The sequence below is a fragment of the Anser cygnoides genome, chromosome 3, assembly GCF_040182565.1.
Source record: "Anser cygnoides isolate HZ-2024a breed goose chromosome 3, Taihu_goose_T2T_genome, whole genome shotgun sequence".
Taxonomy (NCBI): domain Eukaryota; kingdom Metazoa; phylum Chordata; class Aves; order Anseriformes; family Anatidae; genus Anser; species Anser cygnoides.
Window position 1 is genome coordinate 113030921 of NC_089875.1, and position 288358 is coordinate 113319278.

The 288358-nt window shown below is 41.1% G+C and overlaps 3 protein-coding genes, 1 long non-coding RNA gene and 1 other non-coding gene across 9 annotated transcripts; 2 read left to right on the forward strand and 3 right to left on the reverse strand.

Moving 5' to 3' along the window:
- Positions 1–8321: 8321 nt before the first annotated feature.
- HS1BP3 (HCLS1 binding protein 3) lies at positions 8322–59529 on the reverse strand. Of its 2 annotated transcripts, none has more exons than XM_048075259.2 (7): positions 59237–59529; positions 54701–54866; positions 45874–46081; positions 43379–43601; positions 21884–22035; positions 21276–21411; positions 8322–10081 (listed from the first exon to the last, which is right to left on the reverse strand). In XM_048075259.2, exons 1-7 carry the CDS (start codon positions 59275–59277, stop codon positions 9847–9849), a joined length of 1161 nt encoding a protein of 386 aa, XP_047931216.2. In that variant the 5' UTR covers positions 59278–59529; the 3' UTR covers positions 8322–9846. The 2 variants fall into 2 exon arrangements, with proteins under 2 accessions (XP_047931216.2, XP_013050295.2); XM_013194841.3 differs by lacking the exon at positions 59237–59529 and adding an exon at positions 55515–55695.
- TRNAS-AGA (transfer RNA serine (anticodon AGA)) lies at positions 59438–59519 on the reverse strand. Its single transcript has one exon. It is a non-coding gene; the product is annotated as a tRNA-Ser (tRNA).
- A 16034-nt stretch (positions 59530–75563) lies between the features above and the next one.
- Positions 75564–81434, forward strand: GDF7 (growth differentiation factor 7). Its single transcript, XM_066995005.1, has 2 exons — positions 75564–76001; positions 78479–81434. Exons 1-2 carry the CDS (start codon positions 75653–75655, stop codon positions 79402–79404), a joined length of 1275 nt encoding a protein of 424 aa, XP_066851106.1. The 5' UTR covers positions 75564–75652; the 3' UTR covers positions 79405–81434.
- A 7111-nt stretch (positions 81435–88545) lies between these two features.
- On the reverse strand, positions 88546–207382 carry LDAH (lipid droplet associated hydrolase). Of its 2 annotated transcripts, none has more exons than XM_066995006.1 (7): positions 207216–207382; positions 193564–193722; positions 174536–174670; positions 154474–154643; positions 125377–125617; positions 104810–104892; positions 88546–91785 (listed from the first exon to the last, which is right to left on the reverse strand). In XM_066995006.1, exons 1-7 carry the CDS (start codon positions 207247–207249, stop codon positions 91594–91596), a joined length of 1014 nt encoding a protein of 337 aa, XP_066851107.1. In that variant the 5' UTR covers positions 207250–207382; the 3' UTR covers positions 88546–91593. The 2 variants fall into 2 exon arrangements, with proteins under 2 accessions (XP_066851107.1, XP_066851108.1); XM_066995007.1 differs by lacking the exon at positions 88546–91785 and adding an exon at positions 91792–97409.
- Positions 207383–207435: 53 nt separating this feature from the next.
- LOC106044661 (uncharacterized) lies at positions 207436–233875 on the forward strand. Of its 3 annotated transcripts, none has more exons than XR_010830658.1 (4): positions 207436–207989; positions 211264–211366; positions 220072–220160; positions 231821–233875. It is a non-coding gene; the product is annotated as an uncharacterized lncRNA (long non-coding RNA). The 3 variants fall into 3 exon arrangements; XR_007167642.2 differs by lacking the exons at positions 207436–207989; positions 231821–233875 and adding exons at positions 223282–223409; positions 226309–227463 and having other exon boundaries at positions 210557–211366; XR_007167641.2 differs by lacking the exon at positions 207436–207989 and having other exon boundaries at positions 210557–211366.
- Positions 233876–288358: the final 54483 nt, after the last annotated feature.

The window sequence follows — 288358 nt, forward strand, 5'->3', positions numbered from 1 at the left end:
ATGCTGAAGGGGTAGCGATGTTTCTCTGTTAAGATGGCAGCCCTGATTCTGGGAAGATATGTAAAACCTCCAAAAATATGTTTATACCCTCCAAAGTTACGTTTATATCTCTTTTTTTAATTTTTTTTTTAAGGAAATTGCAGTAGCTACAGTCCCAGCGATTAATCAAGGCGAAAACCATGAACCACTCTTTTTTTTTCCTTTTTTTTTTTTTTTCTGGGAAAATTGGTCATGATTTTGAAAAAAAGATTCTTTCTAAAAACTTCCATCTTGCAGCATTCTGATCCAAATCCAGCAAAAGCTTTATTCATACTAGTTTATTCACGCCCGCAGTGACTGAACGGTGACTATTTCAGGAATTGGAGACTGGAAATGGAAGAGAAAGGTGACTTTTAAAGTAATTTAAAGTTTGACCCTATTTGGCTGACATAATAAAGAAAACAGTTAAGCTTTTCCACATTTATTTATAAAGGTCAATCATTTCCTTCTTATATTTTATTCAAAAAAATAGGAGGAAACAGATTCTCACACCCTTAGTATTGGGAAAAGTCATTAGCGGTCCCAGCAAACATTGTTTTTTCTCACAAACATTGCTAGACTTTTTTAAATGAAACAGGAATTCAACTGGGAAAGAAATTAAGAACTGTAGGACTAAAATATCCTGTCCTTGTGCTCATTTTCTGTCCCTTTCATCTGTTACAATGTCACCAGGTCACTGGCTATTCCGCAGTCAAAGCATCTTCCTAAATTTCTAACAAAACACAGGAAAGGAAGGCAAAATTTTTTTGGAAGTATAATATTTCAGGTCGTCCGTATGCATATCACAAAAAGGGCAAAAACAAATCTCAAAATCCCTTAACCCACGAGATTGTTTTGCTCGTATTCTTAGTTTAGCCTTGAGGTTCATGGCCAAGATAGGAAACCAGACAAATTTTTGGCTGGCTCTGCTACAGAGTCCCCGGTTAACTGTGGGAAGACTAATAAGCCTCTCTGGTTTTTCCATGTTGTCATACATAATATAATATATATTATCAGACACAGAGAAACACAGAGCCTATAAATGTCTCCAAAGTCTTGAATCCCAATCCCTGCTGAAGTGTCTAAAACAAATGACCATTGTTTTCATGAACTGGCTGTTATTAAAATAGCTATGAAGAAGGCCAGGGAGGCGGCAGGTCTCTGACACATGTGGAACTCCCCAGCCCATGGGCTGGATGGCGCAGTGCTGTGCTCGCTTTGTTGCTCTTGTCCAGCACATTTTCAAGTATCCCTGACCAGCAGATCCACCATCGCAGCCCAGCACGAGCTACCTGCTATCCTGGGACATCGTCCTGGTCTCTGGTGCATCCCTGTGCAGCTCCCTGGGGGGATCTCAGAAATGGGATGTTATTCAAACGTTGCTCTAGGGAAACAGTTCTATTTTTTACACTAAACCCACAATTTTTGTCTTTCTCTTATCAACATAGGTCTGAGCCAAAAACCCTCTATCATTTTCTTTCACAGACCTGGTAAATAGACGGGTATTTGCAGGTCAGATGGGATAAAGAAAGAGGAAAAAGTTAAAAGTGGTTTTTTTTTTTTAAAAAAAAAAAAAAAACAGCAACAGAAGTGTATTTAATAAACAAAAAAAAAAAGCTAAATGCAGACATTGCAGATTTCATCTACAGTAATTACTGCCTTGAAGGTGAAGGCAGTCAATCTGCTAACGATTGCATTGAAAGGAAATGGGACAGCTCATGGCTGCTCTGCAAATCTGAGTGTGCTGCACAGACTTGCAAATGTGAGAAAACTGGAGCTGGTGAATCTAGCAAGTGCAACACGTTTCAGAATAGCCTTGTTTCTTGTTGTCCTCAGCCAAAAATGAAGCTCTGGACACAGCCCTGCTGACTGATCCAGCCTGGTCTGTGTGTTGCCAGCTTGGAAATGGGAGGAAGCAGCAGTGAGCCAGGCGTGGGACAGTCTCCTGTCACACCACTTAAGGAAATTTTTATTTTGTAGGATGTAAAACATCAATACTGCAGCAAGGTTGTACAGTGTGTAACCAGCTATCCCCTAGGAGTCTGCTCAGTCCAGTGTCAAAAAAATCAGACACAAAAGCTTCAGCCACTTTCTTAACTCCGCAGGCAAATAAACAGCCACTGGATTCGAGCTGTTTGCTGCTACATTGCCCAAAGTACTCACCCAGGAGGGGAGAAATGTGGGCCTTTTGCCTTTCTCAGCCTCAGGGACTTTTGAACCCTTGTCTCCCATTTCTCCAGCAAACAGAAAGCAAGGCAGTGCTGGAATCATGCTTTATCTTCCCTGCCGAAACTGGAAAGGAACAGGACTCTTGGGAGAAGAAGCAGATTTTATAACTCCACTAATAAGGACATCTCCTTGGGAGCGGGCAATGTGGGAGCGTGTTCTCTCCCCCTTCCCCTCCCACACAATGTGACTCTGTTCCTTCAGTTCAGCCAATGTTTGCTTAATGCAAAACTCATTTACAGCCTGGAGAGCAGGGACAGCACCGCTAAGCTGTCACATTAAGGGTACCTGAACGCGTATCGTGAAATCCACTCCAGTATCTGCATCCCATGGCACACCTGAACCTCCTTGGGTTTTTGCCCCTTCCTCTCTTTTCTCCATCAGTCCAATCTTTCTTCCTGCAAAGGTGGAAGGTAGCAGGGTGATGTCAGCTGGACAGTTTGGGGCTCAGTTTACCACCAAACATGCACTGACGACATCAGCGTGCGTGGCAGCACAACAGGAGAGGTTTGCAAAGTGAAACAGCTGGTGGTGAGCACCCACTGCCATCGGCTACACATCTGAGGGAAGTTACGGCCACTTCTGGTTGGGTCCTCTGGCTCCAAGTGTGCAGCTCTGTGATGGGAACCAACACCCTGGAAACGGACAGGATCAGGGGACCAGCTATGAAAGTACTCCCCTGAGCTACACTAAGCCACTGATGAGGACGGCTCCAGATTTCTTTTTCATTCTTCATGAAAGAGGTGAATTTTCTACATCATCCCATGTAGAATTACTTTTTTTTTTTTTTTTTAGGTAAGGCATTACAACTATAATTAGCCAGCAGTCCTGGACACAAGAAATTCCTCTGAGGGACTGCACACAAGATTAAATATGCAAGCTATTAAAGGTCAAGACACAGGAAGACATAAGCAGGAAAATAAATCATAGTAGCCTGCAGATTTGATTGCATAAGGGGGGAAAGCACTGGGTACTTATGATTCTCAGCATTCAAGGTAAATAAATGATAATTTTCATTCACAAGAAAAGCTTGTTAACATACCCAGACATTATTAAGCTGAACCATTTCTATAAGCTCCTCTGAGGTGAAATCAGTGGCCTTAAACTATCATTACAAACAAAATAGTCTGAGAAGTTTGTGATCATTAGCACAAATCCCTTGGACAAACTTAAAAAGCACAGAGAAACTAGCAGAGAAATAAGGAAAGGTTTCAGTAAATACCCGAGGAATTTAGTAATTTTATTTTGTTTGCTTTTATGTTCATTTGAAAAACCATGGGGCTCGTCTCACCAAAGGACTATAAAACAAATTGTTCATTTCAGCTTTACAGCCCTGGTCCTTCAAGGGAAGTGAAAGCTCTGCAGCAGTGTGTGTAAATCAAGCAGATGCCTTCTTCCATCCTGTTCCTGTTTCTCCCATTCTCAGTGGTGCTCTGCAAACCGATCGGGCTTGAACAGTGGTGTCACATCCCATCCCTCTAGGTCTTCTCCAGAGCATCAGCATCACCAGCCTTCTAGCGATCTGCGTGGGATTCTGACAGTCAGGATTGACTGTGTCTGACTCTCCTGGCAGACACAGGAAGCAACCCTTCGATGACATAAACGGCGCGGAACCATTGCCCCTGGCAGAGAATGGCTGAATCACATTAGGGGAGTAATGAGTTTAAGAAGAAACTGACTAAAAATTATTATTATTTTTTTTAACCAAAAAAAACCCACAACCCCACAAACAACAAAACACACACACAAAAATAGAACAAAATAAAAAAAATGATGGTTTTCATAAATCATCCTGATTTGGCTGGGTGAGTGAAACTCCTACATTAAGATGGCACAATGACCACAACGTTTCCCCATGGATTTCACAGTTTCAAACCTCCATATTTAATACTATGATTCCTAGGAACTGGAAAAACAATACACTTGAGGGTAACAAACCATGGTGGCTTTTAATGCAGCAGGGGTCAGTGGGTTATGTTTGTGTTTTGTGTTTGGTCAAACTCTGAGGCTCCTGAGCAGCTCACTGAAAAAGGGCATAATGAAACATTGATGGTCTATTTAGGAGTTATTCCACTGAACTTTGCTGGGGTTTTAGTGATGTTTTTTGTTGCTTAGTCAACCTCGAGGAATCTTTTACATTTGACTTCCTAGGCAAATGACGATATCTACTAAGCTTGCCTTTAAAGCTGGGATCTGGAGGAGCATTCAGGGATGTTTGAAATCTTCCTCTGATATCAATGAGACTTACCACCGATAGTACATGCACACACCAAACGTGGCTTTCAAAAAAGTCAACCCAAGATTTCCATTGGCTTCAGGGATTCCCATGCACCAGTACAGGCTGGGGGCTGACCTGCTGGAGAGCAGCTCTGCAGAGAAGGATCTGGGGGTCCTGGTGGACAACAAGTTGACCATGAGCCAGAATTGTGCCCTTGTGGCCAAGAAGGCCAACGGTACCCTGGGGTGCATTCGGAAGAGTGTTGCCTGCAGGCTGAGGGAGGTGATTTTGCCCCTCTGCTCAGCCCTGGTGAGGCCTCATGTGGAGTACTGTGTCCAGTTCTGGGCTCCCCAGTACAAGAGGGACATGGAACTACTGGAGCAAGTCTATCAGAGGTCTACAAAGATGATTAGGGGATCAGAGCATCTCTTATGAGGAAAGGCTGAGAGAGCCTCACTCTGTATGAGTTTTGGATTAGCCCAGTATGGTATTCTTCACAACAGCAAAAGCAGATGACTATTTATGAAAATATTTGTTTGTTCAATATTCTCCATGCTTCCAGCAACTTGTAGCTCAAGGTCTTCCCAAACTCTAAGGGGCATCTTTAATAATCCTTGATAGATTCCTCTTCCATGAGCGTATCCAGTATCTTCTTGACCCCGTATAAATTTTTAGCATCCATAACACTCTGGTATGAATAACACTTAGTTCCTAAGTATCTATGACTAATCAATCCTTTAAGCAGCTTCATTGACTTCTGAACTCCCACAGCAGTACTTAATTTGACTATTAATTTAATTTACCATCACCACCTTTCACTGCTGGTGTTTTTACTCAAAGCAGCGTACCCTACAGATGGTTGTCGAGAAATACAAGGCACATGATTTCCCTTCATCTGAATTCCTCATTAGGTTCAATTTGTTTCACAGGAGTAGTATGCAGAAGGGTAAAAAGGAAGATCAGAAGTATGGTGAGGGCTAAACAGCTGGATCAGAGGGGATTAAAGATGAATCAAGGAACTGGTACAATACAGAAAGCAACTGACTGACTACATCGAGTCCAGTTTCTGAAGTTACGATGTAAAGTGAGATTATAGATAAAACCTCACAGTAAAAACCATCCCTCTTCATGACTTAAAGGTTTAAAAGGTCACAAATTAGATAGGAAACGTGGTTGGTGAGCATGCACACACACGCACACATGCACAGAGATTCAAGAATCCTTGGTCAGATTAGTGACGGTCACATGTTTACATGAAGTATCAGTGCTCTTTTGTGCTCTATATTAAATCCAATGACCACAGGGACTGGTCATTTAGAGTCTCTTTTCATTAGCTGTGGCCTAAGTGTCCCATGAGCGTGCTGGGCTTTCAGGACCTTAAATCACAGGCTGACTTGCATATTTCATTGTAGCAAGCTCAGCAAAGATGCAGAAGTATCAGTTTCAATTAATACATTTTTTTTAGACCCTGCCCAAATTGCCCCTGACTAAACTAGACCTTAAGTGCTACGTGCAAATTAGCTTTCCTAAAAATTTAGCACAGAACTGATCTAAACAGATGATCCACAGTTCGTCTGTGAAATACCCAAATTGGTGAAATCAGCATTTTAACTGTGACCTAAATAATGAAGTACATAGTGTTATATGTTAATTAGTGCTGTACCACACAAGCAGAAGAAGGTTATGCAAAACAAGAAGCAGCTTCTAAAGCAGTAGAGATACCTATTACAAGTTCTAATCACTAAAGAAAACATCTTTTGTAAGGGTTTAATTTTAACTCTACTGCTTTTCAAATCTTCTGATGAGCTAGCTATTATTAATGTCGAAAGGTGACGCCTGTCAGCCAAGAACTACATTAGAGTCCATAATTGAATTTCAAGAGTTGTCAAGAGGAGGCTAATAAAATAGCTGCTACTAGGAGTGATGTATGCAAAAAAAAAAAAAAAAAAAAAAAAAAAAGCTCTGGTCTGGCAGGATGCAAAGTATGTTGTGTGGTTTCCTGATGTCATTTCAAATAATATGTTCAATTTTTCTGGGCTGCATTTGCTTGACATTCTTCTCTTGTATAATAATGATTCATTATATATAATTTATTCAAGGACTGTAACTCACCTCTAAGTGCCTATAAATATTACCGGAGCTAGACATTTGCATTGTAAAACAAATGTGTAACACTGGGATTTATGAAGGATCCTTTTACGTTAGTGCCTTGACAGAAAAGATAGATTTTTCTGAAGTAAAACAGACCTTTAAATAATCTTAAAAATCTACCACAGGAAACAATTAACAGCTCTTCCTCCCCCGTGTTGTCTAGGTATTTTGACAATTTTGCGGGAAGGCTGAGGGCAAAGTATTCCTTGGCCATTTTAAAGGGATATAGCTACAGTGCTGTTACATCAGTATTACTGGGAATGTTCCCATGGTTTAATGGTAATATATAACATCCACCCTCCCACTGCTTTGCAAAAGCACGAGCTGTTTCTCAGCAGAACTTAGAAGTGGTGGAAGGCAGACAGACACCATTGTTATGAGGAAAGGTTAAAGGAAAACATAGTCCCAGCTGGAACAAAGGCTACACATAATGGCGCCGCACCGAATGGTGTTAATAAAAGGGTGTGGGACGCTGGCATTCTTTATTCCTCCTGGTAAATTGGTATGTGAATATGCAGCAGTTCTAAAAAGGGGAGAAATCCAATGTGAGATGACAGCATTCGGCTAGGACACACCAAGTCGTGAGGAGCTGGTGCCGTAGTGACATCCTGACCTGACTTGCTGCCTCCCTCAGAGGGCAGAGTTCTCAATCTAGAAACAAGGCTGAAAGGCATATAATTTGTTCTATTTCTGTGCTGATGAGAGTTAGAAGTTACAAGCTTAAGTAGCAGTAAGGAACAGTTATGTCAGACAGTAAGAAAACCTTTCACTCCCATGGTGTGACATCTCCAGCGCTGCTGTCCAGACAAACTATTAAAAGCAGGTTAGAAAAATGCCTGTGAGAGCTAAAGCTCAAGCATAATTACTGCCCCTGCAAGAATAATATGGTGCCCATGCTCAGGTATCTCTCCATCCTGACTGTGCTCAGCCACCATGTCCTGCTCTGGCATCTGCCAGCTCTTGCACCAAGAACATCTTGTCCTGGACAGCAAGAACGGCCAGCAGCAGGACACAGGCCAGACGTTCCTGCTTAGGGCAGGGAGGTGGACAAAATGGTCTTCACAGGCCCCTGCCAGCTCTGTTCCTCTATTATTTTGCTAATTTACTTCAAGAAATCCTAAGAATTTTCCAGTGTTGTGTGCTAAAGGTAAAGATCTTCACTCAGTCTGCTGGTCATTAAATCCATGACCCTTAATGTGGCAGTTTTAGTGGTGTTCAGGCCATGTGCCAGGCTGTAGGCCAAAACCACAGAAATACAAGCAGCTGTCTGAGCAGTGCTGCGTGCAGTAGCGATCAAGATTCCACAGCCCTCGGTTAAATATACGATATATAGTTCATGAATATAAGTTCACGACATCAGGTAGTGCAACAGGAAGGCCGTCCCCAGTTCAGCTCTCATCTGCTGTTCTCTGCAAGGTCTCTGGGAAGCCATTTATTTTTTCCTCAGTGCCTTCTGCAGGATGGGATAAACAAGCTTCCTAATTGCACCAGGACACTGTGAGAACAGACAGAATCAGGTACTTCCTTTGCCCATATATAGCTTTACCTTTAGCTGCTCTCAAAGGAAATATGAGTGCAGCTACATTCATGGTTTCTTACTCATTAATGTGGGGTTTTAGCTGAGCTTGCACTTTAACAACAAGGAATCCATCCTTTAACTCCCATCTGCTGCTATTGTACAACCTAGAGAACAACTAACAATAACACCTGCAGGTTAGCAAATATTTTTATTGTTCTGAAACATATTTTACATAGAGAGCCAATGACTGTATTTTACTTGTCCCACCAAACCAAAATACCATTACCGTATTTTTCATTGGCTTAAAAAGAAATACTAATAGAGATAATTTCATTAATAAAATATATACATATAAGGCTTTCTATTCATATTGCTCTATATTAGAAAGGCAAATTTGAGGGTAGTGATATGGCTTAAATATATAAATATTTTCCCTCTAGGGAGCTTGTCTTCACATTTGGATATAACACACACATATATATGAGCACAGGAAACTCTTTCCGCATGACAGGAGATATCAACCTGCATTAGATGTAAATTCAGCGTGTTTAACCAGAGTGCCTGAGTCGGGGAAGAAGGGAGGGTAGTCTGGGATGCCCGTTCGCTGTTCTTATTTTTCCTGCATATTACATTTTCTCTAGTACATTTTCTTCCTATGTTTTTCCTTTCAATAATCCCAAGTTTGTCCTCCCTTGTTATATGGCTTACTATACACCATTGTTTATGTAAAAGCTCATTTTAATGTAGTGGGATTAATCGCCATGGATCCTTCTTTAATTTATGGAGGAAGGGAAGGAAAAGAGAGAGACTGACTCCAGAGAGCAATTAAGAGTTCATCCATTAGGACACCTGCACTGATTCAACTTCTGCAGAAATCTTTTTCTCTCCACTAACTTCAGCAGAAGTCTAGGAAGATTTGCCTGGAAAAAATTAGCCCTTTTGTATCTTGTGTATGTTCACAAGAGTCCTACAGCATCCAAACCTCCTACACACTGAAACTTCTGCGTATGTCTGGAGCTGCACCCTGAGCCATCTTCAGTCATTTGCTATCTCCCCCAGGGGCCAGAGACACACAGCGTCTAGTGTTTGCAGTCCTACAAGTTCTCCTACAAGTCGACATTTCTGCAACAAAGCCAGCAAAACAGCCAGGCTTAGCTGTGATGCCAGTATTTCTCAGAACTACAGAACTGTTACCTATACTTAGTCACTGTTTATAAATTACTGCAATAACAAACAGGGAGGGAAAAGGCTGCTGTAAAAATGCACAGAACAAAATGAAAATTACCTTTCCAGTAAGCTGAAAATGCATTGTTTAAATTGACAGGAAAAGCATCCTGTCCTGTTTCAGACCATTTGTTGGACGTTATTCATACCTGCCATGTGTGCAACACTCTTGTCATTTACAGTCAGGTCAAAACTGGCCAAAACTTCACTATTCCGATACTAAAATAGTCATAGACATAATCTGTAGTGCTATGTCTTTTTCCATATTCCTGTAAAGCCCTGAAAAGATAAGGCAACTATGTACCATAACTATACTGTTTTGAAAACATCATACCGAGCCTGTGCTAGTCAAACATGCTGCCCTCTATATCATGGTATACAAATGAGCACCATGACAGTAAAGAGATCTGGCCAATTCTTGCTATTGTCACTTGAGCTCACAGGGAGTTTGAGCCAAGAAGGTGTGATTACATTTTAAAAATGCGTATGTTCAGAAAAGACTTGTATCTTGGTTGTCGACAGATTCATTTTCCTGGATATACTGGAGAATGTCCACTTCATTCATTGTTTGAATTCTGTCTTCCTTTGGCTTTGCCAGCGGAGATGTGTTAGTGTTAGTGTTCCTGGGGAAAACTGACGGTTTCTGAGGCAACGGTGGTTTTGATGGTACCTTAGGTTTTGGTTTGGAGGTTACTTTCAAGAGTTTTTCTAAATCATCTTCAACCCTGGAATGAAAAGAAAATATCATAAACTCCTCAGTGATACAGCTTGGAAATTTCTGAACTGCTTTTTTTCTAAGAAAATACCGTTTTGCAAAATAAAACTTTCTGGAACGAAAGGATCAACTTCGATGAAATTCTTTTTTGGGAAGAATTTTTCAAAAAAAAAATCAAGTGTTACCAAAATAAGAAACGTCTTTTTATGATTTTTCAGTTCACCATGTAAGCTACTTTACAGCACATTTTCAAATGCCTAAATTAAAAACAATTTGCAGTTTTGAAAAAAAAATGTGATTTTAGTTTAGGAAAAAATTGCTTTTGATTTGCAACAGGATGGTTTCCTTCTCCAGCGGCTCAGACTTTTCGTGGGATGGTAAATCTTTTCACATTCAGCTCTGTTTCCCCCTTACCTTCATTCCCCAAGGCAGACATGCTCTGTCATGACAAACTGGAAAACCTAATGACTTTAAAAACATTATATTCATATTTGCTTCCAAGAAACTGAGAGAGTTTTGCAATCTGTGAATCTATAAAACAATTCTTTTTTTTTTTTTTTTTTGGTGATCATTTTTCACAATTCCCTAGCAAAATAAGCAAAACAGTTGGAACAGTTCAGAATGCTTTCCACCTGGGCTGTTTGACCTTACCGAAAGACACAACATGCTGTGCGTGCCCAGTTCTGCTCCCATTGGAGCTACAAAGATTTTGAGAGAGCCTTTATAACAGATAGTCTTATGACTCCAAGAGGTCGCTGCCTTTGGAAAGTGGCTGTGTGAAGGAAAAGGAAAGCTGTGACACATCACATCGCTAAAAGACATAGCAGAAATGGCAGAGTAAAAATTAATGTAGATGGAGAAGCCTTTATAGGCCACAGTATTTTTTGCTCTGAATCAAAACAGCTTCTTCATCCTCTGAGCACGGCGGTCAAACAAAATACCGTAAGGAGAAAACACAGCTGTTAATTTCCCAAGACTTCATTGATCAATCATCATTAAGTATTTGAAATCCAACCAGCAATGCATGCAGCTCATCAGCTCTGTAATGACCAGCTACAAAAGTGACCCCCTGATAAAATGCATACTTCACATATGCTTGCAAAATACAAGACTTGCAAAAGGCTCCACCCCTAATTGCAGCATACAAAAAATCAAGAAAGGTTGAATGCAAGATGTACATGCAAAAACTTTTACATGGGGGGCCAGGAACCAAAGATCAAGGTTCATAATTTGTGACTATCTCCTTGCCAGACCCCAGCTCTAGTGGGATACGCTTGCTCTATGACCATGGTGTCTTAAGCAGTGAAAAGATTTGACTATGTAATTGGTTACAAGCCCTGATACAAGAACTGTTTTTAACAAACTTCAGTATCACAGAATCAGCCCATTAAAATGCTGTAACACTGCCAGCAATAAAACTCCCTCTGCCTCAGCCGAAGGGTAGCCTGCCAGGGAAGCTACAAACGAACTATGAGATAAAATTAAGGTGCAGGAGTTATTGCAAAGGGACTGGAATTTTCTTCTGCGCTCAAGTCCCCTTCAAGCAGTTTTACTGAGTTCACTCTTAGAGGACTTGTGAGGATGAGAAAGTTTGGTCAAGCAAATCTGAAACAAGAAGGGAGATGGCTGCACATGCGCAGCAGGAATGGCCTCAAGTTGCACCAGGGGAGGTTTAGGTTGGAAATGAGGAGAAAATTCTTCTCTGAGAGAGTGGTCAGGCATTGAAACGGGTTGCCCAGGGAGGTGGTGGAGTCACCGTCCCTGTGGGTGTTCAAGGAAAGGCTGGACGTGGTGCTTAGGGACATGGTTTAGTGGGTGACATTGGTGGTAAGGGGATGGTTGGACCAGATGATCTTGGAGACCTTTTCCAACCTTAAGGCTTCTGTGATTCTGTGATTCTCCTCTCCCCGTGTCTCTGCTAGAGTACTGCCTCAGGAGGTGGCACAGCCCTTCCAGCTGGGAAGATGGGTTGGATGTTCTCGGTTGGTCACAGCACCCATAACCACCTGGTGGCAAATGGAAAGCAGTAATGGAGATGTGACCATGCAACGGAGACCTCTGGGAGGATTCTCTGAAGGCCCTCTCATTTGAGACCCTGGTGACTGGAAGGGATTTGTTGGAGCAGTTCTCCTGCAGGTCCACGCACTGGAACAGGATGCCATACAGGGAGTGTAAGGAAGGTGCCTTTAGCGTGTGTTCCTGGAGCACGAAGGAGTCTCACTTCATTTCATGTCAGGCATCTTTTGGTCCTTCTACACATTTGTCTTTTGTAATTCACATCTACCTCACTCTCAGAAAGTAAGGATGTCTTGGATCCGGGACCATGGGGGACATGACCAACAGCAGAAGAATCAATATATCCAATCCACTTTATTACTCTAGCCCTAGAGAATAGTATTTGAATGCTAAAAGCACAGGTGCTTAAAGAGCTCCAGAATTCTCAGCAAAGAGTCTTGCTGTTAAGAAAAACTGCATGACCTCAACGGTTCCTTTTTTATGTTTGACCTTATTAAAAGCCGTGAAGAACTGAATGACTGCCTGGGCTGAGATGCACTACACTCACTGCGAACTGGCCACAACGTGAACAAGGAGAAGGCCTGAATTTCCTGCCATATGGTCAGAATCCTTTAAGGCAATGCCATTCTTGAAGTCAGATCTTTTTGGAACTCTCAAAGGAACTGAAAAGATGGTCAGTTTAAATCAAGGCCAATCTTGTAAGATCAACTGCTTGAACACTAATGTGTCCATCTAGGAAATACCTAAACAAGCCAGCTGATGGACAGAGCAGGTACGCTGTCTCAAAGCTCTGCACCTTGAGCTCTACGTGGTGGCCTCTGTATTCCAGCACACAGCTCTTGCTGTTATCTCAAATTTCATCCCCCAGGTAATTCTGGAGATTATATTCTCTTTTAATTTGATAATAAGATTTATGATGTCTCTTGGTTTCCGTGATTCCCTGTGGGTGTTATATCCCACCTAACTTACAAAACACCTTGTCAGCGTATTGATTCCTTCTGAATTCCTCATCTACAGAGAAGAAATTAATTTAATTTAAGCCCAGGCATTTTTGTTTGCTGCAAACTGTGATATCCAAGAGATATCGCACCTGTGATCACATTGCCAAGACATGTTCTTGTTCTCTTTGCTGTGTAATAAACAATACATGTTAGGGCTGGTATTTCTGAAGCTGATCTGATGCCTTCCTACTTGGCATAAACAAACACTGAATGAATCAGTGTCCATGTCATAAAGATTTGGTCATAAATAACAGAAACCATAATATCTAGATGAACAACGCGTATGTATACATACAGATCATATGGAGCGAGCATGATTTTGAACTAGGTGCAGTGCTTGAGAAGGGCAGCTGATCTGCCAAGCAGGGCCAGTAGCAAACACAGCTCATTAACCTCATCAGACGTCACAGCTTCCTGAATTATCTACTCCTCTGTGGCTCTACATTCATTTCTCTGCTAACCGCAGCAACAAAACCACAGTCATAAAATAACTCCAGAAGATGCAGCGCAGTAGTTGTTTTTATGTTGTTTTTGATGTTGTTGTTGGCAATGTGCTTTTAGGCCAACAATTCTGCAGGAGATCTGATTTTCCAAAGTGTGGAAACTGACCGTGTAAAGCTCCCTTTTTGTCCTGGATTTTTCAAAGACCTTGGTCAGAGAGAAGTCTTTTACAGAAGACACAGCAGATAACGTGGTCTTTGTCTCAAAACCTGCTTTTCATGCTGCAGTGTAAGGCAAACTGTTTGATCCACTGCTGTTTGATCATGTGAGACACAATTGGCTTTGGAAAACTAAAGAGGTAAAATGCACAATGCCTCAGGCCGAGATAGGAACAAGGACTTCTATTTCTTGAGAAGCAAATGAATTGTTACAGTGCATAACTACCACTGTATTTAACTCCAGGCAAGGAGGTGGAAGAAGAAAAAAATCAAGTAACTATTCTGTTGTTCTTAACAAGGAGATTAAAGGAAGAACCTTCCCATTGCCCTCCCCCTTCTTGTTAAAGACAATCAGGCACAGAATCCATGTAATTAATCTTTCTCTAATTAGTCTTTTTTTTTTTTGTAATGGAAAAACAACACCACATTGTTTAAAGTTCCTGCCGTATTGTGCTGATTCACAGACATCCAGTAGTGGTGGAAAATCTCGTTGATTTCAGAGAGAATGCAATCAAACCCGTTATTATGGAAAGACTGTCACAAAGCCCTGTGATACGACAGCTAGCATGTAGACTTCAAGAGGGTGAAAGATTTCTGACAGAGGCAAAGGCATGGCTGCCATCAGAACATCAGCATTTTAGATGTCACTTCTCTGACTTTTGTCCTGTCTATCTGGACAAAATTTTGGGGATGAGAACGAGAATGTGTGTATACAGCATCTAGCATGATGGGAATAGTGACCTCCTCTGCCTGGGAATGCTCTAATGAGGAGAATCAGTAACGAAAGCAAGAGACAAAGGTTGCTCTAATTTGCTAAAGTATCCAAAAGCATCATACTTGAAGCCAGGTTATGCAAGTCACAGCAGTTCTTGCAGAACAGACTTTTGTCTTTCTGTACCTTATTATCATTCTTTATTTTGGCTGGTGTTAATTCGAAGTACAACAGCTACCTTAGTGAAGTGTTGGGTAGAGGTGTAACACCACATATGTGACTTGGGAAACGACTTTGCTGGCCAGCACTTCTGGTACGGTCAACAGAGACAGCGTGATGTCTAACAGAGCTGATGGAGGTTACAGAGGCTGTGTAGGAGGTATCTCCCCACTGGCTCCTGCTTTCCCCTGCAGTCCACTCCAGGTAAGTTTATGTCGGTTTAAACAGTGTCAGGAACTATGTCTGGACACTGGAACGTGAGAGTCTGTACTGTTCAACTGTTAGAAGAACCCCTGACACTGTTTTTGTCTGGGTTAGCTTACCCCTCATCCAAAAAGCTCCCAGGCACAACTCAGGAGCTGGCATGGGACAGGGACCGTTCCCAGCAGCAGCTGCACACAGTTCCAGAGCCAGTGAGTCTAATAACATGATGTAGCCTGATGGTGCTGCTTGGCCTACGGCCAGAGAATGGGCTCATTAGTTCTCATAAGTCCTATGCCTGTACGCCCACAAGAAGCCCTCTGAGGTAACAGCCTACTGGTTAGGTCACTCACCCAGGAAAGGAGACAATTCAGTTTTCACAATTTGAACCAGAGAGCTGGTTCATTTTTTCCCCATCCTGAAGAAGCTCAAACTTCTCTGTTGCTTCTCTAGAAAGTTCCCTTATCACCAGGCAATGGCATAACTGAGGCAGGGGAGAGCAGGCAATTTTTATCCCCCTGGCTGAAGATTGCTGTCAAAAATGCAAGTGCCCTGGAGCAAGATGTTTGAAATCTGGTGATTCTCAAGGCTAGCAAAAGGATCTAGAATAAGAGAGACTACAAATCTAGGTCACCCTTTATTCCATACAACCCATACACGTAACCAAGAGTGGAGCAAGAATTAATGTTTCCCACCTGGCAAAAGCTTTTCTGTTCCGTTAGCCATATTTACTTTGTACCTCTTCCACTGTTTGTAAGTAGCATCATTATACATCACAGGAAAAATGAAATCAACAAAATAAATGTTTGAAAACCATTGTGGAAAGTGCTCTTGGGCAGCAAAGAAAACCCATCAAAATTGGAGAAAAACAAAACAAAACAAAACAAAAACATTATTTGCTTACTGAAAGCTACCACAGCCATATATCAAGGTTCTTTCCCCCACTGTCAGCTCACAATAAGCCATGGAAACTGCCCTGGGGTGGTCAGGAAATTTCTGACTCACTTGTTGCAACATTCTCTACTACCTGTCCACCACCCAAACAACCCTCTGTCCAAAAGATCTAGATTTAAACCCTTTAGAGCTTCTCAAAGCTCTTCTCCTACCCTGCTCTCATATCATTTGGACAGGTAGAAATTATTTCTCATCATATGGTGATGGAGGTGGTGTCCGATATGACTTCTGGCTAGTCTTAAGGTCTAAGTGTTGCTCTTCGAATTCAGCTGCCACCAGTGGCCTGCTGAATGAAGAACATACACACTTTTTCCACTTCAAGGTTGGCAGCAGTTTCTTGGCAAACCTGAAGCTGACAAACCTGCTCAGGAGGCTATGCAGACTGAGCGGTGGTTAGAAATGGCCATTGTTAGGATGCGGTTTCATAAACAGCTTCATCCTCTAACAATACCATGCTCCTGAAAGGGTCATCACTTGTATCCCTGACGGCACAGCTCGTAGCTGAAAATACAGAACAGCCTGTAAATACAGACAAAATTCATCTTTAACAGGCACAGAAAGGATGAGGATACTGTAGTACAAAAGTAAGAGCTGGACTGTTCCTTTCAACACCAGCAGCATAGGTCAGTATAAGCCTAAGTAAGAAAATGCCAGGTCTACCACCACAGTGCAGCAGAACTGGGATCCTGCTGCTGACACTCTTCTCAGCACTGGAAAAAAAGACAAATCTTATGCTGACAGCTGCTTCCTTCTATCTCAACTCCCTATTCATTATCAAAGGTGAAACTAATTAAATCTGTCCTAAAAGGCTGCTCAGACAACTGTGGTAATTATGTCAGGCTGGGATGTGTGGTAATTTATGTAATTCTGGCCACAAAGCTGCTGCAACATTCACAGGATCAATTCTAGCATTGGTTTTCCACAAAAACCTGCCTGATCCATCACACCAGGCAGGCATGATTTAGATTAATGAGGCAGAAGAGGTTGACTGCAGTGCTGCTGCATGAAAACTTAATTTGCACATCTGTGGCCACTGGGTAGACAGAGATGGGAAAATAAGATGGCATGAGAATCCATGATGTGAGAGTTTGCAGGATACTGATTTCGGCAGCAGTTGACTTCTATCACTAGATTAAACGGAAATCAGACCCAAGGAAGAGCTTTGAGAATGTTGGTAAAAGGTTGAATGTATCCAGAAGGAATCATTATGGTGTGACACGGCCAAGGAAATTGACAGGAGAAAACAGAAGCCTAGTCCTGAATCCCTTTCCAAGGGAAATCTAAGAAATGGTTGATCAGTTATTGTTTCATTTCACTGCAGTGGGCCACCTTGTGGAAGAGCTGAAAGCATCAGACCTGAACTTCCTGGAGGTGCCTGGGTTTCTTCGTATCCCTGTATGGAAGAGATGAGCCAAAAAGACTTGGTTACCTCTTCCTCTCTTTCACAAAGCACATCCTTTGAAGGAGGAGTGTGACATGCTCTTTTTTTTCCTGAAGGTAACAGATTGAGACTTGACCTTGCTGGTTCCTACCACAGCGACTTATCTTTTTTTCCAGAAGTTCTGGAGGGACATGTAAGTACAAGTACCTCACTAAGTAGTATGGCAGACCCAGGGGTAGGAAAGAGTGACTGCTTTGAGTGAGGTAGCTCACCTAGTTTCTCCATCACTATCACCTGATATTTGTCGGTAGGCCAAGAAGGAACTGCTAGAGGCTGGTCAATGGACAGGAAGAGGGAAGACATTTGAATGGATGTGGGCATTTTTGCCATAAAAAGAAACCTTTGATTAGATGTATGATGTGTTTGGTCTTTCTTAAAGTTCAACGCTTGTTAAAATGCGTGTTTCTACTTAAAATACTAATTCTCATTTTATTTGAGCAGGTATCCAGAGAGACCATAGTCTTCCATTTGCAAGGAGAACATTTGTCATACTATTTTCTCCCTTGTGTTGTGACGTGCAGAACCCATGCACGTTTTGCAGACTCATTTGTCTCCATAACAGTCCATAACTTCCTCGGGAGTTACAAGTCCCTGTGGGGATTCACTGCTGTGCTGACAGTGCTGGGGGGCTACTACTGCTGCAACTGCTCAGCTACCATACAGGTGACAAAGGACTTGATTGCTCCTGCGTTATGATTAAAAAGGACTAGATTGCTCCCATTTTCTGCTCTGAACATCAGCTTTTTCCCATCTCTGCTTTGCAAGGAGGAGGTTCTGCCATTCTCTGCCTCACACAGTGCTCTCCTATCTCAGCCTGTGGTTCACTGGAAAGTGCATTTTCCAGTATCATAGAATTGTAGAATCATTAAGGTTGGAAAAGACCTCCAAGATCATCTGGTTCAACCATCCCTCTACCACCAATGTCACCCACTAAACCATGTCTCTAAGCACCACGTCCAAACTTTCCTTGAACACCCCCAGGGACAGTGAATCCGCCACCTCCCTGGGCAACCTGTTCCAAGGCCTGACTGCTCTTCTCAGAAAGAGAATATCTCCTCATTTCTGACTTAAACCTCCCCTGGCGCAACTTGAGGCGATTCCCTCTAGTCCTATCACTAGTTACCTGTGAGAAGAGCCTGACCCCCAGCTCCCCACACCTTCCTTTCAGGTAGCTGCAGAGAGCAATAAGGTCTGCCCTGAGCCTCCTCTTCTCCAGACTAAACAACCCCAGTTGCCTCAGCTGCTCCTCACAGGACTTATGTTCCAGGCCCTTCACCAGCTCACAGCTCCCCCTCTGGACACGCTCCAGGGCCTCGATGTCCTTCTTGTACTGAGGGGCCCAAAACTGAACACAGTACTTGAGGTACGGCCTCACCAGAGCAGAGTACAGGGGGACAATCACCTCCTTGGTCCTGCTGGCTACACTATTCCTGATACAAGCCAGGATGGCACTGGCCTTCTTGGCCAGCTGGGCACACTGCCGGCTCATGTTCAGCTGAGCATTGACCAGTAAGGCAAACACTTCTCAGATCCACCACATCCATATGATTAGACCATGTGGTACATACAGATGTACTCTACATAAGTCAAGAGCAACCACATCTGCATTATTCAGCTAATTCATCTGTGCACAGTGAACATGTTTAAGGTTTCTGGACCTATCACAGACCTGTCAGTGCATAATAGCTCGGGCTGGACTTAGGTCTGGACAAAATGTCTCCGGACAAATTTTCTGTGTGGTATATATAACTGGTTATGTTCAGGAAACCAAGACCTTTGCTAGTTTTCCTCGAGCAGCTTACCTGGCTCTAGCGCACTAAAGGAGTGGGTTGTCACAGCTCCCACTTTGATCTGAGAGTTGGGGAGATTTCTTCAGTCGCCTTTCAGATGGGAGAGGGATTGTGACATCTGCAGGGCACAGGCAAAATTTACTCTTAGGCCTAAAGATCTGCTGAAGCCTCCATAGCAGTGAGAGAGCAGGGTTCTGCTCACTTTGAGCATCTCCTCTCACCACAAAGGGTCACCGCCTGCAAAAGACTGTGGCACTGCCCTGCAAGAACATTTAACACCAGTCTGGAGGGAAGGTAGAAGATGATTCAAATATTGCCTTCACATTTATGAGACTCGATAGTTCTGCTAAGGCTTCCAGCTGAACAGAAAACAAACTGCATTGTGTACAACCACTTGGGAAAGTTCAGCTGCAGTTATTTGAGGTGACTGTCATGAATACAGGTAAGGTTAAGTGTTCTACTAGGTTAAAACAGCACTCTCTCTCCTTTTCCTCCCCTTCAACAGCCTTTCCTTTGCATCCAATCGTCTTGCTATTCAGTCCACCAGCTCTCTGTGATGTGCAGATAACTCTGTGAGCTAGGCTTATCAGAGGGATTTCAGAGGGTGTTAGGCACCTAAAGAGACCAGCAGATCCTGACCTATTTGCCTGTGCCTCTGGCATAGCCAGGAGTTGCCCCTGGATTTCTGTAGTAACTTTCCCATGAGATCGCTGGCACAATTTTCTGCTTCGGTACATGCATTCATTTCCAACTGGATCTTGACTTGCCAACTGCTGAAAGCATTGGGACAATTCAAGAATAAATTAAAACTAGTTGAATTTAAAAGAAATGGAATCTTTTCCCACTATGTCCATTACCCTCTGGGTGTGCTGCTAACGTTGATGACTCCAAACTGATCTAAAAGTATAGTCTATTGGTCTCAGAGCAGACTTCAGAGACCTTTCTCCACCACAGAGGAATAGAAAACATGTAATTCAAAGGACATTAACATGACAGTTGGAGAAACACTCTCCACTAGTGAATAATAATACAAGGACTGCATTAAAACAGGCACTTCTAGCCGTATGAACGATCTGAATCAAACTGTGCATTCTGAGATAGCTAGCAAAGGAGAAAGCAAACATGAAAATATTGCAAGCACATACATGTTTGCTCCCAGTGTACCACAGCACTAAATCAGGTCATGTCCTGCCCCATCAGCTTTTATAAACATCAGGTGGGCTGTTGGGATGTAATGTGAGATGGCACCAGCCCAATTTAACCTCTGTTTAAATTAAGCCAGTTATTACTGCTGAGATAGTTAGCACTTTTACATGGGGAAAAAGTAATAGCTGCAAAACTATCTGCTTCAGGAGAGGATGTCATACTCTGATTCTCTCCCCTGGGTTTAGTACCTGCTGTTGAAATCATACATCCTAACAGGAGTTAGCTGGCAAGCACTAGTGCTCGAAATAGGTTGGCCTCATCATTCAGATGCCAGTATGAGATCCAGAAGGTGTAAATTTGACTCTTTATTGTAGCAAAGATTCCCTGGTGATGCTGGTCTTCCCAAGCATTAGTGCCCTGCTTGGTGTCTTGAAGATTATCAGTGCAGGCCAACTAGCCTTGTGAGAGTAATGTCAGGTATAAAACATGACGTAGTTTCACCACTACACTAACAAGGGGGCAGGTAAGTGTAAGAGCAAGTACGTTATTCCTTCCCATAACTATAAGCTCCAGCCTTCCAGTCCACTAGCTTAAAAATTAAATATAGTGTGACAGAGATTTTAAGGAGAGTCCTTTGCAGTTGTCATGCTGTGCACAGGATTCCTCCTAGAAGTGGGCATGGAGGTCTGTGAGCCACCAGCAGAAAATCATTCCTCTTGGGGCAAGAGGGAAGAGCTACCAATTTCAAATCACTAAAGCAGAATTCCTCCTTGTTTCTGGGTGTCCCTGCCTCGGTTTCTCACTTTTCATACTGGAGGTCAGTTTTTACCCTCTATGAAAAGCAGAAATGTCATGTTAGAGAACGGAGACTAGATGGCATGCCTTGGGCCTTCAAGACCCTTCCTTTGGAGTCACAGAATAATACCTTGCACCCTACTTTTTTCAAAGGGTCTTCCTGATTTCCTTTATAATGTCTTTGGTTTTCAAGATTTCACCTCTTCTGAGGTCTAATTAACACCCCCCTCACGTGACCTGCGTATTGCAGGACAGATTTGAGATGAGTACCTCAGCAGTTCCTCAGTGTCCTCCTCAGGACTTATGTTCAGCACATGCTCCCTATTCTCACAGGCAGCTGGCAGCAGTAGTGAGTCACCCAATCTTACTACTCCACCAAGGTCTGGATCTTCAAATAATTTCAGATCTAGAAAGGGAAAACAGTAAAAGCTGTAGTTAAATCATACAACACAAAACCATACCTAGGGAATCTGGATATGAGGCTGAAAAAAGATCAGGGAGACAATTCCTTTTACACAAGAACTTCCAATCCACTAAGTACCAGGCAACACATCAGTAATAAGCTGTGCTCTTAGGACTTGGTATATATGCTTTTCTTCTTGCACCCAAAAATAGGTCACATTACTATTGGCAGTGCTATGAGTGTGTGAGGGATAGCCAGCTCCCAACAACCCAAATACCCAAACCCAAAATGTCAATAGTCAACAGCTAGGGCGACTACAGGTCATATTTATTGTCTAAATGATTCTGCCCCAGATCAAGATGTCCCTTAACATTCCCATCTAACCTATACACTCCGTATCACTATATTTTAAAAGCTCAATTATACACATGCTTTAGATAAAACAAACTGTGTATATACAAATATAGAGAATTACTCTCTTTCATCTTCTTCCTGGGACCAGTTGATGAGAAATCTTTTTCTGGTCCAAACAGTCCTTCATCTGGATCTACTTCTTCTTCAAAAATGGTTAATTTGTGCTTCTCTTCCTTGGCTGGAGGAGCAGATGCCTTCTTTGTTTTTTTAGTTCTAAAAACAAAAGAGACAAGAAAATCAGCTGCAATTCTTCATTTAACAAGAAAGATTTATGTCTAAGAAAAGTCCCATATGCTGAAAATAGATGGAGGCTGGGAAAGTATTAGAGAAAGGTACATACTCATCTGTTAGTCACTGGCAGAAAAAGGATATTGAGCTGGACGGATTGTTGGCCTGACATACTCTAACTGTACTCATATTTTGTGTTCGTAAGTACTATCAAGGAAACCAACTGAAACTGGAAGATCAGGGCTAACAATGACATACTGCGAAAACTGCCACCCAATCACATTTGTTTGAAGCAATTTTTCTCTTACCACACAAAAAGCATAAAATAAGAAAGACCAGCAGCTCCAGCAGTGCTGTTAAAGTCAGACAGAAAAGGAATGGCTGGAGAAACAAAGTGCAGGTTGGACACTGCACTGATCCCTTTGGACAGGTTTTTAAGAGTCTCTTTGGCTCCATTACTTAGCCAGTGATCGCTGCTGTTTTCGACTGCTGCATACTCCTTTCATAATACTGTTAGTGACTTTATCAGAACGCCCTCATCCTCCTCAGAGGAGAGATGACAGAGAGTGCACATTAGCTTTAAGTTGAAGCAAGCAGGGTTTGGAGGACACTTTTTTTGGACAGACTGCTATTTGCAGAATTTACAAACATCACTATCTTCTCAAAGCAAGGGTAGGATTAACTTCCTCTAAATTTAGTCTTCTATAAGTTTGTCAGTGAGACAAAGTTAACTTTTAATACTCTACTCAATGGAAAGAGACAGACATCTCCATAGGACAAGAGTGAAAAGCATGTGTCTCATGCTTTCCTATCGAGGGTTTATACTCCACCAGCTGAAGCTACAAGGCAGCTTTCACAGTAGGGCAGCATGAGTTATAAGGCAACAAGACTGCATAAAAAAAAAAAAAAAAGAAAAATTTGAGAACAGGACAAAGCCTTTGGATGAAAAGTCCAATTCAAACTATGCTGAAATAGAATGCCTTAGGACAGCATGTCCTTCCCAAGAATTTGCCATATTTCAGGGATCTTTCCTCCTAGCAGGCATGGCCCTAACATTTCTAAGGTAGCCCCTTCGAGTGCCTCTTACAATAAAAGATCTGATCTTCTCCTTTGCTGAGAACAGGTCAGGTTTCAGCCTAGAGCAAACCCAATTATCAGCACTTAACATGCCATAGTCATCAAACTACGAACTAGGGTCAAAAGATTACACGTACATTCCAGCTACGTTAAAGAACCTTGTAAAATCCTCTTCCGAATACAGCTGCACGCAAAGAGTGGAGTCCAGTTACTTCCACAAGCTTATTATCAAGAAAAGAGAACCTACAGATGATATTTATTACCTTGCTACCACCACTTCATCTCTTGGCAACAGGGAAGGCCGCACTTCAGAGGCCTAGGAGCGAGCCTCATGCAAAACTTAAGTACACCCTTAACACAGCCTATTCAATATACTAAAGATATCTGTAGTTGTCAGTGACAGCTTGCTGACTTATTTACAACATAAAAAAAATCCTTTTTAAAGCAGGAGAAACTTCCATGGCTTTGCTTTTTTGCGTTTATATTCATTCTGGATACGCCTCAAGTGACTTCGGAGCCTGAGCTACTTTTGGAAGGTCGGCTCCAAGGCCCTGTCTCCAACTAAAGCAGTTGTAAAAGAGCTTTCTTCCAAAAAACTTACAAAATCTATAGTATTAACAGCTACAAGCTAAATAGCTTTCACTGGGTATTTCTACACAAACTTCAAATTATTGCATTATTAACTGTGGTAAGAAATCTATCACTCAAACGAGCCTAGGCATCAAAAGAAAAGGTAAAAAATGAGAGTGATTATATAGAACAACGGAAGCAGAAGAACAGTGAGATCGAGTCGTATAGAGTTGGCAAATTGATCAAAAATAGAATTAGTAGATAAAAAATCCAATCTACTAGGGAAGAAAGAACCTTTATTTGCAGAATCCATGCCTTGCAATGTGTTCTTTGAAATCAATGACAATATGGATGAGGATTTGCGGAGTGCCAAAATGAGGATTTGCTAACCTGCAAAGTGCCAAAAAGCCTTTGACAAGATCCCTTGTCCATCCAGGGAGCTACAACACCTCTCCTGATGCATACAGCCTCTCATGCCACAGGTACTTACTTACACACGAGCCAGTGTATTTCCAAAAGCTCTCCACCCCAATGAAGTTACCGAGAAGTTTACTAATAGTGAGCTCAAGTATTTGCAGCAAAGAGTATCAGAATGGTGGGAAACATCAAGGAAAGGGTAGAGAACCATGAAACAGCATCATAAAGAATAACACATGAACCAAAATGAAGCAGACTGAAAGGCCTTAGTAACAACCCTCTGTTTAGTCTAGCCATCAAACCAGCCCATTTACACTGTCTTGCTTTCTGTTTTGCCAGGGGACTCCATTGGCAGTTGCAGGGCGCAGGGCCAAACCCCCAGGGCTCGACTACTACCAGTAGGAGCACGAAGAAGTTGTTTTTCTGCCTTCAAGTCACTTCCCCTCAGTGCCCTTCTAAGGAAGCCAGGGCAGGAGTGCCAAGTCATTCCGCACATATCCGTGCTGGGACTCTGCTGAGGTCAGTCTCCAACCGGGGAACAGGATTCCCACGGTTCTGTATTTAGCTGTGCCAGCCCAGGCTGCGCGCTGCCGAGCAGAGGTTAACAGATGAGAAAGGGTGTGTGAGAAGTTTCGGAGTCTGTCTGAGGTCCTGGTTTCACAATCAGCTTCAGCTGGCCAGACCGTGTGTTGAAAGAGGTAGCTCTGCCTGCCCGCTCAACCCCAATCTTTCTAGTCCTGCCACATCCCCACAAGCAGGGGACCAGGGACCTGAGCAGATGGTGGAACTACCTGCTGGAAGGATAGTTAACTCGATGCTCATGATGTGCTAGAGTGCAGGAAGCCGATGCAGAGGTCTCTGGGAGGACAGAAATGCAGGAACATTTACTCTCCCGAAGTATTACTGTACTCAAGCCCTGCTCTTCATTAGCACCTTCCTCATCCATCATACTCGCAACCTTGGCATCTGACATTTTGCAACTACCTGCATCCAGCTGGCATAAAATGACCCATGCCACTGCTATTTCTCTGTCTCCGAAACAAGCGAACCTTGGAAACATCGCTCCAGTAAATTTTAAAAATCCTAATGAAAACTAAACCAGCCCTAAAACTGACGTGTCCTTCGTTCAGCTGAAGAGATTTCTGCAGCCATCCCTCTTTACCCAACTGAACTCCCTGCCTTCCTGCAAAGCACTGCAAGAGTGGCTCCAGTAACACCACAGTCTTCTGCTCTGAGACCAAAAGGAGCCAAGATGTCTCATAAATAAATGTAAATAAAGGCTAGCCTCTGAACTGACACGGACCAAAACTAGACGACCTAAAATTAGGGAGTATGAATCTGCTGGTTGCTAGTCAGGTTGCTGGGGCACTTGAAGACTGAGGTTCCTGGCTCCCAAGTGGTTCTCAGGTCACTCATGAAAGTGCCAACAAAACCCTGCACGCGGGAGACACCCACGTCCAAACCTAGCCCATTTCGTGAGAGCGGTTCTCCTGTTATTGTTTACAGACACAATGTAGGTCACTCGCTTGGCAGCCTCCCTGTCTCACTGGCACATCAATAATGCAGAAGAGCTTTCTGGTCAGCTGCAGAGAACAGCAACAGGGATGACTAAGACGCTCCGTGTGCGATAGCTGAGTTTTGAAATGCTGGACCTTCACACCTAACACTCGGTGACACACAGCGTAAATCAGAGCTCTGGAGCACTGCATGTCTGCTGTGCTCTGTACAGGCAGAAGTCCCCAACCTGTACTCACTACAGGGTTAAAACAGATGTAATAAATACTTACACTAACTACCCTGTATACTTCTCCTTCTGTACATTCAGAGTAACCTCAGTACACAGACAAAAATTTTCTAAACTCTTTATTCTGAAACTACGACCATTTATTTTTTACAGGAATAAGATTATGCTCCAGGAAAGGAATGTTACAGTGACATAAAAAAAAGACTTACGCAGAATATACGTGCTCATGTCTTAGGAACCCATGAAATTTTACAAGGAAAGAGCTCAGCAATAGGAACAGGCACCGCAGCTCCCACACATCTACGTTCAGGCTCGAACAAAAGAACTACTGCTAAAATAGCAGCAATGTTAGCACCTCTTCTTGAAAACCGTTTCTGAAAAACAAAGATCCTATACACTAGTTCCTGCAGAAAACAAAATGTCATCTGCCGCTTTCTTTTCATTCAACAGTGCTCATTTTCCAAAGCTGCCTGATAACAGCAGACAGGACAAAAGGGGTCATTCTCATCCGCTCTGGGCAAGGGATGCAGAATAGAAACTCCCAGCCAGTCGGCTCAGCACAGCCTGACTGCTGAGCATTAAGCAACCGTGACAAGTGCTGGCCGCAGGGATATTTTACCTCGCACAGTCATCTCCTTTTTGGAGGCATCACAGTAACTTACAGTGTTTTAACTGGCCCTGGCATATCCCAAAATAAGATCATGTATAATAGATGGAGTAAATGTCCTAGCAGAAATCATTTGGAAGAAGAGGATTAAATTGCAGATGAAGTTTCTTCTGCTCCATCCCCTGGATTAGGTTAGCCTTGGACTATTGTTCCAACAGAGCAACAGATGGAAAGAAAGCCTGAAGGACTACATTTTTAAGACTTCAGCTCCCATCTGGGGACCCGCTTTTGTGGAGAGATCTTTCCAAGGGCACAGCACTCAGGAGTACCTATTCTTCACAAAGGAAGCCAAGCATTTTTTAAAATCTGTCCTTAAACTTTCTGATGTTATCCTTTTTCGATATAATTCAAAAACAGACAACAAGAGCACAGACTGACAACTTCTGTCTAGTGTATAGCTTGTTAGTGTATAGTTTTGTCATCATTTTCATTTGATCTCCTAGACTAAACCAGAATGTGCGCCTTGTTGAAACAAGTTAAGGACAACCAAAAAACAAGTTTCAAAATATAATCATGCACAAATTAAGCCACAGCAAGGACACTGGTTCAGAACAAGACAGCAATAATAAAGTGGCTGTCAACACAGCCAATTATGCTGTGAAAAATCCAGAAATACTTACTAGTATTTGGGGCTTTATCTGCAAAGAAGCAGAATGGTACCTTCAGGGTTTCTGATGACAGTGAAGCAGCTCTTTTTCTAATACCCATGTTAATGATGCATGTTTTCAAATATGCAATACCAGATAACATGCACTAACATGTTTTGGAAAAGATGGCCAAGCATCTTTCTGCACCCTCGATGTTAACTACTCAACACGTTTTAGAACTTCAGGGAGGTTACAGAGGGCTAAAAATAAAGACAGGTTAGGAAACTGCACCACAAAGACACATGGGGCTGATGAGCATCTCCCTGATGCTGGGGAAAGTCAAAGAAAGGCATATAATCAGATGTAGCCAGTGAGTAATTACAAGAGCATTCAACTGCTGGAGACTTGCCAGAATCATGCTGTTGGGTTTTTTATGACACTACACAACTGGTTATTAATGGTACCTTACCCAAGTATCGAGGTCCTGAGGCTTCCCACCTCTTTCTTCCAAAACAGGCCCAGGACAACGAAAGCACTATCACCCATCTTCTGCGGACAGGGAGCTCACTGTAGCATTGCAGGTTTCTGTTTCTCTGTAGAGAGTGAGCCCAAGATATCTCTATGTCTAACTGAGGCACTCAGATGCATCGAGCTAGGAGGGATGAAACCAGAAGGCTTTCTTTTTGGTTATCTCTTCACTGCTCTGGTGGGATGAGGACGAGAGAATCTCACGTCTTGCTGTGCAGTCTATGGATTATTAAAAGAGTGACCAGGCAAGAATCGGCATCAGGGCTTGGCATATAACACCTTTTTTAATGCCTCTAACTCTCTTTCTCTGTTTGTGTTCTTGGTAGGACTTGATTTCAAACTGATAAAAGAAGACAAGCATTGATTATTGCTTTGCTTCCCTCTCCTTCTCTTTTCCCTGTGCCAAGTCCTTGTAATTCTGCCCAGGATCATCCTCTCTCCTTTTCATCTGTCCTCAATCCATTTCTCCAAATTTTGGGCCAGTATCAGGAACTTTCTTGCTCCGTCTCCAGGATCTGCAGTGTTGCGCTATCCTCCAGGCCTCCTGGTCATCTTTAGCCCTCTTCTCCCCTCATCTGCATCATGTACCCTCCATTCCTCTATGCTGGTCTCTTCTTTTTCTGCTTTAATTCTACAGTTTACTATTGCTGGTCAAATTATGCTTTTGAAAAAGACCACAGGCTGCAAGTGAAGGGGAAAACAGGAAGCTGCAATGGAAAAGTAGGAAAACAGAAGGGAGGGGAAGGAGAAAAGAAGACGAAATTAAGCATAAAAAACAATAGGCAAGTTAGCAAAGGAAGAGAAAAGGAAGAGTTTGAAGCTGATCAAAAATGATAACCAGCTATAATTGCTGACCACCAAAAATAACCAAGTGTGTTTACAGGTTCGTTTTCTATAAAGATAAAATACATGTTAAATAAATATAAAATCCTTCTGGAGACAGGAAGCTTTATAAGGGAAAAATTAGGAAGAACAGTTTGGACTTAATCTAGTCTACCAAATGTTAATCCTTGGTCTATTTCCTTTAAGGTTACTGTCCAAGCAAATGGAGTCACTTCCAGGAATTGGCCCTAGATCTGTATTTTTTTGACCCTACAAAAAATACATTGCAACAACAACAAAAAACATTCTCTTCCACTAACTAATAAACGCTACAGATCTGTAGGTCCTAGGAGAGGAACTCTGTGGTCTAGTTCTCTGCTGCACACCTCTGAAGGGATCTATCTACCCGCAGTACAACTCAGCAACAAAATGTGCCACATGACAGGAATGTAAATAGGACAACTGTAATGAAATCAACCGGTCAACGTTGTCCCTTTGTGAGACGTTTTTCACAAAATGTCCTGAGCAGCTTTACAATCAAAGTCAACCGAGCTGAAACGAAGAGGGCGTGAAAAAAAACTGGCTAGTGAGCATGTATCTGTCACACGCTCAACAGATTCAGGAGCAAATACAAAAAAAGGGCATCATAAATAGGGACTTTATGGTAATGAAACCATACACAATTTGGGTGATAACCAGTGGTCACACTTGAAACCCCTATATTCAGCCCCTTTCTTTTACAGCTGAATTTCCACAGGATGTCACATTTCTGGAATAAGATTGCTGGGACACTTAAAGGTCTCTGAATTTGGAACAGCAATTACCTTAAACACAGTGGTAAGAATTCTTAAAAGTAGCAAGTGCAAGTGAGAAATGCAGACAACAATTATTTTGGAGAAGTGAGTGGTTTCTTCAACACTGAAATGCTGAAAAAAGCCTACTCACACACAAATACACCACTAGGAGCTTCTTGTTGGGCATATTTTACTAATTTCTGAAAAGCACTGAACAGATGAGTAGTTGACGCTGCACTTCCAGAAGTGTTGGGCACTCATGACTCAAATCAGCAGGACCTGCAAGACCTTGGTGCCTCCTCCCAAGGACAAGCAGCCCGTGGCTATTCTCTGTCTACTTTGCAAAGGTTTAGTTTCATGTTACCTGATCTTCATTTCCTGGCAAACAGAATGCCGTCGTATCCACTGGCATCTCCTGCTACCTATGTCTGACAGCTTCCCAGCCTCATATCGTGTTCCTCAGCAGGAGACAATTTCCTCTGTGCTGCTGCCTCAAGAGAATTCCTTCCTCACCACGTCCAAAAGCAGAAGTGGTACAAGAACACAAGACTGCAGGCACAAACCTCATTTTAATCTGCCTGTAGACAGAGAAGCCCAAATGGATAACATGACAAGAGAGGATATTCGCATCTAAAAACCTCTGGCCCCTCCAATCCCAGAGGCTCCGTGGATAACTCTGTGTGAAGGGCACCCTTCTTTTTTTGCCCGGTACCTGTAGAGTCCAACCCTCAACCTATGAAAACCTCTAACGAACCTCAAATGATGTTCAAGGCACAAAAAAAAAAAGTGTCAGGCCCAAAAAATTGTGACTTAGCTGTCACACCACATCTAGAGGGCTCAGGGAAAGCCAGAGGAGGGCTGGTTCCCCAGGCAGTGAGCAGGCTCCGGCAGCAGCCAAGCAGGATTTGCGCTCAAAGGCAGACCGCTGCGAAGGAGCAGCATCTCCACTGGCTGGTGACAGAGCCCGAGGAAGGAAGATGGGGCTGAGCCTGGTTTTCCACTGTCTTCCCCCCCAGGATGCCCCCCTGCCGTCCTGCTGTTCACAGAGGTCACTTCTTTCTCCGTGCTGCTCTGCCTTCCGCGCCACGGGAGAAACAAACCTACCGCCACAACGCAGAGCTGGCTCCACGGGGAGTGAAATAGAGAAGGACACAGCGAGGCATTGTCAGAGCTAAATGACGCTGCTGTTGGAGATGCAACCCTGTGCTCCGGCTGCTGCCTCTCCGGCTTGATCACGAGATCAAAACGCCTTCCATAAAAATGAAATGTGACTTTCTTGCCTAAAGGTGTTTTGTTTTTCTTTTTTTTTTTTAAACAGAAGTTAAGATAAATTTGCCCTGGGTGAAATATTCCCCAGGCCACGGATACGCCTACTGCACGAAAGCAAATTTTACTTGTGATGTTGCAGATGCTGCTGGAGGTCAGACTGCAGCAGCAGGCACACCGGGGAGCGGGCAGACACAAACCTCTCCCTCCTCGGCAAGGCACCTGAGGCTCTGCAGAGGCAGCTGCCAAGGGGCTTCTTTCTGCTGCAAGCAGAAAAATAGCTGACGTAGTCCTCCGTTGTTTTTTTTTTTTTTAAATTGGATTCCTGTTTACGTTTCTATCGCTAACTGGCCTGACTTCTCAGCACACGGGCTTTTGCAGCATCAGTGATTTCAGGGGCTGAGCGCCCAGCTCGGTGCACGCAGCAGCTGCCTGCCAGGTGGGGTGGATGGGTTGGCCTGGGAAGCACGGCGAGCCTGCTGCAGAGCGCAGTGAGGTCAGCGCTGGATCGCAGAAACCCGATAGATGCAAGCAGCCCACGAACACCCAGCTGAAAGCAAAAGAAAGCAGGAGCCTTTACGTGAGATGCGGGAGATCCAGCTCGGCGCTGCTGTTACTTAACAGCCACGGCAGCGCTCTAAAAGCGTAACCCAAATCATTCTGCTCTTATTGACAACAATCCCTGGGCTCTGCTCACCCAGAGCGCCGCTTGCTGCTCCCCCAGCACTTTTCGGAGACTTCAGCTGGATGATCTCAGCGCTGCCTCCAACTATCATCTCATCCCCCTCGAGAATTATTACTTTGCACCAGTGATGTGAGCCTGCGGCTCCACCCCACTGATTCATTACAGGCGCTGCTCCTTGCTCCCATTAGCTACCTGATGATGTGCTACCGCCAGCTGCCTCCCTCGGGGCGGCAGCGTTTGAAATGCTGAAGATCCAGGCACTGCAAGGGATGCCATAGAGAAAATGGAAGAGGGAACGTAGCTTTGGGTAGAAACGCTGGTAAATGTCTCCGGCTCTCAAATCCCAGGCTACACGAGACCTCATGGAGAGCTCTTCTCAGGATTAGCTGCTGTTGATTCACGGTGTGAGCCTGGGCGAGTAAGTTCATCTTCTGGGCCAGCTTGCTGCCTCACAAATCCTGACTGGACTCAAATTATATTAGTATATAGTTGCATCTGGGGAACATCTGGTACAATTAAACCATCCAGTAAGTTGGCAGGATGTGGGAAATGAACTGGAGTTTGGTAAGTAAGGGGGATCTTTTATTGAATACACAGGGGAAGCAGAAATTATATCAGTGATCTGTGTCAGGAGGAGGGACTAGCGGAAAAGTGATAAAACAATGCCGGTGACGGCAGGGGAGCAGCAATTACAAACAACTGCACCATGTTTTAAGCTTCTGTTCCCCGCTGTTACAATGGCTGTGGCAATGCTGGGGGAAAGAATGATGATTTCATATGGAAAACACATCCCCAGGCCATTTCAGAACCTGGGTTCATACGGAGAAGTGCTACAGCAGACCTTTCACGTGCCACACGGCTAGGAGAGAGAACCAATGCCACAGGACAGTGTGGCTGCAGCCATACAACACAGCAAACGCTGCCACGATGCCCGGTGCTGACTGCTGGGGCTGCCTTGTGCCCCTCACCGAGCCACCCTGCACAGCCCACCCGTCTCCTTTCTGCCCCCAAGGGAGGACACTGCTGCCTGCCTGGGATCTCCCCGAGGAAGGGAAGGGGCTCGAGGCTGGCAGAAACCCACAGCAGAGATGCCATGAACACGGGAGGCAGCACGTACACATACAGGGCTGGGGCAGCGCTGTATCCACTTGGCGTTGGGTCTTCCCCTTCTCTCTGCAGCACCCCCGTAATTGCTTTTCTACATCTGGTTTTCAGATGGTTTCGAGGTGCCTGAAATAATAGGAGGGTTCTGCTAGAGCCCTGCAAAGCGATAGTCTGAGATGGAGGGTGCTTATGACACGGCTTGGGCCGAGAGAAGGCACGTGGTGGTGTTTGAAGGTGCAAAGCTTGGATCAGATATTGCCAGAGGACTGTGTACAGAGACAAAGCTGATGCAGTCTTCTTTTGGAAATGGCCCGGGGAGGGGTCCTGTGTGGCAGCCCCTGCCAGAAGAGCAGGTAAGCAGAGAGCAGAGGGAGCCTGTCCTTCACCACGCTGTCTGTCCATGGGGTCCAAGGATACCTTGGCATCTTACCTATCACCCACTGGTAACATCCAGCTCGTAGTGCACAACAGCAGCACGGAACCTCCCTGCCCTCGAGCAATGGTGCTGTGCTGCCAACAGCTGGCAGGCGCCCTGCAAACACAGCCAGTTCCTCCGCGAGGGGGGAAGAGTGAAGGATCCGGCATCTCCTTACGTCTCCCACCACCTCCCAAGGGCAGCTAAATGCTGCTGGTTGCCAGCAGACCGCAACGTTTCGGGACAGCCCCCAGACACCTCGCAGCCTTTCAGAGTTTACTCTCACTGCACCTCTCTGCAGCAGCGAATGCCGACACTCTTTTGTTCACAGATTGGGAACAAAACGAGGTCCCGAAAACCAGAAGCAAGCAGCCTACAGCCTAAACAGGATGTCTTTGAAACAGAGAATTGAAACCAATTCCCCCGAGACCTTGGTCAGCAGCTCTGGACCGCATGCTTCTCCTTCCCATCCGAGCATCCTGCCTTGCGTGGCAGTGCCCTCGTCTCTTGGCAGCACTGCTGAACAAATAAAAACAGCTCTGATTAGTTAGGGGGTTGCTGGAAGAGCCCCTGAGGGAGGAAGGGAGGGTTAGCCCTCAGGAGCCTTTTTTGCTTATGTTTGCTTTTTTTTTTTTAATGTATTACAGGAACACTGGTGCCATGCCTCTGTCACTCATAACCAAGACGAGAAAGACGGATGACTTAGGAACAAGTTTCCAGGACAAGACCGTCATACACAGGAACAGCCTATGCTGGCAGATAACCCATCACGCTGATGAAAAATGAGACCTCTTTAGCAAATGGGTCTAGGTAATGTTGTAAGGTGGTTTTGAGGGCAAGACATTGTGTTTTGTGCTTAATGATGCCTTCAAAAATGCCTCAGATGCGATTATAGGCAAAAAGCAATAAAGCAAGGCAGAGAAGAGGCTTGGAAATCTTCCACTCGAGCCACTCTGACCAGTTTGTGCGCTATGCCAAGGCAGTAGCAGTTATTACAGAAAATCATGGTTCAGAGAGCAGACCTCAGGAAATTGCCTGTATTAGCAAAAACCCAAGCCAAGACCTTTTCCAAGCCAGCTGAAACACCAGGGCTGGCCCCAGGGGCTGACCCCAGGAGCCAGGCTGCAAACTTGCTGCAAAAACGCCTCGGCACACGATGTCTGTCCTGTGAGTTTTGTGAATTATTGCTCTCCCAGATAATGCCTGGACATAGTTTAAGGATCAGTACATGTTCAGGGCCTTTTCTGTTTTGGATGTAGCCAGCTTGCTCTGGGTGTGGGCTGGAGGTGGCCAGCTTACTTTGGGGAGCAAGTAAGGAAAGGTTTTGAGTCTTACCCCAAATTTATTTAAAGTAATAGAAATCCCTTTCTATCATTTTGATGACAATTCCTGTTAACAACAATCTGAATGTCACATTTCTGTGCAGAGGTGAACTTTTTCCCAGGCAGAGCTATGAAATCGGTTCTGTTCCTTTTACCAAAGGGATAATGGAGAGAGTAAACTTTCAAGTAACGTACCCAAGATGTGACCTGAGAAATTCAAGAGCAGAATAAAGAGCTGCAGAGTCCCAGATGTGTGTCTGTCCTTAAGGACATTCCTCCTTTTGCTGGCACTTCACATGACTCCAGATTTGGCCAAATGCTGCAAGGGGTAGGAGCAAGAGGCTGTGATCCCCCAGGTGTGTTAATTAGTACCAGCCTGTAGTTACAATGGATAATTCATGCATTTTTGGCACGGTTTTAGAGACTGCTTCCAGAAATGGTTTTCCAAACGCCAGTTCTTTGATCCTTTTAAACCAAGACAGAAATTTCTGCAGCAGGTCCGTGGGGAAAAGAGAACAATGGTTTTATTAAGTCTGCTGATTTAGGGACTTGACAGCATCAGATGAAAAGACAAGCAAGTCTCCCATCTTGATTTAAACTGAGCACACAGTCACCCCTCAGACAGCTTCTTCCAGAGCAAACCATTCTGTTATACGAGGTGAACAAAAAAACAACAGAGCACCTCTGAATCCATCCCTCATTAGTAGGCTGTCTCATCTACATGCAGTTCCCCGGGCCTGCTGATTAAAGATTTCCCGTGCCTCGGTGAAAGGCGCAGGCTAGTCAATGAGGTAATGCTTTTTTATTCTAATTAAGGACTTGAGTCATCCTATTATTGTAAAGTCCATGGAACAAAACATGTTTAAATCTGCCCAATTACATCATGCTCAATCCTCTTCCAAAGCAGAAATAATAAATAAATAAAAAAACCACACCACACTTTTGATTCTGTGTAGTTGTAAATTTCTCCTGTGCCCCTTCTGAAGAATCTCCTGCCTCCTACGAATCTGTCTCGGCTAACGAAGGACTTGCTTAATGTGCCTGCAGAAGGGCTCGTGGCAGCTTCTGCACGCCTTCATCGCTGCTCAGTTCTGCACTGCTACAGATGACCGCACACTGCCGTTAAAACAGGATGGGAAAATCAAAAGCTGAGAGTTCACTTACAGGACTGTGGGGATTATCTGAAAGCTGGTGCCAGCTAGTGGCAACGTTATTTGGTGCCAGCTCCCCGTCGTTACTTGGCGCTAAAATTCTTTCATATACAGAAAAGTGCATGGCAGGTTTACATGCGCTGTGCTTTAACGCATCGAAAACAGTAAACCAGGTCCATTAAAAATCCCATGACATCCTTCTTAAAAGCAACAGGATCTAATCCAGCGAGCTGGTCGAATTCCAAGCTGGGTGTTTGCATTCATAGCGGCACCATTCCCCACGCACTTCTCGCTGAATTACCTGCTCTCCGCTCGGTGCCTGACGCTGCCGCGAGCTGCTGCGCTGAGCCCTCGCTGCGTTTTACCCCAGGTGGAGCTCCACTCGCCTTCCGCACGAAAACACCGCCGGATGGCACGCACAGATGTAAGGCTGCGCAGCCTATAGAGCTATTTGCAGTCCTCTGGGTTTAGGTTGATGGTATAAACACAAAATTACTATTTATAAAAGCCATTTAAATATATTCAGTGCTCTAATCAGAAAGAAAATGAAGCACATTAAAATAATTACTCCAGCTCCCTCCCAGCGGATCCTCACGTTCCAGCTGTGGATGTGCTGGAATCACTCAAGCCAGCCACGACAGAAACTCACCACTGAAGTTTAACCGAGGCAATTGCTTCAACATGTGAAGCAAAACCCGGGGAAACAATGACTGCGTAATTTTATAGGGCCCAAAATCCGACGCTCGGCCAGGAAATATGAATGTAGATAAGGACAATGCTGGCATGGGGGAGGACTCTTAGAGGTTTTCCTTGGGTCAGGGAAGTGACTATTTGCAGAATAAAAGAAAAGACCGCGCAGCCAACCTCAGATCTGTGAGTTAAGCATCCTCTCCTCTCCAGTCTGAGTGCCCTAGCTCTGATCCCAAGGTACAGTTTCTTCTGCTTGCCAGAGGTGGATATACAGGAGGTTTTGTACATTCGCCTGTCAAATCCGCTCTCCTGAAGGATGTAACCCACAACTGCAAAACCAGTAGTTCCAGAAAATCTCAGTTTTCCTGAATGCACTTACATTAAGCTAGCGACTACCGCAAAAGAGCCGTGAGAAGAAGGCCGAGTCCTTCATTCATCAACCTCAGTTCCCCCGGTTGGGGAGTACAGCTACAAAAGCTTCTCAGTTCCACCCCACGGAGCCACGCAGACCTTGGTAGAGCTCTCCCAGGGAAAACATCTTCCCACACCCCAGAGCAATCACTCACGGGAGAAAACACTGAACTAATATGGATGTTTCTGTGAGATTCAATAGCTAAACATATGTTCATTTTCCACTGTTTTCTTTCGATCACCCTCAGCCTCCCATCTGGGGGGAGACGGCAAGTTTGGCAGAAAAGAAACACGTGGGAAGCTGTGCTGAAGAGATGGGATTAGAGACAGAAAGAAAAGGAAAGCTCATTCCATGATCTGTATATGGGAAAAGAACACTCACAAGGCATCTATAAATATAAATGAACTTCAGGACAGGGAAACTGGAGAGACTGAATTGCTGCAAGGAGAGAGCATCCCTGCCATCCTGTGTTACTCCCTCTCCACTCAATTAAGCCATCTCCAAGGAAAGGCTTTAAGTTTGCCCCTAAGAAGTGTTGAGAACAGACAATTCTGTGAAAAGGACGTGAGGCTCATCCTTTATTTGGATGGGTAGGTAATTCACACTTTTTTGCTGTCTTTTCTTCTTGTTTTCCTCTCTTTGATGGGGAAGATTACTACATCAAACTACGTCCTTGGTTTTCGGAAAAAATTCAACTGCCAGAAATGTCTCAGTGGAAGGCTGACGGGGTTGTTTACTAGGATTTTGCACGTTGCCAATCCGACAGCAGCTGGATTGGACTTGAGACAAATACTTGTGTCACTTGGCAAAGTGCTGGTTGGGCATGCCTCGCAACCTAAACTTGTGACTCAACAAGTCGCAGAATATAAAGATCTGCCTGTTTAAATATCTAAAGGCTTCACAGCTGTGAGCACGGATGCACACCCTGCTAGGAAAACAAGGCTCTTTTTGTTTTTTGTTCATTGTTTTAACTATCTGAATTTCATTGAAGAAAACATAACCTGGATCTTCCCTCTTCTTTGATGTTCTGACACCCACACCCTCTCTCATGGTCGGGACAGACAGGCAAGTGTTTCTGCTGCTGTGCATGAATCCTGCTGGGTTCAGAGAGGAAGCCATGCACTCACCTGGCCAGACCAAAAGGCAGTTGTGAATTTACGAGTTGCTGAAGAGTAGGAGGATGCTGAGGAGTGGAAGTAGCAGCTCAGGAGTATAAACCTGCCGACCAAGGAGCAGAAGGCACAGCAGCTGAACACACATTTTCACAAGTTTCGTCTAGACCATCTGTCCGGCAGACAGCAGCTGTGCCACGGCACTTCTGCAGCCTGCAGATATTCTCGTCGTCCTTTGAGGCACAAACCCACCAGCAAGCACCCTGCCCTCACCTATTACAGCTCCGGGCACGCCATCAATAAAACCGCTTGGAAGGATGCAAAACGCAGGACTCCCCCGAAGCTGACTTCTGCCTCTGGGTGAGCCATTCTCAGCTGCCCAGCGTTTCTGGCAGAGGAAGCACGATGAAATTTTGCCACCCGTTTCTCCCCCAAAGACTAAAAGGCTGAGGCCAGCCTAGGGCACAACAGGGAAGAAAAGGAAAGGCGAGGCAACACTGGGATGAAAGCTCAGGAGTCAAACCCTTGTGTGGCTGCCATTAGGATGCAACCCAGCAATAACTGCTGGCTCGTGCACCAGCAGCCCTCCTCCAGCAGCCCGCCTGGCTCTGCAGGGCCCTGGCACAGCCAGGGCTTGCTGCCTGGCTGCTCCCTCCCCACCAAGCTGTTGCTAAAAGCCATTGCCCTCTTTGTCTGCAGCCAGAAAAGGTCCTGAGTCCTTTACTACTCCCCTCACCAACCAAACCCAGTGATGACAAACCTCTGGCACCAGCGGTGGTTCAGCTTGACCACAACAACAACGAGCTACAAGGCTTTTAAAAGCTTTTGGCAGCAGGACCCCAAAGGGTCAGCCCTCACCGGCCCCATCCCTTCCGACCTGGTGTCAGGAGTCAGCTCCATCTATGTTCACATACGACAGACGCAAGGCTCCGATCCGCCCATGTGCCTTCACTCCTCTGGGAAGGGACAAAACGGGATGAGGAGAAGCCACGAGGGGAAATCCGCTGAAACAACAGGAAAGGGAGAGAGTGGAGACAGAAGCTCTTACGGCCCCACGAGGAGACAGAAGAGCTCTTGCCTGGGGAATACCCACCTCATGGCCCCAATGCAGCCTGCCAGGAAAAATCGTGGGCTGAGGGAGGATATGCTGTCATTGCAAGGTTTAGGGAGGCAAAGGAAAAAGGACGGAAGGGAGGGAACGTGGAAGAGAGGCTCCGGTGAGGGGTGCTAAGAGCTGATGGAGGCAGGGAAGCACAGGAAAAGGTAGGTTCTCCGAGCTGGAGAACAAATATTACCTCACAATTTAATTGTAGCCGAATAAATGCATGCACAGGGCATGAAGTCCTCGTGTTTTTTATCATTGCTGCTGTGTTCAGAAAAGCTGGTTCTGAGCCATTTTAATCAGCTGCTGTCTCAAGCTTATTGGGCTAAACTGAATACATGTACAAAGTCAGTTTTAAAGTGAGAGGAGAGAGATGTTAGAGCTCTTGCCTTCAACCTACACACAATAAAACTGCACAGTTCATCCACAGAGGGAGAAGACAAAAACCCAGCTCGCTTACTGTGATGTGTTTTAAATTTGTTTTGAGATACAGAGGTAGAAATGTCTAACACGGTCCTTCTTGGACCAAGTGGAAGAAAAATCCACAACTGGTTGCCTGGATTCCCCACAGAAAGCAAAACCCCAGGAAACCCTCAGGGCAAATGGAGAAATGGAGAGCAAACAGGGCAGCAGGCAGAAAGCTAACTCTTGTGGACAGAGCAGCTCAGGGCTATACTTTGTGTTTTTTTTTTTGAATTGCTTCACACCCTGGGCCTGAGCACAGGTCCCTGGTGCTCTCCCGGCACGGGACAACCTGTCTTCTCCCAGCCCATCCTAATCACAGCCCAGGAGACAGCGCAGGCCAGCAGTTATTTCCAGGGGCATTCTGAGCACAGCACACCTCACCCGGAGGGCAGGGGAACCTAACAGCACAGACGCAGCCAGACAATGCCCAGACAGCCTCAGCCAACGGGGCCCAGCACTGCTGAGTTTACTAGCACTGATACCATCCGAGAATCTTGCTTCACAGTTCTCTCTTTGCTCCGCGCAAATCTTTTCTCATACCATTGCACATTACACCTTTTACCACTGCAGAATTTTCAGCAGTATCATCAAACATATCCTGCCTGTGGATGAATAGCTCCCGCTATTCTCGTGGCTGTCTTCCACACCTTTTCCTTTAGAGGATTAGCCTCTTTTGGATCCAGTGCCCTTGCTTTTTTTTACTCTAGAAGGTATTACAGCTGGAGAAACCCCTGCAATTGTGACTAGCCACACAGTAATATTTTGTAATTTACCAGAAAACCCTTTAAGATTCAGCACTGCTAAAAGATACTGCACCTCTAAAAACCAACACATACTGTTGAAAATGCTACTGTAGCCTATTGAGTACTTAAAAATAGGTATCTGCAAATATTAAGACAGGTGGATTTAGAAAAGAGTGATAAACAGCAGTATTGCTTTCACTTTAAGGACAACAACAGAGAAAAAAAGGGAAGTCAATATACCTAATATTTTCCCTATGATGTAGAGTAAAATATATATCTGATTTTCCACTCTAAAGGGATTAAAACATTTTAATAAAGGATTATAGCTTACCAGAAAAAAAAAAACAATAGATGCTAGCTTTAAAAGAGATACTTTGGCTAAGAGAGCCCTATGACTTACAGGTAACTGTACACTTACCCTGCAAAATAAAATGAAATAGAGCTTGAAATGTGTCAGTGCTACAAAAGCGAGTACAGTACATTCATTCCCCACTGCACAGCTGATGTTAAAGGACTATCTTACTCAGTATTAGGAGTGCTTTTTCTTACAGGACCTGTATATTCTGCCCGAAGCTGAAAAGGTCTCTACAAATGTCCACAAAAACTTGCAGAGTAACTGGTGACAACACACGGGAATAAAAATACTCCAAACTCTCAAGAAAGGGAGAAGAGGAAAAAGTACACCTCCTGAAGTCACGTTTCAGCTGAATTTCAGCACTGCACCCCAGAAATGTAACCTAATTTTGAGTACCTCTAATTCTAGGAAGAAAAATGCCTGGAAAAAATAAGGGGGGAGGGGGAGAGTTAAAAGCTGCAAACTTAATCAGAAGCATTATGGTTTTTGAAATGTTCCTGATTTGGACAAGAAAACGATGCTTTCTGTTGTTAGGGATCCCAGACATGGCCTAAGATCACTCTGCAAACACAGAGAGTAAGCTTTTGAGCATGAAAATCATACGGCAAAGAAACCCCGAGTAGGTTTGCAGGCCACCCTTTACAGCCACAAAAGCTGAAGAACATGGAATTGGCAAGTGAGTCGCCCACCAGACATGAAAGAGCAACTCAGCCCCAGCCCTGAATACGAGGAAGAGACCAGCACAACTGGGACATCTCCTCCAGGGAAAAGGAGCCTGCCATTACCAGCTTCCACCTGGATGATCACCGGTAATCCAAAAAGAGAAAAAAAAGGCCCTAGTTTAGCATTTTACTCCCAAGGCCAGTACATTTAACTGGCTATCTGGTGGTTGAGCAGCACAGCAGCAGTGCTGGGCCCAATCCAAGTCGCAGCCTTCTGGCCCAGGAGGAGAAGTTGTTACCAAATGAAGCATGCTGACAACATATGGAGGCCTCTGCTACTGGAGCAGTTTCATCCTCATCCAGAAAGAAAAAAAAACAACAGTAAGATTATGCCAGACACATGATTCAGTTTAGGTCAGAGCTCTGCTACTCAAAAGAACCTTGGCTACTGCTATTGCTCGCAATGGACGCCAGTCCATTGTTTCAGTGCTGACTTCACATTTTTTCATTTTTATTTTTATTTTTTAACAGGGGTAAGGACTGTGGATTTTTTTTAACCTGAATTATGCATGTGTTAGGGAACTGTGTAGTACTAAACATTTATCCAGTCTGTATCACCTACTTTTTTTTACTCATCCCCATTGCAAACTAACCTTAAGCATGCCTGAAGCTGTGAGTCCTGCAAGTTCCTTCTTTAAGGCATGTAAGCACCTATGATTTTGAGGGCATGGAAGATACCCTACATTGGTCAATCCAGAAATGGCTATTCACTGACAATTAAGCTCCCGTCTTTGTCCTCTTACCTTGACACCTACTATTACTAGATGGCATAAAGCTGGGATACAGTGCTTACATTCAGTCTGCTACCACTGATCTGAATTAAAAATATCTTCTGTGGAAGCTGGGTGAGTTAGAGGAGAATCGAAACAATATAAAATCAGATTCAGGATTCTTATTTCCATGTTTATATTTCTGCTGTGACACTGTACATGTGAGATTTAAAAGCATAATAATAAATACATTCCAAGAGGCTTTTTATAGATAGCTAACCACTGACTTAGAGTGAAAAACATCTGACTGCATGACATGTCATACTGCAGCACTGTACCTCTTAATACCATATTTCTTCTTCTATAAACAAAATTATTCTGATTCACTAAGAATTCTGCTCTCAAAAGGAATGGAAGCAATAAACTAAATGAGGATTAAATACCAGATCTTTTCATCCTCCAATGCATTAAAAGAGCAAAATAATCAGACTTTCAAATGCTATGTCAAACTGTGAGAGGCAGGAAAAAAAATATCTTGCTTGTTTTGGCACAGCAAATTCTTTACAGCTTATACTTGTTGTAAGTCTGAAAATACAACATTGCATTTGCTAACCCAATAGATCATTTTCCTATCCAAAAAAGGACAGTTTCTTTTATAAACTCTACCAACTAAGGACCATTTTGCGGGAAGTACTGCTTTATCAAGCTTTTCATTGTAAATAGTTGCTTAACTTTTTAAAACTCCTCTTCAACAAAGGAATGATTTTGATGCTGAGTAATTAAGCACACACTTTGTCAGAAGAATAATATTTAAAGTTTCCTGGTGATATGTAAAGGATGAAATATCTCAAGTAAAAAGGACACTGTCTGGATGCCAACAATTAAATGTGATTTTATTACCAGAAGCAAAGTCCAAATGGTGCTTCCAGAATTAATCATTTGTGGTTGACCTGACTTCAGTGTGAGAGACCTAGGCTTAGAACCTGGAATGTTCTAAGTGAATTAGAACGTGAAGGCCACTCCACAAACGATTCAAGGTAATGGGGAAACACCAAGAGAGAGTTCTAGCTTGTTACTATCAGTGCTTTTGGGGCCTTCTCTACTTGGGCATCTAAAGCTTGAGAAACACTAAAAAAAGTAGTCACTACTCATGATCTCAGCCACTGAGAAAACAAATATGCTTCTCATGCTTTTGGGAATTAAGTGAGAAATTCCATCTTGAAGTGGCAATGGCTTTCTGAAAATTATTGGGCAGGTAAGCAAACCCAGATACGAACTTCAGCAAGCTTTGATTCAATTGTTCTGTTTCTCAGGCTGTTGTTGCTTATGCCTTAGAGGCATTTAGCACATGACATCTTGAGAAAAGGGCAGGAAGAAAGAAAGCCTATATGTGAACATCCTGATTGATGCATTGGCTCTTTTGGTCTTTACGCTGCTGTAACTTCACATCGCTCTGGACACCAGCCAGCTCAGGAGCAGTTCCAGACACTGTTAACACCAGTGCACTCCAGAGAGGCACATCCAATGGAGCCCAGGGGCTTTGCGTTTTGTGGTGGCACCCTGCAGTGTCCACTGAAGTGCTTACTGCAGCTGAGACTGTAATCAAGGCATTCTCAATGTCTCTCTCTCACCCGGATTCCCTGAGGCATGCGCTAAAGAGGCACTACAAAGTCTCTTCCCTCTACAGAGGCACTTCTTCATGAACTGGATAGGAACATAATATGAGAGGCCTCTTTTCCTCTGTGAAATTCAATTGAATGCGGTTGATTTTACAAAAAGGTTGGGATGAGAGGACAGTGACATGGAACAGCCATATTTGCTTAGAAAATTGGGCTAAAAATTAAATAACAAAGGTACTGAGTCCATACCTGATTATACCAAGAGGGTCTAAATCTTCTTCCTCTTCTTCCTCCTGTTCCTCTTCTTTCTTCTCACATTTTTTGGCACTCTCCATTGATACAAGCTCTGAAATTAAGTCAGGTGTCTGTTCCTCTTTGAAAAAATCCAATGCCTCATTTTCTTCATCTTCTTTCTCTTTGTCATCAGGAATGTTTTTACCCTTGAAGTCAATGACACTAGTAGATTTTGTCCCTGCAAAATACAATTACGGATGCAAAACTGAATACACAGGACAACAGTCATGTTCTATTTCATGCCTGGCACCTGTTCCTCGTGATTTTGTCTGGGGAATGATGTATATGATCAGCTTTTGTGAAACTTCTAATATTCCCAATTCTCCCTTCTATCCACTGATGTGTCATTATATTTCTGGTCTGTTTACTGATTTAAAAAAGTCAAGTAGAGAAAGACAGGGGAAATGAACTTTATCTAAAACACATGCTTATTTATGTTCCTTCTATAGTCAATGAAAACAATAGAATTTTCCGCTGGTGACTCATCGCATCCAAAGACAGTTGTCTGAGAATAAGTATCCCTCTGGAGTCCCTGTTTTTCTCCATTGGCTACAGAGGGGCCTAAATACTCTGCTCAGATGTAGATAGCTAACCTTCATATAACTAGAAGGGATAAAGTCCACTTTTTGTTACTGATTTAATTCATTTGGGCTAAAAGTACAGCACTGGACAGTGTGAAAAATAATTTCCATGGCAGCAATTTTGATTTACACTCAAAAATGAAGCCTGAAGCTCTAACCTCCTTCAGTACGCAAGATGCAAACTGAAAGATGCAATTTGACCAAGTCTTCTCACCGTACTTGATATATGCAAAGCCCAGAAGAATGAGGAGAGCGTAACTATTCCATGCTGTGGAGTCTCTGGATGTTCAGGAAACCAACCTAAAGTAATGAGACTAGCTAAAAATAGGCTAGCTGAAAAAAAACCTATTGATAGATAAAATTCATGGCTTCATGCTTTTGACTGTTAAACTAACATGGCATGTGAGACAAATCTCACCCAGCTTTTCATGCCTGCATGTGCTTAATCAGCTAGGGCAGAATTGGGTAACTAAATGTGTGTGCCTACACTGAACAAGTGGTCTTTTCCTCCCTTTATAGGCAAGGGAGCGCAGGTCACGGTAGGCAGTGGAGGTTAGGATGCTGCATGTAGACATCTATGTTTTACCATGTTAATTCTACCTAAATACCTCTGAATATATTGACTATATCTCCAATGTCTGTCAGGAAGGTACACTCGCTTGAGGATCTGCAGTGTATGTACTGAATTCCACCTGGGTTGGTAGGGTGAGACATATTATTCTAAGGCAGACTTTGATGAGCAGGTCACGTTACTTGCACACAATCTGTCCACAGAATCTAGAGACAGTCCAGACTAATTCAGATGTAGACATCTGTACCATATACAGCAAAGCCTCATGCAACATGAAATCTAAATTCTCTGTGCAAGGGGTCTGCTTTCAAGAAAATACTGATGAGAGGAGAGGAGGTTTGAGAGGAGAACTCTCAAACCTTATTTGGCACAATCCTTTTCCTAAAATGATGTCATTTTGCCCCCCTTTACTGTAGGAAGCTGCTTTCAATTGTGAACTTCATGCTTGATAGAGATTTAGTCACAGGGATGTGCTCTTGCCAGTCTCACAGAACTTCTAACCTGGCCACACTTCACACATTTGCAAAAGTGGCAGTTCACACATGATGACTTGTTAGCACCTTGCAACTTCATTTCCTTAAAACTAACACTACACTGAGAATCCTGCACAGCACCAGGAGTGCTCCCTGCTCAGCAACTCTCAGCTGAATTAAGAGCAGAGAGTCCATCTGTTCCATTTATTCACCAACTCCCTTCTCTGCCCAAGGAACATAAGAAAGGGTCTGTATGAATTATTGGAATGGGCAACAAGAATTGGACATGAGGCTAAGTAAAATTATATATAAAAAAAAGGCCAGAGAATAGGTTTAACTAAAAAAGTATCAGACTTTTACTCAAATATTTTTCAGGGTCAATAGTACCCACTTCAGCAAGTCCTAGTAGTTTTATCAGGAATGAAAAACAGGCAAAACATGGAGCAGTTGTTCACTAAAGGAGCCCTGCACTGCCATTTGAGGGTCCATCATTCCACTGACAATAAATGATTATTTAGCCTTCTAAACTCACACATTCTGAATTACAGCTTTGGTATATGCCTAAGGGAAATGAGAGAGGGTGCAATGGCTATCTTCAAAGTAAGCATTGTGGCATCAGTGCTTCTGAGCAAGGCGTGTGTCCACTGGAAAGAAGGGAAAATAACAGCAAACATGACTATGCACCACTACAGGTTCACAAGAGAATATTTCAGCAACAGCCTTTACTCTGGCATTCTCTAGTTCTTGACTACCTAAGTCAATTCCTTAATACTGCTTGTATTAAGCACGTTCATGAGAGAGGGGACACTCACATCTTTTAGTTACCTAAAAATTCCAGTAACTCGGGACACACTGCTAGATCCTCGTCTTTTGAGATGAATTTCATGATATCATTGAACATTGCTCTTCGTTCCCAGATGTCAGATTCCCCCACGAAGAGAACTTTTCTAGGCAAGGGTGGAAGAGAGACCTGTGGATACCGTGCTGCCAGTCTGTGGTAGAGCTCTTCTATCTCGCTGTACTTCTTGGAGACCTGCAATAAAACATGTTGTCTGGGTAAGTTTCTTTACAGGCAAGAGGGAAACATGGGCAGCAGGCAACAGGTTAAGCACTGTGAAACATTAAACCTGGAAACTGAAGTAGAAAACATGTATTACCGAGGAGATTTACATAAAGCCAGGTAAGAGCCTGTTATCTCCACAGTGAATCCCCAAATACTGTTGCTGGTTGTCTAATTCTGTTATTAAAATCCGCTCCCTAATGAAATAGAAGCTCATTGCCAGGTACCCAGCATCCATTTGCCTGACTCATCAGCTAATTAAATACCGGGAAGATCACTGCTCCAGATACTTTTCTCTGACAGCAAAAATTCTTGTCCACTAAAAATGAGCTATTTGGTGACCAGCTCCAAAAGTCAGGAGGCAAAGCCAGGTACGTGCCTGATGGAGAAAGCAGCGTGAATCTTTTCACCCCTATGCCAGAAGGCAGATTTCTCAGCGCTGGTGGGCTTTGGTGTGCTTCTGGCTGTTGAGTCCTAAACAACTGGCACATTTGCTGCCCTGCACAGCACCTAATACAGAAACCCAAGGGCACAGACCTCAGCTGATCCCTGACTCTTCAGTTTATCCATGAGAAAATGAAAACGACTTGGTCATGGCCTACAGATTCTTATACCAAAAGAAATTGCCAGCAGCGGAGTCATTCCTACTAGAAAGACAGGAGAAATAAGGCCCATGATACAAGGAAAGCAATAACCATGGGAATGCTGGTTAGAAATAGGGTGGTTTCTATGCCACAGTCGGTTTTGAATTCAGGACTGCAAACCAATATGCAAAAAAAAAAAAAAAATCTAATCATGCAAACAAAACACTCTCTAACTGACATTAGAGGCATAATGGAGAGTGACTGTCATGCTATGTGACTGTGGTATTATACAGACAATATATTCATCTCGACGCTCCACAGCCCTCAAACCTATTAGTGTGTCTCAATGAACACAGAGCTATACAAAAAACAAAACAAAACAACAGCCCCAAAACTAGTGCTAGCAGAGAGTGTATGGGACAGATCCTGTGCTAGGGTGCAACACTTACCTTCCTATAACATGTTCTGGTGTACTCTAGTGGAGTGAATCTCAATTAATACTGTGCTTGAAAAGATGGAGAGACTCGAGCACCACATCTTGGGTTGGAAGAAAGCAGAACACTTCCACCAACACGGTGATAACAGAAAGTCAGCCCAACAAAAAGCACTGAAGTAACAGAGACAAGTTTAGATTAACCCAGAATCTATCCACTACACCTCGACTAGCAAACTAAAAAGTATCAGGGCATATTCCCAGTAAGTGGAACTTGATAGTGGAACTTGTCTCCTGGAACCTGATAGCGCCTGGCACAGCTTTGACTCTGAGCAGGCAGCACTCCCTCAGCTAAATTTTTCCGTCCAAGGCTTAGCCTGGTGCACAGAGCACTCAGCAGCCAGTTTGGGTACTGCTAGCCATTGTAAGAAAGTCCTATACCGTGGCTGCAGCCAGACTGTGCTAGCTGCCCTCCAGGCCAGAGAGCAGGCTCCGACATTAACAGGCACACCCAGACTAGTTTACTTAACTAGACATCGCCATAAAGAACAGTAACCAGCCTAGCTTTCATGCTTCCCTGCCTTTCGGAGTAATTATCAACCACGCTAGGTGATTTGAAAAATGTTTGCATTTCGGTTGGACAAGGATCACTCCGGGTTCAGTGTCCACTAATAAAAGGCAAGCAGCCCTATCAGAAAGATCTGAAGCACAAAAACAAACCTGACTTGACAGGGGAATGAGAAACAAGGATTTTAGACTTGCCTCCTGTATTCAGCACAGGCAAATGCAAGTGACATTGTCCTCTGCAAGCAGGATCTGCCATGCAATTCAGCAGCCAAGAACTAAAGTGAAGGCAATAAAGAGGTGTTCCCAGGATAACATGATCCTCCGTTTGAAAGATACCCCAAAAACAGAGGGGAAAGCAAATCTGGAATTTCTGAATTGCTGTACATTTTCAGTCTGCTAGGTCCCAGTAGCACTCAGAACAGGGTATGATACCAGGCTGCCTTCCAAACACACCGTGTAAGGGCAGTGAGGAAATCACCGGTACTTCTGAAAAATAAACAATATTATGCTCTGCCCAGAAAAAAAAAAAATCAAGTCTGATTTGTGAAAAATGTCTAACATCTAATTAATTGCAATAATAAATAACACATTAATGTCTGAAAGCATGAGAAGACAGCAGCCAATCAAGAAGACCACGCCAAAACAGCTTTACAATACTCCAAAAGGTACAGTGAACTGAGACATAAAAACTTATTTCTCTCCCCTCTCAATTTTCATTCCTCCTCTATCAAAATCCGTAAGTTATTCATAAATCTCAATTTATGCCTAATTACGCCACTAAACCTAAAGTAAACGCACGCCCTCCCTCGCATCCCATTGCTAACCGAGCCGTTGTAAATCTGCGTGGGCTCCGAAGCACCAACCACAGCACGCGACGCAGCGTGCACAGCGTAATAACATTATATCCAAAGCACACTGACGTACTGCCCAAAAGCCTGCAACACACCCTGCAAACCAATATCCAACAGTGTGGGGATGCCCTCTGCTGGGATAACCGACCATCCATACAAGCTGTGAAACCTCCAGCCCCCGCCAGCTCTCTGCCTCCTGTACCTGCTGGCTCTTCTTCATCTTCGTTCAACGCTGTTGTCATCTCTGCTGCGTTTCCAGCACCAAAACCAAGGCAGTAAGACTGGCGGACGGTACCAACCTCAGTCCTGGTGCATGTGGCTCTCCCTGTCCCAAAGCAGCAGCACCGCAGGGGTCTTGCACAGCACTGGCGAGGTCTCACAGGGTTCTCAAGTCGAGAACCCACAGCATTTGCACAACTTCCTGGTCAAGAAGGTGGCCCTACCACAACCATTTCTGACCCTTGCAGTTTGATGTCCTCTGACAGTCTTCCAAGAGAAAGGCACATCAGCACATGGCAAAATTAGATCTTGCTTTTCCTGGTTACCTTTCACAACCCTTTGAAATGAGGCGATGGTTTCTGTGGTCCAAAACGTCAGGTTAAAAAACAAAATGTTGCTCTAAAACCTGTGTCATCAATCCTAATCAGGAAACCAAATCCCATTTGATTAACACTAAAATATTTGTCTTATGTTACCTGTAGTTCCTCTAGGTCTTGATCCTGCAATTATCCTCTCCCCTCCAAGCCCCTCTCTGAACTCACACGAATGCTGCTGAGCCAAAGCCCCACCTGCTGAAGTCAGCCCGAGTGTACCGACTTCAAGGGGGTTCTGTCAAGTCACAGTATCAAAGGCTCGATCTACTTAACTTCAAAAGAGTTAATCATGCAAATACAGCAAAGGATGTGCATATTTGCCGGGTCAGGACCCTATTTGCCTGTAACAATTAACATTCAACACAGAACTGAAAGAGAGACAGGGATGGGCTGAGTGGTTTTTTGCACCGGCAACAGATAAGTAAGATGAATACGATCAAACATAGCTAGAAGGTTAAGAAAACCACCGGGAAGTTCAAAGTGAAAGCCTGAAGTTTGCTGCTAATCCCTCAAATCTCATGTGTGTGTCTTGCCCCCTTCTTCACAAGAACCTCGTGTGTGAAAGGACGCGCACCAAAGTGCCTGTAGGACACGAGCCTGGGACTCTCAGATGTGCAGGGGAGAATCCCATCCCACTCAGTGTTAATGGGGTTTAATGCCTCCTTTCCCTAGGCTCCTTTTAATGCCCCGTTTCTGACCTCAAACTTGGCTTCATATGCTTTTTATATACAGAGTGGATTTCAAGGAAATGGAGGCCTCAGAGCTATCTTTGGCCAGCCAGCGTACGCGAGTGAAGAGCGCGCCTGATTTTACAGTATCTCATGAAATACATACATCTAACGTGACTTTCTTTTTAAAAAGCCCATGTCTTACCACTGTCACAAGATGGAGGTACGGCAGCATTACGCTTTCAAACAACCAGCAGCTTCGGGTACAGGAGCGGAAAGCATCCCTTCTCTCAGAAAACACAAACCGAGCTTTCACAGCACACTTCCAAGTTAAGCCGTACCAGAATCAGTGTTGCTTGGTGACCTCGCGGGTATGCATTACAGCAGACTTTAATTACACGACCACATGCTGTTCTCCCCACCTGTTTTACCGAGCAGAAGAGCAAGCACTCTAATATTTCTTTTTTAATGAACATGAATTCTTAACGGCCCCTGAACCTATTGCCACACTGAGCAGTTTCTCTTTTCCCCTCACATCCCCGAGGCTGCAACGGGAAGGAATACATCTTCACAACGTACCTGTACGGTCAGGAAATGACAGCCCCAGCTCGCAGATTTTGAGGCCCACAGAAAGAAGGCCAACATATGCAAAGAGGCAATACTGAAAGCATAGACAAATACACACCCACATATTTTACTCCCTCGTTTTATGAGACAAAGGCAGTCCTGTAGTAAATTCCTCCGAAAAAACATGTTGTGCCTGTCAAACACCAGTAGTTATTTGTTCAGCTCTGAAAAAGAACGAACCTGACTAACAAATGTAACTTGTAAAAGAGAAGTAATTAAACTAGGCACAAACAGAATGAGAAGGCACTATAGGTTGGGTGGGTTTTTAATTAGGCTGGGAAGAGGGAAGTTAATTGTGAAAAAAAAAAGGTAAGGTGTGGCTAGAAGAAAAGCAGTCAAGATAAACAAAGCCTTTTATTCTTCTCACAGAAAATGGTAGATCTACAGGCAATAATTGTTACCTTTGCAGCAGTACCTTATGCAGTACAAAAGATAAAACCAACTTCATTGTTTCAATGGGACGAGAGGATTCTGACCTTTGAAAGAAATGCAGCTGAGTTTTCCTTTAATTACCAAATATAACCTCAAGGTTAAGCAGTCCTACAACCCATCTGCTGTATATTACAAATGGCATTTTTTTTTTAATTAAAAAATCCTTCCAGTTCCTAAGAACTTAGATCTGAAGGTCATGCCTGATGTGAATTTCTTCTTCTGTTAACGCTTCACAGACATTTCAATTTGAAATGCCACAGTCCCATTATGGCTGGGGAACAAAGGACTCGGGATTGCTCGAACACACCGTAAAAGCTAGTAACTCCACAAGCCAGATCTGAAGTCTTTTTGCTGCTTGTCTCATTTTGGCCATAGGTACATATTGCATCTTGATCCAGTGTGATCTAAATTGCAGCCCTGAGGTCAGAGTTAGCTGAGGGGATGCTTCTGTCCTGCTTGCCATCTTTTTCCAGGGGACACAGAGAAGTTTTTTGAGCAAGAAATACTGCACAATCACATCGCTGCCTGCAGCTGCTCAGAGCCTAATGCGCAGAAAGCCAGTTTCACTGCTGCCACCTAGAGCACGAGAGGGTAGAGGATGGTAACTTCAACTGGAAGCAGGCACAGAAGCAGATAGATCACAGATAAGGAAAATCAATTTTCAAGGGTAAGAAAGAGAGGAAGGAGGAGGAAGAAAAAGAAAGACAAAGGGTCTTAAAACACAGATCTGGCTCCTGGGGTAGCCAAAATTGGATTATCATACCTGGAGCCAATGAAAATCCCACCACACCTATCAGCCTTCTGTAACTTGTCATCTCAGCGTTGCAACACTGGCTTCTTCCTCCAACCTCTCAAATTTTATAGGTTCAACAATACCAAAAAAAGTTCCTTCTCCCACTCTGCTCACACAGTTAGGAAGGCAGAACAGATATACGGTTCTTTCTTTTTCCTCCTTCGGATGTCTCATCTCACCCTCCCTTGCTACGCAAATGTAGTGTTAGACCTGCTGCCCAACGTAACCTCCTAAGTCAACTGGTTCTCTTGCACTTTGCCTGAAAATCCTCTGCGAAGGGCGCTTGGTTCTGGTTTGTGCTGGTACAACATGCAGCAGAATGGGACATCCTGCAGACACAAAGCACAACGGGTGCAATTCACCTCACCCGGCAGCCACAGGGTTGGTATTTACCTCCAGGTTAACACAACTGCTTATGTGCCTGTGATGTGTCTCGGCTCTCACGACAGTGACACATAGTCAATACCTTTTGGAAAGACATGTCTGAAACTCATGCTCACCCAAAATATCTCAGGTAGGGGATTCAGCTGCCTAAGCACAACCAGCCAGTGGTAGATGGTGTACAGTCCCTTACCTCGTTCTGTTCCAGGACAGTGCCACTGCCTTTACATTCTGTGTCAAGTTGCATGGCCCTGTACAGACCTCTTAGATAATTCTAGGCTTCTCAAACGGTACCAACCATGCTTAATACGCAAATTAAGTTTCTCCATGCCATAGGTGCTCAGCTACATTGTTCTCGACGGTACTGTACTGACTGTGATGGGATCTTAGAAATCTGTGGTGACTGAGAAATCTTAGAAATGCTGACATCTAACCACAGAGAACAGACTGTTCTGCCTAAACACAGGCATTTCATGCCATCATGCTTTGGGATATCCAAGGTGGTGCATGGGGGGCACCCAAATATCACACAGGACTTATGGGTGGGAGACACACAGCCTTCTGAAGGCTTTGTGAGAAAAAAGACAGAGCATCTCAGATGGTCTTGACAGTAAACGGTGTGCAACTCAACTAAGCCTTAAGCCTTTTTAGCCTGGAGCTGAAGCCCCACACCCCAGATATAGAACATATAGATTGCCTTCCCTTAACAGTCAAAGAATAGAGGTATTTCCAGAGGATGACTCACCTCATCCCCTTCTCCCCACTGACCATAAAAGCAGTGACAGACTCGGATTAAAATATCTGATGTACAGAGAGGTAAGCTAGGGCAGGTGAATCCCTCTGTTCCTTCCAGTAACACGTACAGAAAAGACTCGCTGGAATGAATCGATGCAAAGCATCCATCCTCCAATCTCCCATCTCAGGGCTTTAAATTGCTCTCATGCACCAAACTATGTAATATATCAGACTTAGTCAGCTGAAAAAAAAGTATCTGATGAGATAAATGTTATTCCCATCAGGCTACACCGTGGTTTTCTTCTTCATAAAGAACGAAATGTCACAAAGTCTGACCAGAGAAGAAATCAGAAAGGTTTATTTCACTTGAGAAGAGCAGCTAAGTGCAGAATATCCCCCTACTCAGAGAGAACAGACGTGGAAACGAACAATCTCAGCAAGCAGGGGCACCACAGTAGGAAGGCTGTTTCTTGTCTGTATAGAAGAGCTGATTTCAACTACTTTTTGTAAGTGAAGCAAAGTGTTAGATGGTAATTGGCCAGTTTAACACCTGAGGTTTAGTCAGGTTCTTTCTTCCACAGAGCTGCATGGAAATATTGCATAATACAAGCAGGCACCGCTGCAGAAAAATAGAAGATCCACATCACCTTCTCTTCTGCCTGTGCCTGGCCCTTCCCCTGTCCTACAACAAGCACTAACGTGTGCTGCGCAACTCACAGGCTCAAGAAACAGGTGTAAGTTAATACTAAACAACAACCCCCCAAATGCAGTTTTTAGCCAGGACCAGTTCCTCAGCTGGCATTACAGAACGGCCACATGACAACTGCCACTGGCACGAAGTAGGAAGCACTGCAAGAAAGGGAACAGGCATTTCCCCCTGGGACAGAAGGGGAGAACAGAGCAGCCTCTTATGCCAGCACTGCCTCCACCATAAGGCTATTGCCTAAGGACTGCAACAAATGTCAGAGATCTGCTCCTCACCGTGCACTGTTTCACAAAATTGATGTGTTTCTTTGTCTGCAAATCAGACTGTGTGCAAATCCATTTATCAGCTGTCTCCTAGTGAGCGTGAGTTACACTAGGGCTAATGGTCTACCAGGTAACCACACGCTCACATCACTCCAGCATTACAGGTATCGCCAAAACATCTGAGAAGTGCAGATGCTCATAGCACACAACGGGGCGCACGACCTCAGAGTCCCTTTATAGTGAATGGGCAGAGAAACACACTGTTTGGGTGTGATTCAGCAGACAGCTAAAGCAGATCCAAATAAATGTACCCTAAATAAACCTTTTTCCATCTACTCAGCAGACAGCCCAGGGTGAGACACCTCAAATGAACGCACACATGCTATAGATGAGATTCATTTCACCTGTTTTAAGTAACGTACTGTGTTTTCAAACCTTTGCAGGTATCAGGAAAAAGACAATCTGATTCACTTATGTTTTATATGGACACTTCCTTGTAAAACTCTCTTATTAAAGAGTTTAAAAATCAAGTCAAGCCTAATAGATTAATCTACTCCAAGGCTAATTCCTCCTATTGCTCCACATGACTGTTTCATTCATTGTAGATTTATTTCATGTTTCTGCACCAAGTCCCACTACTCATACATGTATCAGAGAAACTAATTTTGTAGCAGAACTTATAAAAAGCTCAGTTGGCTTCTATTTGTTGACCCATAACGCAAAATGCCTTATAGGCAACAACAAACAGACAATGTTGCTTTGAGCTCCTGCAATAAAAAGTTCAATTAATAAATGTCCAATATTCCTATTGCAGAGGTACAGAGTGCATTACCCTATCAAGGACCTTGACACAAGGAGGCTGCAATAACAACGTATCTGCTATATCAGAATCAAAATAATCAAAGAAGATTAAAAAAGCAAAAAACTCACAGCTAACATAGCACTGATTAAACATTTACCATAAACTGAACAACATCCTCAGGCTTGTGCTTTGCAGATTTGAAGGCAGCCAGTCGGGTAACAACGACGATGTGATACTCTACGTGGCCAGACATCATCTTCCCACGGATTTCCTGGTATTCTGGCACTGACAAATCCAGCCCCGTGTGTTTATTCTGAATTTGCCTAGGGAGAAAAATAAAATGCAGGCAGAGCTCAGGCATCGGCACAAAGACTTTTAAATGATACTCCCTGAGGATCCTGTTCAAAGTTCCAGAAAGTCAGTGCAAGGACTCCCATTTCTACAGGACCCAGGACAGACCCTACCCCAGCACTGTTTCTACACTGCAGGAATATAAATTTGCACAGACTTCACCCATTATAATATGAAACAATAAATATCGGTTTTGCATATTATTACAGTCTCCACGAATGCTGCCCTAACCCAGCAGAGCAGATGAGAAGATGCCAAGATCTCTGTCTCATTGTGATGTGCTCTGAAGCAAAGCTCTGTTCACTACAATTGAAGCCAAGCCCTATTCACCTCTCCTTTGTCTTAGGACATCCCAAAAGGGGCCAAAAAAAGGACTAAGGAACTTGCTTGGATGCAGGGACAACTTTATGTTTGTAAGAGCCATCCAAGGAACTAGATTAAAACTTGGAATAGAGAGATGTTGGAGCTGACTGCTGGGCCTGCCACGCCGTTTCCATCTGAGTGCTCTCTGGATGCATCTCCTAAGTGCTTCCTTCCTACATGTGAGTGAACACTTTCAATGAAATCGGAAAACACATTTCTCTTCATTAAGCACTTTTACTGCTTTTTTTTTTTTTAACCTTAGCAATCTGGGCAATGTCAAGTCCCATCTTCCCTGGACTCTGTGGATTGCAGAGGCGTCTTGTGGAATTCTTGCCTCTTTCGTTAGGAAGTTCAGATTCACTGACACGGAGCCCCTTTCACCTAAGGACACATTAGGCATATGAATTTAAAATACACCTTAAAGTGGTTTAAACAATCTAGTTTCAAAGACAGTTTTGAAAGGCTCCTCTCATCATGTCAAAACCTGACAGGTTCTTTTGAAACTTGAGTTTTCCCAAGAAGGCAACCTCTGAATCTTCAATGCAAAACTAAAGCTTTTTAAACAGAATATCTCAAGAGTTCTCCATAAATCAAACAGCAACAAGCACAGGCACAGGCTCAGTTTTTGATCCAATTCTCTTTGCGAGCCACATTTAAAACATTAGGGCTTTAACCACAGCTCTACTGTCACCAAGACTTTCTGCTAGGTACCTAAATGCCATTCTGGTTCTCCAATGCAGTTCTCACCTCCTGCCAGCCAAGGACTTTTCTTTACACTAGCAGACAAAATTTTGTTCTCAGTTACAGGATGCAAACACAGAAGCAACAGCGCTTATGTGTAAATACACAGGTGTCTTTAGAGCCGCCTGGCTTGCACACAGCGGTCTGCCGAACCCTTAAATAACAGTCATTATCTGGAGTGTTGTCTCCTGCAGCGGCTGCCAAAATGCTGACTAAAAGGACACCTGTCAGTAAAATCAGCTGGATCCGGATTTTTTTTTTCTAATATATTTGCAGCACGGCAAATGCTCTCCAGATGTGCAGCTACTCAAAAGTCGTGACTGTAACTACAACAGCAAACAGGGCTGTTTACTGGTACTCAGAAGTGACTTATTTCTGTTAACGCAGCCACAGAGAGAGTATACGTGATAAATTAACCTGCTTTTCACTTCTGATAAAAATAAAAGAACAACCACCATCAAGCCAACCCTTCTGGATAGCCTTATTTAGCTTGAAACATCCCACGTACGGATGTACTGAGATGAGACAACAACTTCATTGTAAGAGCTGCTGCATCAGAGAGTTCCAATAATGTCAGGGAGTTAGCAAGCACCTTACCTACACCCAGGCTTTTTATTTCCAAGTCGTTAAAAGTCTCCGCTAAAATGACTGTAATGGGAAGCGATTAGAGGGAGGGGAAATAGCTACATTTTTGTTTGTTTGCTTTACGCCTTGTGATCGCTTTCATTATCATCTTTTGCACGAAGCATACCACTATTACCTCCTTCCATGGCAACAGGATAATGTGTTTTTTAAATATAACAATGATTATAAACCAACAGATATCAGCAGGGAAGCTACAACAGGTATGACACAATATCCAAAGCACACTCTAATTCTTGTAATGCCTTGGTTTCAAAATAAGCAGCCCCCAGTGTTTTAATTCATTATATACTGTTACTGTTGTTATTTGAATGGGAGCAGCACCTAAAAAAAAGACAGAAATAGCTTCGCTGCATTTTTCACATCAAACACAATCATTTTTACACTGGTGGCCTTAAAGAAGAAACAAAAAAAGAAAGCTGGTTGTTAATAATATATTAATAATAATATATATGACACACAGGCTTATTGCTCCTACTCCTTATTTAAATCTAGATGCACATATCTGTAAGTTACTTTTGTCGACAGTACAGATGGATCAGGGGGCACTTGGGCACATGGTTAACTTTCCTAACACAGATGACCTCACCTGACTACAATGAGAGCATTCATAGCAGTAACATTGTGCTTGCACAAGCAGATCATGGAGGAGCGGCACAGGACAGAGGAAGTGGATATTACATAAAGGTCAGCTGAGCAGGGCAGTTTCCGTGGTTCATGGAAGAATCACAGGTCTTCACCCTGTATTTTGAGTTGCATATAATGTAGAGGCTGTGTAGTTTAATTAATCTGCTTTCTGCGCTGAAAGGCCAAGATGTCGAAAAGGGAAAGAAGCCATTGCTAAGCAGGAAAGCAAATAAGGGATGTGAGTGGTGCGACCAGAGAAACTTCACTCCCCTGTGTATGTGCCAGGAAAGTGGACTCTGCACTTTGTCTTGACACAGCCAGCCCCTGCAGCAGCTCCAACAACCTCTCCTCCTTCCACGGAAGACCCCAAAGGGGACCAAAGTCTGACTACCCAGGTCAGAGCAAAAGGAGAAAAGACTTGACCACTTAGTTTCTGCACAAAATGAAGGCAAAATATCTGACACACATTAGCCAGCAAACATTTTTATTTCTCTGTATAGTCTAACTACACAGGTACATATTATTATTTACTTGTATTACCATAGTAACTAGAAAACCTAACCCCAAACCCAAACCTGTGTATATAAAAAGAGTTTTAAAAGTTCACAACTATACAGCTATCTAATCTCACAAGATAGAAAATATATGCACTTGTTAAAGCCTTAAGCACACATATACATCTAATTTTATTACTGAAGGTATTGCAACATCAGTGGGACAATTTGCAAGTAAAGTCCCTTCACTGTAAAATAAATCCAGATGTTCAGATTTCCACCTTGCAGTCTAAAACCTAATATAAAGTCAGTCCTACAAAATGTGTATGTGAGTTAAGTCAGATCTGTTTGAAGGTTCAAGGGCAGTACTGCAAAGGCAGTCAGGCCCTGACACAGCAAAGTATTTAAGGATGAAAATCATGGCTTTGAAGTTGATGTGATTGAAATAGTTTCGACTTGTGTCCTAGGAGGTAGGTGCACGAGCCCAGACCGTGCTGAATCAGCACTTCTGCTCCTCGTGTTACATCTGATGGCCAACTGCTTTCATGTGGTCTGAAATACCTTTGGGGAAGGGGGAGGAGGGAACCTCTATCATTGCTCTATAAAGGTTGCCACAAGCGTTTTCTTCGTGAGGCGCTGGATTGGCACATCTAGGGAAATACAGGCTTGAAAAACGTAATACAGCTCAAAACAGGGCTTCTACACCCACCTAGGGTACATTTGGTGCCTATGGCTAGAGCTCTGAGAATATGTGAAAACAGAATAAACTTATATTGCCCGTTCCTGGCCTGGTCTCAAGCCAGACCGACTCCCTGCGGCCTTTGGGGCATGGGTCTGGTGGGAGGGACATGATGGGATGGGACAGGATGGGATGGGATGGGAAATGATGGGATGGGATGGGACGAGATGGGTGGGATGGGACGAGATGGGAAGGGAAGGGATGTGATGGGATGGGACGTGGTGCAGCCTCGCTCAGCTAGAGAGGTGTTTACAAAGCCAAGCCTAAACCTAGTCGTCAGGCAGCACATCCATTAATTCTGCCCCGAAAACACCCGAAAGCACCACAAAGCTGGGGATCTGGGGGACCGCGTTAAGTCCCCCGCGGAGTCCCCACGGAAGGGCTGCGACTTTCGGCTACCACAGCGGCCACCACGCATGGCGAACCAGACGCCAGCAGCACCTCTTCCGGCAGCAAAATGCCAAAAAAACTCGCGGAACTGCCCCAAACCCCGAGCGTCCCCGCTGCAAGGGACGCCGGCAGCCGCCTCCCTCGGCGTCCTCTCAGCGCCCACCGCGTGGTCCCCGCGACGGGGGGGGGGGGGGGGGGCCCATTCCCTTCCCTCCTTTTACCTTCTCTCCCCTTCCCGGCCCTTCCCTTCCCCTCCCGACCCTTCCCCGAGCCCTTCCCCGCCGAGGGCAGGCCGCAGCCGGCTGCTCGGTGGCGGCAGCTCCCGGCGAGCTGGTGCCGCCGCTACCTGGTGGTGACGAGCGCGGCGGGCGCCGGGCCGTGCTGCATGGCGCTGGCAGCCGCCCTCCTCCCGGGCCGGCCCCGGATCACAGGCCGGCGGCCAGGAGGCTGTCACGGGAACCCGCGGCGGATGTTTGCCGGAGGGCGGTTCTGGTGCAAAAGGAGTGCAGGGGAAGAAAGCTGGGAGGGGAAAAGGGCGGCCCCGAGCCGTAGTCGGCAGGATTCGAACCTGCGCGGGGAGACCCCAATGGATTTCTAGTCCATCGCCTTAACCACTCGGCCACGACTACACCGGCGGCTCCCTTTTCTCTGAGTGAGGCCCCAGTAATTTTGTCTTGGCTTTTGGGGCCTGTTGGTGTGGCAGAGCCAAAACGCCTCCCCTGCCCCCCGGTGACACCTCTGTGCTCTCTCCTGAAGCAGAAAGACGTTGTGTGCACTCCCCTGCTGTATCTGCAGGTTGGAAGGGACCTCACCTGCCCCAAGCCCTGCTGCTGCTCCACCAGTCCGCCCCACAGAGCCCGCTGCCCTTCACACCAAAACGCTGTCCGCACGAAGTCACTGAGTTCATGTGAAGATGGGCGCTTCAAAAACTGGGGCTATGGTCTGCAAACAGAAGTGACCTCTCAGCCCCAGCATGCTTCTGGGTTCTACCTTTGGCCTGGCAAGATGAGCACCATGTCTGCGTGTGCATGAGGAAGTCCTAACACAGCCCATTTTTGTGATTTCTTAGCAAGTCTCATCATAATGTGGCGTTTTTATAACTGCTCAGCCAGTGTCAAAAGAATCACAGATCTGGAAGATAAATGTCTCAGTGTTGCTAACCTCTGAGGCTGTGAAAATAATCATTTGGCTTATCCATGACGTTAGGGTTGGGGCTTTAATCAGATGGTGACTGTGAAGGGTACATTTATGAGACAACCTCAGCATAAAAGCTGTACAGAAATCAAACCTGACAGGAGCAAACTCTGCAGGTAGAGCTGCCTGCTGGAGCTGAGCAACAGTATTGCCTTCTTCAGAAGCAACATCCCTCGATATTTGGAGCTTGATGTCACAGAACCACAGAATGATTGAGGTTGGCAGGGGCCTCTGGGTCCATCTGGTCCAACCCCTGCTCCATGAGGGACACCCAGAGCAGGGTGCCCAGGACCACATCCAGGCGGCTTTTGAAGATCTCCAAGGAGGAGACTCCACAGCCTCTGAGCAACCTGTGCCAGGGCTCGGTCACCCTCATATAAAGAAAGTGTTTCCTCATGTTCAGAGGGAACCTCCTGTGTTCCAGTTTGTACCCATTGCCTCTTATAAAAAAAGCAACACTTCCATGTTGCTTTGGATGCTACATAGAAAATTTATTCCATTAAACTGTTTTGTTCTCTCTTCTCTCTCTCTCTCTTTTTTTTTTTTTTTTTCCCTCTGTCAGAAAAGAGCCGATGGGTGAGTGTTGGTCAGACCCTGCATTCAGGCCATCGGGTACAGTGGCAGTGGGGCTCCTTCACACACCTGATCACCAACTGGAGACACGCAGGAGAAGGCTGGTGGGAGGACATGCAGCACATCTGGAAACCAAAATACCAATAACAGTGTAACATCACTAACAAAGTTACGATTTCCTACCATTATTAGACCTACCCTCCGCTGCTCCTCAGCCTCATGGATCTTTCTTGCCTCAGTTCACTTGTGTATGAGCAACGGAGAGAGGAAGAAACTCAACCTTCAGCGCTCCCTTCTTGGGGACTACTGGCTTTTTTCCAGCCTTTTAACTCTCCAGTATTGACTGGTTTGGTTGTTTTATTTTTATCCATTCAGATAACAGCTCCAAGCTGAAGAAGGTGCTCAGAGAAAAGGAGGCTGGTATGATTTTAGTCAAAGACCGCTAGAAAGTGAAGAAGAATGAACAGGAGACAAGTAATTAAGTTAATGATTGAAGGAACTTAATTTGTGTTCAAGATGTATGAGGATTGGGAAGTGTCCATATGAGAGGAGCTCTTGCTGAAAGATCATCCTATCCTGAAAACTTAAATTAATAGCCCTCGACAACACAAGCATAATGGAGAAGGCAGGCTTTAAACAAAGAATTTAAGGAGAGAGACAGATAACCTTGGCAGCTGGTGTAGAAGTTTCATCACTTAAGCGGCTTTTTCAGTTTCATCATCATCGTTATAAAAAATATTTTGTCTGCCATTGTCTAAAAAAAAGGAAAATATTATGAGTTATTTTCAGAATTCAATAATCACATACCTAGTGTGCGTAATGTCAATTGCAATACAGTATCCTTATAAATCTCATGATTTTGGGATACCTTTTGAACATTTGGCTCAGTAATATGGTTCTTATCATCTCTGAGCACCCACTGTGTAACCACTTGATGGTCTGCATCCTGAGCTAACTTTCATGGGATAAAATCCTTCTTGCCTTCTTTTCATATTAAAGTAACTTAAGTTTCCACTGTATCTAGTGGTTTATCATGTCATGCTATGAAACAAGCACTATCTTGCATCAGCGCTCCTATGTCTGGCACTGGCAGGGCTCTCTCAGAGCAGAGGGCTCCTGGAGTCTCAGCAGTGGCTGATAAATGAATAGATATAATTTTTTTTTTTCCTCAACTCTTCACTAAATCCCTCTTAGGGACCAATTTTTATTTTTTTTTCTACTCTGTCTCCATAGCGCCTATCTGCTTTTCTACTTGCTGATTACACACGCAGGAGTGGGTCCTACATGTGTTTCCTTCAGCACAAGGAGAATGCCCCATGTACCAGGGACAGGGCTGGGATGTTACCCTGCACGTTGTGCATAAGCTTTTGTCTAAGGCATCTGACGATGCATGCATCCCACAGCTCACGGAACAAACCTCTGCCCTGCAGCGTCAAACATCAAGAAGACCCTGTCCAAACCACCCTCCAAAACCCTGCTCCCAGACATCCAGCACGGCCCCATGGACACTGCAGACCCAATGCCACAGACAGCCAGGTGAGAGTGACTTCAGCTCAAGGAATGCGAGCATCAGCCAAGTCTGCCTGTGGATTATTTTTTCTGTCCACTAGAGAGCACTCAAATACAACCAATAAACCACGGAGAGGTTGCTGGTGCTAACTGCAGTCCCCTCCCTGGGTCTCACCCTTTGGGACCCAGCTGTCCAGCTCCTGTCCAGCAGCACCTACCTGCGCTGACAATCCCAGTGACACCAGTCTAACCCTCAGCTCATGACTCTGAGACCAGTTACCTCGAGATTTTCACTAGAGCTGAAGCCAGACGGTGATAGGACTGCATTTGCAGTTGGGGTTGACATTTGTATTTATTTTTCATACACAGTTTTACTCCCCTAAGGAGATTTCAAAACAGAACCCAGAGGAGTTTTCAGTCACATGCCTCAACCCCAAGAGGGCTGTGGGGTGAAGAAGGGGGAGAAGAAAGAAACACAAAGCTTAAAAATCAGCAGCCCACAGCTGCTGTTCCCTGAGACCTTTCCCTATAACAGCACAGAGCATTGTTTTTTGTTGTTGTTGTTGTTGTTTCTGCCAGACTACAGATCATTCTCCATCCACTGGGCTGGGACAGGACAGGCAAGGAGCTACAGAGAGAACTGATAGAGAAACAGCAGCCACCCCTCCCCAGCGCCCAGAAAGGGATGCAGTCCCATCTGCTCTCTTTTGCAGGACTTAACTCAAAAGCTTTCCCCTCTACCCTTGCTGTGGTAACCTGAAAAATACATGAAGGAAGTTTGCAAGGACTTGGGCAAGCTCAGATGGCTTGGGGGCTGGCAGGTGGCTGCCAAGTTCATGCTATGACACCTGTGAGCTGGCTAACAAGCAGCTCCCGGTCTGTTTGAGGACCCATTTGGTGAGGCAAGGGGAAACCCCGGGCAGCCAGGAGCAGCTGTAGCACAGAGTCCCAGACCCGAGAGGTGCAGGGGATTATTCTCCCTGTCCCCTCAGCTCTGGCTGGGACAAAGCACGTTTGCACCAAGGAGCCTTTTGCCACATGTGCCGGAAACCATCTTCCACAGGCTCCAGGCTCCCACAAAGGGTTAAGGTGAGGACGGAAAACCTCCCAAACCCTGTTAGAATACTGAGTGATTTGTGGCCGGTGTCTGTTCATTCAGCTCAATGCAAAGGGGCTGTAGCCCTATGGCTTAATCCCTCCCTGCTCCTCCAGAGGGCAGGGGGGGTGGGGGTCTCCACTGGGGCAGGGGGCAACCCCATGAACCCCTCCTAGGGTCACATCCATCTGCCCGCTGACCGCAGCCCCGTCTGGGTGTGATTCTTGGCAGCTTTTGGGTTCGTTCTGCATCTCCCCATAGCTAGCAGGCGAGCCGCAGTGAGTTTATAAACCCCGGGGGAACTGTCCACCAAATTTTGGATCCCTGGCAAAGCACACTGCTTGTAATCATGGATGTGGGGAAATCAGAGCCCTGCTTAGGGTATAGTAAACAAAACTGGGGGGGGAGCAAGGACAGAGGAACATATTTAAAAACAAAATAAATTGGCTATGAGAACACAGTTTAAAACTGAAATGAAACCTTTCCCAGCCTAGATCGTGTTGGGAGAAATACAATACTGAAATACTGAAATACAATACTGAAAAGGGCTGCACCGGGGTAATAGGATTACAGTGAGATGCCCAGTCACTTTATCATTTCTACCGCTATTTGTTTTCAAATGACAATTACAGAACCCAGATGTGAACCACTGGGAGATTTTATATTAAGGCTGGGGTGCTCTGTGAGTTTCAAAGGGAGCTGAAATACCAGATTTAAAGTTCACTCTTGTTATATGATGTGGTAAGGCTGTTGATAGCCTGTCAAGGCAGCCTTTTAATCTACACACCTCCTAGACTTGGGATAGATTTATTCTGGGGAGAAGGGAGGAGATTTATATTGCTGGTCTTCATTATGCCTCATGCTTTTCCCCCTTCTAACAGTTAACCTGTAATATGATGAGCCACATGTCAGGAATAATCGAGTAGAAACCATAGGTAATCCCTGCTGAAAGATAACCTGGATCTTGCCCTGATGCAGCCTTGGAATTAAAATTCCCTGTCTCTGAAATTTGGAGGTCTTCAGTAAACCACGGATAAATTTCCTGGTAGACAGTGAGGAAGAAAATATGTTACCCTGGTTTGCCTCAGTTTAGAACAAAACAAAACAAAAGAAAATATAACAAAGCCTTACAATACAGAAGATTGTCTATGTTATTAAAAATATATATACAATAGATACAAACAGTATAGTTTTTTGTTTGTTTGTTTGTTTTTCTCCTTTCTCTCTTATTTATTTATTTATTTATTTTTCCTGAACACAGTTTCAGGTAGTTGAGTCTATGTAGTTGCAATGAAAAGGGTATTTCCCCAGATCAAGGAAAGGTGAAGGTGCAATCAGTAGTTGTACACATTTCCAGGTAGACTCCCAGATATATTGCTTTCATGTTTTTCATGTACATCTTTACCACACACTTGACCTATGCTTTTGACCGAGGACTTTACCTTGTTTTCTGTCACTCCCACCATGTAAGCTCTGGAGGTGTTTATATCTATGCTAATTTATTTGGCTGGAGATGAGCCCAGTCTCTTAGCTTTGGTGCTCACTGTGGTTGCTCATCACCCCTGTGAAGCGTGGAGATGACGCTCTTTGTGAAGGTCCTGCCTGCAGGAGGGGGAAAAGGTTGAGGTTCATGAAGACCTCGATTCCTCTGCTGGCACAGTTTCAGCCATTTGGGTTAGAGCTGGCCACAAATTTCATTCCTGGATTTCTTTTTAAAATTATAAAATCTTCCATGGGCACTGTGGGAACAATTCCTCCATTTTACAAGTGATTCTGGGCCTACCTGAAATTCTCCCAAATGGAAAAATTTCAGCTTTTTGAGCTAGCAAGAAAAAGAGAAGGGTATGGGAAATGAGAAGGCATTAACATGTTATTCTTCAGCATCTCTTCCTAAAATAGGTGTATGCAATTGCTTTGTTGGTCTGTTGCTTCACATATCTGTCAGCCTGTCTGTCTGCTTTCCACATAAAAATGTCATAATAACCTGATGGTCAATTTTAACCAACTATAACAGAAGAGGAGATAGAATCATAGAATGGTTTGGGTTCAAAGGGTCCTAAAAGATCATCCAGTTCCACCCTCCCTGCCCTAGGCAGGGACACCTCCCACCAGACCAGGTTGCCCAAAGCCCCATCCAGCCTGGCCTTGGGCACTGCCAGGGATGGGGCATCCACAGCTTCTCTGGGCAACCCGTGCCAGTGCCTCACCACCCTTACAGTAAAGAATTTCTTCCTTATATCTAATCTAAACCTACCCTCTTTTAGTTAAAAGCCATTCCTTCTTGTCCTATCACTGCACCCCCTGACAAGGAGTCCCTCCCCAGCTTTCCTGTAGCCCCCTTTAGGCACTGGAAGGCCACTGTAAGGTCTCCTTGGGGTCTTCTCTTCAGGCTGAACAACCCCAATTCCCTCAGCCTGGCTTCATAAGAGAGGTGCTCCAGCCCCTTGATCATCTTCATGGCCCTTCTCTGGACTCATTCTAATACTTTCACGTCCTTCTTGTGCTGGGGTCCCCAGAGTTGAGCTCAGTGCTCCTGATGGGGTCTCACAAGGGCAGAACAGGGGGGGACAATCACCTCCCCCGCCCTGCTGGCCACGCTGCTTTTGATGCAGCCCAGGATATGGCTGGCTTCGTGGGCTGCAAGCACACATTGTCGGCTCATGTTGAGCTTCTCATCAACCACCACCCCCAGGTCCTTCTCCTCAGGGCTGCTCTCAGTCCATTCTCCACCCAGCCTGTGTTTGTGCTTGGGATTGCCCCGGCCCAGATGCAGGGCCTTGCACTTGGCCTTGTTGAACCTCATGAGGCTCACACAGGCCCACCTCTCAAGCCTGTCACGGTCCCTCTGGATGACATCCCTTCCTTCCAGCGTGGTGACCACACCATACAGCTTGATGTTGTCAGCATAGTTTCCAGGAGGATCTGCTCCATGATCTTGCCAGGCACAGAAGTGAGACTGACTGGCTTGTAGTTCCCTAGGCCCTTTTCCCTTTTTAAAAGTGGGGATTATCTTTCCCCTCTCCCAGTCAGCAGGAACTTCACTAGACTGCCACAACGTCTCAAATATGATAGTTTAGTGGCTTAGCAACTACATCCACCAGTTCCTTCAGGAACCATGGATGTATCTCATCAAGTCGTATAGACCTGTGCAACTTCAGGTTCCTTAGATGGTCTCAGACCTGATCTTCTCCCACACTGGGTGTTTCATCATTCTTCCAGTCCCTGCCTTCGCCTTGTGGAGCCCAGGCCATGTGGCTGGTGCTCTTGTCAGTGAAGACTGAGGCAAAAAAGTCATTGAGTACATCAGCCTTCTCCATATTTCAGGTGACCAGGTCTCCCATTTCCTTCTGGAGAGGGCCCACAGTTCCCCTACTCTTCTTTTTATCACTCATGTACCTGTAGAAGAGATGGCTGGACAGCTTTTACCTCCTCCAACTATTGTAAAACTTTGGTGGCTGGGTGAAAGGTTGGCATTTGCGCCCTATCAAGGGAAAGACTGAAGCATAAACTCTGAAGAAAATCGTCAGGTTTGGCTCATCAGTAGGTCAGTTGCTTTTTGTGTTCCTCCGATATGGAGGAAGTATAAAGGAAGCAAAATACACATTGTTTATAAACTGAGTTACATTAGTTCTGCCGCTCTTGTTTTAATTCAAGATAATTAATTTGGCAGATGCTAGGAGAAATTACAGTGACCAACCATTTCTGGTGGCAGCAAGCCAGGATGGAATCACCCAACAGTTCAAGGAGATGTCTCTGTCTCATAGTGCAACCAGTGCAACCTACCAGCCTCTTCCTCTGTGCTGATCTCGTAGACTTGCTTTGTAGTTGATGGAGATAAGGGTGTTTCTGGGAACAGATTTCTGGAAGAACTGTGACCTGCTTCAGGTGCTCACCTCAAGATGTGATGATTTGTGCCCTAAAAGTGCCTATTTTTATCCAGTGGCTATAGAGGGCATGCGGATGATGTACATCTCAATTTACAGTGTATGTGTAGGCAATTGAATGAGGCCAAAAAGTTAGAAATTCATGACCTTAAAAGTAGGGTCCTCATGAGCCCTCATTAAATGATGGCACCTCATGGTGCCCTCATTAAATATATATGTATCTATCACAGTAATTGAAAATCAAGTCAGTACAGTCTCTGTGGCTAAGAGAGCAATACAGTTGATGAGTGTCTAGCAAATCTCACACTTATGTTGTAGATCTGCAATTGAAATGAATCCACCCTACCTGCTTCCTTAACCCACTCCTTCAAAACTGCAACTACTAAAATAATACAATATGGGTGTTGGAGATTTTATAGAAATAGATGATGGTCCTTCAGAAAGATAGGGGAAAATACGACTCTAGAGACGTATGTAACCATTTGTGCTACTATGGCGCAGCATACACTTCTGACATTTTTCTTTTGAGCTAAGTTTTCAGCTGCCCATAATGCAAGGAGAAGCAACCACCACCTGGTGAGAGAAACAGTCAAACTGAGAAGAATGGAAGTGAAGTTTCCTTGAGAGACCATGTTATTCTAGCTGGTCCTACAGCCATATGTATCTAATCCCTTGTCACAGGACTCGAGCCTCTGCTGAAAGCAGGCACCTAGGTGTTCAAAGACACAACTACAAAACCAGGATGGTGAATGCTACCAAAGCATTACACACTCAGGTGAATTGGTCTGGGCGGTGTTGATCTGGAGAGTTGAAAGGGAGATGCAGGAGTCATGGTCAAGTGATCATGGAAGGTGCTGTTCCTTCCCCAGACTCCTTCAGGAACATCAGGAACAGTGCAAAGCTGAAAATTAACCTATAGTTTTTCCTTAATCTTTCACCCAAGCTGCCTGCAGCAGCAGGCCAAGACCCATTACCAGAGAGATGGAGAAGCTAAAATGGGAGTGAATGTTGTTGTCCCATGGTCCTGGCCAGAGGTGGCTTATTATATCCATCTGTAGGGGAGTGCTCTTTGTTGCCCTCCCAGCTAACTTCTCAGCTTCCCACCAAATACCGAAGGTCTGGACCTTGCTATCTTCAAAAGAAAGCACTGGTTATCAGATATGCAAGGCTCAATCCAGCCTCGCTGGAATAAAGTTTTAAAAGAATGAAGGCAAGAGTTTGCACTGGAAAGAGCTGGATTTCCAACACAGAAGCTCATCAGCTACCCTGCTTTGGCCTCCGGCATCTCCAGGGCATCATTTGCACAAGTAAATCCGACAATGCCAGGGAGCAAGGACTGACACTGCTGTCAGCACTATGACATTGGTAAAAGGATCCCTGGCACATTTTCAACCTAGGACTCTGCTGAGCAGTTCCTGGGGCAATTCAGTCGTTAACACAGGCCAGGGCCTATTCCCACCCAACAGCTTGTGTGTGGTCATCAGACTTGGAGGCTGGGAGAGTTTAGTCATATGGACGTGGGCTGGTCCACAGCAATTGACCTTGGTGCCAAAGACTGGTCGTACAAACGTTTAATTTGCTTGTATAGATGTAGCCGAAGCGGCTAGTTCTGCTTCCACAATTGTGTCCACCTGGAGAACTCACGGGAAGACTTAACAGTCTGTACATTTACAGCCTGTCCTACACATACTGTACAGCCCTCACTGTACAGAGTAAAGACTTGAGAAGATTCAGAGCTGGATTCACTTGCAGTTTCCAAATCACTAAATCAGCAAGGCCCAGGAAGACCTTAAGTCTCTTTGTGTCTTTGGTTCGTATTAAAACAGCCAGCCCAGACTTAATCCACACTGCAGGGTGAGGTGCTGCAGGAAGGATATGGGCAGAATTTAACACCTCCTTGTTCCAGGAGCAAAGCACTTGTTAGCAAACCAGTAGCTGCCTGCCAGACAATTATTTCATTTCATTTCATGCAACCACATCAAATCATTTCCAGCTGCTCTTTCATTGTGGACACAGAGCGAGGAGCACAGAATGGCATATTTTGATTTACTGACCTGGTGGGACCAATGCGTAAATGACGGAAATAGCCAGAACTCCCAGTACACTACTGACATGACCCACAAGCAGTGATGTGGTCTTGAAGGATTTCTTCTATACCAGGAAGATGCATCACGTGTATTTTTTCTGCTAAATTCTGATGATCATATCATATGGGAACATGTTTTGTTCAGGTGCTTAAATAGGCACCTGGGGTTGTTCTGCAGGCTGCAAGGCACCTGAGACATCCACATGGTGCTGGCAGAGAAGGCGGAAGATGTAGGGCAGACCAACTCTTTCCTGAGAGCAGCTGCAGATCTGCCAGCACCCAGGGAGTCTCACGAGTAAGCATCCGAGATGGCGTCAGGTGCCTGGGCCTGCACGTGAGTGTTGGTAGGTAGGAGCAGGCGGGATGGCAAGGCAAACTGAGCGTGTTGCCTGCATCAAATAAATAAGGCAGAAATGTATGTTACCTATACACTAAAGTCAGCACAGCCCACGCCAGCTTGTAGGCTCTGCAAGGAGCTGTAGGTATGCAGCCAGGACCATGTGCCATCGTACCGCGTTAGCAGAGAGAGGTCTTTGCTAATAGGATCCCACCCTGTAACGGGCATCCCACCCTCTAATAGGATTTGGCATCCCACCCTGCAACGGGCCGGTGTGGTTTTGCACAGGCTGTGCCTGCCCAGGAGCCTTCAGCTTCAGTGGGAGCACAAAACGGGCAGGGGCTGTGGGATTTAGTACATTGCACCTACCTCTTCTTAATACCTGTACTGGGCAAAGATACATGGATGAGAAGCTTGTTTACGGTAAAGTTGTGTGAAGCTTGTATAGTAAGGCTGTGTAAAGGTCCCTTTGCTGTGATTTCAAATACATATATATATTATAACCTTGTATATATAATATATATTATATTGTTATGTATTTATTATGTATATATTACATATTTATATTACGTGTGTATAATATTATTATGTATTTATTAACTTGGGGGCTTTTTGAGACAGAGATGGGACAATGCAGAGGTAAAGATGCTGATCCTGCAACCGACAGTGACATTGGTGGTAGGGGGATGGCTGGACCAGATGATCTTGGATGTCTCTTCCAACCTTAAGGATTCTCCGATTCTATCACCTGGGCACGTCTGGGCTCCACCACGGCTCGCTGCTATAAATCCCTTGGCCGGGAGGTGGTGCTCCTGCCCCGGGAGATGTCCCTCGCTGCCAGCCCGCAGCTTTCCCCCTGCTCCGGTCCCCCCGCAGCAAGCCCCAGCTCCGTGGGCTGCGTGGGGATGGTCCTCTGGGAGGGGTTCTCCTCCTCTGCTCTGCTCGAGAGGCCCCGGAGTTGGTGTGGTGGTAAAAAGGAGCCTCCTGAGCTCCTCCGTTTGCTCTGTGGGGTCTTTCAGGGGAGGGGCATCTCTCCTAAGCAGCGCCCCAGCCAAACCTGCGTGGTGTGGGACACAGCACAGGCCACCGGGCAAGGACACACAGCTCTGGTGAGGAGGAAGAAAGGAGAGGAGCGGGGGTGGTGTGTCTGGCCACAGCGGGGAGCTCCTCTCCCTGGGGGGTTAGAGCTGGGGGCAGTGGTCTGAGCCTGCAGTGGCTGAGAGAGCAAAGGGCTTGGGTCTGGCAGACAGGGCTGCGGCACGGACAAAGCCTGCTGGAGCTGGGGAGATGGTGGTGGAGGGCTGTGTACGGTGCTTCCTTAGGCTCCCTCGGTGCCCACAGGAAAGCCCTGTTCCAGACTGGCCTCCCCTTTGGGACCAGCCGGTACCCTCTAGCTGCAGGAGAGCATTTCTCCTGGTGGCACCTCACACGGGGCAGGTAGGGATGGGGAGGCAGCGGAGGTGGCTCTGTGCGAGAAGAGCAAAACCTCTGTGGCAGCTCCCTCGGCTGGGCTCCTCCGTTAACGCTGTAGGAGCCATGTCTGGAGGGCTTGCTCTCCCGCCAGCAGCTATAAGTGGGAGGAAGGTGAATAATCAGACCGAGAAAAAAGCCCAGATGAAGAAAGATGAGTCCGAGCCACGTGCCAGCCTGGGCTACCTCTGTACCCATGGCCCAGCAGCTGCGGTCTGGGGCACTGGCAAGCGACCTGCTGGCTCGGCGCTCTTCAAAAACAAATGGGCTTTTAAAAAGTTGACCGGGCTCTCCACTGCATTTTGGCTTGCTGTCTTCAAGTGGCTTATGCCAGACCCTGCTGGCCAGCTGATGAACACGACAGGTTTCCCCAAGGGGAATGAAAAGCCTAATCCAAGGAGAGGTTTTTTTTTTTGTTTTTTTTGTTTTTTTTTTTCCAGGAGGGCTGAGCTCTCAGCATGGCGTTTCCACGTCTCCTGTCCCTTACCTACAGCACAGCATGCAAGTAGAAAGTGCTGCGAGACAAGCATGGCTTCACACATCGAGATCGCAGTGATGTGAGGTCTCGGGCCTGAGGGAAAGCAGCCCTACGGGGTTTGGAATCCTGATGTTACACGCATTGACTTCTTACCTTGATTTGCCTTATCTTCCCTGCCTATCACTGTGCAGACAATCAGAAAATAAATAAATAAATAAATCAGCTTGGCTTCGGTTTCCGTAAGTTTTGAAAAGACTTGCTAGGAGGTTTGGAAAGCAAATGATGCTGACTCTTGGTTACCTGCTGAGCTGGCCCTGCCGGCACTTGCAGCCCTCTCATTATAAGACATTTCTTAAGTGAAACCACAAGAGGTTTCTTGCACGGTCGCTACATGAAAACATATTCTTCCAAATACCCACAAGCGTCAGTACTGTGACTGCTGGAAACTTGCTCAAGACTTGAAAATTTGGTGGAGCCCCACTGGGCTTGGCTGGTGGAAACGGCCACAAACACCTCCGGCTGTGAGGCGCGGAGGAATTTTGTCACTGCAGGTTATTTTTGTTCTATCAAACCGTGCCAATGACAGGAAAGGTGACACGTTGCTCTGTGGCTGTGCCACCAGGTTCATGGTTACTCTTCGAGGATGTCTTTTGTGCCTCCGTCTCCTCCTCTGAGAATTCACTTTCCACGGCTGGTGGGGTGTTTGCCCTCCTGGTTCGACCAAGTATCTCCCTCTTCCCTCTGGTGAGGAGCACCTGCAGGGTAGCCCCCCCTGTGCCAGTGCCAGTCCCAAACAGGGGGTGCAGCTGTGGCAGGAGAGTCCACCCCAGCCAGGACTCAGCCCTGCGGCATAGAAGCAAACTGGGGATCTGCTTCACATGCAAAGGCCCCCTGACCACCAGGAGGGATGGATAGGGTCTAGCAGGAGCACCCCTTCCTTCCAAAAAACCCAACCGCTGTCTGGGGAAGGAAGGGAGAGACCGTGGTATGATGTAGGACCTCTCCCTGGCACACAAACCTTGGCTTTGTGTTATTAGGGACAGGTTCTTGGGGATACAGGCGAGGAAAATGCAGCCCCTTATCTTTACCTTAGGTTCTGGTTCATTTAATGTTACGAATAGTGCAGTGGGACATCTCAGGGCTGTGTTTTTCAGTCCGTGCTGGAGTTACCTGGGGATTTGTACGAGTAAAGAAGGGGTGGAGCAAGGAAGCAGGGCTGGAGCCAGCCTCACCACCTTGGTAGAGGGCCACCGTGGGCCGGGGAACGTCGCTGTGCCTGCAGCAATGGGGGCGCCCTCGGGAGGAGCGGGTCTCTGCCGGTGGAGTCAAGCGGACGTCGAATCTCCCGTGGTTATACGGGTGTTTTTTCTGCATAAACTTGCTAATTGAGTTGTAAAATAAAACTCCGGCCTTTCCTCTCCAATTTCTGCTGCTGCAGCAGCGTGCTAATTTGGTTTTGGAAGGGGGCTGGTAGAAGGTGGCCCTTTGCCAGCGTGAAATTGTGCGCGGCAGAGAGAGGGGGGAGCGGGGAAGGGCTGGGGCAGGAGCTGGGGCTGCACTGTGTGGGACCGGGGCACTTCGGGGACATCCTGCAGCTGGGCTGGTGCAAATTCATGCCCAAAAGGGTTTAGAAGAAGCTGTGATGGAGAACAGATGGGAAGATCAATGCTCATGCACCTCCGTAGATGTTGGGTGGTGGAATGGAAGGGCTGGGGGATGCACAGCAGGGCAGGATTTGCTCCTTGGGCTCTGCGTGCCCACGTGTGTGTCACCTGGGGCTGTGTGGGTGTCTGTGTGCCTGTGTTCGTGCCTTCGGATGGGATCTGGAGGTGGGAACCCAGCAGCACGTGGGGGGGACTGGCGCTGAACAGAGGTGCTGGTCTGGGGCTGAAAAAGCCTCAGGGGAGAGAGAAAACTCAGGCTCTCCACTGAGTCAATAGATATTTTATTTTTTTTATAATGATAGGCGGGAAAAATGCAGTCATGGTTCCAATCCCCTTGAATTTGGAGGAGCTGGTGGTTCCTCACGAGTGACAGACATTATTTTTGCACCTTTCACCATTGCCCATGAAATGGTCTGGACGAGAGGAATCCAGGCAGGAGGCTCCAGACTTCATTGCAAGAAGCCCTGATGGACATGCTGGGTATTTTCTAAAGCTCAGCAGTCCTTCCCCTCCCATCCTTCCGTCCTTCCCCTGACCCTTTCACTTGACCATGACACTTTCCCCGAACAAACTGAGGGAGTGGGAGCCCCCACGTGGGGCATGGTCCGTGGGTATGGGGCCACCGGTGGAGGTGGGGAAGGTTTAGGGTTAGGGATGGGAGGTGTGGGACAGGATGGGGCTTTTCCACCTTCACATCTTTGGGGTGGGATTTAACAAGGGGTGAAACGCAGAAGAAAAGCAGCCAGTGAAGGCTTCAGCCTGCCCTTCCTCTGCCTCCTGCCCCAGCCAGGTGAGGGCTCCTGGCGGTCACAAATTGCTGGGCAAGTGGTGACGATTGTGCAGATTGGACAAAGCGTGCAAAAGTAAAGCGCGGAAGCCACGCAAACATCATGCAAACACCACTGAAGCCATGCGAATGCCACGCAGGCATTGTGCAAGCCGTGTCGGGCGTGCAGACGGCGAGCAAAGACCGTGCAAGTGTGCGAGGCGTGCAAATCGGGACGTCGTCCCGGGAGCTGCGGCGGCTCCTCGCCGCTACGTGCACGGACGGAGCAAACCCGCCGGTTGGCATTAGAAACCCGCTGGTGATCCCGCGACCAAAGCACCTGTAAAACCCCAGCCGAAAGAAATGCGAGAGGCCGGAGTGACAGCGCTCGTGAGAAGCGATTGTTTGGGGGGGTGGGGGGGGGGGAGAGGAAAAACGCCGTGTTTGTTTTGGCGAAACACCTACATTCCTTCCAATAAATCATCACAGCGCTTGTTTTTGTATTTGCGGAGAAATCGCAACAGACATAACCAGGGACTTAAGAGACTTGAAATAACATCCTAGTAAATACCCCACATTGTTATTTTAATCGAGACCCAAGGAAACATCTGAATTTTACCAAGGAAACCCTCCGTGTGAGGGAAAACATCAGCCCGCAGCCCGGCCGGGCTTTGTTTTGCTGTGGGCTCGGTGTCCCGGGGCGGGCAGAGGGTCCCCGGGGCCACCGGTGTCCGGGTCCCCCGGCTGGGGTCTGCATCCCCAGCACTGCGGGGTGAAAACCCCTGCCCCGAAGTGCTCGGGGACTGGGGTTGGGGATTGGGGTTGGGATTGGGGTAGGGATTGGGGTTGGGGTAGGGATTGGGGTTGGGTTTAGGGTAGGGGTTGGGGTTGGGGTTGGGGTTGGGGTTAGGGTTAGGGTTAGGGTTGGGGTTGGGATTAGGATTGGAATTGGGATTGGGGTTGGGGTTAGGGTGGGCATTGGGGTTGGGGTTGGGGTTGGGGTTGGGGTTAGGGTAGGTATTGGGGTTGGGATTGGGGTTAGGGTTGGGGGGTGCCCCTACCCAAATGGCGGAAGGGAAGGCATGGGTGTCCCCTCCAGCCTGGCACCGAGGGCTGCCCTCCAAAGCAAGTGCTGGAGGTGTCCCCTCCCCACAACAAGGTGCCCCCACCCCAAATAACTCTCACCCTGCATCACGCGGGTCCCACCTCCGTTCCGTTACCCCCTCCACCAACACGCTTAGGGTCTCCCCCACCACACACAAACCCCATTTTCCCATCCATCCCGAATCGGGCTTCCCCCCCCTTCCCCCCCCCCCCCCCCCCCCGATCCCTCTTTCTCCCCATAACCCCTCCGCGCACTTAGCGACTCCCCCTACCCCATTTAGGAACCACGTCGGGGGGGAGGGGGGGGAGGCTCACCTGCGGACAAAGACGGGGATGGGGGGGGGGGGAGAAAGGGAGGGGGGGCGGAGGATTTGGGGCGGGGGGGGGGGGGCGGAGGATTTGGGGCGGGGGCGGCGCCCGGGCGGGGCCGCGCTGCCGGCAGGGGGCGCCGCGGGCGGGAGGCGACGGCGGCGGCGGCGACGGCGGCGGCGAAGGCGGCGGCGGCGGCGGCGGCGGCGGCGCCGGGGCGAAGGACGATGCTCAAAAGGCGGCGGGGAGCGGCGGCGGCAGCAGCACCGCGCCGAGCGCCCCGGCCGCCGCCATGCGCCTCCCCGCCGCCGCCGCCGCCATCTGCCTCTGCCTCCTCGGAGCCTGCCGCCTCCGCCGGGGGCTGGAGGCAGCCGCCGTGCTCGGCCAGCCGGCGGCGTCCCCCCCGCGACCCTCGGCGGCCGCGCCTTCCTCCTCCTCCTCCTCCTCCTCCTCCTCTTCCTCCTCCTCCTCCGTCTCCTCCTCCTCCTCCTCCTCCTCCTCCTCCTCCTCTCCTCCGCCGCGCAACGGCACCGTGGTGCCCCACCACTACATGGTGGCCCTCTACCAGCGCCTGGCCGCCCGCCGGGGTGCCGCCCGCCCCGCCGCCACGGTGACGGGCTTCGCGGAGCGGGGGCGCAGCGGTGAGAGCCCGGGAGGGGGTGGCCCTGGGGGGCCGGGGTGTGTGTGGGGGGGGGGGGGGGTGCGCGGCGGGATGGGGTTTGTAGGGGGGGGAAAGGGGGGGGAAGGGGGCTGTGCCGGGGGATGGGGAGCGGGGTGGGGGCTGCGCAATGGGATGGGGGTCGTTGGGGACCGGGGTGGGTCTCGTTGGGGACCGGGGTGGGGGCTGCGCAATGGGATAGGGCTCGGTTGGGACCGGGATGGGGGCTGCGCAATGGGACAGGGCTCGGTTGGGACCGGGATGGGATCTCCGCAGTGGGACAGGGCTCGGTTGGGACCGGGGTGGGGGCTGCGCAATGGGACAGGGCTCGGTTGGGACCGGGATGGGGGCTGCGCCATGGGACAGGGCTCGGTTGGGACCGGGATGGGATCTCCGCAGTGGGACAGAGCTCGTTGGGGACCGGGCTGGGGGCTGCGCAAAGGGATGAAGCTCGTTGGGGACCGGAGTGGGGGCTGCGCAGTGGGATGAGGCTCCTTGGGGACCGGGATGGGGTCTCCGCAGCTGAATGGTGATCCTTGGGGAGTGGGATGGGGTCTGCGCAATGGGATGAGGCTCCCTGGGGAGTGGGATGGGGTCTGTGCGGTAGGATGAGGCTCCTTGGGGAGCGGGATGGGAGCTGCGCAATGGGATAGGGCTCGTCGGGGACCGGGATGGGGTCTCCGCAGCGGGGTGAGGCTCTCTGGGGAGTGGGACGGGGTCTCCGCGGTGGGATGGAGATCTTTTGGGAGCGGGGTCCCCCGTTTCGGGTACGGGGCTGTGCGCGGTGCGGGACGCCCCTTCCGCGGTGTGTTCATAGGGAACGGGGCCGTGCGCGGGGATCGGGCTCCGAAAAAGGCCGGGGGGGGAGGGTGGGGGGGGGATGCAGGGGGTGGCGAACGGGGTCGTGGACGGGGTTGGGGCTGGGGGAGAGCGGGGACCGGCCCGGGGCGGGTACGGATGCTCAGGCAGCGAGGGTAGCGCCGGGGATACCGCTGGGGCTGCGGTGCGGGGTGCGGAGATTTTGGGGCCGGGACGGGGACGGAGTGCGGCTGCTCGGGGGGCTCTGCCTCGAGGTCCCTTTCCCCTTCTCCCCCTTTTTCCCCCCCCCTTCACACCCCCAGATCTAACGCTAAGCATCGAACAGACGCACAGGCGCGCTTAACGATGTATTTTTATATATGCCCGTGTACCCATCGCATCCTCCCGACAAAGTTTTCATGGGAAAAAAAAAAAAAAAACAAAAAAACATTAAATCAGAGCCCCCCGATCGAAATACGATGAAAAGCCAAAGGGAAAAGCAGCCCCCCCCCCCCCCCCCAATCCGGTGGGTGCCGCTGGGGTGCGGAGCCCCCCCAGCCCCCTGCCCGCTGCGGGGCCGCATCCTGCTGGCGGTGTGGGCAGGGGGCTGGTGCTGGGAGCGGCCGGGGACCGAGCGGGGTCCGGGGGAAGATGCTCCGGCGGGAGGGAGGGCAGTGCCCCGCGAGCTGCAGCGCAAAACGAAACCAGATGCACTCTTGAAAGGGATCTCCTTATCTGGCCTCGCAGGAGTTTTAGAGCTGCTTTAAAAGAAAATAATCATAATATAAATGACGGGGAGAAAAGTCTTTCCCACGAGGAGCACGGTGCGGGCTGTGGCGCGGGGGCATCGGGCTCTGCAGGCACAGGTTGGGGTAACCGCGGGGCTGGGGCTCGGCAGCGGCGTTTGCTGCACGCCCTGGTCGGGTTAGAGAGGGGAAAACAAAACACCAAGCCTCCCAGAACTCATTCATCTTCCCCTCTGCCACCGCTTCTTCTTGTATTTTTTTTTTTTAATTCACATCTAGTGTATTTAATCAGTACCAGAAACTGCACGAGTCTATGTTCGGGCTTTGGATCCACCAAAAATAGTGACAAAAGCAGGCTGGGCTCACTTTCAGCTCCTGTGCCAGACACCCCGAAGCAGCATCCCCGACGGGCGCACCCTGCCTGCGAGGGAAAAGGAGATTTTTTTGCAGCATTTTCCTTGGCATGGCCGAGGGCTGGAGGCGGGGGGGACAAAGGGCAGGAGCACCCGGTGACAGCCTGCGCACTGGGGACTGCGCCGCGCGGTGCCGGAGGGGGCTTCCCGTGCCAAAACGGGTGCGGGGCGGCAATGTGCCCCGCAGCTGGGGGCACTGAAACGCTCAGGAGGAGGCAGAGGACACCTCGGGACACCGGGAGCCGCTTCCATTCCTCCCTCCGTCCCTCCTTCCCTCCCTCCCTCCCCGCCTTCTCCTCCCCGTTTTGTTCCCACCACCTCCAGGCAGGATGACCCTGCTGGGACACACTGCCGCGTCCCTCCCCGCTGGGATGCTCAGCGTGCCTTCTCCCCCGTTCGCTCCTCGCGCCTCTGCAGCAAGAGCTTGGCTTCAGCTGGCTGGGTTTTTATATTCTTTTTCTTTTTTTTTTTTTTTTCGGTTTGTGTGTTTTTATCTCTTCCAGATGCCTCCCTGTCCACCCCCGAGCAGCGGTACCTCTTCGACATCTCCAGCCTGCCCGAGGCAGAGGAGGTGACGGGCGCGGAGCTGCGGGTCCTGCGCGCCCTCCCCGAAAACCGCAGCTTGGCCCTGTCCCCCGAAGGCACCTTCCACCACCTCCTCCTCTCCACCTGCCCCAGCCGCGACGGCGAGGAGCCCCGGCTGCTGGACTCCAGGGCTGCAGACGTTTTGGACGCGGGCTCCTCCAGGTGGGAGGTGTTCGACGTCTGGGAAGCGCTGCGGGGCCGCAGGGAGAGGTCTCCGTCGGGCAAGCTGCTGTGCTTCCTGCTGAGGATCGTGTCGGATCAGTCGGGGCGGCTCCTGCCCCCCCGGCAGCTGGGCTTCAGCAAGCCCCGGCCGCAGCCCCACGAGCGAGCCCTGCTCGTGGCCTTCTCCCGCACCCAGAGGAAGGAGAACCTCTTCAAGGAGATCCGGGATAAGATCAAGGCTCTGGGCAGCCCCCCGTTCCTGGAGCCCCCCGATCCCGGCCGGGAGGCGTACCCCAAGCGGAGGAAGAGGAGGACCGCCGCCGTCGCCGGCCGCGCCGGGGGCAGAGGCCACGGGAAGAAGGCCAAGACCCGCTGCAGCAGGAAGCCCCTGCACGTGAACTTCAAGGAGCTGGGCTGGGACGACTGGATCATCGCCCCCCTGGATTACGAGGCGTATCACTGCGAGGGGGTGTGCGACTTCCCCCTGCGCTCCCACCTGGAGCCCACCAACCACGCCATCATCCAGACCCTGATGAACTCCATGGACCCGGAGTCCACCCCCCCGAGCTGCTGCGTGCCCTCCAAGCTCAGCCCCATCAGCATCCTCTACATAGACTCCGGGAACAACGTGGTTTACAAGCAGTACGAGGACATGGTCGTGGAGACGTGCGGCTGCAGGTAGCAATTTCTGCAGCTCTCTCCCTCCCTGCCCCGCCTGGCAGCCCCATTTTATATATATAAATAGAAATATATATATATATAAAATATATATATATATATATACATATGCATCCTGGTGTGTGCCTTCCCAAAAGACAAGCTAAGAGCCCCCTGCCCTCCCGGGGCTGCCCTGGCCGTGAGCCTGGGAGGGATGGGGAGACCCACCCCGCAGACAGCTTCTTTCTCAAAGTTTTGGGGTTTTCTGCCAAATTGCCTCGGCGGAGGAAGGTGGGAGGGACGGAGCGTCGATCAGCATCGCCCTCCGGCCGTGGCAGCGGGGTGCAGGGGCGGTGGGAGCTCTCTTTTCGGAGTGTAAAAGGACACATCTTCGGTGTATCTGGGGAGAAGCAAAGCCCCAGGTTCCCCAGGGAAGAGCCATTTAGCTTGGGTTCTTATTTTTCCAAATAATCTGGCTATAAAAAGGCCAGGCTCCACCCCACCTTCCTCTGGCACCAGTTTTACAGCGAGCTCCATCCCTCCCTGCCTCTCCCCCGTCCCCTGAGGGAGCCCGGATCCACCAAAAAAGAGACTTTTAACTCGCAAACAGCTGAGCTGGGTAGAGCAGGGTGCTCTGGGCTGTGCTAAGGGGACTGCAGCATTTCAGGAACTCTGGAGCTGAGCATAAATCATGCCTTCAAACCAGAGAACCTGGCATCGGCAAGGAGCTGTGGGAAGCCGTGAGGGCTCTGCTCTGCCTTGGTGGCTTTTGGTACCGAGCTTCGGCCTCGTGGCTACATTGTCATAGGTCAGGGATGGGTTTGTACAGGTTTTGCTTTGGATGGATAATTTGTTTTTTTGCTGGTGGTCAAGCTCTGGCCTTATAAATATCGGTGCTCACTGGCTACAGGAGTTTGCCTTGGGGGAGAAAAATCCCCGCTGAATTTTTTTTTTTTCTTTTTTTTCCTGTCGAGCTCCTCATCCTCCATCTCAGGGGCATCTCAAGGAGCATGGCCGTGCCAGCAGCTTTTCTTGCTGCTGGTGTTTCTGTTTTGTTTTTTCCCACTGTGGTCACCCCGCGTGGTGAGGAGGGGCCGGGGAGGGCTGGCAGGTCTCACGCCGGGCTCAGCGTTAGTGCCAGCAGAAATCACAGCAGGAGGAGGCTGGCACCACGGTGTGCACAGAGTCACCGAGCTTCCCCATACCACGTTTTTCAATCCCTGATGGTTTTCTCACTGCTGAAACTTCTTTTTTTTTTTTTTTAATTTTTCATGTTTTTCTTTCTTTTACTCCCTCCCCTTTCCTCCAAATATTTGCGGTGGAGGTTTTTGGGCAGTTCAAAACCAGGCAAGCTATATATACGTATACACATATATGCACATATATACACACAGCTCCTGGCAGCCCTGCGGGCTGGTGGCTGCTGTGAGCCTCAGCCCCCTGCCTGCGGGACAGGGAGCTGTGTCCGAGGGCACATCAGCACCCTTGGGAGAGAAGTTGTGGCTCGTTTGCTGAAGGTTCACAGCCTGCATCACTGAAATAAATGAGAAGAGGGAGTTTCTGGGGAGAGTGCAGAGTGCTGGCGACGATGCTGTCTGTGGTTTCACCCATGCAGGAATCAATCACCTCTCTCTAAATCGGGCACGTTGTTTTTTGGTGAAGATCTCTACATTGGGATAGGTAAGGCTAGGTCCTGCTGGGGGCTTACTCTCAAGGGGGAAAGTCATCGAAACCATCCAGTAAAATTGCATTTCTGATCAGTCGCCTCCTGCCTGAGCTGATTTTCGAGCACATGTAAGCATTATAAATAGGAGACGAGAGGCTGAGCGTGGACAAAGGTGAATTCAGTAGGCTCGGGGTGATTTGAATGGAGAATTATAGGTTCCCAATCTGCAGTATTTATACAACCTTTCCAGGAAAAAAAAAAAAAAGACAACAACCAATTCCATGCAGAATATATTCTGCTGGAGGATTTGTCTGACCTCCAGCACCAATTTTAACTGCAGGCTATAATTACAGTGAAGCTAGAAATATCAGGCATTTGTAAAGAACAGTGTGTGTTCAGTGGGCTCCACCACTTGCATGGGGTGGTGATGGCTTAGGAGCAGGGAAAGTTGCAGAGTGACCCAAAAACGATTTGAAAGCACTGAGCTGGGATTTGGGGAAGTGTGCATGGTCAGACCAAGCCTGGTGCATGTGCCTTGCCTTAGGCTCGTTGAGGTCTATAAAACCAGAGCCTGTGCTTAAGCCTGGTGGGGTCCCAAAGCAGGGACAGGCAGAAGCTAGATCTTTTGTGCCCAGTTTAACTGCCTGAGTGCCCACGGTGACTTCTGGCCCAAAAAGGTTTCCCAGGAAATGCTGATTTTTGCCATTTTCCTTTTCCATTTTTTAAAAATGAGTAATTGCTTTTTAATTCTCTTAAAATAACACCCCCACACTTTTTGCATCCTGCTTCAAACCAGATGTAGAAGGGAGATGAATATCCTCTGGCACAGCAATGGATGTTCGTAGCTTTGCCCTGGCATTGCTGCATCGATGCCAGCAGCCGTGCTTCTGGTCAGCAATGGCAGATGGAGCAACCATGCCCTCCTTGGCTGTTTGCTGATGCTTGGCGTACCCATGAGGAAAAGACTGGCAATGTACCACTTTACGTAAAGAGCAGACCCCAAGCCTGCCTTCTGCTCAAACCTGAGTGCCAGCCAGTTCTGTGTGCATTTGCACCATCTGGATTTTAACTCACATCTTGACTGCACAGCTCTCGCTGCTGGGGAAAGCTGGGAAGGTCTGCGGTGATTTATTGGTCACACTCCCTTTGCAAAGCAAGCAGCCACTTCTCCCGTTGGCAGTTTTAGGCCCCTATCCCACAAACCTTGAAGTGTTTTTTCAGTGGTGGTCACCTTGCTGGCTCCCACGTAACCGCAGGCACGTGGGGGAGAGTTTTTCTGCCCCTCCTGTCTTCAAACTGATCTCTGGTAAGAGTGAGGTGTTGTACCAGCTGGTGCATCTAACACGCTGAGTTTTGTTATAAGTTGGTTTATGTCTTCCATGCCAAAACCATCTGCCCTTACTCTTTTAAGGCTCTTTATTCATAACGCAGTGCATTGCTGTGTACGTGGAAATGCAAAGCTCTCTCTGAAAGTCAGTTATGCTGTATCAGCAAGTGTCCTGGACCTTTAAAACAAACAAACAAACAAAAAAAAAAACAACCAAAATTTGGAACTCTTGCTGGTAGAAAACGCTAACCAAGGACCCCACCCTACATCTTGAAGGATATTTTACAGCCTTGCACCTCAGGACACATGTAGGTCCTGCTTTCCCTTCTGCTGGTACTGGTATCAGAGCAGTCCTCCTGAATTGGCTGTACTGGAGAGGAGCCTGGTTTATGCCATGGAGGGGGAAGCACAAGAGGCTGATGCACCCATGTTTAACTTTAGGATGAGTGGAGTAGAGCAGGAAGCATTAGGCAGCAAAGCATTTTCAAGTACGTTACTATTAAACATCCTAAACCAAAGCTTGATCTATTCCCAGAAGTGGCCCCAAACGAAACCTGGCCATTTTTCAGCAGGTTTTGCTCTTCTTTTTTTTCTTTTTTTTCCCCGATTTTTTCTGTCATCGCCACTCTAGCATTCAGTCTGATATTTTGTGAGCTCGTTTTTTATTCTTGATACTTGTGTTCATATTTTGGGTTTTCAGAATGGGGAGCACAGGGTTGGGGAGTGGAGAAAGTGAGGACGGGAAGGCTGAGGGAGCTGCAGGCACCATCTGTGGCCACGAGCATGGGCCTGCAGGGCCACAGGTCTGGTGGGGTCGAAGGTGGTGGGAGGAGAGGACTTTTTCATGATGAGTCAGACGTTCAGGTGCTTTTCCCAATGGAAACTTTCCACTTTGCTGTGTTATGAACCTTCAGTGGTGTCACCCAGGTCTCCACTAGTGGAGGATTAACAGGAACAAGACACTGGGTAAGGCCCGGCCTCACTGAGTGCTGTGGCGCCGGCTTTGGTCTCAGTGTTGAGAGAGATGGCAGCATTCTCCATGGTGTTCCTCCATGAAGAAGTTTTTTCTGCTTCCTCAACCCTGCCTAGAAGAACAGAGAGGAGGGGAACAGAGAGGAGGCTGAGCCTAGGGCTGCCTTGCTCCCTGCTGGTCCCTAGGCCGAGGGCTCGCACCCGTAGTGCTGGCAGCAGCGGGACATTAAAGGACTTCCACAGGGCAGGACAAGGAATGGTTGCTCGTGGAGACACCAGGCCTTAGTCACTGAGGAGGTGCTGAAGTGCCGTGGTTGCTTTGGCTGTGGTCAGCTGAGACTGGGGCACTTTCCTTGGGCAGGGAGGGGGTGACCACGCTGGTTACATTCATCCCACGTGAGCACGTTAACCTGTGGGATGTAAGTCGTGCCCCAAAAGAAAGGCCTTAGTTTCTGAAGTGCCGTGCCTCTGAAAATCAAGCTCTTAAACCTTAGCTGTGGGGTTTGATCCAGCCTTGACCCCTGAAGTCACTGGCCCCGCATCACACTCCTGCTCCTTGCTGGCAAAGCTGGTGAAGGCGCTGCTCCCAAGAACTGAAGGCACTTCTGTGCAGGGAGGACCTGCTCTGTTCTCGGTGCTCCCCAGCTTAGATGCAGCCCGGGGTAATGCCAGTCGTGCTTGTATATCCAGTTTGCCGAATTACCACATAGCCTATCAGTGCCTGTTCTTTTTCTGAAGTCGGGTCAAGACTATCTGGAGCTCTTTTGACAAAACGTGCCTCTCTGCTGGTCAGTCATGGTTTTATTTATGTCTTCTTTCCTTTGAATAGAAAGGAAAATATCAATAAATGAAAAAGGACTCAAGTTCCCAATAGCCGTATCTCTAGTAGTTAATTTTTTGAAGCAATACTTGTATCCCTGTGTGTGCCTCTAAACTATCCATGTATTTGTTCAGCTTTTCCAGGTTTGAGTGTGTGAAATATCTCTAAAGAAGATAGTTCTGTAAGTGATGGTGTAAATGCATTGTTTGTATGTATTCTAAAATTTAAATAGATTGTACATATTGGATTGTAAATGAACTGTAAACAGCAATCTATATTTTCTTGAATATATTATATAGCAGTATATATTTGTTAAATAAGTATTCTTGTATACTCTTCAATAACCTTTTTAATATTTTGTACAGATAAGTTTATTAAATATTTTATTGATAAATAGATTCCTGCAAGAGTTTTTCTTTTGCTGACTTGTGCCTGTGTATCAAAACCAAATGGCTCATTTTAGAGCGTCCTTCATAAGTCATACTGACTTCCTGGGCTACCTAGGTTATAAAAAACAAATACAAAAAAGCCATTCATTTTACACTGCCTTCCCTGGCAAGCTCAGGTATTTTTCACTGGAAAAAGTGGAAGAACAGTGAGCGTTTGCAATGGATTTGTCATCCAAAGGTACATCCCTTTTCTTCCCTGTGCTTCTGAATACAGTTCTGCCTTGACCTGTAGCTACCCAGCTCCGGCCACTCAGCCAAGCAGGGTGCTCACCATTGACTTGAATGGGAAGCTTTAGAGGCTCAGAAACAAAAAATTGAAGGGGTAATATGACAACTGGGGGAAATCCCTCATGCTCACATCATGCTTGTGACCACGCAAAGCTTTCCTGATGGGTTTGACTTGAGCACAAGACTTTGCCTCTGCAGGAGCCTGACATCCAGAAGTCACTGCAAAGGGAGCCCAAGGCATTGGCCTTCCTAAGGAGGGGTGGGACGAGCCCGGTCTGTTTGCATCTGGTAAAAATATCCCATTAGGAAATGAGGAAGAAATTTTGGATTTCAAAACTTGGTAAATGAAAATATACTTGGAAACATATAGTGGGGAATTCTTTTCCCCCAGATCAGGCCTAGTAGTTTCATTCCTGTTAGGTATCACTGGTACACATGGTACATATCCTAGTATTCTAGCGATTAGACTGTATATTACTATTACTTTTTTATTTTTTATTACATATTGATTTTAATACTGGTTTTTATTTTTTTCTCATTCTCCTAATTCCCTTCCTCACTCTTTCAAAGCCTTTTATTTTTTATTTTTAATAGCTTAATAAAGCACACTGGGTCATGAAACCCTTTCGCATTCTTAGATGAGAACTTTAAAAGTTATGGGGCATCCAGAAGGCAGGGAATTTGTAAGATTAGGTTGTCTTTATATGAAGCACATTCTAGGTGGGGCTTCAAATAGCTATATGACCTTTTTCTGATCTGCTTTCACTAGGATTGCATAGTTGAAATAAGAGAAGTTTCAGGCTGAGTGAGCTGCTGTAGCATGGTTCCTGCAATGGTCATCACCAAAGTGACTTGGGGACAGCAGATGAATGTGGTAGGGTTAAGACTGCCTCCAATACATCTCCACCACACACAATATTGTGAACATGCAGATGTGGAGTAAGGCATATTTGGAAGCATGGAAGAGGCCTTCAAGGCATTGGGTATGTGTTTCAGCCACAACAGAGCAACCTCACTTTCTAAAATCAGGAGAAACAACATGGAGAACTGATGATGGGGGGGTTGCCTGAAGGACTTTAATATTAATTTTCACAACACTGGTATTTTCTAGTCTGCCCCTTCATCTTAAGCACACACAAACACATGGTTCATCTGGAGACGCGCATGGTGATTTCTTCTCCCGGCGCACTTGAGGTGACATACCAAAAACGAGCCATCTTTCGGGCACCCTCACATACTCATTTACAGTTAGATTGGCTGTAAATGTACATGTAGCACAAGTTCTCTGGTTAGGCGTGTGGGGGGGGTTACCACAGTGTCTGCCTGCTGCATGTGCAGTTTTACAGGAAAGTATTATCTTAAGTTATTTTCAACAAAATTTGTAAGGGTGGGACCAAATAATTATTCACAGGAATCCAGTCATGTCTTCAACAAAATCTAATAGGACTTCAGACTATTCATGTGATTTACAAAATAAACTACTTAATCTTCAGATATATTCTGAAAACCAAGCATTGCCATGGTCAATCCATATCTGAGAGAAATCAGAGGCACAGCAGAGACAGATAAGATGTCCAGGGACACTTCTACACATAGTGGAAGACGGTGCTAAATGAGGACATAGTCTGACTTGGGCATCTAGTGACTTAACCCTAAAGCAATTGTCCTTATTTAGTAATAACTAAATAGATAGATAGATAGAAAGGTAGGTAGGTAGGTGGATAGATAGATAGATAAATAAGTTGGTGCCTGCCAGGACCTCAAGAGGGAGATCTGGTACCCCTGTATTTAGATCAGATAGATTAGATAAATTTAGACCAGAGAGGGAAGCTAGGCATTTTTTGGGGTGGAGCACTGCTTTATGAACTAGGGGTAAACAGGGTGAGCCAGGCCTACTTTTTTACTATTACATAGGCATGCTCTTGTTACTTTGAAAACCTAAATCCTCGTTATCACGAAGTGCTAATTCTGCAAGAATCCTGCTGTTGAAATGTCCTATTTTGATGCAAACCAGTAGGGATATGAAGATAAAGAAAGCTCCTGTCTTACAGTTAATGCCATGTTTTCCGTCATACTGAAGGTCTTCATGGCCCTAGTCTCAGTCAATTGAGCACATGGGTGTCTCTAAGCTTGTGTGCAGTCCTATTGACCTCACCGAGGCTATAGCTATTGCTGTGCAGTCCCTTTCATTCTGGATGCTTAAAGAGAGTTTTTGTGGGCATGAAAATAAAGGTTCCTTCTTAATAAACACTGATCACTTGCAGTATCCCATGCATGGTGAAAGCAGATGATGTTAACATGTCAAAACATTTGAATATAAATAAAATGTTTTTCCTTTTTTGAACAAGTCAGGTTGGAACAGTGGGATTCTTAAATTTTAAGGGTGTCTGTGAGGGAAAACGAGTAGTTCTGACATTGGGAAAGCCTGTTTTTTCCCCGATTCCAAGCCATCTGGTCTTCATACACGTGGATTTCTCTTAATAAATGAAGCACAGCATTTTAGAGGTGGGGCTGGGTGGGTGCTTCAAGTGAGTTTGAGCAAGATGCTCATAAACAGGGAAAATGAGGAGCAGTCCCCCATTGCCTTTTTCATTGTGAATTGCTTCAAGTGGGATGGCAAAAAATCTCCTCCAAGTAACTGGCTGGCAAGCACTGCTCCGCAGAATGAGTCAGATGTCTTAACATTCTGTATTTTATTAGCTACTGCAAACTGGTAAAAAACCGCAACACAACTGCTTTCCTGCAAGCACGTTCCTGCAATATGTGGAATGGAAAAACCTACTCCATTTACTATCAGCTTAAGGAGTTGAAAACAGCCTCTAATTAAATGTCTCCTTGCCTGTGCCATCTGAGCATGCGTGTTACCCTGTTTCATAACTTCTGCGTGATGCTACAATCGCTTCTGGCAGCTGGATTGTACTGTTACTGCTACCATCTTTTGCTTGTAATAAACCCCATCAGCTGTTGCAGAAATCCATGCTTGTATATTGTTCCTGGTCACTCATAAAAGCTCTCAGGATTCTTACTCTGTAAAAGTGCCAGAGAAGAGAACACTTGCCTGGAAGTGATGAGCCTCAGAAACTTACTGCAGTTGGGAGTCTGACTGTGACCTGTGACACAGAATAAAATGGGTCTCCTGGGTCTTGCGAGTTTACCCAAATCTGGTAATATTTTGAGTAACGTGATTAATAATAACATTGAACATCTTGTTTAAAGTCTTTGTTGGCAATTCGCTAGACCAAAGAAAGAGATGGGGAGTGGATGCACATACAAACCCGTTTTCCATAAAATCAATACGTAAATGACCTCAAGTGCAGAGAAGAGTTCATCTGTTGTGGCTCATGTATGCAATCTGTCTCCTGTGAGTCAAGAAACTGATGTTTAGCTTGGAGTCCAGCTCCAAATTCTTCACCATAAACACGGGGAAAGCACTCACCAAGCTTCCTGAAGCCTTTCTAGCCTGCACACTATAGTTCATTCAAAGCAGCTAATACTCAGCTGGAGGGAACAAGAGGAAACACTGATTATTTTGGAGTGGCTCTGGATAAAAATGCTTAAACTTGTCAGGTGCCTACCACCCACCAATGTCCCCTGAGGTTAGATGTCTAAACTGCATGTGAAATTTGTTTTTTGGCAAGTATTTTTGTAAATTCTGCATGCATGAAATAATGAACTAGGATCGAACAAGTTATTGAAGACTCAAATTACATTTTACAACAAATGTCTTTATTTTTGTTATTGGATTTGTGTACTTTGTCATAAAAGGTATTGATCTAGCAAAACACGAACATGAGTCAAAGTCATTGTAGCTAGCAGGTTTACTCACGTGGTGACTGACAATTAAGCACAAGTGTGAATGACAAAGATTAGATGCTACCTCATACAGTCAATGCATTCGTGATAGGCTTCCCAAGAACTCTAAAATAGTCTAAAATAGGCAAAATTACACTGTGTTTTTATGGTGAGTTGGCACATTTGGACCATAAGCACTTTTGACACTCTTTGCCTGGGGTCCTGGCGAACACCACTGGCTTCAGAAGAGCTGGATTCTCATTGTGTGAGATCCGCTGCTCTTAGGAAATACGGCTGTGAAAAGTAGACCCATGCTTTTATGCAATGAGTAGAGTAGTGAATTTTCAGATCTTAGCCTTACGGTAAGAGCTTCAAGGAGGAAGGACGCAATTGAATCACTATGGTTTCCATAATCTTAGAGAAAATTCATTTAAGAAAATCGTAAGGCATTATCCTGCAGTAATCTCAGTTTAGGTCTTAATGCAGTCAGTAGGATTTATAACAACAGGTTAGCATTCGTATAAAAGGAATACACAAGTCAAGTACAAGTATTGCTAAATTAATTTCTCATACAAAGTATACGAATAATGCACTGTAAACAACTGCCTCTCATAGGTGCTTCAGTTTCCAGGCTTTAATAGCTGCTTGTCATCTTTGGTTAATGCAAGATTTTTTCTGCTCCCAGAAGATCCACCACAACCGCTCAACGTTTACAAGCTGATTCCTTGCTCAATTACGTGATTCCGTATAAAGAACAAACGTTTTGTCTAACCATATCAATGCATAGACCAAAACAACCAGGTGAACTGTATTCTCTGTGTCGCTAACATACACACACATGCATATGTGTGTGTATAAATACGTATATATATACATACACACACACATATGCAGACACGCACACCCTCATTCTGCCACAGGGAGCACCTAGGCCAACAGATGCGTTTAGCATCTGCCACGAGGACTTTCAACAGGACTCCATGCCAACATCTGGGGGCTGGTTGAACACGGACAGACACACAGACATGCACAACTGTGGATTTCCAAGGTGAGCACAAGAAGTGTTTTGATCATTGCTGACTACGGCCCTGTAGGAAGGTCAGTTCCAGGGCTCTCCAATGACCAGAATCAGTTGCACTGGCACGGACCCTTCGCTTTGAGCACACCTGGCTCCTCCCCATGCTGTTGTGACAGGGGTCTCAACATTTCTGCCTCAAGCATCAGCATCTGTTTCATTTTGTGGCAGTGTAATCTGAAAAGCCAGCGGATGTCTCAAAAGACAAAGCAGTTCACATGATGCAAAAAAGGTCACTTAAATCCACCATCTGGCTGCAGGTTTGAAAACTGGTTTAATATATCCAGAAACTAAATTGTACAAATTGCTTTAAATATTAGTGAAAGAGTTAAGTGGGATCTAGAGAGAAGTGGAAGGTGTGTATATAGTCGTGTAAGGTAAGTATGGAGCTGATCATTCAGTATTCCTTCATCACAGAAAACGTTCTCCAGCACCATTCTCAGTAGTACATTAATACGCTAATGAATCTTGTAAGTTAGATACCTAACGCATCTTCTAAATTCGTTTGCTAGAGCAGGACTTCCCGTGACTATATGCTGTAGTGTTCTATTTATTTATTTATAAACCTCCCTATGGACTCCACAGGGAGTCTATTTCACAGGTTCACAGCTAGAAAGCTTTTCCTGATTACACTTGGCTCTGTTCCCCTTACTCACATTGTTTTCATTTCTCGCTTTAGGCTGTAATTTCTTGTATTATCACAAGTGGTAGGACATTTTTTTTTTTCTATCTGTAAAGGAGAGGGATGAAAAAATGTAAGACACAGTGCACTTATCAGTAATGTGCTACAGCCAGGACTGCGTTCTAAATACTAACACTTCATGCACTTCCATGGGTGCAATCACAGCAGAATGGCAGTTTTCTCACGGTGGACTTCCCTAATTTGTGGCTTAGCAGAAAATGCCGTACGTCAGTCCTTAGAGCAAAGAACTGAAATTCAGGCAAGCATCAAAACTGGTTTAATTCGTTAAAGCTGATAAGCAAACACTGTTCCCAGGGACTTCATTAGAAGAATGATAGCTCAGAGAGCTTGGGCACTTACAGGTAGTTATATATGGATTTTGCAATCAACTTCACCTTGTAATACTGGCTCTTCTGGCCAGGGTCCTTTACCCTCTCTACAGTCAATTGAAAAAACGAAACAAGGGCTTCAAATATGTTCCCTAGCTGAGCAGCCTCACCTACCTTATGTTATGCTTAATACGTTGTGGAGTCTTGGGAGCACTCTAAACCCCTTCTGATACTTGGAGGACCTCATCTTCACCTCATCTTCACAGCTCCCCTGTACAAAGCCTGAACTTGGCCTGACCTTGGACTGTCCACCAGCCCCACCAGACCTGAAGGAGATGTTAGGGGCCTTGGGCAGTTCTGGTGTCCATTACTCATGTGCCAGGGCTGCACAGACAGATGAGTCAGGTGGAGAGGGCCCAGGCTTTTCACAGTACGCCAGGACTGATTGCCACAGGGGGATTTTTATCCATACAGAGTAGCCTGATATTTCTTTCTAAATCAGACCAACTGGGCTGCCCCAAATACGGCCTTGACAGCTCCTCAGCAAGAAATTGAAGTGGTAGTAACACAAGTACACTTGTAGTCAGTTAATCTAGTATCAGTGTTGTCTAGAGTGCTAGAAGACAATAAATATTCCACACTTTTCCAAGTCCTGAAGAGCTCTGAAGACACAGGATGAAGGTACATCACCATTAAATCGAGAAAACTATACTTTGGACCAGCCAGCCTCTCTTTAACTTTCTCTAAAACATCTCAGTAGAAAACAAGCCATAATCTATAATAAACAAACAAAAAATAGGACAGACTCTCTCACAAAAAATCACACGTTCACAAAATAATTGTATTGTTTTCTTGTTGATCATTGAATCAGTGCTTATAATTTGGTCAGATCATCCCGTAACCAGTCTGTAATCATGGCAGCCATCTCCTTGCTGGCATCCAGCACAAAGGCGTGGCGGAGGCCTTTCTCACAAAGTCGAATGTCCCCGTCTGGAAAATCCATTTTGATCTCATCGTAGTAGTTCTGTGGACACCAGCTGTCTCCAGTTCCATAGTAAAAAATCAGCTAGAAATCAAAGCATATCAAATCATTAATTTGAAAAGTTACCGATGAACCAAGCAATATCCATGAAAAGAACATTGGATTATTTAGAAATAAGGGATGCTTCATGACCAAGCACATACCATGACAAATAGCAAATTGGTAGTTTTGGGTTATTTCCAAGTCTGCAATTACAAGGAAATCAATTAAATACTCTGTAACTTTGCTTCCTCATCTGTAAAACTGTGGCTTATCTCTGGGCTTATCTCTGAAAACAGAGGTCAGCTGACAAAAGTCCAGGTGTCTTAAGAGATTTATTATTGTGGATCAAAACATCTGGTTGTCCATGGCATCCACACCTATACAGGTAAGCTGTTATGTTTTCACTAGCTACTAGCTATGTTTTCTATAATAGCTTTCTAGTTTTTTACTCAAATAACAAAATGGAGACTATGTCCTAGCTAAGTCTGCTAAGCACTATTTTTTTTTCTGTTTGTTTTTAGTTCTTGTTTTATTTTCTGGTTATAAAGTAAGAGAAAGCAGAAGGTTCCTCCACGTTTATGAGTGACTTTTTCTTTTGGCATCTTTTAGATGTGGTTTCAAAGCACCTGCCTGGTTGGGGGTGAAGGAACATCTATTTTCCTAGCCTTGGTGTTAGATGTAAACTAGAGGTGAATCGTTCAGTCATGCCATTATAATAATTATCATAGAATCATAGAATGGTGTGGACTGGAAGGGACCTCTAAAGATCATCTGGGTTATTCTCAAAAGCAAAACTTTTTTTGCTTGGAGAATTTTATCCTTCTGAAGAGCAGCACATGTAGAGCACAAGCACCTCCTCAAGATCAATGAGCAATTTTTAGATTGTAATGTGGAAGTAAAATTCTACCAAAGACCATTTTCTTTTGAACTTACCCTAATAACTTTGGTCAAAGACATACATGAAGTCAGTGCTACTGGGACCACCCAAACACAGAAGTCAAAAATACCAGGTTAATGTCACATTGAATAAAATGACTTCTCTCTTTCTTAGAAACACTGTCTGTATTTCTTTCCCAAGTAGTCATTTTCCCCTGTGTTCACCTTTCTATGCTATAGCTATGTTTTTCATTTCCATAAAGTAATTCAAGGAAGAGTGGTTCTTTAGGAGACAGTAAAAACCTATGGACTTAAAACTATACAGGAACAAGATTAATTACGAGGTTTCTTTATAATGTTCGAATACAGGTATGAGAAGGATGTTGATTGCTCAACATATCACACACAGAGCTCAGCCTAATTCCATTACTCTCATTTGTTTCATATGTCATTTCTGTACTTCAGTGAGTAATTGAGCAATGCTTATATAATTTAGGGGACAAAACATTTTCCTTTAATCGCAAAAATCTTCAATTCCATCATTTTTGTAGCCATGTGAAATATAACTAAGTGCACCCTACTGGCCCACTGGGGTAGAGGTGGGCTAAGAGCCCAGACTGCATTTCACAAAATGTTACAAGTTTTTGTCTTACCTGCTTTTCTCTTATTGAAGCTTACCCAAATCTTGGACATTACTGACTGTTGAGTGTATCCAAAATACAATACCTCGGTTACATAGACACTAACCCCAGTTATACTTCCAAGCATATGTGCATAGAACATAAACCATGTTAACAAACATTATTAATTTTGTCACTAAGTAATTGCTAGGAACAAGGTATGTTTTTTGCTTTAGCAGAAATTTTCCTTTGATCTTGCCTTCAGCAGTGACTATTCATAAATCATAGTAAGTCACATCAGCAAAAATTCTCCAAAAAGCCAGTTGAAAATGGCCAAATGCATTCAAATCTTCTGAAAACCAAACATCTGACCAAATTATGTTTGATCCTGGGCTCCGTTACCAACAGATACAAAAATAATGATTATGAAACTGATAAGAAAAGAAATGCAGCAATTTCAGTTTAATGGAGTACTCCTTGAAATCATTAGGTATTTTGATGGAGTAGTCCTAAAGTCCTAGAGTCTCATCACATGATTATTTAGAAAAAAAAGATGAAAAGTCATTTACACTTACAAAGGTGGATAAAGTACTTGGCTTAGTCCGCATGAACTGTGAAATGGGCTATTCTCCAGGTAGGGTTGTAAACTTGAGAACTCACAGATTTGGAAATGACTAAACAAAAGATTTATGTGCATTCTTAGCCCACCTCTGGTATACTTGCATTACAGTTTAATCCTTCATTGCATGATCCAAAGGATCCTTGACTCATTCAATCCACTGACAGGATGACAGTCAGTTGATGAGCTGCTATTTGATAGTATTTTTCTTTTTATATTCTGTGTGTGGTCTCAGGATTTATTTACTACATATTTCATGGTTTACAGACAGAATTTATTTTCTTATGTGCATTCCTCTGGCACACACCACTAGAGTATATGCATGCTCACATTTATTAATTTATTTCTGCAACACCTTAGTGGCCATTTTTATCTCCATTTTGCAGATGGGGAGCACAGAGATTCATGTCAAATTACATCAATTTGAATGTGCAGTCTGAAACATCTAGGAGCTGGTTTTCCTCTGTGCATAGCATTACCCTTTCAACCAAAACTAAATCAAAGTATGCTTTTCAGGACCACACCCACTGAGCTCCAGTCACTAATGGGCATTCAGTCCACGGGAACAGGCAACTGTTGGTTAAAGTAATAACCCTCTGAACCACCTACATTGAGAACATCAGGTCCTCACCACCTACTATTTTGCTTTGCAAATTCTCCTCTGTTGTGCTGCTCCTGATTTTAAGGCAAACATAGCCAAAGGCACCTGAACAGGAACAGTAAGACTTCAGAAATTTAGGTTCCACTCCAAGCAGAAAAGACCAGTATGTTTACCAACTACATGCCTTGCCCAGTCTTTTGTCCAGTCTTTCCATGTACAACTTCTTCTATCTTGTCCCATCCAACCCTTCTGGTTTCAGGACTGCTCTACCATCTTCAACGCATTGTTTTAGCTCTATCCTCCTTACCCAGTCATTTCCAATTTCTACTACTTCTGCTTTTTATTCTAGTCCCAATTTCTTGCCCTGCAAATCCAAATTACAGTCTTCTGGTCTCTTCATACCATTCAGAGTCTTAATTTCTCCCCAAGCAATTCTCCACATTTTTTTTTCAGTCTAGAACCTCTATTCCCAGCTCTACCCCTCAAACTTCTCTCCAACCACCAGTTGTTCCCTAGTGTCAGGACTGGGTTCAGTTCTACATAGAAACATTTAAATGCATACAACTGTTTTGTGGTGTTTACATGTGTACTAGGTATCAATTTCCCACCACAGTCTGTTAAGATTTACTCAATATTAAGTCATTGGTGTGTAGAAAGCTATTCAGCTGGAACAGCAGGTGTCTACTGTGAAGTGGGTGAAATAGCACTTCGGGAAGGGCAGAACTCAGCTGCCTGAGTGTAGGTACCTGCTGCCTTTGTGAGATGCTCTAGATACGAAGGGTTCTGCATGAGACTGACAGGCATGACGTAGATTTTACAGGAAACCCACAAACTGCTGGAAAAGCAGCTGGAGGCCACATGGATATATTCTACAGTGCCCCAAATTAAAGCAGATGTCTGTGTTTAAGGCAGCCAAATTCCACCTTGACTTCTTCTGTAGATCTCTATTGACTCTAATGGGGTCATCTGCACCTCTACTGCCTACTGCACCTCTAGATTACCTACCAGTAAACTCATAAAGCATGGCTCAGATGCATATACATAAACATTTCATGCAACTTAAGACAGATATGTTAGAGTAGCCCATTTGGCCTCCACTGTAGCTACAGAAAGCTCCTGTATATCTTATGTCAGTCTTGCACGGGTAGCTTGAATCCACTATCTCATACAGCATTAGAAGCCTACCTTTGATGGAACAAACGGAGCCTTTGATTTCATCCTGCCTCCCCCTCCTTATTTCTATTTACCTCTCGCTCACTAGTTCCCTACATGCTGGCTCAGCCCGTATCTCCTTTGAGTGGAATGAATAGCTTCCTTCTCCAAGCCAAGAATTTTTATCATAAGCAAACAATGTATTTTTTTTCCCTCAGCCTCATAGACCTTGTAGAACCTTTTGGACTGAAGCAAAAAATGAAATCAAGGCAGGATAGCCACTCGTGTCATAAATGGAATGAAAGTTAGGGCATGTCATAAGCAGCTAAGAACACTCTTACAACAGGTAGTGCTGGGGAGCTTTATTTGATGCTGTAGTTATTTTGTCTGCTTATTTTGTGTGCAAATGTCGGTGTGTGCATTCTGTCTGTCTGTGCGAGCATGCCTGCAAATCTAAAACTTAAACATACATGTTTTTTAGTTAGAAATTGCCAACAGAATATAGAATTGTTTTCCAAATGGTTCCCTACTAATGGATTATTCTATAAAATCTAAAAGCAGGATTGTAATTAAGGTGGAAATTTTCAGTGATACAGAATGCGGCAAAGAGGCTATGGAAGTCAACAGTGCTTAAATGTCATTTGTGGCACTGGGGGTCTCCCTCTGAATGGTAAAATGTCCCTGTTCTTTGCCTATACCATATACAGCCACAAAACAGATGTTAGGATGTTACTTATTTTCCTAATATATTAAGGGATATTTATTTTAAACGTATTTAAACAAAAGCATCCAGAATCTTCATCTTCAATTTTACACCAGTAGTTTTGCTACTGCAGCACATGGGCAGACATAATTAATGAACCATGTGTAACCAGAGGCACATGGAATCTTCATTAACAGTAGGAAACACTGGCGTGCAGTATATGATTTGCATGGATCTGTAAAGTACATATTTTCCTGTGGACTGTGCATGGCTGTAAAGACGTCCTGAGTCAGCACAACCACTGTACCAGCAATGAAAAACTGCTGCCAACCTAAGCATTCAAAAATGGTGAGTCAGGCCCCCAAAATAATGAGACTAGCTTAAAAATAATCAGATTTACAAAACAATAAAGAGAAGGTTCTTTCTATTTTCTTCTGTGCTTGAAGTTTTCAATATTTGCACTTTTTAACTTTTCTGCCATTGCGGTGAGATTATTTTTTATTCTTTCGCAATACTGAATGTTGAGACTTCCAGGTATTCCAGATTCAGCAGTTACCAGTGAACACAACAAAGCCTTTATATGATCCTTGATGCAACACCCTGTTTGCTATGAGTGCCTAGAACATTTACTCTTTCAGGATCTGACTATGGGGGCAGAGTAAAGGGGATGCGGGTTATCATTGCCATTACAACAGTGTGTTTAAAACAGTTACGCCATTTCCAAGTTTCAATAGATTTAAAATATCAATGTTCTCCTAAGCTGCTTTACAATTATATTGCTAAGAACTGTTTTCAGTCTTAGCTTCTGTAAAATAAAACACAAGTCAGAATATGGCTCTGTCAGCTTGTGTACCATGTAATATGGTATGTGTATTCAGACACTGCACAATGACGGCAGCTGCTAAGTAAACATCAGAAGAATCTGAGATTCGTATCAACAGGATGTTTACATTTTAAAGAGTTTCTAAGAAAATAATAAAGATTTCCTGCAGTTGACTCCATTGGCACTTGTTTTAGTAAGTATGACCGTTCACAGAAGTATAAATTACAGAGAGATTTCTTTTATGCCTCTTCTGTGGCCATCATAGGTCAACACTGAAAAACAAATCAAAAAAGTTAAAAAATATTAATTGAGTTTCCTCTATCTCTCTGGAATTCGGTACACATTATAACAACTTTAGGATCTTATTACTTGGGCAGGCACCACTCCAGCTGATGGCAAAGAGCGAAGGACTAGTCTCTGTGGATATAAACTGACGGCACATGTGCACTGGCAAGCAGGATTGGACTGGTGTCCTTGCTGAAATCCTTGTGTCAGATACATTAACTTTTATCAGTGTTACTCCCACGTACATTCACTGAATGAGACAGCAACTTCTCTCTTGGTGACATCTCTCCACGATAACCAGTGAATAGTTTCATTTACTCTTGGATGAAAACTAGTTTAAAAGGCATTAGCCCAGAATTAATTTTAGCTTCAATCATGGTTTATAAAAAATGGCTTAGCTTCTCTGGATTTGCGAAAGTGCCTTCACCTTATCCTGCCAAAAGAATAGTATAAACGACATGGGAACATACTGATTTGGGACATGATTTTTTTTTTTTTTTGACTTGCTTTATTTGTGCTTTGGCTCTACTAATCAGTTTCTGGGAAGGATTCAAAGAGCTAGCATTGCCTTAGAAAGCCCTAAAAGCTCTGGGATCTGGTTCTCCGAGACACCACCTCTTTCCCCTCGTGATCCTGCCATGGTTGAGATCAGCCAGTTTGATAGCAAGGTCTGTGGAACTTGCTTCTAGGCTTGTTTTACCAGAACTGGGATTCCTCAACTTTCTACTTTCTAAGTGCCGACTAGAGGGAATGGCCTCAAGTTGTGCCAGGGGAGGTTCAGGTTAAAAATTAGGGGCCATTTCTTCTCAGAAAGAGCAGTCAGGCATTGGGACGGGTTGCCCAGGGAGGTGGTGGTGTCACCGTCCCTGGGGGTGTTCAAGGAAAGGTTGGACGTGGTGCTTAGGGACATGGTTTAGTGGGTAATGTTGGTGGTAGGGGTTGGATCAGATGATCCTGGAGGTCTTTTCCAACCTTTATGATTCTTTAATTCTGTGATGGACCATTCCAACAAGAGGCAGTTGGCAATCTGGGGTACATAATGCTATTTTTACACACTAACCTATAGGGGTTGTAGCAAAGGTGTAATGGGTAGTTGAAGTATTTGTGGTGATTTTATTTAACATAAAGAACGTGACCAGTTTTGCTAAATCAACATAAATAATAAACAAAAACAGCTTCCCTCTCTGGAAAAGGAGTGGAAAAATATTTTGCTTTCAGTGAAATTAAGATGCAAAGCCACACAGGCAGGTGGAGTGGCTACTCTGCACGTGATCCACGATGTGTTACTCCTCTCCCCGGCGTCACACACGGTGTTCTACCAAACGGACAGAGCAGAGGCTCCCTGCTTTCACGCCTTTGTCAGTGATAACTGGAAATTCAATAAACCAAGGAAGGAGAAAGGGCTTCTCTCTACCTTTGCTGCAGTTTGGCCACCTACATAACTTCATTTAGCAATGTTCCTGGCATGTACATCTAAGAGATCAGGCAAGCCACTTCTACTCTCTCAAACTCAGTGCAAAGTAAAATGTGCTTTTAAAAAGGATGCATAGGCTTTACCAACAAACCAGGGTGATTAACTTATTTATATTATGTTACTTTTAAAGACTTAGAAACCTTTCAAGGGTATATATTTAGATGTGTCAGCAACATGAATATTTCACAAGTCTGTATAACTATGAAAATAAAAACAGACCTGAAACCACTCTTTAAGCGATAATATTACTGGGCCAGATTCCTCCAACCTTATTTACTGCAAATATTATTTCCCTCTGAAAAGCATCCCGATGCTGCCTACGTTCAGGGGAACTTACCTCAGGTGATGCAGTTAGATCTCTGTTGAAACAACAGGATCGGCGATGGGCTGTAAATGACTTTTTTTTTCTCTTCTGTGCAATGAGTTCTGCAGCAGAGCAAGGGAAGGTAAGCACCTCCCTCACATCCTCACATTTAAGGGTTTGTAATGGCTAAAGGGTGATTTCTTAAGTATTCTTCAAAAGACTAGGGAAATATTGCTGTCTTTGCCTGTTTTATGAAGCACACACCTTATACCATCCTCAGTCCTGGAAGTCCACGTCACCGCCTCCTTATTGGAATGCCACATGGCATGAAAGATGCTAACAGGAGCTCAGCTATAGGAAACTTGAAATATCACAGTAAAGTAGACTGTAGCCCACCGAACTTTTTGAATGCTCACTGGGATCCTTTTCAATTGAGGAGGGAAAGTGCTGATCCCTGATTAGGCATTCTGGGTGCTTCAAAGAGAAGGTTGTTTTTGTAGTTAAATGACACAGGCACCAAAATCCCCAAGCACTTGTGTAACTTCCCTAACTTCAACTCTGCACCTCCAGGGAGTGCAGGCCAAAAAGGATGTGAGACCAGCCAAAAAAGAGGTGTTCTTGGCTCAGAAGAGCACTTTGCACCTATTGAAAAAGAGCGTTTGGAAGGTTTTTCACAAATGTAGGCAAGCAACTCACTCAAGCTGTGGGCAGGCAAAATATTTGTAGTATTCTTTTAACCACTTATCTTCAGATCATGGTTCTCGCACCAGGAATAATTACTAACCCCCTGTATGTGTCTACAGAGAACCAAACAAAAACACTGGGCAACATCAAAACAGCTGCTTCAGGGGTCAAAATAGTTCTTGGTTGCTTTTTTTTTTTTTTTTTTTTTTTAAATATACATAAAGGTAGTTTTTTAAAAGAATAATGTAGCACTTCACATTTCTGTGGAAAGGAAATATTTCATTTTTTACTATATTTAATCTAAATTTCCATGTCTCAGTATCAGTTCAGTTGATGCTTTTGGATAACACCTTTTCTATGGTATTACTGGTGCGATATAAACTTGTATTACTTTAAATTCTAAATTCACCATTGAAAGAAGCAGAAAATGGTAAACACATACTTCATTCCTTTAATTTTTTCAAAATGGAATTTCTTCACCACCTAAACATCTACAGGCTATAAGCCTGTTATTAGCCACCCACAACACAAACTTCCTCAATGTGAGTGAAAATAGATTCATGTGTCCTTAAACTTCCAATATCTATTTTCCAGCTTGATTAAAAAACATTCTTCTCAGGCAGCAGATTTTTTTCATCTTTGTAATGTTACTTCAGATGTTTCCTGTCTTTTTCCTTACACAATCAATGTATCTGCTGCACCAAATCACTGGTGAAAATAAACTGAAGAAGCAGATAAACCTTTTTTAGGTTTAATATGCTACTCAGAAGAATCGTGATTTTCTGTTACTGGAAGAGATGGTTTATTGTCTTAAGAAATTATGAACTGCTACAGAAAGATCACTGCCAAACTGATTCATGACTTGGTGAAGTCTGTCAGAGCTTTTCCATTGATTTAGATGGGCTTTGGAGCAGATCCTACTCTTAAAAGTTGAGCTACTGTGTATTACACAGAGAGTAATGAATAAAATATATCACAATAAGTATAAAAACCAAAGAGATGATTTTATTTTACAAAATTTCCGCTGCAACCCCCCTAGTTTTACCCTTTAATGCAATCTCTTTTTGATTACAACAGGATTACAAAATCCAAAAAAAGAGTCTATAAAGCTAAGTCTTAAAATAAAACAATGAATGTGGCATGATGCAGACTTAAGTATTGTAGGGAGCTCTTATGTGGAGATATCATTGTCCATGACAAGCATGCTGGTTGAATGCCCAACATAGTCATTTTCCATTTCTCTTTTAAATTTTTATCCTATATGTAAAACCTCTGTGATGCTCAGTGCTGATATATTTTTTATGAATACTGAATTACACCCACTTCCTTTTGTGCAAGAATTACAATAAACTTCCTCTAGTACAGTAGTATCTTTGCCTCCAGTTTCTGTTAGGAAAGGGAGTTGGTGTTATTACAGTGAAAGTATGTAGCTCAGCTGGCTTAGACACAATCAGCTAATGATAATTAACCATCATAGCTGAGCAAATCTTACATCAGTATCCCCTACCTTATTTGTCTGGATTTTGTGATTTATCACAAGTCTTTGTGTTATTGCAATAAGAAGCCTACATTCATGTACTGCTTGATCCAGATATAACTTTACAGCCCATATTTTAAATGCTCTGTCACATATTATTTTGTCAGAAGATAGGTTCCATTCTCTTCATACAATTCCATTGCTATTTCATGTGCATAACGTCTGTCTTCAGAAGATTATAAGTGAAATACCTCAAATAACTATCCCCCAAATATTCCAGCTCCTGTTCTTTTAACATAAATCTGAGCAATAAGCATTGTTAGAATCTGGGGCCTAAGATAAAATTTCTCCTGGTCCCTTACTAGTAATAATTATAGTTAAACCTGGACATGGAAAGATTGGAATAATTTACTGTCTCTTCTTCTTTCTTCTTCAGATCACAGAATGCAAATATGATCCAGAAATAACTTTTCTATTCCGCAGCAGCTGGCAAAGTCAGGTGTTAAGATTGGCTTTTAGCATATGATCACAGTGACCACTAAACAGTATAAATTTTTTGAAGTGACAGCTTGCCAGTTCTATAGCAACTTGGACTATAGTTCCTGTTTTTATAAACTTCCAACCTTTATAAGTTAAGCCCATTTTTTATTGTCAATACACTTCAAATTTAACATAATGCCAGCTATAAAAATTTTCCTTAATTCTTACATTCCCAGAAATTACTAGGAGAATGAAAAAAGAGAAGCATTTAGCTTCATTTTTAGACTTGCTTTTTCTTTGGTTTGCAAGCTGCTTCTAAGCTCGCTTCAGCTTTTTGTTTTCTTGAGTATGTTTCCCACTTTAAAAGTATGAGGACATAGAAGAATCAATAAAAGAAAGTTAACACAGGTCTAAAAAAGCTCCTGTGTGCCAAGGCTGTGCTTAGACTGAGAGAGTCAACAACAGCACAGATGAAGCAGACTAAGACACCTGCAAACTCTTACTGTTGGCTATGGGCCTTCTTTCAGCACAAGAAATAAGCATATTCGTAATCTGGAGCATCTGAGTGGACCTTCTGAAGTCACTGGTGCTACAGCTAATTGTCAGCTCTATCATCCTCATCCAACCAAGCTTTTACGCTTAAGCATGTGTTTGTGATTAAAATTTCCAAAAGCACTCCAAGTCCTGACCCTGGAAACTCTTTACTTTTGTACCCTGACGAATCCCAGGGTAACCTACAGAGTCCTGCCCTCAGTTTCAGGGCCCTGAGTGCACTAGCAGGCCCTTACCAGCCTCACCTGGGACCCTCACCCACACTCCCTGCCCGTGGGTCCAGGGTCTCCATCTCTAACCATCTCCATCTCCATTCCTGGGCCTTTAGCCTTTGTCTGAGCTACTAGTTCTGCCAAGAGCTAGCCTCTGGCCCTGCCTCCTGCACCGACATCAGGCCTATGCCGTACACAGCTTTTTGCCTGGATGGACCGCACCTTGTGGCTTGCTTCCTGTCATGTTTTTGGCCACGGTTTAGTGAGTGACATTGGTAGAAGGGGGATGGTTGGACCAGATGATCTTGAAGGTCTTTTCCAACCTTAATGATTCTGTGATCACTCCTGGATAAACTTTGGACCCATGTTGTAGCCTTGTCCCCAGTCCTGTCTCTGACCCTGCCACCTTTTGCTCCTGACTGGATTCTCTTCCTCATTGCTTTGCTTTGTTCTGGGATTGTTGGTGGACCCTGTTACCAGCACTTTGCTCTGCCTGTCCCACTTGGGTGCTGTGGGAGAGCACCCTGCTTAGGGAGTCACCCTCGGCTCATGGAGTCTTTCCCTTACGGAGCAGGCAGAGCCCGTCGCTCCCTGACACTCCGAGAGGCGACTCAGTCAATAAAATTAACGGTTTCCCTTGAGTTCATTAGGCTTTGGACCAACCCACGGAAAGTTTTATTTAAGACAATGAGAGTATTTGCAGTCTGCATGATCAGCCCTTCAGTTTCTTCACTGAGATTCCTCCCTAAGTGCAAAAGAACGCTGAATGCTCTGCAATAAAAATGTGAAGAAATATGCATGCCTAGTGCAGTGTCGTGTTCCTTATTCATGTGTGCTATTTTAGCTAATTAAAAAAAATAATTAGAACAGAACCATCTGAACATACCTTTTGAACTGCAGAAAAGGCAGTGGAATATGTCAAAAATAAATCAATTTTCATCCAAAAAAAGAAAGACTGATTTATTAAGTGAACTTTGTACCATATCTATTTACAAAGCGCAAAGTAATCTTACAGAGATATAGGACCTCTGTCCTAGAAAATCCCATTCTCCAAGGAAAATCTCTGCCAGTGCAAAGTTTTGGAATGGTTCTTCCAATAAAAGGACAAGGATGATACAAAAAAAAACAAAAAAAAAAAGTGAAGGAAGTGAACACAGCAGAATAATACATGTTATGCTGATCATCTACTCACACAGCAACTACACCAATAGTAGTTTATTATATGTGGCAGTTTTCTGGCTCATCAGCCACCTGGAATGGTCTGACTATTACATTCTCTCAGCCTCCAAAACAGGGTGACCACACCACATCAAAACTTCCAATTAGGAACAGTTCCTGGCCTCTGCCAACCCCAGAACCGTGCCTGGGAATTGATTAGGAGAATGTTTGTTCACCGGTGTAGACCCAAACTGTACTAGGACCTGTTTCAACAATAAATCTCTACACATGAGAAAGCTCAGCGCAGGAGAAAGGTCCCCCGAACTGCTTAGTTTGTTAGTTCAGCAGTAGCTTCTGTCTCCAGTGAATGTGCTTTCCACATCTTTATCTTACATGACAATCAGATGGCTGAACTGTGTACATTTTGCTGACCAATGTCTCATAAGTTTTGATGCCATAAAAAAACAAGCTTGCAGAATCCCTTGGTATTAACAGATGTCAAGCTGAAAATGTCATGGATCAGATTCTGCTCTTGGACACAGTGGTCTAGACCTCTTGAGCAGACATGTACATCACGCAACACTGCTGGTACACGTTCTGCTTGATCTGTCCAGCAGCAAAGTGTGAGGATTTGGTCAATCAGCCTGCACTCATGTCTTGGCTGGCCATCTGCCTGTCTCATCACAATCTACGTAACTACTGGCCTCACGGGGAATCATCTCAGGCTTAGCCAGAACATACACTGTTTCACCTCCATGAAGGATACCATACAAGCAAGGACATAAGGAGGACACAGGAATGCTGTGAGACAGGAGTTACTGGAATGCTATATCTGGTAGTGGTGAATACTGTATCTACAAAGGTGTGGATCAATGACACTTTAATGATCACTGACCCTTTTAACGGCTTCTCCAAATCAGTGAAATGGCATTAACATACAATCAGAACGAATCCTTCTGAAATTCTGGTTTTGCAATAATATAAAAGGATGCAAAATTTCCCCATGCACATGGACTTCCCATGAAAACTCAGAATTAAGTAGTTACCTTTTTTAAATTTTGCTTTATGGTTGTACTGTCTCTTTCCACAACCTTCATCATTTCTTGGCTTGCCATATACAAGATGTTGGCTGTAGAGAAAGACACATGCAATAATATAATTACACAGCAAATCTTTCACAAAAAGCTATTTGTTCCCAACCACGCAAAAAGGTAAGGTGACTAGAGCAGTCATCGTCTTGACAATGCCACTGAAAAGGTAAAAAAAAAAGTAAGCATGATAAATCATCCATGAAGTGTTTGCAAGAGTGAGCTTTTAAATTCAAAGCATTACATTTAAGAGACATTATTAAATATTAGATTATTAAATTATTGACATTTCAATATGTAAGTCATTCAAATATTCAACCTGACAAATAATAAAGGCAACGGCAAATACAGCATCATCAAAACTTGTAGTCCTGCATAATATTACCCAAACAGGACTGAACACGGTTTGCAGTACCAAGAGAAGACCACAAATGGCTACATTACCTTAAGGCATTTCAATGTCCAGGTCCTAGATCGACTGAAAGTATTCTAAACTACTAATTTCTCTTCTGAAAAAAGGAGAAAATGGAAAGACTGACAATCTTTTAAAATATGAACCGATGAAGTTTTGCGTGTAAATAGTTAATGACAGTATTGGGCCTGAAATTGCTATGAGACAGGAGTAATACATTCTCAAAATGTGTGATAGGGGAGGAAATGGCAATTACATAGGTCTTTGGTGGTGACCAAAACATGCAGTTGGCTAAATTCCAGCAATGCTCTAAGGAAACAGAACGCCACTGGAGAGATGAGTGATGGCCCCAAAGATCAAATGTTAAAAGACAAAGCCAGTGCTCTCAAACGAAAAACAAAATCTTAGAAAGTAGTATCTAGTTCTGAGCCAGCCAAAGAAGATGCAATGCTGTTCTATGCCTGCAGAGCTCTGTCTTTTTCAATTAAACGTTGAATACAGCTAGCGTAAGACAAAAGGGCAAGATGTTGCAGCATGTAAACAATCCAACAAATCCTGCAAAAATTTGCTTGCCCCATCCTATTCTACCAAGCAAAGGGACCTCTCTGCAGTTTTGTAGCTAGCAACTTAGTCATCTAATCCTATGGGACAGCTGGCAAAAGTCTGTCCATCTACAGCACTGTTTCATATTCAAGAACTGACATTTGTCTTCCTTTTCTCAATTCAGCTCCAGACACTGTTCAAACAGTAGATGGTAGGCAGGGATGAAAACACTGGTGGCCATCAGTGCAGAACCTGACACATACCAGCTTATACTTGGATCCTGTATGCAGCTCTGCACTTCCAGTTCAGTCATACAGCATACATGGGACTGTGGGCAAAGTGAACAGTAAATACTGTGCTCCTCATCTCCCATCTTAGTTTCTCCATCCTACCTCTTGTTCTTTGTGGGTTCTGTTCATATTTCTGAGTTGCTCATGCTTTTTTTTTTTTTTTAAATAAAAAATAAGAAATGAAGTGGAATTCTCAGCCTTAGTAAACTTAATTAGTCATAAAGATCCTAAAAGTAATACTGTAGGACAGCAAAGGAAATAACGACACTACTTGCAAAGGAACACTCTCTGAAGACTTGTGTACTGTGTAAGAAAGGGAACCAGGAAGGCAGGATTAAGCTAAACCGGATGAATGGCAAGGTTCAAGAGTCTATTTCAACCAAACAGAAATCCTTCAAATTTTGGAAACATGATCCTAGGGAAGCCAATAAACAGGAACTTAAAACTTCAGCAGGCGTTAAGTAAGAGGAAATTGCAAAGAGCAAAAGTAGGTTTCCAAGAACAAACATTACAAGAATTAAAAATAAACAATAAAATATTCTTTAGGTATATCAGAAACAAAAGGCCTACAAGAATTGGTGAGTCTAACAGATAATCACAGGCTAAAGGAGTAGCTAAATAAGATAATTACAGTGTTTGGAAGCTACCTGATCTTCCTTTTTTTTGCATTGACCTTTCTTGTTCAAAACATTCAGGAAGTTTCTACTCTATATTCAGTATATATTCTACTCTATATTCTAGTATATACAGAATATACTAGAAAAGTCAGGGCAAGAAGGTACATATCAGAGTTTTAAAGAACCTTACATGAGGAATTGCAGAGCTGGTAGCAATCCTACTATGTAAGAATCACCCTGTCCAGAGGCTTCGGGAGCAGAAAACAGTCTCTAATCACTACTGATTTTACAAAGGAAAATAGCATTTTACTGACCCATAATTTCTTGAATATTTCAGTAAACACAACCAGATGACAAAAACTATTGGCCTTCTAAATGCTCTCTGTTGCAATTTCACACCATAAACTGTAGTTAAAGCTAAACAGCTATAAAATGAAAGGTTGTAATGCATTAAGAAATAGTCTTGAAGAAAAGAAAAAAAATTAGGATTAGATTAGCTTAGATGGTTTACATCACAGAGAAGAATAGGGTCTAGATTCATCACAAATATGTTTAAATAGTGATTAGTACTAAAATCTGTGAATAATCATTGAACACAGCTGCTGATTTGATCATTTACGGGATGGGTTAAATTACTTTTCAAGATGACTTTTCACTGACAAGGACTTTAGACCTCAACCAGCCCAACTTGAATTAAGTGTCTAAACTGAGGTGGGATGAGTCCTGGCCTAAGCTTCTAGTACAGCTTCATATTCATGTCATGTATTACTTTTAATTTATTTTAATGGTCTGGTGATGGGATAAGTAGTGTACTAACAGCATTTGCACAGGATACAATGCTAGTCGGTTTGTGAGGGCCAGGCAGTGAGAAATGTGGAAGCGACCTAAAGAGGAGAGAGAAGAAATCAACTCACTGGTATATGAAGTACAAATTCAAGATACGGTAAGTAATATACATGTGGAAAGACCCAAAATATTCTTTTACCTTAAAAGCTTCTAAATTAATACAAGGATGGGAATCGGAAATTCAGAGACTGCTAAGATGACTGCTGTTCACTGTGTGTTTTACTCAAAAATACAATCAAATCATACATTATGTTTCATAAATAATAGGAAGATGACAATAAAGAATTCTGCAGTACCACTATGTAAATCACACAACATGACCACATCTGAAGCAGTGTGTATACTGACAGTCCCAGCCGCTGTGGGATACTGCAAAATTAAGAATGGTGGTGCAGCCAGAGAAGTACAATTAAAGACATGTTATTATCAACGCATTCACAATATTCGTGATATGCTGTTTTTCCATCTTACAGCACAATCCATTAAAATGCAAAACAATAAAAGGAAGTACTTCTTTAATGTCATACGCCATTAACTATTAACCTTACTGCCACGGGAAACTGATAAGCACACTTATTTGCCATATAGGCATTCCCATCTAAGCATCTTTCCCCGAGCTCCTCTAATACTAGATACAGTTAATGCAAGTAATCTTCGAGCAAATAGCTGTGAAGGGCTGGTAATTTATACTTTTAACAACCTTTCCTTTCAGGTACTGTTCTCTAGGTCCTCTACCATTCTTGCTTGGTTTTCTCTGGATACGTTCAATAGCTCATACCCCTTGAATTTTACTGACACGGTACTTCAGTTTATGCTGGAGAGTCTACCTCTGTTCAACAACAGAGCTGTAGTTCCTTCAGCCGACGTACCTCTTCATATATATCACAGTCACATCTGCCTCTTGACAGCACAGCAGGTTAAACCCCATCAGCTTGTGTCCTATGACATTCCCAGGAGCTTTTCCTGAAAAACTGCTGCTTAACCAGTGATTCAGCATCGAAACTTATGTCCAGAACAGCCTGGCTCTTTAAAGAAGGACAGCATTCAGTTCTACCTGCTCCCCAACTGTTTCTCTTTGTTTTATCTGAAGGTCATTTTGAACGCTGATCCCAAACCTCTCCACCAAATGTGCAGTATCTTCTAGCATCATATTGTCTGTAAACTCAGTAAACATACATGGTATTCCACCAGTGAGATCCCTAACGAAACTATTGACAGGTAAAGGAATGAAGGTAAGACAGTTACAAAACTTTTCTAGCTACATCTTTCCAGTTTCAAAAATCCTCCTGAATCCTCTTTTCCACACAGCTGTCTAGTAGTTGTTTCAGGTATGTCATAATTCCTGAATGTTGTTACAAGGATACAACAGGAGACAGTGTAAAAATCCTTATTAAAGTCAAGATATCCCAAGTTTATTGCTTCCCTTTAATCCACATTACATTGACAAATGCTTAATGACTAAAACCATATTGAAAGAGATACCATTCCAGAGCAGGAACAGTAACTTTCTTCTCTCTTGCTGCTGTGGAATGTCAAACTGGGCTACTTCAGAAAAGCTATTTTTCTCAAAAGCTAAGTCACAAGTTCAGGGAGAAATCTCTCTGCTATTTCCTAACACTATACTTTGCTAACCTTGGCATTTTTTGAATATTTAGCTCTTTCCTATTACAAAAAAAAAAAAAAAAAAAAAAGGCAACTCTGACATTTCATGAATACTTAGCTGCTTTTTCAAAGGAAGTAACTCAGAAGAATTCTCTCACTTTTCGTGCATAATTATAAAGCCATCTTAAAGGGCTCCCAGGGACTGTTTGAGCATTTTAGCAGCTCTGAAAATCCATCTGTGAACTAGGCACAATCAGAAGCTGAGACACGCAAAATGAATGGCTTCTGAAATCCTTCCTCAGGCTATGCAGAGGAAAGTCTCCTTATGAGATCATCTTGTCAATGCTTGTAACCTGGTGTTACAGGCTCTGGAAAAACTTCCAGCAAGTGCTAATGCTTGTCTTTACTGAAAATCTCTTATGACTCTCAGAATCATTATCAAAAGTCCTACAACCCAGAAAAATGTTCGTTGGTTTTGTCATGATTTCAAGTACAACATAAAATGCAACCACAACAGCAACCCCAAGCCCACACGCTGAACATCCTGAATGATGGAGGAGTCTCACTGAAATTTGCAGAATTAGTGACTTCACAAAATACAGCACATCCAGGAGCCTGTAGGACCCTGGCTCAAAATGCTAGCATGGGACATTTCCATAATGGACCACGTGGAAGTTGTACTGGAGTTGTCACCTTGGTTTCCATGCTGAAAACGTGGGAAATGCAGATTTTGTGTTTGGCATTCACCACTATATCTCACTACTTGATGAAGAGAGAAATTATCCGGGGTTTAGTAAAGAGAACGTTGAAATTAGTATTCTGAAAAATCATTACATGTGAAAGGTAAGACTGAATGTGGGATGAAAGGTCAGGAGAGATATGACAATCTCCATCCACTGAGGATACAAGACCTGCACTCCTCTCCTAAAGAGACTTTGGAAGAAAGGAGCAAAGTTCACTCTTTTCTCACCCTCTGCATGCATGGCAAAAGCCCTGCACCTCTAAGTTCTTTATTTAGGAAATGAGCTCCTAAAGACTTGGTCTTGAATCAGACTAGCACTTCTGAAAGATGAAGCTATAGAAGTTCTTTAGTTTCTCCTGCCAGAGTATTTTCACTTATTCCATTTGTTTATCCAGTTTCACAGTCTAAGGCCAATTTTAGCATTTTTTTTCTGAATTTTCTTAGTCTAATCCCATTCCTTTAAACCTGTACTTATCCAGGACTGATACATTATGGCAAGGCCTGGCTCACTGGGACAATCCAAAGCACGGAAAGTGGAGCACATTACACCAGTCTTTGCAGGGTCTGGGCCTCTGTAAATATTCATTCATGTGGGTTTTTCACATAGCAACTAGGAAAGTAAAAGTACTTGTCAAAAAAAAAAAAGTGGTTGCAAACCTACAGAAACTGGCCTATGTGCCTGGAGACAGTCGTAGAACCCCCAGTCCTTTCTTATACAGTTAGTTTGATTTTAAGCTGCTGCTACGTCCTGTAATTCATAACCAAGTAATTTACATTTAATAATGAAAAATTATATTGTTAATTATATAACTATCATGAACAAAAAGGCCTGACAGCCTAAAAGTGAAATCAAAGTTTTACCAGACAAACACCATGTTTACCATGCATTTAACACATAAAAACCTTCTTAAAATATCCTAACTTCTTTATATGCAGACCTTTTATATACACTGCTTCATAGACTAACCTGAAAATGGAAGCCTTTCATTTACTCCCAGGTCAGGTTTATGAAATTAACTGCCAACTTACTTTCTCCCCATGATCCTGCCAATGACCTTTCTCCTGCCCTAGTAGGATCATTCCCTCTCCATGGATTAAAGGTGATTAAGGATCAGTGTCAGTTTAGTCTCATAAATTTGCTAAGCAGAGACGACAAACTGTGCCAAAATGCGTTTGATTTATTTGTGGTGGTTTTGTGATAGAGGAACCCTGATTGGGCTCGGATCAAGGATCCAGAAAAGAAAAGAGTGTTTTATATCATTGGTAGCTCTTTAACCCAAAGTGTCACAGCAAGGACTTAATATCCTTCAACTAAATTATTAGTTTTCACAAACAATAATGACTGAAATCAATCAAGCTTTTCAGTGCTTAGGGTTATTTAACCACCAATTCAATTAGCCAGTTGTTAGATGAATACCTGTATCTATTGAGCTCAAGCAGACTGATATATCCACAATGCAGTCAAACAAATAAAATACGAAATAAAAGATTCCCTGATTTTGAAGAAACACATGTCTAGCAGCATTATTATTACTTTCTAAAGATTTTAGAACTAAATCCTGAACCCATACATTGTTAGTTGACTATTTGGATATCAACAGATTTTTGCTGGAACCTGAAAAGCTGTGCTAATTTCAGGGAAGAAACATGATTCTAACCTGGGACAGATAAACTTTCTTTTTGTACTTGAATCTTGAAGCAAGACAGAGATTTCCTGTACTTGCACTGAACTATGTGTTTTTTCCTCAAGTCTTTAAACTTCTTGCTTGTTTGCTGAATATCCAAAGATCATTTGCTTCCTTATTTGCAAGAAGAAGATTAGATTAGGCTAGATTAATTTTAAAATCACACTGGAAACAAAGGGGTCATAATATGCTATCTGTGGAAATTCAAGATACTCTATAAAGACAACTATGTTTCGATACAGACACAGTTGTCTGTGTCAAAAGAAACCTTAAAAAGATGACTTACACATGGTTGTACATATCCATAAAATTTCGGGTTCAGTATTTCGGACTTAACTCTGAAAAACTTTCAGAGCTATACATGCCCCTAACTATTTAAAAATCAAGTCTGTTGTGGTGGCATGACTGTGTGCTTTTGAGCTGCTGGCAGTATCTTAATTACATAAAAAACAATATTGTATTCCTTGCTGAGCTAAAGAGATGAATTTACAGTGACAGAAAGAATAGACAGAAAGTGATGCCATACTAATGAAACAACAGGGATAGTACAAAAAAAAACCAACAAAAACAAACAAACAAACAAAACCTACCACTACCACCACCACAAAAAAAAAAACAACAACCCAACCAAACCCTTTCAACTTCATTGTCTAAGCATTTATGGAAATAATCAGAATAGTTCCCTTTCAGCAAAAATGAGTGATTATGAAGATAGCCCCAATCCAAACACTGTAATGGATGCAAACACATTCTTTAATAGCTTGTTCACCAGAATAAAGTAAACATTAGACTACAAACGGTTACCCAAACTCACTTCATTTCCCTACTGCTGTTGGCTTTAGATTATGTTGACTCTATCAACAAGATTATGGCTGTAGGTGTAAATTTATTAAGTCCCACACATCAAAATATTGCTCTATTTTGTAACTTAGTAGGAGCTATGCTCTGGAATGGGTACAAGGAGAAACACAGAGCCAAATTTTTACTTCAAGGTCTAGACAGTGCAATTTCAACAGCATTAACTTTGGAAGAACATGCTATGTGATTTTCCAGAGTAGACAAATTCAGAAGAAAAGTAGACTACAGCCTTACCTTCATCAGTCTTCACAAATGCAAACAGGTTGCCCTTTAATATTTTTTGTCCAGCCAACCCCCTAAGCACACAAATAGAGTGGAGAAGGACCTCCTACGCTGTCTTACTCAGGCTACCGTACACTAAGGTGTCTTCTTACTTTCACCACGAAATTAAGAAATTTTCTTTAGCCTATGTAAGAATTCAGAAGAAGAATTCATAGAATTCATTTCTATGTAAGAATTCAGGAGACCTCGCAGCTTTGCTGGAACAGCATGCCCCACCGGCCTGCCAGATGCCTCTTTACCACTGAATATTCAGGTTGATCAGCTGGATATTTCTGGACGCTTTCACTCATTGTCCTTCTGTATCTGTATCTTCCTCTTTCTCCATAGCAGAAACAATCCCAGCCCAATGCAATCCACAGAGTTCACTGATCCTCATCACTGTGGCTGTTCTCAGTACTTCAGTCTGGTATTCTGAGACCCTGCAGCATGGCAAGTTTACACCATTCCTCCTGACCTCCCTCACCTGCCTCCTATTTCTGGATTCCCTTGATTCTTTTCTGCTGTACTGTTCTTTGCACTCCATAAAAACATGTTTCCACACTGGCTTGCTGTTGATAGCCTTTCCTCTTTTTACTGTTCAATACCTTTGTAAAATGCCTTTCCTACTCTATCTTAGCCCTCAACACATTAAATACTCCGTCTTCTCCTTTGTCTTACCAATTTCTCAGCTTCTGCTTCGGCAATTTTCAGTCAATTTTGCAGTCTGTTTTCTCACAACTGCTTTCCAACAATCAAACTTCTACGGCTTTTGGAGGTATAATTCTGGGCTGTATCTGCACCATTATACAAGATGGAATCAGGAACTCTTTCTTCTCTGGCCCTAAGGCTTGAATACTACGAGAATCCTAGTTGGAGCAGGCCAAAACCACACCAGAAAATTCATTAAATAGCATGGATGACTATACTCCAATGCTACTAAGAGTACTGCACTCATTTAGCTCATTGCTAGCAGTAACCATAAGCACCTTTGGCAGCTCCTGGCATAACATTTCTGTACCTTACATTCAATCCGCAATTCAGAATGAATCTGTATTCACTTTCTGAACTCTCAGATCTGTTTTCAACTATTACTTGACATTTTTTGCCTACATTTTAGTTTTCTCAAACATTCTGTGTTGCATCTGTAGTTCACCAGCTTTGCTTGGTTCTTACCATGTTGTCTCTCATTGAAGTTCTGAAATTCTGGATGATGCTCTTGCATCTTTAAAGTGAATGAAATCATAGGGGCTGGAAATTTTCTCCAATGGTCTAAGGGAATATCAAGGATATTGTATAATTTTCAGCAGATATTTGCTCATCCTGTTCTTAGAAAGCACAGAGGATGGAAGTTTCATTATCTTGCCACGAAATCCAGTCAAGAATTCCTTTCTTATCATTAACTAAAGTCTAATCTGAATCTACTGTTACACATTATGTTATCTACCATGGACATTAAATTATTATTCTTTACTTGAAAACTTACCATGTTCTTTGTTTCTTGTTTAGTCTAAACAATTCTAATTTATTTACTTTTTCCTTGAAGGTCGTCATTTTTCAGTATCTGTCATGGGATTCATGTAAATAAATGTGGATTTTGAAGGCTTAATTTATCTCCCTTCACACTGTAAAGAAGACAATTTATCTCACCCTCAAGTAGTCACCTAGACATATCACATGAACATTACCTGTATCTCTCCACTGACAATGACAGGATTTTAAGGGGATTAGTTGAGAGGAATCTCAGCTTTCTGCTGTAGATATGTATTTCTGTCCTAGCAGAAATGTTACCCTCAATACATTCAGCCGATCTGCTTTTCACCTTCAAATTCTCTGTATCCAGCTGTTACATATTCTCTGCCAGTTGCTTTCACCACTTTTTATATATTAAAAAAAAAGAAAGAAAAAAGAAAAAACACCTTATGAGAGCTAGCTTGACAGTGTCTGTTGCCGTATTCCTTCCTGTACAGATATCAAGCATGTGAACTTCAGATGGCTCGGAAGTTTGTCAGAAAGAGTCTCATGAATCTGTCTGCCCTGGTTTGTTAGACAAAATATTCAAGAGGTCTCCCTGTCCTTAGCATTTGGATGTCAGAACAACTCAGTCTGTCTTCCTCCTTTCTCCATCCCTTCTTTCCTAAGCAAGTTATATCCCTTTGTATTGATATTCTAGTTCTGCCAGTCATCCCACCGATGTCTGTTAGACCAATTAACTGATTTACAAAGGCTTGCGACACTATTTCATTTTGCATATTTTGGAATTTACACCACCTGCACATTACCTTGCTCAGCTGCTATCTTCTTTGCAGTAGTACTTTGATCTCTTACAACTTTCTTTTACTCTCTTAATTTCATATCCTTCAAGAGGGCACTTCTGCTCATAATTATATATATACAATATATATATTTTACATCTATATATATTTATCTTTCCCCATAAGCTCTTCCTCAAGCCTTCTTTACTAAATGTTTCCTTGTTAATCATTTCTTCATGCTTGCGGAAACCAAAGCGCCTACGATATTGATCTGACTGACAGTGATCCAGCCCCTGTACACCCATGCATACAAATATTCTTTTGAAGAAGCACAGTGGTTTTAATTATCATGTCTTAATGCCTGTCGAAACCAAGCAACCTCATTCCACTGTCATTAGTTGTAACAGTTTTTCACTATCTGTAGTTTGCTTCCATACATCCTTCTTTCCCACACTGACTGCAGTTTCCCAGGACATTTCTGATGCTCTGCCTTGGAAAACTATCATTTACTGTCGTTTATTTTTCACAGAATGCATTTGCTGTTTCACCATTTGCCATTTAATTGCTTATTGCTATTACTTTAAATTATTATTTGTGTTGGCTAAGGACTGCAGTAAAGACTGGGGACACATTTTGTCAGGTACTGGCAGCGCTGAACATAGAAAAACCTGAAAAGATTCTTTCTCATGTCACACAAGGGACTGCCGAAGTACCTCCACAAATTCTTGGTCTCCCTCTCGTAGAATGCTTCACTGAGGCCTCCCTTAGTAGATTTGCCTGGCAGCCGGATAATTTCACAATAATCTGGTATTATGAAATGCTTGAATAATGTTTCAAAATATGTAAAACATTGGCAAGTTTTAATTCCCACTCCTGGTCTCTTTAAAGATAAACTGGACAATATACAAGTTAATTGACAATTTGCTGTTAAATGTAGCAAAGTCCTAACTGAAAACTGACTGCCTGATCAGATCATTTTTCTAACTATGAATTAGGTGCACGAATTAGGTGGGAGTGCTAAAGGTCACAGTCTGGGGTTTGGCTTTCAGTGTGTCAGAGGCTATTCAAACTATTAGGAAAAATATCATTTCTGTCCTACAGGTTTTACAGTCTATTTCTAAATCCACGGCTGTACTACATGGAGTTGCAAATTTGGATGCAGAGATTTGCTTGTCGTTCACGGGGAGGACAGAGGATAGAAGAAAAGAAAATGATTTAATTTAAATGGGAAGATGCTTGCCAAAAACTACTATTTTCATAGTGCAACAGAGCTCATCTGCATCTTGACATGTAATATACGACTCTTTCAAAAGTCCTCTCAACTCCACAGTGAAAGTGCTTAAATTGCAAAATGATTAATCAGTTCTGGGTTGGAGTCTCATGCTACACTGAAATGCCCTGCAAAAAGTAGATTGAGCTTTTGAAAACACGTTATCCTCAGGGAAAGTAGTACTATCTGGTCAGAGTTTTTTTCCTGGTAAGTTGCCTATCTTATTGCAAGGGTCTTCGGAGGAGTGTAACACTAGTTTCCTTTCCAGTTTATCCTTTGCTCTTAAGGAAGCAATCTCTGTCATTCCTCAGAAAGACTCAGAACACAGTGGTACGAACTAATAATACCAAACAGCAGTGTAATTTCCTATGGGGAAAACATATTTTCTGCTGGTAATTATTGCCAACAGCAATCTTGGAAATATCGTATAACATTGTTTAAAACATCAAACAGAAGGAACTGCTTAGTATCAAGGATGACTAAAGCAGGAACATGTGCTTCCACACATGCACACACACATTAGATAAAATGTTGATGTTTAGCGGCTTACAAGATGTAAACATTGACTTTGGGTTCTGGTTCAGTTTACAATTGAATTTGGAATGAAATCATACCAATTAATATATAATCACGATCAACACAATTAGGCAGAAATAGCTGCATTTGTTATGACGGACTTCTTTAATCTGCTTGGTATTAACGTTGCAGGAAGATCAGAACTACACATGAAAATCAGTCAGCTGTGCTTGAGAAAGCATAGCAGGGGTTGAAGGCAAAAATGAAAAGTTATTCAACAATTATATGCAAGTGTTTTACAAACAATAGATGCTTTGTTAAGGAGTGCGAAAAACACTCCTTTACTTTGTGTGATGAAGCATGTGCAGAAGAAGTGAGGTGTGTGATGGAAACTGAAGTGTCTATGGACTAAATCCTGCTCAAGATTGCTTGGGAGCAACTCCCATTATCTTCAAATGACAGAACTACCCCTTAGCTGGAGGAATCTCCAGTTTGAGCTCTCACAAACCCTGGCAGTTGGCCGTGATGATGAGATTTCTGCTATAGTCCAGATTTTTGGTTATGAAAAGTTATCTGTTCTCTTCTTGCCTAAGAGGGGCACAGAAGGGTCTGGTGAAGGTGGTCCTCAGTCCCCCCGGATGGGCAGCGTATGCAGCAAGTTAGCATCTCCATGCTGTGCTTCCTGCCTGGGCTCTACCGGGAGTTAATATGCTCTCCTAGACAAGTGTTTGAGCACGTGAGCAGCTTTATGGAGGTCAGTTTAAGTGTTTTACTGGATTCGTACCTGATGCTGCCCCTTCCTTGAGGAAGCCTGATGGGGTTCAACAACCGCACCACGCTGTCCTCTGAACGGCGTGAAGTCCCCCTCGGGTGCACTGGATTTCATTGGTACAAAAGGTGAACTTTGCATCACCCTTCGTTAAATATAAAACCACTTGTTTTACAACTCATTGTAAATACAGTCAGCTATTGCTCTAACCAGTAAGTAATCTCTTGCACCACTGGGATTTCTCCAGATAACCAGCATTTCCTGCACAGACCCATGAAGTCTCTATCGAGTTTTAACCTTGACACTATAATCACGTTAAAGAGTTAGGATGGGCGGACAACGAACACTGGTTGACATTTTCCTGACAAGCAGTATTGGCAAAACAGACCGAAATACCGCATTATCGGACTGCAGGAATTACACAGACTGGTGCTGCCTTTAGTTGCATGGAATGACAGGTATTGCATTACTCAGCAGCTTTGTAAACGTTAAGCTCCAGAAAGCCTACTCCAAGACACGAATGTCCGCAGTCTACCCGTAGGTATGGCTTTAGCATGTGCTTCAGTGCTCTGTTGGGACTACGGGGAGAGATCGCAGAATATATACGTTAACTTCAGAAAGGACTTATATGAATCAAGGTAAACTCCCAAGCAGCAAACACAAGTTATGACAGATCCAGGAGCTGTATTCCTTGAAAAATTTAGACAGACACCTCTTAGACAAAAGGCATGAGTCTACTGTGGAAGGGGATCTTTCCCCTGAATCCAGGGGGTTTTGTAGTGGGACCGGGGGAAATAAAGTACCAACATACAGGTGACTGTATCTGACAGTGGCTAGCAGAAAGCAACTGTAGCTGGTAGCATTTAACTGGCATATAGTGATTTTCAACATCCTTTCGGCTTTGTTGATGTTACCCTTTCCTTTTTCATGCCGTTTGCAGTGTATTGTTAGACTCGTTGCAAGTCTGTGGGAGTAAATCATATCCCTAGGGATGAAACCCCACCAGGGGTGAATAAACAATATCCCTTTCCCAAAGCAAATCCCAACAGTGCCTCACATTTCATGGAAATGATCAGCAGCTCCGCTATCCAAACATTCACGCCTTATGAGTAATATTTATGATGGGAGTCTTTTACGTTGGGTTTTTCCCCCAAGAAGGAAAAGAGGAATAATTAAAAGAAATAAAACCAATGAGAAATTTCCACATTATTACTATTATTTTCACAAGGTTTTCACAGGAAAGTAAAAGCTTTCACAAGTAATAAAAGTCCTTGTTAAATGTCTTTCTTTCTTTTGGAAGTGGGGTAAATTATGAAGCAGATTGACTTTAAAAAATAAATAGGACTATAAATACATAAAAGTCATTGCCTTCCACCAGTAATTTAATATGAGCATCCTACTTTTAAATAAGGAAAACTTTAGTTCACTCGCAGAAAGAATAAAGCAGATGTGAGCTTTTTCCGTCAGCTTAAGTGCTGCCTTGGTAAGGTGAGTTGTCCGACAACATTAAACAAACATTTTAGTCAGGCATCGCACAGGAAAATAAACAGTAGCAGAGGAAACATGAAAATATTAAAGGCTGTTATTCTTTGGCCCCTTTTCCTGCAAAGCAGGTGATAAAATATTACTGTGTTTCCACAGGTAAGGAAACACTCTCTTAAACACTTTGCAGAAATACATATTACGATCATCACTTAAAATGTCAGAAGTGGATAGGGCTCAGCTGTGACAGCACACAGGAGCCTGCAGAGAAACTCCGCAGGATCAGAAGATTTAGCACGTTGGGTTGGACTGGTGGGCTGCCTACAGCAGCCTTCTGACCCTGGGCAGAAGCAAATTCAAATACAGGCAAAAAGCATCTTGTAAGGGACCGCTGTAGAGTTACCTGATTTCAGGAAATGATGTGGATACCACTTAGAAACTAGTGAGAAGGAGGAAGGTTGTCTGCTCTATCGTTTTGACCCCTTTATGCACCATTGAGTATCAAAGAATGCATATAGAAAGATGAGAGGGTACCTGCTGAGCTTCATCTTTGTTGCCTACCTGTGATATGCTACACTCTTAGGCCCAGATATAAGTTTATTTAGTTCATGTAGTTATGATTTACTCATCATGCTGGTAATTTCTGCCCTGAAATTTTGTCTAGCTATCATCATCTCTGAAATACTATACATATTTAGTTATAAAAATAGAAAAAAATACCTTTGGAATGATTTCTTCATTAGAGCCAGAAGTTATTTAAAACTTACATACATCAGGAGAAAAAAAGAAATCACTTCTTAATACCAGGGCTTTAAATTGTGTCCTGAAAAAATCAACTTGAAAATTTACTCATCTGCACAGTTGTCCAGTGGCAGCCGGAGGGAAAGGTTTTACTCTCATGCCTGCTATGAAAAACACAGGTGTGAGTTTTCGAGGTGGTACCTCAAATCCTCTGTGGTTTCAGTTTCTAACTCTACTTTAAAATGCACTGCATGCACATCAGCCTGTCTAGCTGATGTGGTTTGTGCAAGTTGCTCACGACTAACATATCTATCTATTTACAAGGTTAAACTAATGCCTTGGGATGTACATCTATGTACAGTTCTGCCGGTGATCAGCCATGGGATGCTGGGCAGTAGCTTGTGGCTTGTCTTGAGCAATGCTCACTGATGCTCACTGCTTGTCTTGAATATCAGGTTCTTCTTAAAATGTGTTTGAAATGAGACGACCTAGATAGACTAATGTAAACTAATCAGATAAATTTGACTAATATTGGACAAACTGTTGGTAATTAAAAAAACACAGATCCCTAAATCAAGATGAAAAAGCAGAATATAATGTGCAATGCCCCCTTGGCCTTACATGCCTGAATAGAGAGCTCAGTTCCATACAACTCCAATCAAAAGAGCATTGCCTTCCATGACAGATTAGAGGTGCTCATCCTATCTTCCACTGTTTTTAGGAGTTAAATTTTCATTTCAGTGTGAGAAAAGAACATCATTTTTTGCAAAACAAAGAAAGAAAAGTAAATTACATTGTAGCTATAAAACTTCGGCTATAAAAATAAGCTATTATATAGATTTCTAAAGTACTGATTAAAAGCTGGGTGGGCAAAGTGCTCTGATTTCATCATTTCATGTGAATTCATTTATTAAATACTTATCTAATACTTTAAACAGCCATTTTTTGCTCCAAAAAATATCAGCTGCATATTTGGAGCAGTTCATGTGTGTCATGAAAATAACACCACACAGTGTCCTTACCTGAGTATTTTAGTGAGATGGGTTTTTCTACAGCAGTTCAGCCTCACAATAGAATTCTCCAAAAATTTCCTGTTTTACTTGTCAGGAAGTGGAGCTGAAGATGTGAAATGAGTTTTCAAATAAGGTAGGAAGCAAACGACAAGGCTATTGCTAGAAACCAGCAGCTGTAAATTTTAACACAGTCAAAGCATGGGATATCTGCCTTTCCTTCCAGCAGCGAGGGTACAATTCAGATCCCATTGATTTTTGATGTCAGCAGCAAAATGAAAAGCCAGTAGATGCAGAGAGGGATTTATCTCCTCTAAGTTTAGGTACCTAGCAGAGATAGGGTCCCTTTGCAGTCTGTAAAGAGAAGTCATCTGTAGGGTGCGATTCACCTGACCCGCTTTAGATGCCAACTCACAGCATGATGTTTACATGTGGGCATGTAGAAGAGAGAAGAGAGAATTAGAATAGAAGCAGATCTCAGGCCATGAGAACTCCCAAGGTGGGAATAATTCAAACGTAGAATGAAATTTGCCAGTTGGTTCCCTGGAGGTGAAATTTTATAACAACTTAGTTAATGTAAAGCTTATATTCCATTTCCATAGTGGTCTGCAGCAACTAGAAGCCTACATTGCACTGGCTTTTGATACAAATTCATTTCACAGATGCTCTTTTTGCCAGTTCTGAAGATTTTATCCTATGAGAAAACTTGCTCCTCTAAGGCATTCCAGGCACGTAATTTTGCCAACCTGTACAGCCAACAGAGAGAGGAGGTGTAGCTTTCCATACCTGGGAATCTAACAAACCATCCTTCTCTGGACTGTGGACTATATACAGTTTCCTAACTCAGGCATCAGAGTAGATTGCCTAACACTGCCTTAGCACTTTTTTCTCTGTGACGTGGATGAAATATAAACACTACACATGAAATCTGAATGTCTGCACACTTGGAATATGTTACGGTTTGAATCTAAATTCTGATGTTTAATCTCCATTCCTTGTCCTCTTACAACATCTCTTGTAAGAAGACTCATAAAATAAAATGAAAATCTACTGTCTCCAGCTTTCATTTGTGTGACAGTCTAAACACTTCTGAAATCCTCATTTCAGGTTTCTGAGTTCCCTCCTTCCCAACCTGTCCGAATTCCACAAAGGAGTCCTTCTCCTCCCTCCCTCACCCCCAGATTTCTGTAGTCCCCTGCTCTGTGAATAGGTTAAACAAACAGGGAGATTCCTCAAGGGAAGTCACAGGTTCAAGATCACAAAGGACGACCCCCTTTGGGCCAGCTGGAGGTTTTTCTTGCTATTGTGCTTATCTGTATCTTCCCTGTCATCCAGACGTTAACCTTTGACCTGGGAGCCTGCCTCCCGAAAAAGCCTTGCAGTGTTTACCTATTATGTAATGTCTGTGCTTTTGTGGAAATTCTGCAGAAACAAATGGAGGAAGTTTGCCAGTCAAACTGGTGGACAATAAATCCTGTCCTATGTAGATAGAATGGTTTACTGTCACTGTGAGTCTGCTACTGGCATCTGTCACCAAAGAAATGTTTACAAATTTCAACAGCCTGGAGTGCCAAAGTGTTCCAGTACTGAAGAGTTACACAAGATTTGTAGAATAACCATCGCCATCCTAGATAGGGGTATCCTTGTTTTGCCAGCCTGAATAAACAGCATGACTTTTCAGATAACTCATGGTCACTCATGTCCAATTTTTCTGTCTATTCATCCCATACATTCATGAATACAAGTATCTCAATGCCAGTTTGTTAGCTGTAATACTTTTTCTGCCTCAAAATATCCTTGCCAGAAGTTTAAAATCCAGGTAGGCAAGCTGCTTTCAGACCCCTTTGCTTAATTCTCGCAAGTTCATTTTTATTTTTAAGCTATGTCTTCCTATCCTTCCCTACAATCAATTTTCTTTACAGTCCCTGCTGTCTCTCCTCCTCCTATTTCCCCTTCAGGATAAGACTTTATACCATGTTACCTTTCTGGACAATGTCATCACAACTTCTGCTGTTTGACTGGGGCTTCTCCACGCCATCAATTGCAAGGTTGGGACAATGGAAAGATGACTTTGGATAAGAAGCAGGAGCAAACTTAATTTGAAACAGTTGGATAGACAGGTAATATAATTCTTCCTTCACAACACCCTAACCCCTGCGACTGAGTCCTTCAACTAGGGGCCCTGATCTGGTTGCCACTGAAGGGAGCTTTTCACTCTTGATTTCAATGGGAGCAGCACTAAGTCTTACAGTTCCGCTATAATTAAGTTTTCAAATCTCATTTCCTTTCAGAGGAGAGAAAACATTGTTGTGACTAAGCTTTGGATGTGGTAACAAATCCCTGGCAGGTTGATTTGTTTTAACGGACGTATTAGTTTTAAGGAAACTTTTACCATCTTTTCTGCTCTTAATCACAGCTTTTATTACAATTACAGTAATGCAACAGATGTACATGCCAAAGGCAATATGTGTATTTTTAATGAGTTGACATGCAACCTTCCTGGAGAGGAGAAACAACTTCATTTGCTCAACATTTCTCAACCATATCTAACAGTTTATTAAGGGACAAAGAGTCGATCAGAAAAATATTTACCACAAATTCAGGGACTTCACTCACTTGCAGATGAGCAGTTCCGTAGGACAGTCTCAGTTGTCATGCTAAGCTTAGCAATTCTTGCTGAAGGGTTACATTTTCTATTGTCCACAAAGAATACAAGAGAAGGCTAACAGACAATATCCGGAAAGCCCTACAATTATTAATCCATGCATGTGGTCCTGAGTCACTGGGCTGTAAAATATCATCAGTTTCCAAAGATGGAACTGAAGGGGAATTCTGCTAAGAAAGATGATATCACAAGCCCAAAGGAATGAGTTGCATCAATAACGCCTATTTGTGCAAGTTTTACAAGACATTGGCTCACAAAGACTTTCATTCTGGTATAATGAATTCAGTCAAGAAATTGATCATAGACAGAGATCACATCCTATGAGTACAAGCCCCTTTAGCCTGACTTCTTGCTGCTATTTTCCTTGCAGCTTGGACACAGATCAGACATGGGTGCAACCAGAAAATTACAGCCGGCAGACACCCCAGGACAGATGCACTAGGGAACTGAGCAGCTTGACAAGTCAGGCTCCAACAGCAGCACTCAAAATCCACTCTTTTAAATTATTCCTGGCACTGCTGTGGTCTTGGCCAAACAGCATTCACAAACAATGTCTGGCCACGCTTTTTTTGGAGGTTAACACAGGCCAAGGACCATTTCCAGTACAACTCTCGATGTAGCTACCTGTTTTGAGAGGTAGAAGTTTATCTGTGTGGACCAGAGAAGGATTCCTGGCTTGTAGAGACATGACCCCACAGACCTTCACATACCTTTCTCTGAGAATAAATTAGCAGAGGAAGAAGCCTGAACTCCTAACATACATATGACTGCACGGAAGTTTTCTCCTCGGGCATCATAAAATTACCATAAATTAACAGGAACCCAATCAGCAGACCATATGACTCCTATCAGAAGTTTCCACTATCAACCAGGAGCCTGGTTTTGTCAGGTACGGGGTACTACAATGGAGCAACTATTATTGTGGCACATTTGTGCAACATAAACAACACTGTCTGGGGTTTGACAGTAAAAACCCTCGCTGCCCATCCTGCTTTCAGTCTCTGCACAGTCCTACAAGAGAGGCTGGTACAGAGGAACACATTCACAGATATGGGCTGAGGTTAAAGGGACTCGCTGCAAGCACAGAATCACTCTGGCACATCTGTTTGGACGATTAGGAGGTAAAATTAACTGATAGAAGACAGAACACAACTGGAAATCTAGGAATGTGTTTTTACTACTATTAATGCAATCTAAACTTCCTTCTTGCTATTATTACTGTGTTAGCATGTCAATTCTAGTCCAAATTGTTTTCAACTGCTAACTTACTAAAATACCTGGAGTATAGCACAATCCATGTTCTGGTTTTCATTCTAAACTTAACATAATTTATCTGAAATTATTCCCTTTCTTAAAGCTGTTCCCGTTGCTAGAATGTGTAAAATACGCATACAGTGTGCCATATCACTGCGAGAACGTTAATCTTCTGTCTTTGCCCCAAAAAGCACTGACATTCCTCTTTGCACAAAGTAACTTCTCTGTGGTTTTGTAGGCTGAAGACCCTTTCCTAAATTTACCAATATTCCAATTCACATTACAAAATCGAGAGTTAAATCATAGCTTAAAAAAACAGATGTGAAGAACCCTTTGTGAAACTGATTATTATTTTCACTACCCAATATGAAGGAAAGGCAAAAGGTAAGAAGGGATAAATAACATAAATTTAGATTGTAAAGCAGTGGTTTAATCACACGAGATACTGTTATTAATACAGGTTAGAGTTTTCTTAACAAATATATATTCTTTTGGAAAGTATTTTATTTGTTAATTTCCCCTTAAGACTTTTTTTATTGAATTGTTTGAGATTTTCTTGTTCTTGTGGTCTTAATTGGAGAGAAGATTAGACCTGTCCTTAAAAATTAATTCAAGCTTTAGTATGAAGCATTTGTGTACAAGAGTACATCAACATTTACACAACTCAATGCAAAAGTTGGTGCAATAAAAAAAAAAAAAAATGCGCTCACCAACGCAATCCACGCTGAAGAGATTTACTGAGGTTGTTATAGAGGACTCATCACAGGTTTTCATCCCTCGCAGAGCAAAGCGCACCAGGGAAGCTTTGACGCCCTCCGGCAAGAAGGAGAGCAGGTAGACGGGCATGTACAGGACGTAGCGCAGCTTGCACAGCAGGGGTGTCATCAGCTTGCCTTGCGGGGACTGAGCCATGCGCTCTATGGTGGGAAACAGCAGCACGGAGCGCAGAACCTGCCGGGCCAAGAGAAAACCATCGTCAGCAGCGCCCCGCAGCACCACGGCCTGGCCTAGGAGGCAAAGCGGCAAGTGAGGCCCGCTCCGGTCTGCCAGGTGCGGACACACGGGCAGGCTTTGTGGCATGCCCAGGTGATTATTGTTTTCTTAAAATGAGGCAAACAAGAAGCTGGTTATGACGTGCTGGGTTCTATCGGTCGGAATGGGATGTGTTAACTGGGAAATAAGGTGCTGGGCAGGAGAGCCCAGCAGGCCGGCCCAGCAGGAGCTGGCCCCACAAGAGGGCAGCACACAGGAGCAGACCGATATGGCAGCGAAGCACCTGGCTCTTTTAACTGTTTCCTCCGAGCAAAACAAAGAAACGCATTTAAAAATTTCCACTGCCAAGACGGTATCTTTACAGTCTGACAGCACACAGGTTTTCTGATTAGCGGTTCCACACAGGTATGCCTGGTCCGGGCATGAGAGGAAGCACACAGCCTCCTCACTAAGGTGCATACAGCGGTACACACGACTGCTTTCTGCACGCCAAAATGAAATAGTTGTATTTTAAAACTAATGCATTATTTCATTTTATGATAACAGAATACACTGCAGCCTTAAAACAGAATGAAATTAATTAAAAAACCTACCCGCACTAAGAAAAAGCAAATTGATACTCCTACTCCCTGGTATATTTCCATGTTAATATCAAACAAATATTCTCAAAGAATACCTGCCACTTTTCCCTGGAAGTATAAACATATGAGAAGAATTCATATAGGAAAATGCCTCGAAGACACACAACTGCTGAACATAGCAGAAGTATCAAGAAGGCAAAACATGAGAGATTCTGGATATTACATTTGCAGTATGCATTTAGGTATAAATCGCTGTGCTTTGTTGGAGACTCAGCATAAACAGAAAAAGATGCAGTTATACATGTCTGGTTACTGCATATATCTTTCCACATATTACACAAATTAAATGAGTATTTTAAAAAATATGTTCAAATATTTCTCTTTACTCCCAAAGCAGAGTCAGTTCCTGCATGCCATTGCACCTGTGTGCAGCGCCATGCTCTCAGCAGCTCTCCCGGCAGAAGGCAGGGCATGCCGTGATGGGATGCTCACAAAATCTGGGCATTGTAACACAGCAAACAGGAGTAATTCAGGAAATAGCAGTAACTTGCCGTGCTGCACTTTCTACAGTACTTTAAAAGCAGACTTTGAAAGTGTTATTTATATCGAATACAGAACTATTTTAAGAAATCCTTCTACTTTCCAGCTGATACTACTTTGGTTTTAGACAAAGAAAAATACATTCTCGGGGAAATCAGTCCTGGGCCTCTTTTTATTAAAGGCAACCAGCAGCTGAAGTATAGGAATGCAAGACTTGTACTAAATTATATGGTAGTTTCGTGATATTTCAGCTAGGAGCTGAACTCAAACTCTTGTGATCTAAAGCAGATTTGACCTGCGTTCCCAGGCACACATTAATCCTTTGACATTACAGTTTATAGATACAGGATTAGTTGCTTGGAGTGCTGTACTAACCACTGGGGGAAGTTGCTAAACCTTGGAGGCAAAAGAAAGACAAACCAAGAAAGCTGTTGCAAAGCTCTCGCATTCCTGCATTTTTAATGGCATACAAATTTAAAAGATGGTGGTAATACGGAGGGTAATTTTATTTAATTTCTTTCTTTAATCTTTGGCAGACAATAACAAAGAAATTCAAAATTTATATTTTTCAAACACTTATCAGCTATTTCTTAGTTTACTGCTAGATTCCTGAGCCAGGATTTTGAAATGTGCATTTGCCTGCTGAATTGCTTAAAGATGTAGTTCAATTTCTTTGCAATACCACTGCGGATACAACAGACTTAACGTATTTTATTATAATGACACAGATGTTTGTAAAAGCCATATGAAATAAGTGAATTACAATTATACAGGTAAAATGAAGGAAAAAAAAAAGATTCTAACACTCAACATCAGTTAAAACCATTTTTGTCTTGTCAAATGCCAGGATCTCATCTAGTTGCAATTTACACCAGCTGAAATCACATAGATGGCACACAATTATATTCATGTTACAACTTCCAGAATTATTATATAACTAGTCATTCTGTAGATGGAGGGCATTATCTGTTACAAAGCATCGGGTATTCACAGCTACAAATGCCATGCTGTGTATCATTAAGTAATGTGCAAAGGCAAACAACCCCTTTGTTTATGGAAATCCTTCTCACACATAATGATAGAAATTTCTTATGATGGCAATAAATCAAAATACAAGAAGTGTTACAGATAACTAGGGCGAGAAATCCAAATCTCCTGGTTCAAATTATCCCTGATTCAAAGTCTAGGGATATTTATTGGTTAAGCACTTGGGAAGGCAGAGAGCTGGCTAATCAGAGGCACTACTCACAGAGACTTGAATGGATGTGGGGACTTCTACAAGTCAACCAGTGAACCTACAGGCAAACATGCCCCATGCCCATGATGATTTGCTGAGAACTGTAGGTCGTATCACTTACCCTTTCTGTGCTTTGGTCAGCCTGCTAAAAACAGTGCATATATTCCTACATTATACTGAAATTGTCACTGCTGATTGTTTTGACAATAAACAATATTTGTAAAATGTTTTTTAACTTGCTTACCAGTTACTTACTTGACATGCTACTGAAGTGCAAGACTTCAGCCCCCAGGATAATGCCTACATTCACAGTTAAAGTTCAACGCATAAGGCATGGTTTCTCTTTTGTCTTGTCAGCAGTCAGCTTCTTCTATTTCCATTATCTACTTCTAACTCTTTACATTACACAGACCTCAAGACCTCAGTGGTTCAAGGGATGGTAATACGATGCAGCATCTCACAAATTTTTGTGGTTTAGATCTTGTTAACAACAAAAAAAAGGAACATTATCCACTATTATATTCCTTTTTGTCACTGTTCATATACTTTGGTGTCTAGAGCTATCAATTTTCAGGTACGTATGGTCTGCACAGCAAGTTTTACATGACAGAGAGAAGAGAAAGTACTTATTTCAAAGGAAAAGTGAGTCCTCGAAAGAATGATGTTGACCAAGGAGCTTTGGTTAAGCAGGATCTCTAAATGAGTATGATTTGCTCCATGTCATCACTGCTTCATGCAAATATTGAAGAACAAAACACAGGTTTCCTCCAAACTACCTATGTAAAGAACTCATGCACATTCCTGTACTTCTGGGCTTTCTATCAAGATTTTAATCTATTTAAAACAAGGTGGTGGTATAAAAGCTAAGAGCTATCACAGAAGGAGGATATCCAAGTAACTAACTCTGAAGGGAGCTCGGGCACTAGTCTGAATTCTAACATCCAGCATTTGCACTCAGATCAGAAAAAAAATCCTATTTGTAGAGTCATTCACTTTCTAGATGTGAGCATGTGAAGCATGGGACAAGACATCCACATTCAGACAACTGCTATGACACTCAGAGCCCGCTTTTTCCTAAGGAAACCAGAGCTGAAACTCAAGTCAGGACATCCACAAGCCCAGGACTCTGCCCAGAGCAGGCTATACAGCAACAACTGAGTCTACTCAAGTTTTTAGTGCATAATGGATATTTCAATGTTTTGGGATTTGCAAAAACAGTTGGAAATCTTTTGTTTTGATTAAAATGAGAACAGAGAACAAAACATTAAACAATGAAATTTACAAAAAATTGCTGTTTATCACTGCACAATTTATTAGTCTTGACCACACAAACAAAGGATTTTTGTAAAATGTTTAAACAGTTTCTATATAAAGACACTGAAAGTATGAAGATCAGATCCAGCCAAAAAAACAGACTAATATTTTTCATTAATGCCTTCAACTGAAAGAGTTGAAATACATTTGGCAGCTATGATTTCAAGTTTGAGTGGGTAATGCTACTTGTTTTAGGGATTGGTAAATGACAGTATTGAGGATATAACACCTCACAAACAAATAGATGCCACTTACAATCAGCATTTAAAAGAGTGACATGATTTTCAGACCTGTTAACTCCTGTGAAGTCAATGAGCGGAGCTCAATGCCTCTGAAATCAGGCAGCTTTGATTATGCATAAGAAATGCTGGCTACAAACTCAGGCACCTGAGATTATGTGGGCATTTAAAATGAGCCAGGAGAGAGCTGTGCCACCTTGTAGCTTGATCTTAATATATAATGCCATATTACTAAGAGAAAAAAAATGAGACAGAAGAGCAGGCAGGAAGTGAGAAGCCTGATAGGAATGACAAAAAGGAACAGGAGCCATTTTAAAGATTTTGTGGGTTTTTTGTTCAGAAGAGATCCCAAGCAGATGAATCCATTAATTGCAGACAGGCTTTGTTGATCACACATCTTGGCTCCCAATGGACAGGTTGTCCCTGCCCACGACACCTCTTGATCATGTTCAGATTTCTCTGCGAAAGCTGTAAAATAACAAAACTCTGACCCACTGAAGAAAATATTTCTCCGACACTGTCAGAAACCAAAACTTCTTCAAAACTAACCTGCTGGTTCACTGTGCTTTAGTGGCACAATCGATGGTCACTGGAGGCTTGTTCTGACTTTTGAGCGGGGAAGGTTTTGGAAAGTATTTGCTCCTGCTGAATAATCTGTTCTTTCCTCACTGGGGGTGTAGGAACGGTTAATGCAATAACCACCAACAAAAAGAACTCAAGGTTTGGATTCCACGCCCGTTACGCAACTCACAGCCCACAGTAACTCCAGAGATGAAATCAGCTGGCAGAAGCAGGAAGCAATCTATTATTTTTTATAAGCGAGCCATCGCGCTGACCCATGGTAAGTACCGAAGCATCCAAGTATGGCTCTGCAGCCACACACCCCTGACCCGTATCGATAGCACCAGGATGTGGAAAGGAGGCTTGATTTTGTATCACAGGGCTGGGAAGAAAGTAAGCGAGGAAGTTTTACTTTAAAATCCTTCAGAAAAACAAGGAAAAGTAAAAAACGTTTCTCTGTCAAAAGTAACACTTCTTTTGATATATCTGGTTCATCCCATGTATTAGTTTATTATTCCTCTGTTGTGTTGGCAAAAGAAAAGCTATTATCTGTCAGGTGAAACCTAGTAAATTTTTCAAAGCTAACATAATGATGCACTTAATGGTAATCTACAGTCTACCCTTGACACGGAGTGCCACATTAATCACAATTTCTTTTACTCAGTATGCAGAAACCTGTAGGCAAAACAACTCGGGTCAGGGAAGCGTACCCTGCTTTATTAATACAGCTGTGCTGAGAAGATTTCCAAGAAAACGCGCAGGACAAAACAGCCGGCATTTGCTTACACTTTCCTCGCACAAAACAGGACTTTCTAGGCTTGCCATCTTGCTTTGCTCAGTCCCTTTTCTAAACACACTCCTCTATTCAGTTTTTCCTTTGCACACACTGTCAAAAAGAAATTATATTTTAAAATCTTTAAGAGTTTCTTCTTCAGCTGCTCATTTCGAGATGCCATTTTGTTTCTTGCATGAGCACACTGTCTGTCTCAGCTTGATATACAAAAAACCAAATGATTTCATGACAGAAAAAGAACGAAAGAATGTAAAGAAGTTACAAAAAACCTATTTCACTCCTGGTGTGAAGCAATCCCATATTATGTTCACTTTCTTCTATTTTACCTTCTAGATGTCCTGTAATCCCAAATGAATGTTTGGGGATATTAACTATGCAACACAACAAATATCTCAAACACAGCTGATAGACAATACTATCCCTGGAAATTTCAAAGTGCTTTATAAGAACTAAGTCCCCCAGAGACGTCTTACCATACTTTTTTTAAGGATGAATAAACTGAAATTCAAAGTCAGATGACTCCACATACAAATTTATACTGTTAAGGCAGGAAGATTAAAAAAAAACTCTATAGCAATTCATAAACACCTGCTCTAAGCAAAACTTACTTTTCGCAGTAACCAAATTGTTTCTGCAAAACAGTTGAAGTGGTAAAAAAAAAAAAAGTGAATGCCCAACATTTTGTAGGAGAGTTGAAGAGTTTGCATTTTTTTTACCATGAATGTCTTTGTAGATTAGTTAGTAGCTGTTGAGTTCAAAAGTCTTCTATTAACATCTTCTGTAGTTTACAGACTACAAATCCCCCTTGAATTTTCTTATTTTATTTTAACTTATCTACAGTTTCTATTTATTAGTGCCCAAATTTTCACTTTGGCACCAGATTAATTTATTTTTTTCTATTCCTTCCATTGCGTATCTCTCATTGTGTTATGTATAATCCCTATGACAACGTGACAGAAAGAAGGATTTTTTTTTTGGAATTTTTAAAAGAAAATCCTTTGAATATGAAGAGCATAATTTGCTCCCTGCAGAGTTTAATTTGTTTTCCAAACAAAAGCACAGTTAGTGTAAGCAAGTCCTTGCGAATGCTATTAAAACTCTCAATGATACACTTACATTTTTTCTGACGGATTCAAGGAATTCTTGCTCCCTAGGATAAGCAAACTTTTTGAGTGCCCCTAACAGCATCATGGCAATGTTTGCCACTCTACTTTAGTAAAGGGTATTCAAGCTTTCATAGTCTGAGAACAGACCGGATCAATACTCTTGATCACAACCCCTTCCAATAAGAGTTTTCACAGGTTTACCTAGGATACGGCCGAGGACTGAGTTCTTCAAGCGCGACAACAGAAGCAGGGCTCTGAATGCACGAGAAGGATGCACAGACACACTAAGGCACAATTTCTCTCACAGTATCTGAGGTTCAGTTGGGCAGAACTATTTAATGCCATCTTTAAAGCGAACAATGCTCCACTCTGCTTTTTTTTATCTAGGTAAGAGCACAGTAGTCTGAATGCAACAGGGTAACAGCAGAGAGCAATGTGTTCAAGATGCACAACACTACTTGCAAAGTAAGGTGGTTTTTTTTTTTTTTCTTTTCTGCTTTTATACAGACATGTGAATCCAAACAACAGTGCCTAAGACACAAAACACTAGAATATCAACATCAAATATCCTTTTAAGGACTAAGCATAAGCACATGCAAGCAGTCCATAAGATTCATTTACCAAATAAACTTTTGAGTGAATTTTGCTTGACAACGTCTCTGCTGCTAGCTATGAGATTTAGTTACTGTCTTGGGCACATGCCAAGTCCAACACACCCCACGTATACATACTGCCCAGGTACACCCTTCCAATTCTTCGCTGAATAAATATGGCAGAACCTAAAGATCCCCATCCAGCACAATGGTTCCATGAATATTAGTCACATCTTACACTAAAAGTACGACTTCATAATAAGACACAGTAAAGCATGCTTATAAGCACAGAGCTGAGTTATGGCAAGAACACAAGTACAACAAACATTTTTCTTTATGGTATCAGTACAGAAATAACCTAAGATTTATCATACAAGAAGCAATGATTAATGATTATTCTGCATATTTATCCCCATGTATGCCTTCTATAAATATTTCTAAAACTTCAATACTTCTTCAACTTCTAAAAGTTGAAACCAGTAGAAACATTTTTCATTGCCTACATTTGTGGCTCCCAGTTTATATCATGCTCTCAGTACTGGTAAACTAAACTGGGCTGGGACCAATGCTCCAGAACTGAAACTGTTTTATTACCTTCTTTGGTATGCTTTTGGCCAAAGCCAGGTAGCCCCTTCCCTCATGATGTCTGTGCACACGTTAGAAAATAGCACAGACCAGGAACTGCTCTCAATAGAAGATATGTATGAAGCAATTGTTTGTGGCTGGGGGGAAAGAAGAAGGCTTGACTATTTGAATAGAAGCTCCATTTTGACACTTACTGTCAAAATGCCACAGGATGTGCCCTGGTTTCTTCTATTTATTAGCACAGAAAAATAATTTAAACACTAGTTTTAGCATACCTATTTCATTTAGTCAGATGTACCCCACACAGTTCAAAGGGATTTAATAACTGATCTTGTATAAGTGAGATTCTACACACACTGTATGTCATCCCTGGCAATTATATAGAGATCCTCCCTTCTATTATCATGAGATCATTCATCAGAATGGGAAGAACCACCAGTCACTAACTCCACATATATTTCCCTACATACATATTCATGACGTGCTGAAATCTCACCATAAAATATTATGAACATGAACGAGAAGAAAACTTCATCCTTTTCAGAGTTAATTTTGGCTTAGTTTCATCCATGTTCATTAGTGGCCCTTAACTCGGGTGCCTAAATTAGCAGTTAAATCATCTGAGACTCCCAACTGAAGTCAGTTTACAGTCATAAACAGATATGCAGAAAATGTCAGATGAACTGAAATCAGTGTAGTACAATCTTCTGCTTCCTGCTAATGATACAGAGGACCTAAAGTTTCAAATTCGGTGCTTCGTGACACAGAACAAGGTGAGACCCTTCCACAGAACCACAGAATGGTTTGATTGGAAGGGACCTTTAAGATCATCCCATTCCAACTCCCCAACCATGGTGGAAACAACACAGCATACTTTTCAATTAGTATTCTGGGGGGAAGCAAATGCTATTGTAATGCAATATCTTAGAAAGTGTTCTCCAAAAAGGCTCACTCATAGCACTGTATTGTTTCCAGCACTGAAAACGCTGTGCAGATTTACTGATGTCACTTCATATGACACGTACAGTATCTATAAAGTGTATGCCAAGACAAAAAATGCATGTTAGCACCATCAACATCAGCGCATGATGACTGTGACAGCACTGTGAAACTACACTGCTGCTCTGTGTTCTAGGCTACCCCTGACTTTGAAGCAGATTAGCTATATCATAACTTCCACTGTCAAATACAGATAAACTTGTATAATGCTTTCCCATTGCTTTTTAGTCAAGCAAAGTCTGCATTTGCACCAAATGACCTTGATGTTGGACTGCTTAGAAATCAGAAACATACTCTGCATATGCTCAGTGCTTGCAAATACGGTCTTCAAATTACAGATGCGGTAGAAGAAGAAAAACTAGAAGAATTTCACAATGGCTGCCACTACCTTTCTTTTGTAGCTAGATTTCAGTTTCCAATGAATGTCAAACTGTCTCAGAATGCCAAACTGGCTTTCTGAGATCCAAACTGGTTATCTGCTTCAAGATAGTTAGGCAGTTTTTCCGAGCAGAAGTACAGAAAAAAAAAAGCAAACAAATGCAAAAAAATAGGAAGAAGCAGTACAATAATGAGGTTTTGTAAAGCTAAATTTGGTATTTTAATTACTCAGCTCATAGAACAAACTCAAAACTACTGCTATCTTTAAATATGCCCAGGAAAAATAATTCAGAGCATGAACAAGTAGGAAAAAAGTTGGCAAGTAATGCAGCTGAAGGGACACATGAGGGATTGTGAAGAGCTGATGATTTGCAAGTTTGCAATATGATACAGTGAGGAAAGGAAGAGAGAGAGAAGCTTAGCAAGTTAATGTTACATATAGTGAGGAAGCACATCACAAATACCCGAGGAAGCTCTGTCTCCCTGGGAGACAAGTAAGATTGTATTCTGTGCTCTACATCCTAAAAAGAAATGTTTCAACCAAAAGCCAGCCACGAATAAAGCCTAAAATCAACGAAGAGCTTCGATGATAATTTTTTTCTAAAGGAAGTTATGTTTATGCAGAGGAATATGAATAACTTGGCAAAATGGGAGCAAAGAGGGAATGGAGTGGTGGAACATTACTGATTTTTAAGGGCTATAAATGTGAAGGATGAGAAAATATTTTGGGTGGGACTAGTGACATAAATAGATGTGATGGAAAGAAAAAAAAAAATCAAATGCACCATGTTCTGAATTCACCTGACAACAGACTGTGCAGCCCACCGAGCAAACACATCGGGAAATGCATTAATGGTAAACAAAGTGCACCAACATGGCACTTACTTTCGACTATCTACTTTACCTTTTCAGGAGGGGAAAAAAAAAACACAACACAAATGTTATTTGCAAAGTTTTTAACCCTTCTCAGAAAAATTCAGAATGAAACATGAAGTAGAGAACACTAGTGAAAATATTTCACTTTAATTAAAAGAATCGTGTTAATGAAATGAACTGTTTTAAACACTCCAGCACAAGATGGACTAAACCCAGTCCATAACCACTCTGCATTTCCTTGCTGTCTTGCCATAAGAAACCCGCTAACAACCAATGACAAATGTATGATGCTTTGGAAAAAGACCCAACCCTTCAAAACCCACGATACAGCACAGGATGAGAAGATGGCAGACTCACAGCACTATCACTGGCATGGGCCCCCCTTTCTGATATGGAAGTCATTAAATTCAAATATTCAGAAAATCCCAGGAATTTATTTTTTTTTTTTTTAGCCACCAGAAAATGCTGCCAAAGAAAATCACAGAGATTAGTGCTGATGGAGAATTCCTTTCCTCCCATAATTTAGGTTCCTCATTATCCTTGTAGGCTTTCCCTCTACCTATTTCAGTCTGAATTCCTCTTTCTTGAACACGGTTGGCTAGAAATTACACTGCACAGTAGTATGAATGCTTTCCTGTCCTATAAACTGTATTATGCCAAGCTAAAATGCAGGTGAGTTCTCTCCGTGGTGACATTCATCTTCATAAAATCACTGATGGAAATCCTTAGCCCTCTACTGTGCACTTTGTTACTCCATTGAGAAAAGCAGGCTTTTCTTAAACCCCACCTGTGCAAATATGACTCACAAGATGTATAAGAAACAGCAAATACACAGAATACGAAGATACCATTTTTAAGTCTCTCTCCTGAACACCTAAACTTTTAATTCTTACAATATGTGTCTGAGAGATGAGGCTGCCCCCTCAAAGTGCTATGCTGACACGGCTGTCTTCACAGCCCTCTCCCTCTTGTTCCTTGGCCAGGTTGTCACTCAAAGGTCAAACTAGAGCCCCGTCAGCAAGAGCTGAGGCTGGGGAGAAGTAGTAGCCAAGCCCCAATCAATGCCTCCTCTAGAGATCTGCAAAGCAAAGCAACTTGAAATTCATAACATACTTTAACAAAACAATATTGCTTTCATATTGTATTGCATCACACCCTCGGCTCAGGTTGGCTGTGTGACAAGGGCTGTTTCCTGTTGGAGGGCTGTTTTCCGTTTATCTTAGTCTGATGTCAGGGATGTCTCTGCCTCTTGGCATCCGATGTACTCTCCTTTGTTCATATATAACTTCATGTTTTTATAGATAAAATTACTTACGGTGTAGTCTAACAGATTGGAGTCTGAATTCAATTCATATACTGGATTTGAACAAAAGAGGCAAAATGAGAATTATCAGTGTGTGATAGAGACCACCCTTGTTTCTCTGGGACCACAGGTACAACCCTTGTAGACCCCTTCGCACATCTGTAAAACTTCATGACTATATGGACCCTAAGGGAGCTGGTCAACCTGTGTCAGACACATCTCCAACGCTTTGAAATACAACAGAGAGATTTTAGAACTTTGGGGAGTTTTGTTCTGAGAGCCTATTACTACAACAGGCTGGATTCAGTGTAATTCAAACACTGAATTAACAGAAATTCAAACAACCATACAGTGGAATTTTTACCTCAGTCTACTTCTGTTTGGACATACACATAAAGCATTAACTATATGGATTCTTCAGGAAACAGTATACGTACATATATCCATACATATATGTGTTTTTTCCAAATACTTCAACAGCATTAACATCCTTCAAGATAGAGAGTAATGAAAGGTACAGATGATGCTGATATTTGTTTTGTGCCCTTGCGCATAATCTTCATGCTTTCACAGTATTTTGCTGTGATACTGAGGTAAAGCATAAAGACCTATTAACTGTTTTTCAAAGGAAAGATTAAACTGTTGTAAGGACAATGCTGTCCTTAGTGATATTAGACACATTCTTTTTTGTAAATTCCCAATTAAATATATGTGAGCCAAACAACAATTAATGAAATTTAAGGGTAAACCTTCTTTTTGAGTATGTTGATTCATAATTTCCCAACCATCAGATTTCTTGTACCATCCTAAGTAGTGCAGTGTGACACAACAGATTACGGCAAACTCACTTTTCCGTTTCCCCACCCTACAGACTCATTCATAAAGCCAAGTTTTTTCCTTACTTTTCATGACTTAATCAGAAAAATATTGTTAGAAACAACTTAAGGAGCATGCCCTGCTTTCATATTCTGTCCCTGGTATATTTTTTGCCTGAGGTACGTCACCATTTCTGGGAGAAGTTAGTCTAAGGCATTCTTTTAGCTGTAGCACAAACAACAGCCAAGAATAGCCATGCTATTCCTTACTAATGAAATGCAGGAGCAAAATGAATATACCAACACACCTCGTAGGCACCTAACCTGTGTTGTACTTTTACAGACTATTCTGGAAAAAGAAGATGGGAATAATTTAAGGTATAAATAGATGCTAACTCTTAGCTGATGCTGCTCAATGGTAGGAAAACACACAAACTCAACTTTCCACTAGATGGAAAATGTCAGAACTCCCCCATGCAAACAAACAGAAGTACAGCCAATTTGTTGGCTGCTGCAGAAATTATCCTCAACTCAGCAGTGCATCTAGTACTGTTTTATTTCTACTCTATGTAGAAAAAATAGAAGAATTTAGCAGGAAAAGCAATTAGTAGGATGTAGTGAAATCAAAGTTAATCTATCTGCTCCACACCATTTTAAATATTGTATTCTCCCAGTCTGTTGGTCTATTACTCTTTATATTCAACATATACAGTATTACAATAAAAATTACTATGCCTTCTTTCAACTTCTAAATTTGACCCATGGTGTTCAAATATATACAGTGCATACACTTTTCAAATGAATGAAAACTTAGGTTTATTTTTTTACTATTTGCTTTCAGATTCTACCTGATGATATAAATAGTAAGCAATATTCTCAGATGTTTGAAATGCTCTACAGTGATCATAAGGCCTTCCATGTCCTGGCACTGTCTTTACTTAACATACACTATTCAATTTTATTTGAACTTTGTCTTAATACCTCAAGCCTCCAGTGCTTCCTGGCAGTTCCACCTGGATGGAAGCAAAATTCAAGGACCAGCATTTTTTTAATGGATTTGTATTTCAAACTGCTGTAGTCTTCAGTGCAATGATGAACACAGTGCTGGGTATGATGATCACATCCAAACGTATGTAGGCCTGAGCGTCATTTGCAGCAAGGTGAGGTGCGACTAAATTTATGCTTACTTTAAGGCCACTTTCCACTGACTTAGTATAAATTTGATTCTGGGCCCTATATAGTGGAATCCTGTGACTGAACTCATTGCACCAGCCGTATGAAGAGTCCTTTTAAGATGTGAATTGCAGTCAGGCTTCTACAGTATTAATTTGCATAATATTATTGGGAATATACTAAAACCTGTTCTACAAAGTTTAATAATGGAAGAACTAAAATGGCATAAAAATAACTCAGAGCATATTTTTCAATAGCAAGAAAGTGAGAGGCATGGAAATCTTGACATTATGTAACTTCCACTGCTAAATTAAGAAATTACCTTTGCCACCAGTGTAGCTGGTCACAAGCAGAATAACTGGAGAGGCAGAGCCCTAAAGAGCTCAACAGGCCAGTGAATGCTACTGGTCCTATGTGAGTCCTCCTACTGTAAGGCCATGAGTGTGACCCTGGTCTTGTCAAAACCAGTGGCAAAATTTCCATCAATGTAATAGGCCTTAATTCTGCCACCTTAAAAATTCTGATTAAAGGATTTATTTATTTTATTAAATATGACTGTTCACAGCCTATATAGGTCTCACCACAGCCATGATATTCTCAGCCCAAGAGACTAAGATTCTCTCTGTCTGTTCTTGTATAGACAGATGAAGACAAAGGCTACCCTAAAACACTCACCATGATAGTTACAGAGTATCTTCTTGGATTGAGAAGTAATTTGAGACTTTTGACAATTCTATTTTAAACCAATAAGCTTTCAGTTGTATCTTGTTTTCTTGGTTGCAGGTTCCTCTCTCAAAAGGTTGTTGGTATCTTCTCTAACACCGGCCTTCCACTGCTGAAACCTTTTTAATGACGGCAGGAGAGGGACCATCCATACTTCATCTTACAAGTGGGTCATGTCACAAGAAAATATGATATGTTGTTTCACATTACTTGAAATATTTTCCAATACGAAGTACTCCCAGCATTTTCCCAGCCAAAGTCCAGAATTCTGCTAAACATACAAAAGACAAGAACTCTGAAGTGTTCTCTACAAACACTACAAACCACTTCTCAACAGGTCAGCTCTACATACTGACCTATTTGCAAATTATTCAAAATATTAAATATATCAAATACACAGACTGTTTATTATATTTACATGTCTCTCAGAGCTGAAATGCAAATGAATACACTGAACTACAAATATTTGGGTAACTGAAGACTTGCCCAAAATGTTAAAAAAAAAAAGAAGAGGAAAAAGCAAAAAAGAAGAAAAGCAAAGGCAAAAACAAAAGAAAAAAAAAAGAAGAAGGAAAAGAAAGAGAGAAAGAAAGAGAAAAAGAAAAGGAAAAAGAAAGAGAAAGAAAAAAAGAAAAGAAAAAAAGAAAAGGAAAAAGAAAAGGAAAAAGAAAAGGAAAAAGAAAAAGAAAAAGAAAAAGAAAAAGAAAAAGAAAAAGAAAAAGAAAAAGAAAAAGAAAAAGAAAAAGAAAAAGAAAAAGAAAAAGAAAAAGAAAAAGAAAAAGAAAAAGAAAAAGAAAAAGAAAAAGAAAAAGAAAAAGAAAAAGAAAAAGAAAAAGAAAAAGAAAAAGAAAAAGAAAAAGAAAAAGAAAAAGAAAAAGAAAAAGAAAAAGAAAAAGAAAAAGAAAAAGAAAAAGAAAAAGAAAAAGAAAAAGAAAAAGAAAAAGAAAAAGAAAAAGAAAAAGAAAAAGAAAAAGAAAAAGAAAAAGAAAAAGAAAAAGAAAAAGAAAAAGAAAAAGAAAAAAAAAAAGAAAAAGAAAAAGAAAAAGAAAAAGAGAAAAAGCCTTTTTATGGGTTAAGGTAATAATGAGAAAACTGTTCTCCCAAAAAGCTGTATCTTATTGTTGGACAGAAAATAGTTTAATAGAGAAAATATTCATTGACATAGCAGTATTTTACATTGAGAATTAAGCCCCATCAAAGTGGGCAGTATCATTCCATCTACAAGGGAAGTGCCAAAGGAGACAGCCAAAATTTGCAACGGTGTGATAATACCAGCAGGGATGGATTTGTTGCTATTATGATTAAAGCATATAAACAGAAGAAGATTAGGAGGGGTGAGAGTGAAGAGAGAGGAAGAATAGTTTATTGGTTGGAAGAAGGGCAGGGAGAAGCTTATGTTGGAATGCAGTGTCACAGTTACACACCATAAAGCTTTCAGTTGCTCCCATTACATGAATGTCGGAGTGCAGCTGCCACTTTCCAGGAGAAATTCTTTCCATTTTCATGTTGGAAGTACAGGGTGGGATTATTTTTCAGTGTAGCACTCCCATGAGACCACTGCATTGCATCTGCAGGTACCCTTACAGTACATGGACCAGTAAATGTGATCCTTACAAATATGACCTGGGAAACTTACCACTTCTGATGAACCTTAAAGTGTGCAATGAAGAGATGGCTCAACACAAAGAAGGTATTAAGAATCAGATTCTCCTCTGTCTTGAACCAACAGTTCTCACAGCCATCAGTGTATACCCATACCTACTAATAAATCTCAATGACAATGCATTTAAGGAAAAGTGGCTGAACAAGGTAAATGAGAAACCAGCCTTAAAACTATAATCTCATTTTGCTGATGAGAATGGAAGGCCATGACTTTCCAACTGTGCCTCGACATCCTTGGACTTCTATTTTTAATACTCCACTTCCAACACTGAAGGGGTGTACATCACCACTCCCTGAAGTCAGGCCTCAGAAGGCATCCTGTCAACTCAAGCCTGTAGTCCTGCTTGGCCAGAAGGATTACTAGAGGGACAAGGAAAAACAAGGTAAGATTTAATACTGGAAGGAGTTCGGCCCCTTATCATTTTAACCATCTTTAAGTTGCTTATTTAATGATGTACTGGGGAGTAAGAAGAGCAGACCAAGTCCTGACTTGCTAAACCAGTGAAAAACAGAAGTAAGACAGGAACTATAAGAAACAAAACAGAAAGCCCAACCTTCTACTTTGTATTTTTGTGAATGGAAGAAAAGAAACTAGGTATATATTGGAGGTTCAAGATAGAACTCGCACCCCCATGTCTTGCCGAGGTATCAGGAAACGAAGAGAGAGGAGGGAGTGAGGAAATCTCCCAGTCAGCTTGTTTTTCCATCCTTCCATTGACTTTCCCAGAACTGTAAGCATTTTAAATAATAAGGGAAATATACAAACTTCCTTCCTGTGCAATGCTACAGATTGCTGCAGTCTTAATTATGATGATGAATGGAATAAGGGCAAGAATCTGCTAAAAGAGCAAACACACCACATCCAATTTATCATGCAAATGAAACTGGTCATCAGGTAAAAAAGGTCTTTGAAAAAACAACAAAAAGGGAATGTTGAGAGTATCCTTCAATTGCCAGTGCCAGTTAAAAAGACTGAACTCCACTACCTGCCATTAAAGGTCATAATTCAAATTGTATTTATTCAGACCTGTTTTTTTGTACTTTTAATTTCAGTAAAATACACTTACAGTAGTCATAATGCTTTTTAAAAACAGAGAAGCAGAAATTCACTCTAATGTTTTCAAGAACAATTAGGACGTGGTGAATTCTACTTCTTACACAAAATTATGCTTCATTTTGGAATTTGAAATGGAGCAGAGTGTTCTTACAATTTTCCAGTGACTAGAAATGTTGTAACGAAGTTATTAGAAGCATATTTTCATTAACATTAATTGAACTTTCTTATGGGACTCCAAAGATAACAAGTTTATTAAATACATTTGAGGTTTCTGGATTTCCACTTAAATGTATATTTAACACTGAATTCCACACAAAAGGGCAAATTCCTTTTTTTTTTTTTTAATGTCACGGTTAAATAGCATTGTATCCAAACAATAGAAATCAAGGATTTCAAATATTTATAGACTGAAATAAATGGAAAAGGAATTGGACTTCTATTACACTTAATTCTGAAGATAACCTAATTCAAAAGAGCACGGAGGGTGATTCTTGAGGAGAAATCTAGGGCTTGATTCAGTTCTTAAACATAGGTGTAACAGTCAGTAGACACATCCTCAGCTATATGAAAAGATCCATCTTGGCAATGGCAAAAATTCCCCTAAAATTATCAACAATAAAAGAAATACTAAAAAGACAAGAAAAGCAAACAAAATAACAAAACTAAATTATCCAGTCTTTATCTGAACTTAATTCAATATTATATTAGAAATTTCCTAAATGCAGTGAACGTGCACTCTAAGTTGTTTTTCACCCAGTTTGTGTCTGCAATGCCTTTCACACCTGGTCTACACTCTTCAAACAGGATGCACCATTCTCAATATAAAAGCTAAAGCAGAGGAACGTGTTTTTCCGCTCAAGGCTTTAATACCTAAACTTCACTGTAAACCATGGAGAATGAACAACTTAAGAATATGGCACAGTAGAAAATATTTTTAATTACTACACTGTCCATTCTAAGCATTCTCTTCTAAGTGGGAGAGCCAAGCCAAGCCCTCAATGGCTTGAATAACTGTGTCACATACAATGAAGTGCAAGAGTTGATGAAGCAGTTCAACTTCCTTGTTAAGAGCTCGGGATTGTAGGAGAAATTGCAGTTTAATATATATTTTCTAGGCATAAATATTGGTTATTAGAGTTACTGGCCATACTCACACCTTAACCGCATGTTTGTGAAGTCTGTGTTAAAAAACTCCACAAAGTCCTTTTACATGTTCCTTTCATGGATGATTTCTAATTGACTGTTTTTCCCCATTCTCTACTCAATTTTAAATCAAATAAAGTAAATTAAAGTACTGATTTCTAGCTTGATTGTCTTCTTTAAAAGAATACTAAATGCTGTACAAAACCAAAACAGATTCAAACTCTGTGCAACATATCTTGATACTGAGTTTTGATTGTTTGGTCCAACTCTCCAAAGATGAGGACTCAGATTTTCAAGTACTATGTATGCACATCTACAGCCAGAATTGTAAAAGATCTTACCACCCAGCTTAACAAGTCCTTTAGGAAACCTAGCTTTCAAAAGGGTTCTTTTGAAGACCTCTTTTGAAAACTTTTGCTATAAATACTAATTGTTTCTGAAATTCACTTCTTGCTGTGTTTATGATTCCCTGACTTTTACAGAATCATTTAACTTAGTTATTAAGATATGAATCCAAATTTTCAGAGATTCAAAATAACAAGACTTTATGAACAAACGTGTAAAAATCCACTGTACTTAATAAATCCTGTTGTGCTATTCACCATTCTAGCCATCTTTTTATTTTTAGTACTTCATTTCCTCTTCATTTTCATGTTTTATTTTGGATTCTTGATGAATGATCACAGATTCTGGTTTTCAGTTTATTTTTAGTCCTTTTCTGTTTTTACATTTGGCTACTTTAGTATCTTTTAACTTCCAAGAAAAAATAATTTTTATAGGTGTATTTGAATTCTGACTACATACATCTGAAAAGAAATCAGATGTTTTATTAGCAATGATATAAACACGCTAATAAAAAAATTCAAGTCTCTTCAAATTAAAATTATTACTTACGCTTCCTTACTTTGAAACATCACAGACAAAAATCTTAGTCATCACATTGTTTCCATAGTCAACTGAGCAGTAAAGCAAATACACTAAGGACAGTGGCAGAAGTTGTAATTTTTCGTGAATACTATGAACAAAATATATTTTTCCTCAGAAAGTCCTGAGACCTTGTTTTTCCCTTTTTCTTATAGCCTTCTTATCACAGGCTTATGGTCTAAACAAGCTAATCTTAAAGCAATGTTATTATTGACTCTGAATCCTTGCTCTTAAAAATGTGATCTATGTTAAAAAGAAACTTGTGTTCACAGACTAGACTAGGTAATTACATTCTGACAGATGTACTGCCACTGATTTTGTCAGACCTCTATTTTCATTGTACCAGAAATCAATTTTAATTAAATTCATATTTGTGCTTTTTATTATCACTCTACTATTTACCGGTCTCATTTGATCTTGAAGATTTCTGGACTGTAAATCTTCCTGATTAAGAAAAGTGCTGAACTACGCACATTCTAGTATTTCCTATAAAGTTCTAGGACCGAGCAAGTGATACCTACCTGCTTTACCCACTCAAAAAGCATATGAGGTATGGTCAGCATTGCTCAGAAATGCATTATTTGTCTTCAGAATATATACAAGGCAGAATTAAGAATGAATGACATATATATGTCTAAATGCTCTCCTTGAAACCAAAATTGAGCTCTAACTACCACTTTATACCTCATCTTTTTAGTAGCCGTATTTCTGTTTTACGTGAGGCATTTAGTAATCACATAGGACAAACTGTCAGTGTGTAGTCTTTGGTCTATATTCAGTAGATACAAAAATGAGTGGATTTATCCATCAGTTTTGTTCGGTGTAGATCCACTTTTTTCTGTCCTTAGACAGCCACGTTGTAATCTTTAATCCTTTTGTTTTCTAAACTGAGTTTCTATGTTTACACCTTTTGGTCCAATACTGAACTCAGCCAGGCAAATCCAGGCCTCAGCTGCCCACTTCCAGGTGTTGACAGCATGATGAACTACGGCTTCCATTTGTGGTTAATGTGAGATGAGCTATGGTGTGCTAACACAGTGTAACAGAAATATGGCAGAATACATTAGTGAGCAAAATAAAACAACCAAATCACTGCAAGGTTAATTTCAAAAAGCTTTCTTTGGATCAGAACATCAGGCATGAGCTTTGGCCAAGTAGGCTGACAAGCACCATAAGCCTAATCTAAACTTCCATTCATGCTTTTTTGGTATACTCCATGATTCAGTTTAGAGGTTAAGATATCAACAGCTAAGACACAGAAGATCTTGAAAAGTGGCATAGTACAACAGGTGATACTTCATAACATGAAACTCTAAAAGTTCTACCCGTTTCTAATCCTAAGGGTTTGTGTTGCCAAAACATCCAGACTTTTATCATCGTATCTTGGTCACTTGATTTCTCAGCGTTGAATGTTTTCTTGCTTGCTACCTCTACAGCTATAATCAAGAACAAGTCTAGATTGCAGACAGAGCAGATGTACCAAGTAGAGCCCTGTGGAAATGTCTTCTACTTTTTTGAGGTGTTCGTACCTTATAGTGAGCAATACTGAATTTCGGTCAGGAGCATGGGCAGCCTGTTGGTCTCAGGCCCACTGCAAGGAGCTGCATGGCTACGCAGAATTACTGAAGACTGAGAGGGAAGAAATCTCCTGCTCTATTTGAGAGACTGGGGATACAACTCAGACTTTCAGCATTTCCCTCTTTGAAGAAGAGAAAAATAAAAAATTCAGATAATAGTAGAGAGAATGGATTAAAAAGCTGAACATACAATCGTAGAATCACAGAATCATTTAGGTTGGAAAAGACCCTGAATGTCATCAAGTCCAACCACCATCCTAACACTACCATGTCCACCACTAAACCATATTCCTAAGTGCCACGTCCACAAGGTTTCTGCAAAATTAAAAGACAAAAACTTGGAAATTTCTTCAGAAGCAGGTATATGGAGTTACTCAATAATTCTCTCTGGAAACAGTCACAGAGGACAAGCCCAGAAACAGCAACCAAGTGTGGGACTAGCTAAAAAGGAAATGCTTTTTGTTTTTGAAAGTCTCTGACCAACTTTTTTGGCATAAATGAAACAATAAATCTTTGTATTTTTATTTTTTTTTAACAACTTTAAAGCCTAAGCCCTGTCATCTCATTTTAGAGGGAAGTGGATAGTTAGGCAGATTGTTAGATAATGGGGAGTTACCCACTGTTAACCACGACATATTTGGTCAATGTCAGAATCAGAAGTTGGTACCACGTGCAATAGATTACCCAATGTATGAATAACAGCTTATTTCTGTGCTTACGACATGAAAGCAGAAAACAGAAAACCAGGCAGACAGAATGCAGTAATGTTCAGGTATCTTCAGAGCACGACAGAAGACTATGTTCAAGTTGTTGATCACATTTCAGTTCCTGATAGGTTTAGTTACTTGCTGATAATGGATAGATCATGCTGCTTTGGCTTTGAAGCCAATTTTTCCTGACAAAAATGGTATTATTAGTGTGGGGAAAGATGTATATCTCTCCCTGGTGAAAGGAAAATACAAAAGCTTTGACTCCTTTTTTTAATTTGCCCTAGGGTATTTTTACATCTGTAGATGCACCACATTTTATTCCTCCTTACACTTTAAGTTTCCTAAATTTTTGGTATTCACATTCTTTTACCCTCTAAACTGAGAAGTGGATTGTTTGTGAAGGGAAGAGCCATTACAGGCCAACATCCATAGCATGTGGCAATCTCCATGCTGCTGGTTCCTAGGCACAACAAAGGCTTCCAGTGAGAGTTACACAACAAATCCTGTCTGCCTGTTGATTGCTCCATTTTCTTCCAGTTTACATTTTTTAAAGCTTTTTTTTGGCGGGGAGAGGTAGAAAAGAATATGACTGGGACCTTTAGGATTACAGTCTGTCATCAAGCCAGTGAAAATAATGGTTGCTCGTGGTCTCCTGGGTGAGCTGACACTCAACCCCATTACACAGTTATCAGCCTTTCACTGATGGGGTCCTGAAGTTTTGTCAAGCTTTTAAATTCAGGCTGGTGGGCTTTTAATTGTTTCAGTCGAAAGTCAGTATCTCTCTAACGAGTTTTTCTTTGCAATGGACTCACCCGCTCATTGCTCTTTGATTTCCAACCCCCCACCCCAAAAAGAGAAGGTTTTATATTTGTCTTAGGTTTTCATATGAAGATTGTTTTCCTTTTTTGCCTTTTTTTTAAATCTATCAAGATTTTTTCTAGAAACTCCCTTGATACTTCAAAGATACAGTATCTTATTTATTTCGTCAGGTTTAATAAATCATCTGCAGTACTTCTTGTTTTTTCCATAAAACAGGGCTGCATAATGTTAGCATATGCACCAAGTTCATATTGCTTGCTTTACTGGCTATTCCAGTAGATTTAATGATATTGCCTGAGGCCTCACTGAAAGAATATACTCCTCCGAACTTTGTCATCTGTTGCAAGGTAGATTATGCAGCCTCTGCAATGTGTACATTGTCAACTAAAGCATATTTTAGTCTAATTGTTGGCTCAGACCACCTGTGTTTCCTTGCATATGCTCCCAAAGGCTTGCTATCTATCAAGAACTGATAGAGAAGTGCCAAATATATATATATGTTACAGAAACAGTCCAATTCAGTGACCAACTGAAGACATCCATAAAGTTAAATTAACACATATCTCACTGAAGGCAGCTGAACGTAGATTCATGATTAAATCTGTGCAATGTCTCCATCATTTTTTTACTCACTCAACACTTAAAGGTGGATGAAGATGGGTATATATCAGCCAGTGCTGTTTGCTTATTTTTTTTTAACATACAGCTCATTTATCTGGAATGGATACTGAAGGAAAAGTAATATATATATCAGACTCAGTATAGTTTTCCATTATGGCCTAGAAATGTGCAGCTCTCTTCAAAAGATGTGTATTTATTTGAAACGTGTACCTATTTACTTGTGAGGTCTGCTAAGTATAGCCACGTATTTTCTTCCTGCATAATAATTTTGTCAGTATTGTCATTGTAATTCGGTTACTCTTTTACCCATTTTACTTTTTTATGCTTTCTGCACTTCATCATTTCAGCCTGCAAGTCACATAAAATTCATATAAAAATAGAGTTTCTTCAGATCATGATCCCTACTGCTAGACGCAATTACATATCCATATCTCACCTATCACTGCAATCCATTAAGGAACTAAGAGTGAACAGTTCTCAGCCAGGACAAGTCAAAAGAAAGCTGTACAAACCAAGGACATTTCTTCATGTTTCTGCTGTGCTGCTGGTGACACCACACACTGGCACACAGGCCTGCAAAGCATAATCCTCTGTGTGAGAGAAGACAACATCTCTTCAAGAGACTTCTTGCTAATTTTCTGTTTTATGAAGCCTCACTTTGAGATAAAGCTACTTTTGTAAGAGAGTATTAAAGGTGGTAAAAATGCATTTATTCATTAAGCATGTTTTAAACTTCGTAACTGTGAGCCAGATCATAAGAAGTGAATTTGCCTAGACAACAGCTACACATACTAACTTTGTTAAAAAGTACTGTGACATGTAATTTAAATAATCAACATTTGAACTTGATGCAGCTATGTTAAATAAAACCTTCAAAGATGTCATCAAAATTTGTATCCCTGTTTAACTTGTCCGCTTTTAGGTTTTCATTTTCCTTCTATTTCCAAAACTCACTATAACTTCTAAGCACTTCAGAATCTGCTGAATTAGTGTCCCTTCAGAGATATTTTCTGTCATGATAGCATTACCAGTCTTCTATTTACATATATAGGTTCTAATCTCAGTGAAACAGAAATTGAACAAATGGCATTGCCTTAATTCAGTCTTTCCTTCATCCATTCATGCTGCTGAAAAGATTCTCTTATTATCTCAAAGGTCAGATGTGTTTAGCAGTTCCTGCACTGTTAATAGCTCTAGCAGTTCCCGCACTGTTAATAAATCTCCCTCTTTTAATCTCACAGTCCCTGTGGATTTCCAGTAATTCTATACTAAAGAATTTTGTTTTCTTGTAGAAATACCAGTGTTCAAAATCATGGTGACTTTTTTCTTTCCTGTCATTATGAAAGTGCTTCCCAAATTCATAATCAAGCTTTCAACACAACTGAAACTAAATTATTATCTTAACGGGTCGCTGGACTGAATTTTGTATCATAATAAATCTCTTAGCAGAGGAATTCTGACATGTTTCTCTCTGTCATGGCCTAATCCTGCTTTCACTGAAGTTAGGGGGAGCTTTCCAAATACTTCAACAGAAAGGAGCTACGTGTTAACCAGAGATAAAAGAAATTTTAATTCTATTTGAGGCAGAAAGATGTAGGGGTGAGAGAATCTCCTATTTGTCCAGACGAGATTTTGAACCATTACAAACAATTTACATACTCCTTCCTCCCTCCCCATATGTAACTGCTCTCATCACACAAAAACATCTGAACAAGCAAGTGTGATCTCTTTTGCTATGATGGCAAAATATGCACTCATCAATAGTGGCAAAATAAAATTCTCTCCCTGTCTGGCTCAGCTCGGGACAACCAAAAGCTCTAGCAAGGAGAAAAATAAGACACCTACTCGTAGCTTCCGTCTTCAGGAAACTGTATTTCAAAAAGATGATCTCTGCCAATAATCTCTGAAAAAGTTTTGATAGCTTACAGAATTGATGTTGACCAAGAGACTTGGTATATAGTAAGCATGAGTAAAGGATATTAAAATATGGAAATAGTCCAGAATAGCTCCATGTGTGAACACATTTGTCCAGAATGAACCTAGAACACATTAAAAACCACTATCTTAATGTATATTGAAAACAGATTAAGCTGTTTCAGAAAAAGACAGTTCAGAATCATATTTTTTGCTTTAAACTTCCTGTTCTATCTTACTGAAAAATATTTTTTAAGGACGGATGTTCGCATGTTGAGAGAGAGAGTCAATATGAAGATTTTTTTACATTAGTCTATATATTTTCTTTCCTTTCTTCTGTAAGTGAATAATTATTGCATTTTATGTAGCATACAAATATACAGTGCAATGCAAACTATCTTCTTTCATTGCCATTTTTCACTGTTTTAATAAAGCTTCTTTTAAAACAAACTTTTAAAAAATGTACAGATAATTTCTCACGTGCTGAAAAAAAAATAAATCCCTGGCTAAGAGATGGCAAAGAGAGGACTGTTTCTGAAATTTAGTTTCTTTTTCAATGTCGCTATCAGAAGGGTTACATGATGTCTTCTCCCACTAAGATGTGTTACATAGGGCTGCAGGTAATTGGGAAGAAGCAGACTTCTAGACAAAAGGGGGGAAAAAAAGCTAACAGAGTCATGACATCTGCCATTCTGTTGTGTACCTGTAGGCCATCCATGTTTCCAAGCAAGCTGCTCACAACAGATGGGACACGGCCTTTTGGTTCAGGCATGAGACCAGAAAATGAGGACTACATATGTCAAACTAAAGGTGCGATCTAGGGGAGCACAGAGGCTAATAAAAGACCCAATTGCTAACAGTGCGTTCAACTTTGGAATGAACAGAAGAACTAGTCCAGTATAAGCTAAATTTTAAAAATAACGATAAAATATGTTTCTAACTTTTTGTAACATCAGAAGTTACAACAATAATGTTTTATAGATAACAGCGCCATCTCTTTTTTATATAAATATTTTGAAAAAGAAAGAAATAAAGCTACCAGGCACATATAGGAGTATCACCTAAAATACCTATATTCAATAATGCTCCAACAAAATGCTTTCCATTGAGGTCATTAGATCTCACTGATAATATCAATAATGGGTGAGAAAAACATATTTATATGAATTAGTAACTGGGTAAGCGGGCAGAAAATGCACAGATGGGATATATAGGCAATTCAGTAGTGCAAAACTTTAACCTGCTCTGGCTGGCCCTGCTGGAGCAGGGGTGAGACCAGACGGACCCAGAGGCCCCTTCCAACCTCAGCCATTTTGCGATTCCGTGATGTGTTGTTAGCTATTATTTATAAGATCAGCCAAGTCCTAGCAATTCCCAATATTCTTTGGCATCACTGAGACATAGCAGCAAAGAATGGTTTTGAATAATGTATTTCAGAAATTTTATTTGCTTAAACTGACACATACTCAGAGGGCTTAAACACTTTCTTTTCAGTGAGTTTTAAAGGAAGAGCAATGTTTACATTGTATGATGGTTTCATTTATTATTAAGTGTTAATTCGCTACCACAAAGATGCTGGCATTTCAATAGCATCATCCCTAATGGAAGACGAATGCTGTAACAGAATGAATTTCATTAGCAAGGAAATGTGTCAATCTTTTGATTAAATTAACAAAGTGAATACTTTAGGAAACAGTAGTGTCGTCAGCAAAGCAGAAGGAAACAGTCAAAGTAAGGATTTGTATTTTAGAAGAGAATGCCTGGAGGATGTAGAGTATTTATGAGTTAGGCTCAAGCTTCAACAACTGAGAAAATCATTTTGTCAGTCAGTTTCACTTTTCAGTTCTGCTATCTGAATGAAGAAGATTATAAGGTTAAGACCAAATATCAAATAACTTGCAGAGTACATTATTGCATTTTTCCATCTCCAAAGAGTAGGGATGATAAACACTTTTCCTTCCCTGTCAGAAAAATTTAGAAAAGCCTGAAAAACTCTGGATGATCCATTTTCCACAAAGAGCTGAATCTTCAAAGATTTGATGCCCACCATGGTAACAGAGAAGTGTCCATGGTTCCGTGTATACCAGCAAATAAAACAACCAGGAGCTATTCCCTGCTCCTGAGACTGAACAGGATGGCATGGGATGGTCCGTCATGACATGGCTGAACTCCCCCCACCTAAAAACAGGCTGTTTGCATCCAAGCTAACTACTGGGAATGGTCCCAGTATTCTCTCAGGCCCAGACCCGTGCCAGGGTGCCCTGCGAGTTGCTGGCTGCTCAGGGCCAAAAGTCTCCTAGGGCATGGTCCGAGAGGGGCACGGCAGAGCTGGCTGTTTCCCAGTGCTCAAACCATGCAGCAGCTCCATTTAGTTACAAGCACAGATGTAACCTGTGTTGCACTTTTCTACTAATTAGGCTTAATTAACAGCATTTATCTGAGACAATAACTTTAAGTTAAGGAGGCTCCTGAAGAAACCATTAACAGAAGCTGCCCTGAGAGTCAAAAGGAAACTGGGGCTGGGCTCCAAAATCAAATTTATCCCAGGGGTAAATTGGCAATTCCTGTTTAAACTCTCTTTTAATAAAAGAAAGCACTATTTCATAGAAACATAGCAAGGAAAACTTAAAAAAATAACAATACCCCATTAACCTGCACAGCACAGGGGCCCCATTCAAAAATGACAGCTGAAGAGCCACCAAGAAGGACAGAAGAGGAGGCAATACTTCATCCTTTTCATGCCTGCTAGCTTAAGCTCATCAGGTTCCCTCATCATTGCACAGGAGAGGGAAAATCTAGTCTACGTTTGGCTGGATTATCAAAGGATATTATTTAAACTGGGTAACCAAAATCAAGCCTGCTAAATGTACGTTCCAAATACAAACGTTTACTGAGTTATTTGAACACCAAATACAACACATTAACCTCTAGCTCAGAATAATAAACTGTAAGCAATCAAAGGCTTTTAGAAGCAGAGAATTTAAGACCAAAACCAAAACTCATATAATAAAAGAATATCACATAAGAACTACACAAAAATAAAATCAAATGATCTAGCTACTAAAATACACATATGTGCTCAAAATCTTGTGGGAATCAAATATTCCAGTAAAAATAAAGGGAGAGATGGAAACACAAGTTTCTTATTATCACACTTCATATGTTATAAAACCTAACAGTTAACTTATTTTTGGCAAAGGGACAAAGGTTGCACAACACTCTGGCTTACACAAATATTTTCTATTGTTAAATGCATCTTAAATGTAGCTTGTCATATATTAACTTTATACACACAGTGCACCATGCAGTCTAAGTGTGTCCCAAAGATACCTAAGCTTCGAAACATTGATAAATATCAAGCTGCCAATATCCAGTGGGTCAGGTGTAAAAAAATTGCTCAACAATTCATAGTTTAATTGAAACCAGATAAAACCCTTTGTGTCATAAGGACTGGACAGATGTTGACCAAAGAAAAGTTGATATTTTTGGACAAATTACTGCATATGATATTTTCTAGAACACTCCCTCTTGAAAAGAAAAGACAGTAATAAAAGTTCTCCCCCCCCAGAAAAGCATGTTTATAATCACTAAGTGAAATACGCTTGGGGAAATCTATCAGGTTAACCTCATGTTTCACTTTTTTAGTTGCTGTTTTCTTTAAAGGAAAAAAAAAAAGTTAGACGTGCTATGGAAATGGTTATGAAGAAGTGGAAGAACCTACTCACGCATATATTAAATACCGACTATACACTAACACTGCACTTCATTCCACTGAAGAGCGTATGATGTAAAGGAAGAGGTAATGATTTAGCAAGAGCGAACACTTAAATACAAATAAATTCAGTATTCTTCATTCGTTATCCACTAGGAAAGTGAGTTATTGCTGAGCACTAACAGTTCGCTATCTGCGAGCTGTGAGAACTATGTCCTGCCTTTACCTCGCAACTGCTTCACAGTGACAAAGAAAAGTGTTTAGATACACAATGACAAGAACAGGCAGTAACACCTCCTGTTCTTGTCAAGTTACACAAACCAAGGCTGAGCTGCAGAAGCAGTGATATTTGCATATGTATTCAATTTTAAAAACAAAGTACTTTATAGCAGTACTCATTACAATTTGTATTATTATTCTCTTCCATACATTTCCCCATCTAGAATTAGCAATCTGCTTGCCTTGAGGTAAGAAGCTACTATTAAAATCATAACCAGTCTTCATTTTTGGTGTAGTAACATAATGTAATTACCAGGTATCTAGTACCAGTTTATAAATTATTTAAAGATGAAAAGACAAGTCCTAAAGATATTTATCACCATTACTAATCATTTATATATTACATGGGCATTTAGAGGTCCAAATTAAAAATAAGACCTTTATTTTACACCAAAATACTTAATTATATTTTATTAGGCTTAGTCATTAATGTTTTTATTTCATTTTAGTAAGATCTAGGATTAAAAGCTTATTTACAGCAAAATATAACTTTCATAGGAAAGGTATGGAGTCACCCATAGTCTAAGCATGTGCTCTGCTTTGCTAATAATACAACTCCCATTCTGTAACGTCGATGTACCTGAAGTTCTGATGCTCGTTTCATCATCTCCAGTGTGATGTAGCAACCAATAGAATGAGCGATCAGTACCAGCTTTATATCTTTTGATACATTCTTTTTGATGAAGTTCAGCTTATGTTCTACTTGTCCGTTGAGTCCAAAAACATCCTCCAGTTCCTTAATATCTGTGTCTGAAACATAAGAGAAAAAAACAACTTTGTTTTAATAGTGGAAGTGTGAGGTATCTCATTTTTCTTCACTTCTTTGGAAAACTCTGAAATAAATAAAATTTTTAATAAAAAAAAATAATGTCAAGTTAACACAGGTGGTAAATATAGACCGTTGATAGATGTGCATGGGATATGAAGACATATAAACTGGGCAACTAGGGAAAGATACAGAAATATATGGAGCTTGATGGTCCATCATCCAGCATTGTGCTCCCTTTCTTTCAGTACAAGACCAACCTCAAGGCATTGGATCAGCTTAAATCAATCCAACTTCGTATTGCAAGATCGGGACCTAAACCAACACTGCCCAGGGACAAGAATCCCTTCACTCAAGACAAACTATGTTATCATGCACTGAAGATCTTCAGATATGCAAAATCTCCTGTCTTAAAACAAATATGCAGAAAAAAGTCCCATAGAATGAGGAAAAATATGAAATGCTATGTGCCAAAATAGAGCACTAGCACTTACATGAACTACATGTATTAAGGCAGGTTCTTATCATTATCAATCCAGCTACAAAGAGAAAGATCATGTTACAGTTTCAGGGTTCCAGGTTATTTTGAAAATTCATTAATGTTTTGTCAGGGACCTCCTAAAAGAGCTTGGGCAATCACTTAGGATGAGAACTTCACCACTTGCTTCCTGGCCAGCCATCAAGACCAGGATAATCTCGTGCCTGTAACAATTTGGAGCAATTAGGGCATCGTTAGCACTTGCTCATGAGATGTGAAAGTTCTCAAAAGTTCTAAGTCTAAGGGGACTCACAGGTCTTTCATCTGCTAGAAGAGTACTCTACACACTAAACTGAAAGGTACATTAAAATACACCACTTCAGTTTAAGTTATTGTACAGAACAGAATGCAAGAAGAAAATAGTGAAAAAAAAATGAAAAATGAAAGGCAGAAAGCATGAAGGAACATTGAATCATAGAATATCCTGAGTTGGATGGGACCCACAAAGATCATTGAGTCCAAGTCCTGGGTCCCCAAAGGACTACACAAAAAAACCTCCTGTGTATCTGAGAGCATTGTCCAAATGCTTCGTGAGCTCCGGCAGGCTCAGTGCCGTGACCACTGCCCTGGGGAGCCTGTTCCAGTGCTCGATCACCATCTCGGTGATGAATGTTTTCCTAACACCCAGCCTGAGCCACCCCTGTCACAGCTTCAAGCTGTTTCCTCGAGTCCTAGGAACATATTTGTATAGTTCATCTAAAAGAGATGCCCTAGTACTAATATCACTTGATCCCTTAAACCCGTGCCGTTACCTCAGAGCTCAATGTCACACTCCTGCTTAACCTCCTGATCTGTTACACTGCTTACACGTTGACTTGCAATGCAGCTTTAGTCTGGAAGGGGCCAAATCTCCAGGCAGCAAGGTTCAGACACAGGATGGGGACTGGCTCCTTACGGAGCTATGGTTCTACGCACAGCACATAGGTTCCTGGCAAAAACCACCCATTTATAACCATTCAGCTACCAGATGTGGTGCACGTACAGCCCTAACTGGTCCACCAAGTATTAGGTATTTCAGTCCCCACTCTGTTTCTTTTGATGCCTTCTGCGTCAGTTCCTTGTGCGAGAAACAGATGTGGAAGAAACATCCATCAGGCAGAGATGCTGTACAGACACATACATTAAAGAGTCTGCGAGGCACTCAGAAACTACTGTAAGAGAAAGTTAGCTCGCAGTGGGGACCCATTTCAGGTGTAGCTGGTTTTGTACCTGCTTGAAGAAGGTGCTAACAGAAGCCGTTCCGCCTATGACTCCGAACATACATTACCAAATTACAAAGACTAACTGCTCTTTTAATACGTGTGCAATAAATTTGATGGCAAATGGTCAGGAACCTCAAATGCTAAAAATCACTAACACGAATGTACTGAGGTTGCTGGGGTTTTGACAGCGACAGTATTGACTGGCCTAAGTGGGTTGGCATTATATTGCCTTTTTGATCTTCTGTATAAAATACAATGTTTTGAAGCAAAATAATTGCTGAAGAATGTGTTCTGATGCCTTTTTTTCTGAGCTTAAAATATTACCACAGAGGTAACAACAAGCAAATTTGTCTTCAGCTAATCTAGTATTTCTACTAAAAGTACTAATGATCATAACCCAGCATAATTTATAGTAGTTTACTCTAAATGAAAAAGAGATTTACTAAAACACACTCAGAGAATGCAAAATTAGATTAGAAGTAATATATTAACTATTAGGCTTTCTACAAGTAATGGAAAACAAAAAGCTTGTTCTGTTTTCCAAAACCCTAAGGCCAGATTGTTTTTAATCTTAATTTCTATTTTTAGCAAGAGCTACATTTTATTTATTTATACAGCAACTTAACCCCATGCAGACGTGGGCTGTCTACATCATAAGTCTAATTAAGGGTATGTATAACACACACAAAACACAGAATAGCAGAAATACGGTGACCCACTGGATACAGCAACAAGTGACAGAGTATGTTTCATTCAGCATATATATATTACCATGTGTTGGGTTGAGGAGATTAATTCTCCTTTGTAAACATTTGCTACCATTCCCATGCTTTATTTCTCAGGCACTGCCATCTCCAGTGATTTATCAGCAAGCCTTTTCATGTTTGACATTCCATTCATAGCCTTCGTTCTTGAAAATAAGGGATTTTACAAGAATTTCAGCTTACTTCTAGGTTAGAGGAACAGAAAAGGATGCAAAGTAGGTGTATAAACCTTCTAGAGAATCTCTCATGGTTCACAAGACCAGAGAAACCAAGCAGGAAAGAAAACAAATTTTATTTGTATTATTCATACAGTCTCGTGATTTTGAAGCCAATCTTATGATTCCTTTGTCAATACAGACGACGGAAAATCAAGCTTGCCCAGGTTAACGGCAACTTTTGACTACACCAGTTCAGAATCTGCTACAAGAGACACGCTGAAAATTATTGCAATGCTATTAATAACCAATACAGCAAATACAGCCTGGCCCAGTCTCAACATTTTCAAAGTTGTCTAATATAGTTAATCAGTTACACCTGTTTCTTAAACTTCAGATATCTAATTTAATATATAGTTACCCAGTAAATAGCAGTGTGGAGACCCAGGGCAACATATTCACGGCTATTACTGATTTCATTAGTGATGTGTCTGTTCAGAACCATTTTTGCAGCCAAAGTAAGAACCTCAAGGAGGGATATGGGTCATGCCTGTAGGGATTAAGAGAAGGGAATAAGGCCTTTTCCTCCTCTTGTTTGCCCAGACTTGAGGTTAGGACTTAAGCATATCGAAAATGAGTCCTGACAGCCAGTGCTGACTCAACAGAATTGTTCTGAAGTTTAATACAATTTTTCCTTTTCTTCTGAAACACTGGTTTGTTGCCAAACCGAGTCACATTGGCATTAATTCTAGAAAAGCCACCCTGGAGGATGAGCATGCAGTACAGGGTCTGGAGATGCGTGCACCAACCTCCAGTCATCCCAGACCGATCCAGCTCTCTTTTATCAGGTGAACTACACTTTCACAGAATCTGTATGGAAATACATATTCTATTTTACTTCTGGACAAATATAAAATTGCCAATGTCTCCTGTTAGTTCATGTTTCCCCAATGCAAATGTTATGCTTATAATAGCCCAAAATATGCGGATCTGGGCTGTGTCACAGGTTTGAAAGATTTATTTATTTATTTTATGGAATAAAATTGTCCAGGGATTATCCAAAATCAACAAGAATTTCTTGGGTGGAGGAGCTTAAATGGGTTCTTTATATAAGCAAACAGACTTGCACAAACACACTGGCAGTCAGCTCTCCAATGGCTCTACATCAGAGAAGGGACCAGAGGGTGAGTTACTTTACCTCAGGTGTGGAATAAACGAAGTGGCTGAAATAGAGCTCAGTTAAGCAGTTTTCAGATAGCACAAATTATCCTACTTGAACCTTAAGCTGCAAACACCCCTTCTGGGCCAAGGCATGTGATTTCAAGACTTTATTTAGCTGAAGTGTATTAAAAGAAATACTGTATTTCCTTATTTTCTTTGGCAAAGCATTAATCTTCTGATGTGCTTTTGGAAAAACAAATGCGCAATCACTTTAATGAATCTCTTTCTCTGACCTCTACTAAACCCAGTGTCAGAAAACAACGATAGATTAAAATAAAGTGTTTGCTCTAAGATAGTCGACAAGTTAATCTTGCTAGGGAAGAGGACTTCAGTTTTCAAGGAAGTAACAGAGAATTTTGTTTGTTTTTCAGCTGTGTATGCAAGGGAAATTCTCAGGCAGAAAAAAAAAAAAGCACATCAGTTAAATGAGCGGCCTCATGTAGATCGACCATCCTCCAAGTTATGAAGCAGAAAACGAACAAACAAACAAGCTTTTTGTCCTTAACACAAATATATTTAACATTTCTTGTAGCAAGACAAAAGACTAACCACATCACTGACCTAGTACAAATATGGACTGCTTTAGGTAGCATCTTAAGAAAAAAAATATATTGCTGCTTTAGGAACAAACTGAACAGACTAATCACAAATCAATCACAAAATAACAAATGAAATAACTAATCTAACCAATTTTGCTTGGTCATTATGAATCTATAAAATGGCTTGATTCAGACAGCATTTGACCTAAGTCTCATGTTGGTGCCTTGTTTCAAAAAAAAAAAAAAGTTTCTGCTTCTTGGCTTTGCTTTTTTTTAATTAATTATAGGAAGGAAAACTGCATGGGAAAACAGGGGACAAAGTGGCAGAATTTGTTTCAGGTTCTGAGAACAGCACACTGCTTTTCTTTATAATACTGCATTGCAAGTCTGGCTTTCACGAAAAAAAACCACCTCCACCTCCCCTGCAAGAAAAGGATGGGTGAGAAATCGCAGACACTGATCTTTCCATGAATGCTGGCACGTAGCTGGAGGTGCCAACAAGAGACCAATGATCCCCTGAAGAAAGAACAACAGGGGTTTTCTTTATTCCTAGGGACGTATTGCCATGAAAATGGCACCAAGCTGGTGACCAGGGAACCCGTACACTGCAACAGTATTGCTAGCGAGACCCATAAGGTAGTGTAGCTCCAGGAATGAGATGATGCCTGTCTTGAATAAACCCGAGGAGCTTGCTTCTTACCTAAAAGGCAGGATAAACCTTAGTGGATAAGTACCAGTAAGGTGACCAAGGCAAGTTTCTATGACTGGGACGAGGCTCTTTGCAGTGTGTGGCCTACACTGAGGAAGCCATTAAAGCAAAGAGGAAGACTGGTGTTCCAGAAGGAAAGGGTTGTGTGTGACCTTGTGACACGACGCAGACAGCATCCAAACAAGGAAGAGTGTCACTGAATCTGGCGTCAGGGCCTGTGTGAAAAGGTGACTTGGAGTTATATGTGAAGAAAAGGGAGGAAAAGAAAACCCTGCCCTACCTGCCTTGCATCTTCCCCTTCGCTACTCATTTGCTCCAAGAGGTAGCACCAGGATATCTAAGGACAAACTCCGATGGACCTAGCACGGGGTCAAGAATTTTCAGAACTGAACCTTTTACAAGATAAAGACAAGTTTGGATCTGGAAACTGAGCTCAGGGGCTGCAAAGGGGTTCACTCAGCCTCTCCTCGCAGCTCCTGTCAGGTGGGTGCTACCACCTTACTGCTTAGCAGTGAGGAGAGAAACAAGTTTCAATGCATGAAAATGCAGTAACATCACAAGAAATTGATCTTTGTCTTCATGTAGATTAATCTTCGTCTTCACAAGGCAGGCAGAAAGCAGCCCCACAACTGATTACTTAGGAGGACTACCCGTTAAACAGGGTTACATAGTCAGAGGTCTAATTCTGTAAACTAAATAACCTATCTGGTTGTTTTTTTTTTCTTGTAGCAAAATATAGCGATTCCTCACCACTGAATAATGCCATCTGAAATGTTTAAACAGAACGGTGTGCTTAAAAACTGAGCTTTCTGGTTTGTGGGTCTAATTTCGGAAAATCTTTTAGAAAATACATCCCCTGAAGATATATTGCTTAGAGCCTGAATGCTTCACCCAATCTTTCATTTGATTATTGAAGCCTGGATAATTTGTATCAGCAAGTGATAAAATGCCAAAGAAGTGGGATGGAAACCGTGAAAGAATGCTCAATAAATACCAAAGAACTCCTACTGACACCAGGAACCAGGTCTTAAAGCATTGTGTTTTAGATTAACCCTTAGACCTTCATCTGGCCCTAGTACCCTCAGGAACTGTTCATGCAACTTTTAAGATAAACACACCACTCATTAGTGTTTATTGAAGTAATTACTTTTTGTAAAGGTATCCTCCACAAATAAATTACCATGTACTCAAGACACTGAAATGGTCATAGGTATTATTTTCTTTATTAGAAAAATAACAAGACCTTAATTTACAAATTAAACTACCGATTTCCTTTACTATCTACATACCTATTGCTGGGACACTTATTTAACACCTAATCTGTTTTTGAAAGGAAGCTGTATCATAATTAAATTAGTACTTGCATAGTCTGACCAAATGAACTAATAAACATGTGAAATACTAAAAAACAATTTTGATTAAAAACATACTACAGTACATTGAACTTACTGAATGAAGATGTCTGTGAGAGACTTCTTTTCATTTTGCATTCCCAGTCTTGCTTCCCTCTAGTTAAAGCAACTATCACTGAGGTATAATGAGATAACAGTGCAAGGCTTGAGATAAATTTTGTTGCTTGTCTCTATTTTTGGCAAGGAAAGCATCATTAAACAGTGTTTTATTGTGCAGTTTTATGTCAAACTGTACCTCCGTTATCATTTTTAAATGCATAAACCAAATCTAATATGGGTGTTTAACATAAATGGATTCTTTTCTGTTTCTGAAGGATTGCATTTTACTGTCAAACTGAACAACTACAGAAGTGTAATTTAAAACAATTTTCAATATCATTATTAAAAAAATAACAAAAAGCAAAGTAAAACAAAGCAAAAAAAACAACTTGGCAGGGGAGGGGTTAGAGGGACCATCACTGTACAGGAGCAGATCTAAATTTCCATTATAAAGTAACTTCAAGGAGCAAAAGCGAAGAGGTCTGAGCTGCGGGGAAGCTAATTGTTCATGTTCATTTTCTTGTGAATTCCTTGCTTCACTTGCCCACACAAACACAACAGGAAGGGACTTCCTCACTGTGGCCAACCGCTACGTAAGACGTATCTTGATATAGGACCAAGTATTATGTTCACTATGACTCTATTCATCTCAGGTTGGTTGGTTGGTTGATTTTTTCTTTGTTTGTTTGTTTCATTTCTAAGCAGCTCTTTTGAAGGCAGAACACTACTTCGATTATTACAGATCTCAGCAGACCTAATTATTTTGAATAGCAAAACTTGCAGCACCATTTTCCTTAGTTGCATTGATTGTAAAAGTGAAGTAAGGTCAACACGCCAGGTATCCCACTTTACACATCATTTCACTTTGCAGAATATCCTCCACAAGACAACTAACTGCAGAACACAAAAAAGCAATGTTATGTCCTTACTTTATTATAAGTTAGACTTTTATCTAGGCCTTACTCAGCTTTTTCCCAGTTTTGAAGTCATTTCATGTCTGGACTTTCATATCTACACTTGCAAAGCAACAGACAACAAATAGTTTCAGTGCTGACAATCCTTCAAAATATTCCAGCAATTCTCCCTTTTCCAGTAATTCCAAAATAAATCATCTCTACCACTGCTGGTTAAGGAAGAATCACTAAACATAGCCCAAATCACTGAAATACACTGGACTACGTACCATTAAACAGGTACAAAACCAAACCAGTAACACCATTATAGTGGGAACCCCTGAATGTATTACTTTTGTTGGGGTTGCTGAGGTCTCAACATTTCAGAGTAACTCCACAGCAAAGACATGCCATGACAGCAGCTATCAGTGTAGCAGGGCTCAGCCTTTCCATTCCAGGTGCTGAAGGGGAACATCACAGGGGAAAAAAAAAAGAAAAGGGGACAGAGAGAGGCATTATGAAGAAAGCAAGAAGTAGCCTTGCACTGGCATAGCTATCGTACACAGTGATAAGAAGCAGAGCTCATGTCCTTGAAAATACAATGGTTGAGAAAATGAAGTCATTCACAAGATCTTCAGGAAAACATCTGCCACAAGGCGTGCACTGAACACAGAAGGGCACATTCTGACTGAGCCTCTGGGAGGGATCATCGTACCAGTAGTACATGTTCAAACAACATAGGGAAAATCTTACAATTTCCATTATCTTGTTGACTTGCTGAGCTAGGCTGCAAAAATCAATCCAGGCCCCTAGCTCCCCCCAGATACCACTTCCACTCCCCCAAAAGTCTGTTTTCCTTGCTATGCCGGACTGGCAGGTGGTACTCTTCCAGATGTCCACCTTGAGTGTTTCCCTTAGGAATACTCATTTCACATATGGTCTGAAATAATATCACCCAGTTTTACAAGGGCAAATGTGTTTCATTGGTATTTGAATTATCTTGCACCATCAGCCTGAGGCATGTGATGCATGAGTCTATCCAGGAAAAACACACACACAGGGCGTTGTTCCTTACGGTAATTCCTTACTGCAAAGCACACGAGTATCACGATCTTTTTGTGTTTGGCCAGATCTAACATCTTCCAATTTAACACCAGGAAAATGCAATCTTGAAACAAAGGCATGGAAATTTCTCACTGAATGAAGTAACAAAAAGCAACTTCAGTATATAACACACTTTCACAACAACTTGTGTTTGCACAGTTTGACAATGGAAGAAAAACTAAATAATGATTCCTGCACATCACCAAGACTGCCTACATGCAGCATGACAATAAGAGGCATAGAAAGGGCAGTGGCAATTATACGAGGGTTGAAATGAACAAAAAACAATGAATGTAATTTCATAGGAATGGATTCAGTAGGTGTATGATAAATAAAACACTGTGCCGTAGTAGGCAAGTCTAACAGTCACACCTATTGAAAACAGCACTTCAAAACTTTGGGAAGTTTAAACACATACAAGTAGAGAAAGAGGGACTAAGAGCAAATAAAGGAGAGCCGAAGCTTGGAGTGAAGACAGACAGCAAGCCAAGGAAGACAACCCATGTTATTCCACAGACAGGGAGTCAAAAGTATTGTTAAAAGTGTGAGAAAATGGCAATGAGTACAGAACAATATTAAGAGGTGGAAGGCTGAACAAGCAAGCAGCTAAGAAGGTATCTGGATGGGCAGTTATACAGTAACACAAGTAGCAATACAGAATTTCAACATTATAGCAACTTACAGGAAGGTAGAACTGGATAGATCCATGGGTGATGTTTTCTGAAGCACTCAACTGAAAGCAACTCAAATGTAAAACCATATGTGAAAGCAAATTGCTTTTCTGAAGCAATTCAACTGCTGCTGAAACCCAGCTAAAACTTCTGATTTGTTAGGCCAGTTCTGATTTCTCTTGAAAATCCATCCCAAAATCATATTTAGAACTGATAAAGACAAAGACCGAAATGTTCAAATAAGTGTAAGTCTTCAGAGTAACATTAAAATAACAGTAGTACACTTCCTAACTCCTCTAGCTACAATGATGGCATTTGGATGGCATTCAGTGCAAATTTAGGGCTTTTTCTTTACTCTTGCATATATTCATCTCAGATGATACTACACTAGTAGGATACTGTACTGATACTACATAAAGTGTAGGTTTGTATCTTCACCTGTCCACGGAAATGTTAAATTTAGTGTACAGAATAACCACCTGCAGTAAGCAGATTCCGATTATATAACAACGCTGTCTAGCACCCTTCTTATTTTAAGGAGTAAACAACCCACTTAGGAAAGCACAACATTTTTCCATCTTCAACCTGTATGCTTCCAAACTCTCAGATGATAAGTTTTCAAAATCACATCTTAGATTCCCTGATGCTGTAAATTAGTGCCACGCCACTGGCTGCAGAAGAGCTGTGTCACTTTATTACAGGTGAGAACACGACCCCATGCTACCAGCACTGCAGGCTGTAGAGCACGAAACGTTTGCAAAACAGTACTGCAGAGCTACCTCACAATGCTCAGCCAATGCTTCTACTTATTCCCTGCCTAAAAAAGCCTACCAAGTCTCTGCTGGGTCTCTTTGCACAAGGTGAGCACACTGACAGCAAAGGGAAGCAGCTGCGATCCCCACTGGGAGTCAGAGCAACAGGGGCTTTGCTGCTGGCTGCTGTGACATCAAGAGACATTTGCAGCCTGGAGGTTCCAGTTCTCTGCTCCGACACTCCCCACCGAGCTACATGTTCGCCATCACCTGAACTTGTGTGGAATCAGTGGAAAAGGACATGATTTTGGTTTAGGAGCACTTCAAACTCCATCTTTCATTACTTCCCGCAGCATAAGGCAAAAGAGAAATGGACAAAACGCTGTATGTAAAAGCCTGAATTTATTAAAATCAGTGGCAAGGCTGAGGAGAGAAAATAGAATATATAGAGAGAATAGTTTGCACTGTCTTGAAATAAGGCAGCTTTTTTTAATCACTTCTTGATGCTTTAAATAATAACCTGCAGGTGATGTATAGTGCAAACTGCCTATCTCTGGGGAAGAAACACATTTCTATCAAATTAACCACTTTAAATTATATGATTTATATCTTTTCTTCTGTTAAACTATTTAAAATTTAATTGACACGTTTGTTGCCTATAATCAAGATTTAATGAAAGTTTCATTTGTAGTCACCTAACTGAACTACACAGCAGAGCAGGTACAGCAACATGCCACAGCTACTGGTGATGGCTCTATTTTTCCCTGGAGTTTTGCATCATAGCTGACATCGAGACTGAAGTGCTACCATTACAGTGCTGATTTGTCATTATAAATGAATAAGGGAGTTTTTGCTCTTCATTTTACACAGGTGAGATGTGCTACACAGAAAGCAAACCACCTGTGACCAACAAAGAGTGCCACGCTCACAGCCGGGTAAGAGTCAGTTTTCTTGTTCTTTTATGTTAGTAGACATCAAAGCCGCAGCTCGCTACAGTCTCTTTGAAACTGACAAAGTAAAAAGTATAAAGTATAATTAAAGTATAATTACTAAATTATACTTTACAGTATAATTTTTTGAATTAGTTACTGAAAGTAACTGAATTTGACCCATACAAACAGATCCAAATATAATCATGCAGAGTTTAATATATATTGACGTGCATTCAGAAATACAGTAATTAATCTCTTCATGATTAACTGCAGGATTAAACTTCTCCAAACCATGTAAACATTACCATAGAAGTCAATGGAGTCTCAGATGGCAAAGGTTCAGTGGTAGTATGTCTGAAAACTATACTCTATATAAGCTATACTCTAAAAAAAAAAAAAAAAAAAGAAAAGGGCAAAAAAAACCAAACAAACCCAACAACAAAACAAAACAAAACAACAACAAAACCACTACAACAGCAATCCTAGAGAACTTTGCTAGAGTTTGTTTCACGGTTTAACCCAACAGGGATTAATTTGGCAACTAGGCAGCCACTTGACTTCACCAGTAATTTGACAGCTGTAATAAATTAAATTGTTTTAATAAATGCATTCATGCACAAAACAGAATTTTAAATTTAGAAAGGTAAGAGTATGTTTAGCTTAAATCAAAAGAACAGTCTCATGTTCAGCATCAAAAGGAGGAAAAAAAGGAAAAACTCCTTCATCTAACGCACCAATGACAGTCCCTCATTCAACCTGGGTCCCCAACACTGTTACCATTTTGTCCCTGCTCCTTTCCCAAAGCATACAACCCTTACTCAGATTCTGGTGAGAGATATAAGTAGATGCACTAGAGGTGTGAGTAATTCATTAAAGAATCTGATCTAAGAGTGAGGCCAGTTGCACTCTGTGCATAATCTGCTTTATATCCACCTACGTTTCCGTGAAACACCTACATTGCCTCTTAAAGAAAGGGAAACTCCCCCAAACCAAAGCAAACAGAGGCTCCAAGTTCCACACTTGATTATTTTTAGAATCTGGAACTGTGCTGTGCATTGTTGATAGTTCCTCAGCCTTATGACAGCAGATCACTGTGAATTAAAAATAAAACTACTGGGAAACACTGAATTGATCGCACCAAGATCAGCGACATTTTTGCAAGCTTTGTGGGATCAAAATTAAATATAAGGTCTATATCAGAAAGTAGGAATTATTATTAATAAATAAACAATTTGATCTTTTTTTTTTTTTTTCCCCTGGTGTTAACCTATGTAGTGAAAAACTTTTGGTTCAGCTATTGAAACAAACCCAAACCTGTTACATCATCGGAGAGAAGGGATTATTCCCTGCTATGGGGATAGTCCATTTTCAGTCCTTTAGCAAATGTGAATGTATTTTTCAATCTGATTTGGGATTAAAAGATTCTTAAGCATTATCCCGAGGGAAAATAATCTGAATCATTTCAATAATTTGTTTATTGAATTATTTCACTTTTTCTATTTCTCTACGATAGTACAGAAAACATTTAATCGAGTTAGTCTGAAACATCACAGCACTGCTCATCTCAGTGAACTGTGACATGCCTTCTAAAGTCAAGACACCAAAAGATATAAATGTTACCTTTTCATAGGGTTCAAATTCTTGAACACTTCTTTCCCCCCACTAACAGCCATCTGCATCTAATTAGAAATGATGGTATCAGCTGGAGAACATACCTATGTCATGGGGTGAAAGGCAGAAAATGATCCATAAACAATCTCAAAACCTACATCCAAATTTTCCTGGAATGCAGTAAAGAAATTATACTCTCCAATGGATGAATGTCAATTTTTTTTTAAACATCTTGTTTTCTGGATAAGGATCCAGAAGTCTGTATCAGGTTTCAAAAATTGTTACTTTCAAACACATCTTTAAATTTGAATTATATTAACTTTATTTGTAGATATGGGTGAAAAAAAAAGTTTCTTCTAACAGGGGAATTAGTTGAATAAAGTGCTAGAATAGACTAGAAAGCTATTCATGGACTTTTTTAATAGTATACACACAGATACTATGTTGACAGTGAAAAACCTTGAAAGAAATAGAAACTAGAGGGAACTTATTGTTCATATAGTTATAATAAAAATAAAGATAAAGCCCTTTTCTTAGTAACACCAGCAAAAATTGGTCACTAGTCCATCACAATCAATGGAATAGAGTCATGCATTAAGTGGTACCAGAATCAGCTTAATAGTGTTTAAGTGATCATTATAAATAAATACATGACTGTTAAAGTATGCTGTTATGAGCAGTTAAAATTAATAACATTTTGGTTGGCCAGAAAAGAAAATAATAAAACAATTCAGAAACACTGCACATATGGCACAATTTTATTTTTTCAGTTTTGATTTTGAATTGAACAAGATTTTCAAACACATGATTAAAATTAAGCGGAGCTGATAAAGAATGCCAAATGCCAACATTTCATTCAAAGGATCTCTTTGCATAATTACAGGCATGATTACAGGACCTCTATGAATAATTAGCTGAATGTGGCTCAAGGGAAAGGCGCGTTACAGTAAATGGCGGACAGCAGCATCTCCAGGGCTGCTTGCTTTTCACACGTTTTGATTTAAAACACTGCGGTGGGTTCCCACCGTGAACTGTTCATTTATTTCCTTAAAACAGACACCCAGCAGTAAAACCATACAGCAAAACACAGATCTTACCAGGTAACGACAAAAACTTCAGCATTTAAACGCCTCATAATAACTTCCAAATGCACACACACGCTTCCTTCCTTTAGCTGCCCTCTCCAAAGAGGAGGAAGGAATATGGTTACTGGACAGCAGCACCTGCTGCAGCAGGAGGGGCAGCCAGACAAAAGTGCCCTGAGCTGGCAGTTCCTGCCCCATCCTGAGAAAACAACCGCTTCCTCGGTGCATGCAGGGACCCTCGCTGGTGACAAGCACCGCAGGAGGACCTCAGGGTGATTAATCAGTGCTGAGGCCAGCTACGTAAACAGGAAGCTTCTCCTCTCTGAGCTTTAAAAAAAAAATCACACTTGGATGTTAAACTAGTTTAATTCTATCTGGATAGCGTGGTTACAACCTGGTTTTTCTTAATGTACCCACAGCATGGTACCATTTGATGGGGAAACTTCCTGCCACATAACTCCATTAATTCTGCAGAGCAGTGCTGTGTGTTTTTGGACATAGAGTTCTCTAGGTCTTTAATACTTAAACATAACTGACTAAACCTGGAAAAAACGTGTATTAAAGATAAGCCATCCATCAATGACTCTCAGATGTTTTAATTTATCTGCACAGGAAGCAGAGAATATTGTTGGAATATTAATTCGCTGTATAAGCTTAAAATATGTATGTAAAATGTCGGTTCAGCTGCCTTTCTTCTACTTTCCTCTCTTAACCTTCATATTACAAGATGTAAATGCCTTTAAACGTAACTACCACTATGTACCAGAATGTGTCCAGACACCTCACAGAATGGCTGAGGTTGGCAGGGGCCTCTGGGTCCCCTCTGGCACAACCCCTGCTCCAGCAGGCACCCAGAGCAGGGTGCCCAGGACCACATCCAGGTGGCTTTTGAAGATCTCCAGGGAGGAGACCCCACAGCCTCTGGGCAACCCGTGCCAGTGCCCGGTCACCCTCATATAAAGAAAGTGTTTCCTCATGTTCAGAGGGAACCTCCTGTGTTCCAGTTTGTGCCCATTGCCTCTTGTCCTGGCACAGGGCACCACTGAAAAGAGCCTGGCTCCATTTTCTGTGTAACTTCCCTTCAGGTGCTGATAGACACTGAGATCTCCCTGGAGCCTTCTCTTCTCCAGGCTAAACAGTCCCAGCTCTCTCAGCCTTTCCTCGTAAGAGATATGCTCCAGTCCCTTGATTACCTTGGTGGCCCTTCATTGGACTCTCTCCAGTATGCCTAGATCTCTCTTGTACTGGGGAGCCCAGAACTGGATACACTACTCCAAGTGTGGCCTCACCAATGCTGAGGGCCCACATTTTCCCTAGTCTTCCTCTTATCACTGAGGTAGAAGCCCTTCTTGTTGCCCCTGACATACTGGCCAGATTCATTTCATTTAAATTTAGCTTTCCTAACTCTATCCATGGATGCTCTGACAATGTCTCTGTATTCCTCCCAGATTACCTGTCCTTGCTTCCACCCTCTGCAGGCAGGCTTTTTGTGTTGGAGCTTGGCCAGGAGCACCTTGTTCATCCATGCTCACATGAGCTCATCCTCCTCACAGTTTTGCCTGGCTTCTTCCTCTTTGTTGGGATGCATTGCTCTTGAGCTTGGAGGAGGTAATCCTTGAATATTAACCAGTTTTTTTGGGCCCTTCTTCCCTTCAGGGCCTTATCCTTACCTACTGTCACCACTGCTGTATGATCTCTAACCATACAGTGCTGAGGCCCAGATAAGGATTCGCAGATCGAAGACCTTCTGAGCACCACAGACACTAGTTCTGAGGTGTTTTAATACTGACTGAACAGACTGCTGGTAGCTTTTGTTCACCTTAAAGAAGCAGTGCAAGTATTCTCCAAAATCTGCAATCATTAAAAACATTCATACTCCTTAAAACAAATGGAAGTCACAAGATAGCTAAAATTACCAAATGCATACTGACTCCCTGTGCCTTTGTGTGAATTCTCTCCTTTGGGATTAGACACAATGACAAGGACAAAAGCTATTAGCTAAAGGACAAAAGCTATTAGCTAAAGATGAGTCACTATTTCTAGGAGCCCAAGTTCTCAGACCATTTTTCACCATCTCCTCCTCTCCTGTCTGCAGCACTGCAGACCGCAATCCCATTGCTCCCCATCTCCCCACATCCGTGGTTGTGTAACATCTTGAAGACCACCGCTGCAAATGCTTACGCAGCAGAAGTATTATTAGAAAAGTATTCTTAGCTACCAGTAATTCAGCTTAGCAAGTGGAAACCAGTGAGAGAGCCAACTCCACCTGATCAGCCAGCTCTTCCTGCACCACAAGCAGGTGTCCTGGGAACCACTAGTGGCCCACAGACCACAAGTTTGGGAATCACTGTCCTATATAACACACAATCCTCTTATTATAGCACACCATGCTCCTCGTCTTGCTCAGGCTACTATTTTAGGTTTTTTCCTTACCAGCACAGCATTTCCTATGACAGTAGCAATTTACGGCTTATATCTGGTAACCATGCCCACACTTAGGTCTGTCCTTTGTTGGACAACTATCTAGCAACCAACAAGATGAGTAACGCGCTCAAGTCTAAATTCAGTTTTACCCAAATGATTTCATTAATATTTTCTGTAGTGCTATATCACTTTAGATGAGGCAGAATCTGACTTGAAGTCAATTTTGCAGTTTCATTAAAAGTCAGAAGGCTGGAAAAGCAAACTCAGGTGAGTAACAACAGTAAAGAACACAGCTAAGAAGCAATACATCAGCAATATATCACATAAATTATGCTGCACATGACTTCCAAATTTTCCATTTCACTTCAAAACTTCACACTGATGGTACACTAACAAATAATTAATGTCTTCACAGATTTGCTTTCTGTGCAAAAAAAAAGCACTTCTATGCTTTTTCCTATATTGCTTCTTAAGGATATAACCCAATTTCAAAATGGTCTGCAAAGATCCTAATCTCCTGCTAAAGAGAAATCAATGGAAACAGTCTTTTGGTGGACCATAAATCAATGCCTACCTCTTTTACCATTCAAAATGAACTAAGGATAGTTTAACAGATTTTAAACATTGAAAGGAACACCATTACCGTCTACAGCCCATGTATAGAGAGCTCTATACAGCCTTTACTGGCAAAAGCTGACCGGAGTGCTAAAAAAAATATCTAACTTCCCATCTTCCAGGACTTTTAAAGAAATTTGCAGCAAGACTGCATTTTTTAGTCCTTATTTTAAAATTAGATAGCCACAACACAGTTCTAAATTAGCAGTAAGTATCAAATTAGCAATGAATAATTTCAGGATTTGTTCAGTGAGATGTGTTAGTTTTAACTAACATTTTGTTTCCTATCAAAAGAAATTGAAAGGCTGTTGAAAAGTTTCCAACTGGCTACTATTCATTGCCATCAGACGAGCTACTCCTAAACAATGGTCTTTAGTCCTTTTGCAGTAATCAGGCATTTCTATTCAACTGGATATCATAATGTACAGCTTACAGCTTCAGTCTCCACCATTCATAACCTGTTATAGTGCCTCCCTCCAAACTGAGCAGCTATACTAGCATTTTGACAGAATAGTTTGAATGTGAATAAATATGGAACAATTTTGTACCTTAATTTTATTTTTGAGTTTTACCCTTAGAATTTTCTTAAATCAAAAAGTTTACAAAGTATTCAAGAGTAACACTGTTCAACAATTTTCTTCAATTTCTTTAAAAAGCACCAAAGTATTTTTCATTCTTTTCTTAAATTGTTTTCTGCAGTTTAAGGGAAATCATACGTTTAAAAGACAGAGAAGTCCAACACAATTTATTTTCTTCTGATTTCACTGTCTATAAAATGAACATTCAGTGATGGCTACGTACCATGAAAACATGATTTGCATTTAGTCTTTCAACTAAGTCTGAAGACCACTCATTTAATCCTTAGGAAAATACTAATTTAAGATAATTAGGGGACTGGAGCATCTGTCATACAAGGAGAGGCTGAGAGAGCTGGGTCTGTTTAGCTTGGAGACGACTGACAGGGGATCTTATCAAAATATAAATCTCTGAAGGGAGGATGTCAAGAGGATGGGGCCAGACTCTTTTCAGTGGTGCCCAGCAACTGGGCAAGAGGCAACGGGCACAAACTGAAGCACGGGAGGTTCCATCTGAAAATGAGAAAACACTTCTTCACTGTGAGGGTGACAGAGTACTGGGATTGCCCAGAGAGGTTGTGGAGTCTCCTTCTCTGGAGATATTCAAAACCCGCCTGGAGGCCATCCTTTGCAATGTGCTCTGGCTGATCCTGCTCAGCAGAGGGGCTGGACCGGGTGATCTTCAGAGGTCCCTACCAACCTCAACCACTCTGTGACTCTGTGCTCCTCTGTTCAGGTAGTAGCCTCTGTTTTGAAAGCAGGGCGTTGAGCATGTTTAACATGTTCTTACAGGAAGCGATAACTTGTATTTTAAATAAACTCTTCTGATGTCTAATAAGTTACTTGGTTAGAAGTAGAAGATATTTACGTTATCAGATCAGAAATCTCAAAAGCATTCATCAAAAGAGTGATGCATTAAGAAGCTCCAGAACTTAACAAAAAATATATTAACTGTGGGTATACACACCTGTTATCTTTACTCTAAAGCAAAAATTTGCCACATCTGAATTATGTTCTATTTGGGTACATTTTTTCTTTTGTCTATTAACATGTCTTTAAGGTTGAAATTAAGCAAATGATGTGCAATTACCTGCACCTTAAAAAGGCTTACAACAATGCAATCATAACAGATTAGGCACAGTAAACTATCAAAGTAGGCAGGCAGGGGTTTTGGTATTATAGAAGAACCCGTTCCTAGGTAGTATTTGTTCAAGGGGCACACGCACCTTTATTGTTAGGAAAACTATAAATCTATAAATCAGTCTCAACATCAGACAATGGAAAGAAAACAGTAACACTTTTCAACATGTGAACAGCATATAAAGATTATGTTGGCTTTAGACAAAATGATTAAGAGAGGGCTACTATGCTGCTCCTCTTTCTGTTATTTTGCCTACACCTAAAGACTGATGGCCTAACTTACAGTCACAGCACTGTTCAATCACTTTTAAAAGCTGAGAAGGGTAAGGAAGTCTAAACTGAGATATAACTTCTTTATTTCATTCGGAGAGTAAAAATAATTTTCAAATCTTTTTGCAGAGTGGAGTGCTACAAGTAGAATTATGACAATGAAATGTTCAATTAATGTTGCGCGTCTTTCTGGAGCACAGTTTGCAAGAGCTCTCTGAGTATAAAGATACCATACAGAAGTAAAAATGAAAGACACAGTTTTGCTCAGTTTTCTCTATATGATGTGCCTCCAGTAAAATAGGAAAGTTGTCTGGTAACTGCTACTGGGAAACTTGCTTTAGTCTTTCTGAGACTTCCAAATTCTACTGGATCTAAATGTAACTAGGCATATTAACACATCCTTTCATTTTAAAACCTTTATTACTTCACAGAAAGCAACATTTATATGTTAAGTGAACTATTTAAATGTCTGCACACTCTAAGTCAGTGGTCTCTGATGTGGGGTGCATACGCATTGGGATGCAGGAAGAAAATATGAGAACTTCAGTTGCACGTGCATATAATTTATGAAAAAATATAGATAGTAATGGTGTATGCTCAAATTTTTTTTAACTGACAGGGGTGCACGATCAAAAAAGATTGTAGATCACTGTTCTGAATCAATCTGTATGTAGTTTTCCAATGCTGTACATTAACAATACCCACATAGAGTTGGTTATCATGTCTTGCTGGTCATTGGCACATCAAAAGATTTTTAACAAAAAGACAAGCAACCTGTCCCCTGCAAACATCCCATACCCCAGTCTCAGAAACATTTACTTGCTTCCTAAACATTCACTACTTCAGTACAACTACTTTTAAATTCAGAGATAATTAAGTCTGTCCTCAAGTGTTCAATCTCTGAACTGGATATTCCTTTAAGAAAAAAAAGGCAAACGTTTATAATCGTCTGTTTTCAATGTAAATACATTTGAGACCTTCCTCTCTTGTCTCTCAAGACTGCAATCAGCAAACTCTCCTATGCTCTTAATAGCATTTATTTGACTGACGAATCTAATTTATTTAAAAATACTCTTTCCCTTAGCGACTTCTCTTTTCATAAAACTGTTTTGTGGAAATATAATGAAAGCATTTAAAAAAACTTGACATGCTGTTTTTACTAGGCACAAGCTCTGCTGGAGAAATGAGAGAGGTTACAAATATCTGTGTGTACAAGTTATAGTACCTTCTATCATCTCCATACCACTAGGAGGCTTACAATGTCCGGCATGGCTCACAACCCAGACGGGGTACTGCTGATTTAGTCCACAGTACAAAGCCTGTATAAAGGTCCTGTAATAACCTGCCAGTCCAGGGTTACCTGTCAAAAGAAACACAAAAGCACAGTCAATATTAACCTTTCAACAGCAAGCAAGGTACTTCAAAGCAAACTAAGCAACATTATACTTAAATTTGTTATTTTCTTTAGTACATCTCCAATTTTTATTCTCCCAAACTGAGGGCCTATGCTATTGAACTGTTTTAATTCCATTATCATGGCACACCTGAGAAGCATATCGCAGAAAATGTAGAAGCTAAAACTGAAATTGCAGAAGCTAAAACTGAAGCTCAGCACAAGAGAAAATCTCCTTTTGCATTAAAGCTCAAGCAGCTTGCTTATCTCTCCCATCAAGGCACATGAAAACCAGGCAAATGTAAAGAAATCCCGAGATCTTACAAAGATATCACAGACATTAACGTGTGTACCACTTGATCCAGGTATCTGTCACCCAGAACATGGAATTTCTCTCTGTTACCACTTGAAAACAGGTATGCTATTTACAGACAATCCAATATTTGGTCATTTGGTCAAGATTTCAAGATTTCCATACAAACCTTTAATCTTTACTCCTCACATTTTTTTTTGTTTGTTTTTCTTTTGCATATGAGCAGTGACAAAGTGTCGAGGAGCTTAAGTTGAGAGTAAATCCATATGAAAATGAAGCAAGCCTTGCTTCCCGATTCCCCCAGGATACATAAAAATTCCACACATATATAAAAACATATAATTTCTCTCTATTTATTTCCTTTTCCAGGGTAGTCCCCCACTGGTTTCTTATTATCATTTAGACATCAGCAAAGCCTGCCATTGTAGCTATGATTGCTCAATTGTATGCCCTTCACTTGCATACCAAACAATTCTTGGTTTGGATATCATCAACAGCAGGAGGAGGCAAGAGCAGTATTGTGTAAAGAGGCATTCAGCTTTTAAGACAAAGACGTCCCAAAATAACACAAATGTATTATTGCAAGAATATGAGGGAGAAAAAAAGATCAACACTAAAATTGTGTAAATTCCTTTGTAAAAGTCTGACTGTAATAACAGGCTGAGGCAGTGTAAGTACTGACAGGGGCAGAGAAGGAGAGGAGTTGGAGCTGACATCAAACGAGCACTTGTAGAAATGGCAGGCGGAGGTAAAATGTGGGTTTATTCCCCTTCTTCCCTTCATACAGTGGGCATTTTGGGCTCTTTTACTTCAACCCTTTTGCTCTTCAGATAACATACAGTGAGCTCGTTGCTCTCCAAAGAGGCTTTCCCTCAGTGTAGGGTTTCCAGAGGAGCACTTACAGACCACAGAGAAGCAGTGCAGCAGGCACCTGCTGCTACCTCTGGCACAGACACATGCTCAGAAGCTGGTGAGCCCCTTGTTCACGCCAGTGATGATACACGGGCAGAACATAAAAGCCTTCCACTCTAGGCAAGATATTACACATGCTTCATCCATCACTTACATGTAATAGACTATGAGTCTCCGATGGTTTTTAAATCTTAAAAAAAACTGATCTTGAAACAGTATTAGTTTTACTGGAATACATAGATTTGGAAAATGGAGAAAAAAAAGAGAATAGTGTCAGTTATTTTGTGCTTATAAGCATCTCTTTGTAAGCTTGAAATTAAAGAAGAATTAAAATAAGCTGTTGTATACACAAACTCAAGAATGCACAATGAAATTTTTGGAAGCTGATTTCCAGAAAATCCATTTAAAATTCCCAGGGGTCACACATACAAGCCTTTACATTTCCCACCTTCCTACGACCTCATTTTATTTAACCCATAAAAATGTTCATCTACTTTTTTCATTTTTATACTTCAAAAGTGTATCAGAGATGGAGCCCCAGAGATAAGATGATTAAATCTAGACATTTGTCAAGCTTCTTGGGTTGGAGTTACATAGAGGAAACTTGTCATTCAGCAAGGTTGAAGATGAAAGTAGCAGCAACCCAAAGTAAAGTGCATTTTTTGCAATATAAATAGTCATGAAGTTTCAGCACTATACTCAGTCCTGCAATATAATGGAATCTTGGGATCAAGGAATCATGTTAATCTTAAAACTAGCCTTTCTTCTTGACGTTTTTTTCTGAGTATCTGTTTCAATTATTCTCTCCTTTAAAAATGCAAAACAAAGAAAGGCAGGAAAATAAAAACAGCTGTCTTTCAAATGTCCTTCCCATCCTCAGCCAGGTGAACCTAACATGTAAGGATGTAAGGACTCTCATGATTCAGCCATCAGCTGATGATCAGGTAAGTACGAAGTGCTCATGAACCACTGAGTGAGGCTTTGGATCAAACACTACACAGAGCTTGAAGAGCGGTACCACTTTTCTTGGAGAAAAGGGGATTTTTATTCTGTGATAAATGGGATGTATATGTTAGACAGATAAAGGAGAAGATCCATAAATGCAAAAGCAACCCCTTTCCCCCACTCTCTGCACACACCTGCTCATGGTAAAAGACATTCTGTGGGGTCAGTTGTTAGATCTGCTATTGATACTTTAAAATGCCTTGAAGGGGTATGAATGAGAACCGCTGGCACAAATGGAAAGGAAAATCAACAACAAAGATTTTAACAGCAAAGCTTTCTATAGAGAAATCACCATGTGTAAAGCAGCTATAAATTCGTTCTTTATTGAACTTTCAGTTTCAGTGGAGTTACTCCAGATTTTCACTGACTTAAGTAAAAGCAGAGCTGTAGTCCCGGCTCTTGAAAAGCCTGTATACACAGAGCTGCTAAGTGGAGAATGTTAACCTCCAATTATAGATCAAACTTGCATCTCTGCAAAGTCAGCTATTTTATACGGTTTTAACTTTAGCTTCTATCTGTCAAAAGACAGAAAGTCTTTTGGGGTGTCTAAAGGGGAGCAAACAAAAAAACTAAACGGATAAAGATTTTTTTTTTTCTATACAAAAGAGTTACAGTAATGGAAATATTAATGGAAATATCTGGGACTTAATATGCACAACAGTCTGTGATCAACAATAGTTTGGGCTTGTCTATTGCAGTCAAAGTGTTGTTCAATTAAACAATCTTATTTTATTTTAAATAAAAGGAACAACCAGGTTCATCACACAGGCATGGAGGTAACGCAGTGCTCATTTGTGCATTTTAAGGATTTCCCAGTACATCAAAACGAACCTGCTTATGTTCTTTCACTCAGCCCCAAAGTGTCAAAAAATAGAAACCATAAGTAAATGCAATGTTAACCTCCCTGATTTGAAGGTTACTCCAGTTATTTGAATAGCACATCAATCCTCAGACACCTCAGGGCACCTGAATCATTCATGCATGCCAGCAAATCTCAAGTTGCAGTCATCTGAACCAAGAAGCACATCTTAAGCAGTTACTCTCAACTGTGCTTAATTTTAAACTGCGTTTATGTTGTTTCAGAAATTTTTTTAAACAATAGCTCTAAGTGGTGGCCATAACAGAAAAAGACACAAAACTCTAAAACACTACGGATTAGCTTAATTTGCAGAAGATTTCCAAGCATTTCATGGGAATAATATGTTACATGGACAATTTGCACAGTGAATCGGACTGCAGTTGGACCACTTTATTCGGTACACTCACAAATGTCAATAACCAAGGAACTCCTGCCACCTTCTCTGTTCCTTTCTGTAACACAAGTCATTTCATCCAGCTGTTCCACATACAACCAGAAGTCTTTCAATTTTTAATCTGAAGATGAAATCTCCTTGCTTTCCTGACGTGTTCCACGTACTGCTAAAGCAAAACAGGGCAGCCTGAAAGAATTTGCAGGGGTGCAACTCTGAGCTATGCAGGGAGAGGTAAATGTTTTCTATCCACTTACACATACTGCAGATACAGGTTTTCAAGAACAGGGAGTTACTCGTTAATCTCCAAACAATTAAGAATGTGAAAATTACTCATAAACATGCATTTGCCTGAATTTTGCTTTCAAATACTTTCTTCTTAGTGTTTTCTCCATTAAGATTTTAAAAACCAGCAGCTTCCTTCTTATTAAGACAGCTAGCAGTGGGGAGACAACAACTTGTACAAACTAAGTATCTGCCCCAGGATATCAGTGATAGATAATCACTTTTATCCTGTTTTCACGTTATTTCCTCTACGAAGTGTCATAAAGACAAACTTAGCCTGTCTTAAAAGGAAATATGCACTTATGCTTGAGATGCTGCACTTCCAAGAAAGAAATTACCTGGATTCAGGAGGTTTAAATCTAGGTACATATGCCATCAATGCAACTCAATCTACCCACTTAAATCTGGATGCAAAACAACAAATATATAATATATAAGGATTATTTAAAAAGTCACAGGCCATACCTAATCCCCACAAGCAACATCAGCTTTTGACTCTTACAAATTGTCAAGAATACTGAATTCTTCTGCAACAGTCAAATATTAATGTAAAATGTAAACTGTAATCAAGTGAGCATTAGTATTAGACAACTCTGTTCAAAAATAATTCTCAGACTTACTGAGGAACATACAATGAATTCCACAATTGTGAAACATTTCAGGTTAGGTATAAAGATATACAACAAAACATATAGGAAAAGCCTTCTCTCCTGAAAGGGGTAGCTCAAAAATGGCTACAGGTCACTCGAAGAGAGACTAAAAGACAAAACGAAAGTAATTCCTAGCAGTTTTGGAAAGGATATCTAACCCAAAAAAGATTTATTTCAGCCTATAGTAAATGCCAAGGGGGGTGGGGAGTGAAGGAGGAGAAATTTATGTGTAGCTAAATCATCCCAAACAGCTGTGCTGTTTCTTGCACCTTGTTTTTGAACCAAGCTTTTGGGCCCTGTGCACTGTCCTCGATGCTTTCAGCCGCGTCTCCCAAAGCCTGCCCATCCGCAGGAGCAGTAGCTGGCACCGGGCTGTGGTGCTTCGTGCACTTCTCTAGCGGTTGCTTTCTGTTTCCTCTGGGACCTCAGCAGGACCATAAAGAATAGAAGCAGCTACATGAATAGAAGAAGGGAAATACACAGCCAGCAGTGGGTTTACAGAGAACTTTGAGGAACTGGAAAACATGCCAGCAATTACCATGAGTTTAATTTTAGAAATAATCCACAATTTCGGAACTAAGTATGTATACCACAGTATTTACACGACAATCTCCTGCAACAAAACCAAATGCAGACTTTTTGTTTGTTTGTTTGTTTTTAAACGAGCAGCCATAAATCACGCTGGAAATCCAGGGGCGCACAGCAGGACCACACAAAAATCATTTTTGTGGCAATGATTCCAACTGCCTCTTTGCAGAGCTGCCAAAGCTCCCAGCTCCGGCCCGAAGGATCGACATGACAAGCTCCTCGCTCAAGGAAACTTAATCCGTCTCTGGTGTCTGACCAGCCACCATGGAAGAAGATGCAACTCCCCTATGTTAATGAATGGAAAGCAGCCCACGCAGATGTCAGGAGGATTTAAATGGAGCATGTAAAAAAAAATACAATGATGTTCTCACACTTGGGAAAAAACTGCAGAAACCGACACCACAGCTGACGATCAGGCCTTAAAAGGAAACACACAGGTTTCTTTGCCGTGCAGGGTCAAGGAATTTCAAATAAAACCTGTCAAATAACATCTGAATGGCCATCACAAACTCATGTCAATTAAACTTTCACCTGTTTGCACATCGAGGGGACTGAAATTCTTAGCTCTGTATTCTGTTTAGAGTGTGTGCGAGGGGAGCAACATCAGCCAAAGAGCAAATAATAACAAAGACAGTATGCAGAAACACATGTGAAAACTCTTGTTTGATCCTCTCTAGCTCTGGAATCGTGAGTTTGGCCGGAAAGCACCTCAATGTGAAAGGTTTTCACAATGTGGTTGTGAAAACAGGGAATCTCATAAGGACTCAGCCAGGTGCCTGTAACTGCTTATTACAGAGGTTTTTCAAGAACATCGCACATATTTCCCCTATATATATATATATATATATTTCCCATATATATATATATATATTTGTTTCTCATCTCTATCTATATATATGGGAAAATATATATAGCTTTTAGCCTGATAGAGCTATAAAACTTATATTTGAGGTTTTATAATACACATTCTGTACACGCATTTCACAAAGCAAGTACACCTGCCTTGCTGTTCTCTAACACTGCTCCACCTTTATGACAAATGTGGGTTCATTTACCTCTGAAGAGGTCCCATGGACAGCCTAATAAACCTGAATTAAACTAACAACGTTGTTTTTTCCTAAGTGACAATTGTGCCTGATGGAAAAAAAAAATCCCAGGAAACTGTGACAGAACAGTTTTCTGTTTTTTTCTGCCTTTTTTTTTTTTCATAGTAATGATTAAAAGCATCTATCCAGACAGATATGAAAACAAGTCTGAAATCCTGATTTTGGCAATGGAAATCTACTGGATTTTGTCTGCAATTGATGTTGCAGGAGTGTAACACAGTTATAAACGTAAATATTGACATACATCTGGTGAGTTCAATGTTTCAACCAGGTAAGACATAAACAAATATAAAAAGAAATAAAAATAAAGTTATCAATGATTCTTTCAGTATGCCTATAAACAAATGATTCTTGAAAGGGAGTTAAGAATCTAAGTATGAAACTGAAAAACATGAGTTCACAATGAAACTGAATTTTTCACTATATTTTTAAAAACGATAACCATGATTTAATAGAGCTCACGATTAACTGATTTTTGTTCAATTTTCTGCATATTAGATTAAAAATTAACACTTTTAATTACATCTCCTGGTACACACCTGCACATACTGTCTCCTGCACATCTGCTTTGGCAGATGAAGACAGATTTTACTACTTTAAAACCCACAGGCTGTTGGTGTGTGTGACCCAGTCTGTGCTGCAGCCCATCCTTCAGCGAGCTCCACCTTGGGTCTGGAATTCCCAGTGGGAATTCTTCAGTTGACTTCAGGGACTGAAGCAGAACTGGAGCAACAGAAAACTAATCTCCTTGTGAAAGAAACAAAGGAGAACAAAGGACGCGGGCAGAAGAGGAACATGAGACTTGGTGTCAAATGGGTTCACAATAAAGCCTACGAAACATTTGAATAACACAACCCTGATGAGACAACATCAGCAGGAAGAATACAAAGACGAAAATAAACAATTCAAAAACAAGATAACCACAAATTATTTGTTTTGTGCAGATAAATAGCTCTGCAGATTTTATCGATTTTGAATAAGATACAAGCAGGAAGCAAACAAATTCAAAAAGCACCAGAAATTAAATTTTCAAATTTGTATCAGAGATCTGTCTATGCTGTACTGCTGATGAGAGCTACAAAAAAAGAAAAGTATAAGCTTGAGAGCTTCAAGGTCATTTATTTTTCTTTCTTCCTTAAGACAGACTTCAGAATAAAATATTTTACAGATAGGTAACAAATAGCTATGGAGAACACGAAGACAGCAGATGTTAGAAAAAAGTCTGAAAATGTGTTGCTGCAATTTTTGTGGAAAGAAAAGATTTCTTTTTGTGGGTCAAGAACGTCAAGGAACATTCTAAGATGTTTTTGTGCTTGCATTTATTAGTGTTCAGAAAGGTAAGACAAAACAATGACCTGTTCTGCATATGATAAACCATGAAGAAAACCCAAGACTGAGGAAAAAGGCCATGTAGTAAAGATATTTGTAACCAGTCCTGAGAAGATATTCCATGAAGACTTCTGCAACTCAAACGCTTCAGTCAAACACTTTCCTCCATCATAAACACAAGTCACTGTGGACAAGCACAGATGTTTAGCCATTTAAGACCTACCATGAAGAGTTTTTGTCCACAAGAGAAGCCTTTAATAATGGATATGAGAGATCTAAGACTTAAAGGTGGAAAGGCGTTATTAAGTACATCTTACTAAATATTTATTTATTCTTATGGGAGCTTTTAAATCCATCAATAAAAAACAAGATTTCCTCTCAAAAACGGAAATCAGGACAATGATCATAATCCTCTATCCTGCTCACAGCAGAAAAACAATGGACCAAGAGTGATGACTTACTGAATGTTTGGCTCTATTGTTTTCATAATCTAGATGCTGAACATAATGGGTGAAATTTATTTTGTTTCAGTGGTCCATTGGAGTTACTATATAGAAATAGGACCACATGTTACCTAGAGTCTGAAAGGAGGCATTTATTTTTCATGATTTTTAAGAGATCACTACATCAAAATATTTATTATCAATGGAAATATCAGCTCTGGTACTTCTAGAAGTAGATGCCAGGAAAGAAGGAAATATACACATTTTAATTGTATTATTTGTACATGATGCACATGACTAAACTGGATTTCCATCATAGGTGGGTCCTCTGGCAGGTACTTTCTTCTTCCCCTCTGCCTCAGACATCATAGGGAAAAAAATAAAAACTTCTTTAAATGGTCAAACAAAGCAAAATACTCTAGAACACAATATTTCCATAACTCAAGCCAAGCTTCTGCACATTGCAGGAGAGGGATTACTTCCTCTCCTGATTATGCTTTGTGGCCAGGCAGGCAGGAAGAATCCATGCTGAAAACAACGCCTCATTAACAGGGAGAGGACATGGAGAGAAGACTACAGACAGAGAAATTTCGGCAAGCCACTTCAGTAAGTCACATCTGCCACCCAGATTTAGGAGAGGGAAATGCTGTCAAGCACAGTTGGAGCTTCAACCATCCTGTCATTACTCTGCCTCCTCCAACTTAACAAGCTTAAATGTGCCAAGCCCCCATCAGAGGTACTGCTGGAGCACTGGGAAATTCAACAAAAGTGGCATATTTCAAGCCTAGATATGACATACAGACTCCTCTTTGCATGAGGAATTTTTTATTTTTAATGAAAGATACATTTTTTTTTTTTTTCTAAAGACAATGGAAGCTGGTGGGCTGACCCAGTAAACAAAGCACAACTGTCAGCATATTTTAAAATATTACTCACAAACAAGTAGTCCATAAGCAGCAAAAATAATGGAGTACAGTGTCCTAAGAATTGAATTTTCTTCTATCTAATACAGGATACCTAACATAGGATAGAGCACACCATTCCTTCAGGGCCTGCTCTACCAGTCTGTATGTTCTCTATCCAAATTCTTATCTTCTCGGTATCTTCGAGTCCCCTTTTGCTCCAAAAGACTGGGGGAAAAACAGCTGATGTGTTCAAAGTTTTACTGGAGTTAGAAAGCAGAAACCAGACAGGTACATAAAAATTAGTGTTACCCACAAAGAACTGTTTTCTCAACAAGTCAAACTGCTTATCCCCATGGAACAAAGAGGAGAGCCGTCAAAGAGCTTTGGTCCGAGTCCAGACAGCACATCTCATTGACAAGTCTTCAAGAACTTGACCCAGGAAGATTTCATTATTCCCATTTTCTAAATGAGAAAAATGGAAATAATAAACAGGCTGTTGTGGTGTAACCCGGCAGGCAGCTCAGCACCACGCAGCTGTTTGCTCGCTTCTCCCCAGTGGGATAGGGGAGAGGACTAGAAAAAAGGTAAAACTTCTGGGTGGAGATAAAGGCAGTGTAATAGGACAGAAAAAGAAGGGGTATTAAAAATAATAACGATAAGAGAATCTACAAAGCAAGCGATGCACAATGCAATTGCTCACCACTCACTGACTGATGCCCAGCCCATCCCCGAACAGCAGCAGCTGCATGCAAGTATGTGAATCCGAAGTGTTCTGCTGCTTTTCTCACAGAAATATAAATCTATGCTCTTGTTACCTTATCTTCTGATAAGAAAACCTGTAGTCAAGGGGAAGGAAAATACATATTCTCTTATCCTATATAAACCCATCTATCTAGGTTGCTATGCTACACGGACTTTAGACTGTAACCTGTTTGCATTGATTGCTGTTGCATTGCATATACCAGCTACTGAAGTGTAAGAAAGCTCCTTTTCAGCTGTCAATTTTTATTCAGGGAAAAAAAAAAAATCAAACCAACCTAAAATCTGAATTCTCCGCATCAAAATCTGTGAACTCAGGGTCAAATATCAAGAGTTGGCAGCTTCATCTGGAGCTGCGGTGCGAACACCAGCACAAGCCACAAGGCAGGGGCATTCACTGCGAATCACTACCGCCTGGTGTGACCCGTGGGGCACCAACTGCTCCAGAAAAGTCTCAAGACAGAGCGTGTGAACCCACACACACGCTGTGCGTGCTGAGGACGGACACCACAACCCAACTACGGGAAGTTCTGCAAGGAGCCTGCTGAAGGAACCCCATCCATCCCTCCCAGACTGCCATTCCCACCCCCCTACCATGGCTCACCAGCCTCTGACTTACACTGGCACAACTGCGGGGCCGTGCTGTGAACCCAAACAGGGAACGGTTCCAGCTTAAAATCGACCCCAGAAATAAATGTATGTATGTACTTAACTCACAGCATGACCTCCCAAACTATTGTTCTGGCGTAACCGAGGGGCGGAGTGGCACAGTGTGGTGGGAACAGGAATACCTTATGCCACTATTGTTGACAAACATTTTGGATTGTGAAATTATGGCCTTACGAAGTTTGTTTTAAGTGCTCCAAGCATTAAACTCTTAGATTTCCAGTGCCTGGTGGGTCTTAATATATAAACTAAACATTTTCTAACTTGTGTTATACTTTAGACTCAGCAGAGTCTGCTTTATGGCCTTAAGACAAGGGCTTGATGGTTGAAGGCAAGAGCTCGATGAATACCCCAGGTCCTCCTCCCAGTCTCCAAAGGGAGGTTCAAATACATCCCACTTTCAGTAAAGCAAGGAACAGCAGAGACTTTCCAGGAAAGCTGTGATTGCCTGACATTGATTACACAAGGTCATTAGAGAGACAGGTGGGATACAGGAAAAAAATAATATATTCTTGAGAGCTTTAGGAATACCAGCTGGCTTTCTGCGAGCAGCAGTTCAGGAGGCAAGAAGTACGTTCAAGGCAGCAAGTGGCTGCTTCAAGTCCTCTGATACAGTCGTGCTTGTCACAGGGGCCAAGAGTCCAACACAACAAGGTTCTCAGGACGATTCCCTGCATGAGGTGTAACATATCATCAATAATATCTTTGTTTTTCAGTACCTAAAAACAAAGTACCCTTCCTCTCTGCTTCATTTCTTCAGCTGAGAACTGACAACAGCAGTGCTGCTCTACTTGGGAAGGTCTGGTGGGAATAAGCACAGCTAGCAGAACATGTGTAACTCCTTCTATTTGAAACTACTGGAGGTAAGAAGATAAACACAGAGGACAGTGCTAACATGATGGTAAATATACATCCACACAGAAAACAATGTGTGAATATATATATATGCACACAAAAAACTTGTTAGCTTCAGCTTCAGATCATGAAAACTAAGCCTGTAAACAGAAATCATATGCATTTTTTTTCCAATATTAGCAGGAGAGCAGTTAAACTATGACTTTCATGTCAAAATTATCATTGCATCTAAAAGAATTACTTAATTCAAACCACCCAGATCCAAAGCAAAATCAGCATTTTTTTTTTTTTAACATAATAAAGAGCTGAAGTATTTAAGTGTGATAAGTTATTTTCCTTAGTGTCCTTTGGGTATTTAGTGCTGTACAAACAGAAGATGATACATGTCCTGGTGCAAGTATTTCACAAAACCAGAAAGAGTGGAGCTGCCCAGAGTTAAACATGCTAGGAGAGGAAGTATTCGTTGTCTCACTCTATCCAGTTGTGCTTTTATTGGTAATTTATTTACACATTGTTAGCTGACTGTTACTGAATGCTGGCTTAGAGACTTTGGTGATAGATTAGATAAATTTTGCAAATGGGAAGGAAGATTTGTTTGGTGGTTTGCTACACAATTTGTGAGGATGACTGAAGCATCTATTGAAAAGCAACCCAGTGGCAAGGCTGGGAACAAAAGCCCCAACATTCCAGTCCTTGCATTCTCTGCTCTAAGTGGACTTCCTTTATTTTGCTCCCCATAACACAAGTTAAAGGCATTTTTATGACCTTCAACAACCACCAGAACCATTAATCACTGCCCCATGAATGGTCCTATAAAACTATTTATTTTTTTTTTTGCAATGCACAGACTGTGGAGAAACAGTCTGTGCCTACATATGCATTCAGATGATAGCCTGAAGCCTGCTGGTGTATGGTATAGCTGGCTATTACAGCAAAATGCTTTCCAAGAAATGCTATATTTTTTTTCTAATCTTTAGAACAGCTCCCTCTTCTGGCATACCCTTTCCATACTGTGTTTAAGCACCAATTTTCACGCCTTAGCAATTTTTAATTCTATTTGGTACCAAACACTCAACAAACACAGACTTCAGTGTTATGCAGTATGGCTGTGAAGGCAAGAAGCGGGCAGCTGAAATTAACAGTTCTTGGAAAAGGGGCTAATTCCAATCAACTATTTAACTAAGGTTATCCATATGTTTATGTTTACTACCTTTTGGGTGCACCCCCCTCCAAAAAATACATAAAGATCCCAATCCACACCTGGACAAGAAGCCTGGATGACCAGGTAGTGATAGTGATAAAACTGCAAAGGTACAAGGTCAGGTGGGGCTGGACAGACAGTTTGATTGCTGGAGCTCTGGCACTATTCAGTCAAAAAAATAATCTTTTACTGCTTAACGCAGACAGAACAGGTTCTTGATTTTGTTCATAAAGTTGTTGCTGGAGCTCATTCAGTGACTGTGAGCACAAAGCGTACGCGGCACTAGAACAGGAGCCAGAACCTCGAAGTGCCCTTGCCCAGGAGGTACAAAGTCATCTTTCCTCTTCATCTGCCTGTTCACTGCCAGCAGTATTTCCCTCCGCTCCTGTGTGAACGGTGAACCTTGCCATGCCCCGGGGAGGATACACTGACTGACGTGCAAAGGAGGCAGAGGAGGGAAGTGCCTCCCTTGAACGACTGAATGGTCTCACTCCAAAAGCTGATTCTGCTTCACAAACAGTTTTGCTCTTTTTGCTTTTCACTGGTTTAATCGCGCATTAAGTACCAAGGTTCACGTACCAGATTCTGAATTACATAGACGCCAAGGCTGCCAGAAGCTATATGCTGCAACCTAATCCACTAATAGTGGGAGTCCTTACAAGATCTCATGCAATTCTTGCTTACAAATGGTTACAACATACAGATCATACAGCAAGAGGCCCATTTAAGCCCATTGATTTTGTTTAAATTAAAGCATATCCTAAAATCCAACTGAAGAGAATTGGAGTAAACATGCTTTACGTGATTTGTAGAGCCAGGAACATTTTTTTTTTTTTTTAAATGACAAAGTCCTTAGTCTTGGTGGGAACAGTAGCTCCTTTGGTAGGCCTCTGAAAAACTACTCATTCCAGTGATTGCTCAGCAGACAGAATGATTAACAACTTTACAATAGCAAAGGGAAAAAAAAAACAAATGTTAAAATACAAAGTTATTAAGCCTCAGGGCTATGCAATTAGTTTTAATGCAAAGTATTATTATATACTGAACCTTAATAAACTTTTCTTATGAAAATGTTGATAGATGCTTTGATTTTAAAAAAGCAACACATGAAGACAAAGCCAAAGTATTGAAGACTTTTCAGAGTCCTTGCAGAATAGTCAAAAATAGAACTTCAAAGCCTTTAAAGCTAACAGGAAGTCTCACTTCAAGGGAGAACACGTTAAAGACTTGTCATAATCTAGAAAAATTGTACTATTTTCACTACTGAAAAACAGCTAAGTAGTCTTGAAGTGACAGCAGTCTTGTGAAAGTACATGTAGCTACTCCTAAGAGCAGATCAGAATCCAAGTCTCAACCATCTGTCGTGCAGAAAACCATAAGCAACTCTTGACTGGGAGGATTATCTCAAGAGATTAAATCTTTATACTTTGAAGAAAGCATCTGTTTAAAGCCTATAAGGACTTAAACACCACCAAGCCACTGCATAAGTTGGTAAAACAATATGATGATCCAATATCCCAGCAGCAATCTGACTGCAAGCAGGCAGATCAAGAAAGTTGGCAAGCATAGGGAACGCTCTGCATGTATGCCAAAGCAGCAAATTCTGAGGTTTCTGTATATTAATGAACAAAACTTCTGTAGCATGCTTTACCACAAAAAAATATTATTTGTATTATTCATTATCAACCATGAACAAAGTTTCCTGAGTACAAGATAGCAAATAACAAAGTTGCCTAGTTTACAGCAATGGTAACAAAACTGATGCTGGCAATGAAGATATTGCAATGAACTCCTGCAACGAAACACAAGAGAAAAACTTTATGAAGATGGAGCTAAACAGCACGGTGGTTTTAAAATTCATACTGTATTTATTTACAAAGTTAAATGTTTCATAAGTACACAGACACAAATAGACAGATACTCTTAAAACAGTAAAAAAAATATTCCATTACACTCTGTGGATCCTGGTTTCCAATGAATCCAAGCAATGTTAAATACTGCTGTAGTAGATTTTATACTTCTCTGCTAATTTTACACTAAACAAACACTGCAAAAGGAAAAAACAGACCTTTATAACACAAGAGGAAAAAAATAATTCCCATCCTTTCCCGTAACGCCTACATTTCCAGAAAACTGGGAACCTGATCGTGTATACATTTAATTTTACTCTGAGTAAATTTCATTGATTTTAATAGAAAAGAATTCATATTAAGAACTGTAAACAAGCACACATATATTATTGACTGAGGACAACAGGACAAATTGGGCCTTTTACACAGTAATTACTTCAATAAATACATATTCCTATACAGTGGTTTTGCTTTCACAAGGAAAAATGTTATGAAACAAGAAAGTTCACATTAAACATTTCAGCATATCATTTATTCAAGCGTACACAGACCACCATATGTAAAAGCATTAGCCTGTTGTTAAATGAGACTGAACTCCACTGAATGTTCTGCATTTCAACTGCTTCAAGCATGGGAAGCTGTCAGTCCACAGGAGGCAGACTTCTGCCTCGTTTGAAGTTGATGGGAATTTTACCACTGGCTTCAGAATACGAGAATGTTTTGGAGCCAGCTCCCTCAACCCTTTTCAAAAAATAAGTCATGGGAGAGAGAAATCCTCCCCATCAGGAAGGAATATGACTAACAAAAAGAAAACGAGGATATAGGATTTACTCTCAAGTGTCTTGCAATCCCAGCAGAAACTGAGAATTTTATCATCCTTCTCTTCTATACTTGCCTCCCCCATGCCCTGTTTGGGCTGTATGTAAACAAAAATCACACGCATGGATTTCATTAACACCGGAACGCACGTACCAGAGCAGTAACACACAGAACAACGTGTCACCCACAGTAGGACTAACCATGCTCCGTTCGGATCACCGAGCACTTGGCTGCGCATGCTTCCCTGTTTGAGGGAGAGCTGCCCTTGTCTGGGTATTTTATTCCCCCCCCCCCCCCCCCCCCCCCCATCGACCTGTACCAAGCCGTCCTTTTGCCCTTCGTTATTTCATCCCATAAGGGATCTCAGCCCGGGATACACGCCTTTCAAGTGTGAAAATTGTTGGACCCCAGCAGGGCTCTACATTTCATACTCAGACAGCTACAAAACCATGAGGGGAATGCTATCTAATCCTGTTTAGGTATACAGATGCCAGATGACCCAAATGTCCGGATCTCCCCTAGAGCGGTGTTTTCTGTGTTGGCAGACAGAATTCTCCTTGAAGGCCAGAAGTGAGGCATGTATCAAACCAGGAAAAAAAATGATTTATGAGAAGCAAAAAGGCATTATGTTATGCCAGCTCCTAGCCAGCTCCCTGGCAGTCACAGCAAGGAGCTTGGGTGACTTGATTGACTACTGAATTTGGGTAGCCAAAACGAAGATAGCGACGCCGTGGTTTTGCCCTCACTACACTTCCAAGGTAAAAAAGGGAGTTTTAGTTTGTTCTTCCAAGGAGGAACTGCAACCATAAGTAATGTGACACTCATCTCACAGTAACACACATAAGAAAAGAGTTTAAATCAAGTCATTCGAGGCAAATGCCTTAAAAATAACGATTTCTCTTGACCCAGTTTCCAAATTAAGTATCAACCAGCAATAACACATTACACTTCACTTTTATAGATGAGGTACGTCAGATAGGATATGACATTTTCTCCAAAAGAAAGACAGCAAATGAAGTATTTCTTTTACAGGGCAACAAAGATATGAAGAGGTGAAAAAAAAAGTCACACATCCTAGTCAGAAGCTTTAAGAAACATTTATTATTTACATATCATTAGTGAATAAACAAAGCAAAAGAAGAGAAAGAAACATTGTGCCCATCAATACACAATGCAACAGTGTAAGGTAATTTATTTCCTAAAACTTTTCCTTAATTTACTGCTGCCAGGCCTATTTCAGTACTTTCTGCTCAGGAAGAGGAATCACACATACATGCAAGATAATTGTCTCTGCCTGAAAAAGTCTTACAGTATCCTACGAAATGATGCAACTAGTATCTTCAACCAACTCCAGGTGGTGAAAAAGCAGGAAAAAAATGAGGAACCAGAAGAACAAACAGCACTACCACATGGGTTAACCAACAGAAGCATCCTCCAGAACAACAGTGTAATCTTGGCCAAAACGTTCACCATAATACTCAAAATCCCTGGAGGAGATTTACAAATCAAGTAACTTAGAAGTCAGCTTAAATGTTCTGCCTGCTTTGGTGGCTTTTCAGAGCTCCTTCTTCAGTGACGTTCAGGCCACCCAGCTCATCATATCGCAAAATGAACCGTAGGTGGCAGGTATGGATACTGGAGTGAAAGCATACACAGTCCTAACAGAAAGCTTTGGAAATTTCACATGTTGGGGTAATGCCTCAAAAGATCAGTTTTTAAATGCATTTCACAGTATTTGGTGTGTTTTTCTTTTGTTTGCGCTTCTTAAGGCCAGCTGGAGGTACAAATCTCTTTTCTTTAGAAGAGAAGCTTTTAGCTCTCGGTGGCGCTGTACCCTTGGAGACACCAGACAGCAAGAAACTAATCAGAGTCAAAATATAATCTGTTCAGGAACAAAAGCAGGAGGTCAACAGGAACCCTGAAGGAAAGTTTAAAGGAAGTGGCTGATATGGCAAGACAAATCAAGAGCAAAACAGAAATAAGCAAAAAATGCACAGGATTTGTGAGAAAGGGTAGCAGGTGTTGAGCAGCAACCATGATTCAAGTCAGAATTCAAATCATTTTGCCATTCTTCAACATTTAAACACTTGGCTTTGAAAATCTAACATTTGTTGAATGATTATTTTTGGATCTCTCTCTCAGTAGACTCAGATGTACACACATCTTTGCGTTCCTCAATATCAACATTTGTTACTCAAATAAAATCCTGGTATCAGCGTTAGATGCAAAGATTGATGTGGTTAAGTCAAAAATATTAAATTATCACCTGAAAAGAAATAAACACCTACTTATTGTAAAACTAGTAAAAGAAGGGTTATGACAACTTGGTTATTTTTGCTTATTTTACAACTGTTACAAAAGACAAGCACTGTAAGTGAAACACCATATCCACAATGGCATCACTCATCTTTTAGATTCTTCGTGTGAAAAGTTCCTTGCTTTTATATTTTATGCAAGCAAAAATGATCTGTTCTTAACAGGACATAACACTTAGCACTTCACAGTGACTTCAGTTACGGAGCAGGGGGAAAAGCTGAGAGGCACTGGGTACTCTGGTTGGTTACTGTCTGCCAGAAAACACCCTCACCATCATCAGTTATTTCCTAAGCCAGCTTTTTTTTTGCAGCTTAGCAGTTGTTGTTGTTACATTTTTTGTTTTCTCAGTGAGAGAACTTCCAGTGCGTTACCAACATAATTCTGAAATAAGAGCAAAAACATTAATCAACTGCTCACAAAAGCTGGCACATCACTACAGGAGCACTGTGAATATCCTGCTGATGTTTATTTATGATTACTTATCGGGTTAATATAAAATGTTATTAAGAAGTCCTCATACAAGTGTCCCACAGGAATTAAGATCCAGTTAGCCCTGCCACTATGTTTTCTTGTATACAAGTTTCCTGTGATGAATATAGAGCCTATAAAGCCTGTGTGTCCTGGTGCATTTCAACCAAAGTAACTTGACATGCCTTGGAGTGATGCCTCATCTTAGATGCCAATACATCCATTTGACACTTGCACTCTTCCTCTACAAACCCTTCTACTGATGTTTGTTAGCTTTACAGGTTTACCCTAGCTACAAGGCTCTACCACCAGCCCAAAAAGATGGGCATCACAACCTGAAGACAGACCAAGTCTCCAGAACTTAGGGGAAGAAACACTTACCTGCTCATTTAGTACTTCCAAAAATGCTAGAAGAAATCAGCAATCAAAGAGCATCAAATCATGCTTGCACCTCTGCAAAACTGTTCAACAATTTGGATCCATACAGATGGTCTTTAGGAAAAACTTACACTCTGCATCAGGCTTAAAAATCTGTTCCCATGAAGCAGTAGCAAGATGAAACAATGGGACGCTTATTTCTTCTTTTCAGTTACAGAAAGCATTTAAACTTCACTGTGATGGTGTTAAAAGTTAGGCTATTTATTCAGCTACAGGAGGCTAGGACATAAAATCATTGTGCCTGAAGAAATGGACATAAAATAGTCTACAGTGCTTCCAAAACCTTGTAAAAAATGAAAAATGGGACCTGGGCACCCTTTCACCACTAAGTAAAGACCAGCCCATAAGCACCAGAATATACTTGAACAATTAGCACAAGGCTGACATGGCAGTAGCATTTTAACATACAAGAAATAAATGGAAAGAGTGATGAGAATATACAATGCTGTCAGCAAACAGCTACCACAGAGTAAGTGACATCCTAATTTCTCAGTTTTACCTTAAGGCACTACTAAAAATATAGGTAACAGTACTAACCCAGTGTAACAAAGGAATTTCACCACTGTAATAACACTGATTTTTAGCCGCGTGTATATGACAAATTCCATCATTTATCTAGTAACATTTTTGACATGGAAACTGAATATGCCTATTCCAATTCATCACATTTCCAGGCTTAAAAACAAACAAAAAGACCCTTACCAGGAATAATCATGAATAAGAGCCTAGGGAGATTTTTACTTTGATCTTTCGAGAGGTCCTTCCATGGCCCACATTTTAAAACATGGGTAGCAGCTCCACAACAGTAGATAAATTCTTCATGTAATGGGACTGGCTCTTCTGATGCTGACCTCATGTTTGCTGTAAGACAAAAAAAAGATACTGTTAGAAAGAGATCAGCAAATATTTACATAGCTCGCTCTCTGCTATTGTACCTTCCCATAGAACAACTGGGGAAAGAAAAAAAACAATCCACCAACAACAAACAAAATACTACCCTCCCAAGCAACTGTCATCTCCAGTAAACAGAGGCCCGATTCAATATTTGATGTTTGAATAAGTTGCAAGAGTTTATGCACACTACCACTTCAGATTTTGTCACAAGTATACAATGATGAACTGGACAATAATATCTAGTCTACCTTAAATGCAAATAATTTTAAATTTCTTATTAACAGAGTACAGAGGAAAGACTCAGTTGAAACATATGTGAAGACAAAGAAAATAAAAAAATACCAAACCAAGGAGAAGTACTGCATGAACGCCTTCACAAGTTCTGTGTGCCTCACTATGGGAACACAGCATCATAAAGAAATCATAAGGAAACGATGACGATGGAAGCCAAAAGGCAAATGTGCTAGTTACCAGACAGCCTTCCAGCAGTAGCTGAGTTCCTCATCTTTAAGTCCAACACAACTAAATTATCTAGAAGCTTTCAATGGTTTAAAAGAGCAGCCTTTGTCAGTTAAAGCTCATCAAGATTTGAACACTTCAGGCACGTATTTATGCTCCCCTTTACAACTTTTCTTAAGTTATTTGAATACAGTGATGGGAAATAAAACAGCACGGTGCCATATAAGCACAGCATGTTCATCAGTTCATGTTTTTGTCACACACGAAATGGCCATGTACTAATAGGGTACCACTTTGGAACTGGCTGATTGAACAAACTCCTGCATCTTCCCTTAAGTAAAAAAAGCCTCTTCATCAAGTGACTAGTTAAAAATCAAAATGTCGCTGAGATGAACTATGAGCTATCAAATGAAGAGTCAGAAGTCTGTCCTTGTTGGAGTACAGATATGCATCACTCAGAACTGAGACCTGTACTCAGTAGGTCAACAGTGCTGTTTGTATCAACTTTGAGGGCTATTTAAGCTCTGCAAAACAGTTCCCATCTTAGAAGAAACTCATTTCAGGCTTCTCAAGCAGAATATCCTCACTTACATGGAGCTGAAAGGCTTGGTTAAATTATTACAGGAATGACTATGCATTTTTTTTTGGTCCAAAATATGACCACCTGTAATGGAAAAAGCCGTCCGTCTTAATTCTTTCCAATTTAATCAAATTGTTATTTGAATCTTTTTTTTTGTCTGTGTGTCTGATTAAGTCTAACTTTCAGGGTGTACCAGGTACTGACATTAAAGTTGACCGAAATATAAATATACAAAAAAATTGATCTTTAATCTTTAAGTATCTAGTTAGGATAACATTAGCACTTTCAAATCTTTTAGCTTAGTGAAAAAAAAAAGCCATTCATTGTTGAATACATGGATCCAAATTCTATTTCCTAATCAGTTTGTGAAGTTTCAGGCATGTAAACTCAACCATAAGCTCTAAAAAGTGTTATAGTAAGTTTACTTTATTACCATACTGAAATATCTCACACTGAACAAAGACTGTTAAAGCATGGATATCTGTCCTGTTTGTACTGCAGAGCAGCCACTAGAAAATAAAGACATTTAAAGCCAAAGTTTCCAGGACCCTGACGGAGGGACACTCAAAGTCGAAAATGCCTAGTGTTACACAACGTGGAAGAAACAGATCTGAATGAAGCCATGAAGTAACAATCTTCAACTACATGAACCAAAATGCACTTGTAGAAACATTTCCTCACTTCCCCCAGTTCTCATTTGAAGTTTTGCAAGGTTTAAGTAAAACAGTGGACAAGACTGATAGTACTTTATTTTGAATTAACAAAAAGTACCTTGAAAAAATTGAGCATAATACAAACAGAAAATGCTTCTGGGGGGAAGAAAGAAGTGTTGTTTGGTGCTTTCAATTACAGCACTATTCTCTGGATGAAGTCCCCCCCCCCCCCCCCCCCCCACCTACCTACTTCCCCACAAAAAAAGCTCTATTAATGCCAAACGAGAAAATTTTACTACTACTTTATTCACCGTGTTACTAACTTACAGTGACGGGAAGGTAAGTAATTGAAGTGAATACTTTCAAACATTAATAATAAGGAATAATTTGCAGAGAGTACTTCCCGCTTTTCATAATTCCTGCTTTTTATTTCTTAATTACTCAAAACTGAAAGACACCAAGAGCATCTGACAGAGAAACCCAGTTACATCAACAACCACTGTACACTTTTAGCTTGTCATCCATCTTCTGAAGTGTTTACAATCCAAGAAGCCTTATCCAAAACCCTTATCCAAAAAAATAAATTTCATACAAAGTTTCTGATTGCAAACCAATAAAAAAATAGTTTGTCAAGTTTCACTCTGAATTGATTTTACTGAGCAACTCCAAAGGGAAATCCCACTGGCAATTCTTCATTCACGAGTAGCATCTGCAATATAAGGTCATAAACTAAAAAATGAAACAGGAAGGCCAACACATTTTAGACTGAAATGGTAGACTTTTCAGGTTCACATCGATTTCTGTAGTAGCTTTATTCCACTTTTTAATATAACTTCCAATTTCTACTATGCACAGCACTGCAGTAAGACTGTGCACTAAAAAAAATGGTTTTCTGAAAAACTGCCCACGTAAGACAATTCCAAAAGGTTTCCTAGTACTCACACTTTGTAAAAGCTTAAGGATTTTATTTTATTATTCATTGTTGGGTTTTTTATTTGGAATTTTATGGTCTGTAGTAATATAGATGGACTGAAGAGAAAAACAGAGAAAAGGAACGGGATATACTTCTAGGATGCTACTCTGACTTGTTTTAAGAGAAAATGAATAATATTCCCAAATACCTATGGCTCTCCTTTGCTCTTCATAAAAGCAGTTTTCAAGAACAATACTTCCATTATAGGCATCTATCTCTGGAATTAATTGCCTGTATCTCCCATAGAAATATTTAAGACAGCCCATCAATTTCCAGATGCATTTAATGGATGGGTTTTGAGATGAGGCTCCTACTGGCTCAGCCAGCTGGCAGAGGGCACAGTTCGCGCCACTGCTGTAGGCAAGCTAAGGAGAACTCAGAACCACAGACGTGACCAGAAAGAGTTTCATGAGTCATTGTGGAAGAGAAGAACAGAGCTAGAGAAAGAGATGCAACTATGTAGGAAATAAGTCCCATGCAGTATTTTCTCTCATCTCCAACCCCTACCCATACGCTCTTTAAGCATCCATGGAAAAGTATTGCAAGAAGGACAGTTTCTGTCAACAGTATTTATCCAGTGGGAAAGACATGGCTTGAACTTCTGCTAGAATACACAAGCATGTGCTTTGACTTGCTGGGTAGGGCTTTAGCCCTGGATTAACACACCCTTAACACAGGTGTCTACCTGACAGCAAACTCCTCTTACCGGATACAGAGATCTAGGCCACAGCAGAGGGACTGACTGCTGAACCATGGGACCAGCCGCTCGGTTTCTACCTCCGGATGAAGCAAATCACCCTGTAGTCAGCAAAGCCTATCATGAGAACTTAAAACACATCTGACATACTTAAAGATACTTACAAAGAAACACGTATATTTACGTGTCATACCACCAGACTCCACCCATTGCCACTACACCAGATGAGAATATTTGGAAACAAAGTTATCCACAAGGAAGAGACTACTTCTGCCATACAACTAGATCTCTTCACGTTCATCCTTGTTGCTGGTGACTCTAAAGCAAAATGCTAACAGTAAAAGCAACCTTCCTTTGCATTCACAATGCTTAATTATTTATGCAACTGTCCTGATAGCTTATTAACTGCTCTACCTTACGCTATTACTTGGATTTAAGGTTTTATTTGAAAGATCTATTGGGAAAAACAACATTTGTGATCTGCATCCAAAATACTGTTCTGTGAAAGAACTATCACAAACTTGGTCTAGCACTGTATAACAACACCAGAGTAAGCTGTTTAAAATATGGCCTATAAATTACCCAATCATAAGACAGGACAAACAGGTCGCTGTACCTGATCTGAAGAATGACACTTAAGTGAGGGAAACAGTGGTAATCACAAGGGCAAAGATAATCATAAAACCACAGAACTTCCTGAGTTGGAAGGGACCCACGAGGATCACTAAGTCCAAGTCCTGGCTCCAGACAGGACCACCCAAAATCAGACCCTATGTCTGCGAGCACTGTCCAAACAGATCTTGAACTCCAGCAGACTTGGTGCCCTGGGGATCGCTGCCCTGGGGAGCCTGTCCCAGTGCCCAGCCACCCTCTGGGTGCAGAACCTTTCCCTAACCCCAGCCTGACCCTCCCCTGTCCCAGCTCCATGCCGTTCCCTCGGGTCCTGTCGCTGTCCCCAGAGAGCAGAGCTCAGCGCCTGCCCCTCCGCTCCCCTCGTGAGGGAGCTGCAGGCCGCCATGAGGCCTCCCCTCGGCCTGCTCTGCTCGGGGCTGAACAAACCAAGGCAGCTCAGCTGCTCCTTGTAAGTCTTGCCCTCTAGACCCTTCACCATATTTGCTGCCCTCTTTTGGACCCTCTCTAATAGTTTTATGTCCTTTTTATACTGTGACACCCAAAACTGCACACAGTACTCAAGCTGAGGCTACATCACACAGTAGAGCACGATAATCCCTTCCCTCAGCCAACTAGTAATGCTGTGCCTGATGCACCCCAGGACATTGCTGACCCTCCTGGCTGCCAGGTCACACTGTTGACTCATACTCAATTTGCTGTCATCCAAAACCCTCAGATCTCTTTCTGCAGAGCTGCTCTCCAGCCTCTCATCCCCCAGGCATGTACTCAAATCTGTGGCTGTCCCTTCCCAAGTGTGGAATCCGGCATACGCTCTTGCTAAACTTCATATTGCTGGTGACTGCCCAGCTCTATACTTTGTCCGTATCTCTCTGTAAGGCCTTTCCACTCTCAACAGAGTCAAGAGATCTTGCCTGCATAGAACAGTGGTGGAACCAAAGTAAAGGAAAAGGGAACAGTGAAGCAAACTTGACATATGCTCTTCCACAAAACCATATAAGAGACATCCCAGGGTGCCCAAAAAGCTGGCCAGGGCTGTTGTGAGTCCATTCCCTGCCTTTTTTGATTTGTCGCAATGACTAGGGATGGTGCTTGAAAACAACAAAAAAGGCAACAAAAATGCATGTGTTAAAGATGGTGGATGAAGGGTGCTAAGGGCCAGTCAGCCTCATCTCAGTTCTCAGAAAGCTGTCACAAAAAATCCTCCCAAAGTTGTATTCAAACACACAAAAGTGACTGAGAACACCCAGCACGGATTTGGCAAGGGCACAATGTGCCTGAATAACCTCACCGCCTTTTATGAAGGACAAATGACTCGATGAGGGGAGAAAAGTAGATGCTGTTTAGCTTAACCCACAAGACTCAACAAAATCCTATACAACAAAGAAAAACATTAATTTACCAGCTGTATCCCTCAAGGATCAATACTGGGACAATATTGTTCAGTGTTGTCATTAACTATCTGTACAATGGGACAGTAAGCACTGTCAGCAGGTTGGTGCATAACACCAGTCTTGGATAGGGAGAAAGAGACCAACTCAAACACTCCAAGGCAGTGCTGCTATCCAAATGGACCTTGACAGGCTAGAAAAACAGCCTAACAGAAACCACGTGAAATCCAATGGCAGGCAGAAAGCCCTGCACCTGCAGCTGTTCAATAAACCAACACAGCACGGGGTGGGTGCCCACGGGTGAGAAAGCAGCTTTGCAGGAAAGACACTAATGGACAACAAGTCAGACGTGAGTCAGTAGCGTGCCCTTGCAAGCATATATAAGGCTGCATTTGCCAGAGTAGCCAGCTGGTTAATTAGTATGACTATATTCCTCTGCTTGGCATTGGAGAGAACGCATCTGGAGCACTTTGCCCAGTTTTGGACTCCTCAGTACAAAAAAGACATTAGCATACTGGAGAGAGCCATGCAGATGACAATCAAGATGATACAGGTGCTGAAGCATGACTCGTGTCTAAAGGACAAGGACCAACACTTAAAAATTGCATTTTTCTATTCCACCAAGAAGAGGTTAAGTTGTAATCTAATAGCAACCTAGATCAATCTGAAAGATACCTACAAAGCCAGACTTTTCTTTGCAACAGCAGGTGGTAAACCAAGAGGCAACAGCTACAAGTTGCGCCTTGAGAGATTTGGACATTATGAAAGATTACTTCACTAGGAAGACAATGGATGATAAGTCTGAGAGGCAGTGGAACCTCTACCATTGGAAGTTTTTAAGACTCAGCTAGACAAAATAATTTTGGTCTGAATAGAAGATTGGAGCAAATTTTCTCCACAGGTTGGACCAAATGTTCTCCACAGGTTTCTTCAAACCAACTTTTTACTATTCTTAACAGCCCTAAAATACCAGAAAAGATCAGCGATGAAGTGCTACAAGGATCTCAGCCAATTTTTCTAGTACTTCAGCAAAGGCAGCAGAGAGCTTCATGAATATAGTAGATGACAACAACAAAGTATATAGGTCAGAGAAAAGGAATGTCATCAGCCCCCAAAAACACTGGAAACTGAAGTAGATGTATTCCATGGATTAACTGTACCAGCTTAAAAACAAACACACCCTAAATGGTGAGTTTATGTGACTGAATTCAATATCACAATGCGATAGAGCAACTGAAAAAATAGGAAGTGGGATTGCTCCTGCTGACTGCTAGATGCTAAGGCTCTAACAGTTTCTGCAACACTGCCCCCAGAACAGAACCATCCAGACCTGACACAAGCTCCTTGATTTGCAGACTGGAACTAACGTGCTAACAGCAAAGAGCTGGTAGCAGTAGGAACAGACAGACTGACCTGGTAGGAAACCTGCAGCAGCGAATGAGGGGTGGAATGCAAGATGCCTACATCTCAGCAAGGATTTCTTTAGACAAACTACAGACGAACAGTAGATGCCAGATTTTCAGTAGAAAAACTACAAGCATAGGCCAAAGACTTTGCAAGCTGTTGTGACATCGGTCACAAATCTTGACTCATTCTGTATAAGAAAAGCAGCAGCAGTAAGTAGCAAATGTAACTGAAACATTTCTGCATTTTATTTTACAGTATAATTCTGCCAGTCATATGATGGAAAGGACATGCTAGCCCCTTTCATGCTGACGCAGTAAGTAAAAACCATTGTGTTATTTGTGAAAACAAGGGAAACCCTGTGGACATGTCAAATAAAGCAATGTAGTTAAATGAAATAACCCAGTAAAACACAACATCTATACCTCAGACAGTTCAGAACAGTAGGCTGTTTCCATCTAAAACAAGGGAAGTAATTAGGACTTTTATTCAGGGATCAGTCAGTGACCTAGTAATCTGAAGCCCTTAGCTTGTTTTGTTCCTGTGTTGCCCCCCCCTACACCATTGCTTCCTTGGTTAGAAGAATTTCACTGATGACTGTGCAAAAATGTCTGTGAAATGCATGGGAATGGTGTACAGGCTACAGCTTATTCATGCTTAGAGCTGTAATGATAAAAAAAAATTGAAGTGCAGAATGGAAACCAGAACTAGTTTTCATTTCAGAACCTTGTACAGAGACATTGTACAGGAGACTGCACAGACCCGAGTAGGAAGAAGCCTAGTTCTAAAACTGGATCTCCAGTATCAACACAAAACTTCGATTTCATTACAGCTAATAAATAATCTCATAATTATCACCAAGAAACTGTGTGTTGTCCTGGGGGGAAGGGAAGACAGGAAAAGAACTTCTGGGTATCAATTTTATACTGGACAAATGGTCCCCTGTAAGTGCCAAAAACTATAATGTCAACTATTGAGAAACCTTTCAGCAAAGCAAGGCAGAAGTCAAGAATCAAAGCATTAGCTTTAAAAGGTCCAGATTTTGTGGATTCAAATAGGCAATAGATGGATCTGTTTGCTGAATGTCTCTGATGAGCTGCAGACAGAAGAGGGGATCTACGGCTGCAAATGATCACTGGTATACAATGTTATAATACAGAGCAACTACAACAGAAAAATTGCTTCCCTAATATTTGCCATCAATCGTGATCCAAAGAAGGTGCTTTGCACCAATATAAATAGTTTTGGGGGTAAAGAGTCAAGAAATCAGAAAACATTTTCAGATTCTATAATGCTACTACATGTCTACATTGGTCTGATACAAAATTATTTAATGGAGATCATGGTCAATAACCCTGGGGAAATGGATTAGGAAAGCCTACTGTAGCTTCTACCACTCCTTAGATCTCCCTGAGAATTTTCATTTAAAAGAGTTCAACACATACTAGTGACAGCAGAAGAATCAAGTTGAATTCTTGTCAATTAACATAAATAAATGATAACAAAACTATTACCACACTCTTTGTCTTGATTTTTTCACTATTCTCAAGGGGATGAAACAGCTAAGGCTATAAGGCACAACAGCATTCTTTATGAAAACAGTCACAGCTGGAAGCATCAACTGTTGGTTCACAGCACTCTACAGAGTAGGTAAGGGGATTTAACATGTCCTTGTATTTCCGGCAACAAAACACCGATGTTTATGTTTGATCTCTTTCTTCCTTTGTCAGTCAAAGACCTCAGTTTTTGTTTGTGCTAACAATATTTTCACAAAGGTCTTGAAACCTACAATCATAGAATGGTTTGTGTCGGAAGGGACCTATAAGATCTAGTTTCAGCCCCCCCCTGCCATAGGCAGGGACACCTCCCACCAGGCCAGGTTGCCCAAAACCCCATCCAGCCTCGCCTTGAACACCTCCAGGGATGGGGCATCCACAGCTTCTCTGGGCAGCCTGTGCCAGTGCCTCACCACCCTTACAGTAAACAATTTCCTCCTTATATCTAATCTAAACCTACCTTCTTTTAGTTAAAAGCTATTACCCCGTGTCCTATCACTCCACCCCCTGACAAGGAGTCCCTCCCCAGCTTTCCTGTAGCCCCCTTCAGGAACTGGAAGGCCACTGTAAGGTCTCCCTGGGGCCTTCTCTTCCCCAGGCTGAACAACCCCAATTCCCTCAGCCTTTCTTCATAGGAGAGGTGCTCCAGGTCTTTGATCATCCTCATGGCCTCCTCTGGACCCATTCTAATTCTTCCACGTCCTTCTTGTGCTGGGGCCCCCAGAGCTGAAAGCAGGCTCCAGGTGGGGTCTCACAAGCGCAGAGCAGAGAGGGACAATCACCTCCCTCGCCCTGCTGGCCATGCTGCTTTTGATGCAGCCCAGGATACGTCTGGCTTTCTGGGCCACAAGTACATATTGTTAGCTCCTGTTGAGCTTCTCATCCCTCAGCACCCCCAAATACCTATGCAAATGGGTATGCTTCTGGTCTAAGGGTTGGGAAAAAAAACACTTGCTCACTAAAAAAAACATAATGCTCCTTTGATGTTTAATTTCTACTATCTCTAGGGAACAGAGAGCTTTGCACTTTTTTCAAGAGAGAAAAAAACAAACCAAAAAAACAGGCTAAGTCAAATAAACATTTCGCTCTGTAAAAATGTTTTATGCTCTTATTTTTTATTGTATATTAAGCAACCTACAAGAGCCACATTTCTGTTGGACTGCTGCTTAACTCATAGAGGTAGTATCGACAATATTCAACAAAAATAAGCTAGAATTTAAAGTAATGTTAATCTTTACAAGCTTTTAAACCAGAGCATCTAAAATTTAAGATTTTGAAGAAACGCCCACCTTTCAGCAGCATTAATGTCAGGCAAAAGAAGCAAAAAGCAGTTGCTACTTCATCTAATGTCAAACAACTCCTTTTTCACAACCTATTAGATTCACTACTCAAGGGGGAGGTCTGTTCTTTCTTCTTGTTAAGTAAGGCAAAGCTCAAAGAGCATAATGAATACTAGCAAGAAGCAGATATCAAAGCAAAAGAAAACCTAACAACCATACACCGATCCAATCAGCATCAGGCTGTCCTCCATTTGGTTCCCCTGATCCTTTGCAGTGCTGTACAGCATGAATCTTTCTGTAGAGCTATTCATTTTTTCCTCACTTTCTTCCACAGTTTTGCATTAGTTGCCCTACCTAAGCCTAACACATGCTCTGAATTCAAAACACTATTTTTTTCTTCCTGTTTTATTATTTCAACTTGCACATGTTCTTACATCAACTGTTTATCTCACCTTCAGCTTGAGTATCTAGCTACCGCTGTTTTGCTTGCTTTCTAACAAGGACATAGAGAATTAGGCAAAATACTGTTTACTTACAATGGATCAACTTACTAGTCTCAGCAGCATTTCTCCAGTTATCCCTCAACCTATGCTTGCTGCTTAGCACCTCCCGCCTATTGCACGTTCTGAAATTCATTTACTAACCTCATCAGGCTAGGAAGACACCGCAAGGCATGACAACAAATAGACCTTGGGCAGCTCTGGGCAACAGACAAAGAAAATCAAATGGGAGAATCAATGAACACGAGACATAAACAAGAGACTACAAAGAAGAACATCAAATAGCATTGGACGTCCTCCTGAGTTGCTAGAATAACATATTAGAGTTGTCTATACTATTTTTCTAAGTCCTAGAATCTGAGTCTCTCCCAGTAAGATGCAATGGTGAGCTCATCATTCTGCTAGCGAAGTGGATGGGACAGCAGCTGAACAGCCAGGCTGGAGAAAGTGGTGCAGTAGCTGAAAAGTTTCTCCAGGCATCTGTGCTCTGACATTCAGACTGGCAGTTCTAGTAACAGGAGGATCCAAGTCGATTCGGCATGCTGGAAACAGTGTTAGCTTGTTCCTCAAAACAAGAATAATCCCTGAAGCATCACTATTTTGTACAAGGCCCCTGCTTCTCCCACCAAAATAGTCCTGCCAACCCCTGACAACACATGACTAAGTACAATTACACATACATACAAAGCATGTGTTCATCTGAGGTGCAAATATAATCTAGTTATCACCTGGTAATTGCTTTTATTCCCAATTAGTGCTCCAATTTCTTCTGAAAGGTAAAATTTGGGTGGGTGGATATCTACAAAATAATTCCTATTAACTTGTTTTGTTGTTGTTTTGGTTTCTTTTCTAAAAAAAGAAATTTGAGTAAGCAAGCTGTCTAAATAAAGGAAAAGGGAACAGGCTGTAAATGGAGTCTGACGAGACAGAAAAAGGAAAGCAACGAAAGAACAGCATGGCTACTAGCAGCAGCAGGAAGCGAGGATACTGAAGGAAGAAATCCTGCCACACTTGGATTTGAAGCATCTCTGTTGAGACACTGTTCTGGCACATCAGTTACCTAATACATGAAAACGAGGCACTTACACAATGCACAGCTGCATTAGGAGTTTGTGCAAACCTAGCTAGGTAAACAAACAGTTCTCTCATTCACTGCACTCATCCACAGTGTACTCAGGCTAGTATTATAGGTTTGTTTCAAGCCAAAGACTCAGTTAAATTCAGACCTTTCATATCACACGTTTGTTTTCTATTATGAATATTCTTGTAACAGAATTACTTGCTTCCCCCAGTGTAACCTGTTTATAAATCTTATCAAACATCTAAATATTATCAAACTGTAAGCAGGAATCAATTTAGTCAAGCTTTTTAATAAAAATTCACAGATTAATTACACGGTGGTTTGTCAAGAATAAAAAAGCCATAGTTATGCCACCATTAACAATGTGCCCAATCTAAATAAGCAAATATTAACTGTCCTTTTTACATTGCATATCTGTTGTCTGTACAACTGTCCACAAAACAACACTAAAACTTACACCTTGAAAGTTTGCTCCTAATGCTTGGCAGACATAACCTAGGCGTTACCCCAAAATAGGGACCTCCCCTTTTTCCAGCCAAGGTACAAACATTCTAATAAATCAATTGCCTTTTTGATTACTCATTTACAATTTATCGTAATTGCATTTGTAAACCAGATGAAGCACATAAACAGGGAATAACTCATCACTGTCTCTTTGAATTTAAGAAGTAGGAAATATCAAATTAAGTAGCGGAAAGTAAGTTCAAAACCAATGGAGGTTCCTCATAATGGGTATTTGAGCCACGGAACACCTTGACACTGGATATTGGGAACACTAGAAATACACATGGGTGCAAGGCAAGAACAAGTTCACGGGGAAGAAATCCACTGTGGAATTTTATGTCTTCAGTATACCTGTTCCAGAAAGTTCCTGGGTTACATGTTGTTGCAGGCTGAGTGAGGTAAAGAGGAATCACATATGCTTGCCCCTTTCACAAGCATCTGCTCAGGGCATTGTCAAAGATTCTTGAGAGATCGCTGATTTCACCTGCTTTTACATAATCTTTGTAGTAACTCCACAAAGGAAAACAGTAATTGTTAATGTTATGACTTACCTACATCTGTAAATATGTGACTGCTTCCTTCAGTAGCATCATAAGCAAGTGCCACAAGAATACAGGAAATTGCAAGAAGCTTAACTAACACTTGAAAGCTTATAATCCCTGATTCACCCACAATACAAATTCATTTACAGATACTGCAACAGATCCACACAGATACTCTCAGACCATAACTGAATACCGTAGCATCCCAGAGGGCCTGGAGCATACTGCACCTTGTCGAATGAGGGCCTGTGTCATTCAAGCAGTCTGAGTCTTCTGATGATAAGGCTTTAACGCTATACGTAAGTCGCAAGAAAAGAAGTTGCTTCATCATTTTCACAAACACGGCAAACAAGTTACCAGGAGGAAAGCCATCAACAACTGCCATGCCTCCACAACGCTCCACTATCTTCATTTTCCTTCACCACCTGCTTCTGTACCACCTCCTACGCTGCCTCCTGACCCTGCCACTCGCCCCCTGCCCGGGGCAGGCACCTCTCTGCTGCAGCACCCACCCTCGAGCCCATGCCTGCGTTCAGTGACGATGCTCTGGGACCAGACTGATGGAGAAGGGCGTGTACGCCTGCCAGGCTCTCTGCTTTCCCAAACCACGTGAATTACTCTAATAGAAAAAAACATCATTCTTTCCCCTTAGAAATCTCAGCTTGCTTTATGCTTATGAGCGTTTATGATCTTGTTTTCCACATTTATAGGCCACACAGGTTTTAATCCTACCTGCTTTGCAACTTGCTGCCTAGATAACGAGCACCAGTCAGCTGCAAGAGATGTTTTGCAGAAACAGGTAGCGAGATATTAAAGGAAAACCCTGCAAACAGCATTACTGCAGTTGTTTTGTGAGACGAGAGACGCAGCTTAGGGTTTGACCCTTGAAGTTTCATCACCAGCCAAGGGAAAAGATACAAAAATCAAATACAGGGAGCACGTACGAACCTCGGGGATGTGTTACAGCAGCAATTACCAACGTTATAGGGTGGAACACGGCTCGGGGACCAGCACTGCCGTTACATAAGGGCCGGTGCTCACAGCACGGAGGGGGGGGGGGGGGGGGGGGGGGCACACGGACCTCTGTCCCCAAATATCGAGGCTCCACCGCGGGCAGGGCAGGCCCAGCGAGCCGGCCAGGGCCCCCACAAGGCGAGCGGGCACAGGGGAAGGGATGGGAAGGGAGGGGAGAGATCGCTTGGGCACGTACCTTCCCCTCTGGGGGGCTCCGCGACGCCCAGCATAGCGGCGGCGAGGGACCGGAGGCGCCCCCAATGTCTGCCGGGGGCGGGCGGCTGCAGGCGGCCGGGGAGCAGCGGAGGGCGGCGGGGCCGCTCCTTCCGCCTGGGGCCGAGCGGGGTGGGCCGGGGGCGGCCCCGCTCCTCCTCCCCGCTCCTCCTCCCCGCTCCTCCTCCCCGCTCCTCCCCGCCTCGTCCCGCTCCTCCCCGCCTCGCCCCGCTCCGCCTCGGCTGCCGGGGCGAGGCCCCGAGGCGGTGCCGCCTTCCCCGGGCCCCGCCGGGGGTTTGGAGGGGCAGAGCTGGGTTCCCCGAAGATCAACCCTCAGGGGGGTTGTTGGGGTCGTGTATGGTTGGCCTCGCCTCAGGGTTGTAGTTTGGGAGCTTGGGTGGAGGGGGAGGAGGTTTGGAAGAGGTTTGGAAGAGGAAAGCGAGGCAGCCGTGCTCAAAGTGCGAAGGAGGGGAGGGATAGCGGAAGCCTGAACACGTCCCCCAACATTTTAAACATCAAAACTAGGAAGGTAGACGAGGGCATAAACCTGGATGCCCAGGATGTGAAATCACAATAAGGCCAGAAAAAAAAGGTTTTGAGGATCAACTTGGAAAAGGCCTCAAAAGTAGGAGGAAATATGTTCTCAGACAGGAGGGTACTGCTGTGGCCTGTCCCCGCAGCTTGAAGGGGGATCAGGGAGCACACAGCTGTAATGAAGAAAACCAACCCCATGTTTGGCTCTGAGGACCTTAGCAAGGTTTACATGTCTTTTTTTTTTTTTTTTTTTTTTTTTGGATATGTGTTGGAAGAGCTCATTTAAATTGAAATTTTAGTAGAGAGAAAGTAAAAAAATAAGTTGTACAACGTCTAAATGTTTCCAAGAGGAACTTGGATGATTGCGAACCAGTAAGGATCAATGCATGTGTTGAACAAATTGGTGGAAAGAATAATGAAGACAAGAATGAGTGGAATGGGAATAAGTATGGTACGCCAGAGAAAAGTGAGCATTATTTTTCGTAGGGATATGTCATGTCTCCCTCACAAATCTTTGGGAATGTTTGGAGGAGCCAGGTGACCACATCTGGACAAGGAAAGCCGGATTTCCGAAAGGCTTTTTAATAAGAGATTTCATCAGACTCCTAAAAGGTTCAGCTGTCATGGGGTAAAATTTACAATGGGTAAATACCCAGCCAAAAGGTAGGTATAGAAGGTAGGATTAAATCACCATTTTTTTCAAATGGGATGGAATAACAGGTAGGATTGTACAAGATTTGTGCAAAAATCAGTACTGTTCAGCATATCCATAAGTACTCTAGAAAAGGAGGTGGATAGTGAAACAGTAAAAAATTTTGTTCAGACTGAATTGCTCCAGTTAGTAAAAATTATTGTCAGGTTGCAGAAGGACCTCTGAGTTCTGACTGATAGAGCACTAAGATGATAGATAAATATCGATGCATGAGATAAAAGTCTCAGTGCTTAGACAGAATAGGCTCAGAAGAAATGGTTGCTGTTCCTGAGAGTGGCCTTGGCATCACGACAGATGCTCTGAGGAATATCAGTGCTTTGTGCTCAGCAACGGCCAGAACCAAATAAGATTTAGTAACCGTCTGGAAATGGACATCATCATTCTCTCTGCATGTGACTATGATATGCTCACTTCTATGTGGTCAGCAGTTCTGGCAGTTCCCACCTCTCAGAATGGGCGTAATAATGCTACAAAATCTAAAGATGTGACAGAGTTTTTCAGACGTGTGAAACTTTTCCTTAAGAGAGCACTAAATAAAACGTAAGTCTGAAGCTGATGGGTGATGGAGGCTGGGGGAATAAAGACTGAAGCCCATACATTGATGTGTGAAACTGTGTTGAGTACACAGTAATTCCTCATTTTCTTTTCTATTGCAAAAACCATGGAAAATGAACCAAGCTAAGGGTCAGCAGTTTCAAAACAAAAAGCATTTTAACATATTTTTAGCTTCATTGGAATTGTCACAGTTCCCAAAAGTCTACAGGGTTTGCAAAAAAGATGATGCAGATTTTTGAAGGGAATCCCTCAGGGGCTGTTGAGCTTGGAGGTGCTGCTTGGAGACTGAGAGGCCCAGAGCCATCGTTCCTCTGGAGGCTGAATGGATGCAGCAGGCAAGCTGCACAATGTGCTTGTCCTTTCCTTGACAGCTGGTTGTGGATGCTATCAAAGACAGAATGGACTTTGGGCCTCATCTGATAAGGTTTTCATCTTCCTGTTTACAACTAGCATCACTTTTTCTGAAATTTTGTGTCAAGCCCCACAGGCCATTTCTTGTTTCAGATCTCAATTTATCTAATGTGTGTGTTCAAACTATCAAAGTACTGCCCAGGTGCCTGAGACTATGTTGATCAGAGTGCAACATTTTGTTAAACTGTTTATAAAATTCCACTGCCAGCAGCAAGTAAGCTCATGGGTGAATGTTAAAATGACGACTGCAAGTACTGCATTTCAGATGAGCTGGAATTGGTAAATCCCTGTAGTGAAGTCAAAGAACTCCGATCTCTCACTTCGTAGTACAGCGAGGCAATTTGCCCCGCTTTGCTTTGAACGGACTTTTAAAGGAATCAGTTTCTCAGTCCTGGATTTTACATGTGAATTTCTCTTCTTGAAGAAATCATTTCAGTGTTCCCACTTTAAAATGTTAATGAAAATAGCAAAACCCACGATGGTTAGATGTAAATTCCAAGGTTGCTGGCTTTTCCTCCCTGCAAGAAGAACATCATCAGGCTTTTACTCTGCACTTTGTGATCTGATTGCTAGCTGTGATGAGAGTAGATGACAGAAAGCAAGAGGAAGGGCTTTGCATGGTCGCTGCCAATATGATCTTTGCAATGTTCTATTTATCAGTAACTGACTGCTAAATTGTTTGTGCTTATTTTCTTAAATTTGTTTTAATAGCTGTGAAAATTTGTGGTTGTTGTCCTCACAAGAGAAATATAAGCCATGGTTTTATGTGAAATTTAGTATATGTTTTTTACAGTGCAGGTGCTCAGTGACTTTTAATTTATTAAGTGAGACCATAAGACTGCTGATTAGCATAAATTTTCATAGTGTTTTCCCCAGGGGAATGGAATGCATGAACAACTCTTTCACTTTGCTTGAATTACAGAGGGGTGGCTTAAATTATTCTCACCAGCATTTTATTCAAACTGGATTCCGTGATATGTTTACATTGCTCAAGACATTGCTCATATACATCATTATCCTTAGTGTTAATAATAATTGCAATAGTTCAGTGTAGGATAGCAATTCATTGATTTTTTTTTTTTTTTTTTTTTTTTTTTGTATTTTACTTGTTATTTGCAATGTACTCCCTGGATAGATGTTTTTTTGTGAATTAGCAAATACGTATCATACATATCATACATTAACTTTGTGGATTATAGATCCGTAGTTGTTCTGGGTGTTTTAATGGGTAGTAAACAAATAATAAAAGTAGAGGTTAATCGAAACAGTACCTGTGCTAACAGATCAATATTCTAGTGGCGGGATGTGAGCTGCTGGAGCAGCTGTTTTGAGGGCAACGTGTTTTGCTTATTAGCCCATCATCTTAGTTGGTCTGGCCATTCTGTAGTCATCTGGGACATTAGACAATCATTTATTTCATTGCTGTAATTGATCTTTAAATACATATTTTCATCACATATTCTCACATAAGGAGAAAAATCTCCTTGATCCCTTAAGGGCATCTCTTCACCAATTCCTGAACTTACTTCTTAAGCCAAATTTCTGTGTATTGTGGAGGAATCAAATATTTATAGTCTGCAGTGTTGAAGCATTATTATTCAATCTGGAGAATGTATTTTCAGGAGATCACAAATTGTTCCCTATTACTGCATATATAGTTTATAAGTTCAGTAGTAAAGTGGGACAGTATATATGAATACATACATACATATCAATAAGACACACCTGATGATTTATTATTTTCAGTAGCTTATTTGTGAATATGAAAAAATGTCTTTCTTGATATTCACCAAACGATATAAATGCCTTTACTCTCCAGCTCTTCATTTTTTCTGCTCGCTGGTGCTTTGAATGCAGTGGAAAGGCATTTCTGGTCTCCATGGCTTCTCTTAAATGCACGCAGAGAAGGGAACATAATAGAGGTAATACAGAGAAAGGTAATGCTCTAAGTGTAATTTACAGTCAAGATACAAGAATTCAGTAACTCTTTACAGTTAAAACATTAGTCTCCATGTTGTTGAAGCATAGTGTTTTTTGGAGAGAGTTTACCAAATGTCTTGTTACAATGAAGATAAGCAGGATCTGTCAAAGGACACTGATACAATTCTGTTTGCAGAAGTCCATCTGTCCACAGTGTTGCTAATATTTTAAATTACCTGTTTAATCAACATGGAGAAAAACAGTTTCTCTGCATCTTTAGATCCAGCTTCCTTGCCAATTTTGGTTTATATACAATCCTGCTGCTGCTTTTTTTTTTTTTTTAATTATCTTTCTTATTCTGTGAAAGCACGCTGCACTAGCTAAATGAAGAAATTTGACTGCATAGGGAAGGCAAACAGTAGATTGCAACATTTGGATCGTGATTAGATTTTCTGTGGAATTATTCACTCTCTCAGGAATAAATATATTGAATCTCAGTATAAACATGATCTTAAAATTAAGATTTTAAAAATATGCATGGATCATATAAATATTTAGGTTGTTCATGGAAGTAAATTTCACACTGAACAGTTAAGCTATTGTTTGTATGCTCATTGTGTCTAAAGAGAATTTCTCAGAAGTACATAACGTTCCCTGTGGTTTTCTTATTACAGAACAGTTTTTTTCTTATTTCTTTTTTTTCTTTTCTTATTTCTATATTTTCTTATTTCTTTTTTCTTATTTTCTTTTATTTTCTTTTTCTTATTTTCTTTTTTCTTAAACAGTTTTTTTTCTTATTACAGAACAGTTGAAAATGATGAGTTAGAGATGGTGTTCTAGAGACAGTGAAATGTTTCAAAAGTAGATGCCTTGTGAGTTTCCTAAACAACTGAGGCAAGAGACTGCAAATAAATAAAGTTCTTCTTTATTATTTAAGACTAAACTTTACAGGTGATTAGTGTAAGAGAAGGAAACATTAAGTACCAAAAGGCTCTTATTCCTCATCTGTATGAAGAAAAATGGCTGGCTCACTGAGTTCTTATGTGTGGGCATATGAGGACCCTGTGGTACGCATTTAAGTGAGTGTGCTCACATCATAAATGGCAGCAACAATATTTTAGTATGTATTCCTGTATTATGAGGCTAAAAAAACTAACTGCAAACGTTTTGAAGTGGAAGTTAATTGGAGATTGTATATTTTCTTACATGGTGTATATAATATTGTTCTCATGTGATTCTTATTTTCAGCGTGTAAAGTCGGCATCCAGCAAACACAAAACTTGGAGCATACAAATGGATTTACATGAAACAATGGTCCCAAAGCTTCTAAGCATGCATAGAATTGCTTATACAAACAGCCCCTTTGAAAACAGGGAGCTTAAAGTGGCTCACGTGCATAAATATTTTGCTAGATTGGGCTTGAATAAAATAAGTACATTTAAGGGCCAGTTTAACTCAGGGATATTAAAAACAATGATTTTGAATCATGAAAGCGTGGGGTAGCGTTTTATAAGGTCAGATCTTCCTGAGTATTTTGGATGAATTCCCTGGTTAAGTTTTTACTGAGAAGCGAAACGGGACCATGAATATTCCTGGGCACTGAACCACCGTTTGCAAGACTAGTTAACAGATAACCTGTTCCCTGGCATTGTTTCGCCCTGTGAACACTTTGGTAAACAATCCTGGGCACAGTTCAGGGTATAACACCCACCAGAAGTCATTCTCAGTAAGCAGTATGGAGAAGACTGCACCAAACTTGTCCTTCCCCACCTCATATACTCATCCAACACCAACCTAGCGGGCTTCATGCTCACTACCATCACAGGCTCTCATGACGCATTTTCGAGAAATGGAGGGCTGCAAAAACCATCTTTATATTTTTCTATTTTCTATATTTCAGGCACTTTTACATGAAAGAAAAAAAAAAACCAAACAAACAAAAAAACCAACCACCACAAAATATAGCAATGATGTCTGATGGCCATAGAGGTGCCACCCAGGTCCAAAAATATCAGGGCCAAGTACTGGGAAGTGTAGGTGTGGACAGACTGTCATTTGGCCCGTTGTCTAATTAATGGCCCCTGGTGCTTACTTCATTCTTCCTTGACAAAGCCCAAGTACGAACATTTTATGTAGCCAGATACCAGGAAGGCCTGGAGAAATGTTGGTGTTGAAATAAACAAGCCTAGAATATTTTTGCTGGCAAAAAGCTATAGGCACAATGGCATTCAAACAGGTTTTAGAAGTTAGTTGGTAGTATCTCAAAGCACCACATAAATCTGCAGGAGATAGGTTCTTCTGGCCAGGGCCCTGGAGGCCATCTGCTGCGTACTTGTTTAGTAATGTAAATAACACAATAATTGCTATGACCTATATATTTAAGGCTGTTTTCATAGTTCGGCTTAAAATAGTTAATCCAAAGAAAGCACTATTAATGTCCAATCAAAATATAAAATACCCTTTACATGTCAACAGTTATATGATAGCAAATCCTGTCCAGGAACAGATGGTAGTGTCTTTGTTAATCTTGCCCCATAGATGAGTGGAAATTAATTTTCAGACAGAAAAAAAAGTGCATATACATGGAGAGTAACATACAGAATTAGCTGGAACTGGGTAAATACATGAAAAAAAAAAGTTACTAGTAAAACTTCCTGAAGAGACATTTGGTTCTTGAAAGTACCCACTAGTGTAAAATGTATTTCTAGTTAGCTGTTAATGCAGCTGTGTGTACTGGAACAACTCTCACAGCAACTGCCTCATATTTAATAGCTAAAAACTGTAATATGAAATAAAACATTGAATTTCACAGAAGTAAATTCCAGTTATAAATACATTTGAGAGCTAGTCAAGTAATTTATTTTTTTTCCCCTTGCCTTCTTTTGTTGCTATCTAAAACTAACCATGAAAACTGTAAGTTAAAAATCACTTCTGATTTTGGCCAAGAGTCTTCATTGGAGATTTTCTGATCTTTCCGAGGGTGCAGATTTCAGCTCAGGTATGGAATGTACTCTGCGCAAGGTCACCTCTAGCCCTAACCATAGGCCTAAGCTCCATGAATCACTTTTATGTTTAGCCTTTGCAGAAGAGTGAATTTTAGTCTGACCTGTTGTTTATGATTACCTCTACGTGGACTCCCCAGAAGCAATCATAGACTCATATGCAGAGTGAGAAGGAGACGATGAAATCTAAACTATTAGAAAGTGATAAACTTTGCAAACACCTTTCTCCACTTTTCCTTCTTCTTGTCGGTGGGATCAACCCTTGAGGGTTTCCCTTGTGGTCAATCTGCAGCAAAGACCTACTGTTAAAATTCTCTCTGCTCCAGCCATTTTAAAATATATTCAGTTATTCTCTTTTACAACAGCTTTTGCAGAAGCTTAGGTTAAATTCCTTAAAAAGCAACGTGTGTTGTGTCTGTATCATTGGTAATAATGCAATATTCTTCATATTCTAAAACTCTATTTTATTGGTGAAATACAATCTAATACTGCAACCACTCCCTTTTAATTTTGTGGTGTCTTATAGTTTTCACTTAAAGTTCGTTAGTATTACGTGAAAGAAAATTTTAACATCATTTCAAGCCCTCCTTCTCACTGCTCTGCCACCATTGTATTGATGCGGTGCTTTATAGGTGACTTTGACTTTCTGTTTACATTGTTTAATTTTGGAAAGAGATGTAGTTCCAAAACAAACATCAAATTGGACATCACAAGAAAGAGAGGTCAACCTGTCTGCTCCTGAGTCTTGCACAGGTGGTGGAATGTGTGGACAAGTATATGTAGATGGATACAATTTTCCTCTTAAAGTAAAGAATGGAGCAGACAAAACAAAATGTTTTTCACTTTCCATCTGCACTTTTAAACTACAGTTACAGGTTCACAGACTTGCAGTATGGATGGTGTTGGAAGGGACCCCTGAAGACTGTACAGACCAAGCCCCCTGCTCCAAATAGGGACAGCTACAGCAGGTTGCTTAGGGTTTTGTGTCCAGTTGATTTCTGAGTATTTCTGAAAATGGAGATTCCATATCTCTCTTGTTCTGGGGAGCCCAGAACCTGACACACTATTCTTGGTGTGGCCTCGCCAATGCTGAGTAGAGGGGAAGGATCACCTCCCTCAACCTGCTGGGGATGTTACTCCTAATGCAGCCCAGGATAGCATTCACCTTTTTTGCTGCAAGGGCGCATTGCTGGCTCATGGTCAGCTTGTCCACCAAGATCCCCATGTCCTTCTCTGCAAAGCTTCTTTCCAGCTAGTTGGTCCCCAGTCCTCACAGCTGTGTGGGGGTTATTCCTCCCCTGGTGCAGGACTTCATACTTCCCTTTGTGGAAGCGCACGAGTTTCTTGTCTGCTCATTTCTCCAGCCCATTGAGGTCCCTCTGAATGGCAGCATGCCCATCTCCACTCCTCCCAGTTTTGTATTTTCTACAAACTTGCACAGGGTGCACCCTGCCTCATTGTCCAGGTCATGAAAGCAGAGGTTAAGCAGTATCGGTCTCAGTATCGACCCATGGGCACACTACTAGTGACTCGCCTTCAACTGACCGTCATGGCCCTGGTCACAGCCCTTCAAACCTAGCAGATCAACCAGCTTTCAGTCCGCTTTACTACCTGTTCAGCTAGCCTGTACCTTATCAGTTTGCATGTGAAGATGCTACGGGAGAGTGTCAAAAGCCTTACTGAAATCTTCCAAAAGGGAGTCTGTGGCAGGTACCTGCTCTGATGTCTCCTGTGTTGATCTCCCTTCAGATCCTTGTCTGTGTTTTGGCTCTTGACTGTTGATATTTTCCTCTGGTTTCTGGCAGTTTCCCGTTACACAGTGCCTCAGGTTTCCTTACAGTTTGCATAAAAAGTATCTAGGATGACTCATCCATTATTCTAAGATAAATTCTTCTGCCTTTTTCTTGCACCTGATGTTTCTGACTTCTCAGGGCATTTCTTTCACCTGTACAAAAATAAATTAAAAAAAAAGGACGACCATTCTGGTTTATTTATATTTTCTGTTATTTAGAAATAGAGGACAAACTTTTCGTGGATGTATCCCTCCAGAATACTACATGTGCACAAATTTTTCAGAGATTCTCCATCTTTCTTTCTGTTACATTTTTCCTTTTTTACCTTGACAAAATTCTAAAAGATGGAGGCTTTCCTTCTGGCTTATAGACAGGCACATAGAATCATAGAAACACTGAATGGTTTGGGTTGGAAGGGACCTTAAAGATCATACAGTTCCAACCCCCCTGCCATGGGCAGGGACACCTCCCACCAGACCAGGTTGCCCAAAGCCCCATCCAGCCTGGCCTTGGGCACTGCCAGGGATGGGGCACTCACGGCTTCTCTGGGCAGCCTGTGCCAGTGCCTCACCACCCTTACAGTAAACAATTTCCTCCTTATATCTAATCTAAACCTACCTTCTTTTAGTTAAAAGCTATTACCCCTTGTCCAGTCACTCCACCCCCTGACAAGGAGTCCCTCCCCAGCTTTCCTGTAGCCCCCCTTCAGGCACTGGAAGGCCGCTGTAAGGTCTCCCCAGAGCCTTCTCTTCTCCAGGCTGAACAACCCCAATTCCCTCAGCCTTTCTTCATAGCAGAGGTGCTCCAGCCCTCTGATCATCCTCATGGCCTCCTCTGGACTCACTCTAATACTTCCATGTCCTTCTTGTGCTGGGGGCCCCAGAGCTGAATGCAGGCTCCAGGTGGGGTCTCACAAGGGCAGAGCAGAGGGGGACAATCACCTCCCTCGCCCTGCTGGCCACACTGCTTTTGATGCAGCCCAGGATACGTCTGGCTTTCTGGGCCACAAGTGCATATTGTTAGCTCCTGTTGAGCTTCTCATCAACCACCACCCCCAGGTCCTTCTCCTTAGGGCTGCTCTCAGTCCATTCTCCACCCAGCCTGTGTTTGTGCTTGGGACTGCCCCAGCCCAGAACCACATCTCTCTCGTTTCTACTAGTTTTATCACTCAGGCATTTAGTCAGGTGCTTTTACTGACTGCATTTCCCCATTTTAATATGGGGAAAGTGAGGAGAGGATGCCAGGGGGTCTTTCTTTGTTGCTGTATGATATTTACCTACTTAAAAGGGAGGAAAAAAACCACACACACACACCAAAAAAAAAACCAAAAACAAACAAAAAACAACCAACCAACCAAACGTGTGACTGCTATTCTGTGACTTGCTGGCGTCTGACTGCAAGCAAACTCCTGTTAAGTTAGAAGGTAGACAGAAACAATACAGAAAAATCATTTTCATTGACACTTTATAATGTTCTAAGGAATTTTCCATTATAGTCTTAGGGAACCTGTTTTTTGGGGTGGAGGGAGGTGCACTTCAGTTTCTCGTTCTGAGACAGTGAGTTTCTGAAGTAGCCTAGAGGTGAGGTGAGGCTGTTGCCACAGCAATTCGGCTGTCAGCTTTTTTGCTGTTGTGGCTGTTAGGCTGTTCACTCTATTTTCAAAGTCATTGGCAGCCAGATCCAGCTGCCTAAACGTAGGCATCGAGTGCTATTTGAAATGTTATTGCACATCGAAGACATCCATTCAAGGAACTGGCACAGAGAAGGCAGCACCTATGGGGCACTTGCTCCTTTCTGGCCCAGCAGCTGGTTTCTGGACACCTCAGGACAGTGTCAGCCTACCCTGGGGCATGTCACTTTGTGCTTTCACATGCGTTTATGCAATTGAATCCTATCCTGGCAGTCAGCCATCATGAAATGAAATCCAATGAGAAGCACCACCTTATCTATTGAAATAAATAAAGCCTCTAGAATTAACACGATTTCTGAATTGGCCAGTATGTTCAACAAGTTACTATGGCTGAAAGAGAGGGCAAGACCTGTACATATGTATATGCATGCCTCCTCCTACCCTCTGACACCAGAATGTGATTGTACATGCAGAATGTGATTGCATATGCATCGGGTTGTTCTTTTGGAAGACTATAGAAAGGCCTTTGATAAAATTACGTAAGTCATGGGAAAGAAATAAGAAGAGCTACATTTTCAATTAGGAAAACATTTACAAGCTGGGAAGGAACACAGTAGGTTGTGTTTTGGACAACAAGAAGAATTTTCTTACATCTGATGTATTTTTAGAACTTCTTAATAGCCTGTGTTACAAGGGTGACATTCTTGCGCTGAATCTGAAAGTGTTAAGTAGCCTCAGCCCTTGTTTAGCCTGAAGTGGAGCTGGGGGCATTGTACTAATGTAAGTGCCGAACTTTCTCTGCTAATTCCTGGGCAGGAGCTCTGTAATCCTCTGGGAAGATGTTTTGACAGTCCGTTTCATTGCTGAAAGCTGTGCTGAAAGGAATTTCCTGCCTTAGATTTCAGAGGTCCATTGGAATTGCTCGCTTTATTGGGTAGGCTGATTCCCCAGCAGGCAGGAGGGAGATGGCTACGGCAGGGCAAGGCTTGCTCCATGAAACTTGGCCTCACTGTGGCTTCCAAGAAAAAGAAAGGAAATTGGTCACTTCTTTCTTCAGGCTCAGAAGTCAGCAGCTTGAGATCTGATAGTCTCGCTCTGGATTTTTCAACCTTCTCCCTTTCCCTCCTATTTTTATTATGCCGTCTGTATAATTTAAATAGAACAAAGGTGAACAAAAATTTGCTATCAGCTTTTTGGAGGACATATTTCTCAAGACCTCACAAGCATCACACTGTCATTTGCCAAAAAATTAACATAAGATAAAATGAAATTCTGATATATGGCTGGAAGAAGTCCAAGTGAGTGCAATGTGTAAATAATCAGCAGGCTTTCAGCTTCTGCCCTTTAGTAAAGGTGTTTCCTTTGCTCAAAAAGATCTTTATTGTTTGAATATCTCATGCCATTCTTTTGATCACCAAATTCTCTGCTCCCCATAACTTCTTCATTTTTCAAGCAAAATAGAAAAAAGTGTGTTTTGCCAAGACATGCTGGTTTTAATCTTAGAATTTTATAGGACTTCATATTAATTAGGCTCACGGTATTCTGTGTTTATTTTAAATCTTATATTCATGAAAAATGGCAAAGAAAATTAGAGGTGACAAGAATCAACTCTTCTTTTGACAGACGAAATTCAAACCCAACTAAATAAAATCATTTAGGAATTTCTTTTTTTTTCTTTTTTTTTTTTTTTTTTTTTGTCTTTAAATTGAGGCAATGAGCAGACAACGAAGTCTTACACAATTTCAACTGGGTAAATCTAGCTACAGATTTATTTTAAGCTCATAACTCTATTACTGATGAATCTTTAATAGGTTTATCTTCACAATAATTTTGCAAATGCTGGAATTGCTGCTGTTTCTACTTAGAGAGAATACAGGCACATTGGTTACATTAAGTCTTGAAAGAACCCTAAAATCTAGAAGCGCCCAGATTTTTATGTACAGCTAGGTTCCTACCTGAGTTCTTAAAGATAAAGTTGAATTATTTATAAAAAACACAACTCTATGATATTTCTGGAAATAGAAAAATGTCTCTGAATTCACTTTGTCACGAGTTAGTTAATTCTTCCACCCAAAGCACAACAATGCTGCGAATTAATTCTTTTACTTTAGCAGTGAATGGAATATCACAGAATAAAGCTTTTCCTGGTTTGGGGGACATATTATTGCCAATCTGAGGAGGAAAACCTCTCCTCCCAACCAGCCACTGTCTCTGGTTCGCAAGCTGAGTCTTGCTTGACTACAACTGAACTCTGATCTCTTGTCGTATCTATCTCCTGGCAGATGATGAGCCCTAGCAAATTAGCCAACTGCAATCTCTTCTTGTTCAGTCAATGCCTGTACAGCCAGATACCAGCCACGGGAGCAAAGAGGTATGATTTATACAGGGCTTTGTTGTAGCTTGCAGGTACTGTGTATTAACAGGTTTTGAGTCAACACTGCGAGCCTCTGTTTGCTTATGTTAAAATGCTTGCTTTAGATGCTGAGAACAGAGATTAGCAAAATAAGAGGTTTCAGATGGTTTGGGGGAGTCTTCTGTTTCTGAGGTTGCCTTTTCCTTCACTTCTTTTTAGAAGAACTTAATTAAGCTTTAATATTCTGGATACATTTTTTAAAGTGTAGTCTATGTTTATATTATTTGTCTAATAGTATTTGTATGAAGTGGCCGCCACCTGCATTTAATTTATCCCGTGACATGTCTTTCCTGCCTTGATCTAAAATTCTTCAGAACACAGAAGAAATTACTATTTTCTGCTTGGACTTTCCTGGCTAGCTCCAGTTTGATTGTTGTGGGCCTCTGAGAGCCTAAACAGATAGCATACACTCAGCACACGGGTTTTTAACTAATTGCTAACGTTCCTAGAGCACTTTGAAGAGAAAAAGTATGGTACATGTGTTAATTATTATTAAGAACCTAGCTTTGAACATCATGCTCTGATATGAGAAATGTTAGTGAGTCCTCACCAAATCATAGCATTATAAATGTATTTCATTAAGAGATCATTAAGACATTAAAAGACATCATTATTAATCTATACATGATCTAAGCTTGGCAAACCTTTGTAATCCAGACTCATTATATTAGCGTGAGTGCCTTTCCGGCCAAAAAAGTGCTGAGATTTTGCATGGTAGCGTTTCAATTTATCAACAATATTACAGATGAAATAAAAACTCTGATTTTTGGAAAATCTCCCTTTCTAGTCCCATTACTTTTTCCTGGGCTTGATATAGTGCAGTTGTTGTTTCTGGCATTAATGCCTTTCAGGTTCAGCATCGCACACATTATTTGAGTTGAGTAGTCTTATACATGAAGTGCAAAAGATCTTCAGCAGGCTCTATCCAGAGGCTGCTTGGATATGCATCAGTTGATTTTGTGGGAGAAAAAGAAAAATCCCTCTGGTAAATAAGAGTTATACCTGTTCTTTGATAATATGTTTTAGAGAAACTGTTAATTTTTCTAAATTACTAATTGTGATGTGTAACACAACGGATAGACTGTTGAAAATCACCGTGATGAACTTTCAAAATGAAAAATCCTCAGAGAAATCTACAAGAAAAATCCCCCCAAAACAGTAGGCTGCCTTCTCAGTTCTCTGCAAGCTTTTATTTGTCATTTATAAGTGCTCAGTCATTTCTTGATCTCAGTTAGAGCTTTTCTGCTTTGAAAACTGAAAATGTGGCCAGCCGATGACATGTGGAGAAGAATCCCAATTTTCTTCTTATTCTGAATTACTGTAAAACACATTAAATTAAAGGAATTATTTTCTTAAAATACGAAAGCAATTTTGCAAAACAAATTCGGATTCTTCCAAATGCGACCACAAAATTTCTGGGGTAATTTAATGGGTTGTAAGAAAGCATTATTAAATTAAAAAAAAAAGTGAAATCAGTATAAGAGAAAATATGTCAGTTTAATATAAAGACTAGGATGCACAAAAACATTTTCCATGTAATTGCACCGTATAGTAATGGTTCTGTGCAGTCATCATCATGTCAATGTTCTTGTTTATGAATTCAAACTATTTCACTAAAATTGTCTGTTCTAGTTAGTACATTTACTTTGTTGTTAAATTCATTTTATTCAGAAGAGTGCCGAAGATTTTTTGGAGTCTTACACTTGCAGACTCTCAGTTACTAGGTCATTTGATGTCATCACTTAATACACTGAAGGACCAAAATGCATAGATAAGCGGAGCTGGATTTTGCAAAGCTTCTAATTGTCTAGTTGTAGATATCTAGCAAAAATCTAGTGTTATTGACACTGACTTCCTTTAAGATTTTTGTAATAAGATACTGGTTAATTTGCTGGCTCAGAAAATACTTTCTTTCCAGTTATGGAAATGAATGTTTAGCATTAAATGAGCTGCCAAGTCAGCACTCCTGATGGGATTCAGATGCAGATTCAGGTGCTGGCATCTAGATTTAGATACCTACAGTATGAGTATCTACGTGATCTAGGTAAGTAAACAAAATTAAGAAGTTTGATCATTTGTCCACACTTCAGCGTCTGCTGCCACTTGAGACACCTTTGGGCATTGGAGGTACCTCACACAGGTGTGACACAGGTCTGTGGGAGCTCCTTGGCTTCCTGGGAAGATTCCAGCAGATCTCCGCTGGCTGTAATAGGAACTTAAACATCTAGCTTGCTTTACATGGTAGACATGTAAGCTGTCTGCATCTGAATCCTGTTATGAGGGCTCTGCTCAGTGGCTAATATGTTGTATGTATTGGTATTTGAGGTGCTGTAGGATGTTAGAGACATCTACATTAGGCTGGTAAGACACAGAGAAATCCTACTTCACCTAAAACTACAGCAGCTTCTGTATGTCCAGCTGAATCCAGCCCCTTCTATTTATAATAAAGATGCATTTTGTTCTCATCAAAGCACTTACTGTTTCCAGATAAAGGCACAGAGCCATTCTGCAAAACCTGAGCACAGCGTGGAAGGTTGCTTCTAAGTGAGTGATGAACAGCTTTGCATACAGAGAAAACGTTTGTGGTCCTCAGGGTAGCATGCCATGAGGACTGAGGCAGCTCCACTGGCAGCTGTGGGATTTCACTGTTTCTCCAGTACGATAACATCCATCAGCCACAGAATTTGGCATCTGTGCTGAAGTTTTGCAATATAAAAAAATATCCACTAGAGGCTCTAGTGGTACCAACCAAGAGAGTTTTGAGTCCTATTTGCAAAGGTGACAGAGCACTCTTAAGTTAAGGGTTTTGTCTTTGTTACACAGTGCGGTGTTAGAGATTCTTGAGCTGTTTCCAAATAAGCTGGCAGCCTGTACAGCACTGCACTTTTGAAAAATGATACCCTTGGTCTTGTGACTCTAGCCAGACACATTTTGACAAATATTTTTGAGTAAGAAAAAGTTAACAACTAAAAAAGATAAATATGTACTGTAAAATGTTATGCTAGAACTTTAGTGATACCTACCAAACAAATACTGGGAAATTGATTAGTATTTTTATTTTGTTTTCTTGTTTGTGAAGGATCTTAAGCACATGATGCAAATATGATCAAAATCATATCCTTTTTATTATTAAGAACTATTTTATGATCCAATGTTAAGGTGTTCTACCAAAAATGGGAAGCACATAAGAAGACTTGCTCAATCTAAGTAAGTTGAATACTCAAGACCAGTTATGACTGCACTTTCTGGTTGCCACAGACTGACTTTTTGACCCATTTATTCCAATCAGATCAACTGAGTCACAGTTCAGTGTTACAGAGCACACTCTCAGGTTGAGCATCAGATAGGAGACTAATATACTGCAGATTACATTAATCTTTCTTGTTATCTCTTCCTCTCTGCCTGTTCTTTCACATTTTTTGTGGTTTTGAGTCTGTGTTTGTTTTCACTGTTCCATAACAAAGATTATCTTTACAGGACAAAAACTATAATTGCATATACATATATTTCTTATATTATTTACTTATGACTGATCCTTGAACTTTTAGTTTCTTTGCTGTGGCATATATAAAGAATATATATATATATAAAGAAGGTAAAGAATAATTTTTAAAAACTCTCCTGATTTATAAGCATTTATCACCCAGAACAAAGCTCAAGAGCACTTAGCCATGATATTAAACATCTAGTCACGGTTGAATGCAGACTTCCTTAGTCAGCACTCAGATTTTAATATCTTAAGACCCCATGCAACCAGTGGAGTACTGACCATTTCTTTTGTACAAAGTTGCAGTTATTTGCCTAACGAACAGTATAGTTGAAGGCGCTGGAATGTTATTTTGTAGTCTAAGAAAGTATGTTAACCACCAAGCTCTCTGGAAGCTTAAGCGAGAAGGAAGAAGTAAGATGGTCCACACCTTACCTCTGCTGGTGAGGCTAAAACATTGTGCACCTGTGAATGAGAAAGTTACAGTGGCAGGGAGGAAAGGAGGCAGAGAAAGCTTGACTTTGCAGTCCACTCAGTATTTGCTGCTAAGGAGTACAGAAACTGGTTTTATGTTATCCAGAGGCTGTCTAATATAAAACATAGTCCCAGGGGCAGCGGCTAACACCCCAGCAGGATGCTCTTTTCTCATTGCTATTGGGCTTCCTGTCAACCTCTTTTGCAAAAGCTGCTTTAATTTATAAGCTGACTAAATGTTCTATTGCTGCAGCTTTGGGCAGACAGTTTTCCACATCCTAGTTGAGTGCTTCAACATCAGTAATGAAGAGTCAGAATCACCAGCTCAGTGCCTAAGTTGGCAGAGACCTCTGGGGATTGCCTTGTCCAGAGGCTCTGCTCAAAGTACCGTCAGTTAGGTTCAGTTGCACAGGGTTTGTGTCCAGATGCATTTTGAATACTTCCAAGGATGGAGACTCCGTAAGTTTTCTGGGCAGTCTGTTCCCATGTTTGACCGCCATTTTTTTTTTTTTTTTTAATAGAATGACTTGTATTTCAATTTCTTGCCTAATGCTTCTTATCTTGTGAGATGAGAGCAACACTGAGAAGAGTCTGGATCCATCTTTTTTCCTCTGTCTTTTACTCCCTTCTTTTACCCCCTTATTAACTTTTTGAGCTAAAAAATATAGTAAGCTTTTAGTACTGTAAACAGTACAGCACACTGTTAGATACTGAACTTAATAAGTTATTTGTAACTCTGTTCAAAGACAAATATCTTTTCAAAATGGCACAGCCAAAATCTTGAGAAAAATCTTATAAAAATGTCATACCTTGTCCAAAAAGTGAGTAGAAAAAGATGAAGAAACCTAGAGTGGACAATGCCACTGAGGATACCGTAGTACTGATAGACTCCATCTATGTGTTCTAATGTCGTGTCATGCAACTAAGCTGGACTGTTTAATGGCTTGTTAAGAGCAGTGATATTTGTCAGATTTACATGGTACAAAAATGTTTTGTATCTACAAACCACCATTCTCAGTTCCTTCTGAAGACAAAGTAAAGCCTGAGGATCTAGAAACGATTTACTGAATTTCCACTTGGTTAAATAGACTCTTTGATGCAAAAAACATTAAAGAGTACAGAAGAAATCTATGGAAGAATTTTCCAATAGATATGGAATAAACATGTGGAAGAAATTTCCAATAAAATCTGATGACACCAAACTGAAAAGTGTTGATAGGGCAGGGAGAATTGGAAGTCATACAAGAAAGAAAATGGTTAACTTGCTTGGAACGCTATGCAGCTCTACTTATGTTTTTGACTAAAATGAGCACAATCTGACAAAAAGATGAGACGGTGATCAGTTATAGGAACATCTAAAAAGATTGTTCAGAAAAAAGCATGTTTTCTATCTTTAGCTGTATCATGAGAGTGACCTGCAAGGAGAGAAGAAAGCTAATTAAAATAAAGGACAACTGGATTTAAACAAGTCATGACTAAATTCAGGTTACGCATTAGAAAGAGACTCATGGCTTTTGCAAGAGTCAGAAATACAGAGCAGCCTTCAAGGCTGCAGTTAGTTGGGGCAAATAAACTTGCTCCTTCTGTTATGGATTTTGAAAAGTTTATGGAAGTAATTTATGATATGCAGCTTGTGTCAACAAGTAGTTGGATGGGGCTGCGCAGGTTGTTCTTCTAGACCTGAAGTCTCAAAAGGTGTAAACTCATGGCATACGACACAAAAATGGTCTTCAGTATTATTCAGTAATAAATGGCCATTTAATTTCTAGAGGATAAGTTATGAATAACAAATAACAATCCTGAATTCAGAGAAATAGTCAGAAGAGTCTTGCAAAATTAGGAAAAACTTAATCGATATCATCCCTTGAATGTCTAGTATCACTCAAGACCCTACAGACTTTAATTCTGACAGAGACTAAGGATGTAAAGGTAACTGTGATTAATATGGTCCCCAATTTAATTTCATAATTGCATTTAAAACTAAAAGTAGAAAAATCCATTTAAAAACTGAAATAAAGCTATTATTATGCAGTATATAAAGCTTTTTTTTTTTTTTTTTTTTTTTCAATATGACATTGCTATTTCTCATCCTCTCATGGTGTCATCTGAAAGCATAATAACCATATTCTGTCTTCTTTTATCTAGGTTGTTAATGAATGTATAAAATGTGGTGCTACCCATGTGCTTAAAATTAATTGGGCACATAAATGATTGCAGGATGGATTCCTTTGTGGTGCATCAGTCTCAGAGGTTTTGGCAATTTTATGCTTTTTAAAGCAATTGAAGCACTTTTTTTTTTTTTTTTTTTTTAATAAAGCCATAACTTGCAAAACAGGCTTTTTAAACATTTCTGATATTCCCTTGTTCTGACCCATTTGAAAGACTATATAAATCTTATCTGCAAAGTTTGGAATTTCCCATTAATAATAATGAAGAAAGAGAAAAGAACAATAAATTGTTCAAGAAGAGCCTGGAATTTTTCACTGCGAGTTATCCAATAGAGTAGAGAACTGAACAAAGATATAAACATCAAACAAATGAAATTTTGATTGTCATTTATGAGGAGAAAACATCTGTAATGGATATAACGAGCAATCTTGAATCTTAATATTCAGACTTTAATGAGTAAACAGATATTTCACCATCTTGTAAAACAATAGTATTATGAGCTCAATCTGGTTAGAACTACTCTGGTGCTTAAAGACAGGCTTAAGTGTCTTTCTGGATCAGGCCAGAATGGTCAGCACTCTGCCAGATTAATTCTTGGAAGAGTTTGCAAAAAAAATAGTGAGAAAACTTCTTGTGTATAGCAAGAAATCCAAAACAGTGACCAAACTTAATCTGTATTAATGATAGGGCAAGCCGAGTTCTTGAAGAGAATGATTTGAGGTACAAGCATCAAAGAAAAGATTTTTGCCCTGTTTGCTGTTGTTGTTTTTGTTTTTAATGGCAAAATATTTGTCCTCTGTGGCACCTGAATGGATTCCAAACCAAAGGAAGATTCCAAAACTTTTTTGCATAAAATGCCACTCCCAGTCTTGAAAACCCACTTCCACTTGCACAAGTGGCCAAGTGAGCTCACTTGTGGTTGGATATCTGGGAAATACTAACATAAAGAAAATCATCACTTTCTCTCCTAAAACAGTGTGAAAAGTGGTGAGATTCACAGAAATATCACTAGGTATATGGAACCTGCTCAAAACTGAAAGAACACTGAAACAACTTGCCTGACTTTCTGTCTTGGTAATTTATCTTTATAAGAAGGAAGAATTTTCATGTATTATTCATATTGCAACATTCTCAAGAAAATGCTTAACAGGCTCCTTCTAGTTGCCATCTTTGTGTGACATCCTCCTTCCCTTCTTCCCACAGAACAGGAATAATTGCCAGTTCTGTGTTATTACACAATGATGATATCCTTCACACATCAGCTACCAGTTATCATTGAATTAGTCTTTGTTCTTTATTTATTATCCAGCCACTCGGACAAATGCTAACTTCTCTTGGGTTTGGCTCTACTGGGTCTGGCTGGGACGGAGTGAACTTCCTCCACAGCAGCCCATGTGGTGCTGTGCTTCGGATTTGTGGCTGAAGCAGTGTTGATAACGCAACAGTAGTTTGGCTGTTGTTGACTAGTGCTTGCCCAGCTCAAGGCTTTCTTCCTCTCCATACCTCCCCCAGTAAGTAAGCTGGGGCAGGCAGGAGGGTGGGGGGGACACAGCCAGGAGATCTGACCTAAGGGATGTCCCATGCCACCTGACATCATGCTCAGCGGTAAAAAGCTCGGAGAAAGAAATAGGAAAGGAGGACATTTGGAGTTAAGGTGTTTGTCTTCCCAAGTAATTATTACACATGTGCTGAAGCCCTGCTTCCTAGGTAGTGGTTGGACATCTGCCCACCAATGGGAAATAGTGAATTCCTTATTTTGCTTTGCCTGTGGGTGCAGCTTTTGCTTTCCCTGTTAAACTGTCATTATCTCAGTCCACAAGTCTTCTCGCCTTCCTTTTACTTTTTCCCCATCCCATGGGAGATGTGAGTGAGCAAGTGGGTGGGTGTGTGGCTGCTGGCCAGGGTCAACCCACTACACTGGATAATTAAGTACTCAAATTAAGTAGGAACCCTTTATTGTATAATCTTGGAAATTTATCAATTAGATTGATCCTAAAAATATAATTCACCATACAGTGCATAAAATCCTAAATTTCTTGGTTCATTTTAACATAGCTTTGTTCTGTAATGTTTAAATTTCTTGCATGTTTCCAACTCTGTAGGAGAAGGTTATGTTGGCAAAATCACAGCAATTTTACAAGCTCCAGTCTCAGTCACGTATTTCATGTTTTCAGAGTTCTTTCACTACCTACAGTACATCTGAAGACCCTGTCAGTTTGTATCCAATTTTACACATGTTTTTGCACTCTCTGGGTAGACTTTGGCCTATTTTACAAGAAAAATTAGATGATCTTGCCTTTGAAGTCTGGTAGCACTGCTACAGAAATCAGTTATTAAAAGAAAGGAGGCAGAGTGCCTGCCATAATGGGGTTTCAGTCCACACATAGATCTCTTTGACATTACCAGAAAGTAAATAATCCTCATAATGTGAACAATTGGCTCAGGGCAGTCTTTAAAGCTGATCTAGGCTGGCCAAAGCAGAGATGGTGAACTCAGTGAATTGCACGTATCCTTATTGCCCTGCATTTACTCAGCTCTGAATATTGCAGTGATTACTTGTGAGGTCAATGAATATCAAGGCACATAGGTAGATAAGTTTCTGTTACTTAATTAGTGTAACCTATATGAGCTTGAAGAAAATTTCCATTGAGAAGCCAAAAATAATAGAAAAGTCTATAATTCCATGACTTCCTTGATTTTGGTGGTTACCAGAAAAAAAAAAATATTAGTAATTTGTTGCACAGTATTGTATAAGGCACTGAAATTATTAGCTTGTTTAAATACAGAAATAGACTACTCTAGCTCTGACATTTCAGTTGCTGCAGGCAACCACTGGTAATCAAGAAAACAATGACAATAAATCTTCATGAACAAAGACATAATTCTGACCCCAATGGACTCAATAATTTATGAATGTTAAATAATTTAAATATTTTAAATATGGTGAGACTTAAGTTTAAGAGTAGCATAAGCAAATCTTCCTTTTGGCAACCAGCTCTGGATCAAACACAACCCTTACTATTTATTCTTTGAACTAGAATTTTGTGATGCAACTAAACATAACAGAGTGCCTTGTCATATTATGAGCTGCCAGCCTTCTTATCATAGTTTGACATATGTATGGAGCTTGTTAGATGAATGGTTCAAAAGTTCTGGAACTTTTATCTTACTTTTTCTAGTATTATTGGCAGTATACCCCACTGAAACTTCCATGAGAGTTCATTTCCATCATTCTGTAATAAAAATAATATGCCTTTTAATGATGGTTGACATGTTAGGTTTGCATAACCAAAGAATTAGTCCAGGCTACCAGCTAAAAAGGGGCTGCAGACCCTGAAGACCAGCGGCACTTACTTGACCAAAACTACTGACATTGATCCTCCTTCATTTGAGGGTTAGAATTGAGCTTTAAACTCAGAAACATATTTCAGATTCATAGCTGTGGTAGTTTTATCCAGCTGGGCAGCCAAGGTCCACCATAACCCCTCCCATTCCACCTCCTCAAAGAGAAAGGGGGAGAAAATATGACGAAAAGGGCTCACAGGTTGAGATAAGGACAGGGAGATCATTCAACAATTATTGTCACAGGCAAAACAGATTCAGCATAGGGAGATTAAAGAAATTTATTACCTATTACTAACAAGCTAGAGAAGTGAGAAACAAAGAAAAACTAAAACCACCTCCCTACACCCTCTTCTACCTACTCCCCCTGAGTGGCACAGGAGAACTGAGGAATGGCTACGGTCAGTCCCTGACACTTTGTCTCCGCTGCTCCTTCATGGTCACTCTGTGCCCCTGCTCCCCGTGGGGTCCCTCCCACGGGATGCCGTCCTTCCCGAACTGAGCCTGCGGGGGCTGCCCACAGGCAGCAGCTCTTCAAGAACTGCTCCCACACGGCTCCGTACCACGGGGTCCATCCCCCAGGAGCAAACTGCTCCAGCACGGGGCCCCCACGGGCGGCAGCTCCCCCCAGACCCCCTGCTCCTGCGTGGGCTCCTCTCCACGGGCTGCAGCTCCGGCCCGGGGCCTGCTCCTGCGGGGGCTCTCCATGGGCCGCAGCCTCCTCCAGGCCACATCCACCTGCTCCACCGGGGGCTCCTCCACGGGCTGCAGCGTGGAGATCTGCTCCATGTGGGACCCATGGGCTGCAGGGGGACAGCCTGCTCCACCAGGGGCCTCTCCACAGGCTGCAGGGGAACTGCTGCTCCGTGCCTGGAGCACCTCCTGCCCTCCTTCTGCACTGACCTTGGGGGTTGCAGGGCTGCTTCTCTCACATTTTGTCACTCCTCTCTCCCAGCTGCAGTTGTACAGCATTTTTTTTCCATTTCTTAAATCTTCTCTCACAGAGATGCAAACAACATTGCTTATTGACTCAGTTCTGGCCAGCGGCAGGTCCCTTTGGAGCCAGCTGAAACGCCCTTATCTAACATGGGGCAGCTTCTGGGCTCTTCTCACAGAAGCCACCTCCACTACCAGAACCTTGCCATGTAAACCCACTACAATAGCCTAAACTAAACGTGTCAATATTTATGCATATGCATGTGAGCTGGGTGTCTAAGCTTCCCTGATAGTGATGATGCAGGTTCATACCATGGGGTACAACTGAACAGTTGTTCAGTTGCTTAAGCACAGTGTCTGTGCCTACAAGATCTGAGCAGCAAGCAATGTTCAAGACCCACCTGGAGACCAGATAAAGCACCACCATAAGACATATCGCACAGCACGGGACTCCTTCATATTTTTTTTTAATGAAAAGATTATTTAGTACAAAAGGAATTGTTGTGGCCATGCCATCCAAAAGAAGTGTCTAAGACTCCCTCTCCATTTTATATAGGATATATATATATATATATTTTTTTTTTTTTAAGGTGACATTTAATTATATATTGGTATTTTGTAACAACTTCTCCCATTACTGTTACATTTGCCCAGTGCCTTCTGGATTTGGCTTCTTCAGCAAAAATATGACTTTCCATTGCAGCAGCAAGTGGGTGGGTTGCTTTGGATTACCTTTTGAATGCTGACACAATCTATTTGGTGTTCCTCATTATATGCTTGTTAACAACCATAATGGACATAATCATAGTGTGTCAGTATTCTAAGGGACCTGTAATATACAAGACTAAAGTTAAAGAAACAAGACTGTGTGGCTGTTCAGTTTAGTTACTACACCTCTAGGTAGTTCATCTATAGAAATTCAGCAAAATGTAACACTGGAAAATATGGCATACTGCTTATTATGCAAAGCTTTAGTGTTTTTCTAAACAAGAAAAAAATGTTATTTTAATAATTTCACTTTCTAACTCCACAAGTATTGATAGTACCTCCTTACCTTCTTCTCATCAAGTAATCTGTGAGTATTCGTAAGCATCTTGAAACCTAAGACCCACTAACTACAGTGTGCATCTTTGCAGAGGAATATAATCTCGTTATGCATAAATCAGTAGTACCGTAAGACTTTTTTTTTTTTTTTTTTTTTTTCTCACAGCTGTGAGAGGAGATTTGGAGCCCAAGTATAGAAGTAGAGAAGCTCTCAGCTGTTTGTAGCATGTCTAGAAGCAGCCAAGCTCAGAAACAAACATTTCTGAGCAGGAACAAGTAGTAATGACTGTTTGCTACAGATTATGCTTTTTACTTTGCAGGTATCTATAGCATATTACTTCTTACCTTGTTAAACTGTACTTTGTGAAAATTCTGCTCTGAGTCATTGATTTAGCCTAATATACTTAATATCTTTCTGAAGTTCTGCAGCTTCCTTGAAGGAGAAAGACTATTTACCTGCCTCAGAAAAAAAAAAGGTTATGAAGCAGATCTTCATGGCCACTGTGTGCTTATTAAAATATCTATCTTTTGACATAGATGTTACAGAGTTATCTGAAATGGCAAAATACAAAAATATTTAAGGAAGCCATAGATCCTTCCAACTGATTGCTGGGGCATCCTGACCGCAAATCTGGAACTGCAAGAAACAAGTCATAAACCTCTGAACCTTGGAATTAAGAAATCTGGCACAAAAAGGCAGAGCCTATCACCCACAGTTAAAAGTTGTGCCTTTTTCACAATTGTATATGCAGAAGCAAAACACTTTTTGTTGAATAAACAGTGCTTACCTCAAGCAAAAACAAGTGATGCTATTGGGAAAGTGTGAAGAACAATGAGGAATAAAATGGAGAAAACTGGATGAAAATGTGGAAAAGAAGTACATGAGAAACAACCAGATTCTTTGACCAGCAGGCTTCATTTCATTTGTTGCCTTATTCCACACTGTCTAATGCCAATTTGTGAGCTAAAATTGAGAGTAAGATACAATGGAGAGCCTCAGCAAAAAAGACGTAAAAGAAAAAGGAGAATAAAAGAAACTAGACAAAAATGAACGTAAAGAAAAATAAATTGGAATATATAATGCTAATAGGAAAGGACAAAAAGTAGGAAACAGGTAAGGGGGAAAAATCACATAGGATTGTACAAAAGGGTAAGGAAGATAGTAGAAAGTAAAGAGAAACTGCAAGAGGAAAAGAAATAATGAGAAATTGGGTGGGTTTTAATGTTCTGGGTTGTGAGTTAAATGCATATAGCAAAAAGTAGGTAAGGTAGCATTAAAAAGGAAATGGAATATCTGAATACAGAAGAGTAAAGAATAATTGAGCAAAAGTACTATAATTAGAACTTGCTTAAAGGCCCATAAGTAGGAGTCAGTTGAATAGACAAACATAACAAATTGCCAGAATATCTGAGTGGGACTGCTCTTGCTAAGTGTCAGTCCCTTCTGATGGTGCAGTCATCCTTGCTCCCACCTGTGAAGTGTAACTTGGAAAATGAAGTTTCAGAAATACCCCATTGCAATTATTACTCATTACTAGTGGCTTTATCTGAATCATTTTCCCATGCATTGCCACACTGATAAGATAGACAGGTTTAAGTAAGCCTGACAGATAGTCTTCTGTCTCTGATGTTCTCTGTGCCTATGCAGAGAGAAGCTGCTTTGGAGAAGACTAACAAAAAGGGAAAAAATATGCTAGTGACTGTATTCACTGCATATACTTTCTTAGTAAATTCCTATGAAAGAAAGAAAATAGGGATAGGATAGACCTGAGATTGATGTTGGGGCCTTTCTTAGCTTTTTTCTGCTAAAAATAAGATAAAAATAAAAAATGGAGTAGCAATTAATATCAGACAGCATTAGGCAAATGGTAAAACAGATAAGTAGGTAGAAAGAGCGAAAACCAATTCTAGTGTGAAAAGTAATTCCTCTAAACAGGAAATCCTGTGGAGAGAAATACCATTGTTCATAAATTGTTTCTCTTTCTGGGCTAATTAAAAAGCATTTTTTGTAGAGCAGTCAGGCCTTGGCTGGCTGGGATACAAAATCCAGTCATGTGAGGTTTGATGAATTAAAGTCACAGTTTTTCTTGTCTATTTGGCTTGCAAAATTTTCCCCATGTTTCTTTTATTAAAAAAAAAAAAAATACTTTCTTTTTGTAATATTTTTTGTTTTAAGTTGATAGCAATGAAATGTTTTGGTGAGTCTCTATGCTGTCTTTTATCACTGATTCCAGCCAATAAACTATGTATGACTTCAACAGATGTTTCTTCTACTTTGGACAATAAGATGTTTTGAAGTCTTCAGAAGCAAATTAAAGTAAGAAGGAGAAGTCTAGAGAGTCGTATGGAAATGAGAGCCATTTTTCCATGCAGATTTAAACAAAAAAATAACCTTTGATGTCCTATTTGAGCCTAATAATAAAAAGCAGAATGATATTCAGGTAAAGACACAACTGTGCGTAGGAAGGAAACAGCTACAACATTTACAATTAGTCACAGTTCATGTTCTATCTGTAGTTTGGATACACCATGCCAGACTTTCCTTTGGTGTAAGCGTAGCTCCTTTGACTTTGATAAAACTGGACTGACTGTTTTATATCAGGTGAGGATCAGCCCCTCTGAATCATGTTGTGAACAAGAAGAAAAGAAGGGATGAAGCTTGAAGAAGGATTAAAAGATGTCTGGTTTTTATCTCATTTAAATTCTCATTGCTTTTCCAAAGCATCAGGAAGACTTTTGTATTTTGCGGTGTCACATGCTGTATGCACTGTTTTTAAAAGTACCCGCAACGTAAGTCTCCTTCAAGTAGAAATTATTTCAATTCAGATGTCAGTTATATATCAAGATATATATGAAATTTATCATATTTCCTTCTATTTTCCTAGTTGGGCTTAGCCCAATGCTTTCTGATGGTTATCTACTTCCGTAACAATGTAGGCTGGGAATACCTCTGATGGTGCTTAATCATCTGACATAAAAATTTGGAAGTCACAGAATGTAAAAAAAGAGTTTTTATTTTTATTTTTAAAATGTGGAGATTTGGAAAAAATCTCCAAATCCCGGACTCAGTGTTTGTAGGACGTAGACATGAAACTACAAAAAACTTTTGTATTCCTCATGTCATTAGTTGTAGGATTTTGTCTAAGAGAACACAAAACTGCAAAATATCGTCTAGTGAGACTGATATCTGGGAAACATAGCATCACATGTGACGGGACTAGTCATCCTCCAGAGAGCTGTGGGAGGACATTTAGGGAGAAGGTGAAATGGATTTGGTGGTCAATTATTCAGAGACAAATTTCTGTGCTGCAGAGCTCCCTCCAGCTGTCCAAGTGTCTCTACCAGCTAATGGATATTGGATCAGATCCCAAATAGGGATGATACAATGATGTTAGACTATATGGATGGAATTCATGAGATATCATATGTGAGATCCCCCCCTGGCTTTCAGTTACTAAAAGTTGTGGCTTTTCCATAGGTTCTGTTTAATACCTGTCAGCCCCATGCAGAAATTTTAGATATCCAAAATGGTACCTCAGTTGGCTTCTAACACCTGGATCCAACCATAAGGTCTTGATTCACCAGCCTACCTGCTGCTACAGAAGGCCTGTGCCCTCCCCACCTCCCCAAATCTTATAATTTCCATCACCATGTGGTCATCTCAGGCACAGCAGGGACTCTGAAGTGATGCTGGATACTGACATGTAGGCGAATGGATAGAGTCTTAGGTGTCAGCACCTAATTCAGCTTTATGAAGGTCTCTGTTTTCCGTGGAGGGGAAGGATTACTTCATCTGTGCTGTTCTACACATCTCTATTAGGATGGGATGAATGGATGGTACTCTCACAGGACCCTCCTGCATCCCAGTCACAGTGGATGCCTTTCTTTAAGGAACTGAATCTTACCCAAGGTGTTTCAAGTGAATTGCTCTTTCAGTGCTGCTGACTGTACCACTAAAACTCCAGTAACTATACTGGAAATTCAGATTATAATGCAATCCACTGAATATAGTGGGAATGTAATTTTCCTGACAGGGCTCCAACTGCTGCTCCAGAAGAGTATAATCAGAACACCATAGCTGCCAGCTCCATGGGTACACTGGTATCCAGCACCTCAACCCAAGTGTCACCCAAATTTAAGTGACTGAATTAACTCCCCGGCATCCAGAGTATTAAAAGCAGATAAGAGGAATCCCACCCTAAATGTCCCACCCTAAAAGACATAATTCTTTAAAAAGAGAAAATATTTATATCACAGAAAATTTGGTATTTAGGTTTTCTCATTTAGTTCTAACTTCATAAATTATGTTTCTAGGAAATACTATTTATGGTCCTTAATCAATGAAGTCACTACTGTTTCTTGCTTTTTCTTTTCTTTTACACGTCAAGTACTATAATGACAAAAAAATGGCAACAGGTTATTTAGTGATTGTCATACCTAATCACATTGCAGGTATAAGTAGAAAGGTATAGAATATGGTTTTTAAATAGTTTACGAAAATAAACTGGTGTCTTTATCAAAGACATTTCCAGAAGAAAAATGATTTATAACATAGCCAGAACTGGAGGTTAATTTTTTGAAATAAAAATACATAAGGATTTTATTTTTCCATTGTATTACTTTAGAATGATTTTGGTTGACACTGAAACAGTATCACTGGAAGTTAATAGTGAAACTTTCCAGAAGATGATATAAAAAAATGATCCTGTGGTTGCTACATGCATGACAAGTAAAAATTACTCATCAAGTAATCAAATTGAGTCCAGTAGCATTGGAATACAACATAGAGGGACTGGAGCTGGATTTTTTTAAATTTATTTTATTCAGAAAAACTATTTCTTTCTGCAAATTTAGAATTTAAGTGACTGAAACTTCTTGAAAGTGCATTTTTGGTGAATTGTGGAAATATCTTTCAAGTAGAAGAAGTTTCCACTCTTTTAATCATATCTTCAAAAGAAAGTCTTACTATTACTACATTTATTTCAGCTTTTTTTTTTTTTTTAATAACATTAAAAGCAGCAACGAAATTTGTGAAATGAAATGAAACCTCATTCTTTGGTCTGATTGGATCATTTTTCTTCAACCGGAAAGAAATTTCAACTTTTTGAATAAGTGAAATGTTCTGGAGAAATATATGTGGAGTTAATCTGAAGTTTTTCGTTTGTCCGTTGAACTGAATTAATTACGTACCCTCAAAACATCAGAACAGATCCCTCTTTCTAAATGACGTTACATAGGCCTGTTTTTGTTTTATCCCTTTCTTTTTTATCTGTTGGTGGATAAATGTTTAAGACTTAGTATATAAACCTATAGCTTATAAGTTTTCAGAATTTTACAGAAATCCAAATCAAACAGCATTAGTTAATATTTGATTGCAGTAAAATATCACTAAAATGTTATGCAGGTGTACTGTCTGGAGAGATGCCAGAGAAAATACTTGAAAACTTGTACAGTGAAATCACAAGAATTTGCAAATGATGATGGGTCGTGCTTTTAATTATACAAAGAGGCATGCATATAAGCAGGCAAGGAGGTTTTAATCTTGGCCAAGTGAGTGTGAGGAAATGCCACCTTGTTTTAAATGTTCTATAGGTCACAAATCTTCTTGACCTTTTTTGCTTTTCTTTTTAATAATTCAGATTGTTACCAGCACCCTTTTAACAAACAAGAGTTGCTGTCTTTAATGTAAAGCTCTTCCTGAAGCAGGAGAAGTACTGTCTGCGGACTACACAGGTATTGGACTCTGAAACAGTCTGAATGTTTATTGAATTTATTTGAATAACTTTGTCCCATAAATTTGGCTCATATAGAAAGGCATATGGGTTTAATCCTCCACTTCAGTACAACAGTTTTACACTGGTGTAACTTCGTTAGAGTTGCAATGGTGTACAGTTGGAATAACAAAGTGGCGAATCAGACCCACATGTGTTTCATATCCCCTGAGAGTTGTATATCACGTGCTTCTCAGATATGGTGCATATGGAGTGGCATGTAATATTTGTGGGACAGATACTGTATCACGTAAGTTCACATGGGCCAATGTGTTATCACATATATTGTACTGGATAATGTATGTACTATACAGGTTCAACCTGAAAAGGGAGGAAAATTACTATTAAATTATGCAAAATATGCAGTTGGAATAAGCAAGAAGTGCTTATAGCTCTGGATGCGTTCAGGTGTTTCAGATAAGGAGCCAAAGCTCCAGCCCAGTTGTCAGAGATGGCTCACCTCTACAAGGTGAATTCAGTGACTGAATCCAGTACTGATTTTCACTGCATGTAGTGAAGTGAAGAGCATTTCTTATGGAAGACCATCACTGCTTCCAAAAACCATCTGAATGGGGGTTTGAGTTTTTGCTTGTCTGTTTTTTGTTTTGTTAAAAACCCAACCCAAGCCTGTTTATATTATGAGATCTGATGGGACCATAGCACAAGGCAACAAGATTTGACTAACAGCTGTAGAAAAACACTGCAGAGTCCTGATCTGTGTACAAGATTCACAGCATATGTTAAATAGTTATTGTGTACAATGGAATGAATTTAATTGTATTTAGCCATGCTGTAATTTGCAAACCAATTGTTAAAACATGCTGCAGGATGTCAAACTCATATTTTTAATAAGCTGGGCAAACTATCAAGTGGTCAATGTTCTTGTGCTTCAGCCTTTTTTGATTAGTTGCCTTGCAGGCAGATTTGGACAGTTATATGGAAACAATACAGGGATGAACAAAGAGGAACTGGAGTGATAATTTGAGAGAGTAACTGGGAAATTGGTCAAAGGAGAAAAAAGCATGATGTAGATGGTTCACGGCATGTTGCTTTTTATCCTGTTCACTTAAAAACAATGTGCTGTAATTTATGAGTAGACAGACCTAGTTAATCCTTGCTTGGTTTATGTAGATGCTTGGGTGTCCAAAAGCCCTAAATCAGTTTTATAGTATGCATTACATGTACTGTTGACTGGCTGACCTGAATAAAATGAAGTTTACAAACTGGTTTTGATTAACCATGTCTGAATGTAGACATTTAGCCTATTATTAAATTTAGAAGCCATTGGTTTATATTTTTTTTTATTGCTAATCATCTTTTACATTACTGTCAGAGTTTCCATAATGTCCAATTAAAAAACAAACATTGTGCACAGATAAATAAAAGCTTTTCAAGCTTTTGAGAATAGTGAAGTCTCTATTTGGATAGCACCCATTCAACTGCATTGTATTACTATGGAAGAATTACTGCCAGGGACAAAAGACACTTGAGCCTCTTTTCTCTACAGCAGCCTGGATGGAAGGCCTGTGAGTTTGACCAACACTGCTTCACTGCATTTAGTCATAACAACAAAAACTACTGGAAGTTCTGGCCGTTCAGTCTGATATGAGAGCATCATACAAAATGTCTACATTTTGTATGTGTTCACTTCAGTACTTCTATTTGGAAGATTAGAGGCACCCAAAGGTAGCGCTGAAGTTATCGCAGGCCAGTTCCTTCATGGCTCCCAAACACTTTGACATTAAATAATTAGACCTAGGTGCATTGGCTCAGTCTCCACTAATTCAACAGGCAGGGCTGGTGCATGGGCCCAGACATGGCCACATGTTTACCCATATAGTTTGTCAGCACAAGGGCTCTAGGGTGTTTTTCACTTGTGCCAAGAAGCTGTCTTCCAGGTGATGCTTGCACAAAGACTGACTTCTCTGGGGAGTAAGATGATTCAGTTGTATGGATGAAAGCTGTACCCCGTCAGTTTGGCAGAGAAGTATTGGTGGTTCATCGTCATTGCTGCTGTAAATGGTGCTGTTAAGATGCTCTCTGCAGAGAAGCATGACTGCATTTTGTGATGGATGTACTGCCTCAGAGAAGGCCCTAAACAATCTGTTTGTGTGTTTGCCTCTTTGAAAAGGGAAAACGTAGAGCCTGAACAACTATTACACTTCTGGATCCTTACTGAATGCCTAACTTCCATCTGAAATATATTGTTTCTGGTTCTATGCTTTGGAAATGGCAACTCATTAAGATATCAAGTATCTTAATATACATTACCAGCAAAAATACAAACTATAGATTAAAATCTGGTTTGCATTGAACCTGTGGGACTGAAGAATTCTACTCCAACTCAAACTCGAAGTCCAACATTTTTTCTGAGTATGTGAAAGTGCTGGGAGGGATCGTTTGTTAACAGAGACTGACCTCCCAGTATCTAAAGTTGATTTCCAGTTTCCATTGCAGACGATGTATCTGAATATTTACCCTACACAAGTAGTCAAAAGAGAAACAAAGCAAAACATGATGTGCTAGCAGTTAAGGGAACATCCAGATAGAATTGAGAGGGGAAGATAATAGCATGCTCATCACATGCACTTTTCACACAGGAGGAGCTGACAAAGTCTTGTTGCAGCTACCTTCACAACCACTGGCCTGGCCTGGTTTCACGTCTGTAACTGTGAAAGAGGGATACTTACATTCATAGGAAGGTGGTAAAAGAATCATTCATTGTCTGTTCCCCAGATCCTCTGCTGATCGAAATTTTTCAGACCTTTGTAAGTATTGTTTGCAGTTCCCTTGAGACATACATAAGAATGCAGCCCTTGTTGCCTCCAGCCTTCTCTCCCTCAGCTGAGAGACAGCTTGTGCATCTTAGAGCAAGTTCCTGTTAACAGCCCACCCCTTCCAGCTTCTTGATGTCCACAAAATAAGTGTTCCATCTCACAGAAGAGACCAAAGCTCCACGGGAAGGCGTCACAAGGAGTTTTTTGCCTTACTGTAGCCTGAAGTCTGCAGAGCTTAAAATGTGATGGAAGTTGGGAACATGCTTCTTCCCCAACAGAATCATAGAATCATTAAGGTTGGAAAAGATTGCTATTTCCCTATCACCACACCTGCAGAGTGCAAACAGGGCCTATTCCTGCAAACAGGAGAAACATGAATGCTGCAAGAGTGAAAAGTACTGTTTTCCACCTGAATATCCAGTAAAATAGACCTACTTCGCCATCCAATTCTGTCCTATCCATCAACCCACTACTGGAAGCCACAGGGATAATGGAGGTCTCCCATTTCTACTTCTCTGGGGAACAGTCAATAATTATGTTATTTGAGTAGAGAAATATTCTGGATGCAAAATGGACAGATGGATAAGTGACTGGGGGAAAAAAAATCTATATTTAATGGACTTTAGGAAGTTCAGGAAAATACTAGAGAATCTGTATTTTTATAGAAGAGTCAAAACTGGAACTGATGAATTCTTTACTGTCATAGAAGGAAGTTTTCGCCTGAGAATGTTTCATGCCTCTCTACCCTGATGGTTTTTTTTTTTTTTGACGTTAACATCTTGGCAGAAGATTCTTGAACTGTGTTAAGAATTTCAGTCTCTTTGTGTAGGATTTTTTTCCAAAAAAATATGAAAATCAAGGTTTACTGTGCTTGCCTTTCTGAAATATATTTTACTATATAACAATAGGTCTATAACAATATATAATATAATATATATATATAATATATATAATATAATATATACCTAACAATAGGTATATAACATAGGTCTGTTGTCAAACAAGAGCTTACCTATTAGGAGAGCTTGGTGTTCCAAAAATTCCCTTTTTACCTTGGGGTTGGGAACTTTTAAAATATTTTTTGAGACATTAGCAATGATACCTAGTAAAATAAAGCTTATAAAAGTTATAAAACTCATAAAAAGAGAGTGGGATCATTCTCAGAAGTTCGGCTGTAGCTCAGTTATAGCAAATTATTATCTGTCCCAATTAAAATTCACTGAGTAAGTCTCAAATGGAGCAAATCCCTTTTCCGTTCATAAGAGTACAAGCAGCAGTGGGAAAAGGAGCATGATCTGACAGATTTGATTATTGTGCAGTGGGCCTGAAAGTCATAACTGTGTATTCTGAAGACTTGCTTATGATGGGGTGATGTCAAAACACCTGGGTGAAACTGTCAGCTCCTTGTCGGCTGTTTGTGTGGTTCCTGCATGGCTGTCAGAGACTGTATGGTGTGTCGTTTTTAATAAAAGAAATGAGTGAAGGGAATGAAGCAATTGCAGAGCCATTCGGTTGAAGGCAGGTCTTTCACAAATGATCGGATAATTAAAAATATGAATGTGGCTAATCCATGTTGACATTTTTATAGCCTTTACATGAAACAACCTTTAAGGGTATGGTGGAGTAGAGAGATAAGATTGAACGGGAGGACCACTGGCAGTTGATCACAGAAAAAGAAGGTATCATATGAAGAAAATTCTAGTTTAAACTGAGGATAAGAAAATAAACTGAATGCCTAAAAATAAACATCAATGGGAATCTCCTACATGGAAAATCACTGCTAAAGTAATTGTATACGTAAAGATGAATCCATAGCAACAAGCAGTAAGATGTCCCAGGGACGGCTGAAGCGTGGAGTTGTGCACCCTTGGGGAAATGGAGGCTGGCAGAGTGGGCAGAAGTGAGGACAGTACTTTGTCTGTGTGTCTAAGCTTCTGCACTTAATACAGCTGCTGCTGGCATGCTCTGTCCATTCCCCGTGTCCACATTTATAAAGCTAAAACAATGAAGAACCAAAAGAATGGTTCACAGTTTGGAAAATAAAACATAAAGGAGTTCTGTGGTATATAAACCAAACTGACAGATTTATTAAAACACAACTGTGTCAACACAGAGCAAAATATTTAATATTCCAGCCTTCTTCAGTGTAGCAAAGAAATACATAAAAGGATACAATAGCATAGGATTTGAAGACCAGGAAAAAATTCTTCACTGCAAGGGGGGTGTGGCAGTGGAACAGGTTGCCCAGAGAAGCTGTGGATGTCCCATCCCTGGAGGTGTTCAAGGCCAGGCTGGATGGGGCCTTGGCCAACCTGATCTAGTGGGTGGCTGGGTGGTTGGAGTTAGATGATCTTTAAGGTCCCTTCCAACCCAAGCCATTCTATGATCCTATGAAAAAAGAAGAAATATGTTGTCCAAAGCAGGATGTACACACAGGTTGTTTCTAACCAGTATTGTTGCTTATGAGCTTGTAATGGCTTGTGTACACTGTGTAGGAACAGTGTAACACCTTTATCTGTAACATCAAGAACTCTGTGAAAATATGTGACAGGAAAAGGGCTCTCAAACTTTGGAGGCTGTTTTTGTCATATTTTCTTGGCCCCAACCGTACATTAAACTAGTCCTTGATAATAATTTAATATATGAAGAGATTTCCTCAACTGCCCATGACTGGCTCTTTTAGTGGATGGTACCTGGAATGCATGCTGCTGTGCTTACATGCTCTCCCTTTTACCTCTTGCAAATTTGGCCAGGCTCTCCTTCCGACCAGGGAACTTGATGTCACTAAAGTATTAAAAGCAAAACAGGCCATTGTCTCTCTGGGTTTAATTTTGTATGGTAATTCATAGCAGTAGTTGGTGGGAATTTGCCATGAGTCACCTATACAGAATCTGAACTGTCACAGGGCATAATGATGAAAAAAAGGGAAAACAAACCAGAGAAGTTATTCTTTATAGAAGAGGTAATGCAATTCTGAAATGTGCTGCCCCAGGAAATGGTGGAGGCAGTGTCAGCGGGTTCAAAAGGGAATTAGTAAAATTAATGGACAACAGGCCATTAACAGGTGTTATAAGGACCAGAGAGGTATGTATTCTCTGGCATCCTTCATGTGATGGCTATGGGTTATGGGAGTTTTTGAAGGGAATGTACTACAAAAAAAAGTGCTTTTTTGTGTGTCTCCTTTCGCCACCTCTGGAAACAGCATAGTGGGTTAGGTGGTCTCAGAGAAAGTTCTTTGCTCCAGGAATTCAAGGAAAAAATAATGAGGCAGCACTCATATTGAACAGAATTCTGCTCTCAGTATAAATCCAGAGGAAACCCTGAACATCAGTGGAGGTGAGCTAATTTTACATTTGTAGAAGACTGCAGAATATAAATCAGCACATTGAAATTTTAAAGAATATATAATAACTGTGACACAAAATATCCCAAATTGAAAAAAAAATAATAAAAAACAACCCTTTGAGGAAACCTTGTTTGTATTCCTGTAGAATGAGCATCATCTAAATGCATAATATTCTCCTTATTTCTTCATGATAAGAAAAAGAAACAATGGGCACCCATTCCTCATCTTTGTAAATTGACAGAGGTCATCCGAATTCAGTGTAAATATTCCATTATGCACAAACTGAGCAGCTGACTTAAAATTTGTAAGTCCATGACTCTACATATTACCTCTCAAAGGTAGTAATCAACTACTGAGCTAACCCTGAAATCATGGAAACTTTGACAAAGGGTGGAGCCCAAGAAATTTAAGTGAATTAGTCTCATTTCATGTGGAAAATTGGAGAGAAATATGCATACATTAAGGAAATATGCAAGCTAATGTTCTAGATGTTTATTGTTTCCATGTGTTTATTTCTAAACAGAGTAATTTAAGAAACTCACTTTGGACATATGGAAAAAATATGGAACAAAATCTGACTTAAAAATAGGGAAGTAAAGCTCAAATGAGAAACTTGTTGAGCTTTTTCTTCAGTTCTTTCCATCTGCAGGGGGGATCTTTAATGGCAAGTTCCTGAGGCCACTGACATTACCGATTGGTGCACTGATCATATCTCTGTGCTTTCTGTGTTTCCCCTCTCCCCTTCCCTTCACCCTTCCATCCCCCCTCCTCCTTGTCCCCATCCCACTTCTTCCTTCCCTTGCTGTGCCTCCTCATTTTCTGCGCTGCCTGCTCAGAGCCCCTTTGCCTGGCCATCACCCTCCTGTTGACCCACCTTGGTTTTTCACTCATACAGCAAAATATTTCATCCTTACAGCAGGATCGACCAGAGTGTAACCGTGCTTTGCCAGGGCCTCCAATAGCTCCTCCTCACTGATGCCTACATGCACACGATGTGTGTTGGTTTTTATATCTTCTTTCCTGATTATTGTCATTACTTTCTCTTTCATGACTTCAAAAATCATTCCTTCCTCTTCATCCTATTTGCAGAATACTACATCAGTCCTGCTTCCTTCTCCTTTTCCTTCACAGCAGCCACTCCAAGTACATTTTCCAGTATTTTTTGTCCATGAATACAAGCAGTGAGAGAGCAGGAGTGTCACGGTTGTATTACACAAGTGCTATCTGTGCCTTTTGTTCCTCCTCGGCTGTAACCTAGGGCTTTTTTAGATTCTGTAGTCTCACGTATAGGCCACTCAGTGTCTCAGAAGTGAGGATTTTCCTCCACAGCTGAAGAGAGAGGGTCATTTAACTTCTCTTGTGGCTACTCCATGTGGAAATCTGCCTCTAGTTAGTGGATGCTTTCTTGTCGGTCAGGTGGTGTAATCCCACACTTGTGGTACTGAAGAGGATCTTTGCTCAAACAAAGTAATGACTTGAGTTCATTTATTATGAGTGGGTACTCTCAATAATAATAATAAGCCCATAAAAAGCTACCTAGAGGAATTTAAAGTCTGGTTATAAGACAAGAGACAACAGATATCTATAGGAAAACTATAAAATCTTTCTGGTCATCATGACAAATGATGATCTCAGCACTCTAGCATTCTCCGAAGTGTTTTGCAGACATCATGGAAAATACTGTGTGGAAACAAAACTCCTGTTTGTTATTATAAACAGAATGTTCAGAAATCTTTTTGTGGTCTGCTACAATTGTAGAGCAATCCATTTATAATGGACTGATACCATGTTTCCTCATTGTGTAGCAATGGGATGAGTAACTTTATACAGATGAGTAGAGCACTGGGGTCGTGAGCTTTGTCTGGCAAAAAAAAAATTCCAAGTGAGATACACCAGAAAAAGGCTTACTGAGCAAAACGTACCTTTGCTGACACATAGACACTGGGACAAGGACTGTAATTAACACCATGTCATGACATAGGCATGGTGTTATAAAAAGAAATGTATTTTACTACAGGAAATAGTGACTCTAGATATTTTTTTTAGAAAGTAAACTGCATGTGTTCTGAACAGGGAGATCTTTGAAATGCATGGGACCTTGGGCTCAGGCTAGAGGCTCCCTGCACAGAGGGGAAAGAGACATGGCAGAGGCAGAAACCTGGAGAGCTGGGCTTGTTTCTTCTGCTGCTATCACAGCAGCATCAGAGGGGCCAAGGTAGCAACTCATGCTGACAGGTCAACAGGGGTGTTATTCCCCTTTCCTGCTCAGCCTTCTCTAAGACCCCCCTGCTAACATGGGTCTTCTGCTTCCATGAGATGGGGCTTCACAGGGATAAAACTCCACGGGACTGGGATCCTAATGCAACCAAATAGCAATTTTCTGATAACACAACATTTTTTTGGAAAGGAAACTGTTTACATGTTCTGTGTCTCGCTTCTGCATTTAAAAACCATCAGTTTTTAGCTTAAATTTAGTTTTCACTACTTGGGAAAATGTTCTAGGTAATCAAAGGAAAAGTAAGATATTTCAATATAGACTTTTCTTTCTTTTTTCTTTTTTTTTTTTTCTCTTTTTTTTTTTTTTTTTCTTTTTCAGTGTTTAAATTCCTGAGCAGGAGAACATACAGCCTAACTGGCACAGTAGTGAAACTACTGGACTCAATTCAGACATCTCTCTGCACAACTCAATAGAAAACCTGAAACACTGGGGTACTGCAGGAGTTAACAGCAGGAATTAAAGGTCTACTTAGTTATAGGTGTCTAAGATAAACTCCAAAATAACACGAAGCTATCCACAATGCAACTGATGTGGAATATATGAATCCAAGAAAGATAATCTGGATTGTTATAAGGTCCTAAATATTACGGTAAAAGCTTTATCTGTCTAAAGTTCTGCTGCAGCATGTGCAACAGAAGACACTTTTTTTAAGGCACTTTTTGCTGCAGCTGAATGTTTTGAATCCATGATCCTGGAAGGCTGGATAGCTTTTACAGCAGTAAACAAGTTGTGGAGCGCAAGCTGCCTGGTCCATAGGCAATATTATATCCAATATGGAGTGCAACAGCCACGGCTCCATTTAAAATACAAGGTCAAGGGAGAAGATGGGAAATTCAGATCAGCAGCTTCTGCTTCTGCTTCCCAGGGCTGTGGGTCGCCCAGCAGATTACACAATCAGATTGGTTAAGTGTCTGCCTGGCCCCATGAATCTTGGATTCTTGGCTGCGTTGCAGAACAGATTTCAACACCTTCCCCCTTCCCTCCCCCTGTGCACATGCTTGCACAAACAAAGCATGGTGCATGCTTGCTGTGCAGGGCACTGGGAGATGGAAACTGCGGTTCAGGCTCTCTTTAGCTGAAGCAGGAGCTGATCTCCAGGTATGTCTCCTGTATCTGTGCTCTCCTTGTGAGGCTACAGGGCTGTGAAAATGAACAGTGTCGTGAAAATTAACTTCAAGGTTGTTTCAAAATGAGTGAGGCAGGTGTGCTGCTACGCCTCTTATCAGGAACGGGTGAATCTGTATTTGTGAAGGAGTGACTCTAACCTTGATAAGTTGGAGTGACATCACAACCGAGTTAATAGCTTCAAAATAAATTGCCTAGGAAAGAAAGCTAGCGTTGAATAGGCTGTGTGACCTGTGGAGCTTGCCACGCATGACTGCGTGGTGTAGTGCAACATATGAACGCAGTTATCGACTGATAGAGTTCTGATTAGCACGGTTGACATCAACCTATGGCTGAACTGGTTCTTCAAACATTGCAAAAGTAGCCCTGGTCTGGGTTGTCAAGTGCCTCTCAGAGATCCAACAAAAGCAGGAACAAAGCACCAATAATTGTTACCATGTTTATTTGATGTTTCTTAGTTCCATAAAGTAATTATGTTCCAATGAAAAAATACTCATGTAAAATATGTGAATTTAGGATTAAGATGGCAGTGTCATCAGTACAACTGCCACTAGGTAAAGCAAGTACAAAATATGGTGGACAATCCAAGTGCAGAGAGTAGGCAGATGGCAACTATTTCTTCTGTTCAGTCCCCATTTCTCTTCCTGTCCTTGACTACCCATCCTCCTCTTTCTCTTTTCATTCCTCTGATTAGGAACATGAAGTCTCATCTTGGATATGCTTTTTAAAATGGCTGGAAAGGGGCAAATGCTGGATCAAACGAGATGGCTAATTTATTCTAATCAAATTCAAAACACTTAATTAATGCAAAGTTCAGACTACAGAAGTCAGCCAAGTCTGTGTTTCTGTTGGAACCTCAGCATGTAGATTTCTTTACTGTTTATGATTTCTAACTGTACAAGCCTATCAGGAAAATATTCTTCCTCTCTATTGCTTTTTTTTTTTTTTTCTCCAGATAAAAAAGATAAGAGCTTTAGGGGCGGGGGAAGGTGTGGGCTTACAAAAACAAGGAGAAAATTTAACTAGGAAAGTTCATTGCCTTTTTGCTAAGAAGCCAGAAATAGAGCAGCCATTCCTGGCTGTGTCAGAGGTGTCAGTGTCCCCATGGGGGACCTGCTGTCCCATCTGTGGGCCTACACTCAGAAGTTCTTAGAGTAGACAGAGGCACAGTAAAGGCACCTTGGGAGTGGGGTTAGGAAGAAGTTCCCCTTCATTGTAGAACAAGCAGGAGAAAAGAAGGGAGAAGGAAGACAGTGAGAAGGAACATTGCCTGATTCAACACAGCTTGGTTCTTCCCTTTTGTTCTCTGCAGCATAAAGGTAGCCCAGAGGAAAGAGAATGCAGTTTAATTTTTGTTTATGTCTCACTGCAAATGCAGACTCTGATTCATCTGCACAACTGTGGAAATCAGTCAAAAGATGCTGACATAAAATATCTCAGCTTTTAATTGAGTTCTGGCTGTCCAAATTCCTTAGGCTTTTTGAAAATCACAGCATGGAGCTCCAACATAGTGCTCAGAGATGAACTGAAAAGCTAACATGGCTGAGCCTGGCTTATTTAAAGCACGAAAGTCACAGAGAAATAATACTTTATTTCATACTAGGAAAAAAAAAAAAAAAGGAAGAACCAGAGCAATAACAGAGCACCTCCCTGCTCTACAGCTGCAAACTCCTCTGACTGATGTCTCCTTTGAGAAATGCTGATGGGCTGTTCCTGCCCGCTGCTCCTGGCTAGCTCTGGAGCTGACTCCCTCCAGAGGGCTTCCAGGGATCACTGGGCACTTAACCTTTGTCTCCTGAGCTCGTTTGAACACAGCCCACCTGGATCTTTTTGATGGACCTACACGCTATTGAGGCAGCAGAGGACTGCAACTGCACTGCCAAATGCCAAAAGAAAAAAAGAAAAAAAAAAGGCAAAGCAATACCTTGAAATCTCAAGTATTAAATTTGCTTGCCCATTCATGCTGTATATATTTTTCACTAACAGAAAGCTGCTGGGTCAGCAGGATACACTCCTGCCTGAGCACAATGAACCATTACACGAAGTACAAATTATTACTATTATTTCTTTTGTTTCATAATAAAAAAGAGAGAAACCCATGTGATGCATGACTAATCAAGTTCTTTTGTTTCAAGCAGCACAAGAAGCATTTAATGTCCCCAGTCAGCTTTGATATACTGGTTGGTAAACAGCAGTGATGCTTGCAGAAGACTGCAGTGATTCAGTTAGGTAGCATCAGTTTTACTTAAGGCTTTTTCAGAAGCCCAGAACCCAGAAGAATGTCTGGGAAAGGCTTAATAGGCAGAGGGGCAGAACTGTATTCTTCTGTGATAAATTGAGTACATAATGAGTAATGACAGCGCTTTTTGCTTTTTCTTTTCATTTTGTGTCACAAGTAAGCAAAATAATTAACCAAGTCCTCTCAAAAGGGATTTTTCTCAGTGAACATCACTGATGACTGTATTTTTTCAGCTGCACTGATTCAGAGTATTTTGTATCACCTTTTACAAAGCCAAACAAAGCTTAATGGCATTTCCATTAAATTTCAATTGAAATGCTTCCAAAACAGTTCTTCCATAAAGATAGGCTATTTGTCCTGATACAGCTCTCCGATAAGACTTTATCTGGAATAGCATGTACTGTTCTGGTCAGCATTTTCAAGAAAGCAGAAAAGTCTAGGACAATAAGGGGGATTAAGTTCTTATCAGATGAGATGGAAGTACCAAGCTTACTCGGTGCAGGAAACAGAGGCAAGGAGCACGCACTTGTGGTTTGGTAGTGTATTTGTAAAGGAAGCATGCACACAAGGAATGACTGTTGGACAGTGTTGGCATAAGAACAAACTGAGATGAAGTGGTCATGAAATCTGACACAGCGAATTGAAAGGGTTCTAAGCATCGTGTTCTTGGATGACGTTCTGGTAATTGTAAAGGGCTTTACGTAGCACAGACCTTGGACAGACCTTGCTCACTTTGTGAAAGAAATTGCATAACATGGTTCCCTCTGACAAAAATGGATGTTCCTTTAGGTCACACATTCCCAATGGCAGCAATGTCCTAACAAATGTGTTCTTTACCATCTCTAATCTTCCTCAGCCAGAAATAATGATTTTTAAAGTGAAGCCGGCCAAATGAGAAGGGCAAATATTGACTCTCTCTGCAGAGAACACATTATTAAAAACACAAGAAAATCTGTCTCTCTCACCATGCAACCATTCCATGGTAAACCAAATAGGATCAGGTTGCATCAAGGAAAAAAGAGGAAACTCTGATTTCATGGCTTTGTTTCTCTTCCCATTGGTGTTAATAAGTAATGACTGTGAAATAAATAGAACTATATCAATGAGACTAGAATAAAATCCAGCCTTTTTATGAGAACAAAATAGGGAGAAAAAGCTCTCTTTTATATGTGATGCATTTAACTAACCAGTTACTGAAACTGATGAAATACTTTTGTCAATTTTATTTAAAATTATAGCAGAAAAATCTTGTTTACAACATAAAAATGTTGAAAAAACTTGTGGTTATTTCTTGGTGTGATATAAAAGGTTGCCAAATTTGATCATGTCTTGCTAAAAGCCTGGCATTCCAAAATAGGAATTTTGATGAGAGAAGTTCCATTAACTTTCAGCCAATGAAATTAACACTCAGGACTTCAAATTCATGTGCCTGTTGCTGGAGAAATTTTAAATAAACCTGCAAAACTGTCGATTCTCACAGGTGGACTTTGTGATAGGCTCACGACAGGTTTTTTTTTTTTTTAAATAACCCTCATTAATTCAAATTCTGAAACTAATGGTCCTTATAGATACAGTCCAAAGCTTTTCCTATTTCACATAGACTTTATTTTATTGTATTATATAGGAAAATATTGTTTTCTACCCAAAATGATAAGTAAGATGCTTTCTCAGATGTTGTTTCCTGTTAGTAGAACTGGAATAGGTGGGCTTCCTTGTATAGGGAAAGGCAGATTTTAGTGGCCATTTGTTACAATAAAAATTGTCATCAAGAGAACAAATTTAGCAAGGCAGTATTTGCTGTTTTCAGAAGGCAGGGAATGTTATTCACATTCGCACACTGACAGTCTCTTCTCTTGATGAACAGCTATTTCTTTTATGCCATTTCTGCAAAACTAATGGCTTTCCTGGGTTGGGAACTGACGCTCCCCTTGAAGGGTTTTAACGTAGTGCTTGAACAACCAATCAGATATCTGCAGAGCGTATTCGAGTAGCATCATGACCTAATATATTGTATTAATATCTATAATTGTATAATAACAGTATATGGTTAATATAAGCCATAGATATCTTATCCTTCACCATCCCCTCTGGCAACTACCAAAGCAAGCGTCTCACCTTTTATGTGTAATAAACCCACAATTTCCTTTATTTCTTCATGTTAGCATATGTTTCATATGTTTTTCTTTCCCCTGCTGTCTGCCTCTGGTGATTTGCCAGCCCACCCAGTGCATGGAGGAGGGCGTCACTTTTCACGACAAAACTGAGATGGTTTCATGACACTGCTCCCTAGCTGTGGGTCAGAGAAGGGCTGCACAGATGAATGGATGAGTACCATTGTGAAAACTGTGGACAGCTTTATTTGACATCTCCTATCATGGTATCTAGGTGGCTTAAGCCCCCTGGAGACTAACCACAGAGATGGCCTGGAGCAGATGGCCAAAACCTGCACTACAGGAGACAGCTGAAGGGCTGCAAGGCAGCAGGGCCAGAGTTAATGCAGCAACACTTTCACATGAAGTGACATGCTAACATGCTTTCACGTTAGAGGATGTCCCTTAAGCTCCTAAATCAAGAAGGTGATTTCAAAATTGTCATCCATTACTTGGAAAGATAATAAATCATCTAAATCATTCTTTTCTTTAGTGTTGTACCACAAAAGTGATGGATCTCTGAAGCCATTATAAAAGCAAAACTGAATTTCATTTAAGGTATAGACGTTAGGTTTCCTAGTTCTACCCCTGTTCTTTATCCAGAAGAGTCTTCTACTTGCTCCCACCCATGGCAAAGAAATAGAAAGGTCATTGCAGTGTACGTTAGTATCTTTTATAGTATCATACATTGACTGAGAGTTCAAATATGGAAAGTATTATAGTACTATGCTATGTTACATGATTAGAAGCACATTTTGCTGGAGATATGATCTGGGTTACCAACAAAATAAGTATGTATAGGATCTGGTTTAACTTAGTTATCCTTTTGTCCTTTTTTTCTGCTTATTGTTATGTAACAGTTGTGATGGTGAAATGCATAATGACTATTCCGGACAGTATGATAGAGCATCATATGGCATTTATATAGGCGGGTAAAGCATATAAACATATGAAAGTCATTTAAAGATACAATTAAACTTCTAAACAAAGAGCTTCATAAATATTTCATTTGAAAACTCAGCATCAACCAACTACCTGAGGGCTAAGGGGACTTTTTTTTTAATACAACATAATAAAGATTTAATAAAAATGCTGTTGTTAGAGGTGCAAGTGTGTTAACTCTCTCTGACAGAGGGCTATTAAAATGTATCCTTCAGTCAATTCCTTCTTGCATTTTATTTAAACCAGCAAGGTTCTGTGAGTTTACTGCCTAGGATTATGGTAAACAATAGAAGCAGTATTTACAAGTTATATTGTATTGCATATATCTATATAAACCTTTAATTTAGATAACTCTTTCTTCATCCTAAGGATATTCTGCTAGTTGGTATGAATTCTGAGCTATCTGCATAGTCTGTGATCAGTTTTATTCAAGTCAATCCTTTAATGCACTCAATACAACAAAACAGACTTCATGGGTTTTCTTTCAATGTAGGGCTAATGCTGGATTGTCTGTTTTTCATGACTAAATCCACCATTCCAAAGACATGTCATATTTGCCATTACGTGAAGATTTTAAATCCAGAGTCAATATGATTCTGAATCACGTTCCGTAGCAAATAAAATAATTATGTGAGTAATACAGAAATTGTTGTGGGAAATTTATAGTCTGTTATGCAAGTCATATTAAGCAGGCATAAAACCTTCTTTGTCTTTAAAAAGAAGGAACTATAAAATAAATGTGATTTTTAACTATCTTAAGCACCCCAGGGAGACCCTGATAATCCTTGAGTATCACTACTGTACTTCATTCCAGGCCAGTGTTTCATAATAAAATTGATAAAATGTCAGTAAAAGACATTTTAAAGTTTTGAAGTAAATGCTGGCCAATGAGATCAGAATCCAGGGGAATCAGATGTTCTTCAATATTTTGTGTATTGACAGAATGGGAACATGAGAGAGAGAGATGGAAAGGAAGCTTCACCAGATTGTAATACATAGTGTAAAGGAAAATAGGTTATCTGGAGATTCATTATGTTACATTAAAGCATCCAGAAGAATGTCAAAGGTTAGGCCCGGACTAAAACCACACTTTAATAACTTTAATACAGGGAAGCAAAGAAGGATGCTATTTTAATATTTACTTTTCTTTCTTTATTTATTTTTTTTTCCTCCTGGCAGATCAAAGTTATGTTTTGTGTTCTTCAGTTTTAGGACTAAGGTGGAAAAAGCTCAAGACATTTGTTGTGTTAAGGTGGAGAAGCACCAGTGTCTTTATTTTTCACAGTCAGGATGTGATATTTCATATTTTTGCATGTTTGTTTTTTTTTCTCCTTTTCATTTCACTGGGACACTTTTTAATAGAACTTCTGTTAATATTTTTTTGCGCACATAGCATTTTGTTATTTTTAAAGGTTTTATAGGTGATAGAACTACCTATTATTAAAATTACCTAATACTTCCTATTATGAAACCTTGATTTAATCCGTTCATAATAGTGCCAAACTGTAACTGTTTTGACTGAAGTTTTCCATGCCAAATAGCTGTCTCAGGCTGTACTTCTCTGGAAAGCTCCAGCCAAAATAGTTCAGCCATTTCTAGGAATGATGCAAGGAAAAAATACGTATTTTTGCCCATGTCACTGAAGTTATTGAAATCCTTGCTTTGATATGTGTCAGTGCACTGAAACCTTGGGAAAGAAAAGTGAGAGTTTTCAGGGGTTGAATAGGTATGTCTCTGGTGGTAATTTTTGCTACTTCAGTGGAGATGCAGATAAAAAAACTTGAGTTTAATGGATTCAAATCTCCAAAGCATGATCAAGTGTATCGATATCCCTAGAGTTTTCTTTACTCTAAAGGCACCATCCCCGACCAAAAGCCTGAGCTCACAGTACCAGGCAAGGATGGGCTTTCTGGCTTACATGGACACTAAAATAAGAGCAGTAAACTGCTCTTGCATTATATTCTTTATGAAAGTTTTCTGGTTTCCACTATAACTTTCATCTAACACAAAAAGGTGAAGGAACTGTGTGTTCAGATGCACTAGCTGAGTTTGAGAAAGAAAAGGGCTGGACAGAAACAATCTGTCTCGAAGAACAAGGACTCAGAGGCCTAGGGGAGAGAGAACAGAAAACTCAGGAAACTGAAGACAGGAAGTTAAGATTGTCTGGGCAAAGAGTCTAGAACTAGGAATAGTAGTAAAAACTGGAAGTGGGAAGTGAAAATTCAGGACATCAAAATATAAGAAATTCCACTATTTATAGTGCCTATGCATTATGGCACAACTTTTAGTTTGAGATCTGTAGTGTTTTTTTTTTTTTTTTCTGGGATCCCTGTCCCAATCAGAGGGTAGAGATTCTCTGTAGTTTGCATCACAGATAAATTTGTCTTCATCACTCATTTGTTGCAGAAGTGGGAAGGAATGTAAAGCTGAAGCAAGAGGTTTCAGTAAGAGAGAAGGAGACCCTCATGAGGAAGGCGTGAATGCTAGTCTAGACAATTGAATTCCCTTTCTGTCTCAACCTGAGATATGTGATACTGGGACAGTTATTTAAACTTTTCGTAGATTGCTGCTAACAGAATGTGCTTCATTTTCTTGGTACCCAGCCTGAGAGCGTGGAAACAAATTTGACAAAGTGCTGAAGACTCCCAGCTGCAACTTAGGTCAACGGGAGCTGTAAATCAAATCCAAGGTATTTCAAATTGGATGCTCAAAATTCGTGGATATTATTAACCATAATCTCTTTGCTTCAGTTCTGTATTTGTAGGATGGGCGTAAAACCCATTATCTCACAACGATGTTGTGGACATAATTAATGTTTGTAAAGCTTTCAAAACTATACCAATGAGTGTCATAAAAGAAAACTCATGGGAAAGTTAATAAATGTCTTTAGAGAAGGGTTTGAATAGTGTGAAACAAAGATGGCATGAGGCCATGCATTGAAAAATGGAACCATGTATTGAACAATGAACTAAATATTGAACAGCTGTTCATTAAGTAAGCACCATCCAATCTGGACAATGAAATGACTGGGGTGCTATGGAAAAAAGTTTGTGATCACATAAATAAAGCCTGTATCAAAATGTGTATGCTCAAGGTAAATCAGCTGAGGTTGTATGGACAATGTTATTTCTGGTAGGCTTTCACTTTTGAATGAGACTTAAAAATGTTTTTTATTATGTTATTTTTTAGACATGCATCTTCAATAAAAAATGCTCACCTGTCAATGAATACAATAAATGATAGAGAAAAAAAGATGGGAAAATAGAAAAAAACAACATAGAGGTTATGCTGAAAAAGAGTGTCTATGAATGGAGAGGGAGGATGAAGTGGATGGAGACAAGGGGAGAATATGAAAGGATGTTCTCTTTGGTGTCCTGGGAGGTCTATACAAGAACATGGACAGACTTTCATTCTCCATCATTTGAAATGCTTAATATTTTCAGTTAAAAAGTGCACTTATTATAATGCTTTTGAAGTCCACTTCTGAAAAGGAGACATGGATTTCCCATTCTCATCAACTGCTGAACCTTTTAGGCAATGTTCAAAAAGTCCTATCCTTAGATTTTCCCATAGCCATTACAGATCAGCGTGTTTCACTGAAGTCCAGCTGACTTCCTAAATAATAATGCTTTTCCAAGAGTTTAGCAAAAAAGTGATAAGTTCACAGTTCTACACTCATTCATGTGCTTGCCTCGTTCAGCATTGTCTATCATGTTTGAATGACACATTTCTTTTAGAATGTCTTAAGTTTTACATTTAACATTATATTTTTCCCTTTCCTTTTACTATGAAACAAACTAACAAAAAATCTGCAAATACTTTACATAGGAGTTGACATTGTAAGTGGGAAGATCACGCAGAGCATATTTTGTTGAGCTGTCAATGCGCTGCCCTCTGTAGTCAGACTGCTATGTTCATTTGTGTTCTCTTCAGATACACATTTGTATCCCTTTTTTTCTGGACACACTTTGTTTTGCAGATCAGTTATGGTCACTGAGCAATTGTTGTCCATAATCCTTTCACTGCTACTTTATGTTCTCTCTCTCTTGGGCTCATTAACTTACCATCTCCTGCCAAGGACTAAATGCTTTTTGGTACAGTTACTGTTGTTTCTATGTAAGTTTGTAATATTCAATTTGATGAGCTTGAAGCTTCTAGATGCTCTAGCAACTTCTATAAAAAGGTTAATCCAGAGTGGACTTGTCTCAATAATATTCAGGCTGGGAGTAAACTAAATATTTTCCCCACATCCTTCTCAAAAGTAAATGACTGAAAGCACAAAAAAGAGTAAAATAGAGACTAGGTGCAGTTGCTATTCATAGCAACTGATATTCTGTACATATATCCCCATGATATTGTTATGATTTGATCCTTCAAGTGTGCATTCTAAATAAAAGTTATGCTGAAGATATTAAAAGATACTTCTTGACCTAACCGTTTAATTTTAATAGAGCTAGAGGTGATCATAATGATCTCGAAGGTCCCTAGGTCAGAACTACAGGTTCTTTAATAAAAGCTTTTTACTTCACATGGCTTGACCTTTATACTGAGGTTTTATTATTTCTATAGCGTATCCTTTTCTTATAATTACTTGTGCTTCTATAAAATACTAGCTTTGACTGTTTGGAATGATGAATTGTAACAATGATTTTTTTATGGTACTGTTAGAAAACAGGAAGAAAAAGCTTTTTAAAGAGACTAGTATTACACTGCAACACAGGGCACTATATTAAATACATCGAATTTATCTTAAATACACAATACAACTTCATCGTTAAACTCTGTTTGAAGTTTTCTTTACTTAACTTACATTATCTCAGTGGGCAATCATTCCCTGGAACATTTTGAAACAAAGGGTAATTTCAGTTCTAACTAGCACAGAGTCTTTTAGAAAGCACTCTTCACCAATCATCATGCCATATTCTGGCCTATAATTTTAATAACCTTGTCAAGCAAGAGAAAAGAAATGCACAAATCATGGGAATACAGTATATTCGGATTATGTAAATGAGCACTAGCAATATTGTTTTTATATAGCCCATAAAAAGAGAGAAAATACAGAATCAAATAAAAGATTAATGAATATGTGCAGGGGTGAATATTAGGGTAAATGCAATACAAAACACCCATAGCGCTTCAGGAATTTTAATTAGGCAATTATCCATAACAAGTTTCTGATGAATTTCTTTAATTTTTACTTGCTTTGTAACTTAAGAAATTTGGAACTCCATGAAGTCAAAGAGTTTAAAGATGAATAAATAAGGATGATATTTTTAATTATATCAGATCTCTTAGTAAATCAAATTACTTAAAACAGTAGAGCTCAGTGGTATATCTGTCCTAAATTTGTAGCATTGTAAAGTCATAATTTTGATATTAAAATGAAACATGAAATCATGTTCATCCATCCAGATTTTTATTCAGGTTTCCAGCAGAGTTTTCAGATGCTTAGAATTTATGGGACTGTCAATAATCCTAACAATAATTTAGTTAAGGAGAAACCTCATGATTGAATGTTAGAAATTTAAACTACTTAAATCAGTTCAAATATATATTCTTAAATCTTAAGAATATACGGCCATGATTTTTTTTTTTTTCCTCTGGACAAAGTAGTCCACAGTTATTCTAAAATCTACTTATTGGTATATAAAACATAGTCATTTAGTATTAATTCTTCTTTTGTAGCAGTTCAGTGATAGTTAAATTAAAGCCCTTTGGTGAATATGATTCTAGAATAAGTGAATCTTCTTGGAAATTACTTGAGAATAAAATCATCATGTTAAAAAAACGAAACAAAAGAAAACAAAACAAACACACACAATAAAGTATAGGTAAAATTATTGTTGAGTGGTTACAGTAGAATATGCCCTGATTTTCCCAGGTTAAAATAAATAAATAAATAAATCTATATTATGTCTTTCTGATTAAAAATTACTTTAAATTGTAATTTTAAAGTTTTGTTTTGCTTTGTGTTAACTCACTGGTAGGTATGACTAGCAATTTACCCTCAACTTATTTTGATATAATACTTATTTGTTGAGTGTAGCTTGTGGCAGAACTGAAGGCTCTGGTCTGAGCTGAAATGGGGCTTCCGGGGCCATGGGCAGGGAGTAAGGGTGACAGCCTCAAGTGAGGCCGGGGATGTTTAGGTTGGATATCAGGAAGAATTTCTTCATGAAGAGGGTGGTCAAACATTGGAACGGGCTGCCCAGGGAGGTGGTGGAGTCCCCAGTCCTGGAGGCATTTAAGGGACTTGCGGATGTGGCACCAAGGGACATGGTTTAGTGATGGGACTTGGTAGGTCAGGCTAATGGTTGGACTTGATGATCTTGAATGTCTTTTCCAACCTAGATTATTCTATGTTTTTATGGCCTTGATAACAGATATCGCATTTGAACCAAGGATATATTCCCCAACAAAAGTGTTGATCAACAATCTTTGGTTTATCCCAAGAAGAGTTTTCAGCTTTCAGCTTTATGACCTCATTTACTGACTTGGTCCAGAATGTTTTCAGAGGTTTTTGAAAGCGATTCCTATACAGTGGTCTACTCACCCTCTTCCTTTTAAAAATTTGAAGGGAACTGTTCAGAATAAAATGCTTTGCATTGGGTGGCACAAACCAAATGGATCTAAGGGTGTTCCAAAAACACTTCCTTTATGTTCTCACAGCAGGAATTCAGGCCACCTAACTTATAGGCACTAAGTTTTGTGACATTTTATGCAACACATTCAGTGTTCTGTGAAGTCACATGTCTGGGCAAGCCTGAGTCCCTGGAAGAGGAGGAATTAGAAACACATTCTGAAGCAGTGATTTATGGATCAGGGGATGAGTTGCACCATGGGCTTGCACAATGGTGTAGGATTCTGGGAGTATCTGTAATATTCATACTCAGTGGTGGGAAAGAGCAACTGGTGACCAGTCAGAAATGAAGTCCAGTCAACAAGATACAGTGAGGTTATTTGTAATAACCTGCTTCAAGCCTAATAAAAGTTTGATGTTAAAAGCATTTCACAAGGTGTTTATCACCCTATATGAGCAGACATGGGTGCCCACTTTCCTAGCAGTTGCAAGCAGGAGAGATACGTAGGGGTACTTTTTGCAAATCCATGCTCCACCAAGTCCTTCTCTACACTCCGTTTAAGAATTCAGGACAGAAACCTATCTTAGTTGCTTTTAATCATTCTTTGAGGTAGTCTCTTTTTCCTGCTGCTGATATTAGAAATATGTAAGCTAGGTGACAGGAAACATTTCATACCTACACTGGTGAGTTTTTGTGTTTGTCTTCTCGTGTATGTAAGGTTAATGGATTACATTACTGAATAACATCTACTCTAAGGGCCTTTTGGGGGGCGGTTCTTGCTTTGCCATCCTTCACTCTAAGTGTTTTGTGGAGCTTCCATTAGGTCTTTTCACTGTAGTGTAAGTTCCTTAGTATCCCCATGTGCCTTTTGAGGTTAAAATTTTTATGTCAGTAACTTTAATTTCTTCTCAAAAAATCCATTTTGAAGCTCTGTGGAATTTAGGGAGAGTCTTTCCATGCTCTCTGAGTTGTATTTAATTGTTTTTCTCATAAATCACATACTTAGTTTTGATGCAAAACACAGCGACAGAAGAGAATCTGACATTTTATGTAACTGGCATGTCATTTATAAGTTCTCCATTAGACAAAACATTTGTTTAGATTCTCTGTTATTCATTTATTTTCATGTCAACACCAAAACCAACTGCAGAAGTGAACAGAGATGAATAATAAGACAAACTGTTTTAGTATCAATGTACTCTGCCTAAGGCAATATACTGTGCAACTGGTGAAGAATGCTTATTTCCTTCCCAAAACCTCTGCTGAGAACCAGCTCTTATAAACAATCTCTTACTCTTTTGTCTTAAGGGGGAATTTTCATCTATCACCAAGACAAATTCAGTTGATATTTCATTTAAAATTTTTATGGTAAATTGGTAAATAATATTTATCAATTATGAATGTTTTCTCTAGTGTTGCATTATCTTTGCTGTGTCTGGCTCTTTCCCAATTGTTTTTCTCCATTTAGTAAATAAAAAAGAAAGCATACAGGAAATAAAAGACAATGGCCCCATTAGCAGACAGATATTATAATATATGGCTTCTGAGATATATACATAGATCTCATAGATATTATGAACAAATATAAATATTTCAAGCGATCTACTGCAGCAATAGCAATATTCCTCTCATTAAAGCTGAGAGGATAAGATGTTTCCTGAAGAAAGATGATGGCTAGGAAGCCACTGATATTGCTCTCAAAACATTTGTACTCCTAAGTTGCCTTTGGAAGAAAAAACCAGCCAGGAGTAGTCTGTCAATAGCAGAAGTAGCTCATTCTCAGAAATCATCTCTGACAGATAAGTAGGAGCCCCCAGAGATTTCCAGTTGGACTTTGTGTTGGGTGATGTACTGCAGTAAGTATGCAGGTTCCAAGACTAGCATGAATCCAGAATTCAGGTATGTGTAAATATCACATGCACAGTTCAGATGATTCACAAATGCATAGTACCTTTGCTGATTTCTGGGAGCTCTGCCCCTATACTGATAGGAAGACATCTTTTACAGTAATGCATATGTTCTTTCAAGTATTGACAAAAGAAGATGTGACCTAACCAATCAGAATAATTAGACACCAGTGATCTAGTTTATTCCCTTGCAAAAATCAAATGAATCACTGAAGAATAACTTTGAATAGATTAAGTTGCCCCATTGTTTAAATATTCCAAGTCTTGAAGCTTCCTTTACTTCCTCTGTTGCATGGTTAAATGGGTCTCAGTTGATTCTGCCTCAATTCTCACTTACTTGTTGTCATCCTACTCCTCCACTCAAGCTTTTCATATCATTCTAAATAATTCCGTTACAACTTCCGTGTTATGGACTTTCAAATATTTATATGTTATTACTACATTCTCTGTTAAGCGCTTAACCTTCTGTTGTTTTCACACATTCATTTAAAATCAACTGCTATGAAACCTTGGAGACTTTACATACTTTCCTATGAATTCCTTCCAATTTGTCAATAGCTTCCAGTGATCAAGATGGGTGGGAGCATGGAAAACTCAAGGAGATAAAAGGAAAAAGAACATACCTTTTTCCATATACATGTATTTGTTGGTCAGAGTTATACTTGCTCTTGTTATGGTCATATAACCTTGTAAACTTGTATTAAATTTGCATTTGCCTCTCATACCGAAGTCTTTGCAGCATTACTACTTGCTAGGTATCTTCCTCATAGTGAAATGAGTGTCTGTGGTCTGGTTTATTTGTCCTAGAAGCTTTTTTTTTTTATGTTAAATAACACTAACTTATATTTTATCTTGATTTTTTATTTTCCACAGTACCCTTCTGTTAATTACTTGCATTCAGGAGGTCTTAAAATTGTCAAGTAATTTAATTCTCAGAAAGTCTCAGTAATATATTTCTCACCAAAAGCCTGGGATTGCTGTTGAAAACAGGTTTGTGAGTAATGGAAATCTGGTGAAGTATATGTTGGGACATAAGTAAGTTAAATTCTCATTCACAAAGAAATAACAAGGAACATTAATCTTAAAATACGAAAAACAGAAACAATGCAAAACCCAATACATGTAATAGTTTGGTGGTAGACGGTTCATTTAAGATTTTTAGCTTGCATTTTATCTCTACTCAAAACTTATATAGACTTCATGACCACTAGACACCAAGACGGAGAATGTCTCAGATACTGATGATAGCCTGTAAAGGGCAGAGGAAAAGACTTACAAACAGAAAATCACATTTTTGATTCTGAAGACTTAGTTGCATTCTTGTGTGGGGACAATATGTCTGAGTGTTTTGGACTGGGAGTTAAACATGACAGTATTCCTCTGTTTCTAAATGTTGCAGTTACTACTTCTGTGGAACACTGATAAACATGGTGCTATTTCCTTCTTGTAATTTAATGTCTCAAAAATTAATTAAATTAACAAATCCTTCCCATGAAAAATCTTCTGCGGCCGTCTGGTGTCCTACTGAGTAAAAGAAAGAAAACGCTTTCTGCCAATTTTTCATGTGAACAGCATAGCCACCCACACTCAGAATTACAACTTTTCTCTACTTGAGTTCATTATGATGGCAAAAGGTTGAGCAATCTCGTCAGTATAGTGCAGAGAATTTAGTTTCCAGACAAGGGCCAGGTAAGAAATAGCGCAGGAGTGACTTACTCGCTCTTTTACCAGTTTAGCCTAAAATGTTATGTTGGTTTATGCCAGCTGGTTTATGAATCAGGGTGGAGACTGAGGAGAAATTACCAAACTATTCCAGCTTTCACAAATTGCTGGGTGAGTGTGAAGTTTCTGCTCTCTGTTAAGATAGCTGCTAAGTTCATGTATGTGTTGCAGACCTCAAAAAGGTTATCAGTCCTGAAGTTGAACACTGAGAGACCTTCAGTGAAGGACATTCAACAAAAGAATTCAATGACTTGTAATTAACTTAAAGAGTCCTCAGTATTTCTGACACAACCTTGTTCAGCATTTTGCTAAGTATTATTGCTAGTAAGCGCAGTCTAGTCTGCCTTTGCTAAGTTTTTGGGTTGCTATTTAATACAAATTTAATTTTTTCAGTTTCTGTGATTTAGTTGTTTGTAAGAATCTTGACTGTTAAAGCCCTGATCACGTTTGATAAAGGTGTCTTTCTATGTTGGTAGGGATTCCTCCTAAAATCTTTTGGAACCACTGGGTGCAGGAATCATTCCACTAACTCCTGTTGAAATTTTTCTTTTTGATGTATTGATTAGAAATAGTCCAATGGAGAGAAGATTCTGTGAATAATTTATTTGCATTTAATAATAAGTCTGTGATCATACCAATTAAACAATAAATGTAACATTTCAAATATTTCCAACCTATTGGAAGAAACCAAGTCAGAAAAGTTCTTTTCAAATAATAAAGTCAAGAATTACATGACTGCCAGGAAAAATGCGATTTCTTCATCTCTGGTTAAATAAACTACTCCTTGGAGTTTTGTTTGTTTGTTTGTTTATTTTTACACAGGTACATGTGCACATATTTTATTCTTTATTGTACTGGAAAGTCAATAAAAGATGTAGGTTTTGCCAACTGGAAGGATTTTCTACTTTTTTTTTTTTTTTTTTTTTTTAAAGGAGATGTGCAATAGATAGGAACTTCCTGGATTTCCATCTACTTCTGGTAGATCAGGTGCTGGCTATATTCTTCTGCCAGATGTCATTTTTTTCTTCTGATCTTTGAAGACTGTACATAAGTGTTCTCAGTGGAGCTTAGAATTCAGAATACAATGATAGAAAATTGTGCTTAAAAATAAGGTGGAAAGTTATGCAGTGCACATAAGAGAGATTTGGAATAACACAGATTAGGATGTAATAGCTTCTTATTATCATTGTAAGTATTTCAGTCAAGACTGAACATCTTTCTAAGAATGCTAAGTTCAGGGCTAACAGTAGTTAGGAATGTGATGTACTAGTTATTGGTCAAGCCCTTTGTCCTGCATATTTTGGGAGTTCATTCTCTCTTCACTTTCTAGGTGTACAGAAATTGTTGGTATGGGACAAAAGTGGTGGGTGGGTGTTTTCATTTTGTTTGTTTGTTTGTTTTTCAAACAGGAAATGAGCTAGAATGCTATGTATTTTACAGACTAATTAGAAAAACAGTGAGCAAAAATCGTAAATGCTGTGACATTAATGAGGACTCTTGTAAGAAAATTAGTTCTCTGCTTACCATCTTTAAGTTTGAAGTTTTCTTTTTTCCTTATATCAGCTGTTTTCCATGTCCCCATGAAAAGGGTTGACATTGCCTCAGCTGTAATTTTGGTGTGTTGGTAACTTACATTGAAGTTGCACCTGTATGAAGTGATGACTTTGTTGAAGGGGTTTTCCCCCTTGCCAGTAAAATGCCAAATGATTTCCTATCCTACCCTCTTGATTTGCTTTACAAATAAGATAAAATTAAAAAGAAAAAAAAAAAAAGAAAAAAGAAAAAAGGAGGGTATTAATATGTGGTTAAATTTGCTGTTTAGACTGCTTTTTTACAGTATGCTGGCTCTATGGCTGATATGCTTTTTTATGATTTGAATCTACTCCCCTTGAAATTGGTGGAGAAGTTCCCATTTCTTTATTGAAAGTATTTTTGTAGTCTCACTTGCTAATATGGTAGTTTTACTGTTTATTACAGTCTGGTGCCAAACCTCTGTATTGGACTTGTAGCTCCACTGAAGTCCCCAGAGGCAAGGAGATTGAATACCACCTGAGAATCTCTGTGCCTCACAGTCATGTCTTCCTTTTCTTCACTGCACTTTCCCAGATGCTGTTTTTCTTTGAGAATATGGTTTCCAGCACTAAGCTTTGTCTTTAAGCAGCTATTCACTCTGTACTAATAGAAGGAAGGAATTTTTTAATGACTGTACTTAGTGTTTGATATGATGTCAAACTGATACTGTGAAGAAGTCTACAGTTTAGCTCACCTGCCATCCCAGCTGGGTTTGCTGTTCATGTGCAAGGTTTTTCTCCCCCCCTCCTCTCCTCTCCTCTCCTCTCCTCTCCTCTCTCTCTCCTCTCCTCTCCTCTCCTCTCCTCTCCTCTCCTCTCCTCTCCTCTCCTCTCCTCTCCTCTCCTCTCCTCTCCTCTCCTCTCCTCTCCTCTCCTCTCCTCTCCTCTCCTCTCCTCTCCTCTCCTCTCCTCTCCTCTCCTCTCCTCTCCTCTCCTCTCCTCTCCTCTCCTCTCCTCTCCTCTCCTCTCCTCTCCTCTCCTCTCCTCTCCTCTCCTCTCCTCTCCTCTCCTCTCCTCTCCTCTCCTCTCCTCTCCTCTCCTCTCCTCTCCTCTCCTCTCCTCTCCTCTCCTCTCCTCTCCTCTCCTCTCCTCTCCTCTCCTCTCCTTTAATAAAAGTTGATCAATAAAATGGAAATAAAAATCACAGTCATCAGAACAATAAGAAACAAAAAAATTCAATGCCTGCATGTATTAAATCCTGTTATACCTAAAAGTTAACTTTCCTCGGCCAAAAGAAAAAAAAAAAAAAAAAAAGCAAAGTGGTAAAAGACTGAACTTGACCTGACAGATTGTATACACCTTATCTGGTAATATTAACATGCACTTGAAAGTTATTAGTGCCCCAAACCTTTCAATACCAAAGTGTGCCCTAAATGTTATTTGATACTAGATGTTACATAAATCTGTATTTTCATTACTAAGCAACTTTAGGATATGTAGTGTGTGTCTGAAAAAGGGCATGGTAATAACTCACTAATAATGGGTGCCATGTGGGGGGAAAAAGGCAATATTACCTACCTAAGAAATATAAAACATGGTTTATATTTTCAACAGTTTGAGAATGAAATGAAAACAGAATATTTGGTGCACCTGTAAAAACATATTTGATCATAATGGCAAGTACAGCATTCTTAGTGTGGGATTCATATTTCATAACTCATGTTCAAACAAGAAAAATGATTATAATGTTAAGTATTTCCTGAGTTTATTTTGATGGATGGCAGAATAAGTATCTTTTACTCATTAAAATACAGATTGGTATAATTTAATAAATGAATTTAATACACAGATGTTCAAGACTGTTTGAGTAGAGTGCATATTAATCAACTTCTCTATAACTGATCCTCTTTTATATTTTTTAAAAGAAATTTGCAGCAGCCAAAAGTTTATTAGATCTGTATGATCCAGGTCTGGTATCAGATATCAAGTATGTTGTTTGAATCACGTCAGGTGATCAAAGTGTTTCTTTTTGATTGATGAACCTGTAAACACCAAACTATTTGAGTGTTCATTGCTTTTGCATCTGTTGGAGACACTGACACATCCTTTGAAAAAATGGCCAAGATTTTTAAGAGTGACTTGCAATACTGGGAACTTCACTTTTGGGTGCCCTACAGAAAACTGATCTTTAGACAGTATTAAGTGCTTCAGTTTGAAAAGCTGTTTCAAGTTAGGTACTTCCAAAATAGGGCCCCCAGAATCATTTGTCACATATGAGAACTGTAACCCACAAATGCAGAGCTTGATTTTTCCCCATTTTTTTTAGGTATGTTTTTGCTTCACTGGCGTTGCACTGGACTTATACTCACATGAATAAGAAATTGGGTTGTCATTTTTTCAAGTGTGTATGATAGGAATATGTGGAGCTGCAAAGCATCCAAAGGAGCTTATAGGAAGAATTTGCAGAAAAGGCTAGATATCAGTGAAGTTTTGGCCTAAAATCCACAAAAGAACATCCACGTCCTGCTACACTTAACACTCTTGAAGGCGTCTGGCTTCTTGGAGAGACTATCTAGGCTTGTGAAGACCCTGTGTACAGATGCTAGGATCCCAGTATGCACCAGTCTGAGCTGCCATTGCTTGTCAGCAATGAACACGTGTGTGTTTCTGAAATTAGTAACGAGAATCCCTTCTTTCAGGATCTGTAGTTTAGTTGTCTTTGTTGAAATAGCTCTTTTTTTTTTTTTTTTTTTTTTTAAATCTTGGCAAATCTTTCAAATCTCTCTTTTTGCTTTTGAAATAGGATGTGTGTGTGGTGCCCTCTTTCATGCGGTAGGTCAGGACTTTTCAGCGTAGGAAATGCAAGCACAACCAAATCCAGTCTTCTCCCCTGATCCCCTGAGAAGTCACTTAAAAAAAAAAAAACAGGTGCCAGGCAATTCTGCAGTGGGTACAACTGAATTTATGCCATTTTGCGTACAGGTCCTCACACTTTCTTGTACTACAAGGGACCACGAGTGAGTGTGATTCCCTACAGCCATGTACAGGTGAGTACAGTCTTCCAAGGAGCTTAATGTCCCTTTTCTTCAGGGCAACATGTGGGCATCCAACAAAGTGCTGGTACCAAAATACATTCAGAGTGTTTTCTTCATACAGGAAACATATTTTAATATAGTGTGAAAAAGTGACTGCTCCAAGTTAGTCTAAAGCCTAGTAAATAAGGAAGTTGCCCAGAGATACCTTGATTTAGAGCTTTTACCTCTGAGCATTTGAGTAAAACCAAAGGAGTTCTTCCTCTTTTTGTCTCTTTCAAGAGAGGTTTTGATCTGCAACATTTGGACTGGGTTCCTGTCTTGCAGGTGAGCTCTAAGTGTACATCTCAGCCTGTGAATGTAACAGTGCCAGGGCTGGCTCAGTAGCCTGTAGGCCAGCTGGCACAGTCTGACCGTGTCCTCATATTAAACGGGATGGTCAAATGCAAACAGTCTGTTGGGAATGTTTCTTGGCTTTTGCTAACTTCCTGACTGTGCCCAGAAATCTGGGAGAGGGCTAGTTGGCTGGGGCTAGGAGTATTCCAGGAGTACTCTAATAAATTCACAGAGTAGGCAATCGAGTGTCATCCTGCATGCCAGCGTGCTGGTGCTGCTGAAGGTACAAGTGTAGATGCAGCCATATGGTTCCTCTTAAATTAAACACTGCAGGAAAGCCTACCTGGGATGAGCAGAGATGTGAGAGAAGCAGGTATATGCTTGCCCTTCACAGCAGGTTGGGAAGCTGAATGCTTGGAAAACAGGAAAGGAGCACCACTGGGCATTTCCAGGGTTAAAGAGACTCCAGTGTTCAGGGCAAGTGTTGCAGGCATGGATGTGCACTGGTGGTTTTTGATCACAAACTGTTTACTCCAGGTTTTATCTTTAAGGGAGAAATTCCACAGCAGAGGTAGAATGGATGTGAAAACAAAGAAGCATGCAGTTTTCAAATGGTTTCAGAGACTTGTTAAAGGCTTACCTCCACCATAGTCTTGAAGACAGCTGGATTACTTCCCAGTAAATGACAAAGTGACATGTCTTTCCACTGGGTTTTGCTACATTCCACTTAATCAGAGTGCATTGTTCTGCCTAGTGATGGCATGCTCTTAGATGCAACCCTGGTGGCCAGCTAAAGCATCTGGGAAGAGGACAGTAAAGAAAAGGTTTAGGTGGCCACACAGGTTTCCATTCAGGTGCAGTTAAGCCTCTCAGTGTTCAAAAGAAAGCCTTTCTCATCTTCCTAGCAGCAGTTCCAGTCACCCTGACAACAAAATTGGTACTCAGGTGGGGCACTGGTGGCTAGGTTGTCCCTGGCCCTGCTCCTACCTATTTACCAGAACACCTGGAGGGAGCCAGTACCGCAGTGACCGGCTGAGTACATCTGGGGGCTGCTGGTGAGCAGGATGGCTTGACTGATTTGTACACTAATTCTTCAGTCTTTGTGAACCGGATGATCTTGCTCCTTGGCTGCCCAGCACCTTGTAACCATTTGCACCTGTACAAAGTGAGTGTAAAAAACTGCCAGTCCAGATGGCAACACTTCTCACCTACTTTGCCCAGGTTTTAAAGCCTACACGAGCTGCAGGGCAGCAGGACTTTTTCCACTTTTGCTGTGAAGGTACACGGTCCCACTTCCCCAGAAGGGGAGGGAGGCGAGAGTAGTATGTGGAAAGGATTCTTTGAGGCAAGCTTTCCACCTCTAATAGTCAACAGGAAAAGTACAGCTTTAGGTTGTTTTTCAGATATCTGAGCCATGATATCATAATGATATGAAGTTTGCCGCAATGTCCACTTCTGCAATGTATCAGCCAGATAATCAGTTTCTGCTCCAAGAATTTTAACGAGAGGTTTGTGGTGTGCAATCAGAACAGCTTCTTCCAATGTAAAGACTCATGGAATGTCCTCATACCAAAATGCAATAGTCAGAGGGTGAGTCTTGTTTCACATGTTTCATGAAAGTGGAAGCAATTAGCCTCTTTGTTTCATTATTTTTTTAGGTGAGAAGCATCTAGGCCTACAGCTGAAGCATCATGAACTAAGGTGGAAGGAGAAATGTAAGTTTTTTTCCCCAAATCTTCTTAATTTCTTGATTTCATTAAATGACTTCTTAGAGTTTTCAGTCCCAAACATTCCAAATAACGTTTGTCATCGAGTTTATTAATGTAGATAAGTCAGAGAGAATTTCACTATAATAATTAGCTGCATGTAAAGAGGATCTGTGACAATGTATTCCTTGGCAGGGTGCTTTTTTTGTTAGAAGCTTACTTTCTCTGGAAGTAGTTTAAAGCCTTATACATCACTTTCATGAGCCAGTCAGTTGCTTGTGAACGGAAAAAGCCATATTTGTCCTTTTTCTTACCTTTTCCACATTGTGTTAGCTATTTCAGCACAGATGCCACACTTATAAGGGTGTTCTCACTTGCGTTTGAATAAAAAATCTCTCTCCACTTATACCTTGCATGTTCCGTTATAAATTGAGATGTCAGTAGTACACCAGCTATGTGCTGCTATTCCAGAAAAGAACCTTATGCAAGTTAATGATCATGCATGTCAAGACCCTGTTTCCAACTCCATCTGCTGGTAAGCCTGAGACAAACCTACCTTTGTAAGCTGCTGTTCACCATTTAGTAATGGCAACATTCTCTAGAGACTTGCACAGGACTAGGGAATAATAGTTACATATGCCACAAGTCATATTGTTTTGAAATTTTACTTTACTACAGAATATGATCTTTGTTTCAGAAAGAGACATTTGTTTCAGAAAGATCCAACCTCTGTTTGTAAGGACTGCTTTTTTTTTTTTTTTTTTTTAATAAAAAAAGACTTTTACCCATTTCTCCAAACTTGGTGTTCTAGTGATACATATGTATTAACTGAAAAATATGTGACCAATTACTAGACTGTGAGTCATATATAAAATAGTTCACTAATCTACACACATTTGAAAACATGGGACACAGATTCAAAGACAGAGTCTTGAATTACATGTAGACTGTTTACAGCTGAGTCTCAGTTAATGTTCTAAATGTGAAACTACTGTCCCGTTGCTGAACATCACATTAATAAACTTTGAGGAACCTTGCACAGAACTGACCTACCTTTAACATGTTAGTATAAATGGTGCCCACTTCTGTAGTTAAAAGAGACTGGGGCGTTAATGGAGATTTTGAATAAGAATCTTTTTGGTGTCCTGGTGGCATCAGTGAGTCATGAGCCACTGCCATGGTGGTCTCTTTCTTTGGAGAACAGTATTGTGCTGTTGTGAACAGGTTAGAATCAAGCTTTGGAGACATTCTGATGTTTTGATTCTTGTAAAATGAGACTCAGAAATCTGGGCATTCTTGGCGACTTGCTAAATTTCACCCAATATGCAACCCACTGAGAAATCTCTTTGTGTGTACTGTTTTTTGGTGAAATAACTGAAAGATTTTTTTTTTTTTCCAAGAATAATAAAATCCAAGGTAAATTGAATGGTGAGCCCCAAGGATTAATTTTTTTATAACTTCCCCATCTTTTGTTCCATTGGCACTCCAGCTCTTGCAACAACAGATATCAGGTACCTCACTTAAGAACTGCTTATTAAAGCAATAATCACTGATCTTCACAGTGGGAACTGAAGTACTGAGCCAAAGTCACAGGTGCCAACTCCACCATATTTGGCAGCAGATCGTTATACATCATCTACCATCCTGCTGCTTTTTTGGCTGTTACTCTAGGAATTCCAGGCAATCGGCAGGCTTGTTGGAGAAGCTGCAATAGCTCCAGTGAAGCTGCCCTGTGCTCAGATATCCTGAGCAAATGGCCACTGCAGATGTACGAATTGACTTCGCATTTGCCTGATGGATTAGATGTGTTAGATCAGCTAAGTGTTACAAAGATGTGGCAATTTGAATTCCATGGCTATGCCCATGGTAGTACATTAGTCACTGCCAAGGGACATTTCTGAGGGCTGGGACTTAGTTGTGTATCAGCAAAGACAAGATCAGGAGCAAAGCTTACAGGAAGAAGAAGCTCAGGCATAAGGACTGGAGGTGTGTCTCACACAGGACGTGTATGAAGGCATTGCAGCAATGTCCAGAGACACCTAAGGAAGGACCTGCATCATCTGATACAAGCACATCCTCCAGTCTAGCCCCTTGAGAAGGTAGGAGGTCAGATCTAAAAGCAGGAGAGTCACATTAGAGCCATGCGTGTCTCTGCCACTGAGAAGCTGGGCTCATCATCTTGTACCATGCTCTGTCCCAAAACTGCTGAACTGCTGCTGGTTCTGGATCTAACAAAGTCTAGAAGATTTGTCTCACATCCTACTGCATAAGGAAGTCATATCCAAAGGTTAGCATGGATCCCAGAGTCAGTGGCAAGTGGATCTATAAACTTATCTGGTGCATGGACCTTGTGCTATCAAAATTGCCATAACTAGGGTGTATATGTGCACACTACACGTATTCTGCCACATACCTCAGAAAGAAAATTGATCAGATATGCACAAATGTCAGAGACTGGAAAGGGGTAGACCCACTAGTTCTTCATAGTTTTGCCAAGCTTCACCAAGCAACTTTAGGTAGGAAATTTAATCCTTGCTAAACTGTAAATATCTTCTCTATCCAGTGAAGTAAATGAAAAGACAAATTAAGTTATTAAGAATTACTTTTTTTTTTTTTTATCTACCTTGATTATTACAAGCTTTATTGTGGTTATAGCATTATTATTGTAGTGATGAGTGAGCAGTGACTTCACTACAAGAGAAAGGGAGAAGGGGTGAGTGTGTCTCTCCAGGTGGCTGGAAATTTGTCCTTTGCTTGTGCTACAGCAAAACTTTACAGCAAAGGTAACACTTGAGTATAATCAAATTACAGGTATGTATATATATATGGTGCTTTTTGTCATATCGTTATTGTGTTTTAATTCCAATCAAGTCAGAGAAAGCCCATAAGTGCTCTGCTTTTTTATATCATTTCTATCAGAAATTCTAATAAGCTCTTTTGAGAAAAAGCTATTTTCCAAGCTATGCTCCCCAAAATTTATGTATATATCTATCACAGATTATTGGTTAATCTTTACCTTTTTTGTCCCTTTACAGACTCAATTTGAATTTCCACCTGCTTTTCCTGACAGGTATCCAACAGAAAAGCTAGATAGAGTTATGTATGTGTTAATACATTACAGTGAAAATAATGGACTTTGTTTTAGCTTGGCAGTTCAGAAAACACAGAAATAATTCTGAGTCAAAGCAGTTTAAATTATTTTGCTTTTTATTCAGACAGAAAAAATAGAGAATATTCTGAGTCAAATTCTGTTGCACTTGAAATGAATTATTTGGATTTCTAAGACATTTTACTTTCTGACATTTGAAGAAATAATGCATTGGAAATATATTTCAAAGCTAAAAATCATAACAAATGGGAAACCAGAAATCCAGAAATCTTTCAACTTCTAGGGTATTTTCCAGTACTTTGTTCCTTATTTTTTTTTTTTTTCTGGTTAATGAACAATTAGTTGGAATTGATTAGAAGTCATAAAATGTCCAATCTCTTTGGACCCACATTTTCCACAAAAAAGGAAAAATGTCATGATCTATTAATTTATCTACGCAGAGGAAAAAAAAAAGAAAATAAAGAAAACCAAATCCCAAAACAAAGTGAAGGCCATGTATGCAGCTCTTGTGGAAATTCTTGCCCTTAGTTTCACATTTTTCTTCCCCTGCTGATAGACCTCTCTCAACCACTAATTGTGTGGAGAGGGAAGGAAGTGGTACACGTTCCTTTCCAAATTAGCCATTAACTAGTTGGTCACATATTTGCTGCTTGGTAAGATTTTGCAGCAAACTGGTAACACATATATATATATACTTACATACACAATATTTATATACTTATATACAAAATACTTATATATATAATATATATATATATATTTTTTTTTTTTCCAGAAATGTGTATTTCAGCTCCTGAATTTGTGGCATGTCTTGTATTCTGTCGTATTTTGCTACCTTTTGTCAGACACAACAATATGAAAAAACACAGCATGACTGCTGGTAGCCAATCATAACTGGAAAAGTACAGCTGGGAAGAAAAGACTTTCACTTCAGATAGCAAAAATTTAAGTTAACGTGACAAAAATAAAAATTCAGTAATCGTATTGCACAATAATTTTGAGCAGTTATATTTGCTGAATATTTCTCTAAAGAAAAACACAATATCTATTCTTTCACAACAATAAATGAAAGATCTTTTTACCTTCATGTTTAGCTAGAGTGAGAGATTTGACTGTTTAGCTGATCTCATCAGAATCCAACGCAAAATCAGTTTTATGTTTATAAAGTAAAGCAGTAAATTTCAGAATTATACAGATGATCCATATAGCTAGACTGTCATTTCTATTGACATATTTAACTAAACGTTGGCATCCTTCAGTGCAGAAAAATGGCTACTTATTTCTGAAATTCAATCCCACAACTAGTACTTTTCATATTATTAAAAAAAAGGTTAGCTTCATAAAATAGTTTAAACAGATATTTGTTAGTGGGTGACAAATCTAGTTTTTTTTTTTTTTTTCCCTATTAAACATGGAGATCTGAATAAACTAAAAGGACGTGCTATCTGCAACTGAAGCCGCTGCCCTTTAGCAGTGCGTGTGCATTTAAATGTCTCGTTTCCATCAGTCACACCGTCTGGCTTTGAAGTCCTGGCTGTGTCTTCAGTGTGGTTTTGAGGTGTGATTCCAGCCCATGGGGACATGCTTGAATGAGCGGTGACACACCAGACATCTCATGCTGCCAAAGGTCTCTGGATAACCCGGCGTAAAACAACCTTGAGCAGGTCTCCGCACACCTCCTGATTGCCAAAGCCACGGACCCGGCCAGACTTCCCTCCTTCCCAGCACAGTGCAGGAAGGATGACGGAGACATCCTTAATCACATCTGGCTGCCTTTGTCCGAGATAGCCACCAGTGAATTCCGCTCAGAGCTACCTGATTTACGCTCCTCAAAGAAGGGCGGTCAGAACTGAAATCTGACTTCTAGTCAGGAGGCAATTGCTTTTCTGGAATATTGTCTGTATGAAATCTGCACCATGTCATGGTTTTTTCTATACTGAAGGACTGGTATTGTGCATGCTCTTAAGCTCAGACTTTGAAGTTTCACATTTCAATACTTGCTAGCTAACATTTAAATACTTCCTAGTTAATTAGGCATTTTATAGTATAATACAACGTAGTTGTAGCATGCATATGATTTCAATATGTAACACACACACACCTAAAAGTGAATTATATCTGCAAAAGCTCTCTCCATGAGCAGATAAATAAACACAAGCTAAGTAGATCATTCTTGCGCACAAAGGCATATGAATTTCCTGAGTCAAGGCGATGTTCCGTATGCACCTACGCAGATTTCATAGAATAAAGCTCTGCTGGAATTTGCCTGAAAATAACAGGGGGCAAATTAAATTTTCGAGTGGAATTCAGAACAATAGTAATATTTCCTGAAAGGCTACTAATTCTAGTGAAGCTATTTCAAAGGCCACATTCTTTTCAGGTCGCTATGGAAGGCTAGCTCATGTTATAAAATGATAGCACCCTTTTGTGTTCTGAGCTCTCTGTTACACCTGCTGTGTCCACTTTTTTTTTTGTCTCATTTGCAGTTCTGCTTGGTCTAGCATGGACTGGGCTGAATGAATAGAAAGCAGCAATATAAAGAACTCTGTCCCATATCACAGTTTTTTTTTTTTTCCTTTTTGACTGTGTCTAATATGCAATTAACTTTTCATAAGACATAAAATAACAACATTCAAAGCCAAAGTTACTAACTGGTATTATTCCATGTGTCAAATTACCAGAACACCGAAGCTAAAGATGGGCAACACCCTATAAAATAACTCATTATGAAGAATGCTGGTTTTCTCTTGTTATTTTGGGTTTGCACATCCCTTTGATAACGTAGTTTACTTAAGAGAGACAATGCACCCACTCTAGTACTGAGGGCTACAAGAAAAATCCTGTTCCAATGATAAAATATTTTCAGATGAACCAGGGAGTAGGCTCTAGGCCTATTTCATATTTATCTGGCTTCCTCTGAAGATGCCAACATATGTCAATCACACTTTTAAATAAGCTAGCTCAGGCCCTGATGAGAGTGTATCTTGTAGCTGACTGAAGCTCAGCCTAGCGTGCAAAATCTGCTCCTAACATGTAAATCCTTGGAGGGTGAATCCAGGCTGAACACCCTGTTCTGTGGCTAAACTGGTATCAAAACAGTTTGAGTTACAGCAATACACCTGCTCATTTAAATAATTTTCTCCAGTGTTTTTCCACAGAAGTTTCCTCATTCATGTTAAATAAAAGGCTTGTTGCTTTCTTTCTCCAGTGAGACATGGCTGGTCCCTCAGGTTCCTATTTCTCCTGTCTAAAATGCTGCCATACCTCTGGCTGATGTCTCTTCATGCTTCACAGTCTGCAGTGCATGTACACCTTCATCTACAGAAAGTGAGGGAAGAAATAACCAAAGAGAAACACAGCTCAGATGTGAGATTCCTCTCTTATTAGAAGAAATCAAAAGAACTAGAAAAGCAGAAGGTAATGTTTCCAGGGTACCTGAGATATTGCCCTGAATACCAAAGATAATTAAAAAAAAAATCAAGCTAAAAGTCATAGGGAAAATAAAATTAGAAAATTTTTGAAACAGAGGGGATTGCTCTCAATGAGCAGTGCTAAATGATACAGAAAATTAGTTTGGGACACAGAAAAAAAAAAAAGCAGTGGATCTTCTTTGTGTAGTTCTGTGTCTTCTCCCCCATGCTACTCAGGTCTGAAAACAGCATTGCCAATAAAATACTGGCAGAAGGGAGAAAAATAATGTAAGTTGCTCTGGTAAAAACTAGTAGGGCATTCAAGTTTCCTATGGACGAGTTATGTGCCTCTTCTCATCAGCCATCCACTGCAATTATCTTTCTTCCTTCATTTCTGTCTGTGATCACCTCCCCCTCAGTATCTTTGGAGCATCTCTCACTCCATGCCTCACATCTGCCTGACCCTTTCCCAAGCTAGCAAGGAAACATCACGTCTGTTCTCATGCTGAAGACTTTCCCACAGTGGGCAGACTGGCTGGATTCTTCTCCTCTGCTCAGACCCCAATTTCTCCAAGACACCCCAACAGCACAGAGAATCCTGTGTAAATACTGAATTTGGCTGATGGGCTCAAATGTTTTTAAGGGAGGTCTGCGAGGTAAACAATCCTATAATTATGTAACTTTCATTTGTGTAGGAAACTAGGCTGAAAAATAATTAGAAGCCTGATTAGAAGAAATGATTAATGAGGAAAGATGATCACCGTGGTATTTGTTATTATGAGGTAGGTCTTTCTCTGTCTCTCTTTGTGGTTTTGACCAAAAATTCCATCCTGGACCTAAGAAACTTTTCCCAACAAAAGTTTGTTAATCTTGTATGCTATCATGAAACATGTCGGTTTCTAGGACTGGCATTTTTCTGATGAAAAATAAATAAATAAACTGAAGTAGTGACCACATGAGCTATAATAATTCATATTTACAATCTGGGCAGACTAAAAAAGCAGAAAATGTTAAACCAAACAGCATCCACCCAAGCTAGAATAACTAAGAGGAATTATCAGTCCTTATGTCACAGGACAGTGCTTTCTACCAGCTAGGGCCTTGGAAAGCTTTCATCCACTAACAACATTTTATAACTCTAGGTTCCTTCCCAATAAAAGAACTTATTTTGCATTACTTCAGGATAGAAAAGCCAAAAAAATCCACATTTACTTTGAAGAAAAACCTTACAGTGATGATATTTCCACCACTTTTCTTGGATGAAGTGCCTGCTCTCTGAGATGCCTGTTCCCTTGTGCAGTAGCACCTCGTTGCACATAAGATCTGTGTTTTTCAGAGTAAGTGATGGCATCAGAATCTGTCCCCGAATGGGGAAGCTCAGTCACTCATAGCAGTGAGCCCACTGCCAGGAATGTTCCCGAGGGAGGTGAGGTCAACTTTTGCTGTACGAGGTGATGGGCCATAATTTAGCAAAGGAGATACTTTGTTTGTGAAATCCTTTCCATTTGTGTGCTGTTTGTTTGTTTGTCCTGGATAAAATTGTTAAGAGTTTAGCTAAAAAGCTTGCTGTTAGCTTGTCCAGATTCTTTGCTTTACTAAAAGGTTGCAGCCCAACCCCTGCAAAGCAATAATTAGAGAGCTTCGCTTTTTATTGTTGCATTTAAGTGTCCCTGGAGCAGTGGCTGCTCTGCTGGAGGAGAGGGAGAGGATAATATATGTTTTGCTTCTTTTTAATCTGTCGTCCAGCATCACTACTATTCCAACAGTGGGCCTCCTGACTTTGTTCATTGTTTTTAAATTAACTGAAAAAATATTGCTTTTGAAAGGTGAAAGCATAAAGAATTACAGGCAGCCTGACCAGCTTTGCTCTCTCCTGTAATGTACTACTGCTTGCTAGTACACCTAAATCATTAGCTGGGAGAGTTTAGCCATTTTGGAGTTCTTGTATACTGTGCATTGCCTATACTAAAAGAACCTGGAGGGTTTTCTTTCCTTTGTCTCTTTCCATTTGGCTCTTTTGCAAGTGGAGCCTCTACTGACATCCACTGGTAGCTACGGGACAGCTGCAGCCCTGCACACTGCCTGTAACCCACCCGTGCTAATCCCGTCTCCTGTGCCAAATCATTGATTTAGTACCGTGCTAGATGTCAGCTCAAATGTAAGGTCAAAATAATGTAATCCTTCCAGTTACTCTCCCCTTCCCAGAGGAATGGCCCCCTTCCCCTGCCATGGTGGTAAATAAATTCAAGGGATGAAAACCTGCTAGCAATTTCTTTGGCTGCGCTCACCAATTAGCAACACAGAAAATCAAACCACAGTTTCCTAGGTGTAGTGGGAATTTATAGGGAATGAGAGCTACCAGGAACATAAGCTTGTATGTTACTCATTATATTTTTTTTGTTTGTTTAAACTGCAATAAATTAAGAGTTAATGATCAAGGGTGCAGGAATGAGGATTAGAGACCAGATGGGAAGAGCTGAGGACTCGTTGCTGTACACACTGTGCCATTCACCCTTTCTAGTCATTAAACCCAGAGCCTGTCCTGCCCGTAAGTACTACATGTACCACAGCATGAGATCAGTGTGAAGATAATTAAGAATACACCTATTATTGTTAGCTTCTTCTGGCTCTGCGTGACTTGCTCTCATGTGGGCACGTCTACAATGTAATAAAATTCTTGGATGTGTGGAACTTTGGGCTGGGTCCCTGTGAATTTTCATGGCTTTGCCTGAAGGAAACAGAGAAGAGACTGTTATAAAAGCTGTGAAACTCAGCAGGTAAATCAGGAGCAAGAACAGGGTGCTTATTAAATTTTGCCAAATATGTCATTTTCTGTAGACTATTATCCAGTTCTTTGCACACAGTCTTAGTTATCTGTGAATTTCTTTGGTGGTTGTAGTCACTTACTGAAGAAATATCAACTCATACACTTACTGGTGATCTTTATTCATTTCTCCTCTGCATAGTTTCTCCTTCCCTTCCCTTCCCTTCCCTTCCCTTCCCTTCCCTTCCCTTCCCTTCCCTTCCCTTCCCTTCCCTTCCCTTCCCTTCCCTTCCCTTCCCTTCCCTTCCCTTCCCCCTTCCCTTCCCTTCCCTTCCCTTCCCTTCCCTTCCCTTCCCTTCCCTTCCCTTCCCTTCCCTTCCCTTCCCTTCCCTTCCCTTCCCTTCCCTTCCCTTCCCTTCCCTTCCCTTCCCTTCCCTTCCCTTCCCTTCCCTTCCCTTCCCTTCCCTTCCCTTCCCTTCCCTTCCCTTCCCTTCCCTTCCCTTCCCTTCCCTTCCCCTTCCCCTTCCCCTTCCCCTTCCCCTTCCCCTTCCCCTTGCCCTTCCCCTTGCCCTTGCCCTTCCCCTTGCCCTTCCCCTGCCCTTCCCCTTCCCCTTCCCCTTCCCCTTCCCCTTCCCCTTCCCCTTCCCCTTCCCCTTCCCCTTCCCCTTCCCCTTCCCCTTCCCCTTCCCCTTCCCCTTCCCCTTCCCCTTCCCCTTCCCCTTCCCCTTCCCCTTCCCCTTCCCCTTCCCCTTCCCCTTCCCCTTCCCCTTCCCCTTCCCCTTCCCCTTCCCCTTCCCCTTCCCCTTCCCCTTCCCCTTCCCCTTCCCCTTCCCCGCCCCCCTTCCCCTTCCCCTTCCCCTTCCCCTTCCCCTTCCCCTTCCCCTTCCCCTTCCCCTTCCCCTTCCCCTTCCCCTTCCCCTTCCCCTTCCCCTTCCCCTTCCCCTTCCCCTTCCCCTTCCCCTTCCCCTTCCCCTTCCCCTTCCCCTTCCCCTTCCCCTTCCCCTTCCCCTTCCCCTTCCCCTTCCCCTTCCTTTTTTTTTTTTTTTTTTAACCATCCTGTTGTCACCTTAGTGACATGGTATTGTTTCTTGTTCATGATTTGATAAAGGTAATTTGTAAGGAGGGCTGATAAAGAACAAAAGGCCACTGGCCAAGCCATTCCTTTTTAATTTTGCTGGAGGAGTAGAAGCTACTTTAAGAATTAGGAAAATATTATAGAAATCAAGGCCTTTTCTTTTCTGGATCATGATATCAGTGCTGACCTGAGTCATTTGCAGCTTGGATATGCTCAGGAAAATACTTTGCCACTATTTTTTGATCCCAAATTTAAAGGTTCTCCCACCAAAATCAAGGACTGCCATCACCAAAGATAGCATGCTTGTTCCTCACACTGCATTCACATCTCTAGAACGGGATTGACTTAGTATTTTCTGGAGAAAACCACACATTTTCTGGTCCCTAGGTTTCCCTGCTAAGGATGTTTGCAGGTGAGCATGTCATTGCTATCTGGGCATGGTCCTGGTCTACCTGCACTGGGTGTCCCTGCTGGAGCAGGGGCTGGACCAGATGAGCTCCAGGGGTGCCTTCCAACCTAAGCATTTCTGTGGTTCTGTGGTAGCCTCCTCTCAGGAAACACGACACAAGGAGCTATCTTTCTCTTTTTCCACCGGTGACATCCAGACGTGACAGATCAAAGGCCTCCCCACAGCCACACGTAGTTTTTTTATTTTTCTGAAGTGTCGTCATTTAAGTTGACCACAACCAGCTTTGAGTATGAGCAAAATACACAGCTGTTGAGATTGCTGGAACGGCAGAACAACTGCAGCTCACTGAATCACAGAATCATAGGGGTTGGAAGGGACCCCTGGAGACCATTGAGTCCAACCCCCCTGATAAAAGCAGGTTCCCAACAGTAAGTTGGGCAGGAAAGCATCCAGGTGGGCCTTGAATATCTCCAGAGAAGGAGCCTGCTTTTGTGTATGAATTGCCTAGGAAAGGCGGACTTGAGGTGTGGAAAAGCCTTCTGTTCCTCAGTTTCTGTAGATTTATATACTTTTAAAGGCACAAATGATTTATCTGCAAGAAAATGAAGCTGAACAAATGGTGGGATTCCCAGGGAGATTAAAGGAGTTGTCCAAACAGGCTCTTAGTAGAACCTCAGTTATTTGGCCCAGTCTTTGAGCTCCTCCGTTCCCCCAAGCCATTTGATGCTATTTTCCACTGTGCCTATGCATCTGTTCATGTAATTTAGAAATTAATAGTTAAAAAACACTCCAGAAAATTACTTAGTATGTTTCAGCTACTTTTTAAATAAAACTATAAATTCTCTATGAATGAAACTTGTGGGGAAAACCAAGCATACCTACTTCATTACCCAGGCTTTGGTGTGCTGACTTGGGCCATGCATATCATATCCATTAAGGTCTCCACAGCCTAACATCATAAGGATAAGTGTTAGCATTTTCTCCTGCACCCCAAGCAGTTTTTAAATTGGAAGTTGGACTGTCAAAGCAGAGAGATCTGAGTGTGCCTTTTCCTTATGGAAAGTTCAATGCTTGGGAGTTCTTAATCAAGATTGTCAGACATTTCCTGCTCATTTTCAGCCACCAACGGCAGGCATAGGTGACTCCCTCCTTGCTGTCGAGGGGCGGACAGAGCAGTACTGTGTGATCTGTTGCCCACTGAGCCACCTGCAAGTCGTTTCGCTCCAGCTGTGGCAGACCTCATGCAGAAACACAGCCTCGAAAGCGCTGGCTCCTGGCCAACGACACTGTTAGGGGTTTTTAGCTTAATTCTTTCACTGACCTCCTCCTGAGGAGCATAATTCATTAAGTACAGTATCATAAAGGCCACAGCGATTAGAAACAGAAAACACTGCCACCAGTGTAGACCATAAAGGAGAGATCAACAACATACTATATATATATATGTGTATATACATATATATATATGTATACACACACATATATGTAAAATTTCCTGTTAGTTTATTCTGATATTTGGAGCTGAGAAGGAAATGTCTCCAGCTTTGCTTGCTTGGGATATAGGTATAAGTTTAAATGGATAATATTTAGTCTGTGCTACTGTAAATCCCAACGTGGGGCACAGCAGGCTGTCCAAAGTGGTCGTGCTCCTAAGCAAGGATGTGTGGCAAGGATAAGGGTCACAAGTTAGAGAGCTCCACAGAGTCCTCTGCTTTGAATGGAAATGCAGAATCTCACAGCACCACTACTTAATGGGGAAAAGAAAAGGAGAGGATGGGTTACGCAGGGTTAAGTATGCTTAAAGTCCATTTTGTATATTTTCATACCTTGATCCATAAAAACAGTTATGTTTAAGTACACGTCATAGTGGTATCCTGCAAGTGATGTTTTGGATAACGGGGTTACGACTGCTAGGCAAACACTTGTCATTGATGGTAATTTTGAGATGTTCTGAAGAAGTAAGACACTAGAAAACCTCTTTTGATTGATCAATCTCATTGTAAGGCCATCATTAGAATACCACTAGGTTATACATGGATTTGTTTTTAGACTGCATCCAAAGGAAGAAATTTTGTTCATCTTCAGAGTCTGATGATGTGTAATGATTATTAGCAGTAGCAGACTTAGAGGGTTACCTATGCAAAAGCAAAAGGAATTTGAATTTTTACTACAAATTTACTCACTGTTAATCTTGTCTAAAATCTTTGTTTGTTTGTTTTTGTTTTTAAAAAAAGAATGACTAGTATTACTGTTGAAGGTCAAACCACTGTATGATCGTTATACATTTTATCATAACCACTCTGCTTCCTCTTGCTCAATCTTTGTTTTCTCCGTTCAGTGGTTTGTTTTGTTTGTTTGTTTGTTCTTTTTTTTTTTTTTAAACATCTATTGCTTCTTCCTGGAGTTCTCTGTTATTTTTCAACCTGATTATGCTTCTCCTCTGAAGCAACATACTTCAGTCACATTTTAGTGCAGAGTAAAGGGAAAACAAATAACTTGTGTGAGTAAATTCAGATTTCACATATAACACAATGAACTGATACTAGTAAATACTAATGGTAAAGTATGGCTGATTTTAGTTATATAAACATTGAATTACCTTATTAGCACAAAGGTCACGCCTTCAGAGATAAATTATATTGGATGACTCTGAAAAATTGAATTAACTAAAGCACTATCAGGAAGTCTGCAATAGAATCTACAATGTAGGATTTTTTCCAGCCTAAGGCATCTCATTTCAATTCCTTTGACTATTTTGATTGTTTTTTATTCTGAGCTAGTATTTTAGGTAGACTTTTCAAATTTATGGGAGATGTAACTCCTAGAGGAAAATGTCAGCCACAGGTTTATTGTAACAAATACTGCAGCAAACACTGCAGCATTGATTTACCTGTCTTTCTTTTGTTTCAACACACAGTTATTCTTCATATAAATAATATAGTTTGCCTCCATTTAGAACCTGGTGCATACTTGAAGATCAGATTTAATTAATTATTTATTTATTTAAATTGAATTATTATTATTATTTTAAATTTACAATATAAAATATTCAAAATTTAATACATATCCACCCTTTCTCTGTATGGTGTCCTAACTAAGTATCTATATACACATTAATCTGAAAACTGTTTCAGGCAAAGGACTTGCTTGCTTTATTGGCAACAGTATAATGTTACCAAGATATCAATCACCTATAGGAACTGGAACACACAATCTGTCCTCATTATTGAAATACATCACACACTGAGGGTTAGATCATGCCTTGTACATTGTTATGAATGAAGTGTTGAGGGACAACATTGTAACCATAAACTCCTAGGGCTTTCCCAGTCAGTACACCCTGTCTCCAGTACTATGTCATCCTTGAAGAAAAGGTCATGTCCACCTATTATTCTTTTTCTCAGTAGTTCCCTCTGAAGTTTTAGTTAAGTGCTGTAATGTGGGCCTGCTTTTTACCTGATCAATTCATTTAGCTCATATTCATTGGGAAAGGAAGATCGTGAAAAAGGACTCAGTCAATTGTTCTTACTGAGCTTCTTACCAAGCAAGGTCCACAGGTAATAAAATTGTCCTTATGTGTTTTCTTGTTGTTGGATACTCAGGATGAGATCCAGAAAGGGACAGAGGCATTATAGTGCTCACTGCTGTGATATTTCAAAGTTAGATATATAGGAGTTGTTTTCAGAATACTGGTGTGTGCCAAACTTGCTGAGATATGTAAAGATGAACGGTAGGCAGCTCAGAGATATTAGGTATTAGACCTAATTCTAGACTATATTTTCTTTGTTTATCAGTGGTGTTCTGATATTACTTATCTAAAGCCCTTAAATAGGATTAGTGGTCAAAGTAGGCTTCTCTAATCTAGGGTTAGGCAATTCCAGGCAACAATTCAACAAGCATCCCATATGAACTGCCCTCTAGGGCTACATATACTAGTAAACAGTACCAAGGCTCTCTCTTTGGCCTTTAGGCCAGCTGGCACTCTTTGATAGTATCCATGTTAATAAATTCCCTTATTCTCCAAAACAGGATGCCCACGGCCAGAGCGCCAATGGCAAAAGGATCTTTGCTTGTGGTAATTCTGAAATTATGCCTGGAATTTGTCTGGGACAGTACAAGTTGATTTGGATCACAATGCTCCATGGACTAGTAATTTAATAATTTGCTTGGTAATGCTGTAGTGTCTGTGTTCATGCCCTGCTCCGTGTATAGGAGTAGCCTTCAGGCACTTCTTTCTCTCCATTGACTTTGTAGTGATGCAAAGATGACTGATATCCTTATTCTTTCTCTCCATTGACTTTGGAGTGATGCTAAGATGACTGATATCCTTACTTAGGAAATCACTTAGGTGCATCAAGTCAATAAGGTATACGTGGGTCCAAGACCTTTCCAAAAATGCTGGATGCACTATCAGTGCAATATGTTATACAAATGCTAATGATTATCACTTTGATCACCATATGAAAGATTATCATGCCTGCACATTGATGTGACTCCATCTCTGGACCAATTCAAGCTTTTCTATCACTAATTTAAGCACATCTGGAAGGCCTATTAGTATATGGGCCTTGTTAGTGTGAAAAGAATGATATCACTTTCATGTGGTGGACACATCTCTGACATCTTTATGTTCTGTTTTTTTTTTTGTCATCCATTCCACTCTTGTTATTGGTGATAGATGAAGGTTTGGAAAGCAAAGAAATTGTTTGAAAAATAGTGATCTCTTATTCCTCTCTTTCAGGTCTCTTTGTTTGGACCATACATATATTTAGCAGCTATGTTTTGGGGTTATTTTTTTTTTCACATTTTGCTAAAAGAGGGTTAATATTTTTGAAAGTTGAACTGTAAAAAACAGGTGGATAGTACAAAGTTTCACAAAGTTTATAACATCTGCTGTGGAAGGGCACCTTCTAGCCAGTGGCAGTCTGGAATGACATTTCTAGTTTTAGTGTGTTGGATATTTATATTTGCAGTTCTACTCTGTCACCTATAACATTACCTATATTTGCTTGTTTGTATTATTGACTTATTTTCTCTCACAAATACAAAAGCAAATGCAAATATAGGATCAATTTATAGTAGGAAGATCTGCAGGAACTCAGCTTTGTGGTGGAGCACATGTGAAAGAAAATCTCTCTTTCTTGCACTGTTTTTCTATTATTATCTGGACCTGAACATTATAGGCATTACAAAAGATTTGTGGTCAATGTAGGATGAAGTGTGGATGCACTGAAACTAACCATGTTTTGGCCTTGGTTTTGCTAGAATTGCCAGTCTTTTATTTGAGTTATTCCACTCTTAGCTGGTTGAATTGCTGCCCAGAAATGCCCCAACTTGCCATTGACTCTAGAGGGAGAACAAGGTGTAGGTGGTTCAGTAAAGTGCTTAAAGTTAAGTGGCATAATTTAGGCTTATGGGTACAACATGTTTTGGATCCATCTGGTATTTTGCCCAGTTACTTTGATGAATGCTTAAGGGAGCAAGAACAGCTTCCTTACTTACTGCTTGGGGAAGAGCAGACCTTTGGGGAAGCCTGTTAGTTCCATCCCAGGAGAGCGCGAAGGATTAACCCTTCAGTGTTCACTAGGACCACTTAAGAAGTCATTTCCTATGGCAACAATGCAAAGCATATGCTGCTGGTTAATACAGATGAGCAATGAACAAGCAAGGCATTTTTAAAGTCTTCCAGTGCTGTATGGTACAGTGAGAATACGCACCCTTGAGCCAGTCTGAAGTATGTTTGTCTACAATTTCATTACTGTATGTGTCTGAGTTAGTGTCTTCATTAAAATGATAAGTTTCTCTAAAAGCTGCAGATGACAAGTGACCTTATAATGTAACATGGTCCCGCTTAGTCTGCAGGAAAGTATTAAATGTCAGGACTTATAATTGTAAGGATTTGATATTTATGAAGGTCAGTTCAAGTGTGAGTAATATAACATAATATTACATTTAAACTAAGATCTGTGTTCATAGAAACCTTTTAAAAACACCCAGCTGCCACTGCTGAAATAGTGCAATGATAGATGATGATTTTTTTAGACTTAACACGTATTGCGAATTTGCAACTCATGTAGGGTTTGTATTAAAAGCTGACACGATATTTTAATTTAAACAGAGGTTAGATTATTAAAGTTGGCAAACATCCAGAAGTATATCAATGTTAAAAAATTTCTACTTGACTTTCGTTCTCGTTTGTTTTCACTGGTAAAATACATGAAGAAATCTACCTGAATTGTTGCTCATATATTTAATATTTTCATTCATTAAAAAAAATACGTTTTGCCTTTTTTTTTGAGGCTTGACACTGCAAGCCAGTGTATAATAGAACTTTATACAATGATATAGGGAAAGAAACCCCATTCCACAGATTGTATATCTCATTATCATTAAATTCATTCAGCTCAATTCACTATCGAAAATGATGGAAATAAAAGACTTGAAGGAACATCTCTAGTGTGCATTTCCTGGAAGGATAATTTCTTAGAGACATTCTGTTGCCCTAGAACCTGATGACCATGTCCTCACAAGTTATAGATACAGATATAACATGTTTCATATGAACTTACTCTCTATGGATGCGTAATGCACATTGTTTTCATTAGCTATAAAACCTCACTGGATGCTCAACACCATTCAGCACCTGGCAGGATTATGGTCTGCATTTGTATCCTTCCTTTTTTTTCTATCAACAGAGCATCTCATATCTAATGAGTAAAGTATGACAAAAGCCTGTAGGAGACATAATGAATCAGAGCACAATTTGATTCTTTTTCTACCATCTACACTGTATCTGAGCTGAGTTATTGTGATATAAACATGCCTAATCTATAATTAGTTGTTTGGTCTAGTTATTTTAGTGACCACTGCATTCATTTGGACCACTGAGCTGTGCATAAAGAAGCCTGCCTCACATCAAATGCCATAAAAATAAAATAAAATTAAAAAAAAAAATAAGAAAGGTAAGATCTCCAGTGATTCAAGACACAAGTAAATTACAAAAATGGAAAGGTTTTTTTAGGTACGGAGAAGTTATACGAATGAGGAAAAGTTTGGAGCTGGGCCCTTTATGGCTATAGATTTATTGGTAGAGCTGCAGCGTGTTATTTGAGGAGGGTCGAGCGATATGCTTCTGGCTTTTTAAATCCCACGAGCCTCCTGTCAAAGGGTGTAGATACCTCGGACAGCATTCATATAGCCAAACGTATGTATCTATAATGCAGACAAGCCTGAGCAAATCATCAAAACTTCTGCTAGTCAGTGGAAAGGAACAGAGACTTTTATGATACAATTACCAAAACAGACCACTGAGTTAAGTGAAGTGAATCACTTTCCAAAAGAGTCTATTTCTTTTTCTTGTCAATAAGATAGTTTACATTTTATATTTCAAATACAAATATAGTTATCTATATTCTCTACCTATACAAGATAGTGAAACAGCAGGGTCAGAGGTAATCTTGGTTTCTTAGCTAGCTGGGAATAATTGTTCTTCATAAGCGACTGTTACTCTAAGGTTCAGCTTCATCTTGTCTAATTTTAGGCAATTTACTGCTTAAAATGCAGGTAAATAGGACAATAGATGTGGCAGAAAATATGAGTTTCGTGGTGCTCCTGGGCACTGCAAAGAGGACCAACTCATAAAGAGAAAGAGAATTCCCTTGTTAAAAATGAACTTAACTTACATAAAGGGTGGTCAAGTGCATTATTCCACATCAATGCAATCACACTTAGGCAATTAGTAGCATAATGCACACAGAAAGAAGAGTAGATGGAGAGGGTGATTACATGGCTGAAAATAAAAGTGTGTCCTTTCTTCATAGGAGGGACATAGCTGAAAGTAACTTTCAGAAAATGTGTGTAAACATAGAAAATAGCACTGCTTGTAAAAATTATAGAGCTGCATATATTTCAGAAAAGTAGACACTGTACATCTTTGGTTTTGGAAGTATATTTTGTCAGTTACAAATCGATGGATGAAATAAAATTTATTTATGCATATATTATAGGCTGGGTGGAGAATGGATTGAGAACAGGCCTGAGAAGGATTTGAGGGTGCTGGCTGATGAAAAACTCAACATGAGCAAAGTGTGCCTGGAGCCCAGAAAGGCTTTGATACTTGGTACCTGAGGATTCATGTTGGGATGAATAAAGTGTGGTGGTGCATATGCTCTGTTATGTGCAATTCTGAATGGAGGGATGGGGAGGGGGGTGGTTAACTGCTGTTAAATCAGTAAAAAGTAATTTCATTGAGTTTCAGTGATTACAACGATAGGAAAGATCTTATAGCAATTTTAAGTATAATCTGAGTTAGATTGTGTATATGTCAGTTTACATTAATCCAGCTATTTTATTCTAATAGGCCAGGGTCATAAGAACAGTTGATTTTTAGATGTTTGCTGTTTGTGTTCTGATAGTATTAAAAGGGGTTATGAAAACATCGGTCAGCCCAGGCCTCCAGATCCAGCACCATTCATTTTGCCTGCAGATGAACGTAATGATGAGGTGAAGGACTAG

What these genes read in the sequence shown, in the direction of transcription:
- HS1BP3 (XM_013194841.3), bottom strand. Translation starts at nt 55,657, where the DNA reads ATGCCTAATGTGTCCTTAGGTGAAAGGGGCTCCGTGTCAGTGAATCTG. An exon ending in ACATTGCCCAGATTGCTAAG is followed by an intron (nt 54,867 to 55,514) that starts GTTAAAAAAAAA and finishes TTTTCTCCCTAG; the next exon opens with GCAAATTCAGAATAAACACA. An exon ending in CGAGTTACTGGAATTTTTAG is followed by an intron (nt 43,602 to 45,873) that starts GTAACTAAAAGA and finishes TGTATTTTGCAG; the next exon opens with GGACAAAATCTACTAGTGTC.
- GDF7 (XM_066995005.1), top strand. Translation starts at nt 75,653, where the DNA reads ATGCGCCTCCCCGCCGCCGCCGCCGCCATCTGCCTCTGCCTCCTCGGA. An exon ending in CGCGGAGCGGGGGCGCAGCG is followed by an intron (nt 76,002 to 78,478) that starts GTGAGAGCCCGG and finishes TATCTCTTCCAG; the next exon opens with ATGCCTCCCTGTCCACCCCC.
- LDAH (XM_066995006.1), bottom strand. Translation starts at nt 207,249, where the DNA reads ATGCTGGGCGTCGCGGAGCCCCCCAGAGGGGAAG. An exon ending in CTTATTCATGATTATTCCTG is followed by an intron (nt 174,671 to 193,563) that starts GTAAGGGTCTTT and finishes TTCTTTTGACAG; the next exon opens with GTAACCCTGGACTGGCAGGT. An exon ending in CTTCAGCGTGGATTGCGTTG is followed by an intron (nt 104,893 to 125,376) that starts GTGAGCGCATTT and finishes CTTTCTCTACAG; the next exon opens with CCAACATCTTGTATATGGCA.